The sequence below is a fragment of the Aptenodytes patagonicus genome, chromosome 1 (genome assembly GCF_965638725.1).
Source record: "Aptenodytes patagonicus chromosome 1, bAptPat1.pri.cur, whole genome shotgun sequence".
Classification (NCBI taxonomy): Eukaryota; Metazoa; Chordata; class Aves; order Sphenisciformes; family Spheniscidae; genus Aptenodytes; species Aptenodytes patagonicus.
In genome coordinates, this window is record NC_134949.1 from 38198995 (window position 1) to 38487352 (window position 288358).

General features: G+C 42.7%; 3 protein-coding genes and 1 long non-coding RNA gene across 6 annotated transcripts; 2 read left to right on the top strand and 2 right to left on the bottom strand.

Moving 5' to 3' along the window:
• Nucleotides 1–395: 395 nt before the first annotated feature.
• Nucleotides 396–46897, bottom strand: WIF1 (Wnt inhibitory factor 1). The gene is made up of 10 exons (XM_076328652.1): nucleotides 46765–46897; nucleotides 46488–46627; nucleotides 21728–21836; nucleotides 15603–15743; nucleotides 11580–11675; nucleotides 9846–9941; nucleotides 8382–8477; nucleotides 4181–4276; nucleotides 3466–3561; nucleotides 396–1215 (listed from the first exon to the last, which is right to left on the bottom strand). Exons 1-10 carry the CDS (start codon nucleotides 46895–46897, stop codon nucleotides 1094–1096), a joined length of 1125 nt encoding a protein of 374 aa, XP_076184767.1. The 3' UTR covers nucleotides 396–1093.
• A 20162-nt stretch (nucleotides 46898–67059) lies between these two features.
• On the top strand, nucleotides 67060–113317 carry LEMD3 (LEM domain containing 3). The gene is made up of 13 exons (XM_076332312.1): nucleotides 67060–68624; nucleotides 82944–82981; nucleotides 84947–85013; nucleotides 92695–92762; nucleotides 94669–94748; nucleotides 94829–94977; nucleotides 96769–96870; nucleotides 97932–98034; nucleotides 98262–98440; nucleotides 106051–106132; nucleotides 110594–110699; nucleotides 110789–110867; nucleotides 111119–113317. Exons 1-13 carry the CDS (start codon nucleotides 67094–67096, stop codon nucleotides 111280–111282), a joined length of 2748 nt encoding a protein of 915 aa, XP_076188427.1. The 5' UTR covers nucleotides 67060–67093; the 3' UTR covers nucleotides 111283–113317.
• LOC143157510 (uncharacterized) lies at nucleotides 108083–114471 on the bottom strand. The gene is made up of 3 exons (XR_012994810.1): nucleotides 114387–114471; nucleotides 113549–113583; nucleotides 108083–108179 (listed from the first exon to the last, which is right to left on the bottom strand). It is a non-coding gene; the product is annotated as an uncharacterized LOC143157510 (long non-coding RNA).
• MSRB3 (methionine sulfoxide reductase B3) lies at nucleotides 114410–210903 on the top strand. 3 transcript variants are annotated; one of them, XM_076332320.1, is made up of 7 exons: nucleotides 114410–114607; nucleotides 143066–143192; nucleotides 156824–156932; nucleotides 158759–158836; nucleotides 169808–169836; nucleotides 202951–203048; nucleotides 208127–210903. In XM_076332320.1, exons 1-7 carry the CDS (start codon nucleotides 114410–114412, stop codon nucleotides 208289–208291), a joined length of 804 nt encoding a protein of 267 aa, XP_076188435.1. In that variant the 3' UTR covers nucleotides 208292–210903. The 3 variants fall into 3 exon arrangements, with proteins under 3 accessions (XP_076188435.1, XP_076188443.1, XP_076188452.1); XM_076332328.1 differs by having other exon boundaries at nucleotides 143066–143099; XM_076332337.1 differs by lacking the exon at nucleotides 114410–114607 and adding an exon at nucleotides 114809–115043.
• The last annotated feature ends 77455 nt before the right edge of the window (nucleotides 210904–288358 follow it).

A 288358-nucleotide genomic window follows, 5' to 3' on the forward strand; every position in this document is an offset into this window, starting at 1 on the left:
TCACCCTTGAACAGAAAACATCGCCAGCGCTGGACTATTACCTGCCTGGACAGAGGCTCTGAGGAGAATATCCCGGGTACCAGAGGTGCCACGAACAGGGCACACCAGCTTGGCATGGCCAGCTGGCAGTGCAGGGGGGGAAAGGAGGACATGGTGGAGGGCAAACACAGGGACAGAAACACCTGCCTTTCGGTGCTATCCCCTCCTTTTCAAAGGCACAAGAAGAAGTTGCTCTTCTGAAATATTTTTAAGAGCTGTGGGGTTAAAAGCAGAGACAGGGAAACCAACCCCACCGTGCCACTCTTTTATGAGGGTGCTCTAGAAAAGCCATCGTCCCGACCCAGCGCTGATGAGACTGCAGCAGGCCACACAGAGCAGTACTGGAAAAACTAAAGCAGCATCTTTATTTTATACATAACCGTCAGTATAAAAAGTTTATTACATAAGAGCTGTTTTGTTTACAATATATTATATTGCTTCAAGCCGATGCAGAAAGTTCATACATTATACTTCTACTTTGTTTACAATATATTACGTTGGTTAAATGGCACCGCTGCAGTGTATTTTTAATACACAGTACTTTGCAAAACTGTAAGGCCAAAAATAACATTGAATTGAGTTATTCAGTTTTTAAATTAGGCAACTTATTTTATTTATTTTTCTCAGGGAAAAGTCTAAATACACAATAGCAAAAATGTAAAATGCACCTTTCCTTTGTCTTAGGCAAATTAAATCTGTAGTCATTGAAATGATTCAAGTTAGCATCTATGAGGTTTTCTGCTTGAATATTGTTACTTAATTTTTGGAAAATATTTGCAGCTACAGAATCAAAAAAGGAAGTTTAAACATAACTGAAATATAGTACAAAACACCATCCAAAGCACTGAAAGAAGAAGCCTATATAATCATGCTATAGAAGTATTTATAAAACTTAAAAGGAGTAGTAAATATCAGCTCAGTGGTTTATAATGAAGCTAATAAAATTCCAGCCGGTAATCTTAACTGTAATGAACAGCGTTTTAACATTCAATCCATGAGAGGTTAATGAAGGCTATGAACTTTGTGTAACACGAACCGTTTCAGATGTTGGAGTTCACCAGATGTAATTGGATTCGGGTGGAACATGCCTCTCCTCGACCCTTTTTGGCAAAGGCGTGTGCTGCCTGTGCTTGCTGCCTGCTGGCCTCAGGGCGCTCAGACCGCTGGCTCCATACCCTGGAAAATTATCCAGTTCGAGAGAAAAGAAACCACAGAAGCGGGCTCGCGATCCACGGTTAATATTTCAAGTGGAAAAAGTCTCCCCCGTTTGAACAAAGGATTTTGCTATGCCTTACGCAAGCGCTCATCCCTCTCTGTGCCCCCCGGGATGGACAAGGTGCTGCCAGATGGAAGGATGCTCTTGCCTCTCCAGGGAGCCCAGGGGACCATCAGCACGCCCAGGTTGTCACTCAGCCCTGGGTTCATGTGTGCACAGCCCATGCCGGGTGGGTGAGAGTCATGCCGATCTGCTGGCAACGGGCTCTAAAGAGGGGCGTAAGCATCCCCCTGGGCAGAATCTGCGCCAGCTACCTGAGCTTGGCTTTGGTTTACGGCTGAATGCAAAGAGAAAGAACAGCAGTGACAATAAACACCTAGGGGGAAAAAAAAGCAGTCTGAAACAGCCTTAGCGGAGCTGCTTTGTTGTGGAAAATGAAAACGAACAATAAAAATGGAATTCAAAGTATTATGTTGTAATTATTTATAGTTTCATTTACCCATCTCATTACTTAAAGCTCATGGAAATGACACTGAAAAACTGAGTCCCAGGTTCAATTTTTTTAACCACTTCTTTTTAAGAAAACAGCTTTACCAAGGACCCATTGATTTGATGGAGTATGAAGCAAGTCTCTCAAATTAACTATAAATGTCCTCTCAAGACCAGGGGATGTTTGGTTTTAGTTGAAAAGAGTGAATTGCAGTGCATACAGACTTGTATGTGCAATTTAAGCCCTACATGGGCCCTTAAAATGGGAGTGAATTTTACCCAAATGGCCTATTCTCAGTTTCTTTGCTGAATACAAAGAGAGTTTTGCAGTGCTAAACACAGCAGGACTGTACCCGAACTCCAAGTAATTAAGGATGGAAAACCGCGGAGCTGACAATAATGTGTATTGACTCCTCATAACATGGTAGTTAGGAGTTTTGGTTTTGTTGTACAGGTAATTACTTCTTTGGGGATGGCCATCCATAGTACATCTTTTTTTTCACCTGCTATGTGAGTTCTTCATAAGAAGAGTATTACAAGAAGAAAAAGTTCATAGTGAACTTATGAAGCTCATATTGATTTCCATTTTTTTTGACCATAACTTACATTAATGGTATTTCTCATAAATAAACACAGGTCCACTAGCTAACAGCAGAGAAGTGGACTCCCAAACCTAATTTTCACAGCATAATCCATTTCAGTTAGATAATACTCATTTTTTAATGAAACAACTATATTTATTGTAATATATTTTAATGCAATACAAATCACAGGCATCAACAGCATTTAATAAAAATGAACATTCAGTTGATGCCGCAATGTAAGGTTCACATTTCTTGTGGCTAATTGGTGGCTTTTTTAGCTGCAAATTTTTTTACCTTTTTTATCATTGCCACTTAAAACATTAAATGTGAATCATTAGCTAACAGTGTTTAAGCTAAACATTCATACCTCATAGGAGAATGTACAGAATGTCTCTTGAAGATCTGCTGTCACAGCACTATTGCACATGAAATATAAAATTAAATCTGAAGTTGTTACTGGATATATCCAATTGTATTTCAGATAATTTTATAGTGCTATTTTAAATCCAGTGAAACGATCAGTTGCCTCATGGGGTGTCAAATGGGTCAATAAGCACAACAGAAATTCATTTTAAGGACTTTAAATTTGCTTTGGGACAATATCTTTTGTGGTCTGTGGAGCATGGGTGGGGGAGAGGAGGAGAAAACTTGAAAGTCGGTAAGCATAGATCTTGCATAACTCTTCAAGTTTTCCCCAAAGTTTCTAAAGGACACTTTGTTTTTTCTAAGTTTTAATCATCTTTAAAACTTGACATAGTTTTATTTCTAAAAATGCCTACCCAACATTTTAAAGCCAGCTGACATTACTGAGGAGTACTGAAGGACTTCAGATCCCTTCCATACCGTGGGTGGAAGACACATGAGGGCATCTAGAAATCTGGTTGATACCAGACTCTGGAATTTCTAATATAAGGGTGATCTTGGTAAAACACTTTTAAACAATTCTGAGGGTTTTTTAAGTAGTTAAAATTACAGAGTATTGAAAATCTTTGTTTTATTGTTTGGATTAAACATTTGAAAAAATGGAGTGTGGTATCATTAATGAGGCTGGAAAGGCTCTTGAAGCAGTCATTTCTGTATGGCATCGGATGTGTAAGACCCCCCGATACGGACTCCTGGGGTTTGTTTCTCACTTACTTTTATTGCAGTGTCTCCCGTGCCAGCCTTCTTTGCACTGGCATTTGTTGGGCTCAGCACAGGTGCCATACAGGCCACAGCCGGGTTCGCAGACAGCTGTAAGAAAGTGAGCGTGTACGCCTGAACTCTTGACATTTCATCCAGAGATGGAGTTGCATATTTGCTTTCCCTGCTGTTGTTCCTCATGACGGGTTGGTCCTGGCACAGGCTGGGGCTCTCACAGTAAATCTGTGACTTTGCACTGAGTGTGTGCAGAGCCCTGAAACATTTCACCCCCCATTCCCCTGCAAGGTCTGGCTTAGTCTCTGGCCGGGAGAAGCAGATGGAACAGCAGAGCTGAGCATACACCAGAACCAGCGGGAGAAGAGGGTAGCCCCCAGCATCCCTCTCACGAAGTGCTCCTGTTGGATTTTAATGTTGCAACGTATGGACGTTTTATTAAGCATTTCCCTATTACTTAACTGCTATTACTAAGCTGACACATCACTCTCTTATAGAAACTCAGAGTACAGAAGAAACTGTGGGGAGGCTTTTGTAAAAAATGTTTCTGGTTTCATAATTCCCTTAAATCTGGTGTACGCTATATGTCCAGGAAGCAAATTAACCTGAAGTACTTTGAGAACAAACAATTAATGCTGACATTGTGTAAAAAAATACTGTACAGCCAGCTTGATGCTCCTACAACAAGGACTGATGGAGTGGCTTTGGTACTTACGCTTTGAACACAGGTCTCCCTGGTAGCCTTTGGAGCACTTGCATTTATTCTTACCAGTACATTTGCCTCCATTTCGACAGGGCTGATGGCATTTACCTAGAAATCAAAAGCACAAAAGCAATGGTCTTAGTCCCCTGCACCGACTGGAGACAAGTGTCTGAGAAGCCTGCCTTGTACCCAAAAAACTCATCGGATGCTGCTGTAGGAGTGTGCAATGTGGATCTGTCAAGAAGCCTCTGCTGCAAGTCTGTGCTTCCAATTTGTATGCATTCTTCTGCTTTGAAAATATGACAATAATTTGGCATGGCCAAAGCCCGTGTGTCCATACAGCTTTTGCCCAGACTTGTGCCACTTGGACTCCGCGGAGTCCCCCATGCGACCAGTCAGTATTGCCTCCTGCTCTCCTCACTCTTTGTGGGGGAGGCAGCAGTGTCCAGACTTCGTGTTTGCGAAGAGTGGGATCCATACCCAGGAGGCACAAGCAGAAGAAAATCTGGTGGCGTCCAAGAGAGATTTTAAGCACTAGGATGCTCAGGAACTGCAAGTATGGCCGCTACTTGCAGACAATAAATAGATTGGCTGGGCCTGTCAGCTCGTGGCTGTGGAGCACCACGATGCTGTTGATGGTGCAATGAGGACTGTTCCACTCCACAGCTCAGAAACTAAAGGCGCATTAAAAAAGCATGCCCTTCTTTCCCATTTGCAAAGAACAAAGCATCTTTGGTAACGGTAATTAGAACTGGCAGACATTTTTCAAGGCTTTTGGTCTGGAAATTACTTTCCCTCACATTCACACTTTGCCAGAGGAAGAGGCTGGGTCTGATGGTGTTGTTTGGCCCTGACTCGCCTGGGAGGGAGGAGGTCCACATTGGTGGAGGAGATCCACACTCAAGTTCCTGCTGGGCCTGACTTACACCAAGGGCCTTCCTCAAACTTAACATCAAGTTTCCCATCACCAGACTGTCAATCCCTTGTTAGAATTTTTCTGCATTATTGAACTAAATAAATCTTCACTCGTCTCTAGGAAGGGTGAGCACAGCACCCACGAGCTAGGTCACCCCAAGGCCAAGGGAGGGTCACTGCCACGTCCCTGGGCACTCTCGGGCCATCAGGAGCTATACCTCTTGCCTCTTTGGTGGCCACATGTGCCAGTGCAGCTTTTCTCACTGTCATACAAAACCTTTTTTCATCTTTTCTAATCCCATAACATTTTCTGGATTCTTCAGGAAAGAGAAAAAAAAAAGCCCTTCCCAGATTTAGCACTAATATTTACCTGAATCTGTGAGCAAACAAAAACTGGAATCTGGGGCAGCAAACTGCTTCCTTTCCTTTCCATTTTTTTCAGAAAGGATCTTAACTGAGACCAGCACATGGTAATTTAAGCATCAGCACTCATCCTTTCCACTGTTGGCTTGCTGTGCTGAAAACCTCAGCAAATGCACTCATCCCATGATCACAGCCTTGCCCTCTTGGGAGCTCAATACCCCAGGTAGCGCTTGCTCAGCTCTCAACCCCATCAGACTTCTGCGATGCATGTGTGTATCATCAATAAAAAAGAAACATTTGTTCCTAATGTGCATAATTATTTTAATAGCCCTGAAAAAAGCTTCATAACCAGCTGACGGAACAAACCATGCTAAGGAGAGAGTTTCTGCAAAAGCACTATTTCCCCGCAGAAGCCTCTGGAAAGGGAACCTGTAGGTATTCTAATTTGCAAGCATTTGGATCCAAAGTCATTAATGACCTTAAGGAGCAATGCTAAGGAAATCCAGGGATTCTCCTAGTTCTTGAAGTAAATCTGGAGAATATGGGTGCAAGGGGTGTGACACCAACTTCCACAGAGTTGTATTAGGCAAATATTTGGCTCAGCACAGCTCAATTAACTTTGGACTAAGATATTTTCACAGAATGAAGGAAAAAGTAATAACTCTCTCTGTTATTGACTCAGAAATGGAAAAAGCAACAAAACAGTTGGTGACAAATGGGGGAGGAATCCAAAACAAAATAAAACTCTCTGGACTCAAACTGAAACACTAATTAGAGACAATGCATAACTATAGCTAGAAAAAATCTGGAAGACTGTGAATGCTTGTTAGTATTGTAGACTGGGTCCAGTACATTTCCCAGGAGTCTTAGAGAGTGATTCAACAATTAGACAAGCACTCAAAATCTTTAAACAATATTAAAAAAAAAACAGAAAAGAACTTTGCAGTTTTCAGAAGATGGCTTTCTGCCTGTTGAAAGGTTTTCTCCCCTTGTTATTTCAAGACCTCCATGACTGAATGTAGCTGGCCCTGGATCTAAGAAAAGAGACTGAGTTGTGTTTCTCCTCTGGTGTTTCTAAGCCTTGTCTAGCAATTCTTGCAGTCTTCCACTGTTGTGCTGGCACTGGTGCAGTGCCCAGAGGTGGTAGCAGCCACCAATCACGGTCTAACAATTGTCCCAGCTTTACAAAAGCCAAGGCAAGTGCATAGCTTTCCTTGCTCTCATCAACATGATCCCAGTTTAGCTCTTAGCATACTCTGATCCTGATTTTTTTTTCTTTCTTTTGTACATAAACTACTTTACTGCCTGTATTTTAATTAATTTAATTTGAGTTGCACAGATAAGCCTTTGCAAGAAGCCGAAGTCAGTTGTACCTATCCCAAGTAGCAGTAGACAACAATGAGCTTAAGAGCCCCTGGGACAGACCAATTAAGTGAAGCACCCTTAATTATACGTGCTGTAATATCTGTTCTAAGAATTTTCCTCAAAAACCACCACTGACATAAAATACATGCGTCTCAAACTTTGAACCAAACCTTACTCATCATCTGAGAAGTATCAGCAGTTGACTTCTTGGGGACTGAAGAAAGAAATGAGGTTTGTCAGTGTCAAATTGGAACTTGATATAAGCAAAGGTAAATTCAGTGGAAACCCACACTGTTGTTCTTGCTGACATCTGATCTGAATTTATATCAAAGGGCAATCTTTATTAATTTAATAACAATAAAGCTTTACTGCTTCCGTTTGGCTCCAGTTTTGATTAGGTAAAAAGGAGTTCAAAATGCCTTGTAATATATAGAGATATGGTGAAACATTTACATAAGGCTACTGTTTATCTACATGTAAATACTGTGCAAAATGTAGGTCTTACGGTATCTGTGTTCTTTCTTTGCACAGTAGTTCATTTATTGTCCTGTATTGGCATTAGAGTTTATTTCCATGTGGTTCCAAATTATTTGATGATACAAATTTCATAACTGTGAGAAGAGCCTGTCTCTACTGATGCATATTAAGAAATCAACTCTTACGGGCTCTCCCAGGCCAAATGCTGCTCTCTGTGCTCCTGTGAAGGCACTGGGGAACGTCAGTGAGGTTATTTACAGCAGGGGAAGTTCCTCGCACAGCATCCTGTTAGAAGCTTTAAGTCCAGAAAGAATGACCCAGGCGTACGTTCTCAAAACCAAAATGCTCATACTCTGTTCAAGTGTGGGGAACTATAGAATTAATCCAACTTAACCGAGCTATGAGAAAACTCTTCTTTTAGTGAGATCAAATACTCGACAGCTGACCTCCCAGGTCTGTTCCAGCTTGGCCGTATCTCCACCCCCAGCTTTACACAGCACACTTAGATCAACCATGAGCTGAAATATTTTGAATTGCTTTGATGCTAAACTTCTGAAAATAGCAAGTCTTTTGATGTTTGTGACACGGATTTTCAAGTTGCCATGTGAATGCAACTTCATACGTTAAGTGAAAGCTCTCAGCTCTTACGGTTCAGTCCTCCCTTTACCCCAAACCCTTCCGTTCCCAGCTTATAGTAGCCCTTTCGGACGTGCGGGCTCAAACCTAATCTGCTGTGCACAAGTACGAATTGCTGTAACTTTTGAAAATAGCTGCTCCACACGGCCTTGGCACAGCAGCACATCTGTCTGCCACAGAGTATTACTTGCATACTTACGGCTTGAGGGTTGTTACCAAGCCCAGTTACTAGTAAAAACAAAACAAGGTAGGGGATGAGATGGTCTAGCAATGAGTCAAACTTATCAGTAGGAAACTCATTTGAAGGCATGCGGCATCTGACTCTCCAAGGGCCCCAATCTGCCATGTGAGACCCTTGCTGCGAGCCCAGCAGAAGCAGGTAGCACTTCATCATTCAGACACCGACACTAGAATAAGTTGATGTAAGTGAAAGCAAGCACACAGAGATGCTACTCACTAATTTCACATTGGTCTCCTTCATAGCCCGAAGGACAAATGCATTTTCCCAGGTAGAAACACGTTCCTCCATTGAAACAGGTTGTTGTACAGTTTGCTGAAACAAATAAAACAGGAATGAACTAAGTCACTAATATGAACTCAGTCTGACTTGGCCTTGATGTCTTCTGCTGCTCATCATAAATAAAGATTGAGTAGGTTTAAAAAGGTTGTTTAAAATTAACATCTTTTCACCTGGTTTAAAAAGGAAGACTGAAATGCGTTTTTTTCCTACATAATGCTTTACACGGGCACACACACAAGTCAATATAGAAAGAGACAAGTGAACAATACAGCAATGAGATCCCCGAGGGCAGACTGTGTTACGTCTTTATCGATCCTCACATGTAAAGCTTATTGAAGGATCAAGTCACTATTGCTATTGAAACTGCCAGTGTCTGATAAAGGAGCACAACCTAGGACTGAAAGTTACTTCTACAAGACGATACTTCACTACAGTTCTTAATTAATGCCTTGACTGGAAAGAAACCTTTGTAAATTTTTGCTGTGTGGTGACATAGATGCAAATGCTGTGTTTCTCACCTGCCAAATTACTTACATTGTGTTAGATGTGACTTTTCATCAAACAGCTGGGATTCACATTAATCCTTCAAGACATTGGGAGCATTTCATTACAGTGCACTTTTGAAACATTTTTTAAATGCGGTAAAAGTCTCATCAAGGACTAGATACAAGTCAGAAGGACATTGACAACAACAGTATGTGCAAGCATACCTAAAGGCCTAGGAAGGTTCCCATTATTTTGCTGGAAAGTCCACTAGGACCTTTTGCATTTAGTCTTTACTTCATATAGTTCTGCAACAATAAATGCAACATGATGTTCTGTAATCTGCTCTGCTGTGAGCAGGTCAGTTATATTTCTGCAGGAAACTACTTGCTTTTTTCTATGTGGTAGCTTGGACTGTTCCAAATTACTTTTCTGAACAACTGATTGTTCCTTTTTATCCTTCCTGAGACACAATGCAGCAGCAGGCAAAAAGTGAATAGCCTGCTTATTTTTTCACGTGTCCAGATGCAGCAAATTAATGTGCTAAATAATTAGTAAAACTAATTTTACTCCAGGAAACTAAAGTTCAAATAGAGATCATTTTCTTCCCTAGGCCAGAAATATAAGTGACTTCTGTGGTAGGTCCCACAGCTTTCAGTGGATCAGCTAAAGCAATTATCTAAATTACCCTTTACAGAGCTGGCGTATAGGGATGCCTGCACATTCAGCTGCAAAAGCACTTCCAACAGCTCCCAGGTTGTGCTAGAGCATCTATTTGAAGAATCACAAAACTTTTAAAACTTACTTACTTCATCACTTGCCTGACTTTCCAAAATCCACTCCTAGAGGGAAACTAACACAGGGGAATAAAGAGAGGCTGCCGCATACGGAGCCCAGGGGGTTTTAGCCAGCAGTTACCTTTGTCGCAGTTGATGCCGTAGAACCCCGGGGGGCAGATGCAGAGGCCGGGTGTAATGCAGAGCCCACCGTTCATGCAGCGAGGAGCACACAGCGCTGAGGAGCAGGAAGAACAGAAAAAACATCACTGGTGTGATAGCAACTCCTTAAGCTACTTTTCCTTCTGCTGAATGTAACAAGTCACCTTTGTAAAGCATCTTTGTAAGTGGGTTAAATCAATTACATCTCTGGTTTGTATCTGGCAATTTGTATACAGCATTACTAAAAAAGTGAAGATTAAATTATGTTCAAATCTGGTTCCATATGTAAGCAGAAATTGCTTCTTGTACAGTTTCATTCCAAACTGGGGTGAGCAGAGTGCCCACCTACACCCTCTGGATATTTGAAGTCCCCCCCCCGACTCTCTATAACTGGACCCTGGTGCTGCAGCTGGTGCCTCAGCTCTGCAGACAGGACTGTCTCTTTGGGGGCTGCGCTCAGAGGTGTCAGCAATTCAGTGGGGTTCCCAGGCAGGCTTACAATGAACCCTCCCTTCTCCCTCTGCATACCTGAGCATAAGCATGGATACCTAATTTAGGCTAGGGGAGCCTGTTGCGTGGCCTGGTTTGGTGGCCAAACTGTCCTGCATGCTCCCCATGAACCTTCTCCAGAGCCCCTGTGCTCTCCCAAGCCTTCTCTGCAGTTGTGGCCACCCCACAAGGCTCTTCAGGGAGGCACATCAGGTGGCAATGCTTCATTTTGTGGTTGCCCACCATTGGTACATGGAGCGAGGCTGGGTCTATACTAGTGAGTTAAACAGCACCCAGGCATGGGGCCAAGGAGGGGCATAGGATCATCCATCTTGTGAACTTGTTGGTGCCATTCCCAGCACAGCTTTGTCCCTGGCCATCTGGCAAACCCTCGCGGGCAAGGCCCCAGGGTGAGCAGTGGCCACGGGCTCCTCCCAGTAGGGAGTTTGGAGGGTGGTTTTTTGGAGGGTAAGAGAGTTTATTAAACATACGAATGCAAACTGCACCGTCCCAGCTGGCCTCCAGGCCAGAGAACTCATCCTTTGTACTTAATATTTTAGATGTAGCCAGAGCGTCTGGGAGCTCAGTGAAGGATGCCATTGGAATAGGATGCCCACAGGGATGGTTTGCTCCATCTCAAGTCACCTCGGGGAGGGTCTGCCACTGGGGGAGGTGAAGGAAGAGATAGGAAGAAGAGCTAGTTTCCTCGCCAAGTCACTCAATTTCTTGGTCCCTCACTCCTGGAAATGTCATTTGGGGCTATTAGTCACTAACGGAAAGGAAAAGAAGACTCTTTCCTTCATCTTCCCATCTTTGTTGTCAGCCTGACTCCAAATGAGATCTTATCTCCAAATTAGATATTATCTCCAAATAAACAAATGCTGAACAACAAAAGTCCTGTGCTTTGTTTCCCAGCTAGTCCTCATTAGTACAAGAATTTTATTTCATCTTTTTACCAGATGGATTCCCTGTGATTAAGGATCACTTAACTATTGTGTCAGTTTTTGTTAAAAGCAATCTCTTAGAGAGAAAACATCTTTCTTGTAAGCAATTAATGTTTCCATTAGACCACGGATGATGATAGTAATTCTCTTACATGTGTGAACTCAAAATATATGAAATCTTCAGACTAGGCCATTCTTTTAGGAGAGGCTACAGTGCAGTAGCTACAGTTTTGTTGAGATTATGGCAAAGAAGAAAGTTGAGAAGATTTTTTTTAAATTACCTTTCTCACAGTGAGGCCCGTAAAATCCATCTGGACATTCACAGACATGTCTTTCGTTGCAAACCCCTCCATTTCTGCATCCTCCTGGACACTCCGCTTCATAAAATATAACGACAATCTTAATTGGGTATTACATACTTCAGCTGTCAGCCAACTTTCGGTAGGATCAATATATTCCTTTGACACAATAGTAAAAATATTTGCTGACAGGCAGGTGAATACTGGCAGAAATGGAAGTTCAGCTAAGACCTCCTCAAGAGAAATTAGTTTCTTTTTTGTTAGTCTACAAATAGAGGTTTCATCACATGTTCAGACAAATGCACGATGTGCTTGTTGACAGACTGTGCATTCCCATTGCTCTGCTGTTCTGTAAGTGCACGAGTAATGTGGATGCTCTGCTCAATCCAGCACTTTCTCCTCCACGTGGAAACAAGCAGGCAGTGCAGGACTTGCATCGCTGGTTAGACCTGCCCTCAGTATGCAGGACCAGTTTCAATTTCTGCAGCCTTAAGTAGACTGCACTGCAACTTGCACTGCATTAATTGCTATATCTGTTACTACTGAGGTGACAAAGTGATGAAATCTGTATTCAAATGAAAGAGTCAGCTTCAAGGCTAGAGGAAAGAAGGCCAGAAAGGAAGATGAAAGCATTCCTGCACCGTGCTCCTATATCATTATCCAACTCACTCACACCTCGACTATCGATCAAACACTGGTTAAAGCATTTGGCAACACTGGCTGCATTATGCAAGGACAAGAAATACCTCTGGGTACCATCACCATCCTCAAAACACCAGAGTCCATCAAACAAGAGGCAAAACAAATTGAATCCTATGGAACCCCACGAAAACATGACTGCTGGGCAGAAAAACAATTGCTCAAAAATACCTTCCCAGATCTCTCACAGAAAAGAAGGTAGGCAGGAGAGGCTGCCTACTCCCATTAGAAAAAGTGAACATCACTTGTGATCGGTGGTACCAGGGCCACAAGACAGCTTTAGCAGTGTAGGCATGACCTGCTCATCTTGATGCTGCGTGACACTCCCGAGTGAGAAGGTTCAAAAAACTCTGAGGTAGACTGAAACTCAGAGAGCAATCTTATTGCAACCATCTCAACCCAAACTTGAAGGTCATCTATTAGACAGCAATTGTCTGTAATGTTGGCATCACGTCTTTTTTTTTTTTAGTGTAACAGTGCTGTAAACACCGTGACTGACAACACCTGCCAACAGCATCCTTACTTCTTCTCCATTGCCTTGTCACCTGATTTCATCAGAAAGTGCTGGCACCTACCATCCATAGGCTGTAAAGATGCACCATTGATTCACACTGATTCCCAACTGAAAAATACCTGAGTTCAAATTCAAGCAGTTATAGCCTTTAAAATGCACTTGTTTAAAGTGGTAAGGAGTAGCAGGATGTCTATAAATTCAGGAGGGTCAGGTTGCCTGAAATATTTGTGCAGCCCACAGAGATTCTTTACACTGCAACTCCTATTAAAACAGAGGAAAACATAACCCTGGACTTAAACAAATTTGAATGATTCTCCCTTCTTCTAATATTTGAGTCAGGTGACATATCTGTTAGTTAGACTCATACACAAATAAACTTCTGTTTTTGAAAATTTATCTAATAGCTGATTAGAGCCACAGGAAACGATGGCTGCTGTAACTACGAGCAGTATTCGGTGGGATCCCACTCTAGTGGGATGTGAAGGGTAACTCTGAGACTAAGTGAAAGGAAAGAAAATCTGATGTAGCAGTGAGGTGGCTGGATGCTGTGTACAACTGCCAAACAAACAGGAAAGAGAGAGGAGGAAAGGTGTGATTTTAAAATGCTCTTCCATCCAAGGCCATAGATACATGAAGCAAAAAGTGTTGCTTTAAAAGTGAAGCTGTTTGCAGCAGTAGTAATAGTGGTAAAGGCTTTTTTGTCTTATTGTGTTCCAACGCTGCACTCTAGGACTCTTTCTGGAAATGCTTCTCTCTTTGTACCCGAATGCAGAGCTGCTATTCATTACAGAAAATGCATGCTTAAATACATACCATTTCAAACAGAAAAATAGGAAAACATAATTTTTTGTGTGGCCATCTCTTAGCCACAACAAAACCTCTCCTCTCCCACAAAATCGCTCCTTTGCTCCCCTCACTTCCTCTGGCTGGGGGCCCTTCTGGATGGCCAAGAATGACTGGAAACAGTGACCGGGGCCCCGACAGGAGGAATCGGAGCTCCTCGCCACGAACGACATCTTTTAGAGGAAGGAAACTCACCCCTACTCTAATGCCAACCAGTAAGGACATTCTCATCCTTCTCAGCATCTGTCCCAAAACACTGCAGTGTCCACCTCACAGGGTAGAGGGCAGGAGTGGGAGTCACTCCAGTATGTGCTGGAATAGACGAAGTGAGAAAACTCCTCCTCTGCCCACCTCTAGAGTTTGGGAAGTCATCCTTGCATCTCTCAGCTGGCGCTGGGAACAAAGGACTGGGACAATAATCACCCCCAGCTTTCCTGAGAGGCCATGTGATGCAATACTGCTAAACTGTTAAATATTACATCTCATATCAAAATAGTAACAACAACAACAACAACTAATAGCACAGAAACGATAACTTGGATGAATGCTACTACTAAACTGAGTTGGGAGCCCTCTCTGTTTAAGCCACATTTTTCCACAATACAGACCTGTAACTCTGCTTTCCCTATTAGATTACCCAAACACTTTCCAAAGTTTATTAAGTTCAGTATCTTTGAACTGAACTGAAAATAAAAAGATAGCAAATGTTTTGCGTTGTATTTATATCAGACACCCAACTTCGTACACGAGATCTGATTGATTTTTACTTCCATTAAGCCCCCATTTTCCTTCCTGTTTCTCTGCCCACTTCTTCTCCCCCTCCTCCACTTTCCCTGGGCTAATTGGCAGCAGCAAGGTTTCAAAGGAGACAAGCAGCTTTGCTATTTAGGTGTAGTGAGGTTTCAAAGCATGAACAACTCTTGCTCCTGCTGCTCGCTCTTTGAAGCCACGCTACAGCCAATTAGCTCAGAGAAAAGAGTGCAGAGAAGAAAGTGTGGGACTGGGAACAAAGGTTTAATAGGAGAAGAGTAAAAATCTCACTCTTTGTACATCAGCCCTGTCATGGGTTAATTTGATACAATTGCACACGACATGGGATAACTGCCTTATCTTAGATACTATTTTTCAATTTCTACAGCCTCAGTTTAAAGTGATAATTATAGTTGTTTGTAGTGTATCAAATTAATCCAGAAAGTCTTATTACATAGTGTTTATGGTTCATAGATTGGTTGATTAAACAGGTTCCCTCCTTTCCAAGTAAACACTGCAGTAACTTCATGGTGCCCTTCTTCTACCAGCGCAACCTATGTGTGTTTACTGCTTGATGACTGCAAGTATTGAGGACCAGCTTCCACCACCTTACCTGTATCCAAAACCAAGAGGTTGCCATCTGAGCTCCAGAGAAGGTAAAGCCAAGTTTTGCAAAAATGTTCTGATTTAGGATTTTTGCATTCGGTTTGTATGTGCAAGGTGAGATTTAAGGAACTGTTGAACTAAGGCACTAAACAGTATTTATTGAAGTCAGTGTCCCCACTACAGATCCCAGAAGTTCAGTTCTCCAATTATTCCACTTCTGGAAATGTTAGCCTTAGCTTGTTATCACAGGACTAGCTCTCCTCCAAGCACCTCAAATCATTTGCTAACAGGTGCTTCTCACATGATACATTTCTATCAGCTTCCTTGACGTGATGAGCTGTGAACAGGAGGAGAGGTACCTCCAAACCAGTCTGCTGAGGGAGACATAGCTGACAGTAAGGAAAGGGTTAGTAAACATGTGGTAAATGAAGAGCAAATCCAGACAGAGCCAGAACAGCCTGGCATTCACCACCGTTGCTACACATTGTGTGAGCACTTTATTTCCATCTTCTCTAGCCATTCTCCTGAATGAAACATAAGAAACTTAGGTGACCAGGTCTAACAGTATTTCGGCATGTCCTCTTCAGCATTACCTTGCTGACAGGTTTTAAAGAAGATGGCGTTCTGAGGGGTCTGGAGAATAATATTGCCTTCTGAATTCATTATGATCACATTCACTTCAAATGCAGCGACCCCATCTTGTTTTCCAAGGCAAGGAAATCCAACCTGAACGACTTAAAGGAGAATAGTAACAACAATATTTATATTTACATGCACATATAGCTATATACATATAAAAGCATACATCGATGCACTAAAAAATACACATAATATTTATATTTAAGCTTTAGAGTAATGCCATTGATGAAAACCTGTAACACAGAGATACACAGATCACCTTAATCATAGGCGGCTCCAGGACTGGAAGTACAGCAGCACAGGAGACGAGCCTGCGCTCATTTACTGACATAACCCCAACAGTCTGCAGCACAGACAGCGATCTTAACACAAACATACTTTTGCTTTCAAACAAGGCAATTACTCATGTGGAGGTATCTAAGGAAACACCAAAACAAGCTGGAAGCCTATATTTAATTTTCTAAGTTGAGCTGATCACGCCTGAGTCTGAATTTTGCAGGCTCTCACACAACTTCTGCAAAAACACCTTACACATTTTGGAAAAAAAGTTACTTTAGATATGTTTTGCTGTTTTGGATATTGCAATTAATACTGATTTAATCAAAACTTACTCCTTAAAGTGCTGGCAAGATGGTACACTTGATAAATCAGATCATGAGTGCAAATATTTAAAAAGGAGACAGAGACACATCACTCTGACCGAACTTCTTAAGTGTAGCGAAATTTGGAGATTGCCTTTCCAGGAAAAGTATTCAAACACTTTTGAACTACAAAGACTTTAAGTAAATAATTAAGACCAGTAAATCTGGAGTATTTTAATGAGGAAGCAAGCCTGATACCTCACAGCTATGGAATGCTCCTCTGTGATTGTCACAAGTGATCTTAAATAATCTTCAGATGAAACGATTTTATCTCTTTTCTTCAAAATTGGCTCTTCCTAGCTGCTTTATAAGTTAGATCCAGCTAACAGAAGTTGTTTATGCATTTCTTCTGAAGCTGGCCTGAGATTTCAGAACCAAATATTGAGCTAACAGCCCTACATTTGGTTTGTTTTAAATTGCTTGTTATAAAAAATTTTGCAAGTCATAATTGGGCCATTTTTGTTATTTGTTGCCTTGGTGTAATACAGAATAATTTATTGCTGAAACACATTCTGCTTCTGGTAAGTCCTACAGACTGAAAGGTCTGTTGCAGTTTTCATTATAAAGCAATTTCATTGTTGAAGCACTTTTATGCTGATCTTTTAAAAGACCGTTACAAAAAGCATGTAACCATGTGGTAAGAAGGAAACTCTTACAGTGGATTAAATACAGTTTAAATGCAGTGAACTTCTTAAACTATAGTAACCTTCTTACAGCGCAAGTGCAGGAAATCAGTGCTTGTATTGGGCTATGTGTGACTTAGCTGAGCAAATTGTTATGGGGAGGAAGATATGGCAGACGTTTAATGATGGCACTATAGTCATATCTAGACTTCATTGAATCGGTAGCAAACCCCTGATCTCCCCTGAGATTTGGCCGTGGGTTTAAATGCCTAGGGCAAAGACCAGGCATGCATCTCTTAGGGCTAAAGTCTGAGGGGACAGGTCAGAAACCCCTTATTCCAGCACTCCCCACCCTGGAAGCATCCATATTTTTGGACTTCCCATATGTCCGAAATCCTAGGCACACAGAAATGCAGTAAAGGACCCTCCTGTGAGCAATGAGCACCTGGATCCTGGCTGAGCTCTGTGGTGGTTCAGGGCTGAAATGAAGTCCCTAAACTCTGCCTGAATCCCTGCCTTTTTATGCCTGTTTGAATAATGCTAAGCATGCAGCAACAGCACTACAGTCAAAACAAAGCACAGAGCAAAAGTCCCTTGCATCCAGAACCACGGCTGTGAGCTCCCGTGGGCTACCGAAGCGCTCAGCAGGGCTCTGGCAGGGCAGACCTGAGGTCCGGTCCCTGCTTCCCAAATTCAGGATGCAGTCTGCATTTGCCCATCACTGGCTAAAAACAAGGAGAGGGAATCACAGCTCAGGACTTCTCTCTGCCAGCCATCATCCCACCACCAGGCCACAGAATTGCCTCTCCTGCACATTTATATTTCTGCATCCTCTGGAGCCCTTGCATCCAGGGCTGCAGAGCAGACAGCTCTAGCAGGTGTGAGGAAAATTCAACTAATTTGAAAAGGAACCTAAGGAAACCTAGTGATTTATATCTAATTTAATTTTAGCTGGTAATTAGAATGCTCTCCTGGGATGTGGAGGATGCAGGTTTAATCCCTTTTGACTGGGAGCTCATGCCTTTTCCTTCTGTTCAGGAAACCAAGGTTCCCTAAATTGTCTCCAGTAGAGGCAGGTTGAAAGTAACTCCTGTGTATCTGCACAGCTCTTCAAATTTGCAAGCAATTGCTTTACCCACTTGGTTAATATGCAAAAGCCACCACCAAAAGCCACCTACAGTCTCAGGGGTGGGATTGCTTAAGGGACAATCTCTGAATTACCAATCCCAGTAGAAGCAGGCACGCAGGGTCTGGAGAAGAGTGGGAGTCCATGCAAAGCCCTGCAGCCCACTGTCCCTCTCTATCAGCGTGGCAGAGTGAGCACAGATGCTGCTGCACCCAGAGAAGGCACCGGTTTCTCCCACCGAGCCTGGAGAGAGTTTCAGCACTGTTGGTTGCTCAGCACGTACGTTTTAATGTGTCGACACCAACAAGTGGGCAGGGAGAGGAGGTGTCCTGAGCCTGATCAGTGGGCTGGGGGGGGGCTGCGTGACCCACACAAGGCAGTGCTGTGTCGGCAGCCCAGGCGTGTCAGCTTGCACCGGTGGCACTGGCACAGCACTGCACTGGCTGGTGCAGGCTGGGACAGGAGGGGCCAGCTCAGGTCACTTAGGGGGCCAACTCCACAGGCCACTACATTTCTTCTGGGCACAGACCAATAGCTGGTTTGACCTTCCTCAGTGTGGTGTTCGAGGCATTAATCACCGCCACTACCAAAACTGCCTGACTTCGTTTTGAACTTGCTGACCTCAGTTTGAACCACCGGATCTTCGCAGGCTTTCTCCTGTGAAATGAGCAGCCAGCTTCTTCTCATTGGACAGGCACCCACACTCCACTCAAACATCTTCTTTTGGACAAGCTGAGTAGTCTTAGCTCTTTAAGCTCTCACTGAAAGGCATCTTCTCCAGTCCTCTCACCATATATTAACATCTTACCACGTGGCGAGGTGCAACAATACCTGTGTTGTGAGCGCTGAATCAGGTAGCAATCCTGGGATTTGGGGATGGGATTTTCAAATGAGTCTAAGGAACCTAAGTGATTTAAATCTAATTTAAATTTGAGGAGAATTTGATACTTCATCTCATTAAGGATCTACTGGATTAGAGAAAGTTGAGAGAAGGACAACAAGGCTGCATCCGATGAGGAGCAACTGAGTAGGCTGTGATTCTTCAGCCTGGCAAAGAGAAGAATTAGGGGGGACATAATAGACATCTACAAAATCATGACTGGCATGGATAGGACCAACAATATGGATTGACTGCTGTCTCTACCAGTACAAGGACTAGTGCCCATCAGATGAAACTGTTGCAGCCAGACTCAAAAGGAGGAGGAGGATCTTCAAAAGGAGGGGGATCTTCATGCAATGGGAGGCAGTGAACTCCTTGCCAAAGCCATTGGAGATACCAGAAGATTATATGGACTCAAGAACAGCCTGGATAAGTACTGGAAAGAGAGATTTGTAACCCATGTGGGGTTATAAAAAAGACAAATCACTTAAGACTCAGGAAATCCTCTGAGCTGAAGCTAGTCAGAGCTGAGAGGGTAAACAGAAGTATCACATATGCTTGCCCTCCCCTTGCTCTTCCACAGATCTTCTTATGGCCGCCGTTGGCCATAAGACAAAATGCAGGCTAGGCAGGCCTTAAAGCACTAAAGCCACCCTGATGCTTTATTGGTGGCAGGCAAATATCTTGAAAAAAGTTTTAAAAGTCCACTGATTTTGACAAGACCACTGGGTTCAACTACCTCTGAGTAAGATATCTAACTGTTAATCCTCATTCTTGTTTCCCACTCTCATGTCTAATACAGCTGTCTTTCCTCTTTTATTCCTCCTTAATTGTCTTTAGTGTAATCTTACGGGCTAAAATGCTTTTTCAAGAAATAACTTACTACTCTTGATGTGTTATTAAATACAAGTTTGTGACTGAATTTCTTCTGACGTGTACGTGTAGAAAAAATATTTGGTAATGCAATAGATTCAGCCAAACTAGACTAGATTTGTCAGAACAGTTTTGCGAAGGTATAAATTGGAGAAATAACTACGAGGTAGCCACCATTCACTATTTTTATAGCATGTATTTATTTAAGGCTACTTAGTTAATTTCGGCCAGCTAGCAGGCAGCGTAAAAAAAACCACCATCATGCTAGTGGCTCACTGTTAAATAGCATACATGCTTCAAATACTTTACGGGCACTGATTATCAATCGCTGTTAAACACTGGACTCACTATAATGCCAAACAGAACTTAAATACAGCTTAAATATACTAAACGCAGTGGTGCGCTTGCACATGCTCCACGTAAGGAAACACCATGGACATGCCCATATTAGTCCTGGAACTGAGGTACCAGTGCTGCAAACAGGGTAAGTCCTTTTTGGCTTTAATCAGACCTCCTACCATGACGGTTAACAGACCTTCTGCTGGAACTGTGAGATCGCATCTCCGGCCTCCCTTCACTTGTAGATTATATGTTTCCTTAAACACAATCAGAAGGCGGTCACTTTGGTCTAGCCTTTTAGATAGTTAAAAATTAAAGGAGAAAGTAACTTATATTAGAGGATGCTGAGTGCAGAGCTTCCCACATACCTCACCTGCTTTATATGGAGGTGAAAATAATTTCAATGCTTAACAAGAACTTTGCCTTTGTGACCTTTTTAGTTACATTTAGAGTAAATGTCTTTCCTTGCCAATTTATTGGGCTTGCAATCAATTCAATTGCACCAATTACGGTGCAAATATTATAGCATTCTTCATCCAAATCCATTTTCAATACCACTCATTCTATCCACAGTGAATGGAGAGACCAATCGTTAATGTTAGATTCCAGGTCCCACAGCAAAAAGCTGTGCTGCAACATTACTTCAACACCATTCTACTACAAGCCGAAAATGGAAGATATCAAACACAAACTTTCAGAATTTATACATTCAAAAAAGAGAAGAGAAGGAAAGACCAGGCAAAGATGTAAACCTGTGTGCATCAGTGCTACACTTTGATCCACAGGCAGCCCCATCCTCTCATTCCTTTTCTCTCTTCTTTCCCATTTTTCCCACATGGTCTTAAGTTGGCTAAGGCTGGTCACGAAACCATGATCACTAAGACACTACTGTCACCCAGATTTACATTTCTGCCTTTCTGCCAGAGACTACCACATATTAGCCCTGGAACAGATCATGTAGACTGTTATTCATCCACTTCAGAGCAAAGCGGATTCGATAACCTCTCGTGGAAAGCTGTTTTACCCCACGCGGCTCACTGTGCACCACGGTGCTTCTGGAGCACTCACATTGGCTTGGGCTCAGCCTCTGCTGTGGAGCTATAAGCTCCAGTGAAGGACTGAGAACACACAAGTAATGGAAAAGTGGTAAATGATAATATCCTAAACTAGAACTTGTGTCTTTGAGCTGAATGTCTGGTGACAACAGCTGACCCTAACTGAAAGCAAAATGTCCCCAAACTGCAACCTCTGAGAAACAGAATAATTTGATAACTATTCCTTACAGTGACCAAAGATTTTGTTTTCCAAAAGTTGCACAACTTAAGTAATAATATTCATGCACATGAATTTTATACAACAATTTTGCACAAGTTTCTGCTGATTTATCTGCACATAAAAGCTTCATGTGACTTGGCTCAGACAAAATATGCTGCTGTAGTCAGGCAAGGCACTCACAAACTGTTCAACGTCAAGCACTGTGGCAAGCATTTCTTTAGCAATAAACTTCAGAACTGCAATTCATAATAAGACATTTAGACTTTACTGGCTGTGGAATATTTTTTACAGGAACACAATTTATAATATCAACAGCACAAACCTGATGCTTTATGAGGAACTGTTCCAAGCAGAGGGATATTTATAGTTGGATCTGCCATTATGCCTTTATCCAAAGAGCGCAAAGACAGGAACTCGTAGAAGTACTCAGCCTATGACAAAATAAATAAAAAATAGATACGTATTATGATTGCATTCATGGAAGCAAACTATTTAGCACATAAACTACAGCAGAAAATACCACACTTTTCATTATGCCATTCACTGGATTTGTTTCTATTATTTCCTTGAGTGCTTCTTTACCTAAGCAGAATTTTCAGATCATTTAATCTTATTTTGGAGATTGCAAGTGACCATACAGTAATCAGGACACAGCATAACAGCAAGGAAAATGGCACGCATACAGTGAACAAATGTTATACAGAGAAGACATTTTTTACAACCCACACCTTTTACCTGGCAGACCACAAAAAATGTATGAACAGTAAGCTAATTCTTAAAGCTGTTTTTTGGGCCGAATCCTCCTGGAACTGACTGGTGAGCCTGGATGTCCTGCCTGCACTACAAGCACAGCTTAAAGGACATACTCACATGCCTGATGCAACTGTGGCGTGAGAATATCTGAGCTTGCTCTTGGTTGATCTGCACAGCACGGCACATTGCCTTGGGGAAACAGTGCCGGGCAATGAATAGCCACGTTACTGGAGTGCCATGCTAGGACACATATCTTGCTTACAGCTCTGACACTGCCTTGTTCAACCTCAGTTCATTAAATTGTTCCAAGGGTGGAGCTGAGAGCTTTCCTACACAGTTGGCTTCATGTCACTCATTATTAACCACAACATAAATGATTTGTTTTGGCGATCCCCAAATGGTGTTGGCGTGATGTAAAAACTACTTTCCACTACCTTCATCCTACTCCCGATATGCACTTGCATTGTGGCACAGATTGTAGGCTTTGTTACTTTCTTCCACGGGACCCTGGCCTCTCTGTTGAGTCATCTGTTCAATATTTCTTCATATTTGATGCAAAGTGACATCATGCATCTGCAGCGTAGCTGCACACACCATGTACACCTGAGATGAGATGTATGCATCTTAGCAAGTCACTGGAGACTTCCACTACTGTCAATGGCACAGCTGCAGGTGTGCAAAGCAAGTGGAAATGAACCTTTTCCCTAAAGTCTGGCTTCTCATTTACTCTGAAGCATATGAGGGATCGCAGGCAATTGTACCTGCTGCTCTCAGAAAAGCACCTGAAACCTTAGCATGGGCACTGGCAAAAATGTGTCTTCATCCAGCAACCCACTGACAGTAGACAGTATTGTTATGTCTGCTTTTTAGCTAAAATAGTGAAATAAAGAGAGATTAAAGCCAAAATTTTATGAGAACTTTGGGCTGATTAATGGTAGTTAATTTATGTGTACAAGATGGCAGTCCATGTCCTTAGCCAGAAGACTGTCCTTTTTCTCCTGTAATATCCTGGCTCCCTAGTACAAGGAAGACGTGGACTTACTGGAGTGAGACCAGTGAAGGGCCGCAAAGATGATCAAGGGACTGGAGCGTCTGACATACAAGGAGAGGCTGAGAGATCTGGGACCATTCAGCCTGGAGAAGGCTGAGGGGGGATCTAATCAATGTGTATAAATAGCTGATAGGGGGGTGTAAAGAAGATGGAGCCAGGCTCTGCTCGGCAGTGCCCAGTAACAGGACAGGAGGCAATGGGCACAATACAGAAAACTCCATCTGAACCTGAAAAAACACCTTTTTACTGTGTAGGTGACTGAGCACTGGCACAAGTTGTCCAAAGAGGTTGTGGAGCCTCCATCTGTGAAAATATTCAAAACCCAACTCAACGCAGCCCTGGGCAAGTGGCTCTAGGTGACCGTGCTTGAGCAGGGGGGTGGACTAGATCATCTTGAGATCAGACTGTCTGGTCTCAGGTCAGCCTCAGCCCGTCTGTGATGCTGTGCTCTGCTAACCTGAGCAGAAGCCCCGGCAGCGTGTGAGAGACCATCTCCCTTTAGCTCCTGGTGACACCAGCAAAGCACTCGTGAGCTGGGTAGAAAGGTCATTATGAAATTCCTGATCAGCCCTGGCAGCACATCCACTCGCTCTGTGGGGACAGCAAGGAGATCCCAAACAGCATGCAGGGGCTACACTCCACATGGATAGTCTTCAGAGGGTGTTGTGTAGGCACAGCGACCTCAGAGGAGGACTTGCAAAACAATAGGGAAGGAAGCAATGAAAGTTTTTAAGGGCGGGTTAAATACATGGAGTATATGTGGGAGGGAGAGGGCACATGGAGAGAAGCAGTAAAACAGGAGATGAAAATTGAAGTCGGGGGTAATGTTCAAAAGGCTGCTTTTAATTAAAGACATTTTTTTCCAATACAATATACCATGCCAAAATATGAAAACAAGCCATAAAGTCAGATTGTGAACATTTTTGTTCTCAAATAAAACTTTGGTTCAGAAAAATAATTATATGTCTCCACACATCTATAGAATAGTACAGTGAGTGAGTCAATGCTGTACTGTCTGTTTCTCATTGGTTAGCTTTGATGTTTGGTTGTATCTAAACCAGGTCATAATGGGTTGGGATATTAAAACATTATGTTCTTACTATTCTAGTAAACAACAACTGTTAACTAGACCAAACAGCTCCACTCCCATATTTCCATTCCAGCCACGCTCTTGTAGCGGGTCAGCTTGTGAGCCACAGCCCTGATTTGTAGGAAAAGAACTGGAATCCCATTTTCTAGGGTCGAAAAGATGCCTAAGGACAAAGACAAAAAGAAAGTTTGCTGTGGGAAAGGGGATCGATTGCTGCATAAGCCACAATACACACTGCCTTTCAAGGAAGGAATTCCTCTAACCAGAGTAGAGGCATAGCAGTGATTAGTGCCTGAGGCAGGAGTACGTTCTGTTCACACGTTAAAAAGATGGGAAGAAACATTGCACAAGCAACAGGCTGCCCAGGAGGAAAGCCAAGCATTGCACTGGGGGGGAGATACCTGCGCTCACCATTTCTGTACAAAGGTTTGTACGTCTGCTGAGTTGACAAAAACTGAACTTCTTGAAATGATAGTATCTAAGAAGACCTGAAACACCTCAGGTAGGTCCAGCTAGCATGACTTCAAAGTTATGAAGCCATGTGCTGCAGAGTATGTTTGCAAATCACGTGTGCTGGACTGATTTGGTTAAATTTTGATATAAAAATGATATACAAAAATCACAGTCTAGAGAGGCTGCACAGTAGAGCAGAGTAGTTTAACTCCTCAAACCTGTGAATCTGAAACAAGATTTGGCTGCCATAAATCCTATCTATTCGGGAAAAAATCTGTCTTGACACAATCCCTACATCCAGTCTCCAGTATTGTCCTGCTATAATTTGAGTTGATTGCCAATTAACTTGCATTAATCATCATGACTGAAAAGCAAACAACACACTCTCAGCAAATATTTACCATGCTCCAGCCTAGCATGAAATTTAGTCATGATGGTTAATTGAAGAGATAGGTCTGTGCAATTAAAATATTGTCTAGTGACTACCATAATTTGTGCTGTAAGTGGTCATTGTGAGTGACCTGGTAGTGAGAACAAAATTTCCTTGGATATTGTTGAGAGATAAAGGGGAAAAAACCCATAATCTATAAACCCTTTTCCATTATAAAAACATTCTTGTTACTTCTTTTTTTTTAAGCCAACCTATGAACTGTCTGGTACGTGAGGGGCAAAATTTGCTACTGAAGCTAAATCTTAGAGGAACGGTGTTATCAGAGGTGATGGAGGGAATGGGGTTTGAGATAAATTGTTGATCTTCGACAATTGCACACTCTGCATGCACAGAATACTTTTTGGTTTTGTCTTGACTTCAGGAAGCACCCAAGGAAGAATACACTTTACTTTTGTGTAAAGACTTTGTTTGAGACCCTCAGAAACTGAGGCAAGGGCCCCTGAAGACCTTGTGTGAACAGTCTGGGGACTCGGTGCCTTCAGGCAGCAGGCAGCCCTGCGCAGCTCCCCTTTAACAGTTCCCCATGCGGGCAAAGCCCTCAGCAAAGGGAGGAAATTTTGTTTTAGGCAAATAATTCCATGGTCGGGATTAACTTTTATGGACTTTAAATGGCTGCTTTCTATAAATCAGAGGAATTTAAAAGGTTATAAAAATAACGAAGCCCTCTAACAAGTATTGTAGCAAACATCTGTCGACAGTTTGCTTTTAAATGATATACACTTAAAATTCCTACAGAACTCCACTCCTCAGTACAAGATCTACTGCGTTAGAGTTTTCTTATCACTCAGATGCCATGTTGTGTCTACCTTGGTTTTGTTTCATATTTAATCAAAGCATTCACAGGAACGTGCTTTATGTTTTCTTCATTTTGCATGAAAGATGTAGGATTAGAAGTAATGATAGTACCTGAAGCGAAACAGAGTAGCTTAAACTGTTGTATGTCACAGCTCAATAACCTAATGAAATCTGCAGCTTTTCTAACAAAGAAAAGAGAATGTGCGTTAGCTTTGCACGTAGATGTAAGAAATTAACTATATTTTCTTCTCGTTATTTTAGAGATCAGTGCTGAATGTTCTATTCTGTTATCAATTAAATGACAAATATACCCTAACGCCAATTTTCCACATTTAAAGAAAGAAACTCATCAAAAAAGTTCCTTTTTATCCCAGATCCATGGATATTTCTGGCTATGCACATACTAGAAGATTCTAGCATGCATTATCCATAGCAGATGCTCACAGCTGCATATGCCATAAATAAAATCACAAAGTGAGGCAATATATGTGTTTGTTAGGTGTTTACAGCATGGACCATTGCTTCTCCAAGATATTAACTGCATTAGGTCAGAGAAGTTGGTGCGTCTATGTTCCAAGATGAAGCATGAAGCAAAATGAGATGAATTTCAACAAAGAGGGGAGGCCGTAGCCGTACTGCGCGTACCAGGCTATGGAAGGAGTGTGAGTATTTAAGTCAGCAGCACGTTTTGTTACTGCAGTGCAGTCTAGACACTGCTGTAATGAACAACATAATGATGCCTCCTTAGGCAAGCAGATAATAAACTGTCTGCCTACAAGGTTTTATTTTTCTGCCAGGGAAGGCAGCTTTGCCTTACCTGTTAATTGGTCCTGTCACAGAGTGGGTAAACCATTTTTTGCACCTCAGTGTGACACTCAAAGAGACTTGCCATCAGCCTCATGAGGTAGTCCCAAAGTGGGAGGCATGCTTAACGATATGAAGTGATACGGAAACACACTCTGAGAAAACCAATTTACACAGAAGACAGCATAACCAGCCCGTTTTCCAGTACCGGCTGCTGAGGGTACAGGAATGAACCAAACCAATAGGATTAACAAAAGCAGAGATGCACACAAAAGGAAAAATAGAGATATTTTGGTGTTTCTAAAAAAGAAGGACCCAAATTAGAATTCAGTGAAATGGGCAATCTCAAAGAAAAATACATTATGTGACAGTGTTAATTATACAATGCTGTGGTGAAATGCACACAACGCTGCAGAGCTTGTTTTATGCCTGCTTTCCTCACGTTAAGAAAACTGTGGCAGACTGAAGAAAATCCATGCACGAGGAGGAAGACTTTTTTAACAATGGAGTGAATGCCTGCATGCAACTTTCAACAATAACCACTTGTGGTTTTAATGGTTGTAGAAGAAGAATGGTACAAAAAAATCTCTGATTTTGTCAATGGAAGATGACTAACTGGTGCTTAATGTCTCCTGTGGCATACGACTGTGGATGGCAGATCAGATCCTCCAACAGAATGATTTAGAAAGCTGGAAAAGAGAAATTTCTTAGTTGCTATCAAAAGGAGCCCCAGATTTTGAAAGGTGACACTGCAGGCTTCCAAGAATGCTTTGCACAGGAGAGATGGACAGAAATCTTTGCAGAATACATTAGCCTTTCCCCCAAGTCACGAGAAAAGAATTTCTGTAAAGATAAGTAATATGAAGAAATCACTGTCAAGAAGCCTGGTGAGGCCACAAAGGAATAGATTTAGATTACATTTAGCAATTGAGTTTCTGGCAGTTGTCTGCTCTTTGGGAGACATGGGAAACAGGGCAGCTACTTGGTCATTTTGAGCTGATATTTTCTCTCACCAGACCTTGAGCTCTGGATGTGCTCTAGCATTTGAAGAGGTCATTTGAAACCAACCCGAAACTGGAAGCTGAAGGGCTTGGCAGAAAGAGTGGGGTTCGAGAGGGACACCAGTGAAAAAGAAAGATCCAAGTACACCAGCAGAGTGTTAACTCTGAAACCCATCCTCACATGCAGGAAAAGCAGGCTGCCTGAAACAGAGGGCCAAATAAACGCCTATTGCACATTCCTGTCCATCATTAGCCTGCTAACGAAAATATGATTTTGGTTTAGATCAGAGTCAATCGCTTTACGCAGTAGGTAACTGCAATGGGGACGGTGGGGCCGTTCCAGAAGGCTAAAACCTTGGAGAGCAGCATACGGGCAAACAGATCCACAGCAATTTCCAGGTAAGTACAAGTACACTGATACAAAGGCATGTGGCATGCAGGATTTCTTAAAAAAAAAATTAACAATTTAACAATTAACAAATTTACAGCTCCTCATTGAGGAAAGTCTTGGAGTTTCTCACTCCTTCTCTACCTTGCTTTATTCAGAAACAAAAGAGAAAGCAAGAGAGCACAAGTCCCCATATTTAGACGTTTTCTTGTTTAACAGATACTCTGTAACATATTTTATTACTGCTTCACCAGAGTTACTTTTGAGAAAATTAAGCTAAAAGGAGACAAAATCATTAGGGTTTTGATAAATACGCACAGTTAATTACATCTTGAAAATCTCTGGCAAGGAGTGACATTTCTCAGCATGAACCAGGCTGGAATGTATACATGGTGCACAAGTTTCCTTTAAATTGTCTCCTCCTACATCTTACAGATGAAAATTAGATAACGCTGCTTTGGGGAAGGGGAAAGAAGCAAGCAATACACCAAAGAGAGAAATCGCATTAAGAGTTCAGATTAAAAAAAGCAAAAGATACTCAAGCCTTCATTATCTTCAAATATTTAATGAAACATATTGTTCTGGTATCCTGAGAATTGGTAAAAGCTGTTCTCCTGAAAAGTTATTTCTTGTTCCAGCACAGCAAGGGCTAATTCATTCTTTTGTCACTCAGCAAAAGATCAGTGCTCTCTCCAGTGGAGATTTCATGATCAGGGATGTCCAAAATGCCAATTTCCTAAAACTAATAAAAAAGGGGGAAATAATCACTGCTCCTTAGAGAAAAAAACTAAAATACTGTCTTGTTTAGGTTAGTTAACTGTCAGGTTAGTTCCTAACAAAACAATGCTGTACAGGTCTGCTACTGGCACCTGCAACACATCTATGTGGCTCTATCTACATTAAAAATAAACTGTGAGATTATTTTCTTTCCCTCACAGCTTGAAAAATAAGTGAAAACCTGGGCTGACTGGTCCTGGGAGTGCATCTTTACATAGATTACAGACTGTTTGCAGTTTCAGCCTCTGGATAGATTTATTTCTAATTAATAAATTAGCCTGAAAATTCTTTTCAGAGAATGTAAAATAATTTCAATAAAATCTTTACAATTAGGGAAATGATTCCACTAACAAGTATTTAGACTAATTATGATGGAGATCTGAACAGACACTACATTTAATTAAAGAGTTGCTTTAAAAGCACAAATGTAAAACTCGGAGATGGTGGCTCATCTGACATGATGAGAGAAAGTTCGCAGCTGAAGAATAAGCTAATCCACCTCTTGCATGGTGGTAAACACGGATAATGCACACAGATTCATTTTGGCCGTGCTTCAAACTTCCAACCCTTTATTCTTAAGCCTCACAGGACAGCTTTGAAGTTGAAGATAAAGCTCCTCTAGCACACCATTACCAAGGAACAACCTTCTGATTATGATCTCATGAAAGTGTGATCAATAACTTACACAAGTTAAAAGCGTGGCAAACAGCAAAGGTCACGTAATTGGGCCTTTATTGAGTCCATGTGTTTCACTCTTGCTTTAACTGGCACTCCCGTATAATAAATATCTCTCCCCAAAATGTAAGCAATGAACTTTCTCAAAAGTTATGAAATCTCACAGCAGCTTCTGTCAGACTGGAGTCCTTCTAGGATCTCAAAGGGGGATGCTTCCCCTTTAGTACACCCAAGCGACAGAAAGTTTGCAGCACCTCTGTGTGAGAGTTGCTTTATTTACTGCTCAGTAGATAATGGTCTTTAGCCTTGTATGCCAAGCAAACAAGTGTTTAAAAGTTATGGTAAAAAGGTTTTGAAAAAAATTCAACTCTCTCCTGACTAGCTGCTAGAAAGACTTCCTTAACACTGCTCTCTTTTGACATCTGCTGCAGGGATTTTAAATGCCTTTTTTTGTGAATATCCAGAGTAATTTTGGTCTTGTTTTACGGGCTGCCATTGACCAAAGCAAATTCTAGATACTACCATGAAAGAAGAACTAAATTCATTATTTAAATAGAATGTTTGATCAGTGTATCTGAAAAGGAACTTGTGTGTTTGCTGTTGTACCTGAAATCACACTGATTTGTCTACTGAGACAAGACCCGAGTATGTGGACATATAGAATACCATGCAGCCTCAGATGGTTAATAAAACATCTTTGGTATAGAATCATAGAATCATAGAATCATTGAGGTTGGAAAAGACCTCTAAGATCATCAAGTCCAACCGTTGACCCAACACCACCATGCCCACTAAACCATGTCCCTAAGCGCCTCATCTACACGTCTTTTAAATACCTCCAGGGATGGGGACTCCACCACTTCCCTGGGAAGCCTGTTCCAATGTTTCACCACTCTTTCAGTAAAGAAATTTTTCCTTACATCCAATCTAAACCTCCCCTGCCGCAACTTGAGGCCATTTCCTCTCGTCCTATCACTTGTTACTTGGGAGAAGAGAACAACACCCACCTCACTACAACCTCCTTTCAGGGAGTTGTAGAGAGCGATGAGGTCTCCCCTCAGCCTCCTCTTCTCCAGGCTAAACAACCCCAGTTCCCTCAGCCGCTCCTCATAAGACTTGTTCTCCAGACCCTTCACCAGCCTCGTTGCCCTTCTCTGGACACGCTCCAGCACCTCAACGTCCTTCTTGTAGTGAGGGGCCCAAAACTGAACACAGGATTCGAGGTGCGGCCTCACCAGTGCCGAGTACAGGGGCACGATCACTTCCCTACTCCTGCTGGCCACACTATTTCTGATACAGGCCAGGATGCCATTGGCCTTCTTGGCCGCCTGGGCACACTGCTGGCTCATGTTCAGCCGGCTGTCAACCAGCACCCCCAGGTCCTTTTCCGCCAGGCAGCTTTCCAGCCACTCTTCCCCAAGCCTGTAGCGCTGCATGGGGTTGTTATTATATATTACTGTAATATTACTGTAATATTACTGTAATATTACTGTAATATTACTGTAATATTTCCATGTAATATTTCCATGTAATATTTCCATGTACCACACAGGCCTCCATATAGTTATGTCCTTCATAACTATACTTCGATTTTATCAAAGCAAGATGGACTTATCTTCATAATAAAGCAGGGAAGCATTACCTTATCCCCAGTTTCTGACGAAAAACTGAATAGTTTCTACAGACAACTTTTCTGTCTTTCAGGCTGTTTCCATAGGCAGGGTCTGCACAGCTTCATCCCTGGGCTACAGTACCAGTCTCACAGGGTCCAGTCTTTTGAGTTAAGGTCCAGAATGGTCCCACATATTTTCCAGCATTTAAATTAATAATATTCTTCAAAGCCAGATCATCCTCAACGTCCTGTACACTCAGAGGAGAGAGACCAGCACTTGCAGAAGAAAATTCAGCCCAGCCAGACTCTGAGTTACCTGCTGCCTTGAACTGCCTTTCTCCCTCTCCCTGGGTGCAGATGGAGTCTATTCGCAGCGTAGGCATCTTCACTTGGACTCACTCTGCTGCCTTTCTCTGTGCTGGTTTGCTAGCAAAGTCCTACCCCACAGAGGAGGCGAGTCCTGAATTTCACTGTGGCACGTGGGCTGCGCGGCTGAACACAGACAGTTCTCTGCACTTGGTATCATTCCACTGAGTTTTAGCAACAGTTACTTGGAGAAATCCTCGCATCAAAAATGTCTTCCTTCTGCCTCTAGCCACTGCTCGTGTACCAATCCTTTCCTACTCTTCAAGGCCGGTCCTTTTTGCCTTCCCCTTCTTCTTGTCACAATCTTTCTTTAGAGGGGATTCAGATGATGAACATGGCAAAGAGTGATGCTGGTTTTCCTTTTTGCTCCTTCTGCTAAGGTCCATTTCTTCAATGGGATTAAGAAAGGTTAAAAGCTTTGTGCAGGTGAACTTGGTGAAAGACAAAAGTAGCGTTCTGATACAGGCAGTGCTGGCATGACCAGGGCGATCCTCCATTCGAGGAAGATGAAAGAAATTAGGAAGAGTTATGATAGTCAGGGTAAAGTTGAGCTTCCAGACAAACCCTTTGCACACACTTGCAGGCATGAGTCCTACTCAGAAAGGTATGAAGTTTATTTTGTGAAAGCTACATCCTTCTGGTTTTTTTTCACCCTGGATAATGTGACCTATCATCTGTCAGTATAAATACTGACAGGGAGGGCCAGCAGCTGGCAGTTCACCAGAAGAACGTTTTGCAGAGACCCTAACCTCATTTGTATTAGAGAAAATGCCAATGGGACAGTTCAGCTTCAGACACGAATGTGTGGACCTCGCCAAGCCCAAATTTACCTCTGATGAAAAACCAGTGGGAGTCTGATGACAGCAGAAGTCAATATCCCACTCTGAGATAACTCCCCCCATTTGGGACCACAGAGTTTTGCTGAGATCAAGAGCTGTAATTTATTGCTTGACGCACAGCTATGGTGAATCTGGTCTGCTCTTGCAGACCGAGGCCAAATTGTCCTTTTTGTCCCTCAATACATCCCAGATGTGCTGACAATCCATAACTTCTGCTGGAGTCAAAGGCTGCTGGAGGTTCTCCAAATCCCCCAAACCAGCCTTTATTGACTAAACGAAGCGAGTAGCTCGGGGCTGAGTGTGGTCCACGGTACTTTCAGAAAGAAAGAAAGACTGGAGGAAAACAATGCCCCACACTGCAAACCTTGCTGAGCTGTCAGGTCTGCTCCTTGCATCACTACAGGGCACAGAAATGCAGCGCTCAGCACAGCAGCCTGTCGGTAAAACCCTGCCTGTCATCTGTAGCGGGACTCGCTTTGATACCAGTCAGCTGAGTCAGGGTCAATTTTGTTTGGTTCTGCTTGAATTTCGGCAAGTTAGAAGAGGCTTTGGGTTTGGGAGTTGTTTCTCTGTTTTGGTTTGATTTGCCACATTTTCTGTAGCTTGCAGTACTGGGACTGCACCAGGGCAGCTCAAGGCAGCCTAAGACTGGGCTGTCACAGTCCTACCCTCTTCAGACATGGCCGTGGGATGAGCTAACCAAGACAGCAGATCCAGGTAAAAATTAATAACTTCTTTCTGTAGGGCTAGTTTTCAGCCAGAGCAGCTCCCTGAGCGGCCACATCAGCACTGGCACAAGAAAGAGAATGGAAATGTGTGACCAGGGATGGGAAAGAATATGGGATGGTGTCAGCTGCTAGCCCGGATGAAGCTGTTGTGGAATGGCACTGGAAGCAAAGCGAATTGTTCCCGGCCATTGGCAGACGTCAACTTTTCTCACCACACCCTCAAATTTAATTATCCTGGAGTGAGGAAGAAACTAAGCTGAGAATCATCAGTGAGATGATGGTTCCTCCAACGCACTACTGAAACCAACAGAACCTGCACCCAAATAGGGCATGCGCATTTCTGATGGCACTGCCAGAGCCATCATGTGGACTCTGAAAAAAATGAAAAATCCAAACACATGATTCCACCCTCAGAAATATGATCTTGCAATTGTCCATTAAGGTTATACACCGGGGATAATTCAAGTCCCGTTCGTATTAACAGGTTTCTTTGGAGCAGCACCAGATTACGAACACATTTCCAAAACATGATCAAGGAGTTGTACTCTTTAAATGGAATATGACATACCTCTCAGGAAAGTAAGACACACGCCAAGTGCCGCCTTTCCAACTGTGGCATGCCACTTAGGTGTGCTGTGCAGCTGAATTGAGGATAGGCTGTCTTGGCACGTCTTAGGAAAATGTCGTACGGAGAGTTACAGGAGAGACTGGACAAGGATGCTGCACCAGGAGGCTTTTGTGATCATAGCAACCATACGTATAGTTTGCCAGTGAGGAAACCCACTGGTCAGGGTATGACCTGTCTCAGCTAAGGACGATGCTGTTCTGGTGCAAAGGTGAGGCCCATGCTCTGCTGCTTTTGCACATGAGGTGCTCAGTCACACCAGACTGGAACATGTGCACTCCTGAATCAAGAGTGCCTGACACTCCTCCAACAGCCTTTGCCGTTATGGTGGTGCACACAGCATATGGGCTCCCTCATGTGGATCTTCTAAGATGTACGAGAGACGGACCATGCAAGCACAGCTCAGGAGTGCTGCAGCTGAGGAAGACGCCACACAACCTGCTCTCTTCAGCTCCGCTAGGAAGAGGGAGCCTCCCACGCCCTCCCCATGTGTGGGGGAAGGAGATCCCATCTCTGCTCCGCTCAGAGTGAAGAGACACACTGCTGTCTAGACAATGGGCTTAAGTTTATGCAACATGCAAACTATTTTCAAACTTTTCAATCTCTGAGGAACAAAGTGGGTTTTTTTCCTAATCCTTTCTACCTTTCAATCTTTTTTTTTTTAAGGAAACAGAGGAAATGCTATACAAAAACCACTTGTGATAATAAAAAAAAGTTTCAAGAAGTCTTATGGTATCCAGTTAAACAGTCAAAAATCAGGAAATACCAGTGAATAATGCTGTATGTACAGACTTAACTCTGTTTTTACAGGACATTAAAACCTCATTAAGTACATGAGCCCATACTAATTCTCATCTATGAGACCTAACATCATGCAGCTTCTTCTGTAACTGTGAATCTTACACAACCAAAGAACTGGTGCTGAAGTCCTGCAGGTTTCCTCAGAGTGAATGGCTGTTACAGACGCTGAGTAGCCTTTGAAAATCTGGCCCATTAAGTCAACTGGACATATTAATATGCAGATACACAGTAAACCACACAGTTGCAAGCTGTGCAGTACAAGACATGCAGAGGTCTAGGAAAAATATGCTTGCACATGAAGGCAAACTACCTTAATGTAATAGCTTGTTGCTGTAACCTTTCAATTGTATTTAACAAACTGAGATGCATATGAATTAGGGGTGGCAGAAACTGGAATGCCACAACTTGCTGACCACAAGATTCATTAGAAATGTTTTTTGGGGAAATGTGTATGGAAAAAACTCTCAAGCCCAAACCATACTGGTCATATGCAAATACCCACATATGTTTTCAAATGCAGACTTTTAAAGTAGTAGAAATCTGTTTTCAGGAAAATTATGATTTATCTGTAGGCTATTAACATACTCTTGAAGGACAACAGGTGAACAATGCACCTCAGTTAGAAGGTCCATTTTCCTTGATATACTGAAAGGTATGTTTAGTTAATGGTTGAGTTTTCAACACGCAGGTTGTACAAATTTTAATCCAAGGCTTTTTGCTTTTTCAAAGAAATGTCTTCAAATATTTTCTATGTGTTGAGAGTCGTCAGTAGCTCATCTTGTGCTTGCCAGAAATATAACTTAGACTTTACCACAGGAACTAATTTAAGTATACCATTACTAAATCTGGCTTATCTGGAAGTCTATAATCAGAGATAAAAAGCAAGCTTCACCTAAACGTCTCTGCTGCTTGATTATCATCAGAGTAGATGCTTATGCATTTAGAGCAAACTGTCCTGCGAATGTGGCTGGGGTAGCAAAACCAGATTTGTTGTCAAGGCATAATAATAATGTGTGAAACAGTGTTGCAAAATCTCATAATTGATTATCAGTTCAAGAAATTCTGCTCAGGTTATAAGAAAAGCTCCAGCCCTCCTTTCTATGTCTCACCACGCTTAGGGAAGGCCCTGCGGACTGGCTGCTTCCTCCACCTTCCCCTCTCCTGGGTGGAATAACCAGACACAGCCCGAGCAGAAGACTGGCACAACTCTCTCCTCAGAGCAGAGAGGGTTAGTTTGGGGATCCTCTTCTGTTTTGAAGGGGAGTGGTTATAAAGGAATCAGAGAGGGAAGAATCTCACAATTCACAGAAGGGCAATGGCCAACCCTTTCTTTCCATCTCTCACAAAACTGGCTTTCTGCTTCCCACTCCTCATGAGACCTCTGGCCTGGGGAAGGGAAGAAATGCTGAAGAACCTGGGTACGCTCCATCACCTGCTCTAAACCAAGAAGGGGGGAAAGACCTTACTGCAGTTACCTCAATCTTTGCAGACAGAGACAAGAAACATATATAAACCTAGAGACAGAAGTTTCTGTTGGAGTTGCTGGGGTTGGGGAGAGGTGGAGAAACAGAGATTTCACGAGAACTTGGGAGAGGCTGCGAGCTCTATTACCTCCAGGTAACCATTCCTCCTGCCAGCAAACTTTCAGATTCCTCATCCTTTTAAATATTTCCCCATTAATTTAATTGAATGAACTTATACTGCTTCATTGTATTTTACAGGATGAGAAAACCTTGCTTTTGGATGAATAAAGGTCTTATATAAATAAGTTAAATACTTAGGAATGTTTTAAATCTTGTAATTCTACTGTTAGGTTTCAATTAATTGTTGTCTAAACAAATCATAGTAACAGTGGCATCATGGCACCAACTATATAAATTACGAAGTTTACCTGACTGCAAAAGTTTGGCAGGACAATTAAAAAGGGTCCATTAACTAAACAGGATATTCACACTGATACAATTCAAATGTGAACTCCATTAGTGGGCAGGATAAGGCGCAGACTTTGTGCCGTCAAAGGAAAGCTACTGTTATGTCAAGTGAAAATGTGAAACCCAAGTGGTTCTTGATGTGATGAAGGCCTCTAATTCCTGTCTGAAAGGGACAGCATAAGCTTCTCCACCCTGTACCTAATACCAACATGTCACAGCTCTGACTGGAGGGGAGCAACGTGTTGGGTCATAAGCTTTCAGCTACGCTCCTTTGCCAATACAGAAATCTGATCATGGCTGTGCAATCTGAACAGATGTTCCTGTGCAAAACTGGAAGGAAGGAGATTAAAAAACCCCAGCACAAACCAAAAAAATAAATCAACCAAGGTAATGGTCAACATGCCCTGCTAGCAAATTATTTCCCAACTCTTAATATGGCTATGCATTTCATCTGTTGCCTGTGATTACAGACCCGGGTAACCATATTTTGCCCCTCCTTCCTCTCTGGCAGACGCCGGTGTGCTCTGCTGTGCAACCTGCCTGTTCTCCCTGAAGGTCCCTGCGTGGAATACTGCAGGCATGTAGCTGCTTGCAGCTATTTGACGTATCTGTGGCTTCACAAGGAAAAAATATATTTGTTTCAACTTGGTCACTCAAATGGACTCTGTTTGAACAGTTCAATTTATTTCCCAGAACCTCTGCAAGAAAGAGAACTGGCTAAGGCTCAAACTTGGAAAAATGAAAGCAGTGTTTACTGCAGTTTAAAAGGAACAGGCTGAAGTTGGTACTTGTACTCCTTACTGAAGGTGTTCAGTGGACTTGATTATTTGCCTATGTGGTTTTTAGTCTCAGATTCCCATTGACTATATCAATATTCACACATTTGCAAGTTGAGAGCAAGTAGAAAACTTTGCAGGGAGAGCCTATCTTCTGCCCATCAACAAGTTGTGATCTCTCCATGTCTTCCTCACGTTCTCAGAAAAAATAGGTTCATAATCGCAGTACTGAAAGCTCTGAACTCATTCTCTGATGGTCAGGATGGTCCAAGAGACTGCCCTCTCCTCCTCTGGCCAGCCATCGTTGTGAAGGCTTGCTCTGCTGCTCTTGCTACTGGTTTCTGTGCTTCAGCACTCAGAGATGGTGACAGGTCTTCTCATTAGTGGGCTGCTGTTTGGGGAGTTTGTTTTCCCTGGTGATGGGCCAAAACCTGAGGCTGGGAGATTGCCAGGTTTGATGTCAGGCATATTTATTTCCTTTAAGATTGGTTGGGTTTAGCTAGCTGTTTATCCAGGCTAAGGGGCAACTTCAGAGGATTTGTGGGACCAGCTCTGAAAGCGGTGTTTGGTCTCTAAGTTATTTATTGAAGTATTTGGCAGTGATGGCAGCAAATGCTGAAGCAGCTGGAAGGTAATTGCCCACTTTTCCTTGTACGGCCAAAGAAGCTGGATTCCACCAGTTGGTTGCAAAACAAAGGAAACTTTCATACTAGATGCAAAAAATCCAGGGGTTTTCTTGTTGTTTGGCTGAAAAAAAATCCACCCCAAATCTTTGTAAGCCTTTACTAAAGCATTTCTATTCTGCACGTGCCTCTTCTCCAAGGCAGACAGACTTGTCAAGTAACTCCTCCTCAGCATTTTTGTGCAGCTAAGTGGTCTTCCATGAATGGACTATGAATCCACATACTATGGTGGATTTCAGGTATCATAGCTGGATAAAGTCTTCTCAGTGCCTCCGTACAACAGTATCACTGTCTTTGCTGTATTTATGTTACTTTTTCTGAGGCAGATTTCGGTTTGCTGCTTTGCTGTGATTGTACAAGCCAGTCCCAGTTTTGTGTTCCTGCCTGGCCCATTTTGTGTTAATGGCTGGCTTGGGGGATAAGAGGAGAGCAGTAGGTTTTGTTTACCTTGACTTTAGTAAGGCTTTCAGCACTGTCTCCCACAACATCCCCACAGAAGAAGTGAGGAAGTGGGATTTACAGAAGTGAGGTGGACTGCTGCACTGCCAGGCTCAGTGGGTTATCAGCAGCACCAAATCCAGCTGGAGGCCAGTCACTAGTGGTGTACCTCAGGGGCTGATACTAGGTCTCATGCGGTTTAACATCTTCATTGATGACCCGGACGTTTTGACAGAGTGCACCCTCAGCAAGTTTGCAGGTGATACAAGACTGGGAGGAATGACTGATACAACCAGAAGGTCGTTCTGCCATCCAGAGGGACCTCAACAGGCTAGAGGAATGGGCTGACAGGAACCTCATGAAGTTCAACAAGGGGAAGTGCAAAGTCCTGCACCTGGGGAGGAACAACCCCATGCACCAGTATATGTCATGGGCCAAACAGCTGCAAAACAGCTTGGCAGAAAAGTACCTGGGGGTCCTGGTGGACACCAACTTGACTGTGAGCCAGCAATGTGCCCTTGCACCAAAGAAGGCCAACAGCCTCCTGGGCTGCATCAGGCAGAGCACCGCCAGCAGGTCCAGGGAGCGATCCTTCCCCTCTGCTCAGCCCTGGTGAGACACACCTGGAGTGCTGGGTCCAGTCCTGGGCTCCCCAGTGCAAGAGAGACATGGACATAGTGGAGTGAGTCCAGGGAAGGGGCGTGAAGGGATAGGAACATGCCTCACAGAAGTTTGAGGACATGTCAGGTTCTCCCTGTTTAGCTCTTTCTTCTATGAAGTAAGTGTAATGAAAGAGACGAATCTTCTGCAGGTTCTTCTACAGGCTGACAGGTCTCATTAGAGATTGGGAGGACCAGTGATGCAGGCAGAGGCCCTGTAGGACTGTCAGCTCACACACAACATCTGCCAGGGTGCCACCCAAGGGGAAAACACATCTGATCTCAATGCATGCGTACTCATTGAGCAGGACTTCTGTTACTTTATACAATTAGCTCAGCTCAAAGTGTCACAGATAGCCCACGTGCTTTTTGTACGTGGATCTCAACTTTATTTTGTATAAGAAGAGCCAGTCTTTCTTTACATTATTACATACATTATTACATACATTTTATTGCAATCACAGTTTATTACAATTACAATTTCAAAATGTCAGTCTCCACAAACCAAACAGAAGGGAAAAAATGCAAAGTTAACTGTGCATTCAACAACCTACCCAAAATGTGATTGATTTGGTGTTTCTTCCATTTACGATTTTCAAAAAAGCCATTTACGTAACAGAAAATACCCATAAAGCTATCTTCTACTTTTACTGAAACATACACCTGCAGCAACAGACATCTACTACATTTTATACATATAATTCACTGCAAAGAACACTGTGTATTTTGTTATGGAAAGACTAAGTATTGCAATGCAGCTGTCCGTTCTTTGTGCATTTTGGGTGACTGCACTTTCCACCACGTCTGGGCTACACTCTGATGTAGTGAAGAGTTTGGCCACAAATAAACAGTTAAAAAGCAAACAAGCAAACAAAAAACCCCCAGCAAAACAAAATATCCAACATGGTTGAACAGCAGAATAAAAGAGACTAATACAAGTAAAGTAGCATCTTTCAAAAGGTGGAATTTGTACAGAAAAATACACACCATATTCCTTACATATGTGCATGCCCTAGGAAGAGTGTGGTTTCTTACATTTGTTTTATATGTACGTAATTCACTTGGCTAGAAGCAAGTCATTCATACTCTTAGCTACCCAAAAAAACCTCTTTGGAAAACGTGATACCAACAGAAGTTAAATACAATAAAAATTCTTCCAGTTAGTTCTCGTTATGGTTAGTTCTTACTTTTTACTCCATGGCATTACTTGTAATGGCATTAACTTTAGATCACTAAGAACATACTTAGGAAACTGTCTGTAAAAAAGAAGTGATGTTGACAGAAAACATTTTCACTTCCACAAAGAAGAGGAAAGCAACACAGCCTGGATTTTATATTTCAGAAAAACTGTTAGTAACATGGGGAGAGAAATCTGTACGTTTTCACAAAATACAGTCTTGAAGCTTGGGGTGTCCGGTTAGTTCCAGTGCTTTCAACAGTTATGTTGTACAATGCAGCTACTACTGTAAAAGTAGTGAAAATATTTTATTACCTAAGCTTTTCTGTTAAAAATGTATTAGAATATTTATAGAAAGGATAAACAATGAAAATCTTGAAGAACGGATACTTAACGCAGCTTTACACTGCTGTGTAAAAAGAATAATTGTGTAGTTTACACATATACCATGTAAATTACTATGGAAACCAGATGTAGCCTACACTACAAGGTGCCTTGTAACTCATCTCTGCTGAGCAATAAATCCCCCCCTTTTCTTCTCGGCAAAACTTTGAGAAACTTTACTGCTGTTTTCTATCAGCAGATACAACAGATGGCTGGCACATGCCTGCTTTACTAAGAAAGTGGGATCTCTACAGCATTACTTTGATCCCTGGTGGCATGTCTACAACACTGAGACGCAAAATACCACAGCTGAGCAGAATCTAAATATTAAAGGTTTGGAGCTGTGCTCTCGATATGAGAACCCCCTGTCTAAAAATCATGCTCACAGTATGTAAACATCTTCACATTCCACACGGAAATTTTGGTACAGAGGTCAGAAAACAAAGTATTTCCCCTGTTTGGTGACATGAAACCGCAGTGAAGGTACTACTGTAAATCCCAAGAGTGCGAGTTTATGCGATTGCCTTGACCAAACTTCCAGAAGAGCCATACTTTTATTGGAAAAAAAACCTAAATTGTGCACGAGACATTTTTTAAGCTGAAAAGCATCACTGTAATCACTGGGTATGAATAAGATATTTACAAAAAGTTCAGCAGTTTCTTTGAAGAAAAGTTTCCTTTGAAGAATTACATGTTTTGAAATTCACTGGTTTTTGTTTTCTTTCAGTTTATCAGGGAAATAGTGATGTTTGATGGAGCACCTTATTGCATCAATAATGCCTGAAAATTGGTAGTCTGTTAGCTTTCCTCTGGGCAAGGAAACAAAACTCCTCCTGGCATAGCTGGATATTCCGTTCTATCTTCACGGTCAGGCTACGTCTCAGCAATATGAGGTAATTCCAGATAAATCAATTGAGCTATTCGGGGTTGATGGTCACATTGCTGAGATCAGAACTAGCCTCCAGGAGCTGTAATTATATACCGGTTTCTAAGCTCCACTTTACGACACAGAAATGATGCTAGAAAATGCACTGATGACATATATCCCCTCTTCTTAAGAGGTGGGCATCTTTTTGCTTTACTCAAGGTTATCAATAACTCTTTGATCAGAAGTAACCCAGCCTTTCCAGCCTTCCCAGTAGGGACAGGCCCAATTGCCTCTTTTAAGGGCCCTGAGGATGCCCCCTTATCCCAAGCTGGGATGCCCCCTTATCTCCTAACACTTGTGCTCTTGTGACCAGAAGCACTCCCAGACCAAAGACCTTTCCCCAGCACTTGATCCCCTTGTACACACATGCACATCTCCTGTCATAGGGCAGAACCACCACTGCCGCATCACAAAATGGCATGCATCCAGCAGCACAAAGCTGGATGTATCTTTAGCATGTAATATACATGCGATACCCATGCACCGTGCGATATATACATGCATCCTCCAGTCACATGGGCCACATCCCATTCATGCACCAGCATAGGACTGAGTATTCAGATGTCACATCATGGGTACGTGTTCAGCCGTGCAACAGGAGAGGAGCCATGGGGTACTCACGACAGTTGGGAGTAGGAAGCAAGCTGCTACAATAATTCGTCTGACCCCAAATACTTCTCCCATATCTGAAAGGAAGCAAGCAGCCTGGGCAGACTGTTGCCCAGACTGCTTCTGCGGATCAGACCAGAGACTGCTACAGAACAAAGATTTCAACTTGCCTTTCGGTTTCTTTTTTCATCTCTCGTCTATTAAATCAATCTGGCTGCTGCTCTGTCACTGAGAACTTGCTTCCTGTGCACTGATCAACCTTTTGTTTTTGATACGGCTCTCTCCCACCAATACTCATGCACATGTGAACTTAATTGCTGTCAGAAATCCCACTGAAAGTTAAGCATACATATTGGTTTTTGTGGATTTGGAGCTTCAATACCTGTCATGAGTTCCTAAACACTGTAGAGATGATGTTATCACTGCAATCTTTGGTACCTTCCACTGGTGGACATAGTGAAACACGACGCAGCATTAGTTAGTCCCTCTCTCATCGGGAAGCCTTTAAGTGCAATCCTCCCCAGAGGACAAGACCCCCAAAAGTCATTATTCTTTCTTTTGGAAAAACCATATGGAATAAGAGCAAAAAGCACACCAGTGAGCTCTAGTGGTTACACAGATGCCTGCTGTATGCTATAGATTACCAATGGTTTTTGCTTTTTTAAACCTTTCAAATCAAGGAGCAATCTTTGTAACTACCAATTTACCCAGATTACATTTTTTCTAAAGAGAACATAATATCTGCAATCTTACGTTTAAATTCATAGGTAAAAACATAAAGTGCATAAAAACATAACAATCCAGTTCTGCAGTACTCTAGCCTCTCGTAATGCCTGGCTCATCCTGACTTCACCAGAAAAAGTAGGTATTCAGCACCTTCAGACCCTTAAATTCTGGGTTTCCCCTAATATTTCCTAATAATTAATTAGAACTAATGGACTAAGGACTAAAAGCAATTAATGCTTTTCTTTGGTTAATGTTTTCTAGTGAAAATGGCTTTAATTGTTTGTTTACCATACAAAATCTTTTCCACGTAAGATAGATCCAGGGCACAAAGGCCACTGTATTAGAAACATAACATCTAAATGTAGTGGGTTTTTACCACTTCAGTTTACACAGAATACAGGTATAATCTAGTCCTTAAAATGTTCCTTTCAACAGACATTTTTGAACTAGAATACAGACATACGCAGCAGTGCGGGACTGAGAAGTGTTGCCACTCCCTGGGTTGGATTATTTACTCACCTACAACTTGGATCATTATTTATCCCAGGAGCAGGTAGATGGAATCTGCCCACAGGATATTTATACCCACTTTCCACAGGTGTAAACAGGGATGCAAGGTGCATGTCAGGAGACACTTAGCCCTACCCTGTTGGAGGTGGGTTGACTTTGGCTGGCTGCCAGGCACCCACCCAGCCACCCTCTCACTCCCCTGTCTTGTTGAGATCAGGGCTAGGAACCATGTAATGACATAGACAGGATCTCCTGCACCTACTCAGGAGAAGTCTGATATCTGTAACCCAAAAAGGGTCTAGCTACTGCTAGAAGCTCTGGCATATACTACTGACAGCCCCCAAAACCTTGGAGACGTCTTCAGATCTCAAGTAGGATACAAGGTTAAGAGGTCAATAAGGCACAAGATACACAGAAGAAATTATTTCAGTTTTACCAAACAGGAGACAACTGTATGCTAGTTAACAGTTGTTTTACAGAAAGCAGTCTAGTACTTCAATATCTTGAATGCCTTTCTTCTTTCAAAGAGTACTAGTTTCCATTTCTTTCCCTTCTTCCTTTTTTGCCTCTCTTTTCCCCTTTCCTCTTCTCTTCCTTTCCTCTCCTTCTCTCCTCCCCTCCCCTCCCTTTCCCTTCCCACTTCCCCTTCCCTGACTTAGGAAATTCCCAGAAAAAAGTATTCTGCCAGAATAAAGGTAGCAAGTATTTAGTACTTTCCTGGACATGTCAATGGATACTTCTAAGACCATGTATACTTAAAACCAAAACAGAACACTGAAAAAAACTGTTAAAATTTACTCATTTCTTCCCCTCATGAAAGATTGGAAATTCTGGAGAAACTGTGCTCTTTTGCCACAAATAACTTTTATCCTACTTCTCTTCGCAACACTACTGTGGGCAATGATGTTGTTGCCCTATGGGCTACAGAAAAAATATTAATGTTTTTTCCTGCCCCTTCTCATCATGTAAAGGGCTGGGTGGCATAGGGGCAGTAAGTGCCCTGTTTTCCAGAGGATGACAAGAACTGTGAGTAATGGGCAGCTGTACTCAAACACCTCGAAGGGATGCAAAAACCAACAGGACTGTTTGTGATACCAAAAAGTAGACATTTTCTTTAGGATGCTAAGTATGTCCATTTCTTCCCCAACTCCTAAAACACTAGGTGGTTGAAACTCCTTCCGTAGCTTAGGCTGCTGGTTGAAATCCTGCTCTTCATCTGCAGACCTGCATATGAAGGTCTAAATATCCACAGCCATAAGACTGGAGTGCCAATGTTTATCTTGACTGTACACACAGATGAACTTGTAAGGAGTAGCTAGATGGGATTATAAAATCTCCAAATGCAGAGTCTCTCAGTTGTAACACTTGTTTGACCCACAAATATCTGAAAGTTAACACACTGTTCTAGGAACAGAGCAGTGCACTGATGTTACTTTAACCACGTATGTATTTCACTTACTAATTATATTTTGTCTAACAGGAATTCAGTAATTCAGCAAAGAGGAGGAGGAAGAATGGGTTAAACAACTTTGCTGCTGCTCAGAAGGGATTTCATCCTGCAAGTTGCATCAAGGGGAACACTTGTCTAGGCTGTCTTTAAGCCTGTGACTCTTCTCACTGAAATCAGTGTTACAATCATCTTTTCCTAATGAGCTACCTGTAGGCAGCAAAGGAGGGAGAGGAGAGCACAAGAAAGAAGGACAAGAGAAGGCGGACAGGGTTCAGTCTAACACCTCCATCCTCCTTTCCAAAAAGAGGTAGTTTTATCATGGACAGCAACTGAAGCTGGCAGAGAAAAGGAGCAGGAAATATAGTCCCAAAACGCACTAATTATTTCTGGGTATTCAAATGCCAACCCTTGGCGTACAAAGTCGTTTTCTCTGTAAAGCTGGACTGGAATTCCAAAGACCTTGAGCAAGTCACTTAGCCTTTGTGAGTAAGTTTTGTCTCTCCACATTCCCCTCCCTCTCTAAAGTAGAGGAGGTGAAGCATTTCCTAAACTCAAAGCCTTTGTGAGGATAGCAAAAATTACAAGGGCCTCAGACAACACCTCAAAGCCAAACAAGTCCTGTAGTTAGAAAGAGTACCTTAAAACAACCAAAACCACAACCAAATTTGCGAAGCTGCAGTTAGCTGAATTATACAACCAATTTTCACTGAATATTTGAAGGTAAATATTGTTTCATCTTTACCAAGCTCTTTATTGTATAAAGTCAATGTTCAGCATTGTAAAAATGAATTAATTTTATCCATCGTTTTTATGTTACAATGATTTTTTTCTGTATCCATGATAACGTATGCTAACGTGTTTCAGCCTTATGCAAATTTAACATATGTTGTCAGTGTGTCAAATCATGCGTATGTTTCTTCATGAAAACATGTCACGCGTTCTTATCTGTTCAAGAGAATCCAAAGGGATTCAATACACTGCAGATTTACGTGGGTTTGCAATTAAACTTGGTAAAATTAAGTCTACAGAAGAGAATTATTATTTACCAGAACTACACATTAAGCGTGCACATTTAGTAAATAGAGATCAATGAATAACCTGTAGTATATGACCATAAGCTAAAGAAAGTTGAAAGCAAATTGCACCCACATAGCTACTGTCTGGTAACATTTTGTCAAAACTGAAGGCAACCGGTGTCTTCCTCGTCAACTCTGCTTGTCTGCTCACGCCTCACCAGCCTGCCGGCTTCTCCAGCGCCCCAGACACCCGGCTCTCCCACGCACTTCACAACCCCACCTTCAAACACGCTTTCCCAGCGACCTGGCGGCGCTTCTGGCTGCTCCCCGAGCCTTCCCCGCCGCCCTTTGCCCCCCGCCTTCCCCGCTGCCCCAGCCCGCCCGCGCCTCGGGGCCCCGCGGGACGCTGGGGTTTACGGCGCTGCCCACGCGGGTCCGGCGAGGGGCACGACGGCGGGCCACCCACAGCCGGGGCCGCCCTGGCACGCCGCGGAGAGGGTTTCCTCCGCTATTCCGAAGCCAAACCACCTGCTTGGGTTTAAGGAGCCGCCCCCGCCCCTCGCCGCGGCCCCATCTCTGCACCTACCCGTCCCGTTGCCTGCCAGGTGAAGTTCATGGCGTGGATGCTGACGGGGATGGCGGGCATCCTCTGCTGGGCTTTCCTGAAGTCGTGGGTGAACGGGGCCATCTTCCCCTCGGACACGATCAGAATATCCTCCTCGAAGCCTGCGAAAGGCAAAGGGGCGCGATGGGCGGCAGCCCCGCCGAGCCCCGCCGGGCCGGGCTCCGCTCCGCGCAGGGCTCCCGCCCGCCGCTCGGCCGCCCCCGCCGCGGCAGCCGGCCGGGGGAGCGGCCCCGCTTACCGATGAGGACCCGCGCTTGCTGGGCGTCGATCCACATGTAGAGCGTGTCGGGCTGCCGCGGCGCGGCCCGCAGGCTGCAGAGGCTGAGGGCGCCGCAGAGCAGCGCGGCGCACAGCCGCCCCGCCGGGGCCATGCTCCGCGCACCGCCCGCCCGTCCGTCCGACGCGCCCGGGGCTCGCCGGCTGCCGCTACCGCTCCGGCCGCGCCTGCCCTCTGCCGCTGCGCGCCCACAGGCGCAGGGCGGCCCCGGCGGCGGCGGGAGGGGGGCGCGGGGCGGGGCGGGGAGGGCGGCGGGCGCCGTCGCAGCTACAGCGCGGCTGGCTGCGGGCGGGAAGGAGCTTGGTGCTTGCAAACTCCTTCGGGCGTGCTCCTTCCCCCGCTGCGGAGGGCGGCTGCGCGACGGTGCACCGTGTGGCGACGGTGTAGCTAGGAAGTCAGCCCTCCGCTCCCCCGGGCGCCAGGTGGCCGCCCGCTCCCGCGCGGGCACGGCCGAGTGCCGGGACACGGTGCGCGGCCGACACCTCCTCTGTCACGGGAGACGTGCCATGGGGTGACGTGCCGTAGGGTCGCCGTGCCCGGCACACGCTGCGCACGAGGTGCCGCGCGTCCGGCCCCCCTCCCGATGTTCACCCCGCAGGGGGCACCATCGGCGCCCTGGAAATCAAGATGGCACCACCACAGTCGCAAAAGCACGGTTGAAGGAACTCGTGTCTGCGTGAAGAAACTAAGTTTGTAGGTAGCGGTCGCCTGGTACGTGTGGTGTTTGAGTTAGGGGTTGGGGAAGCATCACCGAAAGGGCGCGTGGGCGCAGTTGGGTAGGGGGTCCCAGTGGGATCCAGCAAAGCTGGGCAAGGCGCCCACCCGCGCTGGCAGGTCAGGCCGCCGAGCGAGCCATCAGCCGGAGGGTGCAGCAGGGACAGCTCTTCCCAGCTCTAGGGAACCGCGCGGTGAATGTGGCAGTGTGCTACAGGGAGAAAAGGCTTTCACCTGGCGTTTGTCTGAAGGTCTCAGGAACAGCGGAGGCCCTGAAAAACACTGAAATGTTGCCATTTACACAGAAACTAGAACTGACTCAGTATAGAAACTTAGCAAACCTGAAAGAATTTTCTATTCAAAAAGCTATTTAAACAGAATCATGCCTTTTAAAGGAAAAAAAAAATTGTTTCTCAATTTTCTGAATTCTTTCATAAGAAAAAACAAGCCTTTTTTAAAAAGCTGAAACTAACCAGGATAGATGTAGTTTGAGTAAAACCCCCAAGTTTCTGTCTGCAATGTTCTGGAAGGAGCTGGGGGGTATTTTCTGCCTCTGGATGTTTCCTTGGATGCTGCTGTGCTCCATCCCGTCCTGTTAGTGTGACTGCAAAATTTACCTCTGGATTAACTGCCTGAAACAGAATTCTTCAGGTCATGGGAAACAACATGAAGTTTGTCTTGCTTTTCCGGACAGATCTATTGGAGCAGAGTTTGCCATGTCAGCTTACACACCTGGAAAAGATACCAAGCTGTGCCATTGTTTTTCATTTTCATGTGCGAAGAGCATAGCCAACCTGGTAATGGTGATTTTTTTAAGCAAAAGGTTTATGGTTCAACACACGAAATAACCTCGCCCTCTCGCTGACGTGCCGTACTGTGAATTTTCCTGCATCTCCTTCTGAGGAATCTTCTGCCACTGTCGATGGATCACTTCACTAATCCGGTATCGCCATTCCTGTCCTGGAGTAGGTACCTCTCCCTCATTTCTCTCGTTCGGTCTGCTTGGGATTTTATTGTCAAATTTCCCAGAACAGCACACATGCGTACCAGAAAGAAACACGTATTTGCACATTGTGTGTGTGTATATATATAGGTATACATTCACAAATACCCTGTAATTATGAAGCACAACATGAAAGCATCTCTACATTTTCCATATACAAGTACACGTAAGGTACCTGTGCACCCCCCAACACTTTCAAACACTTTTCCTCCCGGCTTCCCCGCATTTTGCGGGTGGGGAGCTGGGACACGGGGAGGAGGTGACTTGCACAAGGTTACCCGTGGAGCCCATTTGCGGGCAGATGTAGGCTGGAGTACAGTTCTCCTAAATCCTCAGGTGGCTCCCTAGTAACTTGCCCAGCCGGAAAAGCTTAGGCTCCAAAACCTGGAGTCAGCGCAGGTACTCTAACAGGAACGCCCCACCTCTAGATGCTTATTAGATAACGGTGACTGTTTATTATTTTTGCTATTTATTATTATTATTTATTTTGTCTAAAATGTGTTTTATCATACACGCTCACCTGCGCTTCCCGACTAGACGTCCGGTGAGAAGGACAACTGTGGGTGAGGTGGCTCCCGAAGCCGCGCCTCCTGCCGGCTGACGGCGCTCAGCCGGTCCTTCCGCCTCCTCCCGCCCCCGCCGGGAAAGCCGCCGGTCCCCGGGCACACCGGGAGACTGCCGGTGCGAGGCCGCCCCCTGCCGGCCGCAGCCGCCCCCTGCAAGCCCCGGGCCGGGGAGGGGGTGGGGGGGTGGGGGCTGCTCACTGCAGCGGGGGCTGCGACAGCTCCCCCTTCCTTCCCAGGGCCGGGGGCGGCTCTCCGCTGGTCCCGCCGCACCCCCTGCTCCGGCAGCGTGGTGGGGGTCTTACCCCCGCAGGCTGGACCCTCAGGGACCTTCCTGAATAGTCTGATAAACAGGCAGAGAGATTAGCTTTCAACAGACGTTCAAAAAGCCCCCGTGCCAAACAGAGTTCCATCGTGGAGATTTGAGAGACGTATAAGAGATCAGCTATTAATTATTTTGGAAATTTATTACTAATGGATTTGATTTTGGAAAGCAGAAAAATATTCTGATTTTAAGAATTAAATATGATTCATTTTTCTTAGCTTCAAAATATACAAGCAATTTTAAGTTTGCAACTAAAGAGAAATGTAGTGAGGAAAAATAATATCTGAATGATAAAGCTTTTAGGAAGAGGTTAAAATAGGACCTTAATATAGGCAAGAATTTTGTATATTCTAATATGATGATTTACATTGTTATTTATCACACAAAGGGGCTTCCTTAAGATCTAGCAAAGGAAGGGAATTTAATTGCCAAGTAATAACCCTGGGACATCATTTCTGAAACTCTGGTGGTACAACTTAAACACTCCTGAGTAAAAAATGCCGTAGTGATCAGCTTACTTTCTGCAGAAATAAGTAGTACGTAGTGACTGAAACACTGTTCAGTGGGTATGTATCTGTATCTTCAGGCTATCCTAGCCCATAATTACCTCTGTACGTGTTTGCACGCCGTGTGTCTCTTCTCCAGCAATGTCTGCCGAGGCCTCGGTGAGCCCCGTGTTAGTGCCGAGACTGGCCTCTTGCGCTGCAGTGTCTGCTCTCCCGAGTTTCTCTCCACTGTAGTATTGTACCGCGATGAGATGCATTGAGGATATGGTCTGCAAAGCTTGTGCTCATACTGCCTGCTTGCATTCAACGTGAAGATCTAGGTAAAAGCTTGTTATATTTCTTCTCGATCCCTTATTTAAATGTCTCTCCCAACTTACGTGACATACGTCAGGGAATAACAGTCGCTCTTTAAGTGAGTTGAGAGCACTAGGGAGAGCGGATTAGAATACACTTGGAAAAGCGAACATTTTGTGGTTCTTTGTTTAATGAAATAGAAAACATCCATGAAAACAGAACCATGTTGTGAATGTGGCTTCAAGATCCACTAACTTTCATAGGAATGTATATATAGTGCATTTGTGGCCCGCTCTGACATTCATTGCAACTGACAGCATCCCCCTGATGACAGCCTTGGAATGAATTAATGAATGGATGGTTTGAATGATGATATATCTAGGGAGGGATATGGAAGTTGGTGCCTGATGCCCTTTGATCATCAGTTATGAGTAATATGAAAAGAGGGAGAAAAAGGCATAAATAATAACAGTAATGGGCATGAATATGGCCTGAGGTGGTAATTTTCATCCCAAAGGTTATACATGCTGCTTCACCTCACGTGTACAGAAATAGTAAATATATATTTTATTTATTTGTTTCTTTGTGGTGAACGTTGGTTGATAATAACTAACACCTGCACAATTTAAATAAGGAAGAAGATGCCAAACTGCAGCAGGATTTTCAGAAGTGCTCAGCCTTCACTGGGTATATTCACTGAAGCGAATCACAAAATTCCTGTCAGTTTCAGTAGAAACAAAGTTTATTTACTGGGAATTAGATCCGCTTAAATTCTTGCTGGTTAGGCCAAAACAACTGGCAGTAAGAGCTGGCAGGAAAAAAAAAAAATCATAGAACTATTTTTATTAGAAAAATCAGTTTTGCTGGAACTGGAATACGTTGAAGTTTCTGAAATTTCAAATGGGAAATCAAAGACTCCATCTTCAATTATTCTGAATATCACATTCAAATTTTTTTTTAGAACATAGTTTATATTGCAGTATTAAAAACTATGTTAAAGCAACACTCTGAAGGTTGTAACATCACACACTCTAGAAGCAGGAGAGGTCTCCTATTTTATATCGCTTATGATACAGTTCATTATCTGTTCTGTTTCTTTTCCTACAATACTCTTGGCTCATCCGTTGGAGAGCACGGAATTGATCTGGCTTTGAACCAGGCTTGGTGCTGAAGAAGGCGGCAATTATCTTTAGAGCTGCTGCCTCATTTGTTGCTGAAGTTGAAAAGTTTAAAAGCAAATGAGACAGGAGTTTGCAGAAGTAGAAATGATCACATGGCTAGAGAAGTTGGAGAGCGGTGTCCTTGTCCTTGTTTCTGTCATGTTCCTATGTGGCAATAGACAAGTTACTTCATTCTTTTCCCCAGGTAGTCACCAATTTTTGTTCTTTGTTTCTGGGTGCCTGACATCAGGTCTTCAGTCTTGTCTGCAGAATCCCAGAATCCAGGCAGGTAATCCCAGAGGTGGTGCAAAAATGCATAATTCTGCCTTTAAAAAGGATAGTGTAGCAGAGAAGATCAGGGCCAGATGATGCGGAGTTTGGAGAAAATGAAGTATCAAGCAGGCATTGTTTGTTGTCTGCAACTGTATTATTAGCTACCATCTTATGATGCACGAACATGTGTTACATGCACAATCTTCATTCTGGGATTTTTAAAAGTTTTTGAATCGTTGAATTTGCAATTTTTTAAATGCTGGGGGTTTTTTTTATAACTTGTGTACCATTTCTCAGCTTTTATAAAAGCAGATCTAACCTTCTTTCAAACTGCAGTAGCAAATACGCACTGCTTTAATTAATTTTTATTTTAATTTTCATTATTTTAATAGGTTGTAGTAAATTTAGACTTTAATGGTTTCATTTTTAAAAGGAAGAGTGCACGCTAACTATTTTATCAATTAATTGCAAAACTGATCATTGCTATTAGGCTGAAGGCATCTGTTCCCAGCTCTTTCTCCTGGTGACATGGTTTCTAACTTTGCTTCAAGTTGCAAGTTCCATTTCTGAAACTGATTTTGTGTTTGCCTGAGAGATGTGAATACTCGTTTCAAAACTGTCAGATGAAAGTAATTTTAAACAATGGAAAGTAGACCTTTTGTTTTCAGTTTTATTTAATTTTTAAAAATAATTTCTATGCAAGCGTATTTTTAATTGTTTCAGTTTTCTCAAATCTTGATTATCGATTTTTTCCTTGAAAAATACATATATCATGAAAACTTTATGTCCTTAAAACAACCGAAAAACATACTAAACTAAATAGTTACATTAGTTTAGTGTTAACATAATTTATTGTACCTTTCCTATTTATAAGATTAGCAACTGGACTTAAAAATTAACTTATCCAAGTTGCATTGAAGTATTTAGCTGTGAAATATGCTTGGAAATAACTAAAGGAAAACTTTGGTTTGAAATACGTATATATAAAACAATTCTTATGAGCCTCCTTTCATTCCTTGCACCTATGAAAATGCTGTAGTACTTTTTAGTGAATGAAGAGCACGTGGCTGCCCCGCCAAGGTATTTTGTCCTGCGCGGTTTGAGAGAGGATGGAACATTGCCTAGAAAGGGCAGCCCTACCTTCGGCGGGTGGCCCAGGGTCTGGTGGCCCACGCCGGTTCTTCTGCAGAAGACGGGAAAATCCTGTTTAATTGTGTCATTCCGTTTACCAGGGTGGATTTCTGGGGTGATGCAAAGGGCAGGCGTTTGCCCCGCTCGCACGGGAAGAAAGCTCGCCGAGGGGATGCTCCGGCTCAGGACTTGAGCTCCGCGCTTCTTGCAGCCAGGCAGCGCTAGGTGGAGCGCCGGGACGCCGGCCCGCCGCACGGACCCGGGCCACCGCGGGGTCTCACCTTCGAGAAGCGCTGGAGGCTGCCAGGAGGCTGCCGGGCTGGTTCGGGCACCGGTCGTAGCCTATTCTCAGGCACAACGAATCCCAGAGCCTAACTGGCCATTCTGGGGGCGAAGAGGAAATCTTCTCCCAGTTCTGAACTGCCTTATTTTATCTTCCATGAGCATTCCCTTGGTTTGCAGGCGACGGAAACCCTTATCCTTCTGCTCTCCGCTGCTTGGTGCTCTAAATATTACCACGACTCGAGTTGCTTGTCCCTTCCCTACAGTGCACATCCTTGCTTTCTCTTTATATCAGATCTCTTCCATGTTCCTGGTCATTCTCCTTCCCTTTCTCTGGCTATTCGTTACCCTTGCAATACTCTTTTCAGAGATACGTTGGCAAGTGCCGTGCACAGGGCCACACCACTGATTTTTCTTGAGAACGTTGTTTTATTTTTTAGCTCGGCTTCCTATGGAAATGACATCTATACAATGTTCATGATGTCTGTGAACTGATTAGTTGATTTCTACCAATTTTGACAGATAAGTATAGGTCTCAAAGCGTATTTAATATCTTGTTGCAAGTAGTTCGTAGTAAGCAGAAAAAAAGAGACATCCTCTCAATGTCCTGTCTGTGACAGAAGTGCAGTCTGTTCTCACGCATTATTACATATAATAGAATTACTTTTCCCTAGATGTCCCCAAATGCAGGGGGAACTTCAGTTGAAGATTACACCTTCTCAGATAGAAAATCAGTCAGTCATGAGGTGCAAACTGTGGTAATCCAGTCTGTGTTAGATTCAGTACCCTCTGAGATTGCTAGTACTGTTCATTATCCCATTTCTGCATCAACTAACTCTCTTTTAGCTCTTTTTCAACAGTCTCAGTTACTTACGTCTGTTTGGGACAAATCTTCTTAGATCTTATGAAGAGGTACTGGGATTTATTTTTTCCACTCCAGTGGACATTGTTTTACGCTAAGCAACACTGAATTTAGTGGGGTTTTAGAGAGAAAGCTAGAAGATCTTAGCAAAGTAAAAAATAAAAGGGAAGAAGGAGAGAAGAGTGCATGCAATTAAGTTTCTACCTTAGAAATGACAGCGAATGTGAACAACAGCTGACAGAAATTCATCCTTTACAAAATTATTCTTGTATTGTACCAAAAAAAGCAATCTCTTTTATCAAAGTTACTTACCTGCAACATCAGCTTCAGAGGGTTTAACATCTACATCTACTGGAGGAGATAACAGGCAGGTTTGATAAATGTTGCTCACTGAAAAGGAATGAAATGTATGAGAGCTGTATGATTTGTTGCTGAATGTGGCTGCCCACAAAGCCTTTGATGCGTATGTCATACACTGGAGATAACTGATCAGGTGGTCTGTGACTTGCCGAGCAAGAAAACTTTAAGCGCTTACAGAATCAAAGTTAAACGTAAAGATATCATTACAATTTCTCACAGAAATAATAAAAAAGCACATCAAAATCTTTTAGGAACATTCTTGGAAAACTATAGCCAATGTCTGAAAAGACCATCAGAGTGACAGTGCCTTAGGAGCAGAAAGACAAAATGTGTATTGTCCATCCTGTGGTAGGGAAGAATAGACATGGGAGGGATTATAGATGCCATAGCATGAAATAATGCCTCGCATATGGTAAAGAATACGTGAATTGTAAAGTGGGAAAAAATCACTTTGGGCCATATGTTCCCCTCTGGCATTAAACTGCAAGGGAGAACAAAATAATCCAAAAATCATGTGATTTTTGAAGCGCAGCCATTCAACCGCATTCTCCTGCTGCCTTTGTACACTATGGAGAGCAGGATCCAGACGTGCTATGTGAGAAGCTACACAATACTTTGAACAGTGCTAAAGAAAGGGGAGCACGGCCCCATTCATCTCCCAGTTCAAACCTTCCCCATGCTGGAACCGGCAAGGAGACAGAAGAGCAAGGGTGGGCAGGGCAGGGATCCTGATACTCAGTTCAGAGTTTCGGTACAATATGAGTCAGGCACCCGGGATGCCATCCTAGCCTAAATAAAGGCAGCGGTAAAACTGCCGTTGACCTAACAGGGCCAGTATTTCTGTCTCATTATATATTTTTGACACCCCCATCTTCCTGGAATGACTGTGCAGCTGCTGCTGAGGCATCGTCCCGGGCCACCGTGCTGCCATACCGCACAGCTCTCCTGACAGCATCAGGAGATACAACAGAACATCAAGTGGTTCATGTTCGGAGAGGGACCGCCTGGGCCCCGCATTTCATGTGTGTGGATTTTAGGTGCTGTCAGGACTAGGACACTGTGGGGAGCTGCTCATTTGTCAGCTCTTCCTTTCCTGTCACTTTTGTTTAAAAACGCAGCCTATTGGCCACGTTTTTACAGAAAAGGGAATACAGTTACTTTTCTCCTTGGAGCAAAACCCCTTGGATTCCTTAGTTTTGCTGCTTTCCTTACCATGCAGCCAGAGAGATGGGAGCATACACATGAGAAACCCAGAAGGAGTGCTTTTTAGGAGCCCCATTCAAAATCCACCTGTTAGCAGAAGAGAGGACATGTGGCAGTTCTGCTTACACGGCAAGTAGGCAAAGGTATACCAACATGTCTCAATACAAGGGAAGCTGTGTAACATAACATCATTTAGAAATAAGTGAAGTATGTTGACCTATAGATAAAGCTAGATGGAGGAAAAATTAACACCCTGAGGTGATCTGAAACAACAGAGAACTATGCCATGAAAATCATGAACTTAAAATTAGGGCCTCTTACATTCTCTAACTGTGGAATATTCCTTCCCCAGCAAATTATTTTCTGCCACAGAAGTTTTAATTTCTCTGTTCCCTGGGCCATTCATGTGCCACTTTTTGTTTTCTAACTCATAATGTTTATTACACTTGCTAAGCTTCATTTCTTGCACATGATGGAATAAAATCTTTGTGGACTTTCCACTGCCCCAGCATGGGGCAGACTAAGCGGTGGATTTCGTGTGGGAGTGGGTGCAGAGAATCAAAACATCTCGACTGAGGGCAAAGGCTTTTCAGTCCCTTTGGTAATGAAGGGTAAAGAAGCTGAGGAACTGAATGCCAAGGGTCGTAATCCTCGACATGCAGGGAAGAAAGCTGAGAGAAGAAATGCAGTAACAGATGTACAAGGACAGGGTGTTGGCAAATTCAAAAACTACGAGAGGATCCAATCAGCCAGAGAATATGACATGCCTGGCATTAAACACAATAATTACAAACCTTTTTAATTGCATTAAAGTTCTTCCATATTTACTCAATGACACATCTGAAAATTATCTAATTAAAATAGGGTATTCTGAGAACATAAGAGAATTCTGAATCTCTGCAGAAGGCTGGTGCTGCTTTTTTACTGAAAGCAGTAGGCATTCCAGAGGACTTTTGGGTTCGTGCCTACGGCAGGTAGAGACCATGGGTGCCTCAATGAGATACAAAAGGACTACACTGCTTAGAAAGCTCAACGCTGGGATTTCTCTTTGTCATATTAATTCCTGGAGATGGACCTTTGCTCAATAGCCAGGACCCAGAAATATTTTTACACACGTGGCAGATTGTAGAGAATGAACAAGAGCCTTTTTGGTTCCAAACTACACAGTCACCACCTGAAGCAGACTGAGAACAGCAACCTCGTAGCATGTTTGTCAATAGGTTAATGTTCTCCTTTACACACAGCATGTTCTTGAATTGCATGGTTCATGTAGTAGGGAGTACCCCACAGTGAGCACCAAACAGGCGAAGCAGAGTGGGTATGCTCAGACAAATAAATGCAATACAGAAACCCATAGAAGGAAGAGATTCTGTGAAGAGAGTGATGGAGTATCTGGAATTTGTATGTATCCTCAGCAATCCATTCATTACATAAGTTACAGCACTACAGCATTACCAGATGTCAAAAGGAGAAGAAATAATGTGAGATTATAGAAAAGTTGAAAGTAAAACATGAATTCTGAGAGCAACAGATGGATAATGAGAGCGTTAAAATGTGTACATTATCTACAACATGTATTTAGAGACTTTTGTCTGGCATGAGTTCTTCAGAAAACCCTAACGACAACTGCAGATAGATTTAAAAGGGCCCAGACTCCACAGTTAATGAATGAGGGAACTTGTACAGCCAACACAATGTCAATATGAATGATGTAAAATGATATAAAAAATGCTGAACTGTGCATAGTAAAATGTTTCCTAGGGGAAGGAGCAAGGAGTAATAGGTCCTAAAGCATGGCTTCAGTAAATGATAATTTAAATAGGAAATGCTCCAGAGAGTCAGTAAAAAAAAAGTGGAAAGCAAAGATATGTTATAAAAGAAAGCTGAAACCAAATTACAAGGCAGTGATATAAAATAAGTGTCATAGCATCATGCAAAATATATGGAAGCAACTGAAGCAACTACTGTTTTCATGGAACAATTCAACTTCATACATATATTTATATGACCAAAATAGGTCCAGATGTATCTAAGAATGGGCATGGAGTTGTCCTTGAGCTTAGGATAAAGGAGCATGGAAAACTCACCTGGGTAAAAGCAAAAATAAAATTATGTTTAAGACCTATTGGATATTGTTTTTACTGAGATTGCAAAATATTCTCAATGCTAGAGGGTTTAAAACATTTTATAAATAAAATTGAAACATCATTTCTAAATTATGTACGTTCAGTTGCATATGTAAAATGTAGATTTAAGCATTAACTTGAAGGTACCATCTTGGTCAATATAAGATACAGCTGGCTAATTGGCTGTTTGTAGATTTTCATATGGTTCTAACAAATAGCAGGTGTACACTAGGTTGCAGATGTGCATGTATGATACTGAAAACTTCCATTCAAGAAATTAATAATAGCTATTATAGATCTTAGCTGGAAAAGTTTCCCTCCTATATTTTTCTAGATGGTTTTCCAATTAATTTAATTTAGATTTATGAATGATTAGCATTTCTAAAAACTGGTCTTATGTACATCTGAACTTGGACATTTGGAAGATAAGGAATACATTACAAAAGGCTCATTTGAAAACGTTGGTTTGCCTATCTTCCCCATTTTACTTCTTGAAGCTTGTAGCAGAGTTAATTCATTTTCCCTGGGTACCGACCCACAAAGTAAGGCCTGTACTCCTTTTTGTCCTCTTATAGAGCCTTACCTCAACTGCTATATGTTTTCTTGTTTCTGCTGTAAACAAGGTTGTTGACTTTAAAATTATAATCTTCCTTTTATATCTGATATGTTCTCATTCACTTCTTCTATCTGTGCCTGTTTCAGCACGGGTCTAATAACACATACCCACCTTGTTTCTGCTTATATTATGACAACTTTCTAAATTACTTAGTCACATACTGCTTTTTCCTCCAGATTGAGCAGTGAACTGGCATTTCATTTTTTGCCTGACTGACTCTGCAACATAGATAATTTTCTTTTAGCGCTTCTTCTGTTTGTTTATAGCATATAATAGAAGTCATCCGGCATTTAATTCATTAACATGCTTTTGCTATATAATTTGCAGCTTTATTATTTCTAACAAGAATACCATTCACAGTAACAAAGACATCATTCTCCAAAAAATCCAGTAAGAGGAGGACAAAGGATGGGCTGGGGAGAGCACTGGAATGGAATTCCTACTTTGCTCTTCTATAACATTTTCCATCTTCGTTCTTAAAGGACTTTTACAAAGATGAATCATTATTTCCTATGGGAGAAACTGAGTCACCTGAAGAGGAAGTGATTTGCCACACAGCAAGTCAGTGGCAGAGCCAAGAGCAAAGAACAAGGCTCTTCATTTCCCGTCTGGTGCCCTCATGACATTAACTCAGTTTACAGCTCTGACACAGTCTTCTTTATGACCATTTGGGTCCTTTATTCTGCTAACGCTCAAGTGCAGGTTTAATTTAAGCTTTTTTCTAAGATCACAACTGGCTGAAAACCCTCCACTAGTACATCAGCCATATACATTCTTTCCAACAGGTTCTTTGCAGGGGAGAATTTTTTGTTCAGCACACTGTTATATTAGGTAATACTTTATTTTTCCTGCTGTGTTTGTTTTTTCCTGGAAAGTTTTCACAAGGACCAATTTTAGCCAGGGGAAACCTGTGTCCGTAGATGATAGAAAGTGGTAAGTTAGAGGAGCCTCTATTCTGTTGCTCAGAGGGTACATTACCTGTGTGCTACGGGCCCCCAGTTCTTCAGCTTTGCAAATACTATTTTGCTTTTCCATAGACATCTGGAGCACAACTGTCTGCACTCCAGATGAAGTCATGGTGCGGATGAGAGGAGAGTTCACTCCTCCACCTACTGCTCCCTACGCAGGGTGGATGAATAGCAGAAAAACACCTTCTTTCCTCTGCCCTACCTCATCCCATATGCACATAACGCTCCTCCAAACATTTCCTCTAGGATTCCTCGTAAGAACACCTCTGCACTGTCCTACAAAGCCTCATGTGGTATGAAGCAGTCATTTCAGTATTTGGCTTTTAATTTGTTGTTTATTTTGCTATTGCTACTTTCAGCGGTTCCCTCTGCTTTCTTCTATTCCTTTTATCTTTCTTACTTCTTTTTCATACTCTTTCTCCTATTTCTACTGTTTCTCCCTGTTTCATTTCTATGTGGTTTTTTTTCCCCTTTTTATACTTCTTTTCCACAAGAAAAGGAAGGTGTTCCACTCTAGGCCAACTCATCATAGAGGCATGGAGAGGTGAGCTGGAGAGCTGGCAGAAAGCATTGCTCTTGTCTGGCTATGCAGGGAGAAGACTAGGGTTTTGCTGCTGTGAGGATTTCCCAGAAGTGTTATTGGAGCTGGTCCAACAGTTTACAGTAAAAGGATTGCAGTTCTAATGCAAGTTCAGCAAGGTGAAGGCCATCTTTTTTCAGGTCAGGTACAATAACCAAGAGTAGCTTGTCAGATGTGTTTCTGTCTGAGAAATTAAATAACACCTTTGGACAGGATGCTACACGGTACACCCTGAACTTGAAGGATCCAGCCTTCATATGAAGCCTGACATACAAGAGGAGAGGCAGATCTTTGGCCTGTAATGATCACGCGGAGTTAAGAACGAAAGGCCCCGTAACTGGAGGACATTATTGTGGGGCCAGGGCATCAGTTTCTTGGCATCCATACCTCCATTCTCCAACCAAGATGCTCAGCAGTGTCGACAAAGTAGCCCGGCTCTGAAGAACACTTTGCTTACATTTGGGTCAACCTAAGAGGAGTAGTAAGGGGAGAATGTATATTGGGGTTATAGCCACCTTTTCCTTAGCAGAAGGCAGACGCCTTACATACCATTCAAAATGGTGAAATCTGGTCCTCTCTGCCATGCACTGCCCATGTTCCCTCCTCAGTGACCAGGCATATTGAGTTCAGCACCGTTGAACAATGAACGTGGTGCACTGTTGGGCTTGCTGCCATGTCATACCCCACAGAGTACAAGCTGAAGCAATGGGGCAGAAGCCAACAGCAGGACAGCTAAGCAGTGGTGAAGGAAAACTTTCAGTGCATCATTCTCATGGAGAGGAACTGTGTGCAACAATGACATCTACATGTCTTAGACCACTGGAGTGCGTGGTGCATGCTAGAGACTCCCATGATGTGTGACAAAGAAGCTTTGGTTCAGGTAGGACCAAGCCGCTTTTAGATGGAGATGTAGATAACCTACTTGTAGGCCAAAAATTGGTTGTTGTTAACACTCCCTAAATGTACTTGATTTTTACAAGAGAAAACAAAGTTCCAGAAATGCAGCTTGTACTTTGAGTAGGAAATGGTAGTCCTTAGCGCCAGTGGGACTTTGATCCCATTGTCTGTGAGTGGTTCTTATGGAAGCTTTTCCTTCCTCTATGCAAGAAATTTTCTATGTGAGTGGAGTTACTGACAGTCAAAATTACACAGCTTAAGCAAATCTTTTAAATATGCCAGGTCCACACCACTGAGCACTAGCAACAAAAGGATTGATTCAATACTCAGTAAGAAGCTGAGAGCAGGAGAGACTGAGATGCTTGTGGCAGTCTGCGCTGCTGAGATGTGCAAGTGCTTTCCATAGGAACATGGGATTTTCTAAGAGCTGCTGGCTTCCTGCTTACGTATCTTGCCTGCAGTTCAGGTGGGAGGTAATGGAGGCAAGCGTGTACTCAAGAGACAGGGAATATCTTGTGTTTGCACAGCGCCAGGTACCAGAGCGCAATGAAACTGGGTCAGGTCTCCAAGTGCTAAACAAGCACAGATAGTAATACCAATAATTGTTTGGAACACGCTGAATTTAGTGCTTTGCAGCAGCCAAATGACATGGACGGAAAGCAGAATGGTGGGCCTATTCTGAACTCCTTTGATTTGATTATTTTTGTCTATTGTATGTATTTATACTCTGCTTATTCATTGAATAAACTGAAATTAGAGCTTTGTGGCCCAAGAAATGCATTACACAATTAGTCTTAAATGCAAATGTAAAATGTAAACTTCATTTTTTCTGTTCCATGAATGATGGCTCTTCTTTTAACTATTATTAGATGAATGAAATAAACGAAGTTTTCAAGACATTAGCCTTGGATCAAAGTCAGGGATGTAACTGTAAACAGTGAGCTCTTTGTGGCTATGTCTACACTGCTCTTCACGTTAACTGTCCAGGTCCCAGGCTAGAGTGCCATGTCTACACCCATATTAAAGGTTATTTAGGACATCACAAAAAAATCTCGTCAGGTGCATTCAATGTGTCTGCATCCTGCATGGTACTCACAGGTATTTCCTTAAGAAAGGTACAGGAATGCAGGAAATGAGGCATCTCCACGTTTTCGCGGTTCTGTGGATTTCAGACAGATGGGATCCCTTCCCAGTATTCTCCTGCAATTAAGGATGCATCTCTTGTTTTTATCATTCCTTAGACCTTGAAAATATTTGCAAGGGATACCTAATAATAGGAAAGTAGATGCTCAAAAGCCAGAATAGTGTATTGCCACGACTTTTGGCCACAACTGTGCTGGTAGGGTATTATACATACGTAGAAGTACCTCTGCCAATTCTGGGTGGCAAATATGTGTTTTACCTAGCCAGAGTTTCTGTATGTTAAGAGTAGTGAACCAATATGAAAAATACTCTGCCTGACTACCAAGCTCAGCTTCACTTTTTCCTTTTCGAATTTGAACACAAAACTCTGGATGTAATCTACTGCAATGCTTTAGAGAATGAATTACACAACTGATTTGTCACCCACTTAGAACTGTCTATTACAGCATGCAGTAGTCTTCTAGCAACAATTACTCTGAGACATAAGATAACAGGGAAGAAGGTTTTAGGGACCAACAGCTGAGTGACAGTTTGATACTGTCCTACATGAGATTTATCCATTCTCTCTGAATAACTTCAGGATGGGCCTCTCAACCAGTCATCTGCATTCATGATTTCATACATCTGCCTCTTTGTAACTACAGTGTTTCTGCTAGCTTCCCGAAAAAAAGAGGCTGGAAGGTAAAAAATGACTACCATAATAAACATCAGCTTTCAGCCACTATTATTTCTTTGTTTTATTCCTAAAGCCCTGTCTCTACTGGTTTTTTTTTTCCTATTAGCTTTTTCTTATTGTTACTTCTTTGTCACACTTTGTCATGAAATCTCTTGTCTTCTGATAGCTGGCATTCTTCTTTAAGCTCAGTTCCTAGGGAGTTGGACAGCTCGGGTTCAGGTTTTAAAATAAATATACCTAGCCATTCTGGTTTCTGACAAAAGAACTGAACGCGTAAAGCAAATTTTAGTGAAAGGCTCATACGTAAATAAACTGTCCTTTTTAAATTAATATAGTTCTTTAAGCCAGTCTTAAGGATTTGGAGTTCTGCTTTGTGGACTTTTTTTCAACATGCAGAGTCAGCAGTAGTGCCTCCAACAGTCCCATTAAAATGGCCACTGCCCAGGAATACAGACATCATAAAGTCAGCCAGGAATTATATGACCTGCTCAGGGATGAACACCCAATTGAGAACACGCTATTCTATGGATCAGTATAGGTTATATAAAAGGCAAAGTATTAACTGCAGGAGGGGATTCTGTTGCCTTATGAAGCCTCAGACTTACGAACTAAGATGGTTCTCTTTTAGTGACAAGAACTGCACAGTCACAGCAGGTCATTACACACTTTGTGGGAGTGGAACTACTGTGGGACACTTAGGCAAGAACCATAATCTGGAAACACATGGCCTCTTTGCGGGACGTAGAGTATCTAGCACACTGTGCTCACGCTGTTGCAATATGCAAACAGTCCAGCACCACATGGGAAGTGTGAGCATTAGATACCTTGCGGGTGCCCACATCTTAGCCACAAATAAGCAGCAATGCAAAGGCAAGAGACAGCATAAGCCTTTTGAACGTTAATAGGATGCCCTCAGGAAAGAAAAGCACATCAGCAAAAGATGTATCAGCAAAACACACAGGCTCACATGCAGAACGGCATGGTCAATACATAAACAAATGGTACGTATTAGTTCCGTCACACCACTGTTAACTTTAACAAAGATGGATTCACTCTCGTGACAAAAACCCGCATGGAAGTTGTTGAGGAGGAGAAATAAGAACTTAAAAGAGGGACATCCCAATGAGTCTGTTCACACAGAACTAGCATGGTGGCAGCAACTGTAATATTTAAAAATAAGTTTTCTTAGTAAAAAGCCTGTTCAGTTTTATAAGCAGGAAGTTATTTCATGTTCATCATGTAGTATTTGAAACAACTGGATAACCCAGGGTAAATATGTTTAAAAATAGATTAATACGGTTTTCATAGTGAAGAGTGATTTCTTCCTGTGCATACTGTCTTAAGAGTAACTGTACTAGTTCCTGGAGTTCTGTGATTGTGTGACAATCTCCGCTTTTATTAAAAAAGAAAGGAAAAGCACATTCCTACTCTTCACTAACATTCACATCCATTAACATCACATTCCTAAGAGAATGTGAATGTGATTTGAGCATACCTTAAGGCTCAAAAATCAAAAGGTAAATAGAAAGACACCGGCATTTACAATATTGCGAGTTTTACAAGAGGATCATATTTCTTTTAGATGACACTCATGATTTCCAAATGTTTCAGGTATGCAACAGTGAGTTGTACAGAGACTGGGTTGCATTAGTTGCTAGAGGAAGTTGCAGTAAGAGACATGCTAACCCTAGAAAGGCAACTGTCATTCATAAGATTCTAAGAACTTGCAAAAATGCATAAACATCACACAAACTTGGAATCAGGAAAGAAAGGTAAAAGACGTATTAATATACAACTTCAAATCCCAGTCCAATGAGGTCGACAGAAGTATGGCTGCTAACTTGCAGAACACCTTTTCACCCAATGGAAGAACTGGCAGTTTCCTGAGAACACCAGTCCTTTAAGGATGAGAGGGAAAATAATAAACCAAAATGTCTTATTCAAAAAACAACAACATTTTTTTCCTGATGAAGAACAGTCTCCACGCTCCCTGCAGCCAACGTTTACCTTTAAAAAGTATCTACTTTCAGTATCCACTTAAAAATTTACTATGTGGAAGTATTGATACTAATGAGGCATTGATCTTATTGATACTAATGTATACTATTAAAGAAATATGGAGATTTTGGATTGGTAGTGGAAGTATCCTTACTTCAGTATCAACCAGAAGACATAGTGTTGAAACATTTCAAAATATTTTGGCACACAGATTTTAAAGCATGACTTGGAATATGCAGACTTTTCAGTCAGCTGTTCTGTGTATCTACATGCTATAGTTTTGCGGGAGATGATTCAATTGTTAACAATTTATAGTATTTACTGTCCTCCCGCTGCTACGTAAACAGCTTTATAAACTAACTCATGCCCTTGCTGTAATAAACAGACAGAACATATGAGTCGCATTATCTTCACTTCTTGTAGGACAGCATGCACTCTTCTAATACAAGGAAGGTACCCAAGCGGGCGTCAGCCAGAAGTGCGCTTGTCAGAATGGTATCTGGTCTGGGACTGACTGCTGTTGGTTTGGCCAGTGTCACAGGTAGCCGGAGGTAAGCACTAAATGTGGGGAGGCATATTCAAACACGTATCCCAAATAGCTGGTGGAAGGTGTGGGTTTCTTCTCACTGAGGAGGAGTGGAATGTCAGAAGCATTTGGGATATCAGTTAGCTACTGTAGATTGGGAGATAGGTCAGAGCAGGTGCATTTACGTTAGTGGTTTAATGTGCAACAGAGTTCATGTGGAGTGTAATCTTCCTTACAGCTGGAGTTCTGTGTATTGCTCCAATGCACAACACTGCTGTATGTGAAACGGTTCCTCTGCCAGGGAAACAAGGGGGAGGCTGTGCACAGCGGTGCCACGTAGAGCGCACCAGTAATAGAGACCCTCATCTAGTGCTTCTCAGGCTCCACAGAGTTGTGTTACAGGAGGCTTAGAAGAACAATAGGACAGGTTCTGCATTCCCAGGTGTGGTTGGTCAGAAATGGAGGGTGGAGTACAGGAGTTAATCATCACCATTCATCATCACCACCGTCATCACCATGAAAGATGGCTTCAAGTCACTCTTCTAGCTCTGTAGACCTGGCTTGATCTACAGCACACAGCTGCCTCATGGCTGCCTTAACCCCTGCTCTGCCAATGTTCCTCAATAACAAGATTAGCAACTTCAGTTTTGACATTAGCAGGGCACGTCCACGCTACCCTCACTGCAGCAGACCGTGAGAGGGAAATGTACAACAATGTTCCTGCAGTGGGATCTTCTTCCCGGACCACTTCTGCACATGGTGTCATAAGGCCAAAGTTAGGTCAAAATGGAAACTCAGCCTCCCGCATTTATGGTATGATAAGCAGTAGGTAAGCCCAGGGTTTTGTCATTCAGGGTGGATAGGTAGAGACACGTAGGTCAGAAGGAGATTGTGAAACCTCCACATGAGGTTCTGTGGCCAAAGGGCCAACGCTCACCTCATGCTCTGAGAAATGCCAGTGTGACATCTCTTTATATTAGCACAATCATTTTTACAAGTACACACTTCTGTATCTAGTTAGACAGTTTCAACTGTAATGTATTTGAAAGACTATTTTCCCCAAGAGCAAAATACATCCAGGCAATTGCAAACTTAATGAGGGTGGTGCTCAGCCACTGACAGTGAGGATGCGGCTTCCCAGAGCATTCACGCCGTTACCCTTCATCTGCCCCCTCACAGCTGTGATGTCCCGATGCCGGACTTCTGAAAGACAGAAGCCCACCCAGCGCGTCGGTGGAAGCGAGCGCACTACCTGCCGCCTTGGGGCAGGGCCCACAAAAGGTGCGCACATGGGCTCTCCGGATTTCTTCAGCCATCGTCAGGCTAAATCTCTAACCTGGAAACGGTGTTAAAAGATGTTTGATGTTCGGTCTGACACTTCTCACCGCGGTTTATCCCCAAGTAATCAGACATTCAGCTGGCAGTCACGCTTTAACGTCTATTCGCAGGCGCCCATAAAGTAGCCCGTTTCTGGCTAGATCTGCCCTTCCAGCTCCAAAAGCGACCGCCGACAACCCTAGCCGTCTCTCCCCCTCGCACCTCCGAGCTCGGCGTCCCCAGGCCCGCCGGGGTTACGCCTGCCGCGACTTCCCGACCCCGGCGAAAACGCCTCCCACGGGCTACGCGGGCAGTTGCGGGGTCTCGCCCGTTCGGGGGGGTCCCCTCCTCGCCCCTCACCGCCGCCTGCCGCGGCGCGATCCCCGCCTCAAAACCCCCGCCCCAAGCCCGGCGGCGGAGGGGGATCCGCCGGGCCGCCCCCGGCCCCGCCGCCGCAGCGCGAGGCCCCGCGCGGAGGGAGGGCGGGCGGGCGGGCCGACGGCTCTCGCCGGGGCGCCTCGAGGCGCCGCGCGCGCCGGCGCCGGCCCCCCGCGCGCCAGCCGTTACTGGGCGGCGGGGTGGGGGAGGGGCCGCCGGCGTCGCGCGGCCCCACCCCCCCTTCCCCCGTCTGGCCCCGGCCCCGGCGGGCGGTGCCCGCGGGGTGACAGGCAGGTCTAGGCCACAGCCGAGTGCGCACGCGTCAGTTCCGGCGGGGAGCGCGGCGCGGCGCGTGGGTAGGAAACGCCGCGGCGGCGGGGGAGCGGAAAATGGCGACGGCCGCGCAGCTCACGGACGAGGAGCTCTTCTCGGAGCTGAGGCGCTTCGGCTTCTCCCCGGGGCCGGTCACCGAGAGCACCCGGCCCGTCTACCTGAAGAAGCTGAAGAAGCTGCGCGAGGATGAGCGGGCTGGGGCCCGCAGCGGCGCCAACAAGACCCGGAACAGCAACAACAATAACACGGGGGCCGGAGCGGCGCCGGGCGGCGGCGGTCCCGGGCGAGCGGCCCCGGGCGTGGGCGCGCGGCTGGTCGGCGCCGAGCACCCCTACCTCCCCGGCGCTGCCGCCGGGAGCAGCCGGAGCCGCGCAGCACCCCCTGCCGGGGGCGGCAAAGTGCTGCTGGGCTTCAGCTCGGACGAGTCGGATGTGGAAACCAGTCCCCGGAGCCAGGCCGGCGCCGGCAGCAGGAGGGAGCGGGCTTCACCCCTCTTCCGCAGCCTGAGGCCCGCCGCCCCCCACGGCGCCTGCGGCGTGAGTAACAGCTCCCCCCCAGAGGAGGCGGCCAGGCGGAAGCCCAGCGCCTGGTGGGGGGCGGCGGCCAGGAGACCGGCGGCGGCTGAGGGTGTGAGGGAGCCCGGAGACGGCGACGAGGAAGGAGGGGAGGAGGCGGACGAGGAGGAGGAGGAGAGTGAGCAGCAGCGCTGGAAGAACCGGACCGTGAACGGTAACCGGCTCCTCTCCTACGGCGGCAGCAGGGACAAGTACTCTGACTCGGAGGAGGAGGAGGCGGGGGCGAGGGCCAAGCAGCAGGTACCGAAGGAGGAGTCTGCAGTTCGCCGGCCCAGACGGAGCCTCAGCAAGTCTCCTGCTCCATTCATAACAAGCAAATGCGCTGCAGCCGGCGCTGGCGTGATGGAGACGGGCCAAGAAAGGGCTGGCGGAGGCTGTGGCGCTGGTCTAGTCGTAACGAATGACAGGGCGGCGGAGGCGGCTGCTGCCGGGAGTCTAGACAGGGGCAGAAATCAGGAGGAGGAGGAGGAGGCGGCGGTGGCGGCGGCGGCGGGGGGAGGAGGAGGATGTGAAAATCTGGACTCTAGTCCTCCCAGCCCCAGGTACCGCATTGGCTTACCTAAGAAATCCCCTACAGTATTGTTGCTGCCACCACCGCTCTCGGACGTGGACAGCAGTAAAATCACTGACCCTCCAGGCACCATTAGGAAAGCGACCAATAATCATGTTCTCAGTGGTGCTGCTGGTAGCTATAACGTTGAATCCAGGATCTATTCAGCTACTAATAGCCTTCCCCCGGGTGGAACCACCTCCTCCCTTAGACTCAACCACTCCAATCATACGGGTTCAAATCATACCTACCTGAAAAACACCTACAAGAAGAATCTCTCAGAGCCCGAGGAGGAGCTTCTCCAACAGTTCAAAAGAGAGGAGGTATCCACCACTGGAGGCTTCAGTGCACATTACCTGTCCATGTTCCTCTTAACTGCTGCATGCTTGTTCTTTCTGATACTGGGATTCACATACCTGAGGATGAGAGGTTCTGGAGTAGCTGAGGATGTGGGAGTCAACAGTAAGTATTAGGTGAAGGGTAAGAGCAGTTTCTTTCTGCAACTGGATATACAACTGTTAATTCACCTTTGCGTTCCCGGACATCCCCTACTGAGCAGTTCTGGCTTCCACCTGGTATAATCTTTCTATATAGGGTGGAGCACAGAGAAATTGTCTTTCCTTAAGTATATACCTTGCAAGCTGGTATAATAAGCTTGCAAGACATTTGAGGATAAATTCAAATCCTGGCATTCCCTGCTGTAATCTATTGATACCTTGTTTTCTAGCGTGTTTTCTTCACAAAGAAATTTTGTGTTTTGTTCAATGTAGCAGATCTATGGTTCATAGAGAATTGACGAGGTAAGTCTTTATGCTAATCTTGCAGAAGTAATCATGCACATTTAGATACCTGGGATTCCAGCAGGGCTAAGATTTGACTGTAGTTTTTTGGTAATAAAGCAGGTTGTTTTCATTTGTGTGTACTGAGGCTTGAAAAGGATGCTAGGTTGAGATGATGTTACACACTACAACCAACTTTGTGCAGTGAATGCTGGGCCTATTGTGTATTCTTTTCTAATAAGTATGTTTTTCTAAATACAGTTGAGAGTATGATTATACATGAAATACTGTTGTGCTTTAGTTTGAATTTCAGAGCATTCTTTTCTTAATTCCGAATTATTTGGGAGCTTCTTTAATATGTGAAAGTGACTTCTTGGAATGGATTTAGAAACTACCATTTTCTATTCACAAAGCATAAAAAAATGGAAACGTACCACCTAAGGGTGGTGATTCATGCTAATTAAATTCTTGGCTGCTCTGAAATGGACAGTGGAGATTCTAACACCAGAAAGAAAAATCATGCCATTGCTGTCTTAATCTCTCATCAGGAGCAATGCGAAAAGCTAGTTTTGGAACGTGGCAGCATTAGAAGGTCCTTGGGGACTTGCATTTTTCTTGAAATGATTGATGAAGGCACGTGGGGTGTATACACACGCATGTATTTCTTTGTATAGATAGAGGATTTATATACTCATGTGTGGGCATGTATACAGTGCCTTGTAAGGAGTGATCCCACTGTTGGATTGGGATCTGCTAGATGTTACAGGGCAGAAATAGCAGTGTGGGCTGTCCTGTCTTTTTTTTTTTTTCTCCCTTTCAAACGTTATTCATTACATTATGGTAGCAAAATTGTTCTTAATTCTGTTTTCTGCTCTTTGGGGGGGGAATAAAGGATTTAGTGTTTAGGAAGGACAGTAGCAGCAAGGACTTAAGCATTTGCAATGGTTTCATTGCTGTCCACGTGGCTCTTAACTAGTGTTCAGGTTTTTTTTGGGGGAAGGCAGTGAACATACGCAGGTGGGCTAAAATTAGATACAGTATAGTGTGACTGTTGGGACTACTCATACTCATATTCTGTGGTTAACTTCTGGCCATAACTGCTAGAGACATACATAAATTTTCTTACGTACTGATAAGCTGTGTAATTCTACTAACATGTATTAGATTTTTTTTCTAGTCTTGAAATCTGATGATTTTTAATAGGGGAGAAGGTCTGTCAGCTTACTGGTGTAAACTTCCTGACTGTCAAATTCAGTGGTTGAGTTAAAACTCGCCTGCCATGCTGATTGATAAAGCTGAATTTCTCAGCTATGCAGATAGCAATAATACTGTGAAAAGAAATCCACTCTGAACTCTTTGTCTTGGAAGAAAACTTCATTTCAAATGTGTGAACTTTCCTATAGAGCATGCAGGATCACTGTGTTGAGTATATTGCTCTTAAAAAGTTAACCCAGCTGGAACTGATACACAGGGAAAATTGTTCTCTTCTGCCCTTTTGCTTAGGTTAGGCTGCCCAGCCAAAGGTCTGGTAGCCCAGTGTTGCTTGATGGTTCAATTAAGCCAGTTCTTGGCCTGTTCCTATTCGTTCTCTTTTCAGTGGAACTCCTGAAACTGGATTTCCTGAAGAATTGTTCTGGCAGTGGCAGTCACGTTTCATCTGACCTCCTTCCTCACAGCCCCGGGCTTTGCAACATAACAAATGGGAACAGGGGAAATATGGCCCGTTGGAAGAAGCGAACAGCAGGTTTTGTGGCTAGCTGCTTTAATAGGAAGAGGAGCAGGCCGCTTCTTTTAAGTAATGTGGGAACGAGCAGGGAATTACCTTGCCCATATGCTCAGCGTGTGCTTGCTAAATTCTTACTTTCTCAAATGGGCATATGCAACAAAAATATGGTAGGTCTGTAGAACAGGCAAGAACAGACAAGACAGGCCAATAAAGACTGATTGCTACTGGGAAGGGAAAGAAACCTGTCATCTATTAGATGCTTCTCTAAACTTAAACATCATCTGAGTGAGTCCTTTGGCTCTTATGCTTGCGTGGGTGTATTGTCTGTTTTCTTTATAGAAGCAGAACTGATTCATACATTTTTATTAAAAAATAATAGTTTATCTCATGAAACAACCTTTCAGTTAGGTGATTGGATACTGAGTTTTTTCTGTCTTTTAGATGGCTGTAGGTAAGATTCTGTTAGCTGAGAGTGATTTGATTGTGAAAACCAGTTATTTTCAACTTCAAACTATTGTCATAAAAGGTTTTAGGATTCAGTGGAGTTGCACTATACCCATCTCCATAATTATCATAGTCACTGTAAGAAAACAAAACAGTTATTTGTATATTTGGGTGGCTTATTTTAACTTTGCAGGGGATGATGCACAATGAGCTTAATGTTGGTTGTCTTAATTGTATGTTACCTAAACTGAAATTCAATCAAAATAAAGTGATGTTATGTGTGTGATATTGAAAAATATTTATCACTGAGTACACCCAATATTGGCACTTACAATATTTGTCAGGCTGTAATCTGAGATCAGAGGAGGTGTGTGTAATGGGGGAGGCTTAAAACTAGGTGTTGGGGCTGAATTTAGGCCAGGTAAAATAGCATGGATGAGAAGTGGTAAGCAGGAAACTTCAGAAGAGGATTGTCACATATATCATGCATAATGTTCAAATGATTTCTTATTCAGAGCTCTAAAATAGCTATGAAGTGCTTTAGTTTTTCCACACATGCGGTGTAAAATGTTCAAAGACAAATCAGAATTGGGCTAATTCTTCCATATCTAACCTACATATGGTCTCTTGCGGTAAGGTTTTTATGCATTTAGCTGTCTAAAATGCAGATAAATATCTATGAGGCTTTTCCTAAAGCACCTTAAACCATTGAAATTAAGCTACTCTTTAAGCTTACATAAAAGACCAACTAATGCATAAGCGCATATTGTGCTTGCTCTCTCTGACAGTGTTGTATGTGAAAAGAAAGATCAGTTTGGGCTTGATGCTGGTAACCTCATTCATGTGGCTCTTGCTGTAAAGCATGTTTTGCTTGCACCTGCCTTCAAAATACCATGGAATTGTATCAACTTCTTGCCAAGCCAGCCTAGTATTTTGTCAGGAAAATGGTGGAATTTACTTTTGTCTACTTCCTAGGGTTCTTCAAACACTGAAGAGTTGGGTATCTCTTCGAACTTCTTTGGTTTTGTTTTGTGGTGTTACTCTGAGGATCTCAAGTGGCTGCTCTTGGGAGTTAGTTCTAAAGTTATTTTTCATGGAAAGCTGATAATGGTATCAGATCTTTAGATGTTGCTTTCAGGTCTGGTTTACTTTCTGAAAGATGAGGGCACTAGTACAGGTGCTGTTTAAGGTTGTAATCTGAAATAGGTTGCATTTAAGTTACTCTTGCTGTTTCTGCTCCAGTGCTTTGCCTGGGGAGTGGTTGATGTATTAAAAAAGCCAACAACAACAACAACAACAAGTAATCTTGAAACTTTCAGGTAGGTCTTGTTTAATATCTTATGTTCTTATTAGGAGAGGCTTTTGAAAGTGACATCTCTTGCTAGTAATTTTGGTCTTTCTATGACACTTGTTACAAAACAACTGCTAGGACGATAATCCTTACTATATTTGCTACAGCTTGTATTTTTGAAATGTTAATTCAGGGAGACTTAGCAGTTGTGTATATTGCAAGTGGAAGCTTATGCAAATCACAATTCTAAGAGTTTAATTCTATTCCATTGACGTTACTTTGTTCTCAACTTCTACATCTCTCAGGCGTTAAAAATTCTGTGGAATTTTATGCAGGGGATTTCATTGTTAAGAAGTTAGACTTGCTGTATAAAAGACAAGATGATGACTGTTTTGCTCACAGGCCTGCAAATTACTATTAAAGTGCTGTGGTATTTCACAGATAACTGTTACAAATCTACTTGCCTTCTAAGATCACCACCTCAGAAGAGTCTGTCCTCTTGACAGTGTTGACTTCAATGGAAAAAAATGAATCTTGGATAAGAAATATTTATAGAAGAGAAGATAGTAAAGAGAGGAAGCCAAATTAAAAGATTCAGAGAGTTTCTGTGTTGTGTGGCTATTAATGTTGCATTGTGCTTTGCAGGTGATACTCTGACTTGTATTTGGCAATATAACAACTTCTTCTATTGATGTATTGGCATATAGCTCTGTTTCACTTTCTGTATATTGCTTTAAACTTTAGTTAGAAAGTATTTCTCTTCTAGGTGATACAAAAGAAAATCCTGATGTGCATCTTAAAGACTAATCTCTCTTGTAGCTGATCTCACTTCTGTGGTTTGGTGAGTTTTGGATTAAGATCAGTAGATCAAAAAAACCCTAGGCTGCCTTCGTAAGGTAAAGCCAGGCAGAATAGTTAAACTTCCTTAGGATTCTTGGCATTTTTAAACTCCTTATAGGTATATCAGAAATAATTCTTAAATGAGGAACAAATTTGGCCAAGACTTGTTCCCAGGAAAGTTCAAATAATTGTTACATAGTGCAAAATAGTTCATTTTAGCTGACAACTTCAAATCCTTTCTAAAGGATAATAAACAGTCTATTTACCTTTGCAGTAGATCTGTAGTATAAAGTATAAATATGAGAATTGTTCATCAGTATTTGAACTTCAGAAGGTCTGGTTTTTTTTTAAGGAGATACCTGTATTTGATACTTTGTTCAGAGTACTTAGAACTAACTTATTTGGCATTCATACCTTAAATGTGCTGCTGTTTGCAGATACACACAAAACTTTCCTTATGCCATGACTTTATTCTTACAATGACGTTTTTTCAACATTACTGTTGTAGGCTATGCTTTTTTGTGAAGTAAGTCATGAGAAATTGGAACTAAAATTACTTGCCTGGGGAGCAGGGATGTAGAAGAGCTCTGACAGAATCTGTTTTCACTAGGTATCAAAAACTAATAGAAAGTTTGCACTCCGTTCCATAGTGCATGGTAGTTTTCTCGAAAGAAAATTTGGTTTCTGATGTGAGAAAATTAAGGGTGATCTAGGATCTGAAAGCAGATTGGTTGCAACTTTTCCATGTTTATAAAGCATTGTGGACTAGAAAGGAGTGGGAAAGCAAAAAGCAAACTTGTGTTTCTTCTGTTAAGAACCTCTGCCAACTCTGATAGTGTTCTTCAAGTGCAATGCTGATTTCTTTCTGCTTAGGACAGATGCATACAGCGATAATGGATGCAATGGAAATATTTTAAGGAAGAGCCCACGATACCAAGGACTTAAATTTAGCATTGTAGGAGCCCCACTTTGCACTGTTTTGTAAGTTTTAAGTTTCCCAGTATGAGAGGAGAATCAGGCCTGCAGTCTTTCTATTCCTGGGGACCAATTGTGTTTCTAAAAAAATCAGGTACATTTAACTCCTGTTGACATCCGTGTTTCATCTGGGAGTAGTAGGTCGCAAAACTTTGGCTTGATTGCTTACCCAGCTAAGCTGGCAGGAGTGCTAGAGTTGTACTGAACTGATCCCTGTCATGCTTCTAGACTTGTGCTTCAGAAATGGTATGAACATGTGAACAGGACAGAGCTGCTGTTTGAGAAAGTTGTTTGGTCACTTAATTTACTTGGCTAAGCTTTTTTGTTAAGCAAGTACATCAGTTTTTGTTGATGAAAGTGCTGTTCCAATGCTCTGGAGAAGCAGAGTCTCCATTGTAATCATGAGGCATATATTCCTTACACCTGTAAAGTTACTTGTATTCTCTGGTAAAATTAGTTGTCTGTTGTGATTTGTGGTAGGTTGAAGGGAGTAAGTTGACTGGTTAAGGGATTGTGAAATCAAGGTATATTAAGAAGAAAAAGTAATTTTCAAGGGACTCACACGTTTTCTAAGAACTTCAGTATAGTATCTTTGTCCTTACTCTTCCTTTCTGGGCTTCTGCTATTGCTGCTGGTAGGTCTAGAGTTGCGGGAAAAGGTGGCAACTCCTTTGCTGTGACTGTAATAAATGAGGACATGGTGTAACTCTGCCACAGATCAAAGTAACCTTGATGGCTTCTGTCCACTGAGGAATTCTGATTTAGAAAAACTTGGAAAAGGGGCAGTGTTACTGATGGAAAGAAGCATACTGATGGATGCAAGGGTAGATCGAAGAACCACTGCACAACTTAAAGCTGATGTCATATAGGTTCCTTCTGTGTAGAAGGTTTGCTCCAGTTTATAATGTCTGATGTTGAGTCCTGTTGTAAATATATATATAAAAAACCCCATCAGCTTCTTGAATGAAACCGATGATATGAAAGCTTTGCAGTTGATGTCGGTGTGCTGTCCCTAGAAAATGGGGAATAGCAAAACAAACTCGATGCTTTGACTCCGTGCAGGTATGGCCTCTCTGTACAGCTGACTGTTCAGATAAAACACTGCTTTGATGTTGTCTCAATATTTCTACAGTTTTTCGATCCAGGTAAATCAAGGCTTTGGGTTCATGCATCTCTAGTCCGAGATATTGCTAGCATTCTCTCCTAGAAACTTCAGGGATTCTGTAGAAGTCTGTCCATTCAGTAAGCTTCTCAGCCCAGCTGGAGGAGTTGAAGACAAATGTAGGTAATGGAGATGGAAGATTGAATCAAGTATATTTAGATTACTTGAGCACACCATGGCATGAATAAGAAATCTGTCTTCACCAAGAGGTACCGTTTGTAATTAGGAAAAATAGTATGGCCCCAAACTGCTGTACTTTGGTTTTGGTGGCTCCTTTTCTCCGGTATCCTTATCATAGTTGCCTTTTCCCTGCTACTGTGCTGTACTTCCCACAATGCTATTTAGTGCTGTTTCTCTGTTCTGCTGTGTGTTTACAGTCTACTGTGGAGGGTGGGAGGGTAAGGAGCAAGTAAGTGTGGATGCGTGCTAAAAGTGAAACAGGCAAACGTCGTGTGCCTGTTGGGCCTAGTTTGTTGGAGGAGATGTGCTGTTACGTCTGGTGTTTTGCAGAGATGAATTTTTCTTTTTGCAGAGGAAAGGATCAAACTTTCTGCTTACTGAGGATCATACTGTAACACAGGTATCTTGAATAAAAATTATCCGTAAAAGCTCTCTAAACTGAGGCAGTTGAAAAACTGACTTGATGTTAAGGAAAGATTCAGCTGTTTTTAGAATTCTCTAATCCTTGTGGCAGATTGTGCTGCCATTCAAAATTGGCATGGCCAAGGACTATTCGAACTATAATGGTGTACTGATTTAGAAAAATAAAAACTTCTTCCAAAGCACACAAAGATGATCTGTAGTGAAGGAATTGCTCAGCTTGACATATGACTTGGTGCCTTAATATCAAAGCGTAGAGATTTAGCCTACTGATTCAAAGTGGTTTCTACCTGAATTAGTGCAATCTGGAGATGGAGGTCATGCAAAACCGCTCATTTATTTTGAGCGCTGAGTAATTGCAGAGAGGCAAATAAAGGCAGGATTATTTTATTTAAGCTATTTGAAAGATGAAGCTCTGGAATAACTTATTTCCTGTAATAACTTGTTTGTTTGTTTGTTTGTTTTTGTTTTCTGGCATTTTAAGGTTTAGGAGCTTTAAGAGACAATGTTTTAGAATTGTCCTTGACACATACACAGTATGTAACTGGGTGGAATCAGTACTCAACCCCAAACTTACTGAAAAAAAGTTACAGATCTGTTAGTTGATGTTGAAAGTGCTTGGATTGTAAAATTATTGAGAACTTGTTTCCAAGGTCATGTAGAAAAAGGCTGGGCTAAAGGCCCATTTCGGATAGCAGTGCTTCCAGTATTGTTGCTTCCTCTGTTAACAATACATTATCCAGCTAATGTATTTTTTTGATGAAGAAAAAATTCTAATGGAAAGCATTAGGTTATCCACTTAGGTTATCCATTTACTGAACACACCTTTACAGGACAAATTTTGGGGAAAATACTGCTTCTGTTTTGGGATTAGTCTGCTTGTGACATGGTCGGTGGGGAAGAGAAAAGTACTTTTCTGTTTGCAGGGAGAAACGTTCTTGCTTCTGCAGAAGTTGCTAGCTTGGAAGTGTGTGTTGCAGTGTACAGTCTCTGAATCCTTGTGTGGATGGTATTTGGCGCTTTTGGTATCATCACATTGAGAAATTAAGTGCTTACAGGTCAATTGGAATCATTCTTGTTTCTGCAGCTGTGGCTTTATGGCTCCTTAAAGTTGCATTGGAAAGTTGCTTTTTCGTTTATAAAATCAAATTATCTGTACCTTCAGAAATAGATTATGGCATTACAATGATTCTGTTAAAAATGTTAGCTTAATATTCAGTAGGTATACTGAATACCTGTAGGTAGGATTTTCTATTTTTAGGAAGGGAATTGAGAACGAAGTATATTTGAGAATATCAGTACGGCACTAATAATCCATGGTGCTCCTTTATTTTGAATAGTGTCCAACTCTGGTCCCTAACCTCAGAAAGAACATAGCAGAGCTGCAAAAAGGTTCAGAGAGTAGTAATATGATCAAAAGCATAGTATGGCTTTCATAGCAAGGAGGAATAGGACTCTTGAGTGTGGAAGAGTGAGGACCAAGGGAAAGACTGAGGAATGAAGTAAAGGCATGAGTATTATGGAGAGGGTGAAAAGGGTCTGATTACTCACTGTCTCCTCTAATACAAGGAGGAGTTTCTCAAGTTAACAAGTGGCAAGTTCAGAGTAAGCAGAGAAACTGTTTTTTCACATGGTGACGTTTCTGTTGTGGAACTCCCTATGACCATATGTTGCTGAAGCTAAAAGCTTGCTTGGGGTTAATGTGGGACTAGACAAATTGGTAGGGAAAAATACATTGGAGTTGATAATTTAAAAAAAAGAAAACAACATAGCTAGCCACTTCTGTCTGTCTCAGGAAGCTTCTGAGGTGCAAATTTTTTTATGACTGGGAGAATATTCTGTTGAAGTATCAGCATATACTTTATATTCTTACACTCTGACACTAATTTTTGCCACTGTTCTGTTGATTCCCCCCCTCCAGTTAGGGACAGGTGTCTCTGAAAAGAGTAAAACTTCTTGCTACTGCTGGAGGCAGGATTCTGGGCTAGTTGAATCCTTGGTTTATCCTGGTGTGACTGTTCCTTCATACTTCAGTTTTGACGTTATCTGTTGAAGTGTATTGAATACTGAAACTGCAAGAATGGTAACACTGTTCCGGGCAAGGTACCGCAGCATCTAGGAGATAGCTGTAGTGGAAAGATTAGCTACTTTTTGGCATCCTGATTTGGTGACCAGAAGGTAACCAAATTCCTTATTTTGGTACCATGTTATTGATAAGGTTCTAGCTTATGTCCTAAGCAAAGGTATTTTTCTTTGTGCATGTCTTCTTTCTAGGTATGACTGCCTGCGAAGCTATGTCAGTCTTTGGAACTTGTACCATTAAGACTCTATAAAAGCTGATGTGTGTTCATGAATTTCTGCAATTAGGCTCCAACTTCATGTCTGCTAAACCATGCTTTGAAAAAGAGGAGAAATCCTACTTTGTGCTCCCTGGTTGTCTTACTGAAGAAAACTAAACCCTTGTAAATACTGCGTCTATCTGCAATTGTTACCAATGTATTAGGGAGGAAAATGGGGGGTGGGGATGGTGAGTGGTTTTTTTGTGACTTTAAAGATGAAAGCTTCTGTGTTCTAGTGAAAATTAACCTTGTATGTTGACACTGACTGCACTTGTATTCCTAAAATTGAGCATCTCTGTGAGATGGCTTGGTATGTGCATTTGTGTCGACAGCTTTGGCTGGAATGCTTTGGAGCTGTGCTGTGACCCTTAGCTTTGTATTGGTGACTTCTTGTTTTTTGAGACTGACCGGTTCTGCCATTCTGAGGAATTCTAGTAGTTTGTAAATCATAATTTACAGCTTGTCCCAACAGTAATATGTGTAAATTAGTTACTTTGAAGGGTCATTAGCAGTCTTTTCAGTTAACCAGAACAATATTTGTATGCTGCTTTGCTTTCTTTCACAGGCTTTTTGGTAATCTTATTGTCTTGTTCTTGATTAACTAGCATTTAAATAAGATCACTTCTTAAAAATGGAGTTTAAATAGCATATCCCTTCCTGATCTGAAATCAAGTTTCATGTGAAGATGATATCCCTTAGTGTGCTTACTTTTTGTTTCCTTCCATGTCTGGCCAAAGAATCCTATTATCATTACACACTGCCAGGAATAAAGCTCTTCTGCCAACGTATCAAACTTTCAAGCAGAATGTTTAGCTATTACAGTGTTTTGGGGGGGTTGGTATGGTTCCCTTTGTCAAGTTTTTCAGGTTTTTCTTCCATGAAAATACTCTTGCTTTTTTATACTGCAGCTAATACTCACATGTGGCCAGGTAAAACCACCATGCTTCTCACAGTTTTGCTGCTGTCTGGGGAGTTCTAATGGATAATGAGATTGCCATGTCCAGTCCAGGCAGGTTGTTGCATCCCTCCTTTTTTGAGCGCAGTGGATGTGGTTGTCGGTTGGTAGGCTAACGTGGAGAAAAGACCCTCTGGGACAACAGTCAGGACATTCCTGTTTTAGAAAATTATCTCTATAGTTTTTAGCTTTGTAGTATAAGTAGATAAGAATTTGTTCTTTGAAGCTTATAAAAATGTGAGCTTGATAGATAGATGACTTTCAAGGCTGGTAATTGTTGCTGTATGGTAGAGGTCTTGAACCCTTTTGAGGAGGATCTTTGGAAGTATATGTTCACGTAAGAAACTCTTCTATTAGTAATTAGTTATTAAATTAAGACTTAGTTTGGTAGAACAAGAACTTGTTACTCTTAAAACTATACTTATATATTTTAAGAACTGTCAAGAAACCTTTTGAACCAATAATGTTGATGTAATATATTGAAATACCTTAGACATGTTGGAGTAGATGAAAACTTTATATCTATGGCTGGAGCAAGTGGGAGGATTTGATAAGAGCTTAGATCCTGGACAAAAGAAAGAAGGGTGGATTCAGAACAGAGGAATTACTGAAGTAGTTAAGGAGTGGCCTTATTAACTCAAGCTAATCAAGGTTATGTGGTAAATAGATGCAGATTGATTAACAGTTGTTAATTGCATATGGAGCTGATAAATTGCTGCAGTTGCATTATAGCATACTTGCCTCTTAAAGTATCAGGCATCCTAAACTATGTTAACATCTTATAAAATGTATCTCACTGGTTAACTTGGCATAAAATCACTAACTTCAGAGGGATTTCATAGAAATCCTATAGTGAGTTAAAATAATGAATTACAAGGATTGTTAAATTTTTGTGACAAATAATTTTGGAGGAGAGACTTTTTTTTTTTGGTCGCTTTAACCACTATGTATTTGTGAAGGAGAGACAAATATTGACATCTTGTCTGGATTGCTTCATAAATTGTGTTTTAATTTATCCAAATACGAAGTTACTCACATGTGAGATTGACTTTACACTGGGATTGTGATGCTGGGAAAGTCTAACACCACCATTGCCTTCACTTAATTGTTGTACTGTCCTAGCATATGTAGAATAGCAGCTGACAGTTTTCAGTTTGCATCTTTGCAGGCACGGAAGTATTGCATTTGTGTTTGTTCCATGGCTTTCATCAGTGCTAAAATATATGTTTGTCAGGTATACTGAAATCTACACACTGTTTTGTCTCATGTCCCCCCCCTTCCCCACCCCCTCCAATCTAAAACAATATAATCAAGATTTCATGTATGCTCAATAAGATTGACCTTGGGAAGAGACCGTAATTACATAATTATCCTGTCTGGATAACTAACGATCAAACTGGGAGGTTGGCAGTCATCTAGAGCCTTGGCTGTGTTTCTCTAATCCTATTTTAGGCTATTTAGATTAAAAGTTTAGTGTACTGGGAATGTTCTGCTGAGTTAATGAATGGAATACATAGAAGCTTTGTAAAGTTGGTAGCTTGATAATCTAGTAGGCAATGTCTGAGAATTTGCACCTATAGAATGAAATAATGAAGTGGTATAGGGCTTGGATTACAAGAGAGCTTGAACATCTTCTGCTTCTATCAGTTTTAATTAATCTGATACCTGAATCCATACCTGTGAAAACCAGTCCCTGTGTTTGGATGGTTTTGTATTTTTTTTTTTCCCATTTGCTGTGTCAGAGGAAGCTGAAGTGTTTATTGCTGTTGGGTAGGTAGTATGCTTAATTTTCTTCTGATCTCAGGCACATGGACAAACCGTTGTTTGCAAAGTTTCGGAGGATCAAGCTTTCTTCTTCACTCAGAAAGCATTTTCATTGCCCCGCTGTCTTATACATAATTTGTTGGTTGTAACTGTAGAAATGTGTTCCTTACCATTGCTACATGTAGGAGCAATGAAATGGTAATCATTCCCACTAAAAACTCGCCTTTCAAAAATAAGGTGAAGTACGTCAGCACCTGCCTGCTGCCAACAGCGCTATGGAAATTTGCACAGGTAATAAAAATTACATTGTTTTACAAATTCATTTTTTGTTATAAAGTCTATTTTTTTTTTTACTTACCCAGATGTGTTTACACTTGGCAAAGGTTAGGGGACCCCTGGTTTATAAGTTGGTCCTTAGTTTCTTTTGTATCCTCCATTTCTCCTAAATGAGAAATCTTGCCATGAATTTGATCTAGTGTGTCCACCTTTTTCTTTTATTTTTCCCATTTATAACTAAATTAACTGATCAGCTTAATAATCATGGTTATAGTTCAGGAGTCAAGATATTGTCAATCAGCTGATTGTTGGGGAGGCAGCTCTTGATGTTTTGTGAATATCTTTACGCATGGGAGTGCCTTGTAAGAAGTCAAATTGGTTAGCACTGTCAGAGGCTGTTGCTGAGTTACCTTCAGATGCAAGCAGAAATGCTGTGTAAACAGCTGCAATATCTGGGGGAGTCGGGGGGGTGTCATTACACCATGTAAATGGAATTACGTATTTTGGACACTATTTAAGATGGTACTTGTCTTTTACTGTGCCTTGGTATAGAAAGTTGAACTGCAGGATTTCAAAATGCACAAAATTCTTCCCAGACTGAGATTTCTTCCAGATTCTCTATGCAAATGCATCAGACCTAGAAGTAGTGGGAAGTACTCTTTCTTTTGGAAGAACTCTACTTTTTGTAGAACTGTATATGGAGCAGTGTGCCCCTTCAAGTGCTACCTGTTCTTGGTGTGCTTTCAACATCAGTATGATGACATTTACAACCTAGACCTTCAATTTTGTCAGGTTTCCCAGGATACTTTTTTTCCTTTTGTTTTTGTGCTTTGTGAACTGTGGTCAGTAGAAGCTTCATTTTCTGTTTGAATAGCACGTGGAACTGCTAGTTTCTCTATAAGCTCAAACTGTGGGTGAAACGAGTTTATGCCTTAGAAAGGCAAGACAATATGCTTTAATGGTGATTGCTTCCTGCCTTGGTAACTTGCAGTTACCAGCTGGTTGGTCTTAAGTGGAAGCATAGCACAAATTACTTGTCTGATTTCAACTTTTCTTCCTTGAAGAATATATTTTTGTAGCCAAGAGGAATATAATAGGTAAACTTACGCTTTCAGGAGCTGTGGAAACTCTTATTTAGAAAAGAAGGAATGGTCATTTAGTCAACTGCACTTTTCACCTGAGCTCTCAGTGTGTCATCTCTTACTCTTGTCAAAACAGAAAATGCTGATGAGTTGTACAGCTTTGTGTTGTATGGATTATTGCTTAGTAAAAAAGTAGTTTGACTTTTTTTAAACCAGACACTAAAAACGTAAAGCCTTCGAATTATGATTTCAATGCAATTGAGTCATTAAAACAAGAGTTCAGCAAATGGCAAGCGCAGTTTTGTTTGCATGGAAATAGCTGTGAAATTTGCAGATATACAAGATTCTGGTTTAACATAAATGCTAGTATAATGCATTATCAAATGCGGAGTTAAGTCAAAGGTTAATAGCTGTCTAATTGTTTTGTCATATTATGGACTTGTTTCTTTTTATCTAAAGATTACAGTGTTGTCATAAAGCTACAGTATTGGTACACCTTTTTAGTATTTTCAGACTCTAGAATGAATTTTTTTTTTCTTTTTTTGACAGTCAAGAATCCCTTCAGTGAAGAACTACAAAAAATAAAAGTAAGTAAAACCACTTCATATTGAGATTTTAGTCTGTCAAATGATTGTATAAAAACAATATAGGTCTGTTCAGAAGGATGCAGTTTCAGAATGTTTTGCACGAGATGAATGCACTTCTTGCAACTCTAATGTTTTAATTTTTTGTTTTTCATCTTGGGCAATATAACTAGGATTACAAGATTTGGCTGTGGCATGCTGGTTGCTTTATATACTAAGAAAATGTTGCATAATTTGTCTTGTAGAGCTATGAGGAAAAACTGTGGTGGTGTAAGTTTTGAGACTAAATTTATCAGTTTGTCTCTTACTGTTACCATTTGGTTTCTCAACCTTGAAAGGACAGCTGGTGAGAGATGATTGACTTGAAACTCCAGGATCTTATTTAGTGCCATAGAAGAGCAAGGGTTAGCCTCCCTCAGAAAATGGATTAAAAAGTTTGTCTTTTTCGCTTTGATTCTATTCTGTTACATTCACTCTTTCAACTGGAATATCGGGATAACCATTTTTGAGATGTCACCATTGAAGGTACCTGTATTATTTTTAGTTCTGCAGCATGTTTTGGTGGTTCTCTCTTCTGGCCTTCAGTCTTTCTGCCTGGACTGTAAACATAGTGATCTGCTTTTGCTAGGCATATATAAGCAAGTATTGCAAGATAATTGTGTGGAGTTTTTTGTTGTGGTGTGGTTTGGTTGGTTGGTGTTAGTTTTGTTTTTTTTTTTTTTTTTTTTTTTTGTCTAGGATTGAGCTCTCCAAAAGTGAATAATTGTGTATTTTAAGTTGGTAGCCTTGGCTAGTTTCTTGGGTAGAAAATGTTTCTGAATCTTTTAAACAGATCAAATTTTGTTGGGTAAATTCTGAGGATTCTTTCAGAATGATTTTAGTAGTGCAGAGAGAATGCATCTTGTGCACTGGACTTGACAGCTTGAGAACCTGTTTTGTATGTTACTTTCTTCTGTTTCTTGTGTACTGTTCCATAGTAATCCTACTCCATGCTTGATTGCTCGTTAGCTATGAAGGCTATAGTGTTCAGTGCCTTCCTTTTTGTGGTCCAACCAATAATTGACAGAAGAATTTGGTCACAAAATTGTTTCACATGGCTGTCTCAGTGTAGCTATTAGTGAAGTCAGGGGTCTACCTACTGGCAAATAAATGGAACTTAGAGTACTGCTGTTGGGGGGTGTGGGTGTGGTAGAGGACTGATTTTCCTCTTCTGCTATGCCCAGTATTTTGCAGCCAGGAAATGAGTTAATAAGGTTGGTTAGTTTCCTGGGGAGTACCAACTATATCAATTTAATCTCAATAATGGTTTTGTAGGACCAGAATAGGGAGAGGTGATGCTGGTAACTCTTGATATCATCTACGGGAATTAGTCAAATCTTTGATCAATGAAAGAAGTATTCTGCTTTTTGGTAGCAGGTTTCTTATGGAAAAAAAATTGGAGCATTCAAATTTTAAGATTATGTCAGACAGTGCTGGTGCATCAGGGAATTAAAATATATTTAGTTTTTTTCAATGTGAGTATAATCAGCAGATGCATAAACTGGAAAATGACTTTCCTTGCATATTTTCTGAATAAGAAAACACCACCAAACTTCTTTTGGGTCATTGCACTGTGCTCTCTCAGTAGTATTAAAACTACTCTCTCAGTAGTATTAAAATAACCTTTTGGGCTGTCAGTTTTAACTGGCAGATCCATCAGAGTCCAGGCTGCAATCTAGTTTAGTTTCAGTCAAGATCTGAAAAATGAATATTGTGAATACTTTGATTCAAAATCTATTGCTTGCGTCATTGTTGATGTGTGAAACAGTACAACTTTCTACCTGTATGTGTAAAAAAAAAAAAAACAACACCAAAAAAAAAAAACCCCAATTTTTTTTCTCGTGTTTATATAAAGATTTTTGGAGTAAATGGAAGAAAATTACCTCTACTAATGTTTGTTTTAACATTAATGTGTTTTTCTAATTCTAGGAAGATGAAATAAGTCTCATGATGAACAGCTTATATGCACTTCATGATAAATTGGCACAAGTAGCAGGTAACACTTTAAAAATATTGTGACTAAGTGTTATAGCAACAGCTACAAAGAAGTCTATGCTCAGATAGTGATTTGCAACAACTGGTATATGCTGGGGCCCTGATAGCCATTTAGAGTTCCATTTTGGGAAACTAGAAATCCCATTTCTAGTTCGCTTACACTACCTTTTTCACCAGTGTAGTGCCTGTTGTTGCAATGTTTTTTAGTTAACAGGATAGGCTGTTGAATATTGTGATCCTGTATGGTTTTTGATCTAATATCTTAACGCTTTATTAATCTGATTTCATTAAAAGGTTTAAATATGCTATATGTGGAGAGGAATATGTGTTTCTTTTAAAGGTAGTTATTTCACTATGGTGGAAAAATGTTTGAAAAAATATTTTGTAACAATCGGAAAATGGTTACTAACACAATGAACAGTAGTGGTTGAACAAGATTGCCTTGTTAGACAAAGTAGTCCAACTTAACCATACTAATTATATAATAATGTGTCAGAGATGGTTTTTAGGATTAGTATTAATTATTGAATATTCAAAGTAAAAAATACAGTGCTTTTGCCTAGAGTCATAATTAACACAGCTTTAAACTGCATAGATATTTACACATCACAATCAGGAAATGGTAAAGTTAAGACTGTGTTTATAACTTTGGCATCTGGTGAGTATGAGTTACAGCAGAATCTATTTCATGACTAATAAGCCATTTATTTGTCATCCTTGCTTATTTAATCCATAATGCATTTACGAGGCAGTGGTTCAGGTTTTTTGTTTTAAGCCTTACTGTTCTTTGTGTCAGCTATTTGTTTTGCAACAGCAAGATTCACTAAGAAGGCTTTTCCTCTATTACCAGGTACTACAGACATTTCTCAAACGTTAAAAAATATGAAAACAACTCTGTCAGATACAAGACTGATAATTTAATGTGTCAGGGCTATATAGGAAATTTGTGAGAAATTTGAGCAGTTCTGTAATACCTTTAAATTGCAAGAGTAATCTTCCTGCAGAAGCTTTTTGTTTCCGGAGCATTTACAATATATGCAGTGAATAAAATAGACGCTTGGACAAAACCCACAAATTTCTTCTTGTTTACATTATTCTTTAACCCAAAATAGTAAAAGAATGATGTTTAACCTGAGTGCATGCAAAATAATAGTTGCTTTAGTCTTCATTTCGTTGCTTTCTGACTGTGAATGCCTTGCAGTGTTGATCTTTCACAGGTCAATTACATCTTGATAGATCTTTATCTTCAAATTATTTCATACTTAATAGATGGTAGTAGATAATTCTATGCTATAAATCATTGGGGCCAAAAGATTTTTTTTCCATGTGGGGTAGCCAACCTGTGGTGTGTAGGACCCACAGCTGTGTGCAGTAGAGCACTGACTTGTATGAAGTGGAAGTAATGGGTTATGCTACTTCTCTCCCTTTTTTGAAAAGAAAATATAACAGCTTGCTGTTCCCTCAGCGTGTCATCTGGCCCTCTGGTGGCCATACAGTAAACAATGTACTTGCCTGGATAAAAAGGTTTGTCACCTCATTTCTACATCTGTGAAAGAAAGGGAGTTTTCTTCATTAGCTGGGGCTTACTTACGTGCATGTACACTTATAAAAATGTTTACTTGTCTGCCTTATGAGAGGAATTTGTATGCTCCAAGATGACTGCTTTCTTCCCCAGGTCTCAAAGGTGCATTAATCTCTATTAGTCTGTTCCTGGCCAGGAGAATCTTCAGTACTCCATTTTCTAAAAATATAGCTATACTTTCTGGTTAGATGGTCCCCCAAACTGAAGCTGTGTTGCGAGATTACCTGGTTGCTCAGCAGAGTAGCTTTCATACAGTCTGAAGAATGACCTAATTCATCTGTACTTAGACAACAGTTATCCTCGATGCCAAGTTTCTCAAGGTATGAGAGGAAGAAGTCTGCCATCCGTTTTTGAATACCATATTGATGTAGACCTGGCACAATATCTGGAAGCTGTTTAAAAGTCATAGAACAGAAAAAGCTGCTAGAGAGATGCAGGGTTTAAAAGTGTTGATCTTGTACACAGTGCACCACTTCAAAAGAGAGAGAAGTAAAGGAATATAGTTTTACTAAAAGTGGTGCTTTTCAGGTCTCTCTGTCACATACTTGGAAAAGTTTCTCTCATTTCATACTTGGCTATGAATCATTTGTTCATGTTATAACTATTAATATTAAAAAGGCAGGCTGGAAACTTGCAGTAGTCTGTTCTGTTAAGCTTTATTCAACATCCTGACTACCATGAAGATGGTCACTTCAGAATTTGGTTTCTAGCCCTCTTCATTTTATTAGACTTCTTATATTTTTACTGAGCTAGTTTCTTGCCTTGTCAACTTCAATTGGAGAGCAAGTGATGGGGCTTTTATTTTAGAAGGTAAAACACTGGAAGTTGTTTGAAGGAAGAAAAAGTCAGGGTAACAGTTTGTTAATTTTATTTGACTTAATATACTATGCTTCAACTGTAGATGTCTATTCTGTACTGTGGTGCTCTGATATGATGTAAAATGATTTAATTGTCTTATATAAAAATAGATTATCTTTAATGCATCACTGTTCTCAGAATTACTAGTCTGCCAAACCTATGGTGAGTAATGCCTCCTCACAAGAAACTAGAGGGAGAAGCAGTATCTACTCGTCCAGTTCTGAGTTGAAGTTTGTATTCCTGTGTTCTTGTCTAATGGTTCAGCCTTTCTTCAAAGCAGCAGCTTTTTATAGACAGTATATATTTCAGTGCCTAACACTTTCTCCTAAACCAAAATATGTGCTTTATTTAAATTACACTTCCTTCAGGCACATGTTAATTACTGGATGTCTTGGTCTTTCATGGAGGGACTTCAGTAGATCACATCCGTTTTCAGTCAGGCTTGCAAAATGAATACACCTAACCACTATATCCACAAGAAGCAGCCAGCTACCCATGGGTATGACCCTACTTTCTTGTACATAAAGAATTTTTATTTAGTTAAATGTTTCTTTTGCTTGGCATTCTCATAGATCATCATTCTGTCTAGATCTCCACAGTTTCCTTCTGAGCTAATGGACAGCACAGGTCCTTGAGATGCAGGGGTGAATTAGACTTCCACGTGTAATAAGGCTTACTGATAAATCCACGGTTGGAAGAAAATCCTGGCTAAACACTGGATATTACCTAATATTAATTTCAAGTGTCAGCTACTGTATCTGATTGCTGTCACAAGCTCTCTGTTCTGTCACTCTCCTTAATCTTTAGTTCTTCAGGTAATTGATATTGTGCTGTTTCCAATGAGTCATTTAAAGACTATTTAGCAAGTCCTGGTTTTCTGTAGTGCTATTAAACTGTTGAATTTGCCTTTGGAGATCAGACATTCTTACTTGCTCTCACAACACTTGTTCTGCTCCTGCTTTTCTTCAGCTGCCCACTTCAGTGTCCTGCTGCAAGTAACCTGTAAGCATGAGACCTGCTAAACAAATGTTTTATATGCTGTTTGCTTTTTGTATTGGTTGACTGTATCACATCAAGCTATAAGCTAGAGATCTGCTAAATCCAGGTGTTCCTTAAAGTATTAGATTTCCACTGGGTTTTGGTTCTGGTACTTTAAGAGAATGATTTAAATTGTAAAGCAAATATTTTAAAATTCTGAATATTTCTGTTAACTGTATATGCTGCAGCTCATAAATTAAGCTAAATGCCCAAATTAAAGTCAGTTTCAAATATTGTAGCCTGCATGGAAAAGTAGGTCTGACTTACTTTCTGTATTGAAAGCAATTGTGAGAACAGACTTAAATGTTTCCTTAGAAGTGAGGCTTTAGTTGTTTTTTGTTAGCATTTCTAGGAGAAGAAAGCTTCTTATGTGGCTTGCCCAAGTACACTAACATAAGCTGAAAGGTAACTTTGTGATCCTTGCTGGGATGTGTTACTTTTCGCCTCCCTACAAAGGCAAGTAGAATGGTTCTCCGATTGCACTTGAAATTGAAGTGATCTGTGCTCAAGAAAAGTGTGAGCACAAAGATCCATGCTTTCTGTAAGCTTGCAATAGATGTTTTAACAGAGGGGCAGTTTTTACAAAGAGCTCAGATGTATCTTGCAGCAGACCTGTGTAAAGTATTTTTGCCTCTGCTTCAGTTTTATTCCTGGATATAGGGCCTCAGATGGAACAGTTGGGAAACATTTTTGGCTCAGACTATGGAAAGTGGGTTTCCAAGCCAAGTGGTTAATGATTGCACCAAAGTTATTCAAAGTAAGCCTTCATTTGCAGAACTATTAGTTAAAGCGGTGACTGAAATGGCATATAGGAATATCCTGCTGTTTGCAGTAAAACAGAAGGTTGTCTGACTTGTGAATTGCCTAACTTTCTGCAGGCTTTCAAATTCATGAGTTTCTCAGAAGAAAGCTGTTAAATGGTTCTCAGCAATAGATGGGTTGGAATGAGAAACTGCATCTCCAACAGCTTTTTGTACAGGACTGAAACTCCATAACTCTGATTAGCTTACTCATTTCAAGAGTGGGAGGCAAGACAAAAGTGATTTTTGTGTCCCCCCCCCCCAGCTCCCAGCATTGCATGAGGGTAATTTGAATGGATGGGCCTTAGACATTGTCAGAGCCTAGGCAGCAAAGGCGTTTTTAACTGTTAAAACTTGTTCAGAGGGAATATAGTCTGAAAAAAATTTCAGAAGCAGGACTGCGAGGAAGCTGGTTTTTTTTAAGATGAGACCAGAAGCTGTGAAGTCAGTGTGTTGGCTGCATACTGCATAAATGTAATTCCTGGAAGAAGGCAAATAAGATTAGAATTTAAAACTACTGAAGTAATCCAGTAGTCCCGCATCTGAGGGAGCCTTTGTCCTCTTCTAAGAGGTAGTACTGTGTTCTCGTAAGATTGAGAATCCAAAATGAATCCTGAAACTTGTTTTTAAGAATTCCTTTTTCACAATCTGGTCTCCTGCTTGTGTGTTTTGTTTGTTTTCTTTTCTGTGTATTAACTTCACCCTTTCTTTTCCATAAATAGGCTTTCCTGTTTATCTAAATAATTACAAACAAACAAAAGCTTCTAAGCAGAAGGGTCTCATCCCCCTGCTCTCACAAGCTGTTTGTTCAGTCAAATTATGACTGACATGTTTTTTCTGTATTAGAAAGACCCCAGGAAGACTTCAGGTCTTACTGAACAACAAAAAGAAGCTTAAATAGATGAATACCTATCAGACTTGCTCATGTCATACAACTTAATACCTGATTGAGATTGTACATATGCCTTCTACAGAGATACATTTTGGTTTTGTTGTATTTATTCCATCAGATCTAGATTTAAAACAATGTTTACACCAGAGACTGTATGAGTATGATATATAGTTATCCCAAGTCTGCTAATCTTGAAACATGACATCACTGATGACTACACATGTAAATTTACAGGTTGTAGGGTTTATGCTGCACAAAAAGAATGTCTGCCTAAATTACATACGAGAATAGCCCATAACTCAGTTCTGGTGCTGACTTCTAAATTCCGAGTGTGTTTTGGCAAAGGTGGTGTCGATTTTCACCAGTGATCTCTGTAGTTTTGCTATTACAGTAGACTCAGGCACTTTGAAAGTCTGAAGAGTTGCATGTTAATTATCAAGTGAAACAACTTTTAAAGTAGTGTTTTTTCTGCTCAGTACTTGATTGAAAATATGCGCATGCACACAGGTTTAGTTCCAGCAGCACTTCTGGGCCAGAAAGCATATAAGTACTCTTAACAGTGTTTCTGTTTCTCTATAACCCAACAGCAAGAGAAGAGCATCCCTGTTATGCTGATGTGCTTGCAAGGCCAAATTCACTTAAATCTGTTGAAGCGTATTGAGCAAAACTTTCCTTTAGAAGTCTGAGAAGGACTTTTGCTTCATAGAAACACTTACTTCTTTGGAACTCCCTACTGTGAATGAGACATGAAGATGTTTCTCCATAACTTGCTAGCGTTTCATAATTTTTGCTCAGATTGCCTTGAATGTTCTTGTTTGTGTAGGGAATTAATACTTGAGGTTGCTCCATTTAAAGGGTATTCAGTGTGGAGTAATTCCAACTTTAAATACTTTGTAAGAGTATAAGCAAAGGTTTATATTTTGTATATGCATGAGTATCTTAAACTTTCCTAGCCTTGCCATGGCTTTGGGAATAATACAGCTTGGCATAGATTCAGGAAGGTAAGGCAGGTGTAACCCTGAGCCAGTGAAAGACTGGTTTTGTTGTTTCCTACTTTACTGTTTTGGCACAGTAAAATCATAGTTATAGATGCTAAGATTTTTTTTTTTTTAGAATGATCAGGAAAAAAGTGATTTGCCATTCCCTGACAGTTCTTCAGAAACGATGGCCTAGTGATAGATAAAACTGGTGTTAGACCTTTTCCTTTTGTCGTGGTTTAACTTCAGTCGGCAACTGAGCACCACACAGCCACTTGCTCACTCCCTGCCCCTGGTGGGATGGGGGAGAGAATCAGAAGAGTAAAAGTGAGAAAACTTGTGGGTTGAGATAAAGACAGTTTAATAATTGAAATAAAATAAAATCCTAATAATAATAATAGTAATAATAATAAGAATATACAAAGCAAGTGATGCACAATGCAGTTGCTCACCACCCGCCGACTGATGCCCAGCCAGTCCCCGAGCAGCGGCCCCCCGGCCAGCTTTCCCCCAGTTTGTATACTGAGCATGACATTACATGGTATGGAACATCCCTTTGGGCAGTTGGGGTCAGCTGTCCTGGCTGTGCCCCCTCCCAGCTTCTTGTGCACCTCCAGCCTTCTCAGTCGGTAGAGCATGGGAAGCTGAAAAGTCCTTGATTAGTGTAAGCACCGCTTAGCAACAACTAAAACATCGGTGTGTTATCAACATTGTTCTCACCCTAAATCCCAAACACAGCATTGTACCAGCTACTAGGAAGAAAATTAACTCTATCCCAGCCGAAACCAGGACACCTTTTCGGTGTGACTTTGTGTTGGTATGACTGTCACTACATATTTTTTTTGCATGAATCGGGTACCTTCAGTTTAGCAAAGAAAATCGGGAAGATGATGGCATGTGGCTGTGAGGACTGACTGTGCATATAATGCCTTATTTCCTGACTACTTCTGCATACTTCCCAAAAGAATTAGGAGGATGGTAAAACCACCACTTTCAGGCCATACTGGGATTTTATGCATGTTCAGGAAGGTGATGAGTTATTGTGATAACTTGGACAAGTCTAAAATGTGGTAACTTCGTAGTGCCTGAAATACTATTATGGGTACATTGCAACTGGAATTAACTTGGTCTGTATAAAAGATAATACATGTTTCAGAGTAAATGGAAATTATTTGGAAGAAGTTGAGTCAGGGTACAGCAACTGATTTATGGTAACGTCCTTTTGGTAATTCTTCATACTACCTTTTGTTCTACTTCCAGTGTAAATACCAAAATATACTTTCTGAGCAGTACATGAAGTTGTATTGATGTGACTTGTACATATTATTAGCTGTGACGATCTTCAGGTTTTTTAACTTTCTTGAAGGAGACATTTGTCCAGAGATTTTTCCATATTTTTAGTGGAACTTGTGAGAATTGTTGAGCTACTGCTGCTTGTGTAGATTGTGTTAACCATAAGCTTGTGTTTAGGTGATTTTATTTTATATAATGCAGTAATAAGTTGATCAAAATAAACAGAAGTTTAATTTTACCAGGGGAACATGAATGTGGCAGCTCTATTCAAAGAAATCTTACCGTCCAGGAGGCAGCTGCATATTTAAAAGTAAGCAAATGAGGTTTTTTTCATTGGTTGTATATAAGACTTGTTTTAAGTTACAATTTGTAAGGCCTGGTTTTATATCTAGTGTATTGACTAAAATTTGACTTAGTATTGAATGTTATTTGGAAATGTTTGGAATTGATATCTTTAACACATGCTATTTACGATTTTTATCTGGGGATGTAGCGAGGTTTTGGGGGAGAGGGAAGGTGAAAGAAACTGGCTTAATTGCAGTGAAAGTGTAGATGGTAGTGCTTTAATGGCATGCAGTTTTTTTCCTCCTTTAGTTAAAACACCAGGGCATAATTTGAATTGATGGAGATAGTTGAGCAACATGAAAATCATAAATTTATGAAATTCAAATCTCTAGAAGCTTCTCCAGAGATCAGTATACTATGTTTTGAGACTTAGTAGAAAAGGATACTGACTTCCTTTCTTTGGGAGGAGAGGTTGATGTGTGGATCTGTGCAGTGGGCCTGGCAGGCAGTAGCTGTATGGAGACGCCATTCATTGATGCTTTAAATAGAAATGGTCAAAAAAGGCCTTTTTGTTAATCTGATAGGTGTGCAGTATTATGAAATCCCACTCTCTGCTGTCATTCCCCTGCCTCACTCCCCAAATAAAAGATGACTCTTGCCTTGTCTTGACAGCTGTAGGGTTTATTTTAGCCCATGTTGGTGTACCCTTCAGTGGAAAACTACTTGACGCTTTTAAAAGGCTGAGAGTATAAGATTTCTTTGATTAGATGGGGGGGAAGTTAAGCTGATGTGACTTTTAATATACAAATGTATAGAAATTTTACGTTTTGGCAAATGTTTACATAGTAGACAAAAAGGGGCAATGTTAAGAGCATCCTGAAGAAGCTGCTAACACTGGTTTATGGTTTGGCAATGATACTCTATATCTGTTAAAACCAGTGCATTGTGGGAATACATTGGAAAAAAGTTAAGTTGATGCCAGATAACTGATGGTCTTACCTATCTATTGTGCTGAAAGAATGACAGTTGTTATCATAACTGTTTAGCTCTGATAAGAAGCTCAAATTTCATGAGACTTTGTACAGAGACAAATTTTCATATTTAACCTTACAGTTCCTCATGTTGGGAGTATAAATATAACTCCTTTGCACAATTTCAGTGTTCAGTGATAAAACTTCAATATTTTACTCTCAAAGTGAAAATAAAACAGTTACTGTTTTTTTCTTAAGTGCTTATCCTTTAATTCTAGGCCGCTTACATTATGTGAGGTTCAAAGGAAAGATGGAGATAAATCTTTTTGGAGAGTATAATTTCAAATACAATAGTAACTTCCATTTTTGCTTTTCTTTTCCTGCAAAAGAACATCTAAGGTGAACTATGGAGACAGCCTTAGCTCAGATAGCAGTGAATGTTCTCCTATGATAGTTGATACCAACTAATTTAAAAAAGTCAGTTTCTATATAGTAATATCAGTCCTTGAACTACAAACACTGGACTATTTGCAAAATATCAGTTAAAATTGATTTTCTTCAAGCTTCTTTAAAAAAAAAAAAAGACCTGAACTGCTTTTATAGGACCCATTTTCAGCTGGGTTTATATCTAGTTTGAGTTTTACTCTTGAAGATTTTTCAATGAGCACCACCTAGTGGCTGAATAATTTTTCTTGCTGTAAGTTAGAATTGTTAATAAAACAGTCAATTTGGCTTGACTTTTCAAACAGTCCTTAATTTGAGTAATGCTACTAAGTCTGATAGCTGCTCATAGCATGTATAGATTAACTTTGTGTAGTGAACACTTATGCAAAATCTGAAGAATCAAGAACAAACCCACATAGTTTTAGCTACTGATCTGTGCGGTATCTGAATTTTATTGTGACATGATAAATTTCTGGTTATTTACGAAATTGCTCATTAATATTTTTCTTTTGACAGAATTTAGATCCAGAATATGAAAGTGTACTTAACACAGCATTACAATGGATCTTGAATAGTGGGGAAGATGTTGGTATAAAGTAAGTGGTCTTTATTTCCTAACTTAATTTCTTCTAACAGAAGGTATCCTTTTTCATAAATACTGTATACTTTTGAATAGGTGTCTCAGCAATGACCCTAATGAGATGGATGTTACTAATGTGACAGATGTGAAGTATCTGGAATCCACTAGTCCAAAGATGTCTTTCAGGTGTCGTTTTCGCCGTGCGTTTGTTAATGTAACTCACAGATTATCAATATTGCTTTTGGGTAAGTTAATAACAAAATCAAACTTTTTTGTTATAACTTGGGTTTATGTAAGTGCACGGGGAAAAGTAAACAGCATATTTAGAGAAAGTTTTTATTCAACCATAAAACTTGGAGTTCCTATCAGTATCTTGATTACAATGCAGTTTGCTTTGCACTTCTGTTGCACCACTGTATTTTTACATTGGTTGTTATCAACTGCTGCTGTAGTCAGCTGAACATACTCATTCTTTGGGAACTCTCTTTTTCTCTGCCAAAGCAATACCTAGTGGCTTTCAAAAATTCCAGGTTGAACTGATTTGAAAAAGCAAAATGCTGAGTAAAAAGACATGATAGCCTTAATTTTGAGGATATTTCACTGTTGTTCCAGGAACTTTGGAAACATAACTACAGTAAAAGATGATTTTTCCTAGTTTTAGGAAAAGTTGGATACCTAACATGGTTGTCAACAAAAATTCTTACCTCTAAGACTGTGTTGTAAAAATCTATCTAATCCTTCAGTAAGACTAATTCATTTAGTCTTTGACAGCTCTCTAGTTAAGTTTCAAATTCTTTCAAGTTTATTTAATTCTTAACCATATTGAAAACTATGCAGCATAAAACTATGGTACAGCTGAGTGCAGACACTTCATTCCTTTCCATGTGGCTGGTTAGAAATATTGAAGATGCAGAGTTCATCTCATGTACCTATTGGATATTTAATAAATTGTTTATCCCAATATCTTAACAATCTCATGCTTATGAGCAGAAGACTTGAGACCTCCTTTGATAGGCTTTTGACGAACGAGATGAATCAAAGGCAAACTGTCCCAGATTGCCATCTTTCTGATACTAGTTGATATGAGGGTTGAACTGGGATGCGGAGATGAAACTCAGTATCCAAGTCAACCACTGGTCTCATCAGTCATGCTGAGCAAATTGCTCCATATCTCAACTTTCTCATCTGTAATTAAGGTTAATATGAAGCACCTTTTCAAAAATAAACCATTGTATAAATGTTAGATGTATTGTCATTAACACCCATTTTGGCCTAAAATGGTGTCCCTCTGTCTCTTTGATGTATTGGTTAACGTTGCCTTGCGATCACTGGTATACGAAACAAACTATGTAACTATAACTTGTGTGTGCGTGTTTTTGTTGTGGTTTTTTTATTGTTAAGAGATCGCGAGTGTAGTGGTGCCCTCAGCCCAAGATAGAAGAAGGAATAAGATTTTTATTTTCAGCTTACGCTGCTGGCCTTCCTAACTAGATTGTCCTTTTGGGGAATAATCTTTAAAGTAATAGAAAAAGAGCATGCAGTACTTTGTTGCAAGAAATACAAATCTGTAGCTGAACTGAAGCAGTCCAAGTTAATTAGTTTTGACCAGTACATCTAAAGCATGTGACTTGTCTATGAGTTAGTGAATATTGTGCATTTTGAAATCTTAACGTGTTCTGAATTGTCAGTTTATGTGACTTTTGATATGACTTTGAATTTTTTGAATATAATTGCTTTACTATTTTTCTTCACAAACGGGTAAAATTTCAAACCACAGTCACGGAATACCAGGCTATTGTTAAAACAATGAAATGTTTTTCTAAAGGTGACTGCTCTTAAAAGTTTAAGAGTTTGTGTTGCTGTGTTAATAAAATATAAAGTATTGACAGCAAGTACAGTGTATTTCACTAGCTTTGAAATTTAAAGTACTTCAACACGTTAGCTACTTCAACCAACTTCTGAAGTATGTGCTGTAAACTTTATTAAATAACCAATGTTCTAATACTGTTTAAAGAGTATTATACGTCTTAACGCAGGTATAGCAATGGTTTGGGGAGTCTTGCACTACATGAAATACCGTTGGGCAAAAGAGGAAGAAGAAACAAGGCAGATGTATGATATGGTGGTAAAAATCATAGGTATGGCTTCTTGAGTCACATCTGATGTATCTATCAGCGCTGTATAAGCTTTCAAAGTACTGGCATTAATTCAGTTACGTTTTCTGTTTAGTTGTTAGTCATCATGCTGTTAGGGTTCCTGGTCAAATGTGTGGTTCATGTGTTTTGTTGCTCTGTTTTGTGGTTTGTTTTGGTTTTGTTTTTTTTTTTTTAAAACCATCATCCTTTAAACCTAATCAAAGCTTTTGCTATGAAGATCGTAATTTGTGAATTACATCAACATGGCTGTAATAAATTCCCATTGACTTGGTGGTATTTTATCTTACTATTGAAAACAAATATAAATGCCATGTTTGTTGACTACAAGTATGATGACATGTTGCTTTCTGTATCTGGTTTTTCAGTTATCTTTAGCTAAAATATCCACTCCTAAAATGTGTATTAGCTCTTAATTCCATCCTTAATGGCTTTTCATAGAAAAAGCAGCTTTTTAATTAGTCAATTTGAGCAGAGATTGTTACTAAAATAGAATGCATAATTGAGTTCTGAAATTCTGCCTTTCTACTTGAAGCCACAATGTTTTCAGTAGTTTGTGTTCGTAGTTTTTAAGCTCTGTTTTGGGCGGCATTTTTACTTAAATTGTCTTATTACTTTCACCTATGGCAATCATCATAAATACAGAGATGGTAGACAAATCGGAGCTGTTTTCCTGTTTTTACCATTTTCCTACCTTTTTTATTTGCAAATCAAGTTTTTTGGGGTGGGGGGGGAAGCACTTTATTTTCAAAGGTGGCTGTCTTTGCTAACAGTTAAAAGTACCAATCAAGAGTAACTGCAAGAACTCTCTTCCTTTATTCCAAAGTTATTCGGGGTTACTTGGAGGCACTGTGTGTGGTTAGTTTTCTTGATTTGCCTTCAGCATGGTGAGGAGGAAAAATGCTTAAAAATGCCAAAAACACCTTAACTTTTAACTACTGAAATTGGGAGGGGTCTTCAGAGTAGCTGTTCATTGCCAGAATTTGTATTTTTCTTAATGTTTGCATGAACTATGTAGTTACCAGTTTTTCTTATGGTGTCCTCAGATGTTCTAAGAAGTCACAGTGAGGCATGTTCTGAAAATAAAGACTTGCAGCCTTACATGCCTATTTTACACGTGCGTGATTCTCTAATACCACCTCAGGACAGGTATGTTTTCACTAGAAGTACTGAATTTCCTTATGTGTAAGGAAAAATAATAAAAATAAATTGGTCAATTAACTAAGTTAATTTCAGTAGGTTGCATAGTGTAATATTTTGGAGATTCTTATTGACACAGGTGGGGGAAAAAACCATTGGATTTTTCTTACATGCTGGATGTCAGCTATGCAGGTTGTTATAATGCTAACTTTGTAATTCTTGCTTCAATTTTTAAGGAGGAAAATGAGGAAAGTCTGGAATAGAGCAGTTGACTTTCTTGCAGCAAATGAATCTAGAGTTCGCACAGACACACGAAGAATAGGTGGTGCCGAGTTCTTGGTTTGGAAATGGATGCAACCTTCTGCAGCATGTGATAAAATTTTAGTAATACCATCAAAAGTGTGGCAAGGCCAAGGTATCGAAGTTTAGTTATATTTTGCATATATATGTTTTAATTTCTGCATCTAACTTTTAAATGGTATTTTGTTGCTTGAACATGAAAGACTTGTTTTCTCTCACACCTTTAAGTATTGTTATGAACTGTCAGTGCTATTTCTTTATTATCTTGCTGTTCAATAGGCTTACTTTTTCTGTGGATTCAGTTTTCAAGCAAACAGTGCCTTGTTTTCAAGCAAAATGAGCTCTTCTGTTATAGCTACTGCAGAAATACAGCAGCGGGCATATAGACAAAATGAGTTGCTTGTTCCTTTTCATGAATTTAAAAAAAAAAACCAAACCAAAACTCTTTAGTTGGTCAAACTCTGACATGCCTTATACTTACAACCAATTACATTACTTCCAGTATCTGACAGCAGGTAGATTGGAGCTTGTAGACTTGAGTTTCCTACTGTTAAGTTACCAGTCAGGTACCTAAAGACAGGGTTTGGAGGAAGAGATGTTTTATTTTGAAAGGGAAACTGCTGGGACAAAAAACTCCTCAATCAGCAGAACATGGGTTTTGAGCATCTCCTAGTAGTGCTTCCTTTTTGTCATAAATGTTTTTCTACACTGCATTTGTATTTCAGGCTCTGTGGTGCAGCAAAGCATTTGCTTTAATAGAGGAGGCTGTTGTCATACATGGATTTTGCAGTGGTCTGTCACTTTTCAGCTTTATCATGGAGCCAAGTGGCAAGAATCCAGTGGGTTTGCAGTTGTCTGTCTGCAGTGGTCATCTTCTCCTAGTTCTTTCTCTTTCTGCCTTTCTTCATGTTAAGCTTCAGGTTTTGGAGTGGTGGTGTGTGGGTTGTTTTTTTTTTTTGGTCAATGAAAAATTGAAGCTATAAGACTTGAATTCTGGGTTGCAATAAAAAAGAATGGTCACTTCTATCAATGTCTGAGTGTGAAGGTAAATGTTTAAAATGAAATCTTAATTGCCAATTGCTTAAATGTTGTGCTCTTTACAAGAGTCTCTTGCCTTATAATACAGCATTACAGAAGAGCATCTCTCCAGTGGGACTGAAATAAATGCGGTGCAGAATCCTAGTTTATAACTCATTGGCTTATTTTGATGGTGAGGGAGGAGGGAGTGGTTGCTTCTCCAGTTTTGAGTTCAACTTTTTAAATCTGATGTTACCAAGGTTGTATCATGCAGTACTATTATGGCATTGAACTAGATGCTGAAAAAAGCCTAGTTAAAAACCAGACTTTCTGCCCTTCCTAGGCCCACTTAATCAAAACAAAAATTCCCGCTGGCAAGCAACTGCACTCTCGTCTATGTTGTTCTGGAGTATGCTAATTTTGGTCTTCATTTAACCTAATGCCGAGTAGTAATAAGCTTCCTTCTTTTACTTTTTACTGGTATGCATTTTTATTTGTAAGAAACAATGTTTTTATTGTTTCCTATAAAAGGGGGTACAGTTTAAAGTAGCTCCTTCCAATGTGATTATTTCCTTTCCAAAGACAGACAAAGAGCTTTGTGGCCTGGAACACTTATGCTGTAGCAAGCTTGATTGCCCGAGTAAAAGTAGTGCTAGCATTCTGGTTTTGTCTCAGGCCACTTGCATGTTTTCATAAGTTCTATGTATGCTTTCAGCCCTTGAGTCTTAAATTTCACTTTTCTGTAAGTTCAAAGCAAAAATGAACAATTCTCTCTGTCAACTTGAAAAGCCAAGTATTTTGAGACATTTGCAGATACTTGGCATGTTATCTGATGAGGGTCTTGGTAGTCTTGGGACCCATTTCTTGCTTGTCTATGCAAAATGTTGTGTTGGGATCATTATATACTTTTCAAAGTTATGCTACTGGTCTTAGCATTACGTTTCTCACTTTACATCATTCATTGGAAATGAGGGCTGCTTCTTTTAAAAATACCTTGTGAAATACTACTGCAGGCTTGAGGTCCTGCAGTCATTGTCTTGCAGTAGTAGTAACGTGGCATTCTGCTGTGACAACTGTACTACATGACTGCAGTTTCTCAAACTTTTAGTTAGTAAGATGTGAATAGTAACTTTATTACAAGAGTTGTAGAGCCTTTTTTTTCTAGGACATTGTACATTAGGGATGTGCAAGTGCTTTAGGTGCAGTGCACAGCGCATACTGCAGTGCAGTGCAGAAATGGTGGGTTTTGTCAACAGCTGTTCCATCTCTGCAATACTGTCATGATCAATTTTCAAACTTAGCTTGCAGAAGCTATGTTCAATTTATGTATATTATAAAGCTGACTCTTCTACGTAGTTTATTGTTCAATACAGGCTGTGAAACATGACACTCCAGTTCTGGAATTTCTTATTTATTGCTCATTTGCTCTCGGTTTTTCTTGTCCTGTTTGATTGCAATATAAATCACTCCATAACATTCTGTCCTGTATTAGAAATCAGACTGGATTTTCCTTCATCTGGAAGACTTCTCAGTGTGTGATAGCTCAGGTGCTGCTTTGCTACATAGAATATACATTCAAGACTCTCAACAGAACAGTAGTTTCCAAAACTTCCTAGAAAGACGGCTACTGTAGTAGCTACTGCTAAGTACCATCTGAATTTGAGCATCTGATACCTACTTTAGCATATTGTGAATGTGGACACAATAACTTTCTCTCTCAGCTGTGACTTCTAGCTGTATGTTGCCTAGAGTATGTACTTAAGGCTCTATGCTTTCTCTTGAATAGGTTATATTAAGATCTATCCTGTTTCAGTTCTTTTAATAGCAATTTTCCTAGTTTCCTTGTTATGTTTGTAGTTCAGCAAAGATCTTTGAAGAACTGAAATTGCATACTTTGGCTCTAACAGAAGGGCATGGAAATAGGGGTGGCTGAAATGACATAGGTTATTTGGGCTCTGTATATCTTGGTAGTCAGCAGGCAAAGGCAATTTTCACATGCAAAGGCTCTTTCTATTTTGCGTTCCTTGTTTTCATATGACTGTTGGAAATAGTTCCATTACATGTCTTGTATTTTTTGCCCAGCTGTTTCTTTCCTGATGTTAGGAATTCTGTATGTGTGTGTCACTTTCTTCATTTTTGGAAGTATAAATCAACTGGAATTAAGTTCGTCTTCCAGTTTTGATGTTTGAATATAGAAGTTCATAATCTAAATACTCTTCAAGACTGCTAGGTCCTGAACAACCTCAGTACATATAAAATCAGAATGAATTCTTGGTTTTGAATTTTGTGAATAAATTTCAAGGTCACAATTTTTTTAACCTTCTGAGATATGGTAGTGCTCTGTACCAGAGCACAATACCTAGAGTATGTGCAATTGAAGAAGAAAGCCTCTTGACCTGTCAGTGTGTACTAGGATATTGGTAGATGATAGCATGCATTTTAAATATGGGACCTGTAGCATGCATGAAGATCTAGGTTCTACTGTCTGTTAGTATCTGGAGTTCAAGCGTCACTGTGGCACTCTGTCCGGTCCTTCAGTATGCAGCCTGTATTTTGACAGACAGTTTGGGATTTTTTTTTTTACTGGGTCAGAATAAAGTCTGGTGTACTTCCTTTCAAATATTATCTACTGGATACAGTAGATGTATCTGTCAAAAAAAAAAAAGGGTAGGTAAGCTCATTGTAGGATGATGGACAAATATAAGTGATGTTTTGAAAACAGTTGACGAGAATTGTCAATTGAAAAACAATCTTGGTCATGCCAAAGTGTAATTTAATTAAATTAATGGGCAAAAAAATACATTTCTAGTATGTTCAGTTTGCTTTTGAAAGAACAGATACTATTGTCCTATCATGCCTTTGATAACTGGAGCTCTAAAGAAAAATAGGTAGGCAGAGCTCCAATGTAGCTAAGCTAACTGTAATAGCTAAAGTTCCTTGACAGCTCTGGAGATGAGATAAAGAGGTTCTCTGAAGTACCACATCTAGGGTGATATTTCATCCTGCAGCATGGAAGATAACCTGTTACCTTGTGTGAATGGCACCCCTCCTCCCCAGCTTGTGAGAATATAATCCTTTCTCCATGTAAAAAAAAAAAAAAACACCGCCAACAAAAAAAAAACCAAACCAAAAACCCCTGTTCTTAACTATTGCAAGAAAACTGTGGATTTTATGCTTGTTGTAAAATGCTGTAGCCATCCCATGCTGGTCTTCTGTAGCTGAACTTAACTTCTAATACTTAACTGTATTAAACCCCAAGTGAACCACACTCTCCTCTCTTAATAACATTTAGTAGTATTTTGATTTCAGTATCTTTCCTGTTTACTGAAGAACCTCGTGTTGTGTGAAAGTGCATAACTTTAGCATTTTCAACTAAATGTTTTATCTTTTTGTTCTTGCCTTTAATAAGAAGGGTTAGTACTTAATAAATTAGTGATATGTGGCTTAACATGAATAAATCTGTTCTTCAGAAACATGGTTAGCTATATTTGATGCAAGTCTGCAAGCTTATCAGGTGCATCAAATGCACATCTAAAGATCTGTTGGGCTGTCTTATAACCCATGGGGGTGATAATGGGGAATCCCTTTAGCAGTAATACAGTAGTAATTCAAGAGGTATAGAAAGCTGTACTACAATTTTAATGTTCATTTTGAAGTCTGTGCAAGAGCCACTTCTTCCATCAGAGACATATTCCAGTCACAGTGATAAAGAGGTTGTTGAAAGCACGTGCTTTTAGCTGCTGCTGTTCTTTGAATCTGGAATGATAGTCGTATTCAGCTTAAGGTAATAAACAGAAGTATGTTATGATTGAAATACAAAGTGGCTTCCTTTTCTTGAAGGTGCTCACTAGTCTCCAAGGGGAATTTATGAAAGTCCTAAAAAATTTCTTGTCAGTGACTTACTGCACAAAGTTGTGCTTCTGCTTTTCTATTTCATCTCCGACTTTTTACCTTCATCTTGTAAGTCTTACTGTTGAGACCTATTTAGGAAAAGAAACGGCATGTGAGGTGCTTGGTTAATTATGGTGTAGCTTAGACTGTTGTCTCACAAGAATGTCTGCTTATGCCCTTATTGTGAGGAAAATATTTTGTATGCTCCACACCAGTGTAAATTTTCAAATAATCAGTACTGTAATCTGAATAGGTTTTTCACTTAAACTTGCTCTTTTGGGGGGAGGGGAGAATTAATTGTTATAGATATGTAATGAAGTTCAAGAGACATCTGTTAACTACACTATTTTGAATTTTGCTGTGTAGGTACAGCATTATTTTTAACTTGCCTGTGTCTTCCCTAGCCTCCCCTTTTGGTCCCACTTCTGACATACATTTTAATGCTTATTACAGTGCTAGCATTAATTTTGTACCTCAATGATTTCTGTGCCCATTTTTTTCCTTATACATAAAAAGCCTCCATCTAAGTTGCAAAACTTTCTTTTAATTTACCATGACTTTGAAACATTTTTGAGAAAAAGCAAAATTCATCTTTATTTTCATATGCTGCACTGCCCTGGGCACACTTGCTCTACTACTATGATGTTACATTAAGTTGGTAGCAGATTAGTTTTGTGCTGGTGGTGTGCTCTGGCTGAAGTCATCTCTGCAAGCACCTGAGATCTTCCAATCAAAAGGGCGTCAAGATTATTAGAAACTGGAGCAGGCAAAGCTTGGTTTTTATAGGTATCTACACTAAAGTGTGAATTTCCCATTTAGTTACTTATGCATAGGTCAGTGGTGTAGCTGCTGCCTTAAACAACAGTATGGGTTTTTTGGAGTTCATAAACAGCTTGCAGAAATGTTGATCCTCTGGGCCGAGGGTCTCTGCAAATAACCTCACCATTCTTTATCCTTGGATTAAAACCATGTGCTGAATAAACCTAGCTATTAACAATCAGCACATAATTTCCTCAACCCCACGCCTTTTCAGGTCCGGGTCCATGACTAGGCCACCCCAGATCACCTTCTCCAGTATGGTGTGGTGCCCCAGTGTACAATATGCTGGTGACATTTCACTCCCCCCTTGATCTGCTGGAGCCAACCTACATGAGTAAGGTAAGTCCATTTGTTTTTCAATGTTGCTTAGTTCTGTAAAGTTTTTATTGTATACCCTATGTATAATTTTTAATCAAGGGCAAAAAACTTTACAAAACCATGTGCTATTGAAAAAGGACTTGTCCTTAAACTATAGGCAGCTCAGAGATAGATGCAGTGTCACCAGCATATTTAGAAGTCTATTCCCAAGAAAAAACAGACAATTGTTACAGGTGTTGGTGACTTGGACTCTGCGTGTGTGTGTATTCTAGTAAGAACATTTTTAATTCTTTGGGAAACTTACGGTAGGTTCCATATTAGGTTTGGAGGCCACCTTTTCTAATTTCTAGTTGGTAATTGGTTTTTTTTGCCTCAGAAATTTACATAAGGAGCAAGTTTGTCTATGTCATATCTGCAGGCAGTGAATTTTCTCTTGGTTAGTGCTTGTCTTTCACATTCAGTGTCTTCCACATGACTGAATTTCTTCTATGTGACACTGTTTTGGTGACATACAGAAGAGCAGCAGTGTTCATGTATTTTGGATATACTTGCAAGATTTTATTTTAAAAGGTCAGCAGTAAGAAGCACAGACCTGTAGTGTCATCTGCCCAAAACTGAGACTTCTAACACTTGGAATGTAACATCTTGAATCTGTCAAACTTTTCCAAAGTAGGGATTGCAAAGGAGAAGCATTAGCATCAGTTTGGAACATAATTTTGTCTTGTTGCGGTTTTTAATCTTATGTTTAAACTCTTGAATCTACTCATCTCAAGTCTTCAAAGTAAAACTTCCTTCAAGCCTTGGAAGTTGTTTTACCAGGTTATCCCCTTCCATTTCTGTTGCTGCTTTGTTGGCCCTTCTCAAGGCATGGAACTACCTTATCTGAATCTGAAGGGCTCCTTTATTCCTTTTCTTGTGGTGCAGTCGTCTGTTGCGACTCCCACAAGTAGAACTTGTGAACTTTAAAGAAGTTAATATTTATTTTACAACTTCAGAATGTATTTCATGGGATTGTTCAGCTTTGAAAGAGTTACTCTGTTATTTTTAATTGCCATGTTTCTTCTTACATCTGTTTTATCCTCTGTTGTGTTTCATTTCAGATTTTTGCAAGCTTCTGATCATGTGTGTAGAGTATTTAGGGTTACAAAAGCTCCATCCTTGTAGAAGTTGTTACTGCAATACAGATGCAATGCAACATCCATCTAAGCGTCACCCTATTTCTTAGTCAGATGGGCAGTAAATTGCCCCAAAAGTGGAAGAAATGAAGATTCATCAGGCAGTTAAAATTGAATGGTTAACGTGCAGCTCCAAAAATTTGCTCCAGATGTTAAGAGTATCTGTCTTTTCATGGAGATGTAATGCAAATCTTTCTCTTCAACTATATGGTATTTTTTAAATATCCTGAATTCTTTCCATGTACTGTGGCCTGGATATAAGAGAGTGCATTATCTTTTTAAATGTAGAAGTTGTAAATCTAAAAAATTCAGTTAAGTAAGATACCTTTTCTTCAGTGCAGTAGAAGACTGTGGGGAACTTAATTTGCTTGAAGCTTTTTCATATATGAAGGAAAGTATTCTTTTGAGTAAAACCAGAAAGGTATTAATGTATAAACTTGACACTTGTTAACTAGATGGTATTATGCCTGTCAATAAATACTATTAAATTTCTTTTTCTTTGTAGCATTTCATCTAGATAGAAGAAATTCACCACCAAACAGCTTGACACCATGTCTAAAGATTCGCAATATGTTTGATCCAGTTATGTAAGTAAAACCAGTTCTCTATCTGTATTTCTGTATTCTTTTGGAAGGGTCCATGTCTCTCCTCTGAGAGGGGTTTGGAAGAAGTGAGTAAACATGAATAACCTTGAAAGAAACAAATGGGTTGTACAAAAAAAAAAAAAAATCTTCCTCTTAACATCTATGAGAAGACATAAATAATCTTACTGTCTTCTGTCCTTCATTGTCTTGCTTTGTGTCTTTGGATCACTTCTTGAAGAGTGTGACATTTAGTCAAACTACTTGGAGTAATGACTTATCTTTCTCCATTAACTAATTTTGTAAATGTTCAATTATATCAGCTGGCAGGACAGACTCACGTGCCCTTAACAGACTGTAAGTTTCTGAAGTACTGTTAAGTATTCTGGAGTATTTAGACTGTTACAGAGCTTGCACAGTTTGCATTTAAAAGTCTGAATTTAAGTAATTTATTACTTTATGGCAGTGTAACTGCCTAGTTCTGAAGCAAATGGATTTTTGTAGTGGGAAGGTTTTAAACAAATTAGTGCAGTGTACTGGCTTCTAATGCTCAGATAGAATTCTAAAGTATGTACCGTGTGTGAATAAGTAACACATCGTTTCACGTGCCAAGAGTTAAGGAAGAATGAATAATTTTTTTGTAGTCTTTTAGAGCTTCATCTGCTATCCTGTCATATCCTCATTGGCTGTGGACTGGATCATGTTAGGAGTTGGGGACTAACACATAGGTTATGCCAGCTAATCCTTTCTAATCTTTGAATCCTGGTTTGTCCAGTGCAAAGAGATACAGGGACTCCAGTAACTCCTCTGAAGTATTTTATTCCCTGATGTGATTATATAAGGGAAAAAGAAGATGCTATACTGTCTTACAGAGTAAAAGTGAGATGCTAATTGGGACTGAAGAATATGAGAAGTTGAGTGGAAGATAAAAGCTATTGATTAGAACAGGGAATAACGGGAAGTAGGAGGGGACACCAGAGCATGGACACAAGTGATTGCAAAGTTTGGATATATTTCTTCAGCTCTGTTTCACTTCTGTTTCTAGCCACACTTAATTACTTTAGTTCCTTGCCTTATTAATTGGAAAGCTGTTAGCTAATTTAGCTGAGGACAGTGTTAACCCTAGCACAGAGAAGTATTCTAAAAACTATTTTTCTCAATGGCTTTAAAACTTAATGACCGTCGTGGGCAGAGACCCCAACTGTGGCTTCTTTGATAACTTTCAGGTTGCAGTAGGGTGAGCAAGACTGAAATTTTAGGCATTGTTCTTGAGGCAAATTGATCCTCCTGTAGGAGGATGAAATAAAAGATGATACTTGCTAAGAATTTTGGGCGTGATCAATGTCCTTATTGTCCTTGCTACAAAGACTTCATGAGTTGTATTGGTTAGTCTGAGTAGTACTGAAAAAAATCCATTCCTGAAGCTTCCCTGTAATATTTATTGGTATGCTGTATTGGTTACTTTGTTTTAAAATGTTAGCTGTTCAAAATGTCAGCTGTTAATGGAACTAGATGTTATTTTTGTCAGAACAATCTCCCTTTATAGGTTGTATCTCTGCTGTAAACTTCAGTGTTTTTCAGTACTAACCCAGTCTATGTCCAGCAAGTGCATTAAAAAAACCCAAACAAACCAACATTTATAGACTAGGAGTTGTTCTCTTTTGACACTTCTCTTTAGTGTCTATGTCCAGTCAGCTATTTTGAACAGTACAAAAAGTGAATGTATTGAAGTTGCAGACCTTTTCTTTTGGGAGTTGACCTAGCTCCGTTACTAGACTGCTGGATTATAGTTGTAGTGGGATACTTCATCCAATTCCATATTGCATGCCCCAGCCCCTTCTTCTTCCATGAGCTGTCTTGCAGAGGACTGCTGCTTAAGGAAGTACTTCTTATCACACCCTTGGAATAATCTTAAAAAAAAAAAACCAAAACCAAACAAAACCCCAAAACCCTCAGTGCATGACAAACTACTTTATTCAACTGCTTGTGTCAAAAGAGGAGGGAGGTTTATGTTGTCCCAGATCTGAAAGGGATGAATGCCTTCACTGACCACCTGAAACACAGAATGTACCAGTGTATGTGATTAGATTGGCACATACTGTTTTGACATTTGCCATGGTTGCAAGGTATGTTTAACAAAATTAGTTTTTAGCTGCTCTTTCAGTCAAGCTATTGTATACTAAGAATAAATGTCTAAGTACTTTTCAACAATATGCTAGTAGCTGGTAAAAGCAGCCATCCATAATAAAGGTCTTTTCTCTTGACCTGAGAATCATCTGGGGAATATACCAGTTAATTTGTATTTATCAATGCCAACAGTGTAAACAATCATCTTCCTACTGCCAAAAGTCAAAAGACTTACCTGGACATTGTGAACCCTCAGACCACAGCAGCAGACTTAAACTTGGGTGTATGTTCTAGGCATTTACTATGCTAGACACAAACCTGTTTTTTAAAATATCAGTCTAAGCATCATTTGGATAAGCCTGTCTTAGTGTTTCTGCATCTACCACTAAGTAAAAGAAGGAGTGGTTCATAAAGCATGGGTAGCATTCCTGCAAGACTCATATTGACAGCTAATGAAACATACATGTGCAGGATCAGGGAAGGGCAAGTCATTCCCCTTGGGAGCCTATTTCATTATAGGAAATCCAAGTTAGTTGATAACTCATGGTGTTTCATGTCCTAGGTCTGCAAAACACAAAAAGCAGACTAGACCGAGAATGCACTTCTGCTTGATTTGCAAACGGGAAATGAGCACTTGGGAGTAATGCAGTGACTTCAGTATTTGGGAAGAATACACAGCAGAAAAGATGATTGCCTACGCTTAACAACATGATCTCTTCTTAGGTAGCTGGCTTTCTGCTGATGACAGCATGCTTCTCAAGAAAATCTGGACACGAGTCCTGGGCTGGGAGGGAATGCCCCGAAATCAACATTTCGTAGAATAGTTTGGGTTAGAGGGGACCTTTAAGGGTCCTGGCTTTTGCAACTTGGAATTACTTTTATTTCCCTAACATCCTGAGCACAGCATGTTATTTAGAAAATACTGTTGTTTACACTGTTAGAGAAAGGGAAGGAGACTTGTATATTCCCTTCATTTTGAGCTATCTAGTAAAAAGAAAACGCGCTTTTTTTTTCTTCAAACCCAAGTAGGGTGCATCTTCTCCTAACTTTTGCAGGGTTTTAGATTGTAGGTGTCTTCCACTGGAAAGTATCTCTCCCAGTAGGACCTTCATTTGGATCTTCTTTGCACCCTTGTGTCCCTCTCCCATTCTTGTTTGCTTGTTTATATATGATCTGCCTGTGTAAGGGGCATCAACTGGAAAGTCTGATCCTCTAACCAATCAAGGTCAAATGACAGAAACAAATCTGACATTCCATGTTGCCAGAGTCCCTCAAGTGTTTTGTTAGTGGCCTGCTCGACAGATTTAAGTAACATCCCTGACCAATTAACTTCCAGATGTACATTCTATCCCCCAGCATGTTTTTTTTCATGAATAAGGAGGAAGGTAGATCAACTATTTCAAGAATTTTGGCCTTATGTAGAGAAAACTCTTTAAAACTACCCAAAGCTCTTGATAGTATTACTGAAAGAGTAAGTTCATTCTTTTTTGTGTAAAGACTATTCAGGCAGGCTTAAAGGTATATTAAGGCTGTTGAAATTGTTTTCCCTCTGCTTGGATTTATTTTATTAGGACCAGAGAGTTCCTGTAGTACCTTCACAAAAATAGAGAGACTTCTGTCTTCTCTAATGATGTACCTAAAGATTGATTGGTCTTGACAATAAATATTTTTTTGTGAAAAGCCCCCAAAATTGGAATCTGATTTTAATAACTATTTCTGGACCTAGATTGGCATGTTCTGTCAGTACCCTATGGGATGAATGCAATTTGATGCTTTGTTTGGGATAGTGAATAGCCATTTCAGTGATGAACAGTGCCCGGATAGCTAAAAATCTCCTTCAGCCTGCTGAAGCCTGACGTGTAATGTTGCTTCTGTGACTGCTGGTAGAGGTGATACAGTAAAGGGGCAGAGGCCTTTATGCTGGTGTCTTCCCCTGCTGCTCTTCTACTGCAGTAGGAACAGCCTAGGAGTGGCCTTCTCCTTGGAACAACGGCCAGTCTGTCCGAGCAGGTGTGGGAAGACGAGTTTATGACTGCTTGCAGTTTTAGACAGGAAGGTGATGGCAGGCTGCTGGAAGGGGGGGACAACCCCCCCCCCCTCCTCCCCTGCCACCAAATAAAGATTATTCCTTTTGATTCTTAGGGTTGAATTTCCTGAAGTGGACTGTAGGACCCAATTTATTGAATATTCAATAGCTAAAGTACCAAATCTGTCCCAAAGGCATTTAACAGAAAATGATGTCAAGTTACAGAGAAACCAAACTCAGTGGGGAAGGATGAGATTGTTGTGAATGTTTAAAAAAAATCATGTGCTCAATTAAATCTTTCATTGTTTGCATAGGGAAATAGGTGATCACTGGCATCTAGCAATTCAAGAAGCAATCTTGGAGAAATGCAGTGATAATGATGGAATTGTTCATATTGCTGTTGACAAAAACTCGCGTGAGGTGAGTCTCTCCAGTAACATCTTAATGCTTTGTTTATCCTTGTCTCTTGGACTTTAAAAAAACCCAAACCCCTCTCTTTCTTAATGCAGGGTTGTGTATATGTCAAGTGTCTCTCCCCAGAGTATGCTGGAAAGGCTTTCAAGGCATTACATGGCTCTTGGTTTGATGGTAAGGAATGGGGGTTTATAACAAAACGTGGGTAGAAGTGACAGAAGATGGGTGCAGTTGGAGTTCTTTTAAATGGTGAAATGTTTTATATCTAACATATTGAGCTGTAACAAGAACTGGATCTTTTTAATAGTCATCACCTGGTAAACTAATTTCAGTGTAATGATGTGTTTGTGTGTATTACGTCCTGAAGCAAAATGTAATAATACTGAACTAGAAGGTTTCTCTTTTCCTATTTCTTTGCCTCATAGGAAAGCTGGTAACAGTAAAATACCTACGACTAGATCGGTATCATCATCGTTTTCCCCAGGCTCTTACTTGTAACACTCCACTGAAGCCATCAAACAAACACATGAACTCTATGTCACATCTGCGTCTTCGGACAGGCACAACTAATTCTCAGGGAAGTTCCTGAGAAGACTTTCTACGACTGCTAGGACTGTTACTTGCAACAGGAATTTTCCTGTTTGGCTGCCGTCTTCCTTTTTTAGTGCTTTTTGTATGTAATACTTTAATGAATTAAATAAAAGTTTGAACGTTCCAGAAATCTTGTTTCCAAAGGGACTTAGCAATGAGGCAGTAATACTGAGCTAACAAAAAAAGAAAAAAAATTGCTTCAGGAAGTTTTCTGGGGCTATAGTAAACCAATGCATTTAAGTTTTGCATGAGGAATACCGAATTCATTATACATTTGCAGATGTGGTGACTGTATTTTTGCACCAAGAAGTGTTTTTGGTAATACAAAAGCATGGAGAAAAGAAGACTTCCTGTATTTCCATAGTTTCCTGTGAAATAATCTTGTGGGTATTTTGTAACAACCAACCTACAGTTCCTGATGGTGAATAAGTTAAAAATTCTTTTTCGGTCAATATTAGTTTTTTGTTGCTGTATAAGAATCTTTTTCTGCAGCTAGGGTATGGGGAAAGTCGATCTGGCATTAGCGGTTGCATATAAGTGAGGGGAAAAAAAACAGAATGCGGATGTACTAGGTTTTGTATATAAATGTAAATGCTGGTGGTGGCAAAAATGGTTGTGTTCTGTGAGGATGTCTGCATTGAAGCAGTGAATAAGCTTCCTATTTTATTCAAAACCTAATGTTTTATATGGTTTTGGCTGTACCATGACAAGAGGCCAAATACCTTAAAGTGTTAGATACAGGTTAAATATCTTTTATAGGTTTTATATTAAAATACCTGACTATGATTTTGTGTGAAAGGTCTGATACCAATTGTAATGAATTCAAATTTGTGAGCAATAAAGAAGCAATTGGCAGATACTGGAAAAATATTTTGTGAAAAGCTGTATTTATTATTACAATTGCCAGGGCTGTGACAAAATACCATTGGGATTAAGTGACTTTCCCAATACATTATAACTTGTTTTAATGAACCAGTTACCTGTTAAAATTTTTAAAGGTACATACTTCCTTGCAACAATTTTGGCTGATGCGACCTACAAGTACAGCTGACAGTAAACCTTGTGATTCCAAGCTTGTAAATTTACTAACATTTACCTAGAAGTACAAAATTGTTGCTGAGAAGCTTAGTTGCAAATCTAAGATTATTGGCTTTACTAATCCCCACTCCTACAACAATTTTATCTAATTATCCAGCTGAATATCCTGTAGGAGGTGAGACTGGAAGCACACCAGTCCCACAAATTTTACTGAAACTCACTTTACTTTGTAGATATGATGGATTTGCAGCATGAACTTGCACAAATAATGCACGTTTTTCTTATGGTTAAGTAAACATGATGCACACTATTCTGCAACAGAAAATCCTATTGTGCCTTACCTTTGTGCTTTTGTGGGCACCATGTTTATTATTGGAGAGTTTGTTAACCGAAAAATTTTAAATCCTCAGTTTTATGTCTCAGATGCTAATGAATGAGTATATATAATATATAATCAGCCATGCAGAATTCTACTTACCAAGGACAAGTACATATTTTTGATGGGTAAGTAGGTTGTGCCAGGTCTGGTAGATTTTGACGAGTTTTACTATATACATATATGTATATGTATAATATACATGTATATGTATTATATATATGTATATAAACTAATTTTGTTGTATTTGATGTGCATCATAGTGATTTGTTAACCTGACCTTAGTGACCCATCTTGTGACCTGTTGCAAGAGTGAATGTAAAAATAGTTGTGGCATTTTAAAAGGTCGCCTTGATGCAAATGCATCTATCTTGCTTCTAAAATATATTTCTTGTAAACACTGTACATTTTATTATTGTAATATGTACTATTATGCAGCTTATTTTACTTTAAACTTTTAAGTTGACCAATATCCCTTCCTGCAAGACAGATGGGAATGTGTATAATACCTGAACATTTGAGAAAAATCAGATGTTTGTTGTAATTTGTCACCCTGTCCTGTAAAAACAAACAAAAAAACCAAAACAAACTCGAATTAAAGGTTTATTAGGGGTTTTTATACATGTCTCACCTTGTAGATATTTGGATGTCTCTGACTCAAATATTTTTTTCATCTGGGGGGTGGGGGGAAGAGATTAATTCATCATAGCCACCTAACTTTTAATGGTTTTTAGGACTTGAAGCTGAACAGGTGCTACTGTGAGCTGAAATGCACAACTGAGCTTCTCTTAAATGTCTGTCAGCTTGACCTTTGTCTGGATTTTGTACATGGGGAGTGCAGAGGCCTTACCTTGATTCCGAAGTCCAGGGCAGGCGCTGTCTGACCTGTTAAATGACAAGAGGTGAAGAGTCTTAGCCTTGTGTTTTCAGCTTATTTGTTGTATTTTTGAAGTAGAAAAAGTCCTCAAAGGCTTTCTTTTTTTCTGTCACTGCATTTATATTATGCTGTTTTAAAATTGTTTTGGTAATGATTTGTATTGAAGGGTTGTGGGGTAGGAGGACTAAAGAAACGTAAGTCCATTATTTGCATGCATTTGCCCAGCTCACTTTTAGCTCTTCCCTGTGGAAAGGGAGCAGGAGACTTGCTGTAATTCTGTTCCCCCCCCCCCTTTTTTTGACGATAATGCCCACCTTGCATAAGAGCTGTCTTAATTTCGCTGCCTGTGGTAAAGGTAGATCAGTCGCACTTCTGGCCGCAAGTGGGAGCTGTGGGCCGGAGCTGCCGCGGGCCAGAGCCATCGCGCCCTGCAGAGCCGCGGCGCTGCCGCCAGGCTGACGCTCCCCCGCGGCCCCGGCTGGCGCCGCGCAGGTAGGCCAGGGCCGCGGCGGGGCTGTCTCCTCTCGGAAAGGGGAGCCCGGGGCTGTGCGCCCTGCTCTGCCCCGCCCCCTTCGGAACGGCAGGAATATTGTTTTCAAAAAGGCGAAAAGCTGCTCGGTTCGCCTTTCCGAAGCGCACCCTTTAAATTAAAGGAGAGCGAGCTTCGGGCGTGCTGCAGTGGCGGGACGGGACGGGGTCCCGGCCCTCCCCGCCCTCCCCGCCGGCTGCCTGGGCGCAGGCCCCCCCCTGCAGCGGCGCCGGGGGGCGGCCGCCTCCCCGCTCTGCCGTGCCGTGCCGTGCCGTGCCGTACCGGGCGGGTGTCTCCCCGGCTCTATGTTCATATTTGGCGTTGGCCGCCGGTGCCCAGGAATTTCCCGTCATGCTCCCCGGGCGGCGGGCCCGTCACTGCGATCCCGGGGGGCGGGGGGGCCGGGGCCGCTCGCTCCCTCGGGCCTCTCCTCATGCGCGCTGCGCCGCCGCCGCTCCTCTCCGCGCTCTGCCTGGCGCTGGCGGCCGCCGCAGGAGCCGCAGGTAGGCGCCGCACCGTCGCGGCGGGCAGCTGGCCTTCCGCCTCCCCGCCGGCCCCCTGCCGCCGCGCCGCGGGGAGGGCGGGCCGGGGGCTGCGGCGGGGGCGAGGGGAGGAGCGGCCCCGGCGGCGCGGGGGGCCGGGCCGCACCTGCCGGGGCTGTGGCGGAGGGTGGCGGGGCGGCCGCCGGGCGGCGGGCGAGGAGCGGGTCCCCGATGAGGGGGACCCCCCGGGCCCTGCCGGCGGCGGAGAGCGGCGGGCTGGGGTCGGCGATCGGGTTGATCCAGCGAGCCCCTGGCAGGGTTTGCCCTCCCTTCGTCCCGGCCGTGCCGTTGTGGCGTCCCTGTGGCCGCCGCAGCGCCTGAACCCACGGACACGGCGCGCAGACCCCAGGCTCCGGGTGTCCTTTGCTGTAGCTGCTGCTTCTGACTCAGAAACGAGGTAAATAGTTTCTGGGATGTACAGCAAAATAGTTGGCTTAGTGAAGCAGTGCTTGACCGAGTGCGTAATTAGTTCAGTTGTGCTGCGGTCGCCTGCTCGGTAAATTGTGCTTCGTTGGTCAGAAAAAGAGCTTAAGCTTCACATATGCATTCAGAATTTGGTCGTGTTTTTCCAAGGGAGCTCAGTGTGCTCGCTTGCTGCGTTTGTTTTGTGTTATGCTACTGACAAATATAGTCGACACAAAGAATAAATTATTTCTTACTGTCCCCTTTCCAAGTTAATGTAGCTGTACTTGGTGCATCTTAATATTCCTGGAAATAGACATGAGACTCTGTTAAGCTTCCTGTAACATTTGACAAATTTGCTATAAATGCTGGCTTTTCTGCTGGAGCTGAAATTCCAGTCACCGTCCCCTTAGCATACTGTCCAAAGGTGCAGTGATCTGGAATAGGGATAACCGTGTATTGAAAATACCAAATTAACAATGGATATCTACAGATAAGGCTAGATGCCTATCGTTATCTAGCGATAAATGTCAGATCTCTCTGAGAGTTCTGACCTTAAACACAGCTTTTAGGAAAGTATAGAGCCTTACATTATACACGTCATGCTTTTAGTTCTTTCTCTTTCAGGCTTTCTGTTGTTACTATTAAAATGGTTCTGAAACTGTGCTCTCTTGAAAGATGGATGTCAGAATGAGGTATCTGCAATAGGCAGATACTTTCCCTTACGGATACGGCTTGTTGATGGCAAGCGGTCTGTAAATGGAAGAGCGAGCTCCACTCCCACTATGGCACAGTGCCATTCATCTGAATCCAGCCTTTAATGCTTAGAGTTTGTCCTGTTTATGTTCTTGCCCTCGCTGAATTGACACAAGTGCTTGCCATCTTATTTGCTGATGATTCCCAACTTTTTATTGCGCTGCTGCATGCCTTTGCAGTTCGTCATGATTCCTTGTCTGCCAAATTTGGTTGGTAACAGTGCCCTTTAAGTCTGATTCTGGAAGTAGTTTCCATGTGGCTTGTCATCTTAATCAGACGTTTGCTCATAGTTCTAAAAGAGTCGCTTGCCTTGCTGTAGACATGGCTTATTTTAGAACGGTATTTCTTAATTGTCCTCTAAAATTTATGTAGGGAATTAAATGTGGTGAATAGCTTAACCAGAGTTACTAAATAATCCTAGAATTCCGAGATGAAAGAAGATCTTTTTTTTTTAAATAAAGTTCTGCATTGATTTTTCAAAACCACTAAAGTTAGTGGAGTTGAGCCATATATAGTTCAGTCCAGAATGTGGTTGGTTGGTCCTTTTCCTGACTGACGTTCCTTGGATCTTTATAACACACACTTGAAAAGATCTTTTAGGAGGAAAAAAGAATTCTGTTTTTCCTCCAAAAGCACAATCTTTAAAAATAGTGCCTTTGTGTATGGGGTAGTATTTCTATATTTGGTAGCAAAGCCATATAAAGCAGTTGATCCTAGACAAAAATAAAATCTTTTGACTGAATGACCTTGCTTATTTTTCCAAGTGGTGGTGGTTATACACTCTCACAGGGATTTGGTTAATACAGATTTTTATGTTTGTACATACCGTAAGAATTCCTTACAGCTGTTCGATAAGGGAAACTTGCACATGAGGAAGATATTTGGTCCTTTGCCCTGGTATTTATGAAGGTATGGGAGTATCTTGTTTACCTACTCACGTTTTGTCAGCTTTATAAGATGATACTTGTTTCTATATCATTGGAAGTCCAGCCTATTTATTACATCAGAAATGCTAGAAAAAGAAATTTCCCTTTTAGGTGGATTGTTAAAGGTTCCTTTGTTATTTATTTTAAAAGATGGAGGAATGGGAGGGAGAAGGGGGAGAGAAGAGATCACTCTGTTAAGGATTTAATCTTCTCAGCCAGAAGGTTGAGAGGTCTGCTTGTCTGCATCTGACTGGCATCGCTACAAGCCAGCGATGTAGTAAAGCCATCCAATTTTGAGATAGCTCTGTTGAGCTGCATAATTCAAATGAGTGTGTCCTCATTACAGAGCAACTCTTAAGCTACACGCAACATTATATTAGTCATAGGTAGGGAATATGACCCTCTTTTCTCCTTTCTATTATTTTTCTTTTTTCATTAAAAACTGCGGTTTCAGCAGCACCTAGGCTATGAATTTAAGCTGTGGAGGCTTTAGCTGATGGGAAAGTGGGATAAACTATCAGCCTAATTATAGCTTGGTCTAGCCCTGGTTTGTTTAAAGGTTACTTTACCCAAAAGACCCCCAGAAAAATGGACCCTCAAATTCCTGTCGTATTTATGATGGTGTGTTTAGGAATTACTGTAGAATAAAGTGGGGTATGGATTTATCTTTCCCCGAGTAACTCTGAAGCTGGTATGCTTGTTTTGGAACAGACTCCAAGGCTAGATGGAAATAGGGTGTTTCTTGCTCTGAAATAATTGTGTCCATACATGGAGTTATTTAGAGCCTACTTTCAATACACAAGCCAGAGGTCTTTAAAACAACAAAAAACCTGCCAGCTTTTGGGGCATTTTTTTTTTGGTGTCTCATAGAGTAAGAAGTGGCTACAGGTTAACTTTCCCTTCCCTCACTCTTGTCGCCTCTGTTGGATTGTATTATTATCTTTTCGGATACTTCATTTGCCTCAGAAGGATCTTAGGTTCTCAGTAAACTATTAATATGTACTAGCTAAAAAAAAAAAAGCACAAGACTAAAGATTTAAGACCTCCTCCGTGGAAATTTGTGAATGTATAACCAACTAGCAGTGTTTTAAAAGTAATTTTCAACCAACCACTTAAGAAAAGGAAGGGAGCACGTATTGCATCATTAACTTCTGCCAGAAGATAAAGAATGTCATTCTGGGTTTTAACGGGGATTTTGGTGTCCTTAATCTGTGAAGATGGTGATCCTTATGTTTTGTCTGAAAACAGGGTGGAAGAATTCTTTGGGAACCCCATTTATAGTGAGGTAATTGGAAATTATAATTTATCTGTTTAGCTCCAGCCTTCTGGTTCTCATTTAGCAACCTCAATTCCAATAGCATTATCTGAAAACCACACGATCTGGCAACTGGTACTGGGAATAAAGAGGCTTTTCTCAGTTATGACTTTTAAGACCTGAGGAATTGAACAATACTAGCCCAAAACAGGCAAGAACAATGCTTAAACTTACAAGGTGCTAACACAGTTTCACTGTCTTCACAGACTTAAGTTATAGTTTAGCACTGTTTTGTAATATGATCAGTAGTGTAAGTACTTCTTTATTTAGGCTGAGCAGTGGAAATGATCTTTCCGGTAAGTTTTGCATTTAAACATGATTCAGCTTTTGAATGTTGCACAGACAAAGTCTAAGGACGAGACTTCTGCAGAGCTCCCCAGTTCGCTCCTTCCTTTCAGCAGCATCTGAACATCAGGATTAATGATTTCTTTGAAATGTGGGCAGCAGCTTAGCAAAACGTACACAGTGTGCTAACGCATTGTTCTGTTGGGATGTGTTACCACATCCAAGAAATCTTAAAAGTAACATCGTGCATGGCATTTGGAAGTATTTCCCCAGGGGTCTCTCTAACTCTGTGTTCTTCCAAACAGGGACAACGCCTTTGCGTTTCACCTGATGGAAAACAAGTCCTTACTAGCAGGGAATAACAATAGCACTGATGGAAAGTAGCTGCCAAATGCCACCGCTTTCACTCTGACCACACAATGAAAACAGGGAAAAAAAAATCAACAGAAGGAACCTTAGCAGCTTCCTGGGGAAGTGACCTGTGCCAGTCGTCGCCAAAAGAAAACAGCCCAGAAAGTGTTCGGTCTGGCTGAGGGATTGCCCGGTTCTTGTTCCTCTCTGTTCCCCGGTGTGTGGTTCTTGGGGAAATCCGCAGGCGACGCTGCGCCTCCAGCTGCGCTCACGGAGAGTGTAGGCGATTTTAACCACTTCGAGGACCTGTGCGGTGGGTTGGCTGGGGTGAGAGCCACATGGATGTCTCTCTCAGTTCATGCAGCAGGTGTTTGACAGCATAGTGAGTCTGGCCTTGGGTTTCCTGCAGCTGGTTCAAGAGCAAGCGTTGGTTTGATGTAAAGTTACTGTACTTGCTCAAATTGGCTAAGAAAAACGGTTAACTTTGTACAAGCAGGCTTTGCCACCTGGGTCAGGTTGTCACCATCCTGCTGCTGGGAGGAAGCTTGATATTAAACATAAAACCAATGCAGATCTCTCCTTACGCGTCCCAATGACAAGCAGTCACGGCTTATACCCAGTTCCGAGTCAAATTTATACTAGTGAGTGATCCAGCAGTGCACTGATCCAGTCTTAATGATGCTGAAACCAAGGCTTGCAGATCAGATTGGTTAAGCTTCTACTCCTTCACACCAATGGCACTGTCAGTAGCCGTAGCATGAGTTTGAGGGAGAGAAGGGAGTGAGATAGGAACAGATGGATAGGCTGCCAGCTCGGGGACAAGCAGAAAAGTTGAGGTGGATCAGCCAACTGTGTGAAGTTAAAGCCCTGAGATGCAAATTCAGAAACTCCACAAATAAAGTGATTTGGGTTTTTGATAGCTTTATCATCACTGCTTTCGAATGGCTGCAGAAAAAATCAGCCCTGTTGGTCAAAGCCTTAGTATTTAACTGCTTGCTGTGGGAACTGTACTTTTAGACTATACCTTCATTTTTTCCCGTTTTTTTTCAGGATTAAAATCAGTGTTTCATTAGGGCTTTTGTATATACAGTGGAAAAATACTCTGTTCTGACAGCACACCTTTTAACATCTCTCTTCATAAGAGAAACCAAATTGTCTGTATATGTACTTGTTCTCTGTGCTCTTGCTTTTACTTAAAAGCCAGCACACGTAACGGACAAGATCTCCACTGACTTGTGTAGCAAATTAGTGGCTCACGTGGGAAGGGACCTACCAGACGCTGCTGGCTTCTAATCTTCTACAGAACCTGGCATCCCTCATCCAAAACCACAAGGCAGCTTTGCTACTTGCCTCTGAACTTGAGAGAGGTGCTGGATTGTACCAAACTATTTTAGCGGTTGTTGAATCGTGCTGGGAAGGATTACAACAGATACTTTGCAAGACCCTAAGACTCTGCCCGTGAAGTCCTTTAAAATGTGAAATACAGTAGCTGTCTGGGGGAAAACAAGCCTTTTTTGTTGCTCTGTTACATATGAATTTCAGAGTAGTACATTTTTATCTAACTACACTCAAGTTAACTATGTCAGTAATATAGACCGTGTAATAGCTGAGTGATATAATGCTATTTAAGACAAGATGCAGGTTTTCGGAGCATTATCCCATCTCCACAGTCACTCTTGTAGACTAAACAAACCAAGTTCTTAAAAAATTTTTGCGGTGATTTGGTTTTCTGAACGGCTCTTTTTTTATTTCTCTTCTGGACTTTCCTCAGTTGTCTCTGTCCTGCGCCCCAGACCAGCAGGGTATTCCAGCTGCTACCTCATTGCTGCTGAGGAGAGCAGATTTCCTCCCCAGCCCCTGCTATTATGTATTATGCTTCTCTTTTTAATAGACTCCAGATTGTCATTTGCCTTTTTTTGCCCCTTTTTTTTTTTTTTTTAAATAGTTTCACACTGTTGGCTCAGTTTATTGTCACTGTAACCTTGACATCCTTTTCTGCAGTACTGCTGCTGGTCTGGTATTCTTCCTTTTGGTTTTGTGCATTTGAGGATTTCTTTTAAAGTCCAAATGTAATTCTTTGTACTTGGCTGTATTGAATTTAATCTTACTGATTTTTGACCGTTTCTCCAATTTATTAAGACCATCTTGAGTTCTGCTCAGCTCGTTAGAGTGCTTCACACTCCTTGCAGGTTGGTGTGTCTGCGGTTTTAGTAAGACTGCTTGCTGGGTTTTGACCCTAGTCAGTAGGAGAAGTGCTGAACGAGTGTGTTTTTTCAAGCAGCTCTGCACCCATGTGATAGGACGTTGATCCAGAAGGAAGGTGCTTTTCCAGTTTGCTCTGTCAAAAAGTATTTTATATTTGAGATCTGTTGTATTTACTGCTTTTCTCCTGCCTGTAGAATAGAAGGAAAGAAGGAAAGTACATTGGTTGATGGGGTTAGGTTTTGGCAAGTCCATCTTGGCGGCTTATTGCTTTCTAATTTTCAGTTGCCTATTTATAGATTGTTCAGTAATTTGTTTCAAAACCTTTCTGGGTGTTGAAGGTAGGCTTATGGCCATGCAGTTCACCAGTCGCTCTTTTCTCCCTTTTTAAAGATGGACATTGCCAGCTTACTCCTGAGCTTTTGGAAAGGCAAAAGTGTTTCAAAAATCCTCCAAGGTGCTTGCTCTTTTCTGAACGATTGCCCCAGCTTGTTTCCCAAACACTGTAGGATAAATTTCCTAACTTGTCAGAGGAGGAAGAGCAACCTCAGACAAGGGTTGCAGACACACAAGATAGCTCCGTCATCCGGGAATATAGTAGTTCAACATTAGTGTGCCTAATTTCTGATAGTGGGTCTCATATTTATCCAGCTAAAGCACCTGAAGTGAATTCCTGAGAGTGAAAAGGAAAGCTTGATAGATTTGATAAGGCTTGCTCTCAAAAAAAAAAAAAGCAGCTTCAGCAGCTTCATTGAGAAAATAGTTCATTAGAGATCCAAGTGGCTGTCGTGCTCCACTGACAATTTATGTGCAGAGGAAGGTCTGTGCAACGGATTTCAATGGTTTGAAATTAGTCACTGCAACTACTTCAGATGATTACCTCTGTTGTTTCTTAAAAAAAGTCCCTCAAATATACTGCCATTGAAAGTCATCTGGGCAGTCAACCTATTTCCAACCTAGTAATCTGTTGTGTGTGTTGCTTTCTTTGTATTGGGTTACAAATAGCGAAATTTGCAGATGGGCTTAACTGATCATAAATTACAGTTTATTAATTTTCTTATTTGTTTTGCCTAGCAACTACATAAAATTTCCAAATGTCTAGATAAGTTCTATCTGTGAATATCTATTTAAGAACACATAAAAATGTAAGAGAATGAGAATCTTTCTGTACATATATACCAGTGCTATAAAAATAACATACCAAACAAATATATCAGAATTCTAACCAGTAATTATTGTTTCAAAAAACCTTAAAGTGGACATAGAGCTGGTACATCCTTTGTCGTTTTATTTTGATAAGGGGTGCTGAAGGCTTGCACGCTCAGCACTGGGATGCGCTGAAGTGAACCGTGGGAGGGCAGCGGTCCTGTGCTGGGGACCGAGGATGCCATGGGGGCATGGCTGAGTCGCTGAGGAGTTGCTGATGTGTTAGTGAGGGTGGTGTGACATGTCAGGACCAAGAGGGGAAAGAGGGACTCCCACTGTTTTAGTTGTAGGATTTCCTTTTTTGGAGCACGAGTCCAAGTAGGACAGAAACAAACTGCGTTTTGGGGCAAGGCTTAATGTAAGTTCCTGACAGCAGGCTTCGGCAGGAGCGGGCTGCCTGCGGGTGCCGTGCTGCTGCCTCCACTGAGGGAAGTGGAACAGATGTCACTTTTAAGAAGATTATGCAAAGAAAACATCCAAATTTATCTTAGACTATTGATCCAGATGGGAAGCTGAACTACAAAGCCTTGAGACTAGCGAAAGGCTGAGGGAAGAGGAGAATGAACTTGGCAGCTGCATTGTTCCCCCCCATGACCCTCCAAACGAGACGAGCAGAACGGAGCGGTGTGCCTACCCCGTGAGCCAGCTGTGCGGGCACGGGCAGGCCTGGCGTGTGTGTCGGGGGGGGCTCCGCACAGGACTGCGGGGCTGCTGCCAGGCCTGGCGTGTGCGTCGGGGGGGGCTCCGTGCAGGACTGTGGGGCTGCTGCCAGGCCTGGCGTGTGCATCGGGGGGGGCTCCGTGCAGGACTGCGGGGCTGCTGCCAGGCCTGGCGTGTGTGTCGGGGGGGGCTCTGTGCAGGACTGCGGGGCTGCTGCCAGGCCTGGCGTGTGCGTCGGGGGGGGCTCCGTGCAGGACTGCAGGGTTGCTGCCAGGCCTGGCGTGTGCATCGGGGGGGGGCCTCTGTGCAGGACTGCGGGGCTGCTGCCAGGCCTGGTGTGTGCGTCGGGGGGGCTCCATGCAGTGCTGTGGGGCTGCTGCCAGGCCTGGCATGTGTGTCGGGGGGGGCTCTGTGCAGGACTGCGGGGCTGCTGCCAGGCCTGGCGTGTGCGTCGGGGGGGGCTCTGTGCAGGACTGCAGGGTTGCTGCCAGGCCTGGCGTGTGCATCGGGGGGGGGCCTCTGTGCAGGACTGCGGGGCTGCTGCCAGGCCTGGTGTGTGCGTCGGGGGGGCTCCATGTAGTGCTGCGGGGCTGCTGCCAGGCCTGGCATGTGCGTCGGGGGGGGGAGGGCTCCACGCAGGACTGTGGGGCTGCTGCCAGGCCTGGTGTCAGCAGGCAGGCGGCATCGCCCCTGCCCGCAGGTGGCTCACGGCTGAGGCCGCATGAGCTGACCCTGGAGATAACTCCAATATTAGCCCTGCCGTATGCTCACTCTAACAGAGCAGGAGAAAGTATTTCTGTGTTTTTTTAACCAAAGGTAAGTACTTTTCGCTGTGCAGGAAGGTTTTGCATGGTTACTGTTGGCTGCAAGTCCAGCTGGTGGGTATAGGATGAATATTTTCATCTTTTGAATGCATTTAGGGCTGGAAAATGTGGACTGAAAAAAATCTAAGGTTTAATAAATATTTTCAGTCAATTGAAAGAGGTGGAAGAGACACCCTCGCATTCCGGACACTTGAGAGAGAATTGAAGAGAAGGAAAGTAATCAAAGCAGGTTTTAAAGTAATATATTTAGCTAGAATTAATACTTCTTTTGTTCATGAATTGAAAAATAGCTTTAGGATGCCTAGAGGTGCAGATGCTTGTGCCGCACATCCAGTGCAAATATATGTAGCTAATTAAATAAAATAAAATGCTATGTTTGTGCATTTTTAAACTGCACTGGAATGCAAATCGGAATTCAGCTCACACAGATTCCAAGTAACATTTTTCATTGAAAAAAAGGTTGTCTCTGGACATTTTCTCTTGTAAGAAGGAAAAAGAGTCCTGAATAAATGTTTTTATCCCTGTAATTACCTAAATACAGGGAGATGTACATATAATCTTGGTTATTAAATAGTGGCAGAAAATTTTGTGTAAAGTTATATGTTTTTTGCTAATCAACATACTTCATGATGGCCTAAGCAAGTGAAGATTTGTTTTAAGAAAATGGTGTTACAGAAAATTAAATAGATTAATTTAACAAATACTTCTATGTTGGGCAGTGGTTTAAAATCAAACCATCTTTATATTTGAATCAAATGTGTTGCTGTTAGGACAGAAATAGTTTTCTTTGTTCTCTCACTTTTCAGTCATTGACATAGAGTTTTAACTCATCTGATTGTGCTGTAAGTTCAAAGAAGATTTAAAGTATAAAGATAAATACTCTTTCCTCATTTGCTGTAGTGTCTTCTCACTTCTATTCATAAAAATAAAAGTACATCTCTGACTAGGAAAGACTTATGAATTTCTGGTTTAGTTGATGGAATTTTATTTTGGTATGTATTAGATGTTATTTTATTTTTTTTTTCAACTGCATAAAGGTTCTTTGGTTTTAGGATGGTTAATGTTATATTACAGCGTATGAGCCTTTCTTTTATGTTTTTTATGCAGTATCAGAATTTCTTCATGCTATAATTTTTTTTAAACTATTTTTGGATAAAAGGCCGAGGTTTTCTTGTATATTCATGAGGTTTTCTTGTGTATGCATAAGGCTGCTCTGCATACCATCATGACACAGTCTGTGTGATCAAAGTACATTTTTAAAGAGTGCTTTTATTCTGTTGACATATGCATAGACTTCTGTGTACTGAGGATGTTATTTGAAGGATGTTGCTTGGAGGATAACTCATGAGACTGTGTAATACCTAATTTTATGAAAGGGAGGTGGCTCCTCTCTGTGGTGATGAGCGGTATTGGTTTTTAGAGAAAGCCACGTAGAAAATTTCCATGTAAGGGAGACTGCTGGGGAGAGATTGGCAGCTATGATGTCTTTAACTCGAAATACTTTTTTAGTAGCTGGGATGATAAAAAAAGAAACAACCAACCTGAATTGGTCTGAAATGCGGTTATGCTAGCTAACGGAGAGATCATAACTAAATTTTACAAACCCCATGGTTTACTTACAAGCTTTTTTACAAAATATGAGACGATACTCAGGTCTGTTTCACAGTCTGATCTGAAAATTATATTTTCTCATGTAGTAAATTATAAAAATACGGGGAGACAATTCAGCTTTCAGATGGTTTGTGCTGAAGAATTGAATGCTGAATGAAATGACACAGGCTGATGTCTGGGTAGAATGTTGGTCTATGTGTGTCTTTTGCACTAGAAGTTTATTTTTCTAGTAGGGTGCACGGCATTTATAGGCACATTATGTGCATATACATGTAGATGGATATTAGCACCGACCACTTTTTCAATTGAGAGTTTTAAATGTCTTAAAAATCTGCTGGCCATAGACTTACTGATTATTTGTTGGTAATTTCCTGTATACCCTGTAATAACCCCATGACATCTGATCCTGCACTGGGGATGCTTTAGTTTGCTGCTGTGGCAGGGAGCATCGTTTCTCTGGGTTTTTTTATTCCCTGATACAGATTTTACTCTGAGAGCTCATTAAATCAGAGGCCAAAACCATGGCTGAAATCACAGCTGGTTTTAGCTCTGACGTGTTCAGGGACCTTGTCTCCTTCCGTGGACTAGTGAGTGTCATTTCTACATTTCCTTACAGTGCCTCATAAAACGGGGTAACTCATCTGTGATCTTTCAGAATTCAGCTTCTCTGTGCAGCAGAAGTGGCAGCTTCCTTCACACCTCCTGCACTGCAGCTCGTCTGTGCTGTGCGGGACAGGAGTGCACACTCAGCAAGCTACTGCAGGGCTGGTTTTCACTCGTCTCGTTTTAGGAATGAGTGAGACAATGCTCTTTTCAAAAGAGTGTACTTTTTGATGTTTAAGGTTGGAAGTCCTGTTAAGTCATACTGATTCTCAGCTGGAGGCTTTATTTTATGAGATATTGTACCTAAGAGAGATGGTTCGTATCACATACCTATTGTGGATCGTTACCCAGGCAAATAAGCTTTGTAAGCTGAGGAAGAAGTTCGCTGAGTTATGGAGCACTGTGTAACACAGTTTAAAAGAACTCCAATTCCAAATGATGTATTTGTTTAATCTTCAAAATTAGGTTGTTTTTTTTCCTCTGAGAAGCTGAAACTATTACGAAGTTGTTTTGGAAAAGCAGAATAGAAATTCTTGTTGAACGGCTTCTGTTCACTGCTAAAAAAGAAAGTTGCGTTTCGCCTCCTGGTAAATGATGCATGGCATTTGTCCTGAATTAAAAACAGAGAGAATAGAAAGCTTGTTAGCTCTAATGTGTTGGTAAGCTTGACAAGGCAAATATTGGTGGAGAGGGAGAGCATACCTACTCAAATCGACCTGATAGTAAAAATAAGTATCATGTCTTCAGTGCTAGGGTACCTCTTGGATAGCTCCATCCACAGCAGTAACCCAGAAGTTTTTAAACTGTGTTTTTTTCTTTTAGTACTGAAAATGAGTTCTTTATTGGTGAGCAACGCAAAAAGCTTTCGGGCTTGCCAGTAGGAATTGTTAAATTAAAAGGTTATTTCCGGAACACTTGTATCTCATCATCTGAGCACCAGAAGCAATTAAATCTTTACCACTGCGCTGGAGAGGACTGCCTGGAATGGAAAAGATTAGATATTTTTCAAGATGTTGAAAGGATCGTGATTCTCAGAAAAAAACCATTTAAGAATAGTTTATGGCTGTTGCAGTTATAAACTCAGTGCCGTAAAAGGAATGGGCTGTGTGTTGGCAGACTACCAAGTCAGGGAAAATGAAAGTGCAGCTCAGCGCTATTTTAGTGCATCAGATCTGGGAGGAGCAGGAATGGATGGGGGGAAAATCCCAATTGGCCTATATTTACTCTCCTTTGGGAAGTATTGCCAGTCATAACTGTTGGGAAACAATCTGCAAATGACAGATGTGTGAGCGCTTGCAAGGCTTTGAGACTCGCTGGCTTCTGCCCTTAGCCAGGGATCCTCTTTCGTCCCAGGCTTTGGGGACTCCTTACTTGTCTAGTCTCTTCCTCTCCTTGGGGTCTCTCCGCTTTTTCTTGTCTATTTGCAATTCCACTGTTCTCTTCCCATTTCATCTATTGCCCACAAAGCTTGCAGTGTCTTGTCTCTACACTAATGAAATCTCCTTCCGTTTTACACCCCTCCCTAAAGGGGGTGTAAGCCAGAGTCCCTTGAGCAAGGACCCTCTTAACTTTTGTATTACTTAAAAGAGAATTAATCAACTCCCTCCTCCCCTTGTACTCAGTGTAGCACGGATGTCCTCTTCATCCCCACTGTACGAGGCCATGTCCTTTGGCTGTTCAGAGGGGACCAGTACCACCACCCTGCTGTGTGCAAATGTTAAGTAGTAAAATAAGGAGAATTCAGCCTCGCAGTTCTCTCCGCCATGGGAGCAGTTGCAGAACAGGGAGGCATTAATGCGCTTTTCCCCTTCTTTCTTTTGGAGATGCTACGACCTTCAAAAACCCCTTTGTTTTGATTATCCTCTCGGGGCTCGGGCCTTTTTAATTTGGCCCCTGGACACACCTCTGGGCTTTAGTTACACCAGCACACCAGCCTCTTTGTTGCCAAACTGGTTTTTCCCTAGCTGCAGAGGGGAGTAATGCAGTGGCCAGTTCAGCATACAAAAAGGGGTATTCCTGTAAGGGATTGTGAGCTTCCCATCTTTGGCAGCTGACACTAGAGAGAATGTTAACTCAATTTGGCAATTAAATGAAAATTAAATATAGCTCTGTGTTCTCTGCTCAGATGTAGTGTTTTCCTTTTATAAGTATAAATCACTTTTCTATTCTGGATAACCATTCTAATATAAATGCAGACTCACAGACACGCGGAGTCCTACTTCCTAACTTAGCATATTTTTTTCTCAACAATTGAAATCGGGGAAATTATCCTCAATTGTGCACAAAGGTTTCAGAATCTGGTTTATTTTCCAAGATTTTAATGGTTATTTTATTGGAAAGGTAATTGTTTTAGCCTGCACAATAATCTAAAACCTATTGTGGGAATCTTATCTCTGTTAGATGGAGGAGCAAAGTCTGGGTAATAAAGCTCGGACTAAAGGCTGCGCTCCTAAAAAGGTCTCTGATTCACCTCAGTGGGAAACTTATATGCAGTCTAAGGATGGAATATAGAGGGTGGTTAAGGATGGAATATGAAGGGTGGTTAGTCCCTTAGGCTTTGCTTGTCACTGTGTATCACAGAGCGGGAGCTGGGGTGAGCAGATGAGAATGTAAGTTCCCTCTACAGGGACTGCAGTGCTTCCATGCTGTCTGATCCTTCCTCATCTTCTTTTCGTGCTTTCTTCTATTTCTTTGTCTGATCTCAACCTTTAGACTTTTCTTCTTCCTCCCCTACTCCAGCTGTTAAAATGATGACTATAGAATATACTGCTACTGAAGCTTCCCAGCTAGAATATGAAAAAGATACATCAGTAGCATTAATAGACTGGGCCATATTACCCTATTTCGCATGAGAAAGAGGGCTGGCCTGTGGGCACCGTGAGGAAGCCGTGGGACCAGGGAGGGCTTCCTGTGCCCCTCGAGCTTGACCAGCTGTGGTGCGTGCCGTGCTTGGTGTGCCCGGGCAGGCGTGTGCCCATCTCCAGCCCGGCTTGCTCTGCGGGTGCAGGGACAACGGCTATACTTTCCATTATGAGACGTTAAATATACTGCTTGGTTAAGCACTTTTCTGTTCCTTCCACGAAACATCATTCCTGTAAGGTTCATTAAAACATCTGTAGCTGGATCTGTCAGTATCCTAAAGCATGTATCATCTAAACTGATACTTAGAAATCTCTTGCGTGTTAAGACTGTCTGTTCTGTATTGCAGAAAGGTGTATATTTTAGGTTTGAGTTTCTGCGATAAATACACTCAGTTCCTATGGGAAGGGTTTAAAAACAAAATCCAGCATAAGAGAATATGTAAAATTCAAGAAAGCAAAAAGGTTTTGAACTTCATTTTTTAGGCTCCTTTCTTACAGCAGTACTAACTTCAAGTTCAAAGCTTGACATCTCCTGGTTTTCCACTCAAATATTATGAGGTATGGCAGTAATTACCTCCTTTATCAGGGTACAATGTAAACTTCCTAAAAGTAGACTGGATTACCATTCAGTTGGCACATTCCAGCACAAACAGCTATGGAGAACATGCTTTAATTGAGAGTGTTAAAGTGAAGTGGGAGTTCAGGTCTAATACTTCTGATTTCTGTGGCTGTAATTGAGAAGCTAATATTGTATGGGGGGGGGGAAGTATATGCAGACAAGCATGCAAGTTAAATGCTACAGTACTTTTGTAGACCTGTAAGGCTAACACAATTAGTTTTTTTTTAAATCTTTTATGGTTCTTCAGTAAGCCTTTGAGAAGCTTATATTTATAATTATCTTTATGAAGTTTTGCTGCGTGTTGTTAGCTGTTAACGATTAAAGTATTTTACTCTCATCAGACCGTGAGCTTTTGCAAGGTATTTTAATAGCAAATCACAAACTTGTGAAGACACCTTGTTTGCATTATCAATGGATGTGCAAGCATATGAAAATCCAGAGCCTAAAATCTCTCTTTAAAGGTGAATTTCCAAAGGTTTTGTCAATAACCTTTACAATTTTGTGCTGAATGCTTCAAACACAGTACAGTGCATTGAAGCACGCAGTTGTCTAAAAATATAATTATAAAGCACAGATGCATATTCACAGGATGTGTGGTTTTTTGAGGGCTGAAGGCTGCCGCCTCCTCGTTCTAGCAGGCTGTTGGGAGGCCAGGACAGAAGGGATGGTTAGCTCATGTAGTGAGGTATATGGGTGTGAGGAGGACACTTTGTGCACTGCAAAGGATGCTAGTTTCAGGATCAGAGGTCGTCTTGGATTGGAAGGGGGAGCTGGAACTCTTCTCTTCTTCTTTCCCCAGTAAATAACTGGCAGTCCTCATCCCCCTGCTGAAAAGTTTTCCTGTGCTCCAGCCTCCTGCCACAGCTGGCAGCTCAGGGATGGTTATTGGATCAGACCCCATTAAACATCTCCTTATAAGCTATTAAACATTGCCTTTAACACCCCCCCCCACCTCCACCCCCCCCCCCGACCTTAGCACACACCATGACAAACCTAAGACATTTACCGCAAACAGTAAAGTTCCTAAAAACCACCAAGTGCAATGCAGGGAGCAGGAGAGACCAAGGGCTTGATATCCATGATACGCTGAAATACTTGCTCATGTGGTTCTCTCCAGGCTGCACTTTTTGTTCCTGCAGTGCCCAGTGGTTGCTCTGTTCTGTCTGCTGAGTCTGACTGGCAGCAGCTCTAGGTGAGCAAAAGCCAAAATAAAAAAAAATAAAAAAAATCCAAATGCTAAGGCTGGAATAAATGTATATATTAAATATTCCACTAAGATTTATCAGTGAAACATTTGGTTATAGTTTGATTTATGTCAAAATAAATAAATAAATGAAACCTTTGCAAAACAACTGTTTGAACTTATTGCTGGACTGGAGAAACTTAACAAAACAAATAGTAATTAAAATTAAACTGGTAATGTAACACTTGAATATAGAAGACTCACAGGCCTTTACTGTCTTCTAACTTCTGGTTGTTTGGGTTTCTCCAGGATGGCAATATTTTTGCTCTTTTGCTTTTTCCGGTGACGTAGAAATTCCTGACATAAGAGCCTGGCTCTCTGGCTAGTGTGTACCTATCTAATTGTTTCCTGCCCTCCAAATGGGGCCAGAGACTTGGGGATGGGGGATGGAAATTGAAGGCGGGGAGGGGGGGGGAGAGTAGAAGCCTCACACTATTAAGGTCTCATTATTAGGGCAAGAAAAAAAAATCTTCCCTTAAGATTTTGTGTTACTTTTTATTTTACTTGTAAAGGGCTAAAACTTCCCATTTTTCTTGTGAGAGCTGGGATTCTCATGTAGTTATAGGAATTCTGGACCTGAGTTGTCAGAAAAAACACTAAATATGGAAAAACTTAAACCAATACTGTTATCAGCTCCTGAGACCCTTGATGTTTCCCTTGCAGCTCTTAAAAGCAAAATGTGATAATATCAGAATTTAATGTCTCAAGTTGTCCCTCCCCCAAAGAAATTTCACCAGTTGCAGACAGAGGTTGAGAAAACATAACCTGAGTATGTACAAAGTTCTTAACTTCCGAAGAACAAATTTGACAGACCCCCTACGTTACTTTTTAACAAATCATGTTTATTTTGGGGCCGAACTTGTGATTTCTGAATTTGCAATTGACAATATAGAAGCTCTTGAAAGCTGGCAGTACTTCAACATATGTCGATATTAGGATATCAACATCCTAAAAGGAAGGCTTTCTTGAAGTTACAACGCATATCATCGTAGCAAAAGGCTCCTGAAGCCCGCCTAAGGACATAGTTGCTGCTGTATTTGTATGATCTATATTTATAAGATTTACAAGCTATCTCTGAGCATAGTGTCCGTATTATGTGAGTCAGGCAGATGAAACCTCTGCACTGTGCTAGGTTAAAGGGTAAAGTGCAGTGCGGGGGCTCCAAGAGGTCTGGTGACACCAGGGGACAACTGTGGAGGAGCCGGCGGTGTCCTGGGTGTTGCAGGCAGTGCAGCAAGCAGCACGTGTTCAAAAAAAAAACCCAAACAAAAAACCCCCAAAACAACCCACCAAACAACCACCCCCCAAAAACCATAAATCACAACAACAACAACAAAAAGTAGCGTATAAAAGCAGCATCCCCTTCCCTGGACTGTGAGTTTTGCACTGGGCTCTTCATGGAGCATCTGTCCCACCAGAGAAGTGGAATGTTGCAGCGCTGTAACGAAGATGTGCGCGGGGTGAAAAGTCTGCATGGTGGGAGTGCAACGCTGCAGTACTCGCCACGGTGAGTAGGTTACCATCGTTCTCTGTCAGCCTGTTCCCTGTACCTGTGGAATCAGGGTGTGAAGCACCTCCAAACCAAACGTGTTAATTGTAATGAGATTGACTTTGCTCTTCTCTTTACTCGTTCTTTACAAGCAGTTCTTAACCTTGGTCTGTAAGCTCCCCGTGGCAGGACTTACGTTTGCGTATGTACAGTACCTAACACTGGAGGTCCCCTTCCTACTTGAAACTACTGGGCATTGCTGTCACGTACAGAGTAAATCAAAATAGCGATCAAAACGTCAGCAATAAAAGAATAAAATGTTAACTGCAATAAAGTACTTTCATGAATGCTCAGTTATATTTTATTGGGCTTTCAGGACTTATATATCCTCTGAGTCTTTATGAATACTTGAGACTAAATAACATTTTGGTGAACACTGAAATATTTGACATTTTCAAGAGGTCAGGATCTATTTTATAATCCTTGGGGATTTCAGATAATTTCCTTTAAACTGCTTACACGTGAGGGAGTTGCGGTCCTGACAGAGGAGAGCAGGGAAGCGGTGTTGGTCTGGAGGTCAATCCAGGACCGCTGAGGAGCACGTCTGTTGGGCCGCAGGACTGCACAACGGGAAGGTGACCTGGTGCGTCCCTTCTCCTCTACGCCGTGCTCGTCAGGTGCCCGTGTCTGGCTGCGCTGGGAAGCTTCACAAATACGCGTAAGAGATCATATAGGCAGGGTCAGTAAAGACCTGGCCGCGTAGGAATTGGTCGGTCGGTCGGTCCGCCCGCCCGCCCGCCCTTTGGCACGCCGAACCCCAAAAGGGGCTAACGGCACTCCTGGTCTCAAACGACCGCTCCAGAAAGCCACGCTGCTGAGAGCTGGCGGAGCCAAGCTCACGAAGCCCCGCGGGCGGCGGCACCGCCTCCCCCGCCCCCGGGAGCCGTGGGCGGGCCGTGGCGCAGGGGTAATGGCGGCCGGAGCACCCTCCCGCTATCCGCCGCGTAACGGCGGGGCCGTGGCGGGCGCCGAGCCGTGCCGGGCCGAGGCCGCCAGGCGGCGCCGCCGTGCGCGGGCGGGAGGCGGGCTGGGCGGTGCGGGCCGCCGGCGGGGGGCGCCCGGTGCCGCTGCTGGCGGAGCGCGGCTTTGTTCTCCGCCCGGGCGGCGGGGCTGCCGCGCTTCCCGCCGCCCGGGCGCTGAGAGCGGCGGGCGGCTGCGGGGCGGTCTCGTCTGCGCTGCCCGCCGCGCGGGGAAGGGCGCCGGCAGGGAAACTGCACGCTTGTAGCGTGGCTACGTGCAGACCTCTGGTCTTTTATTAGCCGATAGTCTGCTCGGGAGGGGTTTTATTCTATTTTTTAAGCAGCTCTGCAGTCAGTCGTGACAATGACATGTTTATCTGTGAAACGGCGCTCTCGGGCTGTCTGCCGTGCAGCGCCCACTTTCCCTCCCCCCTTTGCCGCCGTTCAGCAGCACAGGGATGTTTGGGTTCCGCAGCGAGTTTAGTTTGGAGAAGTCAAGAGTTCAGGCATGTTAATGCAAGCAGGTTTCCGTCAGATACACTCCAGAGTGGTTTGGTAGTATGTATGGCTGTGTACTATGTGCTTGTTCTTCAGGATGAGACCGTGGTCAGCTTCTCCCCGGCTGGGGAAATGCCCAGGACAAACCCCTGCTCTGGGCCATGGCTGGACCCTGCATCCTGCAGCCCTTGTGCTGTGAACCTCAAAAAAGAAAGAGGGCACCTGGGAGGAGACTGGGAGTCGTGCCCTGCTGCTCATTAGCCACCTGGGGCCTAATCCTGCTTCCACCAGAGTCCATGAGAGCTTTGTTACTGACTTCGGTGGGGGTTGGCTCTGGTCCCCGATGCCACATAATCTGCTGTAGCGAGCTGTGGCTATGAATGGCTGGGCTATAGGCAGCTGCGTTTCCTCTTTCCCATCGTGGGTAAATGAAACAATTAGTATTCATGCATTAAGTCCTTCTAAAATAAAATCTTGTGACTGCCATCTCTCTGTTTGCTATATTTAAACTGGCCAGAAGATTGTTTAAATATATCTCACGGACAGTTTACAATGCGAATTATTTCCTGCCTTTAAAAAATAGAAGTCATGGTGTTGTGGTTTAACCCGGCAGGCAGCTAAACACCACACAGCCGTTCGCTCGCTCCCCGCCTGCCCAGTGGGATGGGGGAGAGAGTCGGGGAAAAAAAAAGTAAAATTCGTGAGTTGAGATAAAGGCAGTTTAATAGGACAGCAAAGGAAGGGAAAATAATAATAATAATGGTGAAAGAATATACAAAATAAGTGATGCACAATGCAGTTGCTCACCACCTGCTGACTGATGCCCAGCCAGTTCCTGAGCAGCGGTCACCGCCCGCTGGCCAACTCCCCCCAGTTTGTATCCTGAGCATGACATCATATGGTATGGAATATCCCTCTGGCCAGTTTGGGTCAGCTGTCCTGGCTGTGCCTCCTCCCAGCTTCTCGCTGGCAGGGCATGAGAAGCTGAAAAGTCCTTGACCTAGTGTAAGCACTGCTTAGCAACAACTAAAACATCAGTGTGTTATCAACATTATCCTCATACTAAATCCCAAACACAGCACTGTACCAGCTACTAGGAAGAAAATTAACTCTATCCCAGGCAAAACCAGGACAGTATCCTCCCCTTATTCTATACCATCCATGTCATGCCCAGGTCCCACACTTTCCAATACATTTTACTTGATCACCACCACTTTTCCTGTATTTTAATATATACACACAGATATCATTCCCTTAGTCTATGGGCCATCCCTATAAAATGTCCATTGGGTTCATTTAGTCCATGACTTTGGGCTCTATCTGTCATAACAGTCATTCAGGGCAGGAGAGATGGTGTGTGGTGTTGGATTGTTGCATGCTGAAGCCAGTTCTGCTTCCATCACCACTGCACTTTGTGTGGTTCTATCATTGCTGCACTTTGCTCGGTTTCATCAAAGTTCATTCTTCGTTAATCTAGGTGATTCTTACTATAATACCGTTGATATGGCATATAGCCACCATAGAAGTGATGATATACGGTATTATATAGCAATTAACATCATACAATTTAATTCATTGACTATTCTCACCCAAAATCAAATCCCCTTGAGGTACACATCGGACTTCCCCATCCTCCCGCATCACCCACCAAGTGCACCCAGGTCCTTTAGCAAAAGCAATCCCACGGATGGGTTTGCCTTTGCCCGAGGCAGGAATAACCCAGACTGTCTTCCCCAGCATATTTTTTATGTGCACTACAGGGACTTTATTCCCATCTACAGTATGTAAAAGTTTTGACTGGGCAGGGCCAGCTCAATTGGCAGATCCCCTCGTATTGACTAACCAGGTGGCTTTTGCTAAATGTGTATCCCAATGTTTGAATGTCCCACCACCCATTGCTCTCAGTGTAGTCTTTAACAGTCCATTGTGTCGTTCGATTTTCCCAGAGGCTGGTGCATGATAGGGGATGTGACATACCCACTCAATGCCGTGCTCTTTGGCCCAGGTGTCTATGAGGTTGTTTCAGAAACTGAATTCTCGATTCTTGGTGAAGTAAGGAGGGGGGCCAGCAAAACCGCAACCATGGACTTCCGGAGGGTGGACTTTGGCCTGTTCAGGACGCTGGTTGAGAGTGTCCCTTGGGAGACAGTCCTGAAGGGCAAAGGGGTCCAGGAAGGCTGGACAATCTTCAAGAAGGAAGTCTTAAAGGCGCAGGAGCAGGCTGTTCCCATGTGCCGTAAGAAGAACGGGCGGGGAAGACGACCGGCCTGGCTGAATGGGGAGCTTTTGCTGGGACTCAGGAAAAAAAGGAGAGTTTACCACTTGTGGAAGAAGGGGCAGGCGACTCAAGAAGAGTACAGGGATCTCGTTAGGTCATGCAGAGAGGAAATGAGAAAGGCAAAAGCCCAGCTAGAACGCAATCTGGCTGCTGTCGTTAGAGACAACAAAAAAAGTTTTTACAAATATATTAATGACAAGAAGAGAGCCAAGGAGAATCTCCATCCCTTATTGGATGCGGGGGGGAACATTGTCACCGAGGATGAGGAAAAGGCTGAGGTACTTAATGCCTTCTTTGCCTCAGTCTTTAACAGGCAGACCAGTTATCCTCAGGGTACTCAGCCCCCTGAGCTGGAAGACAGGGACGGCGAGCAGGATGAACCCCCCATAATCCAAGAGGAAGCGGTTAACGACCTGCTATGCCACCTGGATGCTCACAAGTCTATGGGGCCAGATGGGATCCACCCGAGGGTGCTGAGGGAGCTGGTGGAGGAGCTCACCAAGCCGCTCTCCATCATTTATCAGCAGTCCTGGTTAATGGGGGAGGTCCCGGACAACTGGAGGCTTGCCAATGTGACGCCCATCTACAAGAAGGGCCGGAAGGAGGATCCGGGGAACTACAGGCCTGTCAGCCTGACCTCGGTGCCGGGGAAGATTATGGAGCGGTTCATCTTGAGGGCGCTCACAAGGCATGAGCGGGACAACCAGGGCATCAGGCCCAGCCAGCAAGGGTTCATGAGAGGCAGGTCCTGCTTGACCAACCTGATCTCCTTCTATGACCAGGTGACCCGCCTAGTGGATGAGGGAAAGGCTGTGGATGTGGTCTACCTGGACTTCAGTAAGGCCTTTGACACTGTCTCCCACAGCATTCTCCTAGAGAAGCTGGCGGCTCACGGCTTAGACAGGTGTACTCTGCGCTGGGTCAAAAACTGGCTGGACGGCCGGGCCCAGAGAGTTGTGGTGAATGGAGTTCAATCCAGTTGGCGGCCGGTCACGAGCGGTGTTCCCCGGGGCTCAGTTTTGGGGCCGGTCTTGTTCAATATCTTTGTCGATGATCTGGATGAGGGGATTGAGTGCACCCTCAGTAAGTTTGCAGACAACACCAAGTTGGGCGGGAGTGTTGATCTGCTGGAGGGTAGGAAGGCTCTGCAGAGGGACCTGGACAGGCTGGATCAATGGGCCGAGGCCAACTGTATGAGATTCAACAAGGCCAAGTGCCGGGTCCTGCACTTCGGCCACAACAACCCCATGCAGTGCTACAGGCTTGGGGAAGAGTGGCTGGAAAGCTGCCTGTCGGAAAAGGACCTGGGGGGTGTTGGTTGACAGCCAGCTGAACATGAGCCGGCAGTGTGCCCAGGCGGCCAAGAAGGCCAATGGCATCCTGGCCTGTGTCAGAAATAGTGTGGCCAGCAGGAGTAGGGAAGTGATCGTGCCCCTGTACTCAGCCCTGGTGAGGCCGCACAGGCTCGAATCCTGTGTTCAGTTTTGGGCCCCTCACTACAAGAAGGACGTTGAGGTGTTAGAGCGTGTCCAGAGAAGGGCAATGAGGCTGGTGAGGGGTCTGGAGCACAAGTCTTATGAGGAGCGGCTGAGGGAACTGGGGTTGTTTAGCCTGGAGAAGAGGAGGCTGAGGGGAGACCTCATCGCGCTCTACAACTCCCTGAAAGGAGGTTGTAGTGAGGTGGGGGTCGGTCTCTTCTCCCAAGTAACAAGTGATAGGATGAGAGGAAATGGCCTCAAGTTGCGCCAGGGGAGGTTTAGATTGGATGTGAGGAAAAATTTCTTTACTGAAAGAGTGGTTAAACGTTGGAACAGGCTGCCCAGGGAAGTGGTTGAGTCACCATCCCTGGAGGTATTTAAAAGGCGTTTAGATGAGGCGCTTAGGGACATGGTTTAGTGGGCATGGTGGTGTTGGGTCAACGGTTGGACTCAATGATCTTAGAGGTTTTTTCCAACCTTAATGATTCTATGATTCCATGAAATGAGTCCCGTTGTCTGACTCAGTTCTTTCTGGGGTGCCATGTCACCATAGGACTTGCTTTTCAAGGCCCAGGATAGTGTTCCAGGCAGTGGCATGGGACACGGGATATGTTTCCAGCCATGCGGTGGTTGCCTCCACCATTGTAAACCCATGGCGCTTGCCTTGGTGGATTTGTGGGACTGTGATATAATCAATCTGCCAGGCCTCCCCATATTTATATTTCAGCCATCGTCCTCCATACCAGAGAGGCTTTAACCGCTTGGCTTGCTTGATCGCAGCACATGTTTCACAGTCGTGGATAACCTGTGCAATAGTGCCCATGGTCAAGTCCACCCCTTGATCACGAGCCCATCTGTATGTTGCATCTCTTCCTTGATGGCCTGAGGTGCCATGGGCCCACCGAGCTATAAATAATTTACTGATGGGGTTTCCTATTCAAGCCCATTGTGTGATCAGTGTGACCCACTTACTCCATGTAGCATCAGTTGCATGATGTGTACAGGGGACCTGCCCTTTGAACATCCAGCCCAGCACCAGCAGTCAGGGTGCCAGGAGGAGCTGTGCTTCAGTACCAACCACTTCCGAAGCGGCTTGAACCCCTTCATATGCTGCCAATATCTCTTTTTCATTTGGAGTGTAGTGGGCCTCGGATCCTCTGTATCCCCAACTCCAAAACTCTAGGGGTCAAGCTCGACTCTCCCCTGGTGCTTTCTGCCAGAAGCTCCAGGTAGGGCCATTCTCCCCGGCTGTGGTGTAGAGCACATTTTTTACATCTTGTCCTGCCCGGACTGGCCCAAGGGCTACTGCATGAACTACCTCCTGTTTAATTTGTTCAAAGGCTTGTGGTTGCTTAGGGCCCCATTTGAAATCGTTCTTCTGGGTCACTTGATAGAGAGGGCTTACAATCAGACTGTAATTTGGAATATGCATTCTCCAAAAACCCAGAATGCCTAAGAAAGCTTGTGTTTCCTTTTTACTAGTTGGTGGAGGCATGGCTGTTACTTTGTTGATCACATCCATTGGGATCTGACGATGTCCATCTTGCCATTTTATTCCTAAAAACTGGATCTCCTGTGCAGGTCCCTTGACCTTACTTTGTTTTATGGCAAAACTGGCTTTCAGCAGGATTTGGACTATTTTCTTCCCTTTCTCAAAAACTTCTCCTGCTGTGTCGCCCCATATGATGATGTCATCAATGTATTGCAGGTGTTCCGGAGCTTCATCCTGTTCCGGTGCAGTCTGGATCAGTCCATGGCAAATGGTGGGGCTGTGTTTCCACCCTTGGAGCAGTCGGTTCCAGGTGTACTGGATGCCCCTCCAAGTGAAAGCAAACTGTGGCCTGCACTCTGCTGCCAAAGAGATTGAGAAAAACTCATTAGTGATATCAATTGTGGCATACCACTTGGCTGCCTTTGACTCCAGTTCATATTGAAGTTTGAGCATGTCTGGCACGGCAGCACTCAGCGGTGGCATGACTTCATTCACAGGTCACGATAGTCTACTGTTAGCCTCTATTCTCCATTAGACTTTTGCACTGGCCATATGGGACTGTTAAAGGGTGTGTGAGTCTTGCTGATCACTCCTTGGCTCTCCAGTCGACGAATCAGCTTATGGATGGGAATCAGGGCGTCTCAGTTGGTGTGATATTGCCGCCAGTGCATCATTGTGGTAGCCATTGGCACCTGTTGTTCATCGCCCCTCAGCAACCCCACAACAGAAGGGTCCTCCAAGAGACCGGGCAGGGTGGACAGCTGTTTAATTTCCTCCATCTCCAAGGCAGCTATACCAAAAGCCCACCGGTACCCTTTTGGGTCCTTGAAATACCCTCTCCTGAGGTAGTCTATGCCAAGGATGCACGGAGCCTCTGGGCCAGTCACAATGGGGTGCTTCTGCCACTCATTCCCAGTTAGGCTCACTTCAGCCTCCAATACAGTTAGCTGTTGGGATCCCCCTGTCACTCCAGAAATAAAGATGGGTTCTGCCCCTTTATAGCTTGGTGGCGTTAGGGTACACTGTGCACTGGTGTCCACTAGAGCCTTATACTCCTGTGGGTCTGATGTGCCAGGCCACCGAATCCACACAGTCCAATAAACCCAGTTGGCCGTTTCCTCCGCCTGGCTGGAGGCAGGGGCCCTCTAGTCCTGGTCATAGTATTTGTTTCTCATTTCCTGTAAATACGAGTCAGAAGTCTTTTCATTAAGATCAGAAGTAAGATCGGCCCTTCTACTCTGTCTGGGGAACTGCCCGCTGGAAACTGGAGCAGCAATTTTTCTGGAAAAAAACCCTTTTGTGATTGTTTTTCCTTGCAACTCACATACCTGTCCCTCTAGGGTCGACATAGATTTTCCATCCCACTTCCTCATGTCCTCTCCATGGTCACGTTAGTAAAACCACAGGGTGGCCCGTGGTGTGTATCCACTATATCCTTTCTTGAGCAGAGGGACGCTGACTCCTAATGGCTGAGATACTGGTCCGTACAGGTGGGGAGTAGGACCTATCCTCTTTGAGTTGCTGGACCTTCAGGGACAGTTTCTCCACAGCCGAGACGAGGGAGGAAGAGAGACTTTCTTCGTGTTGCCGGAGCTGGCCAGCCAATTCATCCACCTTTTGTTCCTCTCCATCTTCCCAGGTCATCACTGCCAATGAGTTGGCATATGACGATGGTGAGCTCCTTACAAACTTCCGCCACATGGGTCGTGTGCACTTGACTTCATCGGGATCTTTGGATAGCTGCTCGTTGTCCAGGTCATCATAAATCACCTCCAGCACGGCTAATCCCCTCAGGTACTGGACACCTCTCTCCATGGTGGTCCACTTGCCTGGGTGACATATGACATCGAAGGAATACCTTTCCTTCATGCCTGACAGGAGTCGCCTCCAGAGGCTGAGGGCTTGTGTCCCTTTTCCAATTGCTTTGTCAATGCCCCCTTCCCTGGAAAGGGATTCCAGCTGGTTGGCTTCCCTACCCTCTTAATTCCAGACTGCTGGCCCCGTTATCCCAGCATTGGAGCAGCCAGGTGACAACGTGCTCGCCTGGATGACGGCTGAAATCTTTTCACATTATCTCGCAGCTCACTCAGGGATGGGGATCATGTGGTTACTGCCTCGTTTATGAGTTCTTCCTCTTCCTCCTCCTGTTCTCGTGATGGCCCTGGTTCATCTTCATCCCTTACTAAACGAGTTGATTTTCTTGTGTATTTCTTCTTGTGTATAGGGGTGACTGATACTGGCACGGGTTGGTTCTCTGGTTCAGCTGCAGTGCCTTTTGCCGGGGTTTGAGTAGCTGCGGTGCCTGTCACGGGGGTTGGAGTAGCCACAGTGCCTGTTGCTGGGGTTTGAGTAGCCACAGTGCCTGTCGTAGGGGTTTGGGTAACAGCAGTGCCTGTCACTGGGGTTTGAGTAGCCACAGTGCCTGTCGTAGGGGTTTGGGTAACTGCAGTGCGTGTTGCCGGGGTTTGAGTAGCCACGGTGCCTGTCGTGGGGGTTGATCTCAGGATGGTATTGTTAAATAATTGTTTAACCTTAAACAAGACCTGAACCACATCAGGAGACATAGCAATAGGAACATGCTGGTTTGAACATCCCAAGGATATTCAAAATTCTCAAGAGCTGTCGTATCCAGCCTGAAGGAGAAGGGGAAGGTGAAGGAGTAGGGGAAAATGGCCTCCCCTGTCTCCCCCATAGATTGGTTCCCTGAGAAGAAAAGGTAAAAGGTGTAATTATTAATAGTTTCCGAAAGGTGGCTCCTGAGGTACAGAGATGACAGCAATGTTGAGTACAAATACAAAAGTAAAAATACAAAAATTAGTCTCACAACCAATAATTTTATCATATCATAAACCAGTAGCGTTACACAGTGCAGCAAAATGATATCCTTGATCCAGCTCCCAGAGGTGACAGACAGCACAACAGGGACCATGTACAGCAAGCAAGGTGTTACATAACACAACTTTGAGAGCAAGCACGGCAACTTTGAGGGTAAAGTAATCAACATTGTGACCAGCAACTATTAAACCAATATGATGAATGCTTGTAACAAATTTGCCTTAACACACTCTGGTCAGATCTGTCGTTATTTCAACCCTTCGTGTCCCACGTTGGGCGCCAAAAGGACTGCTGTGGTTTAACCTGGCAGGCAGCTAAACACCACACAGCCATTCGCTCACTCCCCGCCCCCCTCCAGTGGGATGGGGGAGAGAATCGGGGGAAAAAAAAGTAAAATTCATGGGTTGAGATAAAGGTAGTTTAATAGGACAGAAAAGGAGGGGAAAATAATAATAATAATAATGATGATGATGATGATGATGATGATGATGATGATGAAAGAATATACAAAATAAGTGATGCACAATGCAATTGCTCACCACCTGCCGACTGATGCCCAGCCAGTTCCCAAGCAGCGGTCACCGCCGCCCCCGGCCAACTCCCCCCACTTTATATACTGAGCATAATGTCACATGGTATGGAATATCCCTCTGGCCGGTTTGGGTCAGCTGTCCTGGCTGTGCCCCCTCCCAGCTTCTCGCTGGCAGGGCATGAGAAGCTGAAAAGTCCTTGACTAGTGTAAGCACTACTTAGCAACGACTAAAATATCAGTGTGTTATCAACATTATCCTCATACTAAATCCCAAACACAGCACTGTACCAGCTGCTAGGAAGAAAATTAACTCTATCCCAGCTGAAACCAGGGCACGTAGTTTTAAGATATCTGGCAAGTTTATTACAATGAAATGTCATGTTTCTCAAACAAGTCATCAAAAGAACAATTTTTAGCAATGATTGGTTTGCAGCATTCACCATTCAGAAATGTTGCGGAGTGTGATTTCGTTTTAAATAAAATAAATAGAAAAGCCTGCACGTTTGATTTGCCCGGCATTCCTGGGTGTTCAAAGCAGGATTCCTGCTATCTAGCTGAGGTCCTGAGGTTTATCCCTTAGTACCTCTGCATTTAAGTACCTCCATGTAGGTTGCTACCCCGAGTTGCTCCAAGTTAGGTATCTAAAGCAGCTGTTGTGAATGCCTCCTATAAAAATGCCCCCTCCCTCTCACTTGGTAGCATAGAAAGTTGCTTCACTGAACACTATGTAATATATATCAAAATATTAGGGGTGTGTGTGTCAGAAATGGGCTAAACATACTAAGAAAAGTGCATTTAGAATTGTACTCCCATGTGATGGTCTCATAAAATTGTAAGCATTGTTTTTTCTGTGAATGTATCTTAACATTTTTGATGTTTTAATTTGTTCTCATCTTTTTTTTTTCTTTTTTTTTTCTTTTTCTTCCCTACTCAGCTCTTGCCCCTGTTCTTTGCCTCTGGTTTTGTTGGTGAGGATATCACAGTGATGTCTGCATTCAACCTGCTGCATTTGGTGACAAAGAGCCAGCCAGTGGCCCTGCGAGCCTGTGGGCTTCCCTCAGGTTGAATGGGTGCTGCTTGTTGTGTCATGCATAATGAAGGCCCTTTTAGGAATGGGTGTCTCTGCTGCAGGAAACAATGCGCTATGGGTTGCTCTGGTTTGTTTAAATTTTCCTTTGAACCTGAAGTTTGTTTGCTTTTTTTTTTGTAAAAGTCAGTGGCTTGAGTGAGGGTTTTCATATACGACATTTTAGGATGCTTGGAAATGCTGTCTGACTTCCTTGTCCAACATATTCTCTCTTAAATTTTATATTGTTTTCCTCATTCTTGGAAAAAACAGTGGAATTAAACTGAAAAGAATTTATTAAATGCCACTTAAAATTTTTTAAAACAGATGCATAAAAGAACTTAGCATATCGATTGCTATTAAATCATAGGACTTAAAATATTTTCCAAAATCTTTAGCAGTTTACTATCGTTACACTCCATGTGTCCCTTTGTACATTTTTATTATAAATCAAGTATGTTGCACTGAAAATCATGTACAAAAAGCATGCAAAATTTAAAACTTAATTATTTCATTCCTCTGACAGCATTTTCTTTAGTTACATGACACTTCTCTAAATAAATAAATGGAAACATGCAATTTAATGCCCAGATGCAGCTGCACTTTTCATGTAAGGTCCAGGTTCTGCTATTAGATCTGTGAAGGGGGCCATAAGACCCCATCTCCATGAATTGGTTATATCATGAAAACCTTGAACCTAAGTAAGTAATTTGTGTTTGACTTAAACAGCAACAGTATCTGTAACGTCTACATAATAATGTCAGTGTACATGGTTATGTGGAAGAAAATAAGAGCTCCACTGAGCTAATTTTGCATGTTACTAGGAATTTTCTTGACACCCAAATAAAAAAGATACAATCCTGGCTGATCAGTATTTGAAGCATCAAAAAAGACCCAGCTTGGGTGTTTGTACTACACTCACAACTGGTTCATAAGGGTGCAAAATGTTACGAGCACTTTTTCCCAGAGCTGGACTTAAAAAGCATACGGAGATGATGTTCTAAAGATTTTTTTCAGTGATAAGACATCAGTTTTCAAGCTGATGGATTTTTCTAAAGCTGATTACACTTTATTTGAACTAAATCTGAGTCCAATTTTTGCGGCATTTGTGTTCTGTTTCCCCCCACATGTGCACAAAACTCCCATTAACCTACATAGGAGCTGCAAACACATATTGAGGAAGAGAGAGAATAGCCCACATTGTGTCAGCCTGACCTTGGTTTCCTGTTATATTTGCTGCTGAGCCAAATTTAAAATCCTAAAAATATAGGGTAAGCAAATTTCCGTAGCCCTTATTATGCACCTTTTGATGTGTGCTCATATTGCTGGTGTCTACCTTAAAATGGGGGCACTCAGTCTTCCGGGCATTTTGCTCCTGCTCTGAAAAGGAGATCTCAAAGTTGGTCAGCTAGAAACACAGCCCCTGGGAGGTTTTGCTATTGTGTACCTGTTTGCAAAGCATTATGTTAGCTATTGTGTCAAATCGTTTTTCTGGCATAATTCTGTAGTCACATTTTGGAATAAAATGCTCATAACACTACTGTTTATTCCTGTCCCTTTGATCCATAACTGTGCAAACATTAATAGATTTGAGTTCCACTGACTGGCTACTTTATAGATTTATATATAGATATTTATAGATGATAAACACAAATTCATCTGCTAACAGTGGAATAATATACAATCACATATCTCACATATTTTAAGAGTAATATAAATTCCCCAGATGCTTATAAATTAACGTAAGCTTGCTTTGCCTTTGGTTTGGCTTTTGTGTGTGGTGTATTAAGGGGGTTGTAAAGTAAATGGTATAGCATGTATCAAATTAAAAATGGGAAGGAGATCTAGAGCCAATGTCTACTTAAATGCCACAATGCACTGTGACTTTAACTTTTGAATGCACAGAAAACGCCCTGAGTTCTCATGACTTTTTTATGACATAACACTTTGGGTTAGTACTTTTCCCACCACCCAGTTCTGTGCGAATTGCAGCCCTGTAACCTTACCACCATGCTATGTGCCCACCGAGTCTGGAATGGTGTGGAGTTTGGTCTTCTTCTGGTTGAATGGCAAATTCCATACGGAAGGAGATTTTCTAACCTTCTGGAACCCCTGCCCGCTCAGCGTAAGGGAGCAAAGTGCCGGCAGAGCTGTAAATTGGGCTTCCGAACGCAGTTTTAAACTCCATGCAGTTAAATATTTGCAGGACAAGGACTTGAATTGAAAGTATCATTTCAATTTCTGTGCTTGGAATGGTACCTCTGTCCTTCATGTAAGGAAGAAAGTAATACAAAGTAATGTTTACTTTATATTTAGTCATAGTTGTAGATCAGAAGCAAGTGAAAATTTTTTTTTTCTTTCAAAAAGTTAAATGAATGAAATAACACTAAGAAGTATCTTAGGACAGGGGTGACCTTCTGTCTCTTCTTTGAAACACTATTTTGTAAGCATGTGTGAGTTATGCTGGATTATTCGTAAACTGAATTAACAGTTGTGCTAGTGACCTGTTTTCACTTGCTCTTTTTCTATTTGTATATTAGCACCTGGAGTGTGGATCTATTCTTCCAAATTGTATTTTAAAAATATTTTTTGTCTGAAGTTAGGACTAAACGTTTCAATGTGTGCAAACCTAGTGCACAGTTTGCCCGTAACGTTTTTTACAGCCGACATGGTAAAGTCGGAGTATAAGCAGGCACTCCCAGTAGATGGCACTAAGCATATGCTGTTTTGCACACCTAGCACTATATGAAAAGCTTCCCATTTTAGGAGTCATTCATACATAAAGTACGCCCTGAGATCTTACGAACATTTACAAGTATTTTAAGAAAAGCATGAGCATTGGGAAAAATCACATCAGTCTGTGCTCGTACACAAACTCCATTCACATTGGTTCAAGGTTTCTTCATTTCCACTAAGGATTACAGCTCCGTTGTGTCTGTCATGTGATGTAGAAGTGTCGCTCCTTGAGCCTGCTTTATTAGGGTTGAATGCTCTAAATTTCTTTGGAAATGTAGGATATACTCAGCACCTGCCAGGATTTAGTTCACAGAAATTACATCTTTAAAAATCCCCCCAAAACCACAACACCCCCCCCCCCAAAAAACTTTTAATGTAAGAACTACTTCAGCTGCTTTAGTGCATACTAGCAAGTAACTGATACAAATAATGATTACGCAGATTCCATGTACGTATGTTTTCTGTAGCAGACCACCAAGCTATAAAGTAAAAAGATAGCTTGTTTTGCTTTGCTGTGTCTTTTGATTATTATGGGTTCTCATTTCTTAAAAAAATCCTTTATTTCTTTAACACTTTGAATGTTGTGCTGCTTACACCACATTTTTTGCATGAGATAATTTGGCTTTTCCTCTCCTGTAGATCAGAGAAAATTATGCTGCTTGTAAAATTAAGTAAAAGTAATGATGAAGAAATTACAGGGGTAGACTTAGTATTTTTTTTCTGTATGAAATAATAAAGTCCTAGATAATATTAAATTGTTGTGAAGTGTTTAATTATTAAAATAACTGCTAGCAGGAAACCATATTTTTCTAGGATTAGATTAAACTACAATACATCTGTATGAAGATGGTGCTGGGCATATGGTGTAAGTCTTTATTAAGTAAATGTCTGTAGTATAGTTTTATTAAACTTGTTTTATTAAATCTTTGTCAATTCCAAGTTTCAGTATAATGGCTTTTCATAAAATTGAATAGTTAGCCAACAAAAAATTACTGAGTCTCAAAATTGGATTTTTAGTAGTAATCTGTTAACATAAAGGATTACTTTCAGGAGCAGATCTTGCAAACAGTTACATACATGAGTTATTTGTATGCATTTGTCCCTCTGAACTCTCAAACTGCTCATGTCAGTGAAATTATCTGTGTGCACAGTGTTTGCCAGATCTGGCTTTAACAATGAAAAGTCTAGGAAAGACCTTAGTCTTGTGTGTCAAAGTACGGTAGCTGTTACCAAACTTTGTGTGACTTAAGTATGTCTAAACATTTCATGTTGTATGTTTCTATGTTCAGAGATACAATTTCTGTAATGTATGTTATAACTTTCCCATAGCTTTCCGTAATGTGTATCACCAAAGATGTACTATTACAGATGTCTCTTCACATGGTCTGAAAGAAAATAAAAGTAAGACTGATACGTTGTATAGCAACACCTGCCCGTATGGCTATGGTTAACTGCCTGTCAATGTTTTCATTATAAATCCCTATTTTCTGGGGTTTATATCTTGAACGTAAAAATTTGCTCCGGGTTTAATTATGTCATACAAGGTCTCAGCTGGATGTACTTGTTCCTCAGAACTGGTTGGGGGGCAAAAATTAAAACTCATTTCTTATGAAGCTAAATTTAAAAAAAAAACCCCAAATATCAGTTTGGAACAAAAATAGATTTTTGAACTTAAAATACAGTCTTACAAATTACCTAGTTCACTACCTCCCAGCAGTTATGAGGAATTTGATAAATGCTTGAAAAGAGTCTTGAAAACAAGCATTATGTGAGCACAATAGTAAATAGCATGTGAAGCTGTTCATGTGTCATTATTATATAAATCTCTGTGTGTATGTCTGCCTCCTAGTCATATGATAGTAGAATGCTGCATTATCATAATAGAGCATAACATTATCATATTTTTGGAATGGCTTGAAAATGGGTTTTAAAAATCACCTTTGTGTAGCTGTCTTAATAGGAGTACATTCAATATTGTGTTTGCTTAAAAATTATTCTGTATTGACAAATGTTTATTTTGTGCAATAGTATTCAGTCTAGAATATCTTATTTGATACAGTTTAGAATGAAATTTATTTGTAGATATCTCATTGGGAGTAATACTGTTATTGTGCCTGATGCTTGCAAAACTTGGGATCATAAAGAAGACCAGAAACCCTTTGTTAATGTACCGGTTTTGTTTGCACCCTAGGGTTTGTACCTTATTTTGTCCCCCTTTTTAACTCCTCGTTCTGGCAGAGTTTTGCACTCTCCCTCATCTCCTTGATAAACAGACGGCGCTTGTCCCTGCCTCGTCTGGGTGGAGGCTCTGCAGTCACTCTGTGGCACTGAGTAGCACAGGGATGATGAGAAGTTTCTTGTGCTCCCAGCACCATGCACAGAGCCAGTTTCTTAATGTGTTCCCTGATGGATCTCTTAAGGTCATTTGCTTTCCCTTCCTACTCCCATAAAGGACCCACCACAAGCCATTTCTACCTTTCTTGCAGGAATGTTTTAATTCTGGGAGCTCATAAATTTCCTGCGTTCCATTCCTGTGCCCTCTGCAGCTCAGGCTTACTGCGTTTTCTGCTGAAAGTTGGGTATGGAAAAGATGAAGTTTCAGCACTAACTGTGTTTCTGTGTTTTAAAGTCTCCCATAGAAAGCTACTTTTTTAGTTACTGGACTGTCTGTTCATAGCAGGTCTGAGAAGTCCTTTAAGGACTGCTTTCACTTTCTCCCCTTTAATTAAAAGCAACCCCTGGCTTTATCCTTTCTCTGAGGAGTACATGATGAAGGTTGCAGAGAAGAATGTGATGTAAAGGAGAGATGACAGCACACAAAAAGGAAGGGGATTTTATATATCGCTAAGCTGAGGGAGGGCAAGCAAGAAAAGGTGCAAGATGGGAATGTGAACCCTAAAGTCAGTAAGAGTATGCTGGGAAGTGAAGGAGGACATGATCCAGGGGGTCACTTAGGGGATGTGTGAGCTTGGAATTTGATGGTACATTGAATGGGTCTAGAGTGTGGACTGGGAGACAGGCACCAGAGACACGAACACTACCGTAACTTAGCTGTTATGTTAACCACAGGTTGCTACAGATCATGATTTGGGGGGAAATCAGTAGAGAGAAATTGTGCCCCAGAGGTGGCTAAGAAGCAGAAAATGCTTGTTCTTAGTTACAAGCTAAACGTGTATCTCATCTCGTGATTTCCTTCAAAAGAAGCTGTGTTGGGAAGGGGCTTGTGGCTGGGGTATGAAGGTGCCCCCTGCTCCACCTGGAGGAGGGGTTCTCGTGGGATGGTAGCTGCTGGCAGCCCAGGTTTCAGTGCTGGTAGCTTTGTGCACCACAGGTAAGAATTCCCTGCTCAATGCTCTGGCCCATGTCAAGGAGTCCCAAGGAGAGCAGAGCAGGGAAGGGCTCAACCGAGTCCTCTTAAAGCCCTTTTATAGGGCTTGACCCCATCTTCCTGACCCATAAAGCATGACTGAATTTTACAGAAACATAGGGAAGTCTGGAAGGCTCACTAGGGAAAGAAGTTGGCAGTTACTAACCTTTTTGGCTGTTTCTCTACCTTTAGTCCTGAAGCAGGTTGAGAGAGGAGGGGGCTACAGTGTTTTCTGTGGTGGCCGTAGCAGAGCAACAGCTGGAGCACAGCGTGTTCCAGCTGTTCCTGTCCTTATGCTGGGTATGTCCCTCAGTGCTTGGGGATGGGGGATGAAAGGCCATGGAGCAGGCTGTGTCTGCTTGCGTCTTTGCTAAAGGGGTTCCTGCACAGTTGGAGACAGACCAAGTTTTGCAGGGGCTTAGATCTGGGCTATTGTAGGGAATTGGAGGAGAAGAAAGACCTCCCCCCACCCCGCTCCTTTCCTCCACCCCCATCCCAAGTATAGATTGCGGCACCTTGATTCTTGAAACGCAGTGCTCATTTCACAGGCCACACATCACTATTGTGGAGGAAGCAGCAGGAGGATTTAGCAACAGCCTGAAAGCCACAATAAGCTACACACCACTGCGGTAACCGCTGGCAAATGCTGACTTTTTAATTGTTTCCGCTGCAGGGTTAAACCTTTATTAAAGCCGTGTGAATAAACTTATTTTAATGGCTTACTGAAATATTTTAAATGCAAAAGGTAGCATAAAGCACTCTTATTAAATTCAGCTTAATTCTGCTGTTAATAAAATGCCTTTCCATATGTTGTGCACCCTTTTATTGATTCTGACAGGAATCTACTGACCAGATACAGTGCTCAGTGTCTCTGCCTTTCTTGTTTTTAATTCAAACAAATGTAGTGCCTGTGAAAGGTGCTAGGATCATATCAGCAAAACAAAAGTCTCTTTATCTGTTAGGGGAGAGAGGAAGAGAAATCCATCACTATAAATGTTCCCTCCTCTGCTGCTCTACCAATAGATCTCGATCTTGTCTTGCCTGGTTTGCATCCAAGAGTAAGGCAAATAGGTCAGCTGCCCCATGCACTCTGTCTTTGGCCATCTCAGCAGAAAGGGTAACAGAAGTGGCACTTTATAACGTAATGAGCTTTTGCTCCACTTAACTGAAGGTGCTTCTATTCACCAACCTCTGCGGAGCAGGCGCATGCTCCCATCGCTATAGTACCGGTGAAGATGACAGCTTGAAGAGCCCCAGGGGAAGCTGCCTTCGCCTCCACCGGCCAGCACAGGGTGGTGGTGGAGTCCTCAGTGGTTATAATTTGGACAAGTCGTGAGACCAAGATTGTGGCTGGTAGTGACAGCCACAATTTATTTCATTAACATGAGATAAGGAAGTAAAGTAGACATCCCTGGAGAGGACAAATGGAGCTGCTTTTCTTTCTCCCTTCCCCACTTCACAAAGTGCTTCAATCTTTTGGTACATGTATTTTACATTGGCGGGGAGGGGAGGCAGCTTCAGATTTCTTTTCCAGGGAACGTCTCTTTGGCTTGCGTGGCTACCTCGGCCACGTAACCTGCCACAAAGATGCTTGCAGACCTGAGGAAGCAACAAGGCAGCTTCTGTTCCCATGGATGCTGCCTGTACTGGAACCACCGGGGTTCCAGTACCACTTTCTTTGGAAAGAAAACGAGTACACAGAGGAGGTGCATTAGTTGGGAGTTTGGAGTTGGTTTTTTTTCAGTGCTTGAGAAATTTGTTGTCATAGATGGGAGAGCTCTGATGGTGACTCAGAATATATACATTTATATAAAACACAAGCCATGTAGATGACCAGGTGGAAAAAATAAATGTGACAGGTCCGTTACCTGATTGCATGGGAAGCTTGCCCTTCCCCCTTGTGGCCATGTGATCCTCCTTGGTGTTAAGTAAGTAAATAATTTTTTTTAAAGACAGTTAATTTTGGGGTATTGTTCTTTTAAGATAGAACCTGGCATTTGACCCAAAATTGTAACTGTTGTCCTGGTACCAGGCTTTTGGATTTTCAACGCACAATATAGTGGAAATGGTCTTCGCCCCATTACTCCTAATGCTTGCATGAAACTGCAAATGGTATTTCAACAGCGGGTGGGAGTTAGCTACCTATAGCAAGAAAGCAAAGGAGCCATATCTCAGAAAAGAAATACAGATCTGTTTTTCAATGTGTAAAACATTTGCAGGGTTTTTTTAATGATGAAGTTTGGATTTTATTTAAACTTGACCTCCCAACATTTCAGGGTTCTTTTGCAGCATCTATCCTAGTCAGCAGCATGCCTAGGTAATTTAAAATGGCTCATAATGGGATTACAAAAAGATCTATCATGTCAAATACATGTTTTGTAAAACAGTGTTTTCCAAGTTAAAAGCCAATAGAACTGTTTGCATCAATTTGCATTTTCAAGAGCTGTTCTTTTTTAAACTAGATGAGCAGTTCCTGGCTTGTTTGCAGTGAGAGGATGCTGCGGCATTCTCCCAAGGCTGCAGACTAGGGGCTGCAGAGAACAGACTAAACAGAAGTGAAATAGAGAGTTGTGCATTTGCCTTTTCCTAAGCAGAGAGAGAGGCAAAACTGTAAACAAGAGGCATAAACTGTGTAAATGAAATTTGAAACAATAAAAATGAGAGATTCCACTTTTAATAATACTGAGTATTAGCGATAGCATATGTAAGGGTATTTATTCAAAGAAGTATTTTTTAACCTTGCAGGATTCCTCTTAATGTCAGTTTGAGATAATTTACCATCGATGACTAAGGTATGACCCACTCGTGAGGGGACAGGCTTTGGGAAGCAGAGAGATGTATACTTAGAGCCAAATCCTGTAATCTGATGTACATTTGTAGACCCTTATGTAGTTGTTGGAGCTATGCATATTCCCAAGGGTCTGCCCACACAGGTCACGTTGCAGGATTGGGGCTGGGGTGGTATATGAATAATAAAATGTGCTGGAAGGCCCCTAAAAAACTGCTTGGGTATATTAAAAGAAGTAGTACTGAAAACTGGAAGCCCGATTTATTATATGGCTGTGCTCTGCTGGAACATTTGATCTTGCTGTATTTAATTCAGGAAGTCTTAATGGTATGTGCTCAGTACATGACTGTAATGTCCATTAATGCTAGTGGAACGTAAGCATATGTAGAAAGGGGAAAACGTACGCTGTGTCTTCCACGCAGTTGAAATGTTGAGTTAATTTCAGTGATAGGAAGCAACAAAATGTAAGAGAAAATCGTTAGAATGGTTCAAAAGACTATTTAAAGAAGGAAAGCCATCAGGCAAAATGTCACCGTATTTCAGGGCATGTCAGACACTAATCGCCACCCTCGGGCACGCTGGAGCAGGTGAAGGGCTGAGTGGTGAGGAGTAATGGCCTGCTAACTTGTGTCCATCTGTCTGGACGTACCTCATTGCTAGTTTTCTTGTGATTGCTTATATGGAAGAAAATGGCACACGCGTTATGAACCACAGATTTGAAAAGTTCAATTGAAATTGGAATTTATATGTGAAGTGAGATGCTTAATGTCTTCATTATCAGGTCAACACCCAGAAAATACTTTCTGTTCACTTCATTTGTACAGAGGAGGACTCCAGAGCTGAACTCTGAAATGCCCGTAGTCTGTGGGTGAATAGTAAATGGCAGTGTGCATTGCGTTGCTTTTCAGAAAAGCCATTCCTAAGCAAAGGAACTCCATGAAGGCTCCGACAGGGTTTCTGTTGGTGTTTGTTTCGCCCTCCTCAGCTTTTTTTTTATGTTTATGCATTAAGATTTGTGAGCCTGGCCTTTTCTTCGTGAAGCCTTCCATCCTGCTCCAGGATCTTAACAGCTTTTAGGACTGCTGTAACGGTTGTCAAAAGGCTGAAGGCAGGTGGCCTCAAGTGGAAATGCTGGTGCCTGTTCGTGGAACAGTTGCATGCACACTGCTCTTCTAATGAGCACCGACCCCCACGAAGGCACCGAGGTGCGCCGATTAGAGAGATTTAATTTAGCCTCCGATCCCGCAGTGGAAGGTAAAGGGAATTTTGTCTGCCCTTGTAGGCCGGCGTTCACCACTCCTAACAGTGGGATCTAACTGGAGTTAGGAACATAGCTGTCCTGGGCTATTCTAAAAGTCACTGCTGAGAGCATCACCTCCAAAGAACAAGTGAGATCCAATCCAGAGTCTTAATATAGATCTAATGAATCCAGACTCTCTTATCCTCACAGTGTATTTAATTTAGTCTCACCTTTAATGTAATCACACTGATGTCATGCTGTATGTAAAACTGATGACCTTTTGTCTCTTCTGCCTTGAACTGTATAATTTGCAAATGAACTGTGAGCCTGCCTTTATGCCCGAGTTGCTGAAGAAGTTTGTTGCCTGTATGGGAACCCCTTCCACAGCCCATAGCTGGTCACTTCTTTGGGGAACCAGACTGAGGAAGGTGGTCAGCTTGCACCTTTATTCTCTGCTTTAATAACGAGTTTGATAACAGCTGCATTACTAGTAGCGGCTTCTCTCGTATTGGGCATATATTTGTGTAGCTTTATGTTGTCCCCTCCCACGATACAGAGAGTTGGCTTGAATGTAGCAGACATCTCATATATGCCATAAAGGAACAGTGAAAAAATGGCAGCAGGCACTCTTGTACTGCAAGCTGAGCACTTTTGTCCCTCTTGCATGTTATTTTTTTCCTAACTGAAGGACTGTATTCCTAGGATCTCATCTAGTAATTTTTAGGATTCATTGCATTTTATCGAGGCTTGTAGGCTAGCCCTGTTTCAGATAATGTATCCTTATCCGCTGCAGTCAGGGGTGAGGTACCTCCTTGGCTCTTTGGCAATATGGAAATAGTGCAGTCAATTTCCTGAGCTATTTTTTTGTTGCTAGCAGTTAAATAATAAGTGCAATTAATTGAATAGGGCTGTTCTTGAATGTTGAGGGCTGGACCAAGAGATTTCCTTTATGATTTGTAGTGCAACTATAGCTTTTTGCTGATGTATACTCCATTAAATTACAAACCTTTGTTGGGGTAGGTTGCAGTTTACCCCAGTGCAGTTTGGCAGAATTCCCCTGTAGACATAAATACTTGTCTGTATTGTAAAACATGCAGTTAATTATTAAAAACAATGGGAAAAAAATCTTTTATAACATGCTCCCTACTTCGGATCTGTGTCATGGATCAAGTGGCATATAGAAATTTTCTTGTGCATATAGTGAGCCCATTGATTGAAGAACACTAAATTTCTAAAGTAGATGAAAAATTATTCAAGGAGAGTAAAGAGAGAATACTGACCATTCTTTAAAACATGTGGTATTTCCTCTGACTTTTTCCAAAGTGAAGTTATGTTTGGTTTGCTTTTTTGCAACATCTAAAGAGCAAACAGAATTAAAAAAAAAATAATTGGTAGATATTTTTAGAAGTGAAGAGGTGTTGGTTTGTGAGATTCTTTACTGCTCTCTAGACTACTTTTTAATACTGAAATTATAGATGAAAGACTCTCTCAAAACAGTTTCTTTCTGAGCTGCGTAATGCAACATAATAATACCTATTTATATAATGCATATGCTTCCTTTCCCTGTTAGCTATACTTTGAAAGACTTATTAGTCCTAGCGACCTGCACGTTTGGAGAATAAAAACCTCCAGCATTTGACAACTTTAAATAAGCAACCAAACGTTAAAAAGAACAAACCTCACTTACAGTTAGGAAACAATATTTACATTTAAGGTTGAAAAGCCAGGATGTAGGAAAATTTTGCTAATTTGGAAGGTGACCTTTAAGTGCACCAAAACCAAATAATTTGTAAGCTATGGCACAGGGCACATTCCTGCAAAATTTGTGTGAATACTGCTTTAGTGGTTCTTGAAAGACAAACAAAGAGTCCTGGAATGAAATCTTTATCCCTCTCCCAAATAAGATTGAAGCTAACAAAGGCATACAGCAGCGCTCTTTCAAAGCTTGCCATTAAAACGAAGGCTCTGCAGCACAGCTAATGAGATGGCTCAGAGTGGAAAACAATCTGTTTTTAAGAATGTTTAGATCAAAAGTAATTTCTAATCTATGAAATAAAGTCGCTTTTCAATACCTTTCTTTCACTAGTAAAGCTTTTTATATTTGCACTATTTACTTCAATCAGATGTTTTCAATTTTACTTTTTTCTTCCTGAAAATACTTCCTAGGGTTAGTCGGTAGTGACCAACAGCATTATTCTTTTTCTCTCTCCCCTGTTCACCCACCCCCACACATTAAAAAAATGAGAAAAGAAGAGGGGGAGGAAGAAAGAAACATCTTTTCTTAAATGATTTGCAAGCATCTGTGCTTTAAGCTACTTTTTATGAACACTCCTTAGTAATGACTCAAGGTAAAAAAGCAGAAAAGCATCCAATGTTAGGAAATTGCAATCCAATACCATGTAATTTAAACCTGCCATTGCCTCTCCTGTACTAAATGACATACAGATGGGTAGCTCTGTTCCCTCTACTTTGGGAACACAATTGGTCTTTTTATGAGTGTATATACATTACTAGCAAAAAATATTTTTGTCAGGACTGTTTATTTCTAATTGTACCATATTTTAATTACTGTCATAATTAGAGTGCTTTTTCCTGCCATATTTTGTCAGCTAATTTTTGCAAGCGATTATCAAAGTTATTTGAATATTTGGCAATTTCTGTTACTGCTTTGGGAGTTTTCATTCTCAAAAGCAACCCTACTGTTATTTTTTCTTTCCTGATGTGATGTGAATTTTTGCACTATACAAATGTTTTTTTACAGTAATCCTTATGTACTCCTTGGATTTTCTGTGTGAACTAAGCAAAGCATAAGATGAGATTTTCAAAGGAGGATAATTTCAATAGCAACCCTAATTTTTACAACAAGTTTTTGTTGAACCTTGTACAACTTTGTGCATAAAGAAATTACTCGCTCCTCAGGGCTCCTATTCTAGTGCTTCAACAGTAAAAAAATACAGTGGTTAATGTTACAAAGTAAAAGGATGAGGATGCGACTAGAAGTTAAATCAACCTTATTGGAATTCTAAAGATTTAGAATTGTTTTTCAGCTACTTTAAAGGGTAATGAAATTGTTGGATGTTGTGGCTGAACATCATATGCCCATTACCGTAAGTCTCCAATATAGATGTCTTGTAAAGAATGTTTCAGCTGTAGTTGGTTTTTTTGCAGATTTTTTTTTTAACGGTGGGAAAAATGTTACTTTCTTGTGAATGATTGTGTGCGCAACAGTTTAGTGTATAACACACCGAAGGGCTTTGGCTGTAGCACATTGTCACTGCTCCAGTGGAATCACCTGGCTCTTGAGCAAAATTCTTTTTTAAACTTGGATTTGAAGAAATAATCAGCTGCAGTTCAGCTGAGCCATTCTTCGTGCATTAGGGACCGGTCTGGTCATTGACAAGTGAATGCAGAAGCTATGCTGTGGCCGTCTGCCAAAGCAATTATTCAGGATTTAAGCTAAAAAGGCTCCTTCTCCCATATCCTCTCCCTTTGCAGGGTCATGTAGGGATAAAAAGGACTGTAAGGTGGTCTTTTCCCAGGAGGAGCTGAGGAAGCGGCTGACACCCTTGCAGTACCATGTCACTCAGGAGAAGGGGACTGAAAGGTAAGGCAGGACGAAGGAAACGCAGTCCTCGAAACACAGGCATCTTTCTTTTCTCCCCCTCCTCTTACTGGTGCTTCCTCACCTTCCCCACCAAGTTTTGTTTTGTTGGGTTTTTTTCCCCCCAGGATTTCTGCACTTGTTTACTAACCCCTACAAATTAACACCGCTGCAATGACAAGCATCTGCAGCACGGGGGCCGAGGCCAGGGGTCTTGTGTGACTTTTTCTTTTAATGAACACTGCATGTCTTATAAAGTCACCGGGCTCATGTTTAGAGTCTGTTTTTAGTTTACTACAAAATGTGTGGAAGTAATAGCGGTTTAGGTACACTTTTTTTGGAAGACATCGCAGTAAGCAGAACCACGAGGGAAATGGCCCCGTGCCAGGAGGCTGGAGTTTTGAAGGTGGCCATTGTAAGTATAGACGTTTTGGCTGCAGAAAGAAGGTAGCATAATTTAGTTCTTTTCCACCCCACTCCAATTTCTTTTTGAAGCACATGTGGAGAAGGTATTTATTGGCTCATTTGTGGTTGGAATGTCAAAAATTTTCAATAACTGCCCTCACATGGCTTTAGTCGCTGGAAGCCAGCCCCGAGTCCTGGAGATAAAAAAAAGGGACTCGCTTCCAAGACTGTTTTTAGTGAATAAAGTCTCTCTCTCAGCTGATTCCAGCATGAAGGTAACTTGCCAAGGCCTAGCCATTTTTTGTTGTCTAATTTATACCACTGAGCTTGGCATAAGGCCCTGGCTTTACCTCTGCTCCAAACGTACTAATGATGTAACCGCTTGTTTTCATTCATGACCTGAAAGGGCTCTCCACCGCACGTGGGGTCCCGGTTAATCGGCAGCGCTCTTCCTGACAGCGCGTACCGGTGGCTGAATTTGCTAAGGGGGTTTGGCGGGGACGGTCCCCCTCTCCGCCCCGGCCCCCTTCGTCCTCCCGCAGCCCCGGAGGGGCAGGGGGACGTTGGCCTCTGCCGGGAGGCCTGCCTTCCCCCCCTGCCCTCCTCGCTCTTGTGTACGGGACCAACAAAGTGATTTAATGCACACAAACAATCGGAGATTAGGTCATTCTTAAAAATCCTGTTTATAAAAAAAAATTGGACCTCATAAAAAGGGTGAAAGGATAATAAAAACAAGCTGCCGAGCACATAGGCTTTTTGTTGGGCTAGCGCAGCTGATTCGTATTAGATGAATGACCTCCTAGCCTTTTAGATTGTTAACTTAGAAAAATATTCCCTTAAAGCTGTAATATTGCTTTTCAACTAAAAATATAAGGCGCACACAGCTTGAAATGGTGGACCAATTATTTCATTTTCAGCTACAATGCCTCTGTCGCCCCGGCAGCCTGTCGCGGCCTGACCCAGCACCACGGCTTCCCAGCTCCCGGGCGGCAGGCACCCAAGCGCTTCACACCTCTGCCTTAGCAGCTGAGCCCACCGCCGACACATTTCCTAAAGACAAACCTAGAGAAGCGCGTCAGGTTGAGCTACATGTCAAACAATCCGTGTTTACAAAAACTTACTTTTCACTTGCCAAACAGGGGAAGATTCCAGTTTTTCCCTTGTTGTTGTTGTTGTTGTTCGGTCCTTTGAACTGCGGGACAGTTCACCTCCTCTTGCACGATACACACCTGAGGCACACTAATGAGGACATTCCCCTTTTCCTGTGCCTGCTTTATTTGCTGCCTTTAATAAAAAACAACTGCCAACTTTTAAATTGTGGGGTTTTTCTGTTACATTTTTCTAAATTCTTAGCTAATTTAATAATTTAAAAAACCCAAAATGCCTTTATTTATTTTTAAAATGCAGTGTTGTTGTTTTCCCAGTGCCTTTGAGGGGGAGTACACACATCATAAAGCTCAAGGAATATACAAATGTGTTGTTTGTGGAACTCCTTTATTCAAGTGAGTATGCTAAATATAGTTTTGAGATTTCTGTCTCATAGTTTATGTGCTGTGTTCCTGTGTAATCTTGTGTATATTCCAGTACTTACGTAATTGTATAAGATCATTTAAGTCATTCAAATTGATAAGGGATACAAGAGAAGCAATGTAAATAATAATAATAATGCTGTAGTAAAAATAGTCTTATAGTAAAGATAAAAAATTTTAGTAAATAAATAAGACAGTAAGATAACATTCAGGTAATATAGGTAATTTGACAGGAAAAAAGTAGTAATGCTTTTTTCCCCCCCCCCGTATGCAGCCATGCCAAGTAATTGTAACGCAGTCTTTCACTGCGCTGATAGATACTGAGTTTTGGCTGTTAGCATTACCCACAGGTAGCTTTAAGATCTGGATCCCGAGCGGCGATGCTGCATCCATGCTACAGCATTGTATCTGATAATGGAGAAAAAAGTAGATGCTTTTTTAGAATTCAAGCAGTTAAGAAAACAAAACCCAGGAAAATTGCATTACTTACTGAATTTTCATCCATCCCAATTAGCACACATGGAGAGCTGGTTTAGGAACTGAAGCAAGGATTAAGAAAGAAATAATAACCTTTGTGTCTTGCATGAAAAATCTACTTTTTAGAAGTACTGTGGGAATTACAGCCCTAAATTTGGTGCTAGAAGCAGTGCTGATTGAATTTTCTCAATCACTGCATTGTTCTGCCCAGATTCAGTTGTTGTTTATGTGTTTTTTCTTATTTTTGGTTGCTTGTGTTCATTCTGGTGAAGAATTTCATTTTTTTGCTTGTTTTTTCCCTCATTTGACACTGACTCAGTCCCTGTCACTTGAAGAGTTACCTTTACAGCAGCATGAAGCAGAATGGTCAGGATAGTGCTAATAATAGGGAAAATTGGGTCAGTAATAGGTTACAAGGGAAAATAAAATTGATGTAGCTCCAGAATGACCAGATGTGGCAGTGATAGTTGTTCTCAAGAGACTGTCTGTAAAGATGAAAGAAGCACTTCATCTCTGTTATGTGTGATTCCTCTGTTAGGAGGATTACCCGCAGAAACTTCAGTAATAACGTGAATCTTTTGAGTTGGAAAACTGATCATTACGAACTCAGCCAAGGCAATATTCTCATTTCATGTGTTACTGTGGTGCTTGGCTTGGGGGTACAAAGTGGGGATCTAAAGTCTCCATAACCTGGTTTTCTACTCTGCCATTTAGATGTTCCCCTGCTTACTATAGCTAAATCTTTATGGGGGAAATCCTGGCTCTCTTGAAGTCAATTCAAATTTGGCAAATGAATACAATGGAGCCAGGATTTCACCTTCTTCAAGACTGGCTTCCTTTCTGTCGTCTGCTGGAGAAAGAGTAGGGATTTTTGTAGGGTGAGATTTGGGCAGCAGTAGTTGACATAAACGAATGTGAACTAGTTTCCAGTTGCTTTCACAATCCATATAATATGGGAAGAAACTGCAATATGAGGCTTACCTGTGATCATCTCAAGCGCGCAGTATGCTTTGGCATAGTCTTGACTTTTTTGAGTTAACGAGTTGGATTTCTCTATGTGAAGTGAGCTGTATGGAAATGTCCCTGGTTTCAGCTTTGAGACTCCCCATGGATTTTTGTGGGAGGAGAGAGGGGGAAAGAGGGGGTTTTTTATTTTTAGTAAATCCCAGGCCAGTGGGCACCTGAAAAGAACACCTTGCTGATTGCGTCCCAAGTCTGGACTGGCCTTAGCCCAATCTCCCCAAAGTCTTTGTGTTGCTTTGTGAGCTCTTGCCACCTCTGGTCTACATCAAATTCAGCCAGTTGTTCTGAAGTGGCTGGCAAGGGTGGGAACAAATGTAGAGGCCGATAGGGTCCATCTTCTTCTGTTTACTGACCCCAAAATATCAGTATATAATGTCTTCCTCAACTAGGGAAGATACATTCCTGTATCTTGGTGACTGCTTCAGCCCAGACAGCTAAAAAAGAGAGAAGGAAACATAGATAAGAGAATGCAAAATGTATGCTATTTGCTAAATTTTCCCCACAGAGTATAAATCACCGAAGTATTTTCTTAGGGGTAAGGTGGTAGTACAATACAAAGAAAGTTTACTTAAAATGCAAGTTGTTTTTGTGGTGTTGGTTTTTTTTTTAAGTTCCAGATAGTCATCTGAAACTTGCATTTCCATTTGTTTCTCATTGGGTGTCCATTAATTTTTTTTCTTTGTGTCGTTGTAATCTGTAAATATATATATTTGCACTATGGACCTGACAGTTTAACCGGGAAAGAGACTGGAGCTTCAGCAGTAATATTAACAAACTTCAACTTTTAACATTTCTGATTTACGTTGTTTCATTACCATGTGACACATGAGGTCAGGGAACACATGAATTTTACACTCCAGATGAAAGACCTGGGTTTTGGTACGTCTTTAAAACAGAACTCTCTTTCTATCACAGGAAAGATAAAAGGAACAATTAGGAATTAACATCTCTTCATCTACCTACTTGTACTAGTGTTATGAGAAACCTCCCAAGCTTTATGGAGAACATGCTTTAACTTTTTCCTTAACAACTAAAGGTGCCTCGCACATAAAATCCATAATCATGCCATTGAATCTAATTATTCCATCTCTGAACTTTCACGCCAGACGGTCTCCTACATCCCAGTACAGCTGCCTAAAGAAAGCAATAAATGAGAGAGACAATAAACTAATCTCAAGGACCTCCTTTTTCTGCAAGCCAGCCCTTATGTGGTTTTGTGTTACACTTACTTCAATCTAGCTGCAGGCTTATGCTAAAAGAAGCAGCCCTGCTCCCCCCACCTTTCTCTAGGGTGTTTTTTCATAGCTTCCCCTTCACTGGACCTCACCTGGTGTGGCTGGAGCATGTCTCGATGCAGCACATTGATCTGATAGAAAACTATTCAGCCACAGAAAAAACCCTCATGCTTATCAGCTATACCTGCTCATGTTAATTTTTCATGAGCCATGTTTATCACGGCTGGACAGCCTCTGCAGCAAGGTTGTGTGTTTCTGTATCAGTTCACAGAACGCCACCTACACCACTTGAATCTTCAGTGTTTTCTAAGGGCCAAGTGTATTTGCAAGATTGCACCAACTTTAATTTTTCAAGGCATTTTCTTGTATACTATGCAAAAATACCATTCTGTCCACAGCCATGGCAAGAGGAGGCTAGAACGGACCTGAGTGAAATCCACGACTTGCACTATTGCCCTAGGAGAGGAGCTATTCCATATTTAATAAACCACGGTCATGTCCTTTACCATATGCAGGACTGTGTGAGAAAGGTGTGGTATAGATGGGAACTGGGAAGCCTGGGAGAATGATTTCCTTTTAAAAAAAGAAATATTATTGTTGTTTCAGTTTCCAATTTTTAGGGCCAAGGAATGAATTGCCAAGGCTTCATAAATCACCCACTGCTGCCTTTATTGCTTCCTGGAAGGAATTCTTGGTAATGGTGTTGGCTCTTCCGAACATGCGCTAGGAGAAATAGCAACACCCTTATTCATGTCATGTTTTCATTTGATTTTCATTGAACTGTGTCAGGTCTTCTCAACATCTCTCAGACATCCAAAAGCAAATCATGAGAAAAGCAAAACGTGGCTGGGCAATGTTGCAGTGCCATTAGCATTGTACCACTCTTGTCTTCACAACACAAGGGAGGATTTCAGTCCCCAGGCTAGATCTATACAAGGAATTTCCTTGCCCCAGTGCTGAGTGCTTATTTAACGGTCTTTAAGCTTTCTTAATAGTCTTTATATTCTTGAGCAGGCCAAATGACAATTCAGCACTGGCTATCTGGCTAGGAGAGCCCATATGAAGTAACTGCTGTAGCGTCTCTAATAAGAGCTAATAGAACTGCTTGAGCAACTTCATCCACCCTGACTGACGCTTAATTCTCTCACAAAACTTGTAGTTTTGTGTGTCAAAACCAACAGCTTCTGCTTTATAAAACTTGTTTGGAGTAAGTTAGCTCTTGCCAGTGTAGGAATTGGTCAGCAGGCAGTATTACCAAATAGTTCTCATCCAAACTCAGATTTTTAATAGGTCTTGTGTAGCTCCAAGAAGCTTGAGGATCTTAAAACTTGCAAGAATTTCTGCAGTTTTTTGTCCCCTACAAAAGGCTGGTAGAGTTAAAAATCAGTGAAGTTATCATTGAGCATTGATTTCCTTTTGCTTAATCAGTTTTTGGTTGAAACCAGCCTCTGTTTAGAGTCTGCTGTGTCACTGCTGGATGACAAATTGTTAGGCACTCCTAATCACCTCACCAAAAATGAAGATAGGAGAGTGCTCATCTTCCTTGGAGCTATCGAGGTTTAATCCACCTCTGAGGATGACCATCAATAGGAATGCCGTATTTACTGCAGTCCCTGCAGTAAAGTTGCTTTGTGAATACAGCCCATGGCATCTTCCACATCTGAACATACCTGAATGCTGAAAATGTGCTGAACTGTGTACAGCTTATCACAGCTGTAGCATGGGCCGTCGCTGGAGCTTGACCTGGCGATTACTGATTTCTGTGGTGGTTTGGAACAGGACTTTGTCCTCCTGGTCCTCAAAAGCCCATTGGAGCAAGAACAGTACAGTTCTGCCCTTGGGTGGAGCTGCTGGGCGGCTCTCGGGGAAAGGCTCCTTTCACTGGATGCTTGGCAAGCGTGGCGTAGAGGAGCTGCAGTCATTATAGTAAAAGATTCTGCACTCAATCGGCCCATGGGTAGTTTTTAATATCCACTAACTGGCAGCTTCTTGGCTGGTGCTGAATGTTCATTTCACTACCCTCATATAAGCAATGAAGTCTGGGAAAGATTTTTATGTTAAGGATTAGGAGAGCAAGAGCAAGTTTGGAAAACAAAAAACACTTGATCTCATTTTTTTCCTTGATCCACAAGCCACCTGGTCTTGTTTTTTCAGTAGATCAGCTCTTACCGTACTGAGCTGGTTGCTGCCCACAAATGTAGTAAGGCACTGTCTGAATTACTGCAGGCCAAGGTCACTGGCTGTGCAAGGAGCAAGTTGGATGAGACTGCCAGCTACAAGCCAATACAACAGCAAACCTGAGATTTCCTTTTGCTTGTGTTCTCCGGGTAACACCATCTCCAGCAGTGAAAACACGTACAGGAATATAGGGGATCTCACAGTTTGCTAGGCAGAGAACATTTCAACAGGTATCCTTTCCAAAAGGCAAATATTGATGTAGATTTCCTAGGAGAAATGCGTTAGGATTCAAAAAAGAAGGAAAAGAGGACTTGAAATGTAACATTTTAAATATTTCAAGGTCTCATTGAGACAAGCCTGTGAAATTGTTTTGTTTTACTTATTGCTGAGCACTGAATTGCAAATCCTTGTTGAAGGTACTTAGAAATAAGAGGAAATAAATGCAAAGACTTCCATAATCCTAGGGATATGTGTCGATAACTTCCACTGATTTTACTACGAATTTAATTGATATTTTCACTGTAAGTCTGATACGTGATTTCCCCTGTTTGAAATTCACGCTGCTTTGTATTGACTGTTCATCAGTCACCCTGCTTGGAAGAATTAATTTTCAGCTAGTCTTAACCTACCTTGTGCTTTACTATGTGTATGTATGTACCTGAAGTAGAAATCAGGTAGGAAGGATTGTTACGGATTATGACTGCAGAAGCTGTAGATTTCTATATTTATCTGTTTATAAATCTCACATTAAAATAAACTCTGGACAGAACTCACCCAGAGACTACTCATCGGCTAACATGATGTTAAAATGCTCTTTTTGAATTTGGCTTTTCATCAATATGCAGAACAGAAATTGTCACAGCATCCATCAACAGAGAATCAATCTTTTTTCTGTAGTCTAGGAAAGCGAGATTAAAAATATATCTTTAACCAGGCTTCCTAAGCCAGTAAGGCTTACAGCATCGTGCTGTCTGTGTGTCAATCCTTTCCTAATAATAAAACTGTATCATTTAATCTACTTGCCAATTTCAGCGAAATTTGGCAGGGGAGTAGCTATTAAACCTCAAAGATATTAAGTTCTTAAAACTTTTATGAAATTGGGAGAGAGATCACTTTCAAGCCCTCTCTGAGGGGAGACCTGAACAAGAGTTCAACTATATTATTAGATTATACCAGATAATATTGTTGTAAATAATATATATATTATTGTATTATAAAAGAGAATCCACATGAGGGTGGAAGAGAGAGAGGCATTATGAATGTCCAGCTCTGGGAAGTACCTGTGAGTAACTTTGCCACCTTAGACACCACAGGATCTGTCCCCTGGCCACAATGCAGCAGCAAGCCCAGCTTTGCTCCTTCTGCTGCCCGAGGAACTACTTGGTTCTTAATGCTTGGGGGCTTCTCAAATTCCCTGCTGGTGCGGGTCTCATAAATTCCTAGATAGTTACATCAGGTATTAATTTTTACATTGGAATACTGCTGCGTTTTTCTTTCTGGAAGCTTGCCTTGTTATTTGGAGCTTGGGCTCACAAGTAAGATCAGTGACCACTTCCAAGTAATGGTTTGTGTTTTCGGAAGGGCTATGCCCATACTTGTAAATAAAATGGACAAAAGCCTCTTCTCTGGCAAAGGCAAGTGACAAGACATGGCTTGTGTTTGTTAGCCTAAATTCCTCTCCTCTGAAACACAGTGGCCTGGTTCACCCTGCTTGTGGGGAATGGTCCCTGGCCTCAGCCTCCCCTGCAGCTTGCCTAGGTCCTGTCTAGGAGAGTGCTAGTTCGCACGAACATGATATGGGCCAACACAGTGTCCAGGGACGTGTTCACAACTGAGCATTTCTGTCCTGGCCTTCTTTAGCTTGCTAGCAATGCTGTAGCCAAGAACGCTGATACTCCAACTTGGTATTTTCTGTACTATTGGGGGCAAATGGGTAAGAGAGAGGAATGATTTTATTCTGCTCAGTCACCTGGGCCAGGACATTGGTTGGCTTGGATGGCATCGGGAGCCTGCTAGATCCTTGTCTCTTCAGCAAACTGCCCATGCCAATATAGAGTAAAGTTCTTTGAAAATGAAGATGTACCAAAGCTGCACCTATCATCTTTACAATTGCAACAGATCTTTATTCAAAGTCCTTTTCAGAGGGGAGTTGTATTTTGAATGTCTGCCCCTACCAATGTTGTGTTTAGTATCCTTGAAGCAAAACCTTGCAAAGGAACAACCTGGTACAAACTGCTAATGCAAAGGTGTAAGTTAAAGCCAAGAGGAGTCAATGACTCCTTCAATGTTAAAACAAAAGGATCAGAACTGCAGAGGTTTCATCAGGTGCTTTCTGAGAGAGCTGTGGGGCTTTCAAAGGCCGTTCCCCATGCTGGGCTTCAACAAAACCTGAATAAACCTGATAAAGACTTCATCAAGAAGGGTGAAAGGAAAAGGCAGTTGTAACGCAACACTGGGGTCCTGCAGTAAGTCCTCTTTCCCCTCTCCTTACCAAAAGCCCACTTCACTGGCAAATAGCAGATCTGTGTTAGCTTCAGCTGTCATGTGTCTCGTCACGCCGTGGTATGTGGCACTGAACAACTGCACTTCAGTCATACTTTGGAAGGCAGTAGTTGAAAATTCACACTATAGGAACACACGGTGATTATCATTACCTGTTTCTCTCTCTTTCTCAGTACTTGGCAGTCTGAACATCTAGTTTATGGTGCCTTTTAAAAGGAACAAGTCGAAATCCTGCGCCTCTTTGCAGTACAGATAAAGTGACCATCATGTATTTTATTGTTTGTTTGATTTAATTATTTCTGGGATCTTTAAAAGTATTGCAGCACCTTGTCCTTAGGTAACCCTTTCCAGTAGCTCACTATTTCCTTGCATATCGTGTGTTGGTAGATGAGCTACTTGGCATTTGTATTGCCATGTGTTGTGTGTATTTGTCATATCACAGCTGAAAATGGAAAGCACTTTATAAATATCCTCTTGCTCTATGCATAGAGACTCCTTTCCAAAGATATTTATGAATGATTCCCTGACTTTCAGAGTACTCCTACGGGGCAAAAGTAGAGAGAATACGCACCAAGCAATTATCTGTTTGTCGGGGGTTTTTTCCCCTCTTGGTGTGATAAATGAAAAAAGACATTTTGTAAAGTCGATGCCTGGCTCTGTAAGGTGCATCTTGTTTGGTAGGACGCTTAGGTTGGATATCAGAGTATGTACAATGATAACAAACAATGTACAGAGAAGTTTTTCGTTCTAGTTAATGTATTTTTAAAAGTATAAAGGAATCGGAGTGAGTATTTTTGTGTGTAGCAGAACATCCCTTTGGAACATACTTTCAGCATTTAATTTTATCCTATTTATTGGCCATTTTTTAGTTGCATATTTTTAACACCTGTGTGCAACTAGTTTCTGATACCTTTGTCTAGCGTGCTGTCAAGAAAAAGATGTAAATACTGGAAGATCTAGGGGAAAAGTGCTGGTTCCATTGAAATTGCTGGAAGCTTTGTCATTCCTTCAAGTAGTCAAGATGACTGTCATCTTTGTTCTTGTAGAGTGCTTCTCTCACATCTGCTTGTTGTTGCTTATTTGCAATGCCAAAGACGCTTCATTATTTTCCTCCCTTTTTTCTGTGCCCTCTAAGATCTCTAACAATTTCTGTAATACTGTGTCCTAAATTTTGCATTGTTTTCCCAAGGTGACATGGTGACCATAACGTCGGTGACCCTCCTCCTCTCGATGGCTCCTAGCGCTACCTCCCATGTTGTGTTTTCTTTCATAGCTATTCTGCTGTTTCCAGACAAAGTTCTATTCATTTATCGCCCTGTATTGGTTTCCTGATTTGTTGTCCAGTAATTTATGACTGTTTGGAGCTTTGGTACTCATTACAGTGCACAGTGACCCTTGTGACCCTCCTCCCCACGTACTCTCTGCCATCTTGGCCCCTGGGCCAAACTGTTGATGCCGCAAGTTGCAGTGCATATGTCCATGCCAAGCCATGCAGGCTGAGAAGCAGGGTCTTTGTTTGACCAACTAATACCAAGTATCTAGAATTTAGGCAACGAGAAGCTGATTGTGCAGATGAACAGACGCTGAGGGTAAGATTCGTATGTCGTCTCTGACTACGTAGGTAGTAAGGTGTTGCTGATACAGTAATGGGCAAGACAGAACAGTCTAGACATATACTGCAGCTTGAGGAGAATATTGTAAATAAAATACGGAGTAAGTGGCTTTACCTGGAACTCAGTGGAATTCCCCCCAGTTACCGGCATGCACCTTTTGCAGGGTACGGACTTCATCCTGCTGGGCGTAAATACCAACTGAAATACACTGCCAAACAGAAGCATGGGCTGGTGCCCTGGGCAGTTATTGGTGGTGGTAGTCATGCAGGCACGTTAGCAACATACTTTTTTTGTTCAGTGCTTTTGGTGGTACTTTGTAAGTACCAATTAGGAAGATAAGTTACGTTTTTTTCCCGTCCATCTTTTCACCACCTGAGAATTACATTTAAGACATAAAAGATTGTGAGCACTGGCGGAAGGTGGAGAATTAGCAGGAAGGGAGGAGGGAGCTGTTCCCTTTCTGATGGCTTTAACTGTAACTAATAGTGTAAACGTTCATTTTTTATATCATGATTTGATATTTGTTTGCTGTAGCATAGATCTTTGGTACGGGATTACAATGCCAATTATATGAAATATATAGAATACGTGTAAAATACATCTACACATACCTGCATGTACAAGGTTATAAAATAAAAGAAGAAAATAAATCTGCAATTAGTTCTTGAGCTTCAGTCAGTTATTTTTGAAAAAAGAAGGACTGTAACTTCCCAAAATACATCCCCTCCCTGATGCAACATAAAAGGATCGAACATTGTACTTCCTCCTTAGAATTTCTGGGGAAATGCATTTTGCTGCCAACGTAACATCCTTTAACAGGTCTCCTGCTGGTCAGACCTTGTGTCCTGCTGTGACAGCCATGACCACGTGTGCAACTGATTGTTAGTGGGCAATATAAATCTGATTGGAACATGCCTGTTAATTGGTTTGAGAGCTCGATATAGACAATGCTGTCTTATAGCAGATTGTGTAGATAGGCCCAGTCATAGGGTTAATTCTGCTTGACAGCACATCAGCAGCATCTTGAGAGTAATTACCCAACTTAAGTTTTCCCACAGTTGAATTGAGATCTTCAAAGGCTTCTACATTTACAAGTATTATTAACCTATATCTGAAACATGATGTTCCCACAAGGGCTAATTTTTTCTTCCTTTTATTAAATATACAGGTTATAGGGTTCATTTGCTAAGTGCTAAGCCCTTAGAAGAAAACACTACTTGTTAGAGAGAGAAAAATCTGCAGTGCACGACCAAAGCTAAGGTGCATAATGCACACATCATTGTCTTTTTGCAAAGACTTTAAAACCAGTTAAAGTTTAGGTCTGGCTCCCTTCCTCTCTCCATCTCTCCCACCCCCTGCTTTCCACTTTTAAGAAAATCAACCACTTATTCCTATGTGCAGAGTGAGTAAATTGAAGACACGCACAAACAAAACCCTCCTAGGATGTTGTACAATTAAGTACAGATCATTGGATACAATACATATGACATTAATGAAATGGTATCTGCTTCAAAAATAGATTGGAAACATTCATGAATAAATTAAATCCTCTTAATGACTTTTCAAAAATGAAAATGAATGAAAACAATATTTATTATATAGGAACAACTGTGTTCCAGGATTCACAGCATATAATTTAATCCTGTTTTAAATTCAGATTCTGTTATTTTCTGCATTCATTTCATGATTTGTCTTTTAAAATATCTTCTTTGTAACTCTACATCGTAAAAAACCCAAAATGTTAAAAGATAATGGTTATTATTTGGGTTCAAATGCCCTTGAATGCATTAAGTATTAATGTACAGAGGTAGATGGTCTTGTTAAAGACAATATTTGCTGGGGGATCAGTCTGACAAATGGCTTTTATGGCATAAAGCAGTTCTTGTAATTTACGATCTTTTTATTTTCTTTTGCAGGTCAGAAACAAAGTTTGACTCCAATTCAGGTATGTTTAGATTTACAGTGTTTTGCTGAATGTACGCTATTCAGGTTAATCTCAAAAGAGTAGTTTCTCAGTTCAAGTTCAGTTTAGTTTTAAACAAACTGGGGTAGGTCAGTCTTAAAAAGGATCTTCATTTCTCACCCTCTGAAAACAGCATTATTACTGTGAAACATTTGCTTTCATTCCTTTCATTAGTTCCTGTCTCTTTACATTTTCCCAAAAGATGATCAGGAAGATGTATCTTGCGACAGGCTTTAATTGATCCAGAAAAATTACAGTACAAATAAATGATAATACAGACTAAAGCAAATGGAGGATTGAAGTGAAGTTTGAGAATGATAACTGCTTTAAAGGAGAATGTTTTTCTTCCTGGTGGACAAAGACATTTCATGGGAATTTGAAGTCAGTGCAGCCTATCTGTCAGGAAACAGATGATTTTTCATCAAATTTTCATGACAGATGCATGTACACAATGCATGCCAGACCAGTCTGTAGAGCTCGCTTTAGGAGGTTTACCAAAAGGCAGTCTCTCTCAAGTTGTCTTTTTAAAGAATTTTAATGTGTTGTAGGGACTGGGAGGGAAGTGAAGGTCAGTCTAACAGGTTAATGTGTATCTAACAAGACAAAAAACACAGGACAGCAAAGGGGAACAGTTGGGGGAAAAACAGAGATCCTAATACCAGACTGTTATTTATTCAGTTAACTAACTATTCCTGGGTGTTCCTTAAAGTTAAACAATAGTAAATTAAGAATGGGCTGTTGCCCTGGAACTAGCTGAAATGTCCATTGCCTGAAAAGGTCATTCAAAATAAATTTTTTTGTTAGGATGAAAATAACTACTTCAAACAGAAAACCTAATATTATTATGGCAAATTTGTATTTAGGCTAATGTTATCTTCTCTATGGTTTGCTTAATGCAGTGATTGTAATTGCTTTTACAATATATATTAATCAGAGTATTTATGAAATAGCATGTTTCCTTTTATCCCAGTTATAGCATGATTTGGGTTTGAAATGTGAGGTATTACATTGCTTTTTGTTTCCACATTAGATTTTATCTTTGGAACTGTATAGGAGTGAAATCTACAGCAGGAAGCATTTATATAGCCAATTCCTACGTCTTGTATACTTGAGTCATCTTGCTTCTATTATGATTTTAGTCTGTGAGGTTGAGGTTACTTGCTTTAAATATTGCTTGAATGAACTCTATGCTAAGACTGCTTCTTGGATCTTGACAAAACAGTTTTACATGGGGGGATAGCTTCACACATTGTCCACCATCAGCCCCTTTCTTTTACTAAAGTCACCAAAACTATGGTGTGGAGCAGAACGTCAAATGCCTCACTTTTCTGCTGAGGGGAAAATGCTCTCTGCAGAACTGTGATTTGCTCAGTGGGGTAAGCGACAAACAGTTTTCTGACTTCTTCTTTTGAAGCAGCTTTCCTGTTAGGTGCACTATTCTGTGTGCTGCTCTCCTTGCAGTGAAGGCAGGGGTATGGTCTTTCCTAGGGAGGACAGAGTATTGATAAAAAGTTTGGCACCGTCGCAGCTATGGCAAACGCCTGCTCAGTAGATGTCACCAGGCCTCGGTGATTGGACTCTCTAGGTTGAGCGTGAGCTCTTGAATGTCTCCTCTTCCTTTGTGTGGGCTACATAGGCTTGCTTTCCTTGAGCTTGGGTCTGTGTTCTGGGCACAGGTTGTCTCTTACTTCTCACACAGGGGTGTTGGAAACCCCGGTTGCCCAAAGACCCGGGGACAAGAGTTGCTCTCCCTGCCCTGCTCTTCTGAAGGCACTCCTTAGGCATTATTCTTACAAGGTCAGAGCTCTGGCCTTGTGGATGCCTGATGCAGTTTTGTCTCCCCAAGAGCACAGAGCACACGGAGGTTGTAAAAAGATTTGGAAGTAAAGACAATTTGTAGGAGACCACACAAAAAATACATAAATGTAAATGAGCAGTACAAGACCCAAGATCTTCTCTGCCTCCACTCTTTTTTGCTGCACCTAAATATTCTCTGGACGTGCACCAGAGTTCTCTGCAGCAGGTGATTAATGTTATTTTGCTGAGTGTCAACATCAGCAGGTACCATGAATGTCAACAGGAATTCTTAGCCTTGTGCTGTGCTGCTTCCCACTTCAAAGTGCTTTGTGTACCATCAGGGATACAGTGTGGGAAGGTCTGGGGCTGAGGAATTTCTTAGATTTATTCCTCCTTTTTCTGCAGAGTCTCACTTTCATCTTCTGCTTGTGATCCCTTTCCCCTAAATCCCTGGGGAAGTCTTTGGTTGGAATAGTTTAAGGCTTTCCTGTCACGGGACCCTGGTCACTCCCCAAGGTGTTGAAGGCTCCTCACCTAGTGATCCATTGTGGATCGCCAGTGTGTGTGGCTGGCCAGGCCAGGCTGGGCTCCTGGTCTCATTTTATGCTTTGCCCCAAATGTTCCATGTGGAACTGAGAATTACTGAGGTTTAACGCCTTGGTCTTATCAGTGCTGCCTCTTTCAGTGTCTCATCCAAAGAGAGATGTTAAAAGATAATAGAAAAAACAGATTAAGCACACAATAAAAATGGCATTTTAAGAAAAAAGAAACCACAGAAAGTCCATAACCTCAAAGTGCATTTCACGGCCAGAAACACCAAGGCTGAAAAAAATCTTTCTCTTTGTGAAATGTACACCAGCCTTCCCTTTACAGGGATGGTGCTCAGTTCTTCCACCCAGAAGCTCTTCTCAATAGTCAGCTAGTGAAAGCACTTAGAGTTTATCTTTTGTTCCCAATAAGCGAGAGCAGAGAAGTGGAGATACCGAGATCAAGTCAACATGTATCACCCAAATAAAACATCACTGTTTTTGTTTCCCCACCAAACAGCTTGCCATCCAAAACCAGACAGTAAGCCCAGACCTCCTGCTGCCTCTGAGTGAACAGGAGGGTATAGGCAGGGAGTGGAAGGACGCGTTGGTGATGGCAGAGAGGCATCCTCGTAAAAAAATATTTCTCTGGTGTGAGGGGGTGCAGTGCCCTCTGCAGCACCATGTTCTGCATAACGTGGGCCTTTGAAGTGTGTAAATGTAGCGTTGGTTTTAAAAGGGCTGCTGCCATTTGAAACCAATGACTCTATATTTATGCAACCTTGAGTTCCTTGGAGACACCTTAAGGTATTTTCATATCCCTCATTTTGTTTTGAATTCCCCAGACCGTGATTCCTGAGTAAACCAATGATCCCACAAACTGGAACAAACATGCTTTGTTCTCATTTATCTCACGTTACTCAAAACAGTTGAAGTGTTGAACGTGAGAATGAGGTAATTTTATTCTAGAATTAATATTTTCTTCCAGGGAGCTGTTCTACAACCTGTCGCGTGCTCTAAATTAACCCTAATGTTAATTCCAGTTAACTTGCAAGTCTAGATGTGCCCTTGTTAAGCATTTATCAATGCTTATTGTACTTGTCTTTCCTAGAAATACTTGTGAAGCACTGAAGAATTAAAAGAAGTCTTTCTGAAGCAAGTACAAAGTCTGGAATACAGCTTTAAAAGTGCCCAGTAGGCTTACTGTAAATGTAACCCTGGAAATGTTGTTCAACACTGAAATATTAGGTAAACATTGTCAAAAGAAGATTAATTTGGACTTAAGCATTAACTTAAAAGAAGGCTGTAAAATTCCTATAGTGATGATCAAGATTTATCATATAAATAGCTATAACATCTGTAGGGGACACACATTCTTCATATCATGACTAACAGTTCCATCTCAGAAACTTCTTTTTCTCTCCTGATTCTTTATAAGTCTATAGCTGGCAGAATTTCTGTCTCAGAGACCATGGGGTTAGCTTCATGCTGTTAGAAGATCTTATGAAATGAAACAATTTTGCTTTCCTGTCATAATATGATGAATTTCGCTGGTACTGAAAATAGATTTTTCCTAAAAAAGTACTTGAAAGCAAGAAAGGTTGTAGGAAAAATATTTTTTTTCTCAAAATCTGTTAGGGAACAAAGTAAACCACAAAAACCACAGCTGAAACAATTTTGTTCTAATTATTAGTATTTTGGTAGTGTCTGAAATGCTTGTTGTGCCGTGTGCTTGGTTAGCAAATTCTAGAATTTAAGAATTATATTGAATAATCAGTTAATGAAAGATTTTTTTTTAATTTAGAGAAAAATTCATCTTCATGATGCTGTTCCATAACAGGAAAAATTTGTAGGTCTCAAAAGCTGTCACTGAACACTGTTAATCCCACTTTAGTAATAGAAAAATAAGCACAGAAAATGCAAACAACTGTCTCAGCATGCCCACTGGTTGCCAGGGAATGGTAATGGTGGGTTTCCCACTGCCTAGCCAGGAGGGCTGGAGTTTTCTTGGGGCATCTCCTGTAGTATTTGGTGTATCCTGCACGTCACTGTGGAGGTGAGTCATGTGATATTCAAGTGATAGCGTTGGCAGTGAAATCATGAAGGGGAAGAAATCTCAGTTTTGTTCTGTGTTAAAAAGAAAGGACAAATCCCTGGACAATACACTTGGCCTCCAGTGGAGTTTCTTTTATATAGATGTCACTCAGATGGTGGAATGGAGGAAGTCGGAGAGCGCAGGGTGCAATAAAGTGTCAGTTGTGGAAGCACCATGCTGTAGAAACGCATCTGTGCACTGGCAGAAGAGAGGGGAGTGCCCAAGGGCGCACACTGCCTTCAGCTGTGTTCTTCATCATTCACTGTGCCAGCTTCCTGCTTCTCTCAAAAAGAGGGATGCATCTCCAAAACCCGTTCTTCTGTCTCCCTGCTTCTATACAGATCAAATGAAATGTAGAGTTTACCTATGTGATTTTATATCACTGTTTGTGTCAATACTTTGGAAACATTCCAATTAGTGTCAGGAATTAAGCTGTAATAGCTGCCCATGCAGCTAGAGGCTGTCCTGAGGGACAGCTACACACGAGCTTTTGTTGGATCCCTGCCGCCCCAGCAGTCAAATACAAAGCAAGTCAAGGAGCCCCCGACAGTTCCTGGAATTTCCTTCGCCTGCCTTGTCTGGACTCACAGTGTCAGCCAGTGACTCTGCACGTCGTTTCTCCTCTCTGCACATCGCTTTTTCCACCAGAATGAGTGTATCCCCATGTCTTCAGCGCTGCACAATGCTGCCACCCCTCTATCCCTATCAAAGTTCCCATCTTTTCCTTTCTCACCTCTTGTATTTACTGGTATCATTCCCTTAATGTGGCCCCTACGATGTACTAACTTGCTAGGCTACATGATTCAGCACAGGTGCTAGAGAACAGTCAAAGAAAATTAAAAGGTTGGGGGTAGTCAGATGTTTTCCTCTCATAAATTCCTCTTTACTTCCAGATGTTCAGCAACAGACTTTCCAAACTCTCGCTATCAGCCCTGATTTCCCCTAGCCTGTCATCAGTCCCATTGTATGAAAGTCATCAGTACAACTATTAAGAGCACAAGGAACTCTTCTCCCAAGTAAGAAAGAAATTAAAACCAAAAGGCATCTTGAAAGTGAGCATCTCTTACTGACCCTTGCTACTAGGGAAACCCAAAAGAAACTTAACTTCCCTGAAACCTGAGGTCCCTGAAGCAGCAGGGTACTTGGTAATATCATCCATCGATCGATTGGATCATAGATCTAAATACAGATTAACAAATCAATTCCTAGATTTTATTGATGTCAGTTTCTTCATCCAGGTTGTGATGGAGTGCTTCTTCATTTCTTCTTAGCGAGGCTGAGTAGTTTCAGGAACAGGGAGGAGAAGAGACGTTTGGTATTCATAACAAAATCATATTGACAAGTTCATCAGTCACCCTACAACCAGAGTATTTGATCTAAAAACATAAAAAGAATACTTGCAGAGCCTGTTACAGGCAAAAGTGGCAAAATCAACAAAGATACTGAAGAATAGGGATGCTCCACAGCCTTTTGGGTGAGGCAAATGACCTCTCCAGAGTCTCTTTCAACTATGAGGAATTATTTCCTCCTCTCTGGCCACCACCAACGCATGGATTCTTGAAAGGGTGCATGAGCTGGCCCAGAGAGACGGTGGGGAACAACAACTACATACACAGAACAGCAGCTCAGATTATCTTACTTGTCGTTACTTGTCAGTGCTGTTTTGTTCTTGGCATTAACAACTCTACAAGCAGATCGTTAGGGATGCAATGGCTGGAGCGAATGGTCTGTTATATTTGTTCAGCAGCGAGATGAGCGTTCAGATTCAGATGCAAGCTGAACCATCTGTTGAATGTTTTCACGGCCATACTGCAATGTGACTTGGGAGTATAGATGGCTGGGACATCTCACTGGTACTTCGCAGTGAACTATGTGCTTGTAACAGCGCTGACCTGCGGTAACCGATCATCGCCCTGCTCTTACATCTCTTGTAAAGGATGGCAAAAGTTGGTCAAATTATTTCAACATGCAGAACAACGTTTTAATTTGTGGAGGGCTGACTAAAAATGTTGTAAGCATGCAGGCAAGCTTGCTCATCTAGGATTTTTAAAGAAGGCAGTCAGCTGCCCGAGGACTCCAAATGCCTAACTTTCCAAATTCTAATACTGGCTTTGCAGTTGCAGATGTCTTTTCCTCCCTCTTTCTCTGTTCATCTTATTTGTATCTGAGCTAGGCTATTCCTTGCTATCATTGGCATGATTCTTCTCAGTTGTCAAAGTATTTTAATAGGAAGCCTGTTCACTTCCATAAGCTAGATCCCTGAATCTGCCAATGGAGGCCAGCAGCCTTGATTGGACTCACAACAGCCTTGAATCATTCTGTGTGAATAATTTGGGTAATTTCTATTTTGTGGAGTTTTTTGGATAATATATTCCTCCCTCCAAAAAATCCTGTTTCTGTTTTCATTAATAGGGCAGCTACTTAAAGATGCTCTGTCCTTGTGAGCTAGCACACATGCTCACTCTGCCACTCCTGCAGGGAGCACTGCCCGTTGGCATGCGGTAAGAACTGTGTGTAAAAGGACCTTGCTCCTGGAGCCAGGAATATAATATCAACAAAGACAAATACAATTTTCTTTTTTTGTCTTACGTCTACTTTAATAATCATTGCTGCTTCTTTCTTGCCTTGCTCTGAGGATCTTGCTGAGAAGGATCTTGCAATGTGTTTAAATTGGTCCTGTAATGAAAATATTTAGATTTAGGTTTTCCATTTTATTATCATTAATGTAAGCAAATTCATCAGATTTATTTAGGAGAAATTTTTTACCCTTCTTTCTAAGTACTAAAGACAATCTTTTGTATTTCATTGTAAATAGCTAAAAAAGGCAGTCTTTAAAAAACAATTTGGCAAAAGTAGTCTGAGAAGACATGAGTAATATATAAATCATGGTTTTATTACATGGAATTGGAAACTGGTACTCAGTTAAATTATAAACTGTAAAGTAGATTGGCTGAGTATTTTTTATTTGTCATAAGTATAGCTCCTTCAGATAGGTTTGGTCTATTGGGGAGTTTATTGTTAGCAAATTGCTCTTTCAAGTTAGCAACATTCAGCAGCATAACATCTTTACTGTTCTGGAGGGCTGGATTTCTTAAATACAAAAATGTTGTGATTCTTGCTTAGACCTGTTAATCATTGTGCAGTTTTTTTACTGAGCAAGGCTACCTAATTACTTTTCAAGAGCTACTTGCATTGCAGTCTTGTTCAGTGGACAAAGTAGAAGAGTTTTGGTGATACTCTTGAATTACCCTATACTTACGAACTTCATAAAGAGTTTTTCTGTTCCTTTTAAATGAAAATTCATTCAGTCAAATTAACCCTATTACAGACTAACTGTGATAATTAACTTTGCTGTAGTCCCATTTAATTAGCCAAAAATGGAGTATGTGCAAGAGAAGCCACAAGAATGGACAAGCAGGGAGGTTTCTGGTCACAGCTGTGGCTCATTGAGATGGTTATATAGCTCAAATGTGACTTACCCACACCATGTACAGCTCAAGTCAGTTGTATTGTTTCATTGCTTTATTAGTACTCTATTCATTTAAGCCATGAAGGGGGGGGGGGGGGGGGAATTGCCTGTCTGCTTTGTAATTTGGAAGATGAACTATAATTCATTTGTAAGTGGAGTGTTATGGCATTGTGCATCATGAACACACTTCTGCAGAGGTTTTGAAGAATGGCAACACGGGATACTGTTTAGCTCACTGCATGGTGCCAGGAAACAAGAATTCTGTAGGATACAAGAATACATCACGTCTCTACTATCTTCTGGTGCAGAAGCTACCAGCATCCATCTGGATGTATATAGGTAGCTGAGATGTGCAGGTTTGGACATAATTTGGATGGCTGCTTCATATTTTTAATGTTGTATGGGCATCTGCTGATTCTGTACCCTGTTCCAGCATGTCTGACAGCTCTGTGACCTTGGGCAAAGTACTTTTTCCCTGTGCCTTTTTCCTCCTGCCCATTGTCTGTCTAGTTTGTTTACATTGCAAGGCTTTTCAGGGAAAGAGCTGTCTCTTGCTGTTGAGCATGTCCAAGACCTAGTGCAGTGGAAACACTTTCTCAGTTGATATCACCTCTTAGGTCCACCATAACTCAAATCATGGGTGGCTTTTACAGAGTGTCTCCTTTTAGACTAAGTAAATGAAGTTATGTTAGAAAGAGTCTCTGGAAAGCAATATAAAAGGCAGCATGGTAAATGTATTCAACTGAATTAGAGTTTTTCACACTGCCTACACAGTCACAAAATTTGTGTCAAGGGAATCTCAGTTCTGTGCAGAAGAAATACAATTCATGCAAATGGTCTTCCCAGGTCCAGAATCCCTCACCTAATTGAACTGCATGATTTCTGCAGCAGAATGCATGACTGTGGCTATAGATAAAGGCCTGAAGTTGTTTGTTAAAGTCTAATATGTAATAATAGTGGAGTTTAAATGACATGTAAATATAAGCTGAGGGCTTAGGCATATAGGACAGAAAATACTGATAGAATATAAAACTTTTAAAAGCTCTTTAAGAATAATATTCCTATCAGTGATATGGGTCTAAGAAAGCAGGTTTTTACCTGTTTATCATAGGATCATGCATTAATTTCTGAAAAAATCCCACCCCTTGTATTTGCAAATGTGAATGAGACTTAACATAGTGGGGCCTGGAGGATGTTAAATGTCCTGGTCAATGGCAGTTCATGAAATCAGCTTGAATCTTGCAAGATTCTGAGCAGTCTCATCTCTTCCACAGGCCGTGAGAGTTGAAGATGCTGCACACTTGTCATGGATCAGTTCTATGGTGTTTTCTATTATTGGGGAAATAATACCGATTTGGAGGGGAAAAGGAGGTGAAATCAGAGACAGTGCCCTGTGAATACTGAAGAGATCCTAATAAGATGTTTGTTAATATATACTGTATTTGGTACAATCTGATGCATTCTCAAGACAAATTGTTTTTTCCTCCTTAAAAAGTAGTCTCTTTTTAAGCTGTATCTCCTGCCCGATACACCTGAATTTACTCTGAATCAGTAAATTCCTTGCTTATTCTAGAAGTCCATGTTGAGTCTCCACTGCAGGTCTCCACTCCACCCTTCAGGACAGTTTTAAAAAAAGATCTTAAGTACTTCCATTCCCTTCTCATTCATTCCCATTCACCTGAGGATTCCTCTTGCTCTCTTTTCGGTGGCTAACAAAAATTTTCATCTTTTATTTGCCTGGAGGCCAAGCAGCTGTGGAGGTTGGGCTGGGGCCCTTCCTTGATTTAGGCAGTGACTAAGGCTGTGCTGGGAAATCAAATGCCGACTCAGTAGTTCCTAGACCCTTCTTTCGGTGGACCACTGCATCGATCGTCCTATGAAAAGGCATCCCTTGTTCCTCATAGTGCTTTTTGTTCCACCTCTTTGAAAATAGACCAGGTCAAAGGAGGAGAAGGCAGAGTGCAAGGTGGCAAGATTAGTGGCCTCTCTGAGATACTAAAATCCAGTTCCTACTCGGCTTCTCATGGAGGAGGGAAGTTCTGTTCATGGGATGCTCTGCTGAATCAAAGGAAGATGATGAAAATTGTGACTCCTCAGCTGAGGAGTGTTCCCACTTTTTCACCCACAGAGTCTAGCAGCTGCTTTGTGTTGGCTTTCCAGTTTCACAGTAAAACCAAATCAAACCAAACTTAACCCAACTCCCTCTTTTTGGCTGAGGGAGAAGAATTGCTTAGGATGCTTTCCTTCAGCTGCCCTGGCTCTCCCTTCCCGCTCTGGGAGGAATCCACAGCTTCAATAAGGACAGCAACAACTTAAGCCAGCAATAGCGTCATTTCAGTTGTGACTGTCTGGAGGTGCTTGTCACTGCTGTGACCTGAATTGAGCCCAGAGGAGATCTAGGGCTATGTAAAACCACTGGGACAGGCACCACACTGCTAGCCTCATCAACCTCTGGGATAGATTAGAGGGCAAGACCATGGCATTCAGAGGGTGCCCCCCCTCAGCCCCCATACACTATGTGTCAGATGGCTCCTTTGATTTCAATAGCTTATCTATGGGACAGTCTGCAGCCAAACAGCAGGCAAATAGGACTACTGAGGTGGGTTTTGCCTGTGTGCCTTGACGAATTTAACAGGACAGGATGGTCATGGTCAACGTGTCCACTCTTTTTCTCGTTATTTTCTCACTACCATAAAGTGCATTTTCCTGTTTTGGTTTTAGGCAATGTCTCATTGAGCACTGTACCTTTGTGGCTGAGTGCATGTTGTCCAAAATTGCACATCTTCTGTTTTGATTAGCATGGTTTACGTGGTCATGAATTTGAACAAGAAAGAGGAAGAAGCTGGTTTTGTTTCTTCTCTCTGGATTTGTCAAAGAGAAAAAAACCCTTAACATCTTTTCTACACAAGATGATGAGAATGATGTCATACAGTATTAGTTGAAACTGGAAGAAATCTGTTATTTGAAAAAAATTATCTGTTTCATGTCATTAGACTGTACAAACTAGCCAAGTGATAATTATTAATGACGGAAGATTCACTAAAGTTTAAAATATTTCATGTTTTTCTTTCATTGATATAGCGCTGTAAATTTATGACCAGTAAGAAACCGTATGAAAGATCTGTCAGCTTTTACTATTTCACATTTTAGTCTCTTATCAAAACTGATTTCAGGTTTTGTAGTACTAAAAGTAAAGGGGAAAATGCAAGCTGCTTTTAATCAAACTGGAATGTTCAGTGATTACCATCAAAATCTTTACAGTGTTGATCTGAGTATGAAGCAAAGAACATTAATTTGTCTTTTGTTGAATTAATTTAGTGGCAACCACAGCCTTTAAGATGTAATGGTAGACAAGTTTGTGTCATACCACTGCAACTGCCACTGTACATGTGAACACCCATCTGCTTAGGATTAAGTCCTAAGTCAAATCTAATGCTGCCAGTTTAAGTCAGACACAATTTGCACTGAGTTTTACGTGAGTAAGGACAGCATGATCAGGTCTTAAGCCAGACAACAGTGAATTAAGTTACAAGGGCTGAAAGTATTTCTGCAAGGAAAGAATTGCATCCCTATGTGATCTGATCAGGTGTCTTAGCAACCTTGTTTTCCATCGGGGGCTGAATTACCATTCTTTATGGTTTGCTATACCATTGTCATGCCCGCCTATTGTTCTTTACAGAGTAAGTGGTCCCAGCCTTTTCATCAGCCATGGTCCAGATGTCTGAACAATCTTAGATCTGTATGCCCTTCTCCAAACACCATGCCTATGAAGATCACAAAATCCATATCCTCAGTGTTTGGTTGTTCTGAATAAACCCTGGAGCATCTAATTTAGCGCTAGTTTTTGCTCTTCTTTACTAGCTGTAGCAACGGAGGTGCTTTGATTATTTGCATAATATCCTTTTCAGGTTATTTCCGTGTCTAGCTTTCACACAATCCCTGTGTGTCTGTGGAGAAATGGTAGCATTTCATTTGGAGGGATATTTTATAAAAGCTATTACCGTATCAGGGGGAGTGGGATCATCTTACCTAACATAACATAGCCCTCTGAGCTTTATCCAGAGTCAGTTGGAAGAGATAAGCATCCTCAGAGGGATTCGTCCCTTCTGCTGCAGAAGTATGTCTGGGGTGAACTGAATCACCTTTTTGAGTGCCCATCAACTTTGGAGTTAGGCATGTAACTTTGATGGTTAAAGTTAGGAGAGATTATCTCCATCTGGAATGGATGTGCATAGAGCTGGGGATGAGTGGGTGTGATCCCCAAGTCACCTTCCACAGCTGCCGCTGTGGAGGTGTAGTGGAAAAAAATCATAAATTTAAGAGGAGAGCTACCCAATTATTCTCAAGTTCTTCTGCTGGGTGTCAGTAAACCACCTGTACACAGAGCTTGGGTGCAGTGTATTTATGGGAAGGAGTTTACCTGCGATTATTTCAGTTCTGTTTCTTCTTGTATGCCTTTTCATTTCCGTTTTCTTTTCTTACCTTTCTTCAAAAAAAACAAATCTGCTTATGTGTCTCCAGTTACTGTTACCCCAGAGAATTGCAGCAATTTTCAGCTCTTTCTCTTGAATTACAAGTAAGAATTGTCAGATGTGAAAAGGCTGACAAAATGTGTTTTGTAAATAGATCATTCACCACTGTTCATCCATTCATGGGCAGGAAGAGAAATATGTAACTGAAAGAGAGATGGCCTAAGGGTAACGAGAGTGAATCAAAAATGTTGTAAATGTATTAAATTTAGCTTCAGTCAGGGCCCAAATATTAAGCTGGTCTTTGGCACGTTTCAGAAAGCATGTGAAATTTTCCAAAAGGTTAGTAGGCAGAGATTTTGCTGATTTTATGTCGCTATTCTTGAGCTTTTAGAAAGTCAAAGTCTTTTAGTCTGTGTTAACCATTCTAAACCAAGTTAAGGACACCTGACACAATAAATGCAGATGCAAAAACTGAAAGGTGTATTTTTAAAACATGAAAATTTAGAAACAGAAGCATTCTGTTTCTGCCTCTTAGTTTTCAAGAAGGTGGTCATGTGAACAGAATTCCCCTGTTTATATTCTCATTTAAAAAGTGTTTACCCATAAGATTTCTGGTGTTTGAAAGTGCTCATATACTCACTTCCATACTATTATCTCCCCTTGAGTCAGTGATTTTTATTGCCCTGCCACACACTCTATATAAAGGGATTTAAATGGAGTCCCAGGAATATGGATTCGCAGAGGGATGGGATTTGGAATGTCAATTGTCAGTGCCGATAGGATATCTGGAACCTGATTAAGACATATTTAGGTTGAAGAGTGGTGGAAAAATGTGCCGGCAAATAAAAAATCTGCTGCATAAAATACTGTGTTGAGGGCATTAGGGCTCTGGAAACAAGTTTAAAAGGCAAGAGGGGAAGATACAGCATTTCAATGAAATTTCATCCCTCCCTGCTTTCAAGGACAGGAAGAAATCCCTGACTAAAAGAGTACTGTCAGAGCTGGACTTTAGGTCATGAGTTAGTATTAGTGTTAGACGGTGGCAAACTGAAGCTACGTTGGCCATCGCTTACCCAGTTAACTGGCTTTGCTGGAGGAGAGAATTACAGGAGCTCTCTTTTTAAATCATTGTATTTTCTTTACTGTCTGAATGTCTGAGACTCTTCCCTAGCCCCACAACGATGGCATATCTCGGGCATACCTGGATTTGTGTCATTGTGGCAGTATGATTAAACAGAGTTGCATTTTACTGTTGAAGAACAGCATGATGTTGAAACCTATGCTGGCAGCTGATTTTACTCCTTTGGTTCCAGGCATCACGGTATAGACCACATAAAAAGTAAGTCCCACTCCTAAAAAACCAGAGAAATGTACATAGCAGAATTGTAATCTTAACACCCTTGCTCTAGTCTCTGTAAAAGTAATTTCTTTAATGATACATTAGCAAAAGTTTTCATGTTCCTCTTTGCTTTCTCACACAAGGAAGGTCTGTGCCCAAAGGACCTACTCCTGGCCAGGACATGTAATGGGCCGGGGAGACTCCCCACTGGGACATGCCCCCTCCTGGGCTCCTGTTTCTGTGGAGGAGGGAATGAGTACCTGACCACCTCCCCACCTCCTGTGAAGACTATGCACAAGTCCAAGTTTGAGACCCATGTCGTCACTCACTTAGGGTGCCTGCTAGTATGGCACCCAGAATGGCAAGGTAACTTGACTGTATCTGGGTGGGAGCGAGGACACAGACCTTCATCTACATGCCCTTGGCCTTGAGGTGATCTGATCTTCCTTCATCAGAACAAGAAAGGGGTGGACCATACAGAGACTCTGTCTATCCCTCCCCCCTCTGCCCTCCTTCCCACAGCGAAGGAGGTTATTGGGAAACTTCAGAAGCTGAAACTCATGAGATTTCCACTGGCACTTTGCCTCTGAGAATGTTTTTACTTATCCACAAATGACTGAGCTTTAATGAGTTTCTCATAATTTGTACGAGCAGTAACAGTCTGTTTCTTTCGTTTCTCTGCCAATAGTTCTCGCATTTTTTTTTAAATTTTCATAAACTGTATTGGCCAGTGCCAGGCTTAAACCTTGCACAGATGGAGGTGGACAATAACATTAAAATGCCTAAGTATTCAAGTGTATTACATCCTGCAGTTCTGCTTTAGCATTTGGATAGGAGTGTGTTACTTCGTATTTAAAAACAGAATACGGCAGGGTGTTCTTCAAATTCATAAAGATTAATAAATGAAGGGCATTCAGTGTCATCTTCAGTGCAGTGTAAAGAGTAAGATTATCTAAGTTATGCAGAAATTCTACCTTTAATTCAGGCTGTATTTACAGAAACTTCCCACGCATATCTCATTAGTTCATTGTTATGGTTTATTTGTGCAAGTCTGTTTTAAAACTAATGAATGACGGGGAATTAGAGTTACAGCAGTGATAGCAGGTATTTTAAAAACATTCAAAGCAAGAGTGAAGAATGCCACACTCTCAGGAAACCAGCTGATACTTACTGAAGCCCATGCAAACATTTAAATGATCCAGTAAAGATCAGGAAGAAAAAACAAAAGAAAAAGTCTCATGGGATGGGCATAGGAAAGTAGATTGTTAAACACAGGGATAGCAGAAAAATACACTAGTACAAAGCTGCAAATAAAATTATTGTTTGCCCTGCTCACCTACTTTACGTATTTGGATGGATGTATAGCCTTTGCTATACATTCTTACTGTAGAAAGAGGTACAATGTTCAAATAGAGGTGGCTAAAGTTAGTCCCAGAGGCTGGGGTAGCCACAGTTAGAACTGTGAAAACAATAGGATTTTTTATTTGGGGATCAAACCTGTATATGGAAACAAGGTTCGGGACTTGTGTGTCCAGGAAACTTTGCTTTAAGTTGGCAAGCAGAAATAAAAGGTTTTGGTTTTTTTCAATGTATTGAACGGGGGCAGGGTGTATATCCCTCGGATTTTTTAACATAAATTGATATTGGAAAGGAAACATTTCAAACATAAGCTTGAACTATATGCTTTCAAAATGAAGAGTGGAAAGCAGTTGAGCTATTTGAATTTTGTCCAAATTCTCAAATTTTTCCAGTCAAAATTTTTTACAAAATTTAAGAAATTTTCAGAAAGTTTTCTAGACCCCTAGAGACTGCGGTTTAAGGCATTTTTATTATTTAGAAAGAAAGTAAAAACAAATTCCCAAACCTGCCATCAACTCAAAACTCAGGCACCATTTAATTAGATACTTAATTAATTACTGGCACCCACGGGTTGGTTTCCTAGATTACACAATCAGCTGGCTGTGATGGCCTTTCTTTTCGGTGCTGCCCCTGTACAATGCAGCTGAACCCCTCTGTGACCCCTGGGAATGCCAACAATAGAGATGATCAGTCATTGCCCACGCAGCTCTCCAAAGGCTGATCACTTTGCTTCAGGTCTTTCTAGAAAACGATTCATAGTTTTGCAAGTATTTTAGACTTAACATTTCTTAGGGTGTAGATTAAAAAATGTGTTACTTGGAGTAACAGTATGAAACAAATATTAGACCTAGTCATAGCAGTGCTGGACACTGAAGTATAGAGGTTGAACATTGAAAGTTTTGCTACTGAGGCTGTTTTGAATACAACAGAGTACGAATCCTTCCTCCTCCCCACTCTACTCCCCCCCCTCAAAAACACACCAAATCAATGGGATGGTGCCTTGTGCAAATGAAACACCATCATGTTTCATGTCAAAATGTACAACCATTTTAATGTGGTTGAAGGTGAGGCTCCAAAACTGATGTCAGATACAGCCTGTACTGAAAATCTGCAGGTCATTAAGCTGCCTGGGAGGGAGGGAACTTCGTTTTTAAGGTCCGTGTTGGAATGTGGGTCTGAGGTCCCCAGATCCTCTAGTTCTTGCTCTAAAGCCAGAAGCTGCGAGGCCTATTTGGGTTTTCTGTGAGATGCTTTATGGACTGTTGCTTGTGGCATGGGAACCAAGTCATTTTTCAGAAACTGATTGTGCTGTTGGCTCTGTTCTTTTCCTGCGGAGATTTGGACCGTACTTCACCTCTTTAGTTGTTTTATAGGAAGGAATCCTATTGAGATCACCTGGAGTGATACAATTACAGCATGAGCATTTAAAACCATGGGTATGCCTCAGCTTCCTGGGGAGCTGGGAAGAAGTCAGGGAGTGCACGAAGATCTTTTGGGCTGACTGAAAACCATTCAGGGTACTAGATGCCCTGTAAATTTCAGTGGAGGTTTGAGCTTAGAGGAGTCCCTTTTAGGCAACCGAAAGCAGACCTTTTCTGCTAAGGCTAAGAGCGCTATGCAGCCAGAATGTGTGCTATTTTGGTTGCAATCTGATGAACATGTGAAGCGTGGTAGAGAGGGAAAACCCAGCAACCTCTGGCATTCCAGTCCTTCCCTGTCCCTGCAACTTCCATTGTTGTGATGCTGCTAAATCCGCTTTGCCCGCTCAGAACTTAAGTAAACAGACATTGTACTTGTGGGGAGTTATACAGCATTTAGAAAAAGGTCTGAGTTTGTTGAATAGAGTTGGATCAGTACTGCGGTAGCTTGGTGTCAAAGGTTAGATTTTGTTATATCCAAGATAGGGTTGGGAACTGGCATACTGTAGCTTTTCTTGAGTGACCTATTTTTTTAAGTGCTCACAGCATGCTTAGAGAATGAAAAGTACAGCATGTTTCAGTCAAAGTACATCCTCTGCTGCCTGCTCTCTGAGAAAAGATTTAGCCCAGATAATAACCCAGGTAATTTATTTTAAGTTCTAAATTCGCATACTTTGCCTTCTGTAATGCTGGGACAGAGAAGATCTTTGGAACAGAGGGATCACAGGCTTATTTGAATTACAAAGGCACTGACCACAAGCAGCCTTTTAGTCAAATCCGTTGTTCATGTGGTCAGCTTATAATCATGTTTCTGTGGTATTAGTGCAAAGACGTAGTGTCAATGCTGAGCTCAGAGGTTTACCTTATTCTAACCGTAGAGCTTCTGTCAATCAGGGACATCACAGTAAGTCATCACAGCACTATTTCTGTCATCCTTACACCCCTTACCCTGTATCCTCACCTCCTGCCTTGCATTGCCTCCAGTGGTTGTTTAACCTCTCAGTTAACTGATTGAGCTTGCTAGCCCAGAAAAAAAGCTGAATAATTTTCTGCTGGTTTAGTGAATTGAACCTTCTCCCCACAAATGGATAAGCACCAGAGACGGTGAATGGTGAGGAAGCAGCAGGACCAAGACAACTGAGAGCCAGGGCAAGAGAAAGGCAGGAAGCTGATGGATTGCTTCAGCCATCTTATGACACCTTCCCCTAAGTCTGCCTTCCTAAAGCATCTCCACTTTGCATACAAAATATTAGAAGTTGATTAGAACAGAAGCCTCCCATGCATCTCCCATGGGACCTCCTGACCAGTGGGTTACTGGCTGTTCTGGGTTGAGTGGGTCTTTGGTGAAGCAGAGACATCCCTATGAAAACGTTTGCTTCCAGCAAGTAGGCATTTCATGTTTCTTTTGTTTAAAAACCTGTTTTTATGGAAGATTTCCTACTGAGCCCTCATCAAGATTCTGTATTTTGCCTTCTCTGGTGAAAGTCTCTATAAGACTTTCCTTTTAGAATGAACCACAAACTTGTCTTTCAAACCTAAACAAAATCTCTGTACAGCTCCTTCCAAAATCTAGCCTAATCAAGGCTACGGTTCCTTGACTTCACTCTCCCAAGCACATACTGCCTGAGAGGAAGCTCAGACACCCAGTTTGCTGCCTTTTTGAGTGGAAAATAAAATAAATAAATATTTCCTGTAGCATAAGGAAAAATTAATGAAAAGAAGAAAGAAGTGGGAAGGCTGAAAATGAGAAGTTGGACACATAGGGTGTAAAAAGCATTTAATCAAATTAAAATCTAATTAAAATCTCCACCTGCAGCTACTTTTCAACTTAGCTATTCTTGCTTACTGTCAGTTGGTGTGGACTATGTTTCTGTTGGCTAACTTCTGTTTTGTTAACAATTCTTCTTCCAGTCAAGCCTGACCTACCTCTGTCTCCCCACTTGCTTCATCCCAGGGCTCTCTTTGCAGAAGTTCTGGCAGTAAGCAACCAAATAAACAATTGTATGTATGAGGTGTGAATTGGCTCTGCTTCAGTAAGTACAGAATACCTTGCAAACTCATTCGGCACTATTTATGCAAGGTTTCAGCAGAGTTTACTTTTGAAATAAATATTAAAGTGAAATGAGGTACAGCGCTGTCTTTGAATGCAGAGCATTATTTTACACCTCGTTAGGTCTATTCTCCTACTAATACAGCAGTGGCAACTGGACAAGTAAAAGACTGATGGGATGAACAAAAGTGGTGTTCCTTTCCTGAGCGTGCCAAATCCATTCTGTAAATGTGGCATTAAAAAAAAAAAGTCCCCAAACCACATGGCAGAAGTCAGGCCTCCCAAGGAAAACCTGCGCTACAGCAGTTTGCACAAGCTCATGCATCTCTATTTCATGTTTCAGATCCTCCTTTCCCTTGACATTAGAAGGATCATTTGTCTGTGTGCAGCTAATTTGCTGTTTTACTTAGAAGATTTTCTCAAGGAAATATGCAAAATAGTATTGTTGTTGGGGTTTTTTCTGCTTTTAAAAATGTCAAGTTTTTATAAATGTTGAAAACAACTTGATCCTGTAACTTAGCAAGGCCTTTATTAATCTCTCTTAAGTAACAACTCTTACCCTTGTTTTGTGCCCTGCTGGTCCCAGCACAAGCTTATGCTGCAACAGTTATCATGGGGAAAGTGTCCTGAGGATGTGTCTGAGATGCCCTGCGAGAATAAATAGTGTAGAGGAGGAAACTTATCCTTACTCACAGCTCCACGCAAGTCGCTGACCCCTTGTCCAGAAGATTTAAGAGTATTACAGTAACTGATAGTATCAAGATTCCTTTTTTTTAGGGGTATATAGTGAATGGTTCAAGTGGTACCTCCCATCGCTACCTGCATCACATCTCTGGCTAAGTGTGATCATCAGCTTAGTGTGAGTAAACCAGGACAAGAAAGGAGCCACGAAATGTGACCTGTTCCACAGAAAAACGTGCACAGCTTTCATAGATGCATCAATACTATTGTAGATTTAGTGATGCTCTATTTTGACCTAATAATGACAATGCTGTGGCTTTTGAATACCCCTTCTTTTTTCTCCTGTAGAAGAAGCTTTGTAGTGCTACCCCTTCATACCCTGTTTTTCTTGCTTTCAAGAGTAAGATTTAGCTGCTGATACAGGATTCTAAAAGGCTTGGGGGTAATGGAGTGAATTAAACATTCCTCTTCCAGCTGCTGCTGTTCACAACACTTTTGACAGTTAAAATACATCACACATTCTCTTGTCTGTTTAATATAAACAATTAGTATTTTAAGTGGAGTCCAGAATCAGCCCCAAATAGGAGGATCCAGACAGGCAGTTCAGATAGGAAAATAAGCAGTGTCCTAAATTTATATAAAAGTAGTTTGCAGTCAGTTCCGTCTATGCCTAACATACTGTCTACCGCAGGACATTAGACTGTGCCAGTGGCTTGTCTTTTTGGGATGAAGGTTTTATTTCTCATCTCAACATTATTTTAGTACAACTTTTTATCTGAAATTTTTAGTATGAAAAAGGCATCCAAGATGCAATACTACACACACAAATCAAAATTAAAGTATTTTGGTTTTCATATAATGAATTTCTTGTATAATGAAACATTTTAATTAACCCAAGACCAGTTTTGGAGGAAAGCTTGTTTAAAGAGAATTTTCCTTTTTATTCCATTCTGGAATGAAGACATTTGAAATCACAAAACTCATTGAAACAAACAAAGAAATCTGGCTTCTCTATGCGTTTACCTCCTTCAAGCTGAAGTAAACCTGAAGTAATAGAAGGGCTTTAATGCAAACTTAATTTTAGTATAGAAGCAATATTGTGAGAAAAGTAACAGTCTGTGTAGTTTTAAGAATTCTAACATGATCTCTGCAAAGTGCAAATTGCTAAAATTTATTTCCAAAATGAGAAAATTTTTAATAAAAAGGTTATAAACTGAGAAAGCTCCTCACTTCTTACAAAAGGCATCCAAGACGCAATACTACACATATGTAAAACCCTTCTTTTGAGTCTAGATGATGCATGGCTCCATAATGTAGAGGAGGTAGCATTCTGTATAATATTACTTCACACAGGTGGTCTTGAAATTCTCTGTACCTAAAGTCAAGGCCCTTGTGGATGTGAGGATCTCTCTGGAAACCTCTCTGAGAACTTTTCCATGTCAAAAGCTAAGCATGTGCCCAAATAGGAAGGTGGACCAGGTCTACCTGTATCATATAGGATAACATCATATATAACCCTCTAGCTACCAGCATGGGTAAAATAGTGAATAGGAAGCATTTAGCCTCACTTCTGCATGCCAGGGAGAAAGCTAAATTTTAGGTTATAAGCCTAAATCAAGGACTGTCTTTCCATGTATGCCTTTGTCATGATTAGTGGCTTGATTGCACTGAGGCCTGTAGGATCTACAATAGTGCAAATAATGAATCATAAATAAATGACTTCCCAACTTTGCGAAAGGAAGCCAGACAATTAGTTTCTTTTAAATTGAGACTTCATCTAAAATGAAATAGTCCCCTCAGACCCACACGGCAGCTTCTGCAGCTGTCAACTCGGTTTGCACCTTTAAAGAAAAAAAGGAGCAGGGCACAGGGAGTAAAAATGAAAACAGCTTCAGGTTGTTCAATTTCCTGTTTATTTAAATTTGTCCTTCCTGACATGCAGATTCATCACACTCCTTTCCTGGTGACTACTTCATTAGATTAGTTTAGTTAGGTATTCAGAAGGATTTTTATCTTCTGACTCATAAAATTCTTGTATTCCCCTAAGAATTTCCTGTGTCTGACTGGATTTTTATGTCTTTGTAGTTTTGGCTGGACTCCTTGAAGAAGTTGTTTTTTAAATGACTCTGCTTTTGAGGTCTCCAAATAGCATCTGAAGAGCCAGCTCAGACCCTAGTTCCTGCTTTTCAAGAAAACTGATCCGTGCCAGCACTTCACCTCTTAAAATTTTAATCAGCTATTTTTCTTAATCTTTTTAAACAATTCCTTTCCCGACAGTATTTCCCTTTGCCGCCCATGCTCTTTCCAGGTGTCCACTTCAGAATATTTTTGTCCAATTCCGAAAATGCACCCCGGTGGCTCAGAGTGCAGCCTGCAAGCCTGTCCCATCAGGTTTTCATCACTCACTTTCTATAAAGCAGAGAGCTAAGGTTATGAGTATATTGGACCATTTAGCAGTTGATGAGAAATGCCTTTGTATATCCCTTCCCTGTCTTTTTAGTCCTTTCTGAGGAGGGTGAGAGCCAGGTTAGGCTGGAGCCCTGGTGTGTGCTTCTTTGAAGGGTCCAGTAAATTGAAGGTGATGCTTTTTGACGTGTGAGCTCCAGAAATGTATCGAGGGATTGTAGTGCCAACTTGCCTGCTTACACAGGAGCTTCGTCTGCTTTCGTTTCCCTCTCTCTGCGAAGTGACGGCGCTTGGCTGGCCTTGGTCATCGGAGCTCGGTAGTACCTTTCAATGTCTTTGAACAGGAGGCAGCAGACGGCAGAATGGCACCATGCTTGTTTTCCCAAAGTCTGGGTGAAAAAGCAGAAAAAAAATGGTCACCCGTTCCGGTTTTAGTGTCTTTTCTCCGCTCCCGGATCACGGTGTTTGACTGGGGCGGGACCTCCTAGATAGATGCCCCGAAACACAGCTTTAAAATAACCGGCACGTGTACTTATCTAAGGTTACTTTCCCCGAGTATATTTGCTTATGGAATCAGCAGGTGGAGACAAGAACAAGGCTATGGGCTGCCGCCGCTCCCGCCCGCGTCGCCGGGCCCTCCCGGGCTCCCCCCACCCTGAGGCGGCAGCCGGCGCGGAGGAGCCCTCCGGGCGGGCCTGGGGCGGGCGCCTCCCCGCGCCCCCGGCCCGGGCCGCGCTTTCCCCGCGGGCCGCGCCGCTCCCTGCGGCCAGAGCTCCTTCCCCCCCACCCCACGCCGGCGCCTTTCCTGACCCTCGGCGCAAACAGCCCTTCCGGAGGCAGCAGGAAAGGGGGAGCGGCGGGGATGTTACACATCCTCTTCTCCCTCAAACGCCATGGCCTGCGGGGACTTCCTTTCTCTTCTTCCTCTCCCTCCTCTCTCCAGGGTTTTCATTTGGGAGATGCCTGCTTTCGATGTTCAGAGGGTCCGGGGCGCCTGACAGCTGGCCTGCACATCGGGCTTGCTGTGCCAGGGCAGCGGTCTTGCTGCACCCGGGCTGTACAGGGCATCCTGAGTATGGGCACCGTACGATGGCCTGTGCCCAAGCAGTGGAGTCAGGACGTCTGCTCCACCAGGGCTGTGGGACATCTGAATGGCCCAGAGGAGAACGCCCAGGGAAACACAAATATGAAGCAGCCCTCAGTGTTACAGAAGAGAGTATCGAAAGGGTGTCCGTAGCTGACGATGTGAACTGCAGCTACGGCTGGCATAGTGCTGGGGGAGGCAGTGTGTAATGGAGACAAATCCCCATGAGTATGGAGGGTTTTCCTTGAGATACTTGAATGCATCTATTAGAGGACTGCATGCCCACTCCTAGCCTCTCTTGCCTCTCTCCAATTTTCTGCTGCACACTGGCCCATTTCCTTTTGCCAGTTCTCTCTAAATCTTCTCTTATTTCTCCGCTTGCTTATTGCATCAGGTTTCTTTTCCAAGACAATTATTCCTTTTTACATATTTCTTTGCCTAGAATAGCGTAAAAGAAAACAAGACTCTGAAGTGAGTTGGATGTTTATAAACCAATATTATTTGTCTGCAAAAACATGTAGTGAGTATAATTGACTTCCACTGTGACCATTTGTACTGTGCATAATTACAAATGCTCTTAGCTTAGGTTGAAAATGACTTCCATGTCTTGAGCAGTTTGTGTACGGTACGTTTGTGTTGTTTAAATTATTTATTCAAGTAAAAAATATAATAGAATGCTAATCCAGAAGAAAAAGAAGAAATCAGAGACGTGGTCATGTAAGGAATAGCACACGCGCTGGAGCTAGTAAGAGACCTGTGCTGAGCTGATCTGCTCAGCAGCCATGTTAGCACTTGCTCAGTCTTTGGGTGATTACAGAGGCAAGCTGGGCTTCCCCCAGCAGAGCATTAAAGGAGGACAGCTCCTCATGAGATTGTTTTTAAGCAGTTTGCTGTTTCTTCCCTTGGACTGTGTCACCGGCTACATAGCATGGCTGTGAAAAGTTTTCCTTTGAAATCTTTCTTGAAAGAAAATACGAGGTTTAGCAGAAAGGGCATGCTTTGCTTTAGAAACCATAACAGAAAGCAAAACAGAAGGTGAACATTATAATCTGAAATACGAACTTTTCCATTTCAATAGTTTCAGTTTTCAGAAGTTTTCAAAGTACAGCTGAAGTTTTCCACAGAAAACGTAAAGGAAAAGGAGTGTGTGGGAGTGTGTGCACATGTATATTGTTTTTGTCAGGCTTTTCTGTGAAGAAAGGTCTTTATTTTCTAGTCAGCATTATTACCTGCCTCCTTTTGTTTGCATAAGAGGTTGTTAAAAAGATTTAAACCTCCCCCCCAAACCAACACTAACTCCAAACAATCTAAGCCCCCCAAATAATTCCTTTTTTCTTCTTTTAGGATTTTATGCAGTGCATATAGCTGTTGCATCCTTTTGTGCATGACAGTGCAGTGTTCAACCGTGTGTTGTAGAGACAAAGTCTTAGGCAGAGGGCAATGTAAAGCTATCCTGGGTACCAGGTCCAAGGTGGCAGAAGTACCTCAAGTCTTTGCATGAAGCTGCAGTGAGCAGCTTCTGCACATCCCAAGTGAAGGAGGGCTTCATGGCAAAGTTCCTTCATAGAATCATAGAATCATAGAATCATTAAGGTTGGAAAAGACCTCTAAGATCATCGAGTCCAACCGTCAACCCAACACCACCATGCCCACTAAACCATGTCCCTAAGCGCCTCATCTACTCGTCTTTTAAATACCTCCAGGGATGGTGACTCAACCACTTCCCTGGGCAGCCTCTTCCAATGTTTAACCACTCTTTCAGTAAAGAAATTTATCACAATGAAGGCGAACAGAGAATTCCTTCATGTTTAATGCAGCATTTTCATAATCAGGAATTGTCATTATATTTTTTTTAACCACTTCTAAAGACCTCTGTAGCGGCTGTATGTGACCATCAGCATAGGTCATTAAAGGTAAAGATGACAGCATTTTTTTCTCCTGTGTGCTACAAATAGCTGTTTACAGAGATACTGCACAACTCATTGCAGTGTGATGGTCTGTAGCAGGCATAGACCAGCATGTGATCTGCCTCTGCCTTCTATTAATAATTCAGGAATATTCAAGACTACTATTTTAGAGTTGCCAGGCACAATACAGAGTGTCATTCCTAAGCTCTGCAGTCCACTTCATCTATCCCAAACTGATTTAACCATTTTAGTTGCAGGGCTTGACGAGCCTGTAGCTCATGACGAGATGTTCCTGCACTGGGATGAAAATCCTGCTCTGGAAATCTGTCTATTTTAACTAGCTTAGTGGATAAGCTGTAATATTAGGCAGAGAGGAGGGTTTTGCTCTCCATCGCTTCATGGTGGCATCAGAAGGAACCATACCCCACCTTCCTGCAGAGTCTTGTCCTGTGGCCAAACGGCCTTTACAGCAGACCTGGTGGTTTGTGGCTCTGTCTTCACCCTGCTGTTCATTACTCTATTCTGTCAACCTTGGGCAGACATTGCCATCTGCTAACTGCCCCAGTCTTGGCCCAAATCCTGACAAAAGCTTTCCTTGATGGCCAAGAAAATTATGTCCCTTCTTAGTTATTTGTGACCAAGTTCCCTCACCAAGACATCTCATTCAGTATCTAAAGTAAACAGAAGAAAGGGGGCCTTTGTCTTTTTTTGGTTTTAATCAGTGTAATAACTCTTTCCCTTGTTTCAGAACTTTACAACTGCAATGAGAGCCTGTTTGTCCAGCTGTAATGAGGAGGGTGCTTGTCTGCTAGAGCACTCAGTGCTGGAGGCACTGTAGAAGGAGGCTCAGTAGAAGGGATGTAACTGCAAAAGGAAGACAGTACAGGCTGCTTTTTTTTTGAGTTAAAAATAATTCTGTCAGAATTCCACCTCTGTAGTTTCAGTTTTAGTGTGTAACTGAGTACTGGCTGTTCTTTACAAACTTTATTTCCCAGATATGCATAACAATACTACAGGAAAATATTTCAACAAACAAATTGTGGATGTTCATTACTTGAAACACCCCATGACAAATTTTTCAAATATGTACTTCATCTGTGACTGCTGTTCATTTCAGTGCCAGATGCTGATTATTACAAGGTTGCATTTGCTGTTTTTTTTTTTACTTTCTCTGTGAACACACTGCATTAGGATTCCAATTTTGTCAAATCACTTCCATCGTAAGGCCTGCCAGCTCTACTGCTATCCTGATTTACTCATCCTATATGAAAGCTTCAGTTATTTTAGTGAATTGCACAGATAACTCATAGGTATACCGACTGCAAGATATTTTGCAATATATAAATTTGTTTTACCAATACTGCTTTTGGAAGGAAAACAAAAACATTTATTCGAAGTTGAATGGTTTGGACTGAGGTTACTAGGTCAACAGTAAATTTTAAAAACTATTTGAGACATTTCTTGATGGCATTTTAAAATTATAGCTTAAGGTTACACTGCTTCACATGATTCTGTTTGGTTCCTTTGATGCTGAAGATCTACAGCTGACTTATGTGTAAGATATATTTTTAAAAACATTAGCCGTGATTTAAAGTAACAAGAGACACTGTTCAGATGAGGGGAGAAACCCATCCTTTGGGAGGAAGCGAGTTAGGTTCAGTAGTTCTGTTGAACCTGAACCAAGAAAGAAACCATTAGTAACTCAATCTTTGTAAGAAGACTTGAGGAAGATCCCAGCTCCTGCCTACCTGTTGATTTTAGCAGCAGCCCGGACATTGGGGGCGTCAGGGGTGTTATAGAGGAAGGCTCTAAAACAGCCAGCTTGTATTTAGCAGTATTTTAGAGCACAGCGAAAGCACTAAGGAAGTAGCTGGGGCAATAGCGGTATTGTGATACAGTTATTAATTGCTGAAGAGAGCAGGCCCCATGCTCAAGAGACATCAGGGGCACTCTTGTGAAAAATTCAGATGTCAAATGGAATTGTAGATGCGAAGTTTCAGATCTCCCTTAACAATGATTTTAAACAAACACAACCTCCTCCCACTAACAAAGAAGTAAATCTGGATTGCATATGCTGTTGTATAGTAAGTTGTTTTGATGCTCAGAGTGCCATAGTGGAAGAAAACAAATACCACCTTTATTTATGGCTTTCACTTTTTTGTTTCCCAAGTGAGAAACATAAAGAAAAAAACAGATGACGATTGTCTCATAAAAGCTGCTATTAGAAGGTCAATTGTTTTGTAAAATTCCCTTCCCACACTGTTCTGTCTGAGTGGTATTTGCCTGCTGCGGTAGCCCAACTTTGCTGTTAGAGACAGGTAGCGTGTTAAGAGATAAGCCCTCTCTTTACTTTTCCTTCCAAAATTAAGCTTCATTTTGCCTTTGTCTCCCTCCCCCCAACCTAGCTACCACTCCGATGCTCTGCATGTTCTGCTGAAAAACAGTACCATGTCGTCCTTCTTATATCTGGATAGTGCTGGAAAGGACCGACTGTTCTCTTTCCAGTGGAATACATATCTAATGTAAAGTTGTTTGCTGGTGAACAAGAATGGTTTTGTGCCTGATTCTGTTTCTAGTTACATTTGGGTAAATTAGGTGAACGTCCACTGAAAGTAGTGTTACCTGATGGTAGAATATTTGTAAGTAAGAATATTTATTGTGCATTCATCATCATGGAGATATTATGAAAAATAACCCAGGATGTTAGCCAAAAAAAGCCCTATATCTGCGCAGGCATTCTACATAATAGCAATATGTCACTTTGTAGTTCTCCATTAAACTTGTATGTGAGAAGTTACAGCTGTGGATGCCTGCGTCTTTCAGATTCTGTTTCAATAAACCTGTGAGAAAGAAGAAAGTGAAGGCCCTTCAGCTTTACAGCAGTTTCAAAGCAGAAGCTTTATTACCTTTTTTTTTAATCCTATGCACTTTATGTTTTTACACAGACAGAGCTTCTCAGTGAAGATAAATGATGAGACTCTACCTTAAAAAGCCTTTGGGTTTTCATTAATCCGCATTAGGTTAAAAGGGAATCAGAATTCTAAAAATACAGCACATCAGAGAAACAAGGTATTTTTCAGGTCAAGGTCCTCTTTTCCATCTGGTGCCACTTGGTAGTTATAACATCTTCCATCTCCCCCTGCTTCTCCATCTGTAAATAACTCACTGAAGTAAATGCTTGGAATAATTACAGCAAAGAATGATAAAATGCAGGTTGAACTTAATCTCTTTGGGATCTAAAATGAAAAACATAACTACAGACATCACAGTTATTGAAAAACTGTGGAGGTCTCCAGTCAGCAGGTGTATGAAATGGGAATAGTGTCAGAGCATTAGATGCTTTGGGATTGCAACCGTGCTGTTCAAAAAAATGTCAAAAGGAATATTAGTTCAGGAGAGGGGAAAAAATAGCCTAGCAGGGCTGATTTTCAAAAGCAGCCTGCCGTTTTGCTTCTGCAAATAATTATAGACTCATATTTTAACGGTTAGATGTCTAAGTGCTTGCATCCATTTATTAGGAAGTTGGAGATCTAACTACAACAAAATGTGTGCAAACTTGCAGAACTGGAAGGAAGTTTGAGATGCTTCTAAAATTGATCAATCAATCAACAGCTGGACTGCTTTCCGAAAGTTTATGGGAACAAAATGTCTTTTTTTGTATGAGGTCAGCATTGCCCCAAGAAAGCGTCCTGGAGTAGCCCCCGAGATGAGGTGCTTCAGAACTTCCTGGGTTAATGTGAAAGAAACAATCTACTCCTGTTGGGGTTTCATATCTCTACCAGGAATGCACAAGGGGGGCTGGACTGTAGGCACACTGTTCGCTGTCGCTGCCTTACTCAGGCATTACAACTACTTCGGCATCTCGTTTTAAGAAGGAGACAAACTGTTCAGTTTGTCATCTGTCTGGGACTGCTGTGTGCTGGCTGCCTGTGTTGTCGTGATACCCGCCTTGTGCCAGCTGCCTGTATAGGTGCCCGCCTTAGGCAGCTTGTTAGTAACACGGACTCAATGAGGTACCTAGAATAGGAGGTCTGAAAGTGAGAAAGAAGATGCCTCTTCTGAATGATTTGAAACCCTATGCCCAGGGCTGCAAAAGCAGCATCCAGCATAGGTTACCAGAACCAACATTTCTCTTCCTCCCTGTTCTTCACTGTTGCTGCCAAGGGCAGTGCCAGGCCATCTCTGCTCTGAAGAAAGCATTCTTTGACAAAGAGGCATGAACCGCTGTCTCCTCTTTGCCAGAATAGGGGCCATTATGAAAAACAAAAGATTCGGTTTTGGTGAGGGGGCGTGGGATGAATTTTAGAAATGCTGTGCAGCTTTTACAAAGTATTTGGGGGATGTCCCAGAATGAGGAAGAAGGGGACATGACTCAGTATGTGTGACACCCAGCAGCATAAGATCCTTTCTATTACTCATGCAGGATGGAGCGGAAAAGATCTGTCAGTAATGTTCAGTTTACACATGGTTTTCACTTAAGCACTTGACAGAAGAAAGTTTCATTGCTTTATTTAGTGTATTTTAGATCCAAGAAAGGATACTTGCTATATATCTGAGAAACTATTCATCTCTGTGGCTGGCTTATTAACGTACCAGAAACTGGCCCTTAGAACATAGCAGCCTGACTCCCATGTAAAGGGTCATCAGAGTGAACACAAACACAACAGACTCTTATTTTAAAGCCCTTTTATATTGCCAGTGTGATGCAAAGTGATTGTGAAAATAAGAATGAGCCCATTTTAGATGTCTATAATGTGATAAAAATTGCTGACCATTACTGTGTCATACTCTCCCTCAAACTAAACTTTACAGTCAAGGATAAATGTATTCACAAATCTTAGCTGCTGTTCACACACACAGAAGAATGTGCAAATGTCATTTGAAGTTGTTCACTCAGCTGGGAGACTCCCCCCACCCCCATCTTGTCTCCTGCAATTACCCTTTGCCCCTTTCCTCCAGCAGCTATTTCTTCCTAGCTGTTACGTTTTACCATCCTTCAAAAGACACTGGCCCCGCTCCTGCTGCCCATCAGATGTGGTGAGCTAGACCTGCCAGAGAGCCATCACCCGGGGAGGGCTGAGTCTCTGCGCCAGTGTTTGCAAAGAGTCTCCTCCAGTGCTCAGTCTCTGCAGTGCTAAGGGTTACCGTTTCTCTCTCTCAGCTCAGCAGAAGCAGAAGAGATCCAAAATGGGCTTCTTCCCCCCCCATTCCTGCAGAAGCATGCCCTTTCCAAGTAGCCAGAGAGCCTTCAAAGGCAGGCTGAAGCTTTAATGCACAGCTAACAGCAGTCTAAAATGTAGAGTGAGTCAGCCATTTTGCAGCCTTACAGCAGGAAGGAGGCAGGCGCTCAGGAGGACAGGAGTGGAGAAGCAGCAGCCAGTGAGACAGCAGGAGAAGTAGCCTGGGCCTTGCAAAGTGGAGGCCACTGCTGGGGCATTCACCACTTACAAAGACAGAAGGATCATATGAAGAGTCCACAGGGGTCTGGCTGGCTTTCTACGTCACCAGGAGTTGCCTGATGTGCAGGCAAGCAGACTGCTTCTACAGCTTGTTCCTGGCAGCTTTTGAAGTAGAGAAAATGGCCAGAGAAGGCTTAGCAAACTGTCAAATGGGTTTTCCACTTTAGCTCAGGAGACAGGAAATGAAACAGCAGAGGGGGATTGATTTTCCTGGTGAGTTTGGCTCATCAACTCAATGAGCAGTTCACTTGTCTTCCTCTCAAGGTCAGCAGAGTGACAGAGTGTCTCACCGTGCCCTTCAGGACCTTTTCTGCTGCAGAGTTTGCTCAGTTTTCAGTCAACCCTCATGGAGTTACTGGTTCGTCACAGCAATGCTGGTGTCTGGCCTGCCATGTCACTCAAGAAGAGATGGCATGACTGAGAGTTAAAAGTCCACACTGTGGAGGCACAGGCTGTTTCCTACTCCCTGTCTTGGGGACCATATGTGGTAGCGGTGGAGCCTTTGGAACATGTGTCACGTGTAGCGTGAACTGACAGCCTAAACTGAAGTCACTCTAGTTGGCTACAAAGGCTACTTTAGGAGGAGCTTGCCTGTTTATATAGGTTTCAGATGACTTCATTTTTCAAAAGTGCATGGAGTGCATCCAAAGCAAATAATTTTTCTGTGGTGAATGGGAAGACCAAAAGGAAAAGTCTGGAGAAAGGAGGATGGATGGTCTTCCTTTAATGTCAAAGCTGACATAAACATGTCTCCTCCAAACCCTTCTCACAAGATAATTTTCTCAGCAAGACACAGATTGCTTCAATCTCTGTGTAGCAGCCTTTGAAGCTTCCCCCTTATTGCTGTTATGGAGGAGGCAGGGTTGTCTTTGAGAATTTCTGCAGCACTGAAGTGTTCCTCCTCCAGAGGCTTTCACACGATCATATAGTTGGTTGCTCCAAACAGCTCCCTCTTTGGAACTTCTCTGCCAACACACAAGGGCAAACTGATATGTCTGTTTTGCAAAATTATTAAATTAAAAAAACTAAAAAGGCTTCATTAAAAATATTCTGACCAGCTCTATGTAATACCTCAATTTTCATTAGACAGAGGCCCAGCTAAGATGACAACGAATGGTGTTGGAAAGGAGCCACCAATTAGGAGACATCAATTTTTCTGTCAACAGGATAACCCCTTTTGCAAAACTTGTCATATGTTTATTCCTTTTCTGTTTGTGAAGGTATTTGTTTGGCAGGGATATTTTGCATGAGGGGAAGAATTTATAAATTGTTTTTTTTTATGGTTGTCATTGCTGCACTGTTTTGAGTTCCTGTCTTGTGGGATATTTTCCCAGTTCAGAGTTCTTTCTCCTCAATCTGTCTGCTGTCTGTAACTCTTCCATTTGCAATACTTTTGGGGAAAAAAATGACTCTACTTACTTCTGCAGTGAGTTCTGGGGTGGAAACACTTGTGATGGTAGTAGGCACCTTGGGAGCATAGGACCTGGGGCTTGCAATGCCTTCAGGTTGCAGGTTTAGGAATGCTACTATATGGGTGTTCCCAAAAGGAAGAGAAATGCATTTCTGAGCACTTCTTTCTTAAAAAATTATGCCTGTTATGCTTGCATCTTAATAAGTGTTCTTCCATATTTAATGGTTTAAGATACAACTGAAGACATACGGATTTTTTTCCAGTTTACACACTTTCTTTACCCACAGTCAGAAAACTTGATAGCTTCCACTCTTCCTTTTACTGTATAGGAAATTTTACTCACTTTACTTATGGGAGGCTGTATACATCCTTTATTCATCTGCGTGCAGTGATTCACAGCTGCTGCTGTGTTTCTTAATAGCTTATTGCAAGTCATTTTATGAAATCATCAGTAGCAAATGCTTGACAGATATTCGAAGACAAAACAAGGAACTTCTGTATACGTGGGCATATGTGTAATACACAGAGAGCAAGAGTTGCCTGTGCATGTTATAATATTTGGCAAGAGACTGAATGAGAAGGACAGATAGCCAGTGGGATTTCAGATGGGCACTGGTAGATGTTGACGTGACCTTAAAGCCTATCAGATTCTTATGTGGGAACCCAGCTTCAGGAAATGGAGCATATGATGACAGGTTTTTGAGGGATGGCTGAAAAGTTACAACTGTGTAATGGGTATCTACTGGGACACTGAACAGACCTATGTTGTTTTTTACCTGTATTGTGGAGAGGGGGCTTGGCATGGAATAGTTAAAGAGTGGAAGGTCATTATTTAGATGATAAGTGCCCAGTATTTGTAGATCAGGTATACACCTCATCATCATCTGGTGTCACATCATGCTGCTCAGTGCTCAGCTAGCAGCTGTGTTGAACATATGTGTTAATGACTGCAATTGTTTTGTCCTGGAAGCAGACCACATGCAAACCATCTACTAGTGTCTAATATAGGCATAGTTATGACTCCACCTGTCCATGGCTGATCTGAAGCACTCATTACTGTTTTGAAATTAGACACAATAGTAGTCATCTCACTGCCTCTAATGTGTGATGGGTCAGGGTCCGAGCACATCCTTCTGGGTGAAGGCAAAGGTTAAGGCAGGTTTTGGGGCTCTAAATTGCAACTTACCAACTCTTTTTTAAAGTACCTTTACACTGCAAAAGCAAAAACACTTGCGTTCCATAAAGTCTCGCTGTTTGTCTTCAGAGTGGAATTTGTGTTCTTTTAAGCTAATGGTGAGGCTGAATCTGGCTTACCTGAGCAACCACCTTTGTGCCTGAGCTAAACTGCTACTGCTGCTTGCGGTGGAGTGCAGGAATCTCTGTTGAGATGGAAGATGGGCAGCTAGTGGCAGCTTAGTCCTCGCCTGTAAACAACTTTGTATTTAGAGGGGAAATTTTTCAAAGTACCTAAGTGATTTAGGATCCAAAATCTCCATTTCAGTTATTTCCAGGCTCTGGAGTGAGATAAACATTTTTCAAAGTGTGATTGTGTCTTGCTTTTTACAATGCCATCTGCCACCAGGATGCCCTCTTCTCTTAATTATCTTGTTCCTCTTTTCCAGGTTGGCCTGCCTTCTATGATGTGATCAGTCCCGATGCAATTACTTTCAATGATGATTTCTCCTATGGGATGCACCGGATTGAAATATCCTGCAGTCGGGTTAGTTTATAGCACACACAGACCATTCCGATAGCAAAGGCTGCAAAAATCATTACAGCATGCTGTACTTTCCCTAAGATTTGCAAACCTTTCAGTTCCATTAAATAGTAATCATTGTGAAAGAGCACAATGGGTCGTAGGTATAACAGCTGGGTGGAACGAGCTGCAGGCACAAAGGACTCGTTGGAATGCACGTTGTTGTCTCGTGTGATATTTAACAGAGCAGATGTAAATGGTTGGCTCGGTGCTGAGTCTACAGAAATTGTCTTCCTGAAGAGTGTCCCTTCAAAGGAGCTCCTGAGCCTGAGCCTGGCCCACTGACTCCACACATGAGCAGTTGAGGGGGAAGTCGAAAGCAGTGGAGTGACTGTGTGCTGATTCCATCACTGTGCATTACTGTGCAACCATGCTAACTCATTCCCAACCCTCATTCCCAGCGCAGTCCTAATGGCTGCCTCAAACAATCCCATCTGCCGTAATAATGAAGTCAGTAGTCATTCAAAACATACCCAAATTTTCCATTATCTGTCTTCTTCTACTTTCTCTCATCCTTTGTGCTGCCTTCCTCTCTGTGAAGAGAATGGCATAATCATTACCTAGCAAAGGGAGAACCTGCTGCATTGGCGTTTGGCAGATGTACCCAGCAGCTTGCGGTCCTCTAGCTCCACATGCTCAAACGCCTCCTGAGAGAAGCAGCAGCTTCATTTGGGCCTTGAGAATTTGCTGTTCTCTTTCCAAGACAGTATTGGTGGAGGGATAACTGATTTCATCCCTGATAATACGCATCCTTACTAGTCAGTCAGTCCTCATATATAAATGCTCAGAGCGAGTTAAGAAGCTTCCCAAAAAGAGGCAAGATTGTCTTTATGGAGAATCCATTAACTTCAGTCTAGGTAGAGGGTTTGGCCCAACATGTTAATGGCCAAATCAGCATGTCTGCTAGTATGTCATGTGTACTACATAATTCTGTAGTTTTTATATTGATGATATGCCTTAGAAGATCCACCTAACACTTTTTGGGAACATCCACTTCCCTAAATTCCCTAGCGAGGTAGCAACGGGACTGCAGACTGGGAATCTCGTGCTTCACCAGTGATTACTGGCATAATCAAAAATGCAACCCACTCTCTTTGGCTCTGCTTAGTAGGCCTGAATAGTGCTAAAATCAGCATATTGCCAACCTCCTGAGCCTGTATCTGCTGACACCCTTCAAGAGAGGGCCAGAGCTCCTGGTTTTCACCTGAGAGAAGCCCAAGGCAGCCTGCGGTCAGGCCAAGGAATCTGGGAATGTCATTTACCTGTTGCCAAACAAAGTAGCGTTACCAGACCTGAGACCAGCAGTATTAGCAGCAGTCATACACAGACACAATGAAATTGAAGCAAAACCAAAAACTGAATTTAAAGCATTAAGAAAAAAATACGACCAAGGTTGCTATATAATCCAATGGCAACTTCTGACCAGCTACTCCAGCTTCCTCGGGCAATAACCCCACTGATGAACAAGTCATGCAGGAAAATAGCTTGAGGAGTGGTGAGCATCTTTGCAGCCACCGCTCAGCACAGTTAATACCACCACATTGTGTATCCATAACAAAACCATTTCCTCCCCTCCTCAGAGCCCTAGGAATGTGAATCACACATGCAGCTGCAAAAAACCGCAGTTTTACTGCAGCCTAGAAAGCAGTGGGATTGATATGGCAGGCCTTGGTAGAACTGGAGGGAAATACCCTCTCCCAAACCCAAAACCTTATTAATCTTTTGCAGATGAAAAAGTAGTTGATTTTTCTTTAAAAGTTCTTCCACCTGTCTGAGAGAATAAAAAAACTCTCTTTTAATGTTCTCCATTATAGAAAGCAAACACTGGGGGAAAATCGCTGTAATATTAATCAAAGACATCCATGGGATTATCCTAGAAATAACTTCTACAGTTTTTTGGAAACACATCACCCTGGAAGTATTTAAAAGGTCAACGATTAGTGACAGGTAGAAGTTAATTACAAATGCATTTGAGGAATACTGTAAAACTGGTTGCATCTCTCTTTTTTTTTCTCTTCCCTGCTTGAGAGTCCCTTCCCCTGAGGTCTCCCTAGCTACTATTTGTACCTGCACAAATCAATAAAATTCTGTTGTCACAGAAGTACTGTTTGCACATTGATAGCTCAGACTCGGCTACAGCAGCTGACTGCAAGCTGCTTTCCGTGCCTCCCAGCAGCATATTAGAACCAGGAGGCTTGGGAGATCCAAGCATCCTGACAGTTAGCAGTGACCCCCCCTTTCCTGCTCCCAAACACATACTTCAAATGCTTTACTCTAACCGTTTTGCCGTCCCAGTGCATTCTACCCAATATATTTATGTGCAAGGCCGCAACAGATGATTGTTTCTTTTTGGGAGGCTTTGCAGACATGTATATACGTCCTAGAAAAATGGTCAGCACCTATTACGTGCGGGGAGGACAGTAAAATCAATTCGTCCTTTGTACTCTCAGCTGAGGGCCAGGTTTCTTACACTGTGATACAAAGGATTGAATTACGTTTCTTTTCAGGGCAGATGAGTTACAGAGTCCTCTACAGAGAGAATCGCCACATAAATTTTTGGTGAGGGGTAATCTCAAAAGGTAACAAATTTTGCAGTAATCCAATCCTGGTGTGATTCTGCCATCACAAGAAGGTGTAATGAGACTACCTTGGACTCTCACACAGCTTCTCAGGTTTTGTGAGGAAAACCTTTTTGACAGATTGTCTTTGTAGTCTGTATGTGAGTATATTACTCCTGCAGACCGTTTCTCTCTACGGTTTCTCTTGTTCTGTTTCTGTCCAGTGGAGAGGGAATGATTTATCTTTGGTTAAATGTTAATCTGGAAAAGATCTGTTTAACACTTCTAGCCAGGAGGTTTTGAAACATTCTTAGTTGAGATGAGATGATTTAATTAGGATGCTGAGCATTTAGAAAAATACTCTCTCTGGGACACTTAAGTTTTTTTAGATTTTTTTTCCCCTAAGGTATGGAAAAGCTTTATAATCAGGTGAAATGCCTCATTGTGAGAGACCCCACTCTGAGAAAGAGCTCAGGTTTTCTGCCTAAACTGCCTAAAAAATGCCTTCAGTCTAAAGGAATATGAAATAAAGTAAGCAGTGGAGAATGGAGGAAAAGGTGGCAAGAGAGGAATCTTTCAGGAACAAGACTTGAAGCTTTGGCTTCTCTAGTTCCCATGCAACTTTCCTTTGCCTTTTCCTTATTTGCCACGTTCTGTCTTCCTTGCAAAGCCAAGCAGCTGCTGCTTAACCCAAAATTATCTATGCCTTTTCCCACTGCCTCTGGGACCTCGTCCTGCTGATACTACAGGCTAGAAGCGCCCTTGTTTGTTATTGGGGTCCTTGCTGGACTGCCGTGGCTGTTTCAGCGATACTTCTCCAGGAGCAGGGAGCCTGCCCTGGGATGTGGCTGCACGGGTGGGACCGACGGGCGGGAGCACTAAGGCTTCACATGCCTACCTGCCTTGCTCCCGGAGGCAGTGAGGATTATTGTTTCAGCTGTCATTAAACGAGAAGTTTCTGTCCCTCCTAGCTGGTGTGAGAGCCTCCCCCAGCCTTTCAGTCTGTTGAGAGAGTTTATCCTGAAGCCAAGACTTTACCTGCTTTTACAGACACCCTTCCTACTGCTTTGGTGAATTAAAGTCCATAACAGCAGGAGAACATTAGCAACACATTAACTGCAGGGTAGAGATTTGCCATTACTAACTCATTCACAGTTTGGAATAATCAGTATTGCCTCTATGTATTTGGGTTACTATGAATTAATTAAATGTTAAGAATAATTTGCAGTCTTTAATTTTTGCTCTCTGACTGTGAGCCCACAAGCAGCTCTGTGATCTCAGTTACATCATTCCAGCTCTTACTGAGATCAGCTATTAACTTGAAAGGCCAAGGATCTTTGGTAAAGCAGCATGACTTTCCTGTTCAAGATAAATATTTCTCCAGTGCAAGGTTTTATTTTTTTATTTCTCATGGCAGGCTGTAAAAATGAACTTGTGAAATTTAAGTGACTAATTGCAAGAAGTTCTTATTATCCAGATAAGTTGTCAGCCATAATGTGCAGTGATAGTAATCCCAATTTTTGAATAAGGATGAACTAAATCAGTTTCTTCAAAATACTGTACTCTTCTGTAAAGCAAGGGAGTGTTACCTTTCTTACAGACAGGAGCAGTAGTGTTCACCCTGAATACCACTGTGAGTATCTGAGGCTGATTCATACAGAACAAAAGTGTCAACAGACCATCTGTAGTTTCATATTCCTTATAAAAAGCAAATTCAGCATCATTCCTATTTATAATTACTCCCAGCTAAAGATTGTTCATTCAGAAATATTTTACATATCTTCACTACATGTCTTTTTCAGTCGCCTGTCCCTATCTCCTATGTACTACAGAAAGTAGTATGAGATGAGTAGTGGATGAGCTCCATCCCCTCCAGGGGCGAGGAGCAGAGGTGCACCCAAAAGGACCCTGATGCTCAGAAGAGTGCCAGGCTGTGGAAGGAAAAAAAAATGAGTGTGAAGGCATAGTCCAAAGAATATCTTCACTGCTTTAGGTCCTTGCTAGGATCACCAAGGGGTTTAGTGTTTTTTTACCAAGGGGTGTAGCAGATGGCTGCAGGCTGAGGAGAGCCCAGAGCTCAGGCTGCCCCTTTCTTACACAGCTATCCTTACAGCAGTAAGTGAAACATGGGCAGTGCTGCCCTCACCACCGTGTTTTTAACTGAGCTCCCGCCATGAGATCATTACAGAGACAGGCGGCTTCTCAGAAATGGTGGCCCAGCCCCAACCCCAACATATGCAGGGGCACGACGGGAAACACCCGGAAAATTTGGGCTTGAAGTCTTAGGGACCCATGGTATCTCAGAAGATCATCTTCCTGGATCACTCTTGCAAATAAATGTAGGTTGTAAATCCCACTTGAAAGGGTGATGTAGGCACCACCAATGTGCTTCCTTGGAAGCAGCTGCTAGTCATTGCTTAACACCACGGTGATGCCATCAAGCCGCACAGAGACACAGTGATACTCTATTGTATTTTGTTTCAGTGTGGTGCTCACCTGGGGCATATTTTTGACGATGGACCTCGCCCAACTGGCAAACGGTACTGCACAAACTCTGCTTCGTTATCTTTCAAGCCAGCAGACAAAAGCAACGCTGGAGAAGGCAGTGGTAACGCCAGTCCTGCCCAAACAGGCAAAGCTGAGCTGTAGGACGAAGCAAAGCCTGCAGAAGACTGTGCTGATCCCACACAGCTTACAAGGAATGTTTTCTAAGTTGCCTGCTCTCTTATATCCTAAGAATGTTTAAATGTATGAAAGCATTTTGCACCATCCTTCTTCTTCCTCACCTTTTCGGAACTGAGGCCTTGCCTGCTGGTGCATTTACTATATAATTGGATTGAAAAAGTGTTGACTGACTCCACAGGTTTTCTTTTCCTTTCTTTTCTTTGAGATTGCTTTGGGGAATCCTTAAATCGAGAGGCTTTGGAATCATTAGTTATTAGTTTTTTCCTAGTGCTGTGTTACTCTAGGTTTGAACACTATTCCTTTTTGTGTGGGAGGTGGGACTTGTGTTTATCTCCAGTCTATAGTAAACTTCTGGGCATAAGAAAATCCTGAATTCCTAGCACATCTCTGCTTTGTTCTGACTTGCGAGGCATACAGCCTTTGGTCATATGTATTCAGCCATCTCCCAGCATCAGCCGCACCCTGCAAAAACTTGTAGTTATGGCTGTTCCTTCCCAACTGAGAGAGATGGATGAGATGTAAAGCCCATCCTTTGGCTAATTTACTGCCAAAATTTCAAGGGTGTGGTTGAAAGGATGTAAACATTGTCTCAGCATCTATTTTTCCCCTTTGTTTGGTATTTAAATCAAGGTTTTAACCAGTAAGGCTCACTTTTGCGGGCTACTAATGAGGCTTTGTCTTTTTGTGAGGCCTATTCAGCAACCGTAACTCAAATCTGAATTAAAGTTGAAATCTGCAGGGGGTAATTATATGGACAAGTGCAGAGATAAACTTGAGAAGTGAAGTAGATGAGGGATGACACTAGGCTCTTCATCTTGTCGCTTGTTACAAGGATTCAGAAACATGACAGTTTCTGCAAAAAGGGAGTTTAGGAATGAATGCAGCAGAAAGAGGGAGACCCTCCTGAAGTATCCGATTTTAAAGATTAGCTGGTCTGGATGCATACTGCCTACAAGGCCACAGCCTTTAATTTGTGCAATTGCGGTGTAGGACATGAGTGAGGGGGTTGGTTTAAGACAGAAATTTGAAAAAAGCCTATCAGAGCTCCAGAAATTTTCACGTAGCAAAATTTGCTGTCCCATAAGATGTTTTTCACAGCTGCTTTTAGATTTTGTTGAATAACAGTTTGTCTAGAATTGTGCATAATACTGTTCTTTAAGCTATACTATACAGTATTTGCTAACACCACTTTGCCTTTAAGCATTGAGAGACAATGAATATAGTATTTACTTTTATTAGCAAACTTTGTGACTAACATATTTGGATCGAATTTTATTTCTAGTAGGAGCAAAGCAACCGCTGATTTTTATGGAAGCAGGATTGAGGTTTTTATGTCAGTGATAATAAACATATTATCTAAAGTACAAACATCCTTCAGTTAAAATATAGCTACTGTAAAAGCATACGGAATGGTCAGAATTGCCTTTTTTTAGCAACATAAGAAAGACATGAAAAAAGCATACAATACCTTAACATGGAATAGATGTAAATAAGGGTGATAAATATTTAGAGCTAAAATACTCGGGCTCTGCTGTAGCGAGCACCTACTCACATGAGTATTCCCCCAGATGTCATGCAAGGAATTGCTCATCGGCTGCAGGAAAGGTTCTGCAGACTGACCTTTGGTGTTTCAAGGCGGTCGAGTTTCTTCTGGTCCCATTGGATTTTAGCAATTTCTTCTAGAAGGACTGCGTTTATCCCTTGCTTTTATTTAAAGAAAAGTAGGTTTTCTCTACCACATTTTCTGACATAAACATAAAAAAGGCGGCATCTATAAAAATGTGGTACATAAATATGATTTAATTCCAGATTGCTGTTGGATTTAAGTGTTATAAAATTTCAGTATATTCCTGCCTTACGTTAAAGAAATATATTACTTAAACTTCAGTACGCAGTTATGTATGCTGTCCTACAGGAGATTTATTTTTGCAGGATATGGAGTGCAATGAAATGAGTCAATATGGTGAGGTGTATGTGATCTCTGGGAGTTAGACCATTTAACATAGGAAATGCATTGTTCTCTCTTGTGCGCAAACTATACCACAGCGCAGTGCAAGGTAAGACAGATTTCCTTTTATCGCTCTTAGAAGATGCTAGTAAGGGCGAGTATTGAACCCTCCAAATTCGGTTCGGTCTGGTTATGATGGTGACAGAGGAAACTTGGGAGCTGAGCACAATGTATAGAATAATAGGAGAGTATTTCTGTATGTTTAAATTTTGCACTGTCTAGATGCTTATAAAAACTGAATGCAAACTGTGTAGAAATAGCAAACTATATTTTTTAATATTTCTATTGTTACTCAGATGTTTAAATAGCATACCTTAAAATACCATGTAAGTCACATGTTATTTATATATACTATATATATATAAAATTGCACATGTTTTTTATATATATATACGTACACACACATATATTATCCAAGTATAATTTTAGCCTTCGGTACCTTTTTAATAACTAAAACCTTTCCTTAAGAGGGTTCAATACTTTTAAGAAGTTAAATATACATTTTTCAAATTAAATTTGTTTTCATATATTTGTTGTACACAAATATAAAATAAATTTCTTTATAAATAATTCTGTTCCCCTTCCTTATTTATCTGTTTTTATGTCAGGTTTTTGCGTCCCTAGCTGCAGCATGTCTTAGGGAACTGCTTTTACTTTGCTTTCCCTTAACTTACTGCGAATATTATATATCCAGCACTTTATCTCCAGCAGGTTTCTGGCAGGGGCGCAGCACTGCAGCGTACCAGGTGTCCTTGCACTTACCTGCTTTCGAGAGAATATCGCAAGCACCCAGGCCCAATAGAGAAGGGAAATGTTTAGAGAAAAGCTCAACTTTTACTTAGCAGAAGTTCTGGCCGCTTTCGAAAGATGTGGTATGGGATGTGGTGAGTCGCAGGCATGCCATAGGAGACCCGCGGTGCCCGGCCTCAGTCTGCAGTGGAGGAATTTGGCTGGAAAGTAGGTTTCTGTCAAGGTTTCTTCTCCAAGCATGCAAGCTTGGAATGCTCTGCGGGCATCAGGTTAATGCCGCTCGGTAGATCAGCTTTGCAGTGGGTTTTAAAAGATAGGTGCAAGGGAGGGGAAGAAGTTGCAGGCTGTTTTCAAACCAGCTTCCATGTTTGTGTTCCTGGGAACCAGAGAGTTACATCAAAATTAATTCACTTACTAATTGTTCTCAAACATTGCAGAGTGTCCTAGGACAGATGACACACTGAAGACTTGTTCTGCAAGTTTAGCATAATCCCTGTTAGTCCAAAAATTAATCCTTGTAGCCCTCTGCCTCCCACCCATCCACTGTAGTTCCCTCTCAGAACTGTGATAGTTTGGTATTTCTGCAGCGAGGGACTAACTGGTACCCACTAAAATGAGATGCAGCTGGACACCTCGCGGTGGCTTTGCCCTGCACTCCCAGCATAACCCAGCCAGTCTATCAGCACCCAGAGGTGCTGTGCTAAGGCAGATCTTTGGAGGTGTGCGGTCCTCTTGCTGCTGCTGGCCTGGCAGCAGACATGAGGGACGGCTCTGTGCTCCAGTCCAGCTTGGCAGGCTGTGTTTTGCAGTGCATAGCATGAAGCTGTGCCTAAGACACCTGTACACCCCATCACTTCAAAACCAGGGAAATTTCTTGTAAGAGACACTCTCCCTGCTGCTCCTGCTGTTCCCCAGGGTGCCCTGGACACTGGGTGGGAGAAGCAGTGGTGGCAGGATCAGTGACATGAGGCCAGTTAATGAAACGCTTTGTGATTCTCTTATCATTGTAGCTATACGGCTTCCATATATTAAAGGCAACTTAACCATAAGCCTTTTTCACAAGCTGTATCAGCTCTCATACACTAAGAAAAACACAGTGTGTGTGTGTGAACTGGTTAGAACTGGGGCCTTACCACAGTGGCTATAGCATGTATTCCCCACATGGGCAGGGGTAGGCTGACATCTGGATTTGTGCAGCAAAGGCATCGCTCCAAGAAAGGAGAGGGTCTTGTTGTGAAGTAATGTGTTGGCCTCTTATTTGTACTCACAGGTAAGTGGTGTCTGAAGGCTCTGTCGTCTCCCAGGATAAAAGGCAAGATAAAAGTGAAGCACACAACCTGCCTCTAGTGGCCCAACACAAGATAGTGATAATAATGACCCACGAGATAGGACCTGCGCAATGTACTAGTGTGAGGCCTGAGACCTTATTGCCCTTTCAACAGCTGACAAAAGTGGAGCTTTCTGTGGCACTAGCTAAGCTCCATTGTATTTCCTTTTCTTCCGCACCCAAAAATGGCTTGGTTAAATAAGACAACATCATAAGTCAGCATTTCTGTTGGGGTGACACTGAAGAACACGTTGTCACAAACGATGCCAAGTGTGGATGTGGATGTTGGTACTCTGTTGATTGTACTGAAAGGTCTCAGTCTTAATTCACTTAGGCTTGTTTTGCAGTCCATTTACCCAACTGAATTTGGTAAGCCATGAGGTTAGGCCTTCTCTAACAGAATATGTGATGTATATATATTTTTTTTTTTATATTGTTCAGTACGTTACAAAATGTCTGTGGTTAATGTCAGTGCATGGCCAGTAGTCCTCTGCTACTTCACCCATGGTCTGGGAGGGGATGTGAAATACACGATACAGGCTACTTTACTGGTCCTAACTCAGAGTTTCAAAATCGTGCCGTCTCTCTTCCCATCCTTGAAGGAATTTAAGGATGAAAACAAAACAGATGTTCGCACTTTCAGAATTAGAATCAGTGTGCTCTATACCCACTTGTTTACAGAACAAATGGCAGAGTAGTCAGTGACACTAGAAGCAAATTCATCAGCTTCCAAAGTCAGTAGAATAAGACAAAATGTTGCTTAGCTCATTGGCAAACTGAACTAATAGTTCTTGGCTTATTGACTATTAAAATGAGGCCACCTACAGGTCCCACAATAAACCTGCAAAAATGTTTAATCCTGCATATTTGAAGAGCTGCATTCCTGTCTGGCTTGCTCCCACTTTGCTATAAAGAGAAGTGATACACCACAGGGCCTGACTACGCTTTTCAGATCAAAGCCATGACAGCAGTCAGCAACTGTATTATTTTTACAGTCACTTTTTTAAAAAAAATGTGAGAGAATACTTCCAAACAAACCCCGATCAGTGAAATCACTGAAATAGCCAAACTCCGAGCAGCGTAGGCATGTGACATTCCGAAATCCTTATATAGGCCACCGGTGTAATATTAAATGCATTAAGCAAAAAGGTCTCAGCTATGTCCACATGTTTTTGGGATCGGGACCCACTTGAGCAGCCCAAATTAAGCAGGACTAGTACACTCGGAAACCTTCCCCAGAGACCTCCTAGGACTTGTAGCCAGCCTTGTCAGACCTTTCGCTTAGCCAACATAGGCCAGCAGAAAAAGAAGCGGTTCCAGAAAAGAAAAGAGAAAAGGCTTCCAGTTTCAAACTCCTGTTTTATTCACCTCGTTAGACAACTTGCAAACACTGAAGACATTTCACTCTGCAGATGTCTTAGCCAGGGCATTCTCATTTGGTGCTCTTTATAGTTTCAGTGCAGGTGATACCTGTGGTCTAACTCCTTTTAGCCAGGAAATTTTGCTGCCCTAATGCAACAGGTCTGTTTCCATCACCTCCCTTTTCAGTTGCTGCAAGGATTTTCTTCTCTTTTGTTTTTCAATAGCTGGCATTCCAGACAATGGTATATTATTTTTTTGTTTTCACTGTAGCCTAAAAACTGTCTGAACTGCGGCTTCACCTTGTCTCAGACCCCATACTTCTCACTTTTTGTCTGTCCAGGTGGAAGGAATATCTGTTCCCCAAAATACAAGCAATCGCCTACTGGCGATGTAAGAACTGTGACAAATCGTGTGTGCCCACTTGCCGGGAAAAGTAGCAGTTCTTTGAAAAAGCAAATAAAATACGTCTTTATCATCCTATTAAAGCGGACAAGTTGATTTTGTGTGGGGGCTAGTTAATTTTCATGTTTTTCCAGGCTGCCCTAAAGCCCTTCTTCTTGCAGTCTGGGTATTGTCTCCTCCAGTTTACAACTTTATTACTGTATGTTTCATACAAACACGAACATCTGGAGAACATCCTCAGGTATAACTGCTGGGCAGTGCAGAAAATATCTGGCGTGATCTGAAACAGGTTTTTCTTCCCATGAAAGTACGCCCCTGGGACTGGGAAACTTAGAAGGTTTGTAATGGCATAGAGATCCTTTCACCTCCAGAACACCACTTCACATTTGGCCTGGGTCTGTAACAGCCAGTATCCCTGGTAATTTCTTAGCTGTTCAGGGTTTTTTTGTGAAATTAGTTGGTGCTGGTACCGGTTCACAGAACTCACTGTGGCAGTGTCCCTGAGAGCCTCGGTCCCCGGTGATGCTGCAACTGGTGAGGAGATGGAATTCCTCGCTATAAGAGCAGTCGGTTTCTATCCAGAGAGCAGTCAGAAAATGGAAGGGTAGGTGCGGGGTAGGGAAGGGGAAAGAGGAATTTGCATTTTGCCCCTTGCTGTTTGCCCCTCCTGTTCACATTAAATTACATGGATTTCCACCATGGCACTGTAAGATCACATTTAACTCAGGACAACTAAAATAACACGGGCTTGTGAAACCCTGTAAAAGTAGGTCCTAATTCTTAACTTCATTCCGGTATCCATCTAACACCATTGACTTCAGTGAAACAAAGCTCCTATAAACCTGAGGGGATGGAAAGGACTAAGGTCTACTGGGAAAGATTCCTCAACATACTTGAGAGAAAATATTTTCAAGACTCGTGAAAATCTTTCGTAGGAATAGGATGCCTTTGGAAAATCCTACTCCTCCAGATAACTAGTACAGAGAATAGGAATCCTAAAAACCATGGACCAAATTCTCAAAGGAAAGGTCTGTACCAGCTAAAGCACAGCACTGCTGACCCCTCAGTGAGGCAGTCCCCCGGCTGCCTCTCTGCATGCATCGTTACTGCTCCGTTTTCACACCTTCCTTTACATGCTGCAGAAGATACTTGCAATCACGGTGTTTTCATACACCTTTGCTGCTTCAGCCCTGTTGTACAGGATTTTGAGAAAGGTGATCATTTTATCTTGTTCCTAGTTTGAACAATTTCTAGGAAAAAAAATCCGAATAGGTTTGTTTTTTTTTCCCGAAGCTGAGAAAATTCTAAGCAATCTCTAGAATTTGTTGTCTCCATGTTGTCAACTTCAGCTTTGTGGGCTACCACCAGTCCCAGCAGTCACCAGTGACCATGAATTCAGTATTCTCTGTTGATAAATTACAATTTTATCTTTGTTTGGCTAGGGCTTTTAGTAGCCTGCCAACTCAAAACCATTGCCTAATATATCATTAGAGGGCAAATATGTTCCCGTGTATGTCTGTGGCGTGTAAGCAGCTCCTACCAAAGCCTGGGCATTCCAGCATCCTGCTGAGGAAGGAAAGCAGTGTCCCAAATCATTTAGACTGCAGATTTTTCTTTTAAAATAAAATATTTTTTGTTTTTCAAGGTCAGACACTTGGGGCTGTTCAGGTCACAAGACGCCAGAGGCTGTTTACTTTGGAAAACAAGGACAGCCATGGTGGGAGGAGCTTTTGGCAACACCCAAATCCAGCATTTTAAACCAAACAGCAGTCTGGCCAAAGGGCAGCTTCACTCATCCTTACTGACACCATGACATAGAGGGAGAGCGTCCAAGAGCTGACTGACGTACATGCCACAGGAATAATATTTGGTATTCTCACTTATGAACTCAAATACCTCAAAGCATGTGGGAGATCCTCAGATGAGAGGCATAAGTATTTTGCATTGACTGCAGTCAATGTTTATGGTGGAAAGTGGTTTCTTGAAAGGCTGAGACAGTGCCCACTAGTGGGTTGCATCTAAAAGTGTTTTGGTCATAGGGGAGCAGCACTTTTCCTACACCCAAATGCCACGGGATGGTAGGTTTTCCTCTTCCCTTTGGGTATTTTATTTCATCTTTCAGTTGGGTCAACCATTCAGGCTATGGAGATTTCTCCAAGCCAGATTTCCTTCTAGGTCATTAGTGGAAAAACAGAAGAAATTAATCTTTGAGAAGTTGATACAGAGTGGCAAGAAAAAAAAAAAACCAGTGTGAAAGGTTCCTACTATTAGTACAAATGCAGGCACTTTTTACAGAGGGTTTTGCTTCCCTTCTGAATTGCATCGCAGGGCTGAGGCTGATCGAGCAGGATGCACAACTTTGCTTCTCCTTGCTAACTGGCCAAGCCCGCTCTTTCTAAGAGTACAGGACTTGTCATATCTGAGGACAGCTCAGCTGAAAGGGCATGGTCTCCCAGACCTTATTAGTCTGCTCTGGACAAACCATGTGCCTCCAGCCATTTCCATCCCTAGCTGGGTGGCCATGCATGAGTTTATAACACTGTTTAAAAATGTATGTGACTTTCTGTATGCGGATTCTTTTTCATCCTAGCTTTTTCACCACAAACCAAAATTGCCATAGATAACTACTTTCCCTCTGTGAAGACACTTGTTTCCTGTTGACATTCAATTAGTAGATACATTCTGTGGGTCAAGTTAGAGGGCAAAAATAAGTGTCAATTTTAGGTGATTCAGCCCATTCTTAACCAGCAAAATGGTGTTTAGAAATGTTAACCTGCAATAAAAATCCACATCGATGTGGACTCACCTAGAGTTTCACAACAGCAGTGAGGACAGGGCACAGAGCTTCCTATTTCAAATGTCTTCAAAACATCCCTTCAAAGAATCTCTATTAGGTGTTAGGAGTGTAGAGCCTGTGGCATCCAGTTACACAGTTTTGACCATTTAAGAGAGGTGAATAAAATAGGGTCGGTTTCAGAAGCGTACTGTGAATGGATGACTGTTTTAGCCCTGAAAATACACATTTCTTCCAGCAGTATAAAAGGGAGGGGGGCGTTTATGCCACCAGTGTAGGAAACACACATCTCTTTTCTCCAATGACTACACTAGACTAATGAGAGCTATCAAACTTGCTAATGACTGAGAGAAAGCCTTTCAGTGCCTTGCACTGGTAAAACATTACGTGTTTTCTGTAGCGTTACTTCCAATGGACACCAATGTGAGTGAAAGGCAAATAGGATGCAGCATCAATGTAATGCAATAGTCCAGGTGCTCTTAATGGCAGCGAGTGAATATGGGGAAGCAAGTCCAGCAACCCCAGCAGAGAACCACATAAATTGCCAAACGCACGCTCCTGGCCTTGAGCCTCACCTAGTGGATCCATTTCCAAATTAACTACATTTTAAACCACTGATGGTCCAGAAAAAGGAATATGAACTCTGCTGCTTTCTGTAAGGGAGGAAAAAAGGGCAAAATGGCAGAGGTGAGTCAGTGGTCCAGGGGACCATCCTCGAGCCGTGCCATGAGGACAGACAGAGAACCTGCTCTCACAGGCAGATCCCGAAGGTCAGATGCCGACTTCTGCTTTCCAAATGCATACGCTGTCCTGGGCGATGCGTAATCTCAATGTGTTTGCCATTATGCAAAGAAAAATCTGAACTCTATTCCACTCAATCAAACAGCTTCTCCTTATCAAGATCCGTGGGCTGGGCAGTCAGCTGTAGGAGGCCTGCAAAAGAGTAAGCCTGGGATTGTTTACCAGAAGATACTTAGAGATGCCTTCAAATCAGCTGAGGCAACCACTGCTTTTAAAAGCCAGACGTTAGCTAAGAATATTTATATTTTGAGAGTAACAGGATAACTTGGGACAAAATGCTCACCTTCAGCTCACAAAGCGTTTTCATGCCCGAGATTGCATTACAGTTTAGAAAATTCACGGCAAAGTCTCCAGGTTTGTTTGAAGACATGCATGAAGAATTATATGGTGAAATGTTTCATTCTGGCTGTGAAAAAAGTTAATTCAAAACAACTAAAACGTCAGCCATAAAGATGTACAACATTTTTCAGGAAGCCTTGTCCACCCTGAACAAATGTTTTCATAAAAAACAGCCTGCCCGTAATAATCACTGTTATTGAAAAGACATCCCAAGGTTGCTGTATGGAAATATGTTAAATACGTTCTGAAATTCAATCTAATATAATTTCAACATTAGAGCTCATTCATAATCCTGTATTAAAAGCCTATGCAATTTTCATGAAATATGTCTGTCTGTGTAATCATGAATGCTGAATATTGTCATGGCTTTCCAGGAATTTTCAACCTCAGTGCAGAGGAAAGAAAACTCTTCCAACTGGACTTTTACACCACTGAGAAGAAATAACAATAACAGATCTAAACTTAAAATAAACATTTCTGGAAAAATACTATCTTTTAAAAGAGGCTGTAGTCTGAATTTCAGGCTACTAGTAATATGAAGCAGAGGCTTTGAATGTGCCTATGGTTACAGCACCTTGCTTTGTGCAGTACTGGGGGCAAACAGCCCCAGTAGGAAGGAATCTGTTTACTCACACCTGGATTTAGAAAGTGATCCTTCAGATGGAGTTGGCTTAAACCCCATAAGTATTTCTGTTTTGAAGCCCCAGCTTACAACTTGATGTAGCTGTTACTCTGGTTATCAAATCAAGTCTTGCCAATTCTTTCTAATTGTACAGCACCACAAGTGCACGCAGCATCACGGAGGTGGAAGGGTGAAGAGAAAATTTTCAGCATCGCCATACATCTGATGTGCTTGTATGAGCACACTAGCTGCTCATCATGAATTTGTGTTTATAATTTTATAAAAGAATCAAAGCCTATAAAGTAGTACTTGCACACACAAAAGGGTGAGGAGTGGGAAAATTCTGCTTCTCTCTCTCTAATGTTCCTATTCACTGATGGCTCTTTGATATTTTTTTTCCTTTTTATGAGCGACCTTTTTTTATTAGTGGAATATTGCTGGTTCCGTGGCATGACTTTAAAATGATAGGAAAAATTATACAACTGGGATCTCAATTATTCAGCACAGCCATTTTAATCCTTCATGTTATTTGATCCAGTACAAGGCAATATACGTCTTATTTCCAATTAGAATACAATTCTCACTATATTCATCATCTATCGATGTCTGCTTTTCCATTTGCCAGAGACATGAAAGTCTGTGATTCAAAGGGTGCCATTCAGACTACCCTACTTGTGGACAATTGTACAGTGTCAGCAGGGCTGCGTGTAGGTTTGATGCCTGTAGCCCAGGGCAGCTGGGAGCTGCTGTGCACTTTCTTTCCTGCAGTTTCTCACCAGCTGACAGCGTATTGCAGAAATGGTTCCTCGGTGCCTCCGCAGCCCTGTGCCACTTGTGTGAGCAATATTGCACAGCACATTTGTTTGAGACTGCTCAGCTGCATGTGGCAAAAAGATCACTTCTCACGGCCTGAGGGCCTTATCCTGCAAACCCCCTTGCAGTGCTGTGCGCTCTGTGACCCAATGCTTTGCTCTCCTTGCTGTCCGGGGAGCGAGGTGCATGATGAACCAGAGACGGCGAGGAGAGGAGAGGAGAGGAGAGGAGAGGAGAGGAGAGGAGAGGAGAGGAGAGGAGAGGAGAATGGGAATGGTGGTGGGTGAAACAAGAGTGTAGCTCGGGCCCAGCACTGGCTGCCTGTTTCTGGGTGATGCTGGTCCTGCACCCCTCCTTCTGCCTCCATCTCCCCACTTCTGCCACTCCCTCGTGCTGGTAGTTTTATACCGGCGATGAGCTGGTTTAGCTTTCTGAAGCTACAGAAGACTAACCCAGCAAAAAGAAGAGGGTAATTTGGACTGCTGAGGTGAACTGACTTACAGCGGGGTGTGATGAGCACTTGATCTGGTAGCCAGGTGCAGAGGGAAGGAGGAGCAGGGACTGGGAGGACTGGAGGAGGGGATGGTGGGGACAACATGTCACACCTAATGGGAGTGACAAGTTGCTATGCTGTTGCGTGTAACTTCACCGCTCTGCTGCTCTTTCCCCATCTATATAAATAGCTAACAAACCCCTTCTAATGCTTGCAGAATATCTTGAAAGATATCTTGAAAGCCTCTGGTGAATGAAAAGCCAACATTGACTGCAAAGCTGAGTGTCCCTTCCATGAGTTGGAGCAAGACACATGCACTCAAGACTTATCCCAGCTCTATAGTATCAGGTTAACATGATGTGAAAACTCTTCAATATTCTTCTGGCTTCAGTCATTCAGATGGTGCTGCCTCGAGGGGGCCATGTCACAAAAGGACTCCCAAAAGCCATAGCCGCGCAAAGATTTGCACTATAAACTCCCTATGGTCCAGCCCACCCCTTGCATAGCCCGTAGTTACTTATGAACCTGGGTGGGTGTCAGCATCCACCTTGTGAGCATTTGCCTCCATCCTGTGCTCACAGGAAAGACAAAGTCTGCTATTTACATGAGAAAACTCTTCAGAAATTTGTCCCTCTGAGTTAATAGATGTGTATCCAGCTTTAGTTGGCCAAGAAGCATGGAAGAGGCCTTTGCCCCACGAAACTGTGACAACCACCTTGATGCACTTAAAAGATTTCAGGCAGGCTGTCCATCTCTCAAATTTTAGGGTCCCTTTGAAAGTAGGTTTATCGTTGGTCTTTCGGTAGCGTAAGTATGCTATAGAAAAAAACAAGAGAAGACAAAGATTGAAGCTCAGCAGCAGAGTACTCACAGCCACATCCTGGGCTGGGAGAGGAGAGGCTCCACGCACAGCGCGCCTGTGAACTTAGAGGTAAGGGCTGGAAGGCAGATGACTTTAGATGGTGGCAGGACTCCTGTGATGCTTCCTTGGAATTAGAGGTTGGCCCACTCACATTTCTTTGGTTTTCTAGTGTGCTGAACTCCAAGCATGATTCACGCAGATCTGAGCTGAGAGCAAAGCTATAGTATTGAAATGGACTGGTGTTTTCTACGTCAGTGGGTTAACTTGAGTTAAGGAACCATCCCAAAAAGCTACTCCAAAGTCCCTTAGACCTCGTGCAATGGTGGCAAACTGTGCCCTTGGGGGGGACCAGGTCTAAACTGAGAAATCACACACATGCCCATCTCTCTGTGTACAGCGGGCTTCGTTCTCACATTCCCAAATGAACAGGCTGCTTCCCGCATATGCAGCTGTCAGATTGAGATTTTAACTGTTTCCATCTCAAACCTGGCTTCTTTGTCTGTGTCCAAAGTGTCCTGGCAGATGACCAGGTTACTGTAAGATGATGCTGAGAAGATGGATAGGGAACAGTGTTCACTCTTTCTTATGGCACAACAACTAGAAGGAACCCAGTGAAATTTCCAGGCAGGAGGTTTAGCGGAAGCAAGAGGCAGAACCTTTCTGTATAACATGGAGTTACTCTGTGGGACTTAGTGCTGCAGGATATTATGGGATGCACAAGCACACATGATTCCAAGGGATTAGGCAAAATTATGGCAATACAGGTATGTACTATTTAAAACCAGTGATACAGGCACAAACATGAGCTCAGGTATATCCTAATCCATTTATTGCTGGAAGCTGGGAGTCTATAGTGGAAGTAGAATGATAAATTACTTACAAATATTCTTTAAGAGGCCACCACTAGAATTGATGGGAGAAAGGAGGCTAAGCGAGATGGCCCTGAGCAGCTGCTCATCAAATGTGAGCACGTGCAGCTCACCCAGGCATCCCACATGTGTGTACGTATGTGTATACATGCAAGCTCACCTTCGCTTGCCCTGCAGTAACTCTGTCCATCCTAGACCCTCAATCTCATGTGTGTTTGTGAAGAGCCAGGGTGAGAACATGGTTGCCTTGTCCTTTGCACTGTCTTTCACCCCAGGGGAGGAATGTAATTCTGCAAGATGCTGAGCACTGTTGGCTCAGGGCAAGCACTGGTGAGCGCTGTGCAAGCCTTGCTTTGAACTGTTTTTATCAATGAATATTTTTATTCCAGGTGGCAGATGTTTGAACTAATCCAAATGTGTGATGCTTTGCAAAGGTATGGAAGGGCACGAGCCCACAGCTCTGAATTTTTGTAACGATTTTCCAGGGCCCTCTTTAAAAACTGTCCCCTTGCTAATCACAATAGATAATGAGCTCTAAGAGTCATGCTAACACTGGAAAAATTTTAGTATCTTTAGAGACACCTTCTTGCAGGGCCTTTTACAAGTAGATCAAAAAGCAGATCTATGTATTTTCATATAAATATTTGAAAAGCATTATGGTGGAAATACTCTTTTTTTACTCTGGTGGTAGGGAAGAGGGCATTAATAGCTGTAACATTACATAGCTTTGGCATCCTGCATGTGGTGATTACGGGACAGAGACCACAAAATGGTGGAGTTCAAGATCCTTAGGGCACCGAGGAGGGCGCACAGCAAGCTCACTACCCTGGGCTTCAGGAGAGCAGACTTTGGCCTCTTCAGGGATCTGCTTGGTAGAGTGCCATGGGACAAAGCCCTGGAGGGAAGAGGGGCCCAAGAAAGCTGGGTAATATTCAAGGATCACCTGCTTCAAGCTCAGGAGCGATGCATCCCAACAAAGAGGAAGTCAGGCAAAAACGCCAGGAGGCCTGCATGGATGAAGAAGGAGCTCCTGGACAAACTCCAACACAAAAAGGAAGCCTACAGAGGGTGGCAGCAAGGACAGGTAGCCTGGGAGGAATACAGAGAAATTGTCCCAGCAGCCAGGGATCAGGTTAGGAAAGCTAAAGCCCTGATAGAATTAAATCTGGCCAGGGACATCAAGGGCAACAAGAAAAGCTTCTATAGGTACCTCGGGGATAAAAGGAAGATGAGGGAAAATGTGGGCCCTCTCCAGAAAGAAATGGGAGACCTGGTTACCTGGGACATGGAGAAGGTGGAGGTACTCAATGACTTTTTTGCCTCGGTCTTCACTGGCAAGTGCTTGAGCCTCACCGCCCAAGCCGCAGAAGGCAAAGGCAGGTACTGGGAGAATGAAGAGCCGCCTGCTGTGGGAGAACATCAGGTTCAAGACCATCTAAGGCACCTGAAGGTGCACAAGTCCATGGGACCCGATGAGATCCATCCGCGGGTCCTGAAGGAACTGGCGGATGAAGTTGCTAAGCCACTATCCATCGTATTTGAGAAGTCGTGGCAGTCTGGAGAAGTTCCCACTGACTGGAAAAGGGGAAACATCACCCCCATTTTTAAAAAGGGAAAAAAGGAAGACCCGGGGAACTACAGGCCAGCCAGTCTCATGTCTGTGCCTGGGAAGATCATGGAACAGATCCTGCTGGAAGCTATGCTAAGGCACATGGAGGACAGGGAGGTGATTCGAGACAGCCAGCATGGCTTCACCAAGGGCAAGTCCTGCCTGACCAACCTAGTGGCCTTCTATGCTGGAGTGACTACATCAGTGGACACGGGAAGAGCTACAGATGTCGTCTATCTGGACCTCTGTAAGGCCTTTGACACGGTCCCCCACAACATCCTTCTCTCTAAACTGGAGAGGTATGGATTTGATGGGTGGACTGTCCGGTGGGTGAGGAATTGGTTGGATGGTCGCATCCAGAGGGTAGTGGTCAACGGCTCAATGTCCAGATGGAGATTGGTGACGAGTGGCGTCCCACAGGGGTCCGTATTGAGACCAGTACTGTTTAGTATCTTCATCAATGACATAGACAGTGGGATCGAGTGCACCCTCAGCAAGTTTGCAGATGACACCAAGCTGAGTGGTGCGGTTGACACGCCAGAGGGACGGGATGCCATCCAGAGGGACCTGGACAAGCTCGAGAAGTGGGCCTGTGTGAACCTCATGAGGTTCAACAAGGCCAAGTGCAAGGTCCTGCACCTGGGTCGGGGCAACCCCCAGTATCAACACAGGCTGGGGGATGAAGGGATTGAGAGCAGCCCTGCCAAGAAGGACTTGGGGGTACTGGAGGATGAAAAGCTGGACATGAGCCAGCAATGTGCGCTCGCAGCCCAGAAGGCCAATCATATCCTGGGCTGCATGAAAAGAAGCGTGGCCAGCAGTTTGAGGGAGGTGATTCTGCCCCTCTACTCTGCTCTGGTGAGACCCCACCTGGAGTACTGTGTCCAGCTCTGGAGCCCTCAGCATAAGAAGGACACAGACCTGTTGGAGCGGGTCCAGAAGAGGGCCACAAAAATGATGAGGGGGATGGAACACCTCTCCTGTGAAGAAAGGCTGAGAGAGTTGGGGTTGTTCAGCCTGGAGAAGAGAAGGCTTCGGGGAGTCCTTATTGCAGCCTATCAGTACTTAAAGGGGGCTTATAAAAAAGATGGCGGCAAACTCTTTAGTAGGGCCTGTTGCGACAGGACAAGGGGGAATGGCTTTAAACTAAAGGGGGGTAGATGTAGACTGGATATAAGGAAGAAATGTTTTACGCTGAGGGTGGTGAAACACTGGCACAGGTTGCCCAGAGAGGTGGTGGATGCCCCATCCCTGGAAACATTCAAGGTCAGGTTGGACGGGGCTCTGAGCAACCTGATCTAGTTGAAGATGTCCCTGCTCATTGCAGGGGGGTTGGACTAGATGACCTTTAAAGGCACCTTCCAACTGAAACTATTTTATGATTGTATGATGATTCTATGTTTCAAATTATTTCATCTCAAAACATTAGCAAATGAGGATGCTCTTGGGCATTGAGCTGGATCTGTAAGATTGGAGAGGAACACAGGGAGAAAGGAAGAAAATTAAAAGCCATGGGAACAGATAGACTCATACTGTTTATGTAGGAGGAAACTGAGGCTCAAGAGCAGTTATGAACCATCTGAGGTCAGTCAGACAGTAATGCTGAGAGCTCAAGAACAGTTATGAACCGAGGTCAGTCAGACAGTAATGCTGAGAGTGGGCACTCTTTAACTCGCCATCCTTGCTTTAGTCCCCAGACATGCATGACCATGCAGGGCAGACACTCCGCTCCTAGCTCTGGATGCTGGCCTTGCTTGCCCTCTACTTGAGGTTGAGCAGCCTCAAGGTGCAGCCTGAGCTTAGAGGAAGGGTGAGGAGGGAGGCTGCAGGGGGGGATGTGTGTTGCTGGTGACAGCACTGCTGGGCAGTGGGGTGGCTTTGGGTTTTTAAGGTGAGTACATCTATGGTGGGTAGCAGAAGTTACCGGAGAGTAACTATTCCAGAGCAGACCGTCAAACTGCTGCCATCATGGGCTGTGACTTAATAGCAATAAGAGTTTTACTTCTCACCCAGCAGCCCCAAGTAGGCATCCAAGGGGTTGAAAAAGAGCAGTATCTTGACTGCTCCACATGCACCAAGCCTTTCCACCTCCTGGTTCACGGCCTTTCCCTGCCAGGCGGGTGTCCCTCTGCCTGTCTGCTGCATTTGTGCTCAGATGTTGGCAAGGTGTGTTGGCTGGTCCCAAGTCACCAAGCTGCAAAGAAACACACTCTGTTGGGTCCGGAGCTATGTGCTTGCTTTCATCACATGGATATGCGTCAACGTGTCACTTTAAAGTAGTTCAAGTAAGAGAGATGGGGGAACAGATGAGGAGGAGGGAGACAGGAAACAAGTCATAAATCCACAGCAAGAGGGACTCTGAAGTAAGAGCATTAAAGACTCTGGAAAACACATAAAAATCTGCCATAGAAAGGGCACTGTCAATGCATCCTGTCAGTGCAGTTTGCTTTTTATTTCCTAGTGTGCAATATGATATAAAAAACGTTCACCTTTACTAGATGATCCATGAAAGCCCGTATTTCACATGAGATTTATTTTTCGTATGAATAGACTTGGCGTTTCCAGACACTGGTGGATATCAGTCACTGTCCTATAAAATGAGGCCACCAGCACCTGCGGTCTCCCAGGAACTGTCTCTTCCAAGTGCTGTTCCTCACACAAGGGTCATTTCATTTTGTTTCTACTTTTTGTTTATGTAGAGCTGAACTGAGGAATGTAGAGTTAAATAAAACATAATGGAGAAAGATCAGACTGAAATAATTTCCCCCCCCCAAATCCCACTCGTGCAATCATCAGACATGCGAGGCTTTGCGCTTTCTCATGTTGCTATTGTAAAAAGAGAGAGAAAATTTGAATCCATTCAAGTGTTACAGAGAGTCTCAAATACTACAAAGAGTTTCCCACTGCAGGGATCTGAAATTCCCTCAACACCAGAATATTAAGCAATCTGGAGCTTGTGCTTTTAGATAGAGATTTGAGAGATGGGAACATTCTGGCTTGCCTAAAAATGATTGGTGAAGGGAAAAATTGCCAACGCAGCAACACCAGCCTCTCTGGCAGCCAACTGTATTCTTGCTCAGCCGTCCCTGCCACCTTCATGGGACTTAACATGTTCAACATGGGGAAAAGGCCTCCAGGCTCTGTCGAAAGACTCGGTGATGCTAGTGAGCAACGAGGAAGAGGATTTACACTGTGTAACCAACTTTAAACATGATGAAATACAATTTCTCTACAAAAGTGTATGAGCTGGGACATCCCAGCCTGAGAAGGGGACTTCCTCCTGACAGCCAGCGTGCCCCTCACTGCGCCTCCTCATCTTACTCCTCAGGCACACTGTGTAGTAATGAGGTTGCGTACCAGTAATTTTGGTGGTAGTTGATTGCAGAGGGTTGATTGCATGGCTTTGATCCGCTCCCTCTGCAAGGTATTCTTACAGAACTAAGTGCTATGCCATGGGGACGTAAGGAAGGAAGAGCTGGTCGCACTTGAGCTTCTCTGTGGGGACCCACCAACCGGACTAGCGCACTGCTCCCTTCCCTCAGCCACCCATCTTACCTTACCCTTCTCCTCCTAGCACAGTTTGAGAGCTATTGCTGCCAAGACTGCATTTTCCTTTCTTCTGTTTCCTTGCTAGTCTATGCGTAACGTATTAGCGGTGTGAAATAGAGAGGAAGGAAATAGAGGGGAAGCACAAGGAGCAAAGTAAACCCTCCTTCAGGAGGGTAGAGCCTGCACAGGGAAATGCTCACTCACCATTTTGAACCAGGAATTTAACGTCCTTCTGCTTTGCATGACAGTCCCGCATGCAGCACTGCCCTTTCAGGCTTTGACGGGAGCAGGGAGGTTGCAGAGCCCTGTGAGTCAGGCTCCCAGACACCTGTCCTTCATCGCACCCGGCTGCATGGGACCCGCTTTCAGCTCTGAGGCATTTGAAAAGTACAGACGTATTTCCCTCCAGATGAGCAGGCTGCTATGTATCGAGACTTTGGCTGTCTTTTCTGCAGTGATGGGATGTTAGGAGGAGCTGTTTTCTGCATGCGATAGCTCAGATCCTGCCAGGAGTCAGAGTAGATGAGACAGCTTCGGCTTACAGCCTTCTGGGCACCGAGGTGATATCCATCCCGCGAAATCCTGAAGTATTGGGAGAGCAGGCAGGGTGTAACAGCCCCCGTTGTTATATGCCAGACCAGCAAAGTCACAGTGTTTGTGTGTGCAGAAGGACCCATGGGGTCTCTGGTCACTGTCACGGTGAAGGGCAAGGTCCCAGCTGAAGTTTCGTTTGGGACAGCTGGCAACCTCAGAAGCCCCCAGCCTGGCTGAGATGGGGCAAGCACCTCCGGGGGATGCATGGCACAACTACACCGCAGCCCTCATGCCCCTGTCCCAGCGTCTTGCCTGGGGAGGGCTCCTCGTGCAGCGAGCCTGCGGTCCTCTGCTTCTGCTGGGAGAGCCACTGAGGTCGCAGCTTGAGAGTATGTGGTTGCAGGCTGGAAATGTTAAGAGGGCAGGGGTACCTGTGTGTGCCTTCGAGGTCATCCCGGCTTCCTCTCACCCCATCCACCCACTCCAGGCAACAGGAGTCTTTCAGAACCGTTGCACAAATGCAGCTGTAGCCAGGAAATGGAGCTGAACAGCAAAAAAACCCACAGGGCTCCTCATTGCCAACCAGAAACACAGCCTGACTGCTTTTTAGGTTGGATGGGACCCTGGGTCTCCAAATGTGAAAGAGCTGTAAGGAGCCCGAGGTGGTTCGGGGCTGAAGTGCCTGGAGGCTAAAGCCAGCTCTGCTCCTCCTGGGACTGGACCTGGATCTGCTGTATGAACCATGGGGCCTGGGGCTGCACGGCTGCTGCATGACAGCTGGTGGAGAAGAGAGAAGCAACATGGTATTATTTATTCACCTGTTAATCAGGAAAGTGGGCAGCTTCAGTGACCATCAGCAGAGTAACTAGGTACAGTGTGGTTCACTGTTATGAGGCTGCGTGCCCATGGCCTTACCCAGGTTCATTCTGCCTTTCCTTCTCCTTGGTGTAGTTTCCTTGGCTCCACACACAAGCTGTGCTTGCAGGGAAATGCCGTAGCCTGCAAAGGTACAGAATGGTCCCAGCCACTCTTGGTGGTGGCTCAAAGTTGCTTACTCCTTTGCCAAAACTAGAACTGTCCTAAAGGTGCTGCACCACACCCTCCTGCCTGCCGGCAACAGCCGGCAGGAGTGCTGCAATGTTGAGAAGACCCATTTTTGCTGCATCCCAGCTGGAGGCCGGATAAGCAGCAGCAACATTTCTACAAATCATCTTTGCCTTGAGCTGGAGGCATAGGCCATCATTTGCCTATTTTCCAGTTCCTTTAACTTCTAATTTTGCAATGGCTACAGAAGTGCATCTGTGTCAGTGTTTCTTGGAAAAGCTGTGCTCCCTCTATGGGAGAGAAACGGGAGATCTTGCATGCAGCCAGCCTCTTCCCAGTGTCTTAAAAGCTGCTTAGCCAAAATTTCACCCTGATTTTGTTTCTTCAGCTTTGGCGATCTGATTGTCAAAGTAGCAGTAGGTTGCTGCTGTGCCTGCAGCTCCGGAGAGGAGCGCCCGCCAAGTCTAGTGTACGGAGGCCATGGGGGCTGTGATGGGCACGAGCAGCACCACCAGTGACTTGACCTGGGCCAGCCCCTGACCGGGACAGCCTGGTCCTGCTGGCTGCCGTCTGGGAGGGCAGAAATCAGCCCCAGATCCTGGGGCGCGAGCAGGCTGTGGGGCTGTGGATGGGGAGGCACAAGGCAGATAGATGGGGTTGGAAAGCACAGCCTCTGCGGATGCATACGGCTGAAAGATGAAGGTTTCTGCCTGGAGAAATGGCTGTGGGAGTCACGCACGGAAAGAGAGGGTGGTCTGGTGCAGGGACTCCAGTGCAAAGCCTTTGGGGACACGGTGGCGGTGGTCACCCCAGGGGCCCCAGCTCAGTGGGCAGCCGCTGGCCATAGGGGTTGGTTGGACATGAACCACTCAGAAAAAAAGGATTTTTTGGAAACAACTGCAGAAACATGTGCCTCCATCACTGGCCTCGCCTCCTAATCAAGCTACCCCAGGGCACCATGTGGTTTTTTTGGTTAAAATGTGCACTAAACAGCATATGCGGATGTCCTTATATATGCGTGCCTGGTCCATAGCTCCAGTGCAAGAGGGTCTGTGGGCAGAAAAGGAAGGGTTAAGCTGTGTAGCTTCAACCATGCTGCGTCCTCAGGGATGGGCTGCCAGGGGGCAGGAGGAATGGGGGGGGCCTGTTCCCATGTGGGGCTGGAGCAGCTGTGGCTGAGGGTCCCGTCGAGGGTCCCTCAGGGCTGGGGGGGTGTTTGCCGACTTCAACCCCCAGCCCCTTGGCATGCAGCCCAGTCCCAAGAAATATAAACCAAAGAAGCATAAACAGATGATCACATGAAAAATATATCATGATTAGCCAGATAGATCCCAAATGTTTGTTCTGTAAACTGCAGCAGGCAGCACAAGTGTTCGCTGCAGCTGTAGTTTCTCATCTTATTTGTGTAAGTGTGCCATTAAGCTTAGACATGGGCAAAATAATCTTTTCTTGATTCTCACTTAAGAAGCTGCTTTAAAGATATATTATATCAATGTTTGATTCGACCCTTTTGCAACTGGTATTATACCGTAAACTGATTCTCACTTAATAGAAAATCTTTGTGCATTTTTTCTTCTGGGTTACTTCCTTTTCCCTCTGAAGCCAGTAAAGTGGTTTGTTTTGTGAATGAAAGCTGGATGCCTTTAGCAAGATGGCATTAACACTGACCTCTGCTCATGCATTGAATTCCTGCCCAGCGGGAGGCGAGGTTGGAGGAAAGGGTTAGTTCATTGATGGTCAGAACCTGCTGAGCGCAGGGCTGTTAACCTGCCTGGAATGGGAACTGCTCAGAGGGCTTTTCCCTTTCTTGGATTAGCCCAGTGAAGCCATCCTTCTCTCCCTTTAGTTTTAACCATCTGCTGGAAAGATGGCTCTGATTCATCTCAGCTTGGTAGAGATTTTTTTTAATATCTAAAATGGCAATAAATTGGGGGGGGGATACACTTTAATTTTTCTATTGCTGCTGCCTGTATCAGAGAAGACTATCCGAATTTCACAGCATGAAACATTTAGCAAGGACAATGCAAAGAAATCAAAACCAAACTCCTTCAGCCGTTTCCCAAGAAATTCAGCATGTTTTATGCTCTTTGGATCCTAAAACGTATCCTGGAAGAGGGGTAATCTGGAAAAGAAAAATTTTGTGAAGCTGATTGCCAACAGCATCTTCCGACAGCTAGTGCACGAGAGCTGTTCTGAGGGAGACGGGTCTACAATTTACGATGCTACTGGACTCTGAAAAGGTATCGTGTAAAAATAGCAACTTTTCATTTGATAGTTTTATCTGCTGAATATGGTGATAAAACCTGTGGTCTGCTTTTTTTAGAGCTGGAGAGGACCCAGAGTGCAAGTCAAAACCCAGAAGGTTCACACAGCACAACTGGAAAACATGCTGTAGGTTTTCCTCTCCTTTTTATCTTAGTCCTTCGGAGCCAAGGCAGCATTTGGAAAATCAGCTGTGCCTGTGCTCATTTTTACACCATTAACAGATTCATTAACTAATTATCCTTCTCCTCCTCGTTTTTCCCCTGCCACTTTGGCTACCAAGTTGCTTCAGCTGCAGGTGGAGGAGTGACTGTACTGAAAGCAGAGCAAGATGTCCACAGTCCAAGTCAAACTGTAGCCATAGCAATTAGAAACACAACATCTTATTTTAGCTCTCCCACCAGTGTCAATCAAGAAGAAATGCAGTGGACTTGCACCAGCACAAGGTTGGTTTCGTTGAGATTAGGCTCAAACTTTGGTGTCTGTTTTATTTGTAAATTGAGCAGATAGAAGCCACTGGGGGAGATCATTAAGTCGGAACTCAGCGATTTTCATTTCCACTTGTTTTTTTGAGTAAAGCCATACTTTGTTATCCTTGCCAGAGTCTACAAGGACTAGTTTGAACTACTCTCACCAGCTAAGACAACACTTCTTCTCTATAAGGTGAGCACGTTGAATAAAGCTTATCGATGTAGTTGTTTCTTTTTCTTTTAATTCACCTCCTGACCTTTTAAAATTACTTTACTCAACAAAGGACAATAGAGCCAATCCAACTCCCATTAAAGTCAGCAGGAGTCTTTTCACTGACTTCAGCTGAAGGTGGGCTGGGCCCAGTAAGACTAACTTTAAGAGTAAAAAATAGCAACTCATATAGAGCTTTATCTTGCCCCCTGTGGCTTGATAACTGACCTCCCATCATGTTCGCTAGGAGAGGATCGGGCCCATAAAGCCAAGTAAAACTATTACGGGCCTAATCCCATAACCCAAAGCTTATAAAGTATTTGCATTTCCTCTTTTTAATCACACAGGAATATTTGAGAAGTATTCATGACTTTATGAACGGGGAAATGCTTCCAGCTGAACAGAATGGATTCATCTTTGGGTTGCTTCATACCCCGGAGTTTTCCCTTTTTAAAACAGGAAGATGACAGGGGTAAGGGGCTCAAAGATGACCTCATGCACCTTCTTCACTCTTCGGCTTTCCTGCTCCATCTTCCCACACAAGCACCGTCCTGCTCTTTGCCGGTACCTTGCCAGGTGACCCCAGCTCCCATCCTCTGCACCATTTGCTCTCCCCAAAGAAAGTGCCACTGGTCTCCTCTACCTGCTTGTCCTAAAGCGAGCAGAGCAGCACCTGGAGGGGTTCAGCTGGGGCTGGGTGGTGATGCGGTTGCCTGTTGGTCTGATGGGAGGAGGCAGACTGGACTTTGTTCTTTGTTACACCTTCGGCCTGAGGCACTAAACATTTGTTTTCTAAATAATGCTTAAAATATACCCTAACACGAGGAAAGTTCCACCAACTACACAAACTCTCAGTCTGTTTTATGGTGTGGATTTTCCAGTGGCTCTGGATGTAACACAAAGCTGATGTTTTTCTCTTTATTGGTTTTTCATGATGCTCTTTTTCCTTTTCTTTCTAATTACTTTACAACAAATCTACGTGGAAGACTCCATCTCTAGCACACTGAATTGTTTCACCACCAAGAGAAGAAAGGTCATTCGGCAGCTCTTTGAATTGCTGTTAAAATTACCACCTACTGTAGGTGCTTGTATGTTTTATTCCGGAGACCCTAGATCACAAATTTTCTTTAGGTTAAAAATAAATCCGCTCACTGGCATCTGCGGAGAACATTTTCCAATGTCAGAAAACTGCCCCGCCATCAGAATAATTTGTAGCAACCACCCAGGGAAAGGTGGGCTCGATGCCGCAGCCACGCTGAGAGGCAGGACGCAGCGCCACTGCAAAGCGGCAGATGCTGTTCTTCCCTGACCCCCGGGTCATGAACCCTTCTCCTTTTTCAGCAGAATCTAAGTTTACCTGGTCCTTTAAATACAGATATATAGTATGTTAGAAAGAGCTCTCGGATATCCTCAGCTTCTCCCTGCACGAGGAGGAAGAGCCCCCCTGACTCCTGACACCATCAGCCGTGGTTATTCTCTGCGCTCACCCAAATGCGCTGCAGCATCAACATCAGTCACTTCAAAGAGCTCTTTCATGTACCACATATTTTTTTATCCAGAAAGCCCAAGCGAAAGGCAAATCTGGCTGAAACTGGCTTTATTCGGTTTGCCACTTGTGTGGCCCCTTGGAAAGGTCTCAGAAGAGTGAACAAACTTTCCATGCGCTTTCAGTGAGCAGGTGTAAGATACAAAGCTTTTTCTGTCACCTGTTGTTAGCAGTGCAAGGTAATTAATAGCTTTGTGTTGCTCTTGGGTGTGTAGGTCCTACTGAGTAAAGGATTCCTCCCCCGCCTGCACTACAGAGAAGACCTATTCCCTGGGGGAGACAGTGCGTGGAGATGGGCAGTTTCCATTCCTCTCTGCTGAGGCTCCTGCTCGTGTCTCAGGAGAGAGCCTGCCGACCGTGCCGGAGCAGGGCATGCCACGGCGGGACCAGAAGCACGGCTGGCTTCACAGCCACCCACTCCGGCCACTGCGGAAACGTGGCCTGTCCCTCATGGTGCCCACCTCTGCAAGCAGCTGGGGCCATGCCCAACTTCATCATATGGGGGATACTCTGGGGAGCTGCCTGTGGAGGGGTCAGCTTTCCTGGGAGCAATGTTTTGATGAGGACAACCCGACCCTGTTTCAGGAGCCTGCGTGCAGGGAAGCCTGGGGAGATGTGCATACCTGTCCCACCAGCTCACCCTTCCCAACCATGCGGGTGCTCATGGAGCGAGGGATGCTGCTCTCCGACCCTTCTGACACCCGATGCAACAGCCAGGGGAGCCAGCCCAGCGGTGCCCCTTTTTGGGAAAACTTTGATTCTGCATGTCCCAGATGGAGCAGGCTCACAGGAACCTGCCTACACAGGTAGTACAGCAAAATCCTCTATTTGTGCCGTCAGATCCTTACTGTTGCCACATGTTCAACATTGTAGGTCTTTTCTACCCAGTTCTTACTAACTTCAGGCAACAGGCACCTACTTCAGGACCTTAATCACTGTAAGCTCCTTCTATCATCTAGTTCACTGTCTGAAGGAGCCCTTGCTTTCCACTAAGCACAGAGGGAGCCCACCAGAAATAGGCATCTGATTTGGGCAGTCAGGTGCCTAAAGTCAGTTGGGATAAACTCAGTCTACACCCTCAAAAATCACTAATCAAGCCTTTCCCCAACTTCTTAGTCTCCTGCAAACAGGAGATCTGATTAAAGATAATAGCTCACTTTTTTGGGAATCTTCTGATAAAGTCATGAGAGCTGATGACATTGCTTAGCATTCGAGTGGCACCTAAAGCAACATTTGTTCTTAATGATTTATGTAGATGCAAATATTCTGGCAAATTCTCTGCTCTTGGATCTCTGCAGGGAGAGGCAAGCCAGATACTGCACTCTACTGTTAACCAGAAGCCAGAAGAGAAGGGAAGGCACATACCAGATTTACTGCATATACCTTCGTTGGCCAAACAAGGCAGGCAGCCAACAGCCTATTCCATGCAGAAACCATGGCTTCATCCTGCTTTTGCAGCCAAATGAGAATGGCGAGGCATATGGCAGGAGGTTATATTTTGCACTCGATTCTTATTACAAGGTTCAAAGTTTTTTGTTTACATGCTCAAAGAACAGAGGCCAAGTCTCTTCATGCTTGTAATTACCTGGGTACAACTAGCAAGAAAGTTTGTTTTTCTCATCTAGAAAGCATTTGTCTGCAGCCAGTCACTTATAAAAGACTTTCGGGATAGTTTTTTCCATTTCTCTGTTCTTTGAATATTAAGTGGCAAGTAGAAACTGATTCCCTAGAGGATATAATACTTTCTGCTGCCACAGACTGTCGTGTACTTACCAAAAACATCGATTTCCTTTGGACCCAAAGATATTGCCATTTTTCTGATTGATTGAATGTGACTGCATATTTCCAAAATACACAAAGGTGGGACAACCACAAATGTATAATTAATGAATTGTTCTGGCCATATTTGCTACAGAAGTTACCTGAGCCTTGGCTGGAAAACAAATCCATTCTGGTCTGGGCCAAGTGCATGCCAACATTTAGTATATTTTCATTAAGTTACATGATATGAATGTTTTTAAGAATCACTTGTGTTCTTCCACTCTGCCTGCCAGAAGTGTTGCCCAAATCCATTCCCTATTTAATCGTGAAGGAATGCTGTTCAAAAGATTTGGGGTCAGAAGTGCTCAGTAAATCAATCCAGATACACTCCTAATGAGTGGTGAATTAAACAGCATTTGTTTTAAGATCAGAGGTCTCTTGGGAGACTATTTTTTATTGCAAACAGAATTGCTCACTTGCAGGTATCAAGAAGCTGGGAGTTAAAGCCTGTTAGGAAGGTCCACAAAAGAATCTGGATCATCTTTACTGAAAGCATGTGATTATGTCCAGACAACAATGATAAATAGGTGAGATTCATGTCCTCCACTTGAATACCCAGTTTCCTGAATTACGGAGAAAGAAAAATTTTGTAGCTTCAGCTGTGATGAAGTTATTCTGCATTTATATCTCCAGGTTCTTATCTTGCAGACCACGACACAGGGATTCAGAACAAGGAGTGTGGAGAATATAGCTGAGGTGGAAAGGAGATGTTTGGAGTCCACGCTGGCCAGCAGGAATGGCAGATCACTGTCACTGCTCAGAGCAGGGCGCTGGATCCCGGTGGATGAGGCTGTCCTCTGCAGGGCTGGGCTTCTTCCTCTCCTGGGGAAGGAAGGCAGGAGAAGCCAGGGCTTTTTGCTACCTTGAAGGACAATGTGCAAAATTTCAGGTGAAATGTTTTGAAATGGAAAGGATTTTGCTTGCTTGTAATGTCTTGTTTATTTCTAGCCTTCTATGTTTTTGGAAATTGGTGTTTTTTCAGAGCATTAGAAATTAATAATTCCAGCTTTCTGGTCACTCTCTAACTTCCCATTGGCCACCCTTCTCTGGACAGGCCAGCAGGCTCACTTGCGCATGGAGGTAGCAAGTGGATATAAAATGTCCCCATGCAGCCTAAGTAGCATTGTGTGGCTGCTTTACACAGGAGCAAGTGAGAGTCCCTGAACAAGCAGGAGAGGATCAGGTCCCACACCGAGAGCTAGGGAGCCACACTCCATGCTAGGAGAAATTAAGAAACCCATGCATGCAAAAGGACCTGACCATACATCGTCCTTCTATATTATGAGGAAAAGTGTAGCCAATTCCCTCTGGCGTCCGGAGAAACACAGTTAGATCCTTTCTGTTTGCACATTATTATGTTTTTGTCCCACATTGCTCAGTACAATTTCATTTAATTCTAGTTTAAACAAATAGTCTGACGTTCCCTGTCCTGTCATAGTTCCACATTTGGGCAGAAATAGCCCACAACACAGTAGTGTAACACACAATCATGGCGGGGGGACACACAAGGACGAGATGACTTCCAGGTGAAGGACGTGGGTGCAAAAATTTGAAATATCCTTATAAGGAACAAGGGCTTTGAAGCTACAGTTTCCACAGAATATTTAGCAATCCATGCTCTGGGACTGAATTATTCAATTAAAAAAAGTTTTTTTAAAAAAGTGACTTAAGTCTAGTATGGGTCAAAACTTGGCGTTTTCTTTCTGTGGGAAAGCCTGACATTTCCAGGCAGTTTTCGTTCTGGATTGGAACAAAGCCTAAAAAAGTTTTACCTTTCCTGTGGAAATGAAATTCTGAAAATATTTTCTTCTGGGAAGCTCAAAACATTGTTTTTCACTTTTTCTGAAACCAAATGCAGCAGACATATGCTCACTGTAGGGGGGTTGTCTTCTCAGATGGCTGCCAAGTCTGAAATACAATGGTGTCAGAGGCGACTCCGCAGCATCCCCTGGACTGCTCCTGTGATGTGTGGTGCACAGAAACCCCTCAGTCCCATTCTTTCTTGGGGCTCCAGATCTGCCACGCGCCCTGCTGTGCAACAGAGCCTGGGAGCTGCAGCTCTTGACCCAGAGTTGTGCTGCCCATCAGGTGCTGCTGGGGGACATTAAGCCTACAAGACTGCCAGGAAAGCTTCAGTCTGGGGACGGCAAAAGTTTCCAGAATCAAAAATATTTTCATGAAACATACTGGTTTTGACATATCACCATTAATCAATTGCCAATTCCTCACTAGTTAGGAACCGTGTTGGTTCGGTGGGCAGTGAAGCACGTTATGGGTCTTGGGCACTCATAGTGGTTCTCATACCAGTCACCGGTGGGAGAAGGGAGATGTATCAAAGAGACTAACCTGTGCGGAAGTACGAATGAGCTTCAAAAGCTCTGAGGTGATCTTATGGATATATACGAGCCCAGGGAATGTCACTGATGGAAGTATGAGTGTGCAGTTCGTATGGGACGGGAGAAGGGCTGAAGATCTAAAACATAGTCTGGGGCAGCCACATTAGCATTTAGGTTATTTATGTTGGTTAGGCATCTACAGCTTGTCACTGTCCTAGATATCACCCCCTTTTGAAAATGGGATTTGGACTCAAAAGTTACCTGGGCACTTTTAATAGTTTTATCTCAAATTAATAACTCTTCCAGGAGTAACTTCGGTATTTGCACATTCCCTGTTTTACAGTGGATATTATTTATCCCCACCTATGTCAGTTCACAAGGACAGACCATTCAGAAAAAAGCGTGGCTTATTATATAGCAGTGATGGATGATTTCTTTAGAGAAACCACTTGCATGTGAGAGAACAACTGTTGTGTATTAAATACGTTCCCTGTATTGTGCATAGAGTTCATAGCTGTCGGTGAAATAAAAATCCAAAGAGAGAGGGAAAGAGCAAGCAAGCTCATGAAATTACATGAGATATCCACATAAATACCAAAGAATACACCATGATTTTTGTTATTACCGTGAGCACCTATGGAAGTCATGATGATGTGGTGCTTGAGAAACTTGGCAAATGGGTTGGTGTGTGCCTGGGACTTTTTGTTTCTGCCTCGTGCCTGGGACTTTTTGTTCCTGTACTGAAGAAGAAGGTTGAAAACTCTGCGTATTGAGGAGTTAGTTACTCATAAAGCATTAATAGCTGGAGAGGTGCCAAATCATTATTGTTTTTTCTGGAAAGGGTACTAGGTATTATTCAACAAGATAAGATTTTCTTTCCATGTGTCCATACCAGCTCAATATTGGAAGATGAAACACATACCTAGGGGATTACAGGCCCAGAAAACACCTTTTCCAGGAAAACGAGCTGAGTGAATCACTTCAGACAAAAAAGTGTTGAAATGTTAAACAAGTGCTCTCTTGATTTAATGTTCTTGTTAATTATAAAAAAAGCTCTATGAAAATGGAGACAAGTTAAGACTGATATTGTTTTATGGAACTACTATTTTTAAGGGAAACAATGAAACTGGCCACATGACCTCCAACTATTCTGAAAAAGGGGTAGAAAACGTATTAGGAAAAAATTGGTCCTGTACTATTTTCCAGTGACTGAACAGTCAGAATTGTCATAGCCTCGTGGTTTCTGCTACAGGCCAGCTAACAAAGACACAGCTTAGTAGACCTCCGGCTAGCAGAGTTGTTTTCAAACTTGGGGCCATCCAGGATTTCTCTGGACAGGTTTTGAACCTTGGAGATGGCACAACTTGGCCATACCTTCAAATGAGACTCATCGCCATGTGGAGAACCCCCAGAGACCCTTCACAGCATGGGAGCCTTTAGTTTGCAAGTCAAGTGAGCTTAGATGACCACACAGGCTCTGTGCAGTGTCCCTCATTTAGTCTTTTAAAATTATTATTAGGGTCCTTCACATGATGATTCTGTTTCCCGAATTCAGTGCGCCCACGAGATGGGGGGGGAGTGGGAGGATTCTCTGTTTCCTTCCCTTCTCCCACGGGCTTCCTGCATGCGTGCGTGTGTGTTCGCGTGTGTATTCGCATGCCTATGCACAAACTGGGGGCTGGGAGCCTTAAAAGGGCAAGAGCTCGGTGCTGGTGGCTGTTGACAGGACAAGGAGAAGAATAGCTGAGCTGAGAGAGCTCCAGACAGACCCCTGCCAGCGGCAGAGGAGCACAAGGAGCCGACTGCACCAGCTGGGATTTCTTTGCCAGTTACAACCAAATTTGGGAATTTGTTTTGTAAAAAATCTTTGCATTTAAGAGTTGAGAGAAATGGAGTGCTTGTGTCCCAGAAGCCCCAGGGGCCAGCAGAGGTAGGAAGAAAAGTAAGATTTGGGCTCAGTAAGCATAAGGAAAGGGGGAGAGTTTCTGGGAGGAATATCTGACCACCCAGATATGTCTCTAAGACACTGTCATGTTTCTGCTCCTTATTTAAAAGAGCTGGAGTGCTTTGGGGCTTTTTTGGACAGTGAGGGGGTGGTGGAGAAGAAGTGGTGGAGAAGAAGAAGGCTGATGGCAGCAAGTATGTGGCAAGATACTGTTAGGCTGAATCTAATAAAAGTAACAGCATAGATATCTCAGGCCTTTCTGCCAAGCCATAAGGGTGTGATTACTTTGCTTGGAATATGCTGTAATCTTCCCTGAATCCACACATATTTCAGGTGCAGGAGAGCAACTTTCTCCATAGTTTTCTCTGACTCTGGGCAGATTCACCAGTTTTTCCAAGCTGATGCTTTATTGTGTTTCCCTTCTCTGTTTCAGCTCTTCTTGTAAAGCCCTTTTATTTAAGTCCCAGTAAACTCTTGTAAGTAGACAGGTTAGTCCTTCCTGCTCCTTGACATGGGACATTTAGTTTCCCGGGTCTCTGGACAGCAAGTTTAAGTTGGTGACACCTCATTTTGCCAGCAGGAAATCAAACCCAGCCCATCAGACTGCCAGTAAATAATTGCCAAAGGATTGCATGAATATTCAAGCGTATATGGGCATCTTTAGCATGTAGTCCTTTAATCCAGGGAAATAAGCCAACAGCACCACAAGTACACTACATAAATGAGTATGTTTTGGTCTACATATACTTATAGGGTATGTACAGGCATGTATTTAGAGAGAGAGAGAGAAAGGGAGAGGGCAAGAGTAAACTCATCTGTGGAAAGCCAAATAAGGCAAGATAAGAAATGCAAAACCCCGTTACACAGGCTTGTGCTGGTTGGTGGCACAGCAATTACATCCCAGTTTAGGCTGCCGGGGGCTCACAGGCAGCTTCAGCAGCAGGACCGGCCCGTTGACTTCCCGTTAAAAGTCACCCCTGCAAAAAGACACGGGCATGTAATGAAATCATTGCTACCAGCTGAAAAGACCCTTCCCTTGGCTGAGATGCAGGGCACTGATGTGGCAAGGCACCTTCCCAAGTAGCAGCAGATGGTGGCCTGCCCTTTCCAGCCCTCCTTCCCTTGCTTCTCCTCCCTTGGGGAGCGCCTCTGCTGCCACTCGGCTGCAGGCAAACTCAGGCAGCGCAGCCCTCAGCTGTTTGGTTGGCCCCACATGGCTCTGATTTCCAATTCTGCACAAGCAACAGCCACCAGCCCTGGAAGCCAATTAGAAAGTCTGTAAAATGCCGCCGGTTACAAGGCAGTTTTCTGCTGAGTGCATGGCCTGGTACTGATCACTATGGGCTCTAAGCCCAGGCTTTTCTTCTTTTGCTTCAATTACAGGGCCTTCAAAGCGTCTTGTGTTTTCAGTTGCGATTGTCATCACACTTCAATGCAGTATGTGCCATGGCACGTGCGCGAGCACAGCTGGGTTTCTACACAAAACCAAAGATATTTGCTTTACAGGCCTGTACATACAGTCCCCACAATCTGCCAACAGCCAAATGTGTTGGGCTACCATTTCTAGTGGAGGATCAAAGAGTATATTTAAATGCTTCTAATTCAACATCCAAGTAACTACAGACAGTCACAGGCAATGGGGGTGGCAGGGGAGTTGGTGAGAGGAAAAGGAGGTATTAAAAGAGCGTGTTTGCTGGGTGCACATGTACAAATTCGGCTGGCTGTGTGAGCCTGCTGGGTGGGACACATGCTTTTTGGTTACTGCACCCAGAAGGGTGTTCCCACTGCCCAGGCTAACCCCCTCTTCCCACTACGTGCCCTGGGGCCGAGCCACAGACCTGGGCAGGATGCCCCGTGCTGTGTGCAGGAGAGCCCATGCCACCCGCCTGGGCAGCGGTGGGATTCCCAAGAAAGGGCGATTGAGCACACCACCTCCAAAGTCCACCAGCGGCATTCAGATGCATGCAGGCAGGGCGGGCAACCCCTGGACCTGCTGCACCTCCTCCTGCCCCGACACAAGCAAGGGCAGTTTTGTCCATGTGATGAAGACCTGGCTTCCCTTTCCTGCCCTGCCTGGGGACTGGTTTGGGCCTAGGCAGTGAAAGAGGAGTGTATTTCTGGTGATCTGGTGGGAATCGCCTCTCCTTCTTGCTCCATGGTTCCTCTCCAGGCAATGAGAAAGGTTTGGCAGAAGCCAGGAAGACCCAAGGCACTTGGGCAAGCAGCCACTTAGGTGAGAGAGGCTGGAAGCTTTTGTCTACTCATCTTGCAGGCTTTCCTCTTTATGGCTTTGTGGCAGGAGAGGGAAAACCTGCTTCCCGTGCAGTAAACAACAACAGAAAAAGCACCTGAAAATGATAACTGGAGCAGATCAAAAAAGCGTTACATGGAACAGCCTGGAAACAGCTCAACCTCCTCCCCTGCCCCAGAGAGAATGTCACACGGGGAGATAATGATGCTGAGAGAGAATGACCTCTTTGTTGCGTTCTTTTAATGTCATCCTTTCACTTCTGTAAAATAAAGCATGTGTAATGACTGTCACCTTGACTGATTTATTTTATTTTTTACAATACAACAAATGGTGTATAAATATGAGTGTATATTATAGCAAAATCTAGACTGTGTGTTTACTGGTATTAACTGGTATAATTTATCTAAATGTAAAAAAATTAACCAAACTGCTCAAATTTTAGTGTATCAGAATGGCATGTTTCAGCGGTCCTGGCCCAGTGCTGGGAAAGCCGCATAGACCCCGGCTCCGGCTGCAGGTGTGTCCTGCAGGAAGGGACTCTGGTTCCTGAGTTATGGAGATGTTTCGGTGCAGGTGCTGAGCTGGCATCTGCATGGCACAAAACCGCTGCAGGTTGGGAGCCACCACCAAAGCTGAAGCGGGTGATATAGTGAGGGGACACCCGCAGCAGTGGCAGAGTAAGAGCTCTCTGAGCCATGGCTGGGGTTATCCTTGGTGGTTGCTATCAGCCCGTGAGGGATGTGGCAGCTCCCCAGCAGAGCTACACAGAGCAGCTCAGCTCTGGTGTTCTTGAAAAGATTTAATATGCTATCCTTGGTTTAGTTGAGCACACAGCACCTGCCTTAACTTTGATTTTTCTTAGTTTTGCTTGGTTCATGCTATGCCTGTGATGTTCCTTAAAAAGTCTTTTTCTTTTTTGATGAATGTGTACAGTAGCAATTTACCAGATCAGAAAGGATTTACTTTCTTCTTTCTTTAATGTATTTTAAAACCAAAATGTACCTCTTTTCTTTTCCAGGGTTAACATAAGAGACCCGATCTTGTAATAACCCTGTTTCCTGGTAACGATGCAGAACAATGGACAGTGGTATGGAATAATTCTTTCCATACAGGAGTTATAGGCTGATTTCATTGCCGGTAGAAAATACAGGACTGTAGCAATTATCATAGCTTTAACCACTTCTCCACGGTTTGTGGGTTTTCCTCTGATCTAGGATACCGTATGCGTAGCTGGGAAGTTGCAGCTAGCTACAGTACCTGTCAGTTTGAATTCCAGCAAACAAGTTGTACCAGATTTATGGTGTCCTGGTAAATGACTCCTTTTACGGAATATCTGTGCTCATAAAATAGGGTATAATATCAGTCAAAAGTCCAAATTCACCCTCTTTGTCCAGCGAATAGGACTTATCCAGCAGCTAGAAAGAGAGTGAGAAGGTGGTCAGTCACCTAAATATTGGAGCTTTCTCTCTTTAGCATGCCACCAAGTTTATGGGATATCTTTTCATGTACTGTTCATCCTGACTCACTAATAATTTGGATTAAACCATCAGAAATGCATCAAATTGACACCGAAGAGCTGGTAGCTGTCTGCAGGTATCAGTGAGCAGCTGGCTGGTTTGAAAGCATTGTAATGGTGATACACCCTCCTTTCTCTGTGCTGTAGGTACACCCGGAGTCCCCAGCCAAGCCTGAGGACCTGCGCTGCCTGCACAGGCAGAGGCGATCCTGCCCTACAGCACTGCAACGCGGGAGTGGACTGGTGGAAAAGTGGGAGAATATAGCCAGGATGGGATGAACCAAATTCCTCTGGATAGTTGGCTGCTTAACTGCACTGAAGCCAGCGTCAATTAAAATACAACCAAAACATCTTTAGCAATCTGGGCTTGAGGATCTGGGCTCCTTCAGAAGTAGCTTTGTTCCTCTGCCCGGAGATGTCTGGGCTGTGTAGACAGCCTCCCTTCCCTGCTGCAGATGCACACTTCGGATCAGGAAAGCACAACAGTTCATAAAAATGGCAGCGGGTACTGCCCCGCTACACCCATGGGCTCAAAGGGCCGTTGGTGAAGGTGATGCTGCCGCAGGCTGGACCCCGGAGTTCTGCTTCTGCTTTTGTTTCCCCACCCGCTGGCGATGGGCAACTGCTCAACAATCACATCTATTTTTCTGGTTTGTTTTGTTGTGACTGGTAAAGCAACAGTAAAAGCAGCTGTGGTTAAATCAAATTTTGTCTTAGTGGCAGGGAGAGAGAAAGCTGGTCACGCTTCATTAGCAAAGGTTGGTTGATTAGAAGAAATTAATTAGTTTTCTCTGTCCCACTGCACTGTCTCCTGACGTGCCAAAGAGAAGACTTGCAGGAGACAAAGGTCCTTCGTGTCACTGTCAGGTTTTTCTCTTGGTGGTGTTGAGGAAAGGCCTGATACCACAGCAGGAAGGAGGCTGGGGACAGATGTGCAAGATGTGTGTGTGAGTGTGAGCTTGTGAGATATGCGTGTGTGAGATGTGAGTGTGCAAGATGTGTGTGAGAGGGTGCAAGGTGTGTCAGCATAAGCATGCGAGATGCATTTGTCTGCAAGATTCACATGAGCATGAGTGCACCGCAGCGGCAGGGGCAGCTGTGGGGCAGGCGGCCGCAGCCGGGGCTCGGGGGCGTGGGGAGGCCGAGCTGCCCCTTGGTGCGGGAGAAGCACCTTCCCGAGGCAGTGCTGCTGCTCACGCTCTCACCTCTGCCTCCCGCGGCTCCTCAAGACTGATTTTCATCTCGCGTTTTGCAGCTGGACTCCTGGGAGTCACCTTTTTAAAGATGTACGATGATGAATCAGCTGTAAATTAAGCACCCTGTTAGGATATGATCACAGGGACAAATAAAGGACGTCTCAGTCGGTCCTCTGAAAGTAAATTAGTTAGTTAACTTAGGATATTTTAAACCAAATCCTTATTGGTTAATGACCAGATTTGGTTTGCTCCAGTCATCACCAATTGCTGGAATAAAAAAAAACCAAAAAACTTTAAAGATATGAGTCATGAGGAGAGCTGGGATATATCACTAACACATAGTTGACAATATTTCCTGCATCGGTTCACAAACCGCCAGGATGTCCCTGGTGAACTATACGCAGTCCATCACGCTCTCAGGGGGAATATGTGTGCCGTCAGTCATTGGCAGCATAGCGGGGAAACCAACAATGAAATAAAAACCTCGGTGCACCCAACGGAGGTTGCGGGATGCTAGAAAACTCCATGAACAGCTGAAACGCTGCTGCCGAGCAGATGATCCAGAAATTGAATAAGGCACTGGGACACAGAAGGCTGGCTCATTTGTGTGAAATCCTGTGCTAGCCTCTGGAAAGACCCTCTGCATCCTATGGAAAGGGCACGTTTGGTAAGAGAAGAAACTGTGGGCTCATGTCAGCATTTGAGATTTATAAACAGAGATTTGGGAGAGAAAAATTCAGACGCCATTTAAATGCATTGAACTAGAACAGATTTCTGGAGAGGGAGAGGGAATAAGGGGAAAGGCTGAATTCTTTAATAGAGTTACAATAACTTTGTAGTGAACAGCTCGTCTCCACTTTTTTTAAAAGGTAAGTTTGTTTTCCTACAGTGACAGACAGTGAACATACAATATTCCAAAGGTTACCTACTGACTGATAAAAAGTGGAAGTTATGTGCCATTGGAAATGACATATTTTTACTTTTTTTTTAGGTTCTTTTAGCAGAACAAAAATTGTGATGAGGAAAGTTTGATTTGATTTATGGCAAACCACTTACTAGTCCAACAATATTAGCCTCTACATACCCCTGGTGCTTTGCAAGAGTTCTTGTCCCTTAGTCTCCAGAATTAACCGTGGTTGGACTCCTTGTCCCAGCCGCCTTCCAGGATGCCCTCAGATCTCATGGCAATGAATGTCTGTGCCACACCGCAGGAACTAACCCCTCTGAGGAGACTAACCAGAAAGCGGATCCTTTTTTGTTATATTCTTTGTGTTTAGAAAAGCAGGATTGCATCTCCTGTGTAACACAAAGAAATACTGGGGGAAAGTTCCACCTTTTTTCTCCTAGCAGATACAATAAATGAAATTAGTTAATAAGATTTGAAAATATTCATAAAAGTTATCCCACGTGGTTTCTTCAGGTTCCTTCAGTACTGCACATTAATATCAACACGGTCCTCTCCAAGACTCTTGTCCTTCTCTTCAGTAAGTCACCTATATATGTCTTTGCCGATGGAGAGCTTAAAACACTTGATTCTCCACCCAAGCCTTTAAAACCCGGAGAGTGAACATGGCCACATCAGCACCAACTGTGCCCCACATGAAAGCCCACAATTGTCTGACTCCGTTGCAAACAAAATCTTATTCACAGGAAAGTTCATGAGAAAGTGAACAGGAAGGTTCACTCAGCTCCACCTTTTAAATGAAGACTGACAGCAGATATGAAAATGGCTTTTGTTTTCAATTTCATTCCATATGGTTATGGAGCGGCTGCAGGATCAAACTATTTGTACCTGAAAGAGAACATTCTTTCTGTGGATATGAAACATCCAAGTATTTGCAAAACTTAAATTTTAAGAGAAGTGAATAATTCTGTTTTTACTACCTTTTCAGCCGCCCTGGAAATATAGACCATCCTGCACTAATGAGTTCCATTTCAGGAGTCTTTTTTGTTTTGAAAAGCAGATGCAGAAGTTCAACCTATAGCCTTTCCAGATAAGAGAAGGAAGCCTGCTTTTATGCGCACAAGTATAACATTCTGTCAATAATTTGCATATGGATACTTTGTGTGCATAATTACATGTCTGTGTCATCACTGGTGTATTCTGATGTTGGATATTCAATACTTAGTAACCACCCAAGTGCATTTATCTTTGCACATTATTTTCAAGGTCATCCTAATTGGAATCCTATAAATATGATTGTTAAAAAATGTATTTTATTAAACAAACTGCTGTACTCTAGAGGAAAATGCAGTTGGCTGTAGGATGAGACACTCGGTTCTGCAGAGATAATGAAAAAAGTCTTATCTAAATTCAACTGGATTAAGATAAAGATACATCAGTAAATTGAATGCAACATCCAAGACTGGATCTCTGACAAGAAAATTTATGCAATTTTATGACGTTTGCTATTTAATGGAAAGGAAAAGCTATTCGCAATTTAGCATGAAGGGGGAAGAGCCCTTTACCTCAGAGTCACCCTCTGCCCAGACCGTGCTCCCAGCCTCCAGCTTCTCCCACCACTTCATCTCCCCCCCTTCCCTGCCCACCTTTCCCTCTTCCCCCACTGTCTCTTCACCGGGGGGCCAGAGGGAGCTTCCAAACTCTCCTGTCTCCCCTGAAGGTTGGTCTTGAGGCTCTTTATGATGGGGGCAGGAGAGGGAGAAATGTGGGCCGGTGAAGGGTGGAGGGAAGCCATCAACCATGACCATGATGCTGAGGGCCTTGGGCATCCAGATGGGTGCAGAATGAGGAGAAGTGCACCCAGGGCTGCAAAATGCTGTGGAGCTGCTCCCTGTCCTTGGGGACACACAGAGAGGCTGTGTGGGTCTGCTCAGGGTGAGACATGGGGAGGGGAAGGCTGGGAAGTTCCTGGGTTATCCCATGCATTGGTGCCTCTCTCCCTGCATGCAGAGGCAAGAAAGGAGTGAGGTGATGACCATCAATGTGATGAAAGGAAGGATGTTGGGAGGCATGCTACCATGGCAGGACCCAGGATGAGCAGCCAGACCTGGACTTCATATCAGATGGTGACTTTCGTGGCAGAAAAGTTGAGTGTTAGGAGCTGGCTGCAGCTGGACATTGCATCGATGGAGCTGGCAGTGAGTGGTGCAAAAGGGAAACTGAGGTCGATGAGCCAGCTCCAGAAGGACCTTTGTGTTCTCACCCTCAGACAGTCAGGACTAACTACGCCATGTGAAAATGTGGAAGAATGGTATCTGTTCATCTATCACATGGCCAGGATCCAGCCCAGCCAGACTTCTGGGTGGCTGCAAGCGGCAGGCCAGCGAGGCAGCAGCCCTGCGGAAGAGGCAGATATCCCTGTCTCTGCAGTTTCTGAGCCCAGACCCACGCCAGCCTCGTTCCCCTGGCTAAGCGTGGACCTCCGAGGAGTTTCATGTGGCTTTCCCTGGAGAAGGTCTATCGACCGGTCCCAGTGCTTCACTGGAGCAGATAACAGTGTCTGGAAAGACCGTCATTATCTCGCGTGCCGTCTGGAGGCCAGGGCTCCCTTCCTGTCTGGCCTTCGAACTGTGCTCGGCACTGTCTGCTCACAGCCATGGCTGCCACCGGCGGGTCGGGAGCTCATCTCCCGCCTCACAAATCCCTCACTCAAAACTACTGTCATGTTTGCTTTCTTCACTTTTTTCTCTTCTTTTAAAAAGCAAAGTGACATAAATTCACTCTCGTAATATGTGTCAAGTGAAGACCATCTGCGTTACAACGTGGTCCCTTTACATGAGAGATGGAATTAGCTTTGACATGAGGTAGAACAATACTCATGGGAGAGGGAGATCTGCATCCCCCTCCCAAGCCCCCTGGTCTTCCCACAAAAGCACTGGCAGGCTCCGGAGCCACGAGCTGGCCCACGTGGACCCTGCATACTTGTGTTCTGAGGACAGCGAGAGGACATGTTTATTGGCGAGCAGGCACACATATGCTGTGTCCAAAAATGGCTTCAGTCGCTGTGGTGCATAGAATCCTGAGCGAAGAGTGTGGCAGCCAGGGCCCTGCCGGCCTCTGGCCCTCCCTCCTGGTGAAGGTGGTACAGGGCCTTTGTCCTCTCTCTTTGCTGACACAGTATAGCCTCTTGAGAAAGTATACCTTTATATATTAGCTATTAGCTCCACCTGAGGAAAGTATTTTCAGCACTCAGTTTCCCAAATATTTGGTTTCCCAGCCTTTTCGCATTGCCTGAGGCAGGCTGCAAGGCTGTTTCAGCTCCGGGCGGGATGCGGGTGGCCAGAGCTTCTCTTCCCAGGGCTGCCGGAGCGCAGCTCCCTTGACCGACTGCAGCCATGACACCTGTGCCAGGACCCTCCAGCAAACAGCCTGAGCACAAAGCCTCAGGGGATTTGTTTTGTATAACTTTGTAAAGTAGGTGCCTGGCCAGCTCCAAGTCGCCCAAGCTCTCTATACAAACACTGCCGAGAAAAAAAACACCTTGAGAGGTGCCCAGCAATCCTTAGACTCCTTTTGCTGCTTCTCACCCAGACTTGCGACTGCAGTCAGTAGGTTAGCCACGGGCTTCAGCGAGAGCAGGATGTCATCGAAGCAGTGGATGTGGCTTCTCATGGTGCACAATGCTCATGGCATACGGGAGATGAGCAGCAAAGAATACGCAGATTTGAGTCGTGCACGCTGCTAAAATACCACCAAATACAAGTGTCTGCTCAGTGAGTATTGTCGTCTACACAGTTTGTTAATGCACACAGCCACTGTCAGCAGCCCTTCCTTTCCATTATTACTTGCTATGTTACTTTATTCATGTAACGCTGCTCCATACAAAAATCTCCCTAATCCGTTTCAGGTGGGCAATGGGTACCGGCACCCTCTCCCATTGCTCGGTTGTGCTAGTTCCTGAGGATTACAAATGAGGGCCATCTGTAGTCCCTACTATTTGTGGAGATGAAAAGGAGCTTAACTTAATGTACTTTGGCAGAGTAATAGGGAAACATCAATCACAGGGTGACATGTTAGTTCATATGCACCAATAGGCTCATGTTTGTAGCTGGACACATTAAGTAGATCTGTTTCTTTAAAGACGAGTCCATCACTTACAGACAGGCATTTGGAGCTCTAGCATACAGGACACTTTTAAGAGATACTTGATAAAGAGCTTGAAAATGTAAGTAGTGACATGAAGCTAAACTCTGGCTCATTTTCTTCAGATTCCCTATTAATATGAGCCTCATAAAGTTGAAATTGGGGTCACTTGGACAGTTATTTTAGCTAAAACAGATGGAGTTGTGGTGGCTGCTCCTAAAGAAGCAACTTTTACTATAAGTTACCACACACTGTCTCTGGGATAAATATATTTTCCTGTACTACATCATTTGGGATTGTGTGGTAATTGCTGGACCAATGCTGATTATTTAATGGCAACCATGCTAATAATTTCCATTAAAAAACTATTCTGAGATAGTTCACGGCAGTGAAGAAAAAAATGTATTTTCCTCACAAATGCCAGAATCAAAGTTTCTTAATTTATTACAAGAGCATAAAAATTGAGCATCCTCTGAATTACTATTTTCCCCATGTAACAAAATATTCTGCATGAAGAGGGATTATTAGACCCCCTGAACTTCCCTTGTAAGTAGAGCACAGCTGTGCGAACAATTCACAATGAATAATTTATTGGATGAAGTTCAGCACTTTTTTGACTTGTGAACTCTTCAGAAGCGGTTCAGGACTTCCTTGTTATTGATTGTTATGCAAAATTTTTCACAAATTTCTTCAGTAAATCCATCTTCAAATGGTTCATGAAAAATTCATTTCCATTACTTAAGTTCAAAATTCTTCTTGCGTTAGGTCGGCAGCACAACTCAGGTGAGGTGACTTCTGTCCCTTGAATTGACGACACATAAAATTATAGATTAATTCCCATTTTCTGCTATTGGATATGCAATTTCTAAAGAAGCAAAATACTTGACATATGTAGGAATAATTAGCTGAGGAGCAAAGTTGCTACTTGTTATCACTACTTTTAGTCACTTTTAGTAGCCTACCGAGCAACCAGGACCGGGGCCCCCCTCCAGCAGATGCAAAGAGGAGGCGGTGGGAAGTCCATTTCCCAAAGAGCTTATGGCTGCAACCAGGACCACAGGTGAGGAGGTGAGGAGGGAATGATAGCAGGAAACATCATGTTAGGCTATTACGGTTTTGAAAGGAGGTAACGTAAGAGGGGGGATAAGTTATAAAGAGAGAAAAATGAAGAGAATAAAAGGTGTATCGGAGGCAGAGGCGCAGGGTAAGAGGACCAGATGTGGAGTGAAGCTAAGGTAAAGAGGTCACAATGAAAAGAGAAGGATGATTTCTCTTCCCTCCTAAGCATCAGCCATTACTTGCCAAAATCAAGCATGCAATGGGAGCTGCCTCTTTAAAAGTTGTTTTCATCTGGGGATCAGGAAAGGGAAAACCCAACAGCTCCCACCGCTGCCAGGAACAGCCTGGGCAGGTGCTGTGGGAAGTGTCCCACAGCTTTGCTAATGCATCTCAGGCATGATTCAAAAAGCCCTGGCCTTCATTACTCTTGCAGTTCCTCGAGCAAGGCATGCTATTTGTAGTGAATAATGCCAAGTTCTGCAACGAGAAGAAGATGCAGATTGGCCCAGAGAATTCAAGCTCACTTTGGTTTAAAGGAGAAGTGAAAGGAGCCACATTTGTGATTGAAACCCAATCAGCTCTTGATCACCTGGGAACAGCGCATCCAGGTTGCAAATTAGCTGTGCCCTGATAAAAATATTCCCAGCCATCTTTCCCACCCCCCCTTGATGTTCATTCTTCATCAAAACGTCATCTTTAAAAGCTAAATATACTAAATATGTTCTTACAGTCCAATTTACATATGTTCTGTATTAGTCTATTGAGAATAATATTGAGAGTTGACTGGACATGGAAAAAATGCAAATGACTTCAGTGGACAGTACCAGTGGACTGTTTTCCTCGGTGCATATGGAGGTAAAGGCTAGATATAAACCGCAACTGATTTCTATTAGCTGGCTGAAAAGCAGTGCGAGCACTTATTAGCCTTCCACAGCTAAGAAATCACTTTTCATTGAGGCAGGCTCACAACGCTGTGACTTCTGAGCCCACCATAGGAGGATGACGGGATGCACTTACAGTTCATTTCTCTGTGGTTTTCTTCCAAAAGTCCTTTTGCAACGGGCCCGTAGTACAAAGCAGGCAACCGCTAACCTGCATCTTGGTAGACCCCAGGGAGGTGGTGTTGGTGCTCTTTGAAGCTACCAAAGGCAAATAACCACGGGGGGAACATCGCCAGCTGGGTGAGTGACAGTGATAGCAGTCATCACGTTGCTCTCACCAGGATGCTGAGTCAGGACAAAGGGCACAGCAGGAATCAAAAAGACATAACCAGCTCCCTGTCCTCACATCCACACTCATGTGGAGCCCTGGTAAGGGCTAAGGGTGGGTGGCATGGGGTAGTCTACCGAGGGCCAGCCTAGCAGTCAGCATCGGAAAGCTAGCCAAAAAAAGCAGGCTGTGAAAAGGAATTGGAAAAGGAGGCACATCTCTAACTGAAGGCCTGTTTTCAAGGCAAATCCAAACTGTTTAAATCAGCTGAATCACAGTATTTAACAGAGAGTGAACGTGGATCTTAATAAGACACCAGATAATGTAGCAAGGATACATTTTCCAAGTAATGTGAGGTCAATCAGAAATCTATCAAAAATGTCAAACCTGATAAAAGGAAGAAGCTGCTGCAGGCCTTGGTAACACAGGCAAATGATGAACTTGTAGCAGTAGAATGTGTCTTTTAATGGTCCATCAAAACACCAGCATTCCTGGCTTTTTAAAAGCAATGTTTTTTTGTTTCTGGAGAAGATCTGGAAGCCCTCTCTGAGTTGGGCTGAGATTTAGCAATGTTAATTGCTGCGTGTTTGGGCTGTCACAGGGCTAAAATGTCAGAGATTAAGTGGGTCTGCTCCTCTGTTGGGTTCCCTGCACTGCACTGGGTGTCCTTGGAGCACAGTGCGGCCACTGCAGTGAAAAGCTGCTGGTTATAAAAGGAAAAGGTTATCTGCCTGCTGCATGAAACCGGGACCACGCACAATATACTTTTCAACTAGCTTATAAATATAAAAAAAAAGTGCTCTTGTTCTGTCCCATCATCAGCCTTGCAGGACTGCAAGGAATGCAATTCATTAGCATTGCAGGAATTAATAATAAGATTAATATGATTTGGCCTCCCGAGTAATGCTATGAAACTCACTTTCTGCTGTCCCCTCCCTCCTGCTCATCCTTGTGCACTCAGCTCTCCAGCCAGGGCTGGGAAAGGATGATGCTGTGACCCACGGGCTGCCAGCTGTGGTTCCCACTCCCCTGCTTTCCCTCTTCTCTGACTGTGAGAGCAAGTGATCAGTGTTGGGCTGACACCCTCACCCTTTTCGTTATGCCAGGCCCTGTACTGGCCCCAGGAGCTACATTATAATGTAGGAGTGTCCACTGCCTTTTTCAATTCTTTAATTCCGATCAGTTGTGCAATGAAGAAACCCAGACAATGGAGTAAGATTTACAGAAGCTGGGATATCTGCTGTATTTTGTTCCAGAACAGGTCTAAGCAACACAACTGAATGACCATGCTTATGCTCCTAACGTGTCTCAAATATTAGTCCCAATCCATTCCACTGAGTTTTGAAGTGGTGTGATTTACCTGACATGTGCCACAAGCTAAGGTCAGTTGCCTGCAGTTCAGCTGATGTATCTGAGTCATGTCCCTCCTGATGTATCCAGACTCTTAATTACAGAGTCTTTCAGCCCAGTGGAACAGATTCGGTGCCTGATCCATCCACATTTTTTCTAGACAATCTGTCATGAGTGAGATAAGACTTTGAGAAGGAGAGAGCAGAAACAAGAAAGGGAGGAGAATGGTAAAAAGAGAAAGATGGCATAAGAAGGAAAGGAGACCTTTCAGGAAACAAGAAGATATATTTAAGTCAAAGGAAAATTTTGGCACAAGGACAAATGGACATTAATGGGTCATGAAAAATGCAGTCTGGAAATAGGAAGAAGGAAAATCAGAACAGCAGAGAAATGAGGTTTTGAATAGTCTTTTGTAGGAATAACAGCAGCAAATAACCTATCTTTTTTTTATGAGGGAGTTGGGTTTTTTTAAGAGGGAGAGGCTTTTAAGAGGGAGTTTATGAAAGGGATTACTTAGTGCGATTGCCCATCATTCTGGGAGACTAGACTAGTGATCCAGGAGTCCCTTTTCAGGAGTCTGATGCTTTATGAATGGTGCTTAATGGCAAGAAGGAAATAAGAGGAGAAAGAGTCAGAAGTAGGTAGTGGATATTGTTCTCTCGAACAGAAAGAAACAACATTTGGGCCTGTTGAGGGCTATCTTGTGTTTAAAACATAATGACTAAAACTGTTAATGACTGTTTTCTGTTCTCTTTTCAAATGTGTATTTCTTTACCTGTGAAAGGTTCAGCCACCAGAATCTCTTTTCCTTTTGGGCAGTAAATGATGTGTTCTCAGAACAGCCTGTGTTAACTGTCTGTTTTAGAAATGAGGGGGATCCAGTAGTCATCTTCACTCTGGACAGGAACCTACCGATACAGGGATTTCTTATTGCTAACCCTAGATCAATACAGTATCACTTGCAGAGACAGTAATGCAAGGAATGCATAGAGTGTACAATCCAAATGTGTTTCAAAATGTAAAGTATCATGGGATATGCTTATTGCCATGACTTTGAGCAGATCTCGTACTTCACAAGAGGCAAAACCTCCTTTTGTTTGATGTTCTTTTATTTCCCTTTTCCTACCAATGATGGTGGTGAAAACTCTGTTTTTTTTTCTCAGATACAATTACATGTGTTGGGCATTTCGCTGCTTCATGAGACCAGGCGCAATGGCCAGGTGCAAGGCCACCCTGCACAGTCATGCCTTTGTCCCCTTCCCCAGGGCAGCTCTCCCACTGCATTGGGGCCATCTCTGCCCCTGGAGGACAGTGGGAACGAAGCTTGCCTCTGAAGAAAGGGGCGATTTATGGAGAGATTACAGTGAAACCCACCCACAGAAAAGGCCAAACCCAGACCTGAGAGCAGCAGGGTATGGTAAGCGCCCTGTGCCAGGCTCCCTGGGCTGCCCTGCCCTGGGGAGGCTGGGGCAGAGGACGTCCCGATGGGGGGTGCTGCCTCCCACCTAGCTGCAGCCTGTCTGCCCCACACAGCTGGTCCCGAGCGCAGTCAGAGGTTACTTGCTATTGCCAGCAAACGTCCACCAAGAGCAAGACACGGGCTATGGCACTGTGTGGCAAATAAATGACATTGACACTGATGCAGTCGCTCTCAAAGGTGTGTGGGGAGAGGCTTGTGCCATCATGAAGCCGTATCACACACCACATCATACGTGTGTGCAGAGGCACACGCAGGCTGGCAATGCTGATGCCAGCAGAGGGGCTAATCTCCCACATCCCCCCTCCCCAATTTGCTCATGCCTGAAGTGAAAGCCTAGCTTGGGGGCAGCCTGCAAAGCCTCATAAGTACATAAACACACCAAAGACTTTAACAAAAAGCACGTCACGTCCCAACAGATGTTCCCCAGCAAGGTCCCTGGGGAAGCACTGTAAGGCTGGTATGGGTCCCGGTGTTGCTTGCCTGCAGGAGGAATTGAACGTGAGTTTAATCCATGCAAATCTCAGACTTCATCAGAAATGCTTGTTATTATTTGGTTCCCAGCTTTCAAAATATACAATCCAATTACACAAACTTGTCATCTGTAACGTTGTGTCTCTCCATTCTTGCCCTTGTCTTCTTAGTATGCGTCCCCTCTCTTGACAGCAAAAGCTGTGCTTAAAAATCCAAGGGAATAAGTGTCTCTAGGTGGGAGGCTGCTGAAATTACTTGAAATTTATTTCTCGTCATTTTTTCTTAAGGGAAAAAAGAAGGCGGCTTCCCCAGACACTGGGAAAAATCAGACTTGTCAGTTTGACTTCACTGAAGGGGAAAGACTCCGAAACTCCTTTAAGGAATCAAATAGGGAACACTTGGAAAAGCAGAGCTTGATTAAAGACAGCTAACATCAATTCAGGGAAAGGAGATCATGCCTAACTAATTTGTTGGAATTCTTTGAGGAAATTACTGCCCTGGTAAGGAAGGGGAAAGGATATTATAGACTCCGTTTTTCAGAAAGCATTTGACAACATTCTCCACTGTTGGTTAAAATGTCTAAGGTCTGAAGTCATGGAATAGAAGGACAATGAGCATATTGGACTGAAAACTGGCAAAAGAGGAGGAAAGAAAGGGTAACTATGAATGGGAGCCTTTCATTTTAAAGAGGGGGATGTAAGAAGGATCAGGGAAGAAACCACATTTTGAGTTTGAAAACAAGATTTCCCAAGGTTACTGAAGACACTCCTGAACCTTGGGAAATACAATTAATAATGAGGAGCCGTGCAGACAGATGGAGAAAGGAATGGTTTGTGTTACCACGGTATCTTGGAGAGCAGATAGAAAGGGAAAGACTTTCTTGACTGCTCTGCTAAAACATATCTGTCACAGTTTGAGTGATAATATGTGTTAAATTCCACAGACACAGGAAAAGACACAGAATTTCACACTGCAGAAACTAAAGGTGGCCCACCTTTCCTTTCTTCACGTTAATGATTACTCCCATGCACTTAAGCCTTCTTTTTTTAAGAATGATCTTATCACATGCAATTGCACACAAGTGTTATTACTTAGGATCTTCTCGTAAGGCAACAATTTCACTTCAGGTTAGTACTGTCTCATTAAATAGCATAGGAAGCATAGTTCTGCTTTGAGTCTTTGCTTTGAGGAAAAAAAAAAAAGCAACTGCTGCTCCTTCACACTAAGGGCTTGTCTATAATCATGTACACTGAAGCATGTGTTGAAACACATTTTAACTAGTAGACGTGATAACCCTGTCCCACATGGTGTAAGTTAAATCATAAAAAGCTGCTGTCATTCCTGAATTAGAGTACATGTCTATACTGACCTTGAGACACTGGACCAGGGAGCAGGCTTCAGCCTGGTGTGTTCATGTAGCTGCCTCTGAGCCATCAGCATCCACCAGCTGTGGGCATCCACACTGGTCAGGCTCAGGCTGCCTACACACCCCTGTTTGCCCTTGTAGCCAGCAACATCTTGGGGAGAGTCCTGCAGCCTTGACACTGCTTCAAGAGACTACCAGAAAGGGGTAGCCCTGCTTGGTGCACTTCAGCCCTGGGCCACAGCTAACAGCCCTGCCCTTGGCTCTGTGCACGGTGAACCACAGGCACTAGGGCTTGCAGAGCAGCCTCCTTCACTGGGAGTTTTCTCTAATGTGGGCACACAATCCCTGCTGCGGGTATGGTCTTCTCCAGGGGAGAGGGAAGGCAGCAGCACAAAGACTCCTACGTCTTAAGCCACTGTGCAGTTCACCAGGGGATGCCTGCCACATTCCTTAAACTCTGTATTCCCACCTTTTCAGGGTGGCTCACCCCACCTGATGTTCTGCCCGAAGAAAAAGCAAGCTGTTACTTGTGTTTAGCTGTCAGGTATGGTCCCTTCAACATGTTTTCCATACACCGTTTGAAAGCCATTCTTTTATGTAACGCCACCTTTGCTGCTAGGATATTATGGGCAAGAGTACTTCACTCTCCTGATTACACTGTGCTTGGAAAGCAAGCAATAGGTTAAGTGGTGTGATTACAAGGCTGCTTCTCATGGGCTTTAATGTACATGAGAGAAGGTACCTTCTTCTATCAGTGAGAGCTTTAAGCTAGGACGCTTTGTCATGCACGGAGAATTTATTTCAGTAATAGAACATTATAAGCCTCCATTTTTCTACACAGTGGATTTAGTGTGTGCCCTTGGAACCAGCAAGTCTTTCTCTGTTTCCTCTCTTTCCACTTTGAAGTACAAAAGGCGTTAGTGAATTTTGCTTTGTTTTGTTTGTTTTTTACATACCTAACTGACCAGAAGGAAACAGGATATGCAACAGTGGCATTACACCAGGAAAATGCATAATTTCATCAGCATGTCTTACTGCTTGTCTTCTTGGGTAGGTCTTCTTCTTCCTCTTGGCTGCCTTTTCTTGACTGTGTCTGTCTGGGGTTATTTATATACCTCTAGGATGGAATTTGCCACCAAAAAAAGTATTTCCCTGCTCTTCCCATCCCTCCCCGGCTCCATTTCTCACTTGTTTGAAGCATTGAACACCCTTGACTCCCAGTTCTCATCCTAGTGGCTGGTAGTGACTTCTAGTACATTTGTATTTTTTGCATTTACTCATTTTCAGAAATATTCCTTCAGTTCTTCTCTCTGATTTGAAGCATCATTAACTTCCACAAGCTTCAAGCTGGCCCTTCTGTCCTGCACACCGAAACAGTTTTCTTTGTCACTCAAAGCAGAAATCACAGAAGTCGGAGACGTGACCCTTTTGGACACCAAAATACAGCTTTTTTTGCAATACGGTGGATCTTCAATGTTAGTTCCCTTATAAGCCAAAAAAGTACGTAATGTAGGAAATAAATTACTACGTACAATTCAATAATAACTGCAAGTAGAAATAGAAGATACATATTTTATTTTAACTCAGCACCTTTTGCTGCTAGGACAAAGGCTGGACTAGAGAAATTCTGAACATTAAGCCCATAACCTTTGGATCACCATCTCGTCTCAGCCTTTCCTCTCTACATTAATTTTCTTCCAATGCTTTTTTGGCAGCTTTTGCAGTATTTTCCCCTCAGATGATACTGCAACTCTAAACATCTTATGGGGAGGGGGGGAAAACTTTTGAAAGACAATTCTAAGCTACTCTAAGCAGATCTCCCTAAACTATTCCTTATTAATTTCTGTTTTGTCAAAAGGTCTCTTCTCCATGCCCTTGGGCTGATTATTAATAGACATGATAACAAATTTATAATCCCACTCTCATTATTTTTTCTTTTCAGGCAAGGGAAAGGGAGAGGGTTGTATATTTTTGAACGTTAACTGTTGTCCCTCCTCTTATCAGGTTAATTGGGCTGTGGTAATGTCTGACTGGATATCCTGCCCAGAGGTGATTTAAAAATGGCAAATGTCATGATTTTTTTACTTAATGCTGGAATGTCAGCCTTCTTGTATAAATTACAGCAGTTGCTCTTGTCTCAGTGACATAGGTATTTCTTTAACATTTATTCTTGGATAAATACCTACACAGCTATCAAGAACAAGGACTGTGTGATTTCACAACAACAAAGAAAATAATCTTCTACCAGCCTTATCGGTCTGCCCTGTAAAAGCCCATTGGTAGCCGGCCAGGTTTAAAGATGTCACCATCATGCTTGCTACTTCCACTTAGCTCTGCAGAGCTCTGCCTGGCATCTTTTCAAAACAAATCTTGGAAAGCGCACAGAGAAATGCTTTCTTTCTGGAGCCCTCTAGGTCCTCCTAACTACACAGTGGCTGCCAATTGCAGCTAACAGGGCTCTTGCTCTTTTTTATTCCTTTTTTTCCCCCTCGTTTTAAGTACTGGTTATCCTAGCACAGAAGGGCCTGCCTCTGCCCATCCCAGCCCCGGCTGCAGGATGCAGCACGGGGAAGATGTGGTTTCAGGATGGGGGCTGGCGTGGGGTGGCAGCAAACACAGTTCCCACGACTTGGGGTGCTCTGCAAGGGTTAGTGCCTACGGTGTTGACAATCCATAAAACTCAAAGTCTTTGAGCTGAGCAAACTGATAAGAGTGAACATGGCAAGACAAAATAAGAAAGAAGGCGTAGTGATTAAAGAGGTGGAAAGGCCACTTTTGTAATGAGGGTGTCACAAGGAAGGAAAGAGGTTTTGGTCTGGAAGAGGTTATTTCTTGCCTCTCTGGAGGGCAGCTAGCAAAAGGACGGTCTCTTCTTTCAGGGCAGCGGCCTTGGAAGGGGTCCTGTACGGTGAGGACCGATGGGCAGCGGGTAAGAGCAGGCACCTTCACGGACATTTAGGGGTGGCTGTTGGTTGAGCTCAGCGACACTTCAGTCCTGTTGACACACGTGTAGGGCAGGATCTGGTGCTTGCCGGGTCTGGCAGCAGATGGACAGCTGACATTTAAACACTAATTGTGGTTGGGACTCTGAGCCACAGACTTAGTTTCTCCTGTCAGAGGCCATTGCTAAATGATTTGGCAGCTTTGAGTTTCATAGCACCGAGAAGCATTTTGTACATTACTCAGTTAAATATCTTTCATGACACCTGAGGTTTGTTTGTTTGTTTGTTGCTGTCAGGTTACCTCTTCTTTGGCAAAGAAGGTCTATACTTCTTGTTTCAGGTTTGGATATTTTCTCTATTTCGCATTAGAGAAAGTCAACCAGGACAAAAATGTTGCAGTGACTTAAAGGAGATCATGCAGGTCGATTCTGCTGGGGATAGGGAAGGAGCCTGCACTGTGCTGGGTCAAGCAGTACAGTTCTCAGCACTGCCAGAGCACCCCATGGTATCTCAGCTCTTGTGGATGTGTCCCATTCACTATTTAGCTTGTCTTCAATAAACTTCTGTTAATACTGTCCAAATAAATTCAGGGAGCCTTGGATGCAACATAATATTAGATATAGAGCATTACCTTTTTCATTGGGGAATCTGAGAGCTCTTTGTTACGATTTCAGAGAATTAAAGCTTCACAGTATTTCCGAATTATACCTGGAGGAATTATTTCCCATAAGCTGAGGGAGCAGAAAGATGGATGTCCCTTCCTCATGCTAGGGTTGGGATAATGGATCCAGTGACTCGGCGGCTGGGGCTGCCACAAGAGTCTCCTTGTTCTCCTGTCCACCGGCTCTCGGGTGGCAAACAGCCCTGGGTAGCAGCCACCCTCTGATGCACCCTGAGAGATGCAGAGCGTACTCGAGAGCACCAGCGGAAGGCTGGAAAAGGGATCTGGAGAGAAATAGGGGAGACTAACAAAATGGTAGGAGCTGCTGTGTTTTGTGAGTTGTTTTAAATAAAGAATCCATTTTAATCCTACTGGCCTCTTGCCTGCTTGCTTCATTCAAAATAAAACACACTCTCCAGAAAATGGTTTTACATAGCCCAGCCAAGTTTCTGGTAGAGCGCAGACCCCAGACATCCATAATTCATGAGCAAGGAAGGGTGTGGATATTTTGTGGGAACCGGACCCTCCGTGAACAAGATCATTTTCATTTGCTGATTATGTCGTGTAAACAATATGCTTTTAGGATTCAGAGGAACAGAACTGTGCATCTAGCAAAGTCAAACTGTTGATTCGTATGCTGGAAGGAAATTAAATTAACCTGAAGCCTTTGACTTAACAATAAATAATAAAAGGAGGAGTATGTTGTCCTTCAAAATTTACTTTACCAAGTTTTAATTTCTGCTATGTATCTTTTACCCATTGAACAACCCAAATGCTGTTCAGCTTGCAAAATACTAGCACTTTTCATTATTGTGGCTTAGATTTGCAATGCCGTGGTAAGGTTTGAGTGTTTGAAGCCCAGAATGTTTACGTTTGAGCAATGACAGTAAGTAAATTGAAATGTCTCGCGAATTCATGCTTGACAGAATGGTATAGTGAAAAGGACATGGTGGATAGCCATTGGTTTTCCTCATGCTCATGGTTTTTGATCCAGATGCTAAAACCTTATCCCTAAGACACATAAACGATACATAAAATCCCTATCATCCATAGAATATGATAGATATTTTATTGTACATAGCTGGTTCTCAACACTATAACTAATTGCCAAGTATAGGTATCAAGTGTGCTGCATTTACACCTTCAAAGCTCTAGGTGTTGGATCCACAAAAGCACTTGAATATGAAATTTTTACCCTAACTCCACTAGGCATTTAAACCTCAAACCGTCACTCCCAAAGCTTATTTCTCAGCTCTCACCTAAACCTAAAGATGGCAGGGTCTGTGACCACTGAAACTCTGTCCTTCATGTCCCTCCTGCCATTCTCAGCAGATGCCTCTGACATGCGTAACCAAAGGAGGGGATGTCTCCCCGCAACCTTTTTCCCAAGACATGGGAGGCCGCAATGACCTGTCCTTGCAGAGCTCACCCCGCCGGTCCAGCCCCAGGCTACACAACCTGGAGGCTTGATCACCTTGGCAACACTGGTACCACGCAGATGACTCAGTGAACTTAGGTGACTGTCACTCCATGAATCAAAAGGGGACATAGCTGAGAGGCAGCAGTCGCCTATGACGTTTCAGATCAGAATATTTGCACATGGTGTTTTTTTAATATCCATACCATGACTAATAAGAAATAAATATAGGAGCAGCTTCATTTTATACTTCAGGGTATCATCTGTGCTTCTCCAAACAGAGCCAGGCTTTTCTACAGAGGCAATTGTATTAGGCATTTGGGAAGACACTTAGATCGCTCTAGCTGTGTACCGCGTACATGGATTTGCACTGAGAAATGCTGATGCCTCATCTGAAAATGCCTTATTGAATGTGAATGCAAACCCCACTGGCTGGCTCACGTCCACAGGCAGTATTTGGCTATAAACAAATCATCTACTTCTCGTACAAGAAAACCTGACAGACTGTCGTGATTGCCTACGGAAAGACCGTCAGAGCAGCGCTTAAACCCCGGTGTGTGGTTTCACGGTCATTTTGCGCCAGCCTAAGCTGCTGAGCTGCCCAGTCGGCGACGGCAGGTGCTGGCAGAGGGGTGGTCCTGGGAACGGGGACCCAGGGTCCAACTCCCCCTTTGACAGCAGCATGGCCTCACACTGATTTAAGAGGACTGTGAACTTCCATCTTTCGGATTCAACACTTTACTTTCCAGAAACTGTATCCAGACAGAGAAATCGGCCACCCCACATTATGGAAGTGTATGAAACGGAGCAACAGACTTGATTTATTCCTGGGCCTCAATAGAGACTAACCATGACCAAAGCCAAAAACATTTTGGGTGCCACCAGGTTTATTGTGAATAACCATGGTGCATAGCGTACTGGGATGGAAAGACACCATGACAGGCTATAAATTTTGTTGGACCCCTACATGTTTAGCTTTCCTGGTAGCCATCCGTCCTTGGGGATACCAGGAAGTTTTCAGCAACGCTCATTGAGTATTATCCTAAGGATCCTAAGGACAGCGGAAGGAGATGACATCTCCTGAGCTGCAGAGGAGGCTAGCATCAAAGTGGGATCTCATTCTCCAGTCACTCCCTTGGCCAGCGCAGGGCCTGTGGCGAGGTGCATTCGTGGCCACAGAGACCCTGCTTCCTACAGCAAGAGATTTATTCTTTTCCCATGCGTTGGAGGCTTCCTTTCCTCTTTGGTGGTAGGACATAGGGTGAGCAGTAAAAGCTATCTGAACAAAGAGAACTAGAATGCTCAGAAAAAGACATTTACAATGGGACCCTCCCAGGGTCAGCATTTTTAGAGATAGATATACGGAAAAAGAATTAAACAAAGACAAACATAGCCATGTATGAAAGGCGGATTATTTATACAACAGGCATTAGGAGCACTGTGGCTGGGACTTAAGGAGATTACAACCACATGAGAAGGCTAACCTACTCCTGTAAGAGCCAACAGCCGTTTATTCAAACAGAATAAGAAAATTAGCTTCAGTTCTCTCCAGTCTGAAGCCATTGTATTCACCAGCAAACTCCTGAGTGAGGGAGATAAATTGAAACAGAAAAGAGAGCAAGGAAAAAAAAAACCTATACCTTACATAGACACGCATATCGAGCAGGGGTAGAAGTGGTGATTTAAATCATGCTTGATGCCTGCGGTGCCTTATTACACGCCGGCTAATGGGGAAATGAGGAGAGAGAGAGAAATAAGGTGCCCGATTCATTGGCCCGGCTGCAGGGAAAGGACTCCCCCCACCTGAGGGAACAGGAAATTCATTTTTAAGACTGCATTGTGGATCATTCAGCTGGTTTTAACCCCACTCCTCTGGGTATTTAAACTGCTCCTAGACTGGACATTAAACCTTATATGGAAAAGACAAATCTCAAGTTTTCAGGTGGTAGACAAGAAGCGTCTGAATTTTCACAAGATAGGGATATAGGTTGTACCTGGAAATATGTGTATGCTGGCACCAACACTAAATATGCCTGCACAAATGGGGGAATTGTATGGAGTGACCTATTTTGCATTCAGAAGTGTGAAATTTCCAGCTTGCCTCAATGAGAGTATGCTCTGTAAGTGTATTGCAGAGGTTTGGGACCAAGAGCTGTGCACAGCGCAGTGTACGGGGTCATGAGTAGAAAGTTGGCTCTCAACCCTTGTGGCTTGGCCTGACCTAGAGCTGACTTGGCCTTCATGAAACTCAGGATGTTGTGAGCATCCTGGCCCCGTGGTCCCCCCACGGGCACTTGATAATTTGTGCTCTGTGCAGGGGGGGTGTGTCGAGGTGGGGGGTGGAGGATCGGCCAGAAGTGCATAAAGGAGGGAGCCAGGATGCCTGGATCTGACCGCTTGCTTCAAAAATTTGCTTCAGTCTCAGCTTCTGCAGCTCTCACTTTTATAGCTCAAATCCCCAAAGTCCCTGCTCCATATTTACTCCTTCCTTGGCAAAACCATGATCAAATTAGTGGAAGTTTTGACTGAGGAGAAGCAAATTCATCCACTGGGCCTTGGCCACCTGAGGATATATATGTGCTGGAGCGAGGTAGGGGAGGAGATGGGAGAGGGAAAAGGGGACAAAAGGATCATTCATGGTTACTCCCAGCCCTGGTCCTACACTCATGTGGTACAAGGACCAGTGCAGCCAGCAGCCTCCGTGTGACTGTGAGCACAGTCCCACAGACCGCCCGGAAGCCAGCAGCCTAGGTGGTTTGGCCAAGAGGATGGACACACATTTGGTACCAAGATCTACCCATCCAGCACCAATCCCCTCCATCATCATGCAAAGAGGGTGGCTCTGGGAGCAACCACCTTCCCAATGCCGCTTCCCAACCTTCCCCTGCCTCGCAGCACCATGTACATGTCCCAGCCTTCAAACAGCCAGGCTGGCACAGGGTAGCCCATGTCACCCACAGCTGCTGGGGACAGATGGCACATCCACACAGGGCAGCCCCGAGCCCCGCAGGTTGGATGGTCTTGGCTATGCCTGCTGGCCATCTCTCACGTCCAAGCTGGCTCTGGCAGCACCAACCATCTGGGGGTAATCCCAGCTTAAAAACCCCACAACAGGCCCTGTGGCACAGTGTGCGTGTCCTTTGTCACCTGAAGTTGGAAGGAGAAGCGAAGAAACTCTCCTCTGTCTGAGTTTAAGTACAAACCACATTTCCTCAGGTTGAGCGTGGTCAGTGAAGCAAAGAGGAGCCATTTAAAAGCTGAAATGCTGCATGCAACTGAAATCTGTGTTTTTTCAGCCTGGAAGCCAAGGGTTTCTAAGTGTGTAAAAAGTGATGAAGCAAAGCAAATTCATACGCGCTGCGCAGCCATCTATGCATGTGACATTTCTAAAGGGGTTCACACATCCGCTGGAAAATGTTTGGGGATCTGCAAATTGCAGTGAGCTAAATGAACTCTCAGCCTTCGTTAGCATGAGGCTGGGCTGCTCGGGGCCGGGTATAAGAAGTGCTTTGTGCATTGAGGCGTGCTTGGGCCAGTCGACAGATCCCAACATTTGCAGTATCGTGGCAACCAGTGTATCACTTGCATCAACCTGTACAACACTCTGCAGGGTCCCAATACACAAACCTCACACAAATATTTCAACATGTTTGGAGCCAAACTCTAGTCAATATATGAAGTCATTTCACCACAGCTTTTAGCCAATAGGAAAAAATTCCCTTCTAACTTCTTTTCAGAGGTTAAAAATAGCATTTGTGTGTGTGTGTGTGTGTGAGGTTAGTAAAAACAGAAATGAGAAAGACAGAAGTGAGGGTATATGCTCTTGGCATTTCTGAGCCACCTGGAGCTGGTCCCCAGCTGGGCCAAGGAGCTGCCTTTCCTTTTCTTTGGACAAGCACCCTTTGTTTGGTGGGATCAGATCAGGGACGGAGAGCAGAGGGCTTGTCCTGCCAGCCCCCCAGCTGCACCCCTCTTCTCTCCATGGGCACGAAGCACAATCTCATGTCCCACTTCGCAGGGATGACCCACCATGGAGACGTACCCATAGAGTCCTTTAAGAGAAGCCAAAGCAAGAAAAGGACTACCAGTGTGGTGGGGGTGGTGGCACAGTGTCAGCAGAGTGTCCCGATGCACAGTGTGCAGTTGATTGTGCTCCCTGGGGCAGGAGAAGCAGATGCCTCTGCCCTGCCACTGCCCACTTGTGGGGTGCCCTGGCAACCTGACCCTGCCCACTGCACCCAGGGGTGGCCGGGACAGGCCCGTGGCTCCACTAGCAGCAAACATCTTCATGTGGCAATAGCACAGAAGCCTCCAGGCAATAAATTTCTGAAGAAAGATTACACTTTTTGGCAGCCCACTTTTTGATGTTGCACCTCCCCTGCGGCACTCTGCTTTCACTTATTGTGTGCAGCGTGTGATGTGGGTTTTCATATAACGTTGGTGCACTCGGTCTTGTAGTTGTGCAGCACCAGATGCTGCCCATGGGCCCTCACATCTGGTGGAGGTATAGCGGCGAGGTCTGCGGGGGCTACTCTCCCACAGATGCGCTCAAGCTCTTGCAGGGTGCGAAACTGCTTTTAAGGACAGGATTGTCTTATGAGCCACCTCTTGATCCCATCTGTAATCCCCCAGCCCTCACTATGGCGACTGCTCTGTTCGCTCATGGCTAAAATAATACTGGGGTAATATTGCTGTGCTTATTCCTGCCTTTAATGTGATGGCTGTCTGCGTGTGTGATTGCATCCCAAAGCGTTTCTCTGATCTCAGGGGTCTGCAAATGTTTAAGTTAACAATGAAAATAAAATATTTTCCTTATCAAAAGCTTGCCTTTCTCATGAACTGTGCTGGTGTGTCAAAGGGAGACATGGAAATCCTTGCTTTCTCTGGTTTCTGTCTGGTCTTCACCCCACTCCTTCTGCCAGGCCCCCTTTCCCCTTCTCTCCCCTCCCTGGCTGCCTGTCCTCACTTCAGCTTCTTGCCCCTACTCCAGCCTCATGCTTCCTTCTCAGGGAAGGAGGAAGGCATGAGAAAAAAGATGTCCCGGCTCCTGCACCAAGCTGTTCCTCGGTCAGCCTCCCTTGTACCACAACTGTGCTGGTCCTGCTACCCAGGTACCACAGGTTTTCTCCAGTAGGACTGCCAAACTTTGGCTACAGGGTAGGAGGTGGAGGGAAGGAGTAGCGTCCCGATGCTGTCCTCCCCTATCACCATCCAGGACAGTGGTGCCGACTCTGCAGCAAATATCTTTACTCCTGAGAAGGTAAGGGAAAGCTAATGCTAAACTGTGGCTTTTCATTTGTCTTTCAAAGTCCACATTCTGAATGCCAAACCATTGTGGTCCGCAGAAAAATGAGAAGAAAGGACCTGTGCCCCCGCCCAGAAGAAGACCTATTAGATGTGCTTAGATTTCTAGGCTCCAGCTCATGTGAGCAGTACGTAAGTTATCAGTGAGTAACCACAGTGTATTTCAGAAGAGGCAGTTATGCTGCTGTACAAATGGTAAGAGCATTCATTCACTCCATCATATAATAGGCAGAACTAACAGATTGCTGTTGGTTTTCATCTACAGTGGGTAAAGGTGGTGTTGAGATGCAGGTCTGTAATCTTTGACAAGAACTACAGCACTAGTGGGAGAGCAAATTACTCATACTGAGTGTGATTCATGAAAAGGGTGCCACTGCATGAAGGGTGGAACGATTTGCATCTCCCCTAAAGGGCTACCAGGTGTGTGAATTTTAATTTTGCAGATTAAATGCAGGGGAAAGTCATGGGGTTCTTTCTAGACTAAAGTCAGGAGCACATGGGGACAATTCACTGCACAGCATACGGTGATTTTCCATGGGAGCTGATGTGACACAGTTTTTCCCTTCAGGTCCTGCAAGAAGAGCTTTCACTGATCTCACTCGCCCTGCTGGCCCATTGCTTCTAGGTTAAGGAAAACAGGAAGCAAAGTGAATGTTGCAAGGGCTGTCCTGTGCACCTCATCTTTGATAGCCATGCTTCCTCTTCTTCGCTCTGGAAACGAGAACATTGTCTTTGATCGTGTTCTGTCCTAACCTACTGTGCCCTGGTTTGAGTGCTGCTTCTCTGTCCTGGCCCAGCACAAATGGGGAAGCTGCCTGTAGCAATAAAGTGGAGAGGAAGTAAAAATGGCGATGACCTGCCTATGCCTGACTTTATTCAGTGAAAAAATCCCCCAAGCTTGCCAAAACTTTCTCATCTACCACAGCAGCAATAATCCTGGTCCTCCAGGGCTCTTCACCATCTCACATGTGCACCCACCTTCTCCTCCACTTGCCACAGTAGAAAGGGACCTGCCCTGGTCAGACCTGCTCCTCGGGATGTCAAAACGTAATTGTATTTGCACTCCTAAGAAGTTTCTTCCTGCAGTCTGTCAACTCTGGGATCCTTGGGAAAGAAAGATCAATTTAAAATTTTAAATTATATACTAACTAAAATGTTTCCTAGGTCTTTTGTCCCAATAATATTCGAACAGAAAAATTTTACCAGCTACATCTCTTTTGCTCCACTCACACAACCGCACACTCCACCAAAAAGACAAAAATCGACATTAAATTCCCCAGTTGCTACCATAATTTTCCTTGTATCCAAAAGTCATAGCAAACAGGTGAGATCTGTATGCACTTTAAAGATCAAGAGGTGGGTAAACATTTGGAAAGTGTCTATGTGAGGTAAAAGTTGACCTCCAATTTTCCGAAGTGACTTAGGAGCTGAGTTCCTCTGATTTCCAGTGAAACTGGACTCAGAGATTTGAACAGCCTTGAGACTAAGGCTTAGGGTTCAGCTGTTCTTATGCATACCTCATATACATCATACTTCAATGACGGCATGTTGAGCCAGACCATCTCTCCAGTAACCAGAGCATGTGGTTTCATCTGCTGGCTCTGCTGGGCAGGTTGCAACCTCCTGCAGAGCAGCTGTAAGATATAGCTCAGGAGAGAAGACTCTGGAGAGCTTCTCCTTCTCCTTTCTCAGCTCCTTTATGATTCTGGGGAATGTCCAGAATGGGGCAAAGCTCCTCTTTCAACTGTAGAATAGTATGTTGACATGGACCACCTCTGCGCAGACAAACTGAGGGGCTGGGTTTTGTCTCTCTCCCTCTAGCTCTTGGCCATGCGCTAACATACTAGCTTCCTCATATTTTATGTGAGATTTACTATCTCTTTTTAGTTATGCACTGAAGCTCCCTTTTCCTGAGGAATTGCCAAGGAAATCTGAGGTAGTATTGGTGAATTCCCTTAATGCATTCTTCTCTTCCACATGGAAGTTCTTGGTGTCTCAGACAGGTCAAGGTTTCTGAGGTTTGCTTGCTTCTAATGATCTATTTCTGGCTTTGTCAGAGAGCCCGAAGCTTCCTTCCGTCCCTTACAATGGCAAATGTGGGTAGCTAATCTTTGGGGAAATACCTATCATTCTTTTTCAGTTCCTTGTGCTGTTAAGTTGGTTTAGTCTCTCTGGCGGTCAATACCAAAACCTTAGTCGTGCTGTTGAGTCCATCTAGATTGCAAGCATAGTGCTGCTACTCCTTTGCTGTACCAGTGTCTTTCAAATGGCCTCAAGTTGCGCCAGGGGAGGTTTAGATTGGATGTAAGGAAAAATTTCTTTACTGAAAGAGTGGTGAAACATTGGAACAGGCTGCCCAGGGAAGTGGTGGAGTCCCCATCCCTGGAGGTATTTAAAAGACGAGTAGATGAGGCGCTTAGGGACATGGTTTAGTGGGCATGGTGGTGTTGGGTTGACGGTTGGACTCGATGATCTTAGAGGTCTTTTCCAACCTCAATGATTCTATGATTCTATGATTCCATGAAATCTTCCCCAAATATCTCCTGCAGCAGTAGAGGAAATCTCTAACTGCTTCTGCTCATCCAAAGCTCTTGGAAGTCCATGAAAAGGCTGCTGTTGATTCTTTTTGGGTTGAAGCTTGGCCTTGAATGCCTGCATATGCATGTCTCCTGTTTACTGCAGGGAAAACCATCTGACAGTAAAAAATATGAAGGGTATGGAAACAACTCTTCAGTATCACAGAACAGTGAAGCTTTAGCATAGAGCCTTTTCCTCAGGAAGGCAAAATACTTCACAGGGTGGCAGCAAAATGCGTGTGGGTGCATTGCTGTCTCCTTTTTAGGAAGCACAGTCATGGCAACAGCACATTTGCAAATGGAACTCTTGCAGGCAGGCAGGAAAAACTGAGCCAGAGCCTCATTTGGCGGAAACTGGCATTGCTCCACTGATGCCACCAAAGCTCTGTTGGTTTACACCGCTGAGAAAGACCAGGTAGGTCCTGGAGAAACTGCATACATGCCTTCTAACAGGGCAGGACCATGTCTTCTTGGGGTTTGGTTCATATCTGGAATTTCCCTAAATTCCACTCACATGAAACAAATAACTCAGAGCTCATTATTTCTTTAATCAGACACTAAAGTCCCTGTTTATTTAAAGCTCTGCAGAGATAATCGGAACTAATCATCACATGTAATACAAATAAAGGCATTCCTCTCTTAATAGTAGGAGCAGATCTAAGCCAGTTGTTCTCCAACTGAACTCAGCTGGACTAAGATGAGTTTTCTGTACTTGTAGTGATTGTTATTCTGTCACTAAAGGGATAATGGGAGGAGATTCTCTGTTTTATAAGGCCATAATTGGGTTTGCAAGGGAATAAACCATGAGGAAGAAGTCTGTCATTTTTCTCAGTGAGGGGAGTGGATTATTCCTGATGAAGATGAGGCATTCTTTCTGTTCTACAAGAAGGGAAACAAAAACATTTATATTATCAATAAAAACTATACTCACACCTTCCAATCATGACCTACCCTCAGATGCATCTCTCTTGGCTTAACCTGTACATGTTTCCACTCTTTAACAAAAATGAGGAATCTCTCCAGCAGCAATCCCCTCCACATGGCTGATTTAGCCAAATGTTGCATGGAATAAACATGATCTTTCCTTTCTTTTCCCTTTGTGCTCGTAGCTGTCTAAAGCCAAGCTGAGCTGTCAGCTTCAGTGCTGAGTGACCAGAGCACCTGTGACAGCCAGGAGAGCACCGAGTTGTTCAGGACTCCAGCTGACCCTCAAAACTGGTGAAAAGCATTACAGCTACCGGGGGAGGCAAGGAGAAGGTTAGTTCAAATGGAGCCAACATTTGTATAAATAAGCATGGGAAAGACCTGACTGATTTGTTGCTTCAGAGATACACAGAGGAAAACCTCGGTTTACTGAAGTAAACCTAGAGAGAGAAATTCAAATGCCTGTAGGGAATGCTGCCCGTTTCACAAATACTGCCATTGCTCACGATGCTGCAGTATCATCATGGAAGTGGTAGCATTTCAGGTGTGACACTAGAAAAATGGAATATGTATTTCTTAATAGGTGGAAAGGTTTCCTGGCTCAGATCTGGATCAAAGGCAGAAAGGGCTTCAGTGTATAATCTTAGTCTTTGTGTTCATAACCTTGGGAGCCTGACTCCCCAATGCTTTGTGTATGCATCATGAGCAGGGCATCGGGAATATTGCTATTGTTACTCGATGGAGCTAAAAGTACCTTCACTGATTTAAAAGGCATAAAAGACTTAAAATATCTCAAGAGATTCAATACCTCAGAAGTAAAGTCAGAGATATAGCGAATATAGAAAACTGCAAAATAAAAAGCTGATGCAAACCTTTATGAGGAAAGGCAAACCTTCCATTGAAGAATTTATTTCGGTAGAATCAAATAATCATACTATTACCTGCAACATCTGAAAATGGCTGCAAGTACAGGAGACGTGCCACCAGTGTAGATCAGGTAATGCATGGGTAACGGGGACGGTGGAGAAATAATTTTCTGTCTCTGCTGGATATGTGGAAGATGATCTGTATCACACTTCAATACATATATTATCACAGCTCTCTTCTTTTATGTAGATAACAGTTGATGCCATGCACTTAGTTTTCACACACTGAGTTACATATTTGTCAAAGAGCCCTGAAGGAAATATGCTGTAAATCAGCACCTTAATTAGCTACAGGTCTGCAATGGAAAGGGGGGAAACCTATGCACATGACATTGGTACCTCTTTTACCAGCTTCACGGAGGTCCCCTTCAGAGCCAACAACTGGAAGGAGGAGACACCGATGGGGCACTTGATTCATCGTGCCTGATAACTATCAAATGGTAGGGAGGCTTTCCTCCATCCTCAGCACAAGGTTGCTCTGGGAAGGCGATTTCTTTAGCTCAGGTGGACACCATGTGAATCAAATTGTCCTCCTGGTTAGTTACTGGAAAGCAGTTTCTCCTGCTTATTGGAAACCAGTTGCAGTGAAATGCAAGAAATATTATTTGTAAAGATGTGTTATATGACTGAGAGCATGTCTTTATGCTTGTGACATAAGCTGAGCATTAACTTCATGTCAGCATAGCCTCGGTCATTCCTGCTTTGTTATTCCCTTTCTAGTACATTCACATAGAGGAAAGGGAAGATAAATTGGAGGTAAGATGAAAGGCAGACGAAATGGTTATTATAAATGCATTTTATATCTGAGACAACTCAGCTACAGAAATGACTGTAATGCCAGTAAACATGATTTTACAGCTATAAAAAGGTGCTGTGCTTTTTTTAAAGAACCTGCATGCATCTTCCAAAATTACAAAGCAGCAGCCCTAAATTTCAGAGGCTGTAATGTAATGTATTTATTTATTCTTTAAATCTTTAAACTATAAAAGTGGCAAAAAACACCTACCCAAACACTCTAGGCCTAGTATTCAGTTGAACAAATGTTGACTTTTACACATTACCCATCCACAACTGAGCTTGTCAACTGGATTCCCTTTATAGTCAAAGAAGTGAAAGAGACACTTCCACAGTATAATTTATCTCATCCTAAAGCACATATGTAACATAGGTCAAATAACTCATACCCTACCCATTTCTTTCCACTGATGGTGAAGTGGATCTGAAGCTATGCCTACACCAGACATCACAGGAGCAGTAGGAGCAGCTCTGTAGTGCAAAGCAGCTGGTGCAAAGGACCTGACATCCACATTTGGGGCTTTTATTTTGGACTAGCTCTAGTCTGCTCCTGTGGACTGAATGCCAGTTAGCAGTTGGAGCACATTCGATGCTCCTCTGGAAATCATTTCCTGGCTTAGCTTTCATCCAAAAGGAATCCAGTGTGCACACTCTGAGAGGACTCCACAATGCAAACAAAGTGTGAAAAATGGTGGCGATGAGGAGATTCATTTCAGAAGTACTATCCAGATCCAGCTTGAAACACTGACGTAGTTTCACCCTCAAGTACTTACTAGTTAGTCCAGCAGTCAGCAAAGCAGACATTTACAATTAGGTGACATGAGTTTCATCCTACTTGTCTCTAACACATTATAAAATATCTCAATGACCTCTTCATAGAAAACAGCGATCAACCAGCAAACCAGTCTCCCTGTATAAATTTCATCTCAGGACCAAGAACCTCTTCTGTAGTTTTTCTGAAAAGCAGAACCTGACAATACCCTCTGAAAGGCAGTGCCCCTGCAATATTTTGTTTTCGAGGGAGAGAGTCCTGAGGCAGCTCTCCTTCGCTTCATATAGATCAATGTGCAATCAGCCTGAACACCCTGATCCCAGAAATGCAAAAGGGAATAGTAGCAATGTGTGCCTACATAAAGACCAGTAAATATATCTCACACATCTACTGGATTACCTAAAGCTCAGATTTTCATAAACAATGTGCACTACTGCACATACATGGGGTTTACTTATCTGGTGGGCTTAAAGGACCTGAAAGCAAAAAGAAGGGTTTCCCAACTAGGCATGGATGTTCTGAGATATCAGTGAAGTAAATGCTACATACAGGGGAAAGAGACTCCATTTACAGTTCAGTTCCTATGGAAATTTTTGGATGTATGGCTCCTTTTATGTTTAGCCCTTGCATCCCTTCTCCACATATTTACATCTCCAATTTAACACTATTGCAGAACTGCCTATGGCATACATGTGGAACAGCGCAATACACAGATGGCTGTGCTTTTTTCCCTTTAATGGGACACAAGCAGCAAGTAAGCTGTATGACTGTTCATGCCATTGTATATTGCCTATGCTATATATGTATGTATGGAGTATACCATCACCTCACCACCTAGCAACAGTCTGGTACACAATTACTGCCTGATTCTTACTGCATCTTTATAGGAAGCCTTTCTATAAAGAACTTTTCCTACTATGCTTTGCTCATGCTGTTGCAAAGCTGGCCCTTAAAATTTGACACAGATGTGCAGCTGTGGTCCTGAAGTGACCATTTTGGTTTTGGCTGCTGCCATTTCTCCCTCTTTTCCAACCAGCTGGTAAGTACACTTAATACGTGCTATGTTTCTCCTAGCTCTTTCCATTTGTTATTTCTTAGGAGTCAGCACTTTTGTACAGAGGCAATGTGTCTGTATCCTTCGCGTAGAGTACCAGTGGGTCACCACCCAAGGAATGACAGATATCTTCTTCATGAAAGAGGTCTGTGGAGGTTGCACTGAGGGAGCTTGTGCTTCCAAGGTGCTCTCGGCTGCCTGAACCGCCACAGCTGTGTTGGCATAAGGGAATTAGGCATTTAAAGAATACAGTCAGCTTCTCCTTTGCTTTCTAGCCAAGTAGAAGTGGGTAGATATACCTCTAACTTGAAATACCTTCAACGCCTCCCAAAATATTTCGTAGGAAGCTGTTCATTGGGGAGCCCTGAGACAGCTGCAGATGCACGCTGTGCAGGGGTGCAGTGCAGGCGATGCTCCTGCCTGCCAAGGTGACTCGCGGCAGGCATGTTTTTGCCTTTTTAATCTCTCTTCCTTTAAATGCCAGTCCTGAGGGTAGCCTGGTTTTCAGGAGCACAGGAGGTTTTTCAGGAGCGCAGCCTCCCATAACACAAAGGCTCCCTGTTGCTTCAACAGGAGGAGGACTTGTGAGGAAATGGGACGTGGGGGGACCTCAGCAAATTTTCTTTCCTTCAGGGCCTCCGCTTGCAGTTTTTTTTCCAGTGTCAGGGTACTCCCCATCTCTCCTGGCCACCCTCTGGAGAAATACTGAGTACCTGCTATTTCCATTAACTTCAGAGGGAGTTGCAGGTACTCAACACCTCTCAGTGGTGACTCATGGACATCCATGGGTGCTGCGGGCACTTGGCACCTCGCAGCTGGTGTGTAGGGGGATCAGGCCCTGGGAGAGGCTCTGGGAAAGTCCGTGACAAGCTGTAAGACACATGTACTTCTGTGAGAGAAACTAAAATTGGGCTTTTCCAAAAAATACACGTGCAACTGAGGCTCCAGGGATGTTGAAGCATTAAGGAGCTTGTAGTACTTTCTTGAAATTCACACCATTCTGTTGACTTAAAAAAGGTCTCCTGCGTACAAATTTTAAGAGACCTGACTGTGCTCTTCGGAAGGAGAAAACACACAATAACATAAGTAAACATATAAATCAGTTAGAGAACCTAGAGATTAAGGATTAGGTTCATAAAGCTTTATGTCCCATATATGGAAAGTGCCAAAAGTTGCTCTTAATGACTTTGGAAAAGGTATGCGTTTTTTCTGTAGTCTTAGCTCTCTTTCCCCTTGTTAGCAAATGGTTTCATTCTACACTTGAAAAACTCACAAGCCAAAAAAAGGGGGAAAAAAAGGTGAGTGGAATTTAACCAAAAAAATAATAAAAGTCATTTGTGGTTCAAGTGCTCAGCCTAAGCTATATTTATTCAGTTGACATTTTTTCCAAAAAGACCAATGCGTAAATTAATGTGCACATGGGCAGGTCTGAATTATACCCTGGCCATTTATAGTATGCAAGGTTTTATGTGACTTTTTACTCTCTTGTTCAATAAAACAATAAGTAGTTATGCAGCAGCCAGAGGAGCCAGTGATTCATTTACTTCCACGGGATGCCAAGAACCTTCTTAAGGAAATACACTCACCAATATGTAATGAAAACCTTTTGTACTTTCTGTGGCGCTTCAAGGATTAATAGAATTTCCAAAGACAAGAGATGAATGAGATACAGTAGCAAGCACCACAGAGGCCAGGTTTGGCCCAGAGGTGACCGCATGCAGCTCAGCCTTCTCTGAAGCTTCACAGCAAGTGTGCTTTGCTCACACTGTGGTAAATACAATCAAAGCCGCTTGCCGCCAGATGATTCACCCTGCACAGGCTGTTCGATTCTGCTCCTTCGGCTGATTTTGTTAATGTTGCAGGAACTGTAAAGTAAAAGCCTGGAAATCAACTCTGATATGTTTAATAAAGTGTGCTCTGCGTGCTTGTCTTCCTTTCTGACAGACACAAAGTTTCCCGCTGGGTGGTTTTAGTGAATGGAGAAGAGGCAGTTGTATTCTGGGCTGAAATCGAGTTCACCTCTAGGCCACTAAATATTGAGTTTTTCTTGATCTGCAAAGGAAACAGGGAATCAGCCTCAGGAAAGCAAGCAGACTGGTGAGAATTGCTCGAGAGGAAGTCCTAGAGAGCTGTGCCGCTGGATAAATCCACGCTGAATGCACTTGCGGGATAGCGCACCCATCTCAACCGCAGTGTATGAGAAACTGAAACATTACAAAGAAATGCAACATAAGCAGCCATGGAACAGCAAACATACCAAGAAAGACTAAACAGACTGAGAGTCTTCAACTAGAAAAAGATGCAGCTGAAGGGAGATATGACAGGCCAAAAAAAAACCACGGGGAGATGGGAAATGATTATTTGCTTCTCCCCAGAAACAAAAACCAGGAGGCCTTCAATGAACTGACTGGACAGAACAAGATTTAAACCAAATAAATCACTTCACACAAATGTGCAGTTTGCTGCCACAAGGCTGTTGTGGCGACTGAACATATAACATAGGTTAAAAACAGGGTTAGAACAAATCCATGGAAGTCTATCGATGGCTACTCTACAGTGACTGTCCAGATGGACATTCAAGGTCAGATTGGACAGAGGCCTGAGCAACGTGATCTAGTTGAAGATGTTCCTGCTCATTGCAGGGGGGTTGGGCTAGGTGACCTTTAAAGGTCCCTTCCAACCCAAACCATTTTATGATTCTATGATTCTATGAAACCTGCAGATAAAGAAGTCCCTCAGCCACTGCCTGCAACTGCAGAGGTTTCATTTCTTATGATGCCACAAAGTACCCTTTGCTGGCTATTGCCAGGTAAGGTGTTCAGCAGTGTGATGCGCTGCTGCAGTTCTCCTACTCTTAAGCAACAAATGCAGGGCAGAGGTGGAAGAATTGTCATGGCTGAATATTCTGCCTTTTCTTTAGATTGTAACAGCAGTTTAATAACTGATACCAGTCAGGCACTGAAATCTTCGTAATTCAATAAAGAATTCATTTCAAATCATGGAAAACCCTAACTATTCTTCTGCATAGATAACAAAATACAGTCTAGTAAGTAGTGTGGACTTTTGGACATTGCCAAAGTATTTTCTCTGATTAATCACAGCTCTTGGCTGCAGCTGAGGACACTGAGGGAAGGGTGTACTGAAGAAACTTGCTGGCATTAGCATTATACCAAACAAAATCTGCAATGTGTTTATTTAGGGAGGCTGAAGGGAAGATGAGAACGGATCAGTGTAAAGATACAACCTGCTCACCCTGAAGAGCAAGAAAAGCAAACGGATTGCTGCCCACGGTAATCAGGAATCAAAAGGGTCTCTACCCGCTTACTCTCCTGTGTGCATATGTGGGCAACACTCGTTTGTTCCTGATGTGGCTTGTCTGAGACCACAAAGGTACCTGGGTATGAGAGCCAGAGCTGAGGGATGCCTGGCCCCTAGTCCTGCATGCAGGACAGGATGGCTTTCCAGTCTCCTGCTTGCTTTCTTTCCTTTAGAAGTGCTCATTCCTAGTGGAATGAACCAAGACTTAGAAATTCCTTAATATTTTTGGACTCCATATATTTTCAAATGGACTTGAAAAAATAAAGCAGCCTTCAGGTGACATATCAAAGATTACCTTAGGTAACAAACCAAAACCAGTTACCTCCGATCATACATGCGAACAGTAACTTATCACACATTAAATTCTAGACGTCAGAAAGTAACCGTCGCAATCCAAGTGTGCTGCAACTCCCTTGGAGAGCTGAGTAATAAATCTGTATCTTTTGCAAGAGATGAAGCATTATCATGCCCCAGAGATTGATTGGCTCTGCTCTCACAAAAGTCAAACAGGGAGCCAGTGACCCTGGAAAAAGTCTCGTACTGGTCATTAACAAACAGCCAGTAACATACCTGTAAGACTTGTTTAATGCTTACTGATAAATGCTAATATATACGGCTAGCAAATTCTCTGAAAGGAATCCAGACCTTGAATGGACTGTTTCCTGTAGAGACAGTCTGACTGGGATTTTCATTCATAGACCTTTGAGGTTATGCCAATATGTCTGACAGTGCTATACACACCAGAGCTTCATTCTTCCCTCTCCTACACCGTGTATATCAGAAGTAACTTCCAGACACAAAGAATTCTCACCAAGGCAGTGTTGATATGTTGGTATGAAAAAACATTTTTTGTCAAAATTAAGTCTTTTTTTTGCCCAGTTTTCACCTGTTTCATATTATTTTTAATGGAAAATGCATTTGTTTAAAAATGTTTCTGTTTTTGATGCTTATGGTAAAATATTTTGAGATTAGAATTTTGTCTATAAGCAAAAAAATTAAAGAAAAATCTGTTTAAGAAACCGAGCAATATTCAGGATTCTTTCTCAAACTTTTGGCAAGGAATCTTGAAATCAATGGAAATATTAATTTATTTTCTTGTTGTTTCAATTGACTTTTCAAATTCTCTCATCAAGTCTGTAAGCTTGCTGAAGTCAAAAAATGTTTTAATGGTATTATATAAATAGCATTGCAGTTTACCCACATATTTTTGGATTTGCACATGACTCACTTCACAACATCATGGAAATCCCCATTGTCCCCATTGGTGATTTAGCAGTCTCAGAGAGGATGGGAGAGGCAAGTGGACTCACAGCCTTAGAGGTTGCTGGCCTTCAAGGCAAGCAGTGTTTGGCCTTTTTTTTGTGATGGAGGATAGACCAAAACTGACAGTTTTACCTTTGAAATGATTGCAAGATCCACTGGACAAGTCTTAAGATGATCCCAGGGAGCTGGTGGCATTGGTGTTAGAGTGTAGAGCTTAGGGAATTTCAGCATAACTTAGATTCTCTACGTGGCAACTGGTGTCCTGTGGATTTAATGCGAGCTTTGTATCCATGTTATTTGAGAGCATTTGTGGGGCTGCCCATCAGGCTTTGACCCATGGTATGGAGGCCATTGATTCTGAGATCTTCCCTGAAATGCCACTTCATTCACGACAAGGCAAATATTCTTCCTTAATGCTGTGGTCAAGGTCTTTCAGTATGGCCTTATACCATAACAGTAACTTTCATACTAGTGCAAGTCACAGAACTGAATAATTCAGACTGGAAGGGACCTCAGCAGGTCACCTAGTCCAACCTCCCACTCAAACCTGGATCAACACTGAAATTAGACCTGGTTGCACAGCGCTTTGTCCCGTTAGGTCTTGAAAACCTCCAACTACAGAGATTTCGCAGCTTCTCTGGACAACCTCTTCCAGTGCTTGACTTTACAACAAATGGATGTAACTTATTCATCTAGCGAGGAAAGTGGCTCATCAATAACCGTGATGCATTCATAAGGGAAAATTTTGACTCATGAACTCTATACCATACCCTGTTGCCTCTCAGTTTCTGGGAAGCCATTGGCATTTAAGGGGGATGTGGAGCATTTGGATTACAGCCTGGAGAGGAAATGGCTGAAGAGCATCTTGGAATTTGATCATTTGTTGGACTTTGCAGGTATCTGGAGGCAAGAAGCAGGGGACATGACTGAAGCTGGGACATAAAAGTTGCCATAGCATTAAGTGGTGTATCACCTTCTATAGTTACCTTCTATAAAGTGAATGAGCTATGAATACTTTGTTAATGTTCATTTTGGAAAAGGTCAATTGGCTTTTAGCAAGTTTTCTCTTTTCTTTTGACTAGGAGCTTGGGGTTTCCATGGGCTGTTGCTACGTAATTGGGTTCAGGTCAGCTTCTGGTGGGGCCAGCTCTGACATTCTCATACCCTGAGAACAATCATTTGTAATTCTCTCCTCTCCATTACAGTTACTTGAGGCAAGTGCAAAGGTACAGTCATTATTAACACATTATTTACTGATTGGACAATTACATGGACATTTCACCCAGTCCGTAAGAAATCACCTCTTCTTGTGGAGTACTTGCCAGCTGCAGCCCATCTTAAAGCTCCTTTTTTGGAGATTCTTCCACCTCAAGGGATGTGGATGTATCTTTTTCCAGGGTCACTGGCTCCCTGTTTGACTTTTGTGAGAGCAGAGCCAATCAATCTCTGGGGCATGATAGTGCTTCATCTCTTGCAAAAGATACACGTTCAGATGCTGTTCCGTCATTTGGTCTTTGGAGTCAATATCACGCATGAGAAGCTGTAAATTGTTTCCTGCTTATATAAGATCAAAATCTCCAAGCTACTTTGCTTGTGTTGGACCTCTTGGCAGCTAGTGATATATCTGATCACAGATGGTTACTTCAGCAGCCAGGGATACTGCTGTTTTAATTGAAGCTGCTCTCTGGTGGTTCCTGTCCTTTCAGAGTACTGGAATACACTCCTGGTGATGGCTGCTTGGACTCATCACTGAGGACTCTGAAATATGGGTCAGCTTTGCTGTCTGTGTTCTTTAAAGTATAGCCAGCTGGGGAGATCATTATAAAATATAAGGTAGAGTATATTGACAATACTCGTCTTGTATTTCTTGTGGACACTGCAAGTTCAGTCTAAGTTATGGAGAAATGTCTGAATGTTATTGCTTTTTGGCTGCATTAGGGGTGTCTTGTCCTCAGCTTTGGAAAGACAGAAATATTGTTGCTGGATATACTGTCTTCTTGGCTAGAAGGGACTTATCTGGAGACTGTGAATCAGGTTAATAATACTGGCATAATTTTTAATATCTCCTTGCACTTGGAAAGCCTTGAGTTGGCTATAGAGTTAAAACGTGATTTCCAGCTACGTGCTTTGCACAAGTAATTCCCCCATTTATCTCACGACAGCCTGGAGAAGCATGATCCCAGAAGCTGGCTTATAACTTATTTACAATACTCATGGTCTTCCTGTCCTGTGACAATATTCAGTCTAATAGTGTCTTTTTTATATCGGGTACCTTTTAAGACACAGTGAAGCTTATGTGAGCCTTAATGCTGTGTAAATCTCCAGCCTAAAAGTAGCCTGGTTATATTCAGGCTCGTGAATCAATTTGTCCACCATTTAGTAGTTTTTGCAGTCACAAGCCCTTTGGCATGTCAGTAACCTTCCAAAAGCCCAATAGCATGTGATTTCCTCTTTCTGAAATCTAGCCTGTTTTTTCTTTCCCTCACATCAAGAAAGGCTTAAGATGTGGGTTTTTTTTTTCTTCCTCAGCAATGAAATTGTTATGACCACTGTTGCTATTTGATAATTTATTTCTATTGTTTTTATTTATACATCTGCTTTGGCATTTTTTTGAGATTGGAGTGTCCTTTAATTACGACAAAATTGGTGTGGGAACTGTTACTGAGTGCCCTCCTGGGTTTTGGAGGGGATAAGTTTGCAGCACTTTTTAATACTGTTACTTCAATGCTGTATTTGTTTAACATTCACTCCTAAGTATTAAGTCTGGCTTTGTCTCGCACCTATTCGGGGCGGGGGGGCTACATATACCTCGGTGATTTCTCAGGGTATACTTACTCTTGCCTGACTGAACACATCTTTAAAGACCTTTTCATACAGTTGCACTCATGAGTTTTACTATAATGGTATTATTGCACCTTCTTTTCTCCCTTTCATGGAACTATTTTTCTAGAGTGTTTTTTTTTAAATCATTCACTAACACCTGCGTCATCCTCTGACAAAAGGCATATGCCCATTGTCACCTCTTCTCCAGCCTGAGCAAAGTCTACCTGCTTTTTCCCTGTAGGTCATGGCCCCTGACCTTTTTATCAATTGCGTTGCTGGATTCTAGGCTGCCCTGGTTTATCACTAGCTCTTCTAAACCAAGGGGCCCAGAACAAAACAGACTACATGAGTTATGCTCCTGGAGTCAGTGGGACTGCTGGTGTGACTAAGTGCTCACCAACATGAGCCAGGGTCTCATGCCTGAGTCCTGAGCTGTGAAAAGGGGAATGCTTTATGTCACTGATTTACTCAGGTTCCCTCGGAACGTGTCCAAAAATAGCAATTTGCTTTTTTGCACAAAGCATCCTGTCATGCACTCATGATTAATTTATATACCGTCACTGCCTGGTCTCTTCGTTACTGCCTTCTAGACAGGGTTCTCTCATCGGGTATGGTATTTCTGCCAGTATTATTTCCCCCTAGCCTCCTGTCAACCAGAGTAATAACTACAAATAGGTGATATTGCCCATACTGGCAATCCTGAAAGAAAACTCAGCTTTTGTTTTTCCTCAGAACCCTTCTCCACATGCGGAGGTCAGCTTTATGTGCTCAAACACATTTTATGGGGAAGGCAGTGGAGCACAGCATGGAGCAGAGGCAGCAGGGGAATTGCTCCTGGCTACTTGGGAAGTTGCACATAAACCCCTCTGCTGAGAATTACTCCCTTCACCACCAGTGTTTCACTTGGGCTTTACGGTGATAACACACAGGCTTACTACCTGCAAAAGTCTCCGATGACGTTGGACCAAACCAGCCTCCCAGGAAGGAGCAGTGGTAGTTTTGTCGGTGACTTCAGTGCGAATGGGAGCAGGCCTTTCTCTACACAAACGGTTTTCTTCTCCAAGTGCCGTATTCTCCCTACACTATTTCGCTCTAAATATAATAAAAGGCTCCCTGTTGCTATGAGTAGCACCACTCTGAATAGAAAGTGCTGTTAGTCTTGTTTATTTTGGCTACATCGGTTGCGCTCCTTTGTATTGCTGCTCTCCACGACTTGTGTATGTATTATTCCTTGACTCATTACGTGTAAGCACCAGGGGAGGTGCAGAGGCCAAATGTGATCCACAGATGTCCACAATTCCCCCAGTGGCTCCCCTCCGCTCCACTGACGACCCACGGAGCCAGCTAAGGAAAGCCAGCCCGGGCCCTTGGGCTGCCACCATCCCTCCTCACCGGCCGTGGGGCGTTTGCACGCAGTGCCGTTGTATGGAGATCAGAAGTGGCCGTCAGACATCTGGCGGGTGGCCAACACCGTGCTCGATTGAGCAATATTTGGGATCTCTTGTATCTTGTTTATTGCAATTACTGCTGGGCAAGCCCTGCAGAGTTTGGTTTGTTTGAGCTACTACAATCAAAGCTGCAGGGTTCAGTTTTCAGAGGTTAGCGCTTGAGCAACCTCTATATATTTACTTGGAGGTTCAAGATCTATTAAAAGGAACCATTCTGCTCTATTTGTCTCCTGTAAGCTGTATCACATTTGGCAGGAATGAAAGTACAATGGTTTCTTTGTATGTAATATATTGCCTAAAAAAAGGTATGTGATTGGAATGAGAGAGGTGCTGGCTGCAGTTACTGCCCGACTGGAGAGGGATGTATTTTCTCTGATGTAGAACAATTGTGCAAGCTGAAGAAATGGTACAAATCAATTGACTTATTGCACATGAAAGTAAAGTTTGTACTCACAACTCTTTACTCACGTGGCAGATAACATCCTGGTAAAAAGAAAGCGCTTTACAAATCCAGTGCACATGCCATTATTTATTGTGGCTTTCTTTTTATCTTTACTTTTTCCCCCCACATTTCTCATTTTATTCTGGATAGTGAAAATCAAAATCAGCCTCACTTTTTACAAATAGCCTTGTGAAAGGTCCTAGTGCTTGGGGCTCACAAGACCATACCCATTTGTTTCTAATTCTTTTTTTTCAATTCACCTGTAAAACCAAGAAACAGTTGATTTTAAAAGTTTAAAACATCGTTTCTCATGAAATGCACATTCAACAGCATCTCCCAATAATCTTGACTAAGCAGATCTGAATGAGAGCCATACAGATGAGGAAACCTTTTTGTTTTCTTTAGTTTCATGTTGCATTTCCACACACAATTGTAGGACACGGGATACTGGGGCTGGGATAACAGATTTAGACTCTTCCTCAACATTTAGGGATTCTATTTATAAAGGAGAGATGGAGTATGGGACAGAACTAGATTATCTCACTTTGTCAAAAATGGACCATTTACTCATGTTAAAAAACTACATTTGGAACACTACTCTTTTCCATATTGATAAAAAACATGAGTTATAAATACAAAAACAGTTCTAGCACGTGATTGATTGTGTCATTTCTTGGAAACAATTCTCCTACAGCAGCTGTAAGCTGTAGATCACCAGTTTTGTCCTGGTAGACTTATAAAATCATGTCATAGTTGAGCCATGACTGTCCCACTCCAAACTGAAACCACCTTTTCCTTTCATGCTGAGCACTAGACTTGTCCTTTTCAGCATGGGTCCCACCAAAATAATTTTTATCAACTGCACCAATTCAGAAAACAGATGGTATGCATTTTGGATAAACGTAGAACATATCTATATAAACCAAAGTTAAAATCAGTATGGAAAAATATTGAAATTGCATTAATTAGAGGTAGAGTCTCTTCTAAATAATGATGTTGATGCAGGGATTTAATGTAATCTATGAATTAAGTTTTAACTTCTTATCTTTATTTCATCCAGCTTCAGTCTCCCTGGAACTTAGTGTCTCAAGGGCACAAAATCTGAACTGTATCTGTAATACCTCCATTTATCTTTTGGGAAGTTTCTAGTCATTTTGCAAGAGGGGAAGCAAAAAAACCAATTCATTTTGATTGAAATAAGAAACATACCTCGTCGAACACTTATTTCTTTTACAGTTTGAGTTATTTTGAGAATCTCAACATTTTAAATAATGACATAAACTTTATGGCCCCATCTTGGTTGAATATTGATTACAATTCATTATTTCTGAGTTGATGAGTCTGTAAAGGTTTTTTTCTCAATGTGGGCGTTTGGGTTCCTCTTTCACTCTTGATATCTTCCTGGAAACTTTATTCACCTTTAAAATTCAACCAGTCATTTCACCCCCAACTTTCTCATGTTTTTTTTCCTAGAATAATTTGTGTCTGATCTGGTGCATGGACTGAAGTAAAAAGTTATTTTCCAGGCTATAGAACTTCCGTGACTGTAATATATGATACAAGCATTGTCTACTCAATCTACTCAAGACTTTCTAAATTCTATCAGTGTCAGTTCCTTTGCATTTTCCCATCTGAGTTGCCATATCAACCGTCGTTGAACTCTAGTTTCACAACATTGCATTGCATACTTTACCGTCAGCAAGGTCATAGCTTGCCTATGATAACATGTATTCATGAGTTGTGGTTCTTCTTACTGACTTCAGACAAATACAGCATAGCATGATCCACAATAGTAGTCAATATTCAGATTTGGAGATGACTCTAATTGCAGATATAATTATCTCTGCCAGTCTACAGGCTGTCTTGCAGCAAAGCATTCACAAGCATTTGTGTCACCTACATACTGCAGATATAAATATTGCCCTTCATTGGTTAAGTCAGATTTTTGTTTACCACAGCAGCATGCCACTTTCCTAGAAACTTCCTAGAAATGCCCTTTACTACTTAAGCATCTCAACAGAATCTGTGAATTTGATTTGACTCTTTCTCAACCATTTAAAAGCCCTGGGATCATATTCTGACTTCAGAAAAAACAGCTGAAAAAAGCTGCGGTCAAATTCTTCATATTTTCATCTTGTTCTTAATAATGGCTTCATAGGACAAGTTCTTGTTGGCAAGATAATATATTGTACTTAGCATTTTTATTAGAATCTTCCTGTTTTCTCCCTTCTTCTGAGAGTTCTGAAAACGAAGTATGTCACCACCATTCCTTGTGGTCTTTTGAAGAGTATCAACGGCTCCGTGATGACATGGGGAAACATGGTGCTGTTCAGATTTGTCTCAAGTCTTTTTCCAATTAGTGAATCCAGACTGTGTGAAAGCTTCCTCTGTGCGCTTCATCAAAAGTAGTTTGCAAAACGGTAGCAACAAAGTACATTACCCCCATTAGCATTGGAAAAATAGGTCCACTGAAAATCACAAAACTGGGATAAGCATAAAGGCAGGCTTGTTTTTCCGAAGTCATGCACAGGGAGAGCCCTAAGTCACAGTTGATGAGGTGTTTAATAGTGTCAGGCAATTAACATTTGGTTCTTGTTGCAGACGACACCGGAGACATGTCAATCCTACAACCAGCTAAATTTGATCCACTTGTTGTCGAAGGTTTAGTCTCGTCTTTTTTAATCAGCCATGGTTCAAGTGATTCCATTTTTGCACTTTTAAAATCTGTACTTTGGGATTTTTCATTTCAGTCAGTCACTGATCACTTAGTAAGAATGGCATGGGATTAAAGAATTAGACCCACACAATACCGAAACATGTAGCTGGCCCCTGGCTTTTGTGTAGCCCCTTGTTCTGTCTAAAAGGGTCTACAATGCAGCAGATGGGAGAAAGGAAATAGCCTTCACCTGATCTGTTCATTGCCCAGAAAACAATGGCTTTTATGCTTTGCTTATATAACCCCTGCTTTCCCGCCTCAGCCAGGGATCCTGACAAGGACAACAAGACAAGTAAGATGCCAGTTGGCGGCCCCTTGACCCCTCGGCCTAATTGCGCTGGGGTCAGAGACTCCATGATGTCTGGCCTCTCCCTGCCTTTTGTGCAAGGAGCTTGTGGAAAACCCACAGGACAGGGAGAGGAGCAGAGCCACGGAGGAAGCTCTGGAAACCATCCCAACACATGGGCAGCTGGGATCTGCACCCATCCCAGGTACCCAGCGAGACCAGGTTGCTCCTCTGCCACGTGCAGGAACTTGTCCACAACGTATGGAGCAGCCTGAGCTCCTCCAAATTGCAGCCCCCCCTTGCCCAGCAATGCTGGGACCATGCTAGGGAGGAGCCAGGGCCCCCCAGTCTACCCAACATCAGCCACACGATGTGCCCAGGAGGAAGGGGAGGTCTGCAGACCTGGAGCTGATGACACCAGGTCAGTCCTTTTCTTGTCCATCTCTGCCCTCCCTTCCTCCCCACCAGAGCCCAGAGCATCTCTCCACAGGCACCATACTCATACCCACAGAGAGAAGGGACGAGGAGTCCTCGAGCAGCAGGTGAGAAAGGTGGCTGGTAGCTTTTGGGAGAGGTGGTGGGAAGCAGTCAGCCGGGCTGCTGGAGGAGCGGCAGGAGCTTAGCCTCAAGCCAGCACGGAGTTTGCTTTCACACTAAGGGCGTTCCTGCTTGCAGAAGCATTTCTTTCCCAGGGAATAAAGGAGTAAGTACTCATCACATGAAGAGATGCTGAATGCAACCTTGTCTAACAAAAACTAGGTAATGACCAGACAGCCAGAACCATTGGAAGGGGACGTTAATCTAATGCTGAAGAGGGCAAACAGTGAACTGTCAGGGAACTGTTCCTGCTGTAATACTGCGTGTAAAAAATATACACATTGTTATATATAGCTACATATATGGACATGTACATATAAATAAATGTGTGTATGTGTGTATGTTGTTAATTCCAGTCTCCTTCTCAAAATCAACAAACAAAAAAAGCTGAGTAAACCCTTGGCTTGTTAGGAACTGTAATGATAGAAATGTGAAATCCACAAAATAGACTGAGTAAAAGATGGTTCCGCCTTCTGTTTGAATTAGAGACTTTATTCTACATTGAAAAGGATTCCAGTTACAGTCTTTGATGAACACAATAACTGAACAAGACCTTGTCTACATGCACTTCATTGCTAGAGACCAGCTTGCTCGTAGACCACAAGAGTTGCAGAAGACAGCAGTACATGGTCTATGAAACAACTGACAAGAAAACCCAGAGAAATTTGTGTTCCCTTTCACCAGTAAGGAATGAATGAGATGCAGTAAAGAAGCAGCAGAACATGGTCATTCAAGAGGTAGTCCAGTCAGTCACTGTCTGTAGATGAAAATCTGTGGAGGATACAAGATGATAGGTGGACTTTTTTTTGAAAGGTGAGCTGCGGGATGCATGTCTGGTCAAATAGTGAGGAATCCCAGAGGCAGTGAGTGTGGGTTAGTGTGACAGCTCATCCAGCCCCCCAGCTCTTGCTTACCTCTTGGAGGCCCTCCTGAAGGAGGATGGATTATGGGTGGGAGTCAGTAGTGGTACGATCTGGCTGTTCTGGTGGGCTGGATCTGGCCTGTGGGTCCTCAGTTGGCCACCTCTTGGGTACAGGATCCTTTGAGGTCCATGCAAGCCCTATAATTCTCTGGATTTTCAGTAAAGCACCCAACATGACACGAGTCAGATCTAGCAGAATGCCGCTGGGAGGGATGCTGCAGACAGGTGCAAGGGTGCGAAGAGGACACAAACCGTGTTACCATCATCTAGCATTGTTCAAAGGAAGTGGAGACAACAAGAGAGTATAAATACCTGTCTCAGTACATTAATGCTTACACCATAGGTACCCACGGTACCAGCGTCTCAGAAACAGTGCAAAGGTAAGTGATTTTCTAAAGCACAGTAGGGAACCCAGGACTTCTGTGATTTCATTTTCACTTCCAATAATGGCAGTAATCATAAATCTTATCTGCTAGAGCACTTCCTAGAGTAAAAAAAATCTTAACCCAGAATTGTTTTCTAACAGTTATTAGATGCTCGATGTTAACAATTACTAGATGCTTTGATCAGACAATGTAAGAGTGAAACCTACTCTATAAGCAAATAATAATAGATGTCTTACCTGGGCATAACACTAAAGGCTACAAGTAAAAATAGAGGCTTCCACAGAGATTTAAACAAGGAAATGAGACTAACAAAGACTCCTAGTAAAGTATTTTTTTGCCTTTTTTTTTTTTTTTTTAATATTGTTAAAGAAAAGGCTGTTGTCACATCAGGAGCAAGTGGCTGGACTAAGGTCACTTAGTTTACTCTGTAGGGGATTTCTATGAGCTTATCATATCAACTTCTGCAAGATTAGGCATCAGATTGAAACATCGTGCTATAAATTACCTGGCTGTAAACTGTTTTAAGTGGCTATCTGTTGAGAGCAAGGGGCAAGCTGGTTGCAGGGAAAACTACTAACAAGAGGTTGTGAGGAGTACATGGCAGGTACCTTTACGTTCTTCACTCTGCTGCTTGACTTCCCTTCTGAAAACCTGCTCTTTTGTCCCTGTGGCATGTAAATGACACCACCTTACGCTCCTGCACGCTTTCCTTCCTCGCCAGCATGGTAACTCACATCATCCATGT

Excerpts from the sequence above, each read along its gene's own strand:
- WIF1 (XM_076328652.1), bottom strand. The coding sequence starts at position 46,897 with ATGGCCCCGGCGGGGCGGCTGTGCGCCGCGCTGCTCTGCGGCGCCCTC. Across the intron at positions 4,277-8,381 it reads AGGAGACCAATGTGAAATTA|GTAAATGCCATCAGCCCTGT; the intron begins GTGAGTAGCATC and ends TTTGATTTCTAG. Across the intron at positions 3,562-4,180 it reads GGGAGACCTGTGTTCAAAGC|CTGTCTGCGAACCCGGCTGT; the intron begins GTAAGTACCAAA and ends ACTTTCTTACAG.
- LEMD3 (XM_076332312.1), top strand. The coding sequence starts at position 67,094 with ATGGCGACGGCCGCGCAGCTCACGGACGAGGAGCTCTTCTCGGAGCTG. Across the intron at positions 96,871-97,931 it reads TATGGTGGTAAAAATCATAG|ATGTTCTAAGAAGTCACAGT; the intron begins GTATGGCTTCTT and ends TGGTGTCCTCAG. Across the intron at positions 98,441-106,050 it reads AAAAGTGTGGCAAGGCCAAG|CATTTCATCTAGATAGAAGA; the intron begins GTATCGAAGTTT and ends TTTTCTTTGTAG.
- MSRB3 (XM_076332320.1), top strand. The coding sequence starts at position 114,410 with ATGTTCATATTTGGCGTTGGCCGCCGGTGCCCAGGAATTTCCCGTCAT. Across the intron at positions 156,933-158,758 it reads CAGGAGAAGGGGACTGAAAG|TGCCTTTGAGGGGGAGTACA; the intron begins GTAAGGCAGGAC and ends TTGTTTTCCCAG. Across the intron at positions 169,837-202,950 it reads AAAGTTTGACTCCAATTCAG|GTTGGCCTGCCTTCTATGAT; the intron begins GTATGTTTAGAT and ends CCTCTTTTCCAG.